The sequence below is a fragment of the Tachypleus tridentatus genome, chromosome 11 (assembly GCF_004210375.1).
Source record: "Tachypleus tridentatus isolate NWPU-2018 chromosome 11, ASM421037v1, whole genome shotgun sequence".
NCBI classification, from domain to species: domain Eukaryota; kingdom Metazoa; phylum Arthropoda; class Merostomata; order Xiphosura; family Limulidae; genus Tachypleus; species Tachypleus tridentatus.
The window spans coordinates 95,584,062-95,872,419 of record NC_134835.1 but is presented as its reverse complement, the minus strand read 5'-3'; the positions used below and the strand labels follow the sequence as shown (position 1 = coordinate 95,872,419).

Below are 288,358 nucleotides of genomic sequence, written 5' to 3'. Positions count from 1 at the left end.
TACAAAACCTTAGACTGAAGCGTAGCATATGTTCCCGACACCAGCAAAAAAGTAACCAACATTTGGAAAAAAAACGTATAATAAAACACAACATTTCAGTGAACACCAAATTTATTCAAAAACCAGGTACAAAATTAAAGTCTGTATTATGTACAAACTACAATGACAAACACAAAACCAACATAATTTATAAAATACAATGCAACAACTGCCATGACTTCTATACTGGAGAAACAAGCAAAAAAAAATAAGAAACTAGATTCAAAGAACGCAGGAAAATACCTTCACATGTTTTTGAACAATGAAAATCAAATAAACACATCATAACCACAGAAAACACCCAGATACTAAGTAAGGAAACAAAAATAAACAAACGCAAAATTAAAGAAGTCCTACTTAAACAGCAACTAAAACCAAAATTAAACTAATATACGGGAACACCTTTATACCTATACTAATTGATAACTTAACATCCAACTGCAACGCCTCCTACAATCCTGTACCCGTTTATACTCTCGTCCCTGAGACTGCGTCCAGCAACAATCAGTTGCTTTGTTAACCTGAAGATGACCTAGGAAGGTCGAAACGTGTTCTCTGCTTATTAAATAGTGTTAATACCTATACCAGCCGTTCTAAGATACAAAGATCAAGTTACAGAAAGTGTATTGAAAATCCATGAAATGAATTGTTGCTTGTCTTTAGTGAAGTAAACTCAACATTTTTAATGTTTTAGCTTATGAAAGGGGTGGTTAAACTGTGTAAAATGCAATAAAATAGTTATGTATATTGTTCAAAGAATATTTGTTTTACGTCATTTAACTAGGGATATTGTGTAGGTTTTGTGTCACAATATATATATATACCTTATTATAGCAAATACATCATGCTATACTTATCATGAGCTAGTTAATAGTATTTTGTATCCACTATTAGGTCTATCATGTATCTCTTTTAAACTATAATAGTTATTCACATACATTCCTTTTGGTTTTCGTCGTTCTTTCATAATATTTATTATGTGTCCATTGTTTTGCCATATATTGCGAGTTATATATTGCTTGTGTTTTAGTTTAGTCTGCAGATTTAGTAAGACAGAAGTTATTTGAAAATATTCATACATAACCGATGCTCTTTCTATGTTCTATTTCTTACAGAGTCCGGATATTTGTATTTTCTTTCCAATGAGCTTTTTTAAATTGATGTTGTTTATATTCTAATGGAGGTTCGTGACCCAATACACACCAGATAGGTAAATGATTACTGTCTAAACCAAAGCCTGCATTAAAATGTAAGTGTTTGCTACCCATCCACAATCCTGTATATTTATAATTGTTCTCTCCCGGCCCAACTCAATCTGTGGTCATTTCGTGGTCCTGGTGTTAATTTGATTTCCTAATTTGTGGTACTATTTTTTCTTATCCTTAGCCAATCTCGTCGATAGATAGGTAGATAAAAACCAGCTAATGGTTATCAAGTAAAGTCTACTTATAACTCATTTAATGGTAAAACTGTTTAAAATCAATTAGCTACTTGGATTTGGGATCTTTAGGATTAAAATCTTAATATCGTATGAGTATGTTATCAAACAAATCAAAGGTGTTTGTTTGTTTGATTTAGAACAAAGACCACATTGGGTCATTTTACCATGTCTAATGTAGCAAAATGAAAGTGAATTTTATATAAACTTGTCGTTGACTCACCAAGGAAGGACTATAAATTCCTCAGAAGGTGAACACAAATTAATAAGTTTTTATTTGTTTGTTTGTTTTGAATTTCGTGCACAACTACACGTGGGTTATCTTTACTAGCCGTCCCTAATTTAGCAGTGGAAGACAGCTTGTCATCACTATACAATGCCAAGTCTTAGGCGACTATTTTACCGACAAATAATTGTGGGAGTGACAGTCGCATTATTATGCTTCCACGGCTGAAAGGGCGAGCATGTTTACGAAGGAGATTCGAACCCGCGATCCTCAAGTTGTGAGTCGAATGTCCTAACCACGTAACCATACTAAGCTAGTTTCAAACAAAGTATCCGCTTTTATAAGTACTACTGTTTTGTAGTAAATATAAAAGAAATCATCAGTCTTGAAAACAAACCTCAGTGAAGTGTCATAAGAAGAAGCAGAAGGTAGAATAATAAGAAATACAAAGTGTTACTACAATATTTACAGACATTCCATAGTTTGTGACTCAGTCGGTACATACATATTGTTATAAAAGGGAACACTAGTATTGAAGACCTGTTAAATAGATATTCAAAACACCATTTATGCAAACAACCCGAGCGATCACTACAAAGGTAATGCTGTCACCCACCCGATGAACCATAAATAATAAAAGTAAAGTACAGAGTAGATACGGGCAAAGAAAACAGAGTTCATCACATTAGCAATTTTGTTAAAAGTCAAGTACAGACAAAAAGCGACACAGAATACGTGCTATTTAATTCGTTACCTGTTGTTTTCCTTGAATATTACGCCAAGTGGCACAGCGGTATGTCTGCGGTCCTATAACACTGGAAACCGAGTTTTCACACCCCTGTTGGGCAGAGCACATATAACTCAAACTCTCTCTATCTTAACCTAAAGATGACCTAGGAAGATTGAAACGTTTTTCTCTCCTTATCAATAAAAGTGTTAATACTCATACTAGCTATTCTGAGATACCATTTTATTTCAAGTTGGTTTCTCGTCATCAAGAGATAGCCCACTGTATAGCATTGTGCTTAACTATAAACAAACAATACTTGAATACTCCACAATATCTCTATTTTACGGTCACTTTCATACAGTAATCGTATTAAAGTGGTCACACCGTTTTATTCATGCTTTTAATTTAGTGAGCTACAGTTTTATAAAATAGGCTATTTATAAAATCATATTCATGTATTATGTTATTGTTCGTCGAATATAGAGACCAACCTACAATCATGTGAAAAAATTAGGACACCCTATGAAAGCCTGTGTATACATGTAACAATTTTGGATAAATGGATATGTAATCTCAACTGTAACAATACTGAGAGATTAAAGTAATATAACTAAACAATTAAAATCTACAGCAAACTTTGGCTACTGTTGATGTGAAAGTGCATGTCTCTACAATCAGAAAGAGACTGCACAAGTTTAACTTGCATGGGAGGTGTGTAAGATGGAAACCTTTGCTCTCTAAGAGAAACATCAAGGCCGGACTGAAGTTTGCTAGATAGAATGTAGACAAAGACCAGGACTTCTGGAATAATGTTCTTTGGACAGATAAGTCCAAAATTGAATTATTTGGACACCAGAACAGAGGACATGTTTGGCGTAAACCAAATACAGCATTCCAGGAAAAGAACCTCATACCAACTGTGAAGCATGGAAATGGAAGTGTTATGGTTTGGGGCTGCTTTGCTGCAGCAGGACCTGGACAGTTCACAGTCATAGAATCCACCATGAATTCTACTGTGTATCAGAGGGTGCTTGAGGATCATGTGAGATCATCTGTACGAAAATTAAAGCTGAAGCGGAACTGGATCCTACAACACAACAATGACCCAAAACATACCAGTAAATCCACCAAAGACTGGCTGAAAACTAAGAAAGGGAGAGTCCTGGAATGGTCGAGTCAAAGCCAAGATCTTAATCCCATTGAGATGCTGTGGTGTGACTTGAAATGGGCTGTACATGCAAAAAAACCCTCAAACATCTCACAGCTGAAAGAATTCTGCATTGAGGAGTGGGGCAAACTTTCTTCAGACCGATGTCAGAGACTGGAAGATGGCTACAAGAAGCGTCTCACTGCAGTTATTTCAGCCAAAGGAGGTAACACTAGCTATTAAGGAGTAGGGTGTCCTAACTTTTTCCTCAGTTCGAATATGCATTTTTGTAGCATGACATTTACAGAAGATCTTGAAAAGTCTTTTCTTCAGTCTTAATTTTTAGTTTTTTGCTATACTCTCTCAGTATTGTTGAAATTGGGATTAAATATCTATATATCCAAAAATGTTACAAAAATACACAGGCTTTCATAGGGTGTCCTAACCTTTTCACATGACTGTATAAGATTTATGCATTTTACCAAGCTCAAGATCTCTATATCAATTTACTCTACTCCTACCTATAATAATTTTAATTTGAAGGTAGACTGGTAGAAATCCTAATAAGTAGTAAAATCGAATCGTGTATACGCGAGTTCCATGCTTAGTATTTCTGACGCATAAAAATGATACATGTAAAAGCCAAGGATCAGATGGTTACGCTTGGTTTCTCTGGCTTTCGTGAGTTACAATTATCTAATTCCTCTTTTAATTGCTTGTTACCATTTTAGTTGTATTTAATTACTAACAGGAACGTAAATATCTCCTACACTTCGGCACTTTTTCTCCTACATAAAAGCCTGTCAAGGAGGGATTTCCCATGGCTAGATCAAATATGACGTTATGTGTGTGACAGCGCAACAGTGTGGCGTGAAGATACTTAAGATCCGAATAGAAAAGCCCAAAATACTCCTATGAAAGAAAGTATTGAACTGCATTTCCACTCTATCGACGCATGTTAAAATAAGTAAGAAATTAAGGCAAATCTGTGTTTGGGAATTATTACCAAAAAGCCTTTATTAGAACAGACTGAAATTATCAATTATCTGTGGGAAAGAGAACGGCTTCTCTTTAGAAGAAAAGGAGATGTGTATATAATCATACGTTCATCGTGTGTTTTAATCCTTTATCCAAAGGCAACAATATATTTTTTGTTTTTTTTTTATTTTGCGCTAAGCTACACGAGAGCCAGCTGCTCTAGCTGTCCCTAATTCAGCAGTGGAATGCAGCTAGTCATCACCGCCCACCGCTATCTCTTGGGCTATTCTTTTACCAACGGAGAATGGGATTGAACGTCACATTATAACGCCAGCACGGCTGAAAGGGCGAGCATGTTTGGTGCGAGTGGGGATGCGAACCCGCTAACCTCAGATTACGAGTCGCAGCCTTAACCCACCTGGCCGCGTCAATATGCATCATATTTGTTCAATTATAAGTAGTACGTTCAAGAACAACATGTAGCATGTTCTTGGGAAAGGTAATTTTATATATTTACTATTCATTTTTTTTTGTGCATCGCTAGTTTGATACAAAATATATTTGGTTTTCAGTGTTTCCTCTCATTTTGAACGGGTTTTTACCCTAGTATAAATCATATAAAAACGAAAAGAAAAAAGGTTCAAAGATAAATCTACTCTACACTTGTCTGAAAGAAGTTAAAGTTTGGCGGTTGTTGAGGATTCCTTCTTGTTTTTGGTATACATCGTTATTTAGTTTTGAAAGAAGTTTTCTAATCTGACCAATGGTTTAATTAAAGAACTAAACTTTAATTGGCCCTTGGTCAAAACTTTAGTCTTCTTATTGGACAGGCCGACATTAAGCCAACCGAAAAGGTTTACTAAGATGTTTTCACACCTAGAGATAAAGAAATTAGAAAGACAAAATAGATGCAACAAGTTCGAGAAAAACTAATTCGTAAGTTGAACTAATATCGACAGACTTAGTGGAAGGAGCAACCAGTCATCAGCGACTGTTAACCAAATTTCATGATAATATATCACTCTTATAACGTACTCGTAGCTAAAGATGCGGCACACCAAAGTCCTTCAGATTATCAGTCCGAAACTCTAATTACTAAAACGTATTTGAAATATTATTCCATAAAAAAGGTTATTTTATGGTAAACATATTCTAGTGATCATAATTTAAAAACTGATCAGTGAGTAGAAAGCTACAATTTGTTTCAATATGAATGATTAAGTTTGTTTGGAATTAAGCACAATGCTACGCAATGGACAATCTAAGCCGTGTCCATCTCAAGTACGGATACTCGGTGTTTTGTATTGTGAGCCTTCAGACGTATTGCTGAACCACCGGGAACCGTATGGATGTCAACATGTATCATGACATAGCATCAGCTAGCATAAAAGGTTAGGATCAGTGGGCATAAATTATACATAGCGTTAGGGTTAACTAATGTAGATGACGCGCTTCATCCATACTGAGGATTTTATAAAAATATAAACCTTAATCAATTGTAGATATAAAAAAGCATGGAAGATATCTTACAGTGTTTGCTCGTACATACTTCATAGAGGGAGAACAAAATAGGACTTTCCTAGGAGATATAACAACGTAGAAGAAGTTGTATTAGTTCTTCAACAGTTGTCCTGTCCGACTCCAAAAGACTTTTGTAAACAGACTTCAATAAGTAACACAAGGAGTGAGATTAACAGTTATGAAATAAAATCATATTCACTGAACTACTATTTAGAAGTTTGTATTTTTGCTCAGATTAATCATTATGCACTGCATGATGAAAGCTAATTCGTTCGTGAAAAAACTAAATTTACAAATTTTTTTTTAATTTCACGCAAAGCTACTTGAGGGCTATCTGCGCTAGCCGTCCCTAATTTAGCAGTGTAAGACTAGAGGAAAGGCAGCTAGTCATCACCACCCACCGCCAACTCTTGGGGCACTCTTTTATCAGCGAATAGTGGAATTGACCGTCAATTATAACGCTCCCACGGCTGAAAGGAAAGGGCGAGCAAAGGGCTATTTGGTGCGACCGGGATTCGAACCCGCGACTTTCGGATTACGCGTCGAACGCCATAACACACTTGGCCATGCCGGGCCAAATTTACAATCAAAATAAATCTCTAGAGTTAGTATTGTGTTCATTATTAACATATAAAAGTGTATGTGACTGATATAAAACGTCAATACAACAGATTAGTTAGTATTGTACTTATTTACACACATAAGTGTATGTTACTGGTGTTAAGTATTGATACAACAGATTAGATTCTTCTGTGTTCATTATCAAAATTTACGAGTGTATTTATTCGGTGTTAAACCTTTGTAAAACAGATGTGCTGATATTGGACTCACTGTTAACATCATTTCTAGGACACCAGTGTACAAGCATTTGTTTTTGCCTCTTGTCAATACAACGTTTCAAGCAATGCCCTCTCCAGGTATCGCTAACCAAACAGTATATTTGCTGATGTTCGGCAAAATTATACTTAAGAGACTCAAGTAGGTTATTAGCAGAAAATCCTAGAGATACAATAAGTTGTAACACACAAAAACCAGTGGCCAGACGCCTCACTTTGCACAACTATAGCCTTGGTCATTTCAATACACTTGTTTTAAAGAAAGCCCATACAAACCAACATAACCGTAAATTACAATAAAACAAAATAAGTTTTTACTTGAAAACTTTTCTCACCAATGAACTTCCAGTTTTAATAATATTTCTCGCTTTAGTTTTACGAAAATTGTTGTTGTTGTTTTGAATTAAGCATAAAGCTGCACAATGGGCTATCTGTGCTCTGCCCACCTCGGATATTGAAACCTGGTTTTTAGAGTTGTAAATCCGCAGACATACCTCTGGGCCACAGAGGGGCGGCTCAAATGGGCTAATTATCCATTGATCAAAAATATTACAAAAAATAATCAAATCCATTGATTAGAATATTGCCATTCGACAGTTGATACCGGAGCTTGTCATAATTTTGAAGTCATATTTGCTTAGAAACATCTTAAAAACAGTTTCATTGGTATGTCAGTAATGGTGATTTTTCTAACTCTATATAAACACTTTCGTCGATTGTTGTTCTTTCGTGCTACTAATTAATGGACTGAATTTATAATGTTCTCCGAATGAGCAAGTTTTAACTGTTTCTTCTAGATCCCATTGGGCCCGACATGGCCAAGTGTGTTAAGGCGTTCGACTCGTAATCCGAGCGTCGCGGGTTCGAATCCCGGTCGCACCAAACATACTCGCCCTTTCAGCTGTGGGGGCGTTATAATGTGACGGTCAATCGCACTATTCGTTGGTAAAAGAGTAGCCCAAGAGTTGGCGGTGGGTGGTGATAACTAGCTGCCTTTCTTCTAGTCTTATACTGCTAAATTAGGGACGGCTAGCGCAGATAGCCCTCGAGTAGCTTTGCGCGAAATTTAAAATAACTAAAAAAAAATAACAACTAGATCCCATTGTTTAAGTTTCAATACTCTTACCAAACAATTGTACAGTTTTTGTTTATTAAACACTCGAAACATTTTAGATTTCTTTGTTCTATATTTAATGTTTTACCAACAAACAACCATCAAACAACCATCGTATATTTTAACCAGCCCTCCTCTTCTCATCTCCAAAATGAACCGACACCCGGTCGCACAAACATGCTCGTCCTTTCAGCCATGGGGGCGTTATATGTAACGGTCAATCTTACTGTTCGGCGATGCGTGGTGATGACTAGTTGTTTTCTCTGTTGTCTTACGCTGCAAATTTAGGAACGAATAGCGCAGATAGCCTTCGGGTAGTTGTGCGCGAAATTCAAAGCAAACAAATATTTTATATTGTAGTCAATCATGAATAAACGCAATGATTTACCACCATTATTTTTGGTTCGATAAAATGATTTTTTTTAATTAAAAAACACTTTCGCAAACTCTATGAACGCCATTACACAGGAAATCTAAAACTAATTATCGTTTAAGATTGATTTAATGAAAACAGATTAGTAAAGGTACCTGTATGAAAGTTATCATTAGCTATGTCTGTTCTTAATCGATTTATGGTACCTCTCTACGGATATTAAATTTGAATTAAAAGAAACATTGATCGAAGGGTTCGTTCGATAATTTCAGAAAAAGACAAGGGTAAACTGTATCATCTCACTTCGTTTCTCCTATTGGATAGCAAACCTGGAGCTCTGCAGGTCGAGATTCGTCATCAAGAACCATCAAACTTCTGAGAGGAATACCTGAAAACAAAGACGTAATTTTTAAGTCAGTTATGAGAAATACATATATAGGTCTAGTAATAGTTCTAAGAGACTGAAGTAGATGTTGCCTTGACAACACTAGTACTCGGTTGATTCTAGCCCAAGTGGACCAGCCGATTAACCCTGGTCGCCGCCCCTGGGTCACCAATCTACAGGAATTCAATGTCAAAGTGGTGTGTTAGGGTCAGTTGTCATCGACCATGGCCAGCCTCCCTCCCCTTGATGAATCTCACAAACGACAAACAGTTGAGTGGATATTCAGATCCCGGAAGGGGTAAACTGAAAATACAGAACGTTTTCTGGAAGGTCCCCTCATCATGTACAGGAATCCATCTTTAGAGTTTTATCATTACAGGGTGCCACATCTGTCCGTCATCATCGTAGATGACGAGGCAATAGTACCAAGTTTAGCACAAGGAGCATGTTGTTAGAGGTGAGTTGCTATGCCGCCATGTCAGGTGACCATGTTGTCATAGTATCGAATTTTGTCACCACAGTGTGCTTTGCTAAGTTGCCAAGACAGGCTGCCATAATAAAGGTTACATAATGATACCACAAAGAAACAAATGTGTCTCTAGAAAGCCAAGCATCATACAATACATGTATCATCATGTCTATTATTAAGCACTAATAATTAAATACATTGTTCTATACAAGATGCTTAGTTCTAATTAATTAAACAACTTATGATTAATTCTTTGAATTAATGATTGTTAAATCCTCATAAAAGGATGCTTATCATTAAATTAATTACATTTCCTTACCATATAAATTGACCTGAAAGGATAATATATTAGTTTAAATTTACTCATTCGAGCTGTTAAAATATTCAATACTAAATTATAGCATTTCCATTCCTAAGAGGATTTAATCTTACTTAGTGCGATGTGTACAATAAATAACATATATTCAATTACTATTATTTTAACGACTGACTATAGTATCGTACACAAGTCATCAACATCTATATTTCTATATTAACATACATTACTTTCCCCTTCAACTCAATGTTCTAAACTTCTGAATTAAACTATTTTGCTGTTATATCATCGAAGCTGTCAAAAAAATAAGCCTTTCTAATAAATCAACATAAATATTAAGCATTAAACATAAGCACCATAGTTGACCCAAGAATCAGGTGATACTTTTGTTGTTCAGGAACGATACATATTCAAGTCCCCAACGGCCTAAAGGTAAGTTTTAAAAACTATAACGATAAATATCGGGATTCAATACTATAATTAGTAGAGCACAGAAGACAAAGTAACAAATTGTTTTATGCCTTATATTTCTTTTCTTTGTTTTCTGTAAAATGTGTTTTTCTCATAAACTTTAATTAAATAAAAAAACAATGACGGACGCGTCTGTTATCTAGTCAAACCTCCTTTCCCGAATGAGTCAATTCATTTGACGAATCATTTCCGGGCAAAGACGACGTTCGCTTACGTTAGCGCTATCACTTCCCGCACACAGAAAACCAGAAACACGGGTCAGTAATATTCCATATGTCGTTCATCCACGAACTATTTACAGACGCTCTTCTCTAGCGACGAAGTTAAAAGACAGATATAATCATTTTTGAAGGGTAATAATTGTCATTATAATTATTAATTTTTTACAAACATGGAATATATTGCACTTTTTGAAACTGCGATTGTGAACATTATATGAATATATAAGGTGACAAATAACACTATGGAAATTTTTTATATTTTTTCTTGTTTCTGGGCAGAAAGCTCTATTTCCCAATTACTTATGCCTAAATTAAATGGAAAAGACCTATTTTTCTCTTCAAACTTTGTTTTTGTGACCTGAGTAATGAAATTTTCAAATTTACCCATTTTCGACAACATTCCAGGTAGATTCAGTACTGAGTAGCTGATAGATAATTTTCTCGAACTTACAAGAAGTTTCAAGAACTTTCTAGAATGTTGTAGAATCTACAAGGATTTTCAAGAATGAAAGTGTGCAAGTCACAAATCAAAGGAAGCTTCTTCACTCGTCAAGATGGGTTCTGCTTCTGCCCCAATGTACCCGGTCTGTGCGAGACAATTGGAATTGCCTGTAATCCGAACTAGTGGTGCCCCTTTGTTGATAGCTCATCCAGAAGCCTCAAAGCTGTGCTGCTCCATAACGGAAATAAGTTTCCGTTTTTCCCGTGGCTCATTCGGTGCATCTCAATAGCGTCAAGACATTGCTAGAAGCCTTAAAGTATGATGAATATGGCTGGGAGGCAATCGGAGACTTCAAAATGGTGACATTCCTAATGGGTCTCCAAGGACGCTTTACCCAGTTTTTCTGTTATCTTTGCGTTTGGAACAGCAGAGACACCGCAGCGCACTAAAACAGGAAGCACTGGTCCCAATGGATCGAGTTCACTGTGGGGAGGCGCAATGTCAAGTGTGAGCCACTAGTGGACCTTCAGAAGGTATTGTTCCCACCATTGCACATAAAATTGGGTCTAATGAGACAATTTGTCACAGCTCTTGATAGGGAGTTTTCAGCCTTCATGTACCTTCGAGACTTCTTCCCTAAGCTGACTGACGCAAAGGTCAAATCTGGTTCCCTCGTTGGACCACAAATAAAAAAAGACCATGGAGTGCACAGAATTCCCCAAGAAGCTCAGTTGGAGGGGAAAACAAGCTTAAAGGAGCTTTTTCGCAGTGGTTCGGGGCTTCTTGGGCAATTACAAGGCCGAAAATTATGTGGAATTCGTTAAGGCTGTGGTGAAGAACTATAGCAAAATTGGCTCAGGACGTCCTTAAAAGACCATATTCTTGACGCTCATCTTGATAAATTCAAGGAGAACATGGGAGCACACTCAGAGGAGCAAGGCGAACGCTTCCATCAAAACATACGAAGCTTTGATGGCAGCTACCAAGGAGCGTACAACAATAACATGACAGTAGACTATATTTGGGTCTGACACGTGAAAGTGATTAACATTACACTCGGATATATGGAAAAACTACTCACTTCTAAACAATTTTGCATAACTTCAGTATAAATACATGTAAGTATTGATTTATATGTTGTTTTATTCAGACCTAATTTAATTAAAATGTGCAAATTTGCCCGTTTTTACATAGAAAATAGGTTAATTTCTAAATTTCACTATCCAGGTCACAAAAGCAAAGTATGAAGGGAATAATGGCCATTTTCTGTACTTTTACAACATAAGCAATTAAGAAATAACAGATACTATCCAGGAACAAAAGTTGTGTTACATGGTGTAATTCAATATACATATCTTAAAGTGAAATATTTCTCATTTCTAAAAAAATGCAGTTGAATTATATATATATATATGTGTGTGATAGACGTCACGGTATTTTGATGCATCGTTTTAACAGTTTCTGGAGTCTGTCAGTCACTGTTAGCGCGCTTTTTGTTCTTCAATAATGAATATTCGACCTCAAGATAGTGATTGACATGAGTTTAAGATTTATTTCAGTTTTATTATTTTTTTATAAAGTTTCAAACATACAAAAGAACTCTAGACTTAACTAAATAAATCTCTCTACTCCTTCAACATATTTTCCCATTAAGTTCATTTTATCTCACACAGAAACTTTTATTTTCTGATTGTACTAATCAGCGGTTGGTTTATCAGTAAGTGGTTTACAGTACATTTAAACACGTCATTTGTTCGCCAATGAACAGTGCATAAAAATACATGAACTGTTGATACGATATTCCTTTTATCACTATCCGTCGTGTGTCTGTGATTTAGGCTTGGTTTTCTTTTCTCATTAAAACTATAGTTACGTAGATATGTAAAACAGTGCACAGGTCATGAATGAGAGCGACATGTCTTTGTTGTCACTTTTTAGGTATTTAAGGTAACTACTCCCGTATGAAAATTCTATGTACATACATTAAAATACATTATTTCTCACTTATGAAAAATGTAGTTATATTATATATATATGTGTGTGTAATTAAGGCTTAGTTTATTATAAAATATATAATATCTGTAATCTGCTAGTTTGTGGTGATAAACATTCTGTGTGAAGACATGAATATCAAAGTATAGAAAATAAACTTTACCAAAAGAACCAAGAATCTTATAAATGTGACGGTGAGGTAATTTTTGTATTTGTGTTTTGACTCTTCATAGTAACATGTATTAGAACTATGATTGTCAGCTATGTAACTGTACTATTCAGATCACTGGAAAACCACGACAAAATAAACTAAAAACACAGAGTTTCAATGTTATAGAAACGTGGCAACAATACATAGTGTTTGGTTTTCTTAAAAGGCCTAAATCATATTTAACAAAATTATTTCTTTTACTTTTTTTTTTTTTTTTTGGGGGGGGGTTATAGATAATCACGATCAGTTCTAAAGATGAATTTTAAATATCACCAGTTGGTTATAGTATATCCGAAAGATATAATTCAGTGCCTTAACAACAGGTTATTATTATTATTAAATACATGGAAAATAAGGAATTTCTGGAACAACTTTTTCATTCACTCTCTTCCACATTTAATAAATAACCCAGTAACATTGAACTGTATATATTTTTGGTCTGAAAGAAGAAAGTGTTGGTAGAGATTGATTGGTGACTATGACGCGCACAACTGACCACAAACATGTATTCAGTTTCAATCTGAGGTGATTATGAACGAGATCTCGAAGGAGTTTCACCACTTAAACACACCAGGTAGTTCAACTAACACGCTGACTTCTCCCTGTCACTTTTGTTTTAGATAAAATTTTCAGATCTAGATAAAGTCAATGAGTGCACCCTATTAATAAATACAAATAACTAATTGACTAAAAACATTGTTGTCAAATATCTCACTATCAATAGAAGCCGAAACCAATCAACAGTAATTGTAAAAAAGCAAAAGTTATTTGTAGATGAAAAGACGTAAAGATTAACTGTAGGGGTGTAAAAGCTAGATGTAGCTTTAAAGACGCAAGATTTAGTTGCAGTTAAGGAGAAATGAAAGCTAGTTCCAGATTTAAGGACGTAAGGTTGAGTTGGAGCTGGAGCAGAAGGGTAAGTTGCAGATGTAAACATGTATGGTCTAGTTGTGGTTGTAAGGACGTGAGGTTGAGTTGGAGCTGGAGCAGAAGGGCTAGTTGCAGATGTAAACATGTATGGTCTAGTTGTGGTTGTAAGGACGTGAGGTTGAGTTGGAGCTGGAGCAGAAGGGCAAGTTGCAGATGTAAACATGTATGGTCTAGTTGTAATTGTAAGGACGTGAGGTTGAGTTGGAGCTGGAGCAGAAGGGCTAGTTGCAGATGTAAACATGTATGGTATAGTTGTGGTTGTAAGGACGTAAGGTTGAGTTGGAGCTGGAGCAGAAGGGCTAGTTGCAGATGTAAACATGTATGGTCTAGTTGTGGTTGTAAGGACGTAAGATGTAGCTATAATTGTAACGATGTAAGGTTTATTTCTAGCTCTAAAGAGATAAAAGCTAGTTGTAGTTGTAAGAAGATGAAAGCTATAGCTGTAGTCGTAAGAATGTATGGACTAGTTTTACTTGTAAGGCGATAAAAGCTATAATTGTAGTGTGAGACCATACGGACTAGTTCTACTTTTAAGTACTTAAAAATTGTTTGTTATTGTAAGGAATAATGAACTAAAACTGTAGGTGTGATTACTGTTCAATATGTTGGAATGTAAAAGTTCATCGTGGTTATACAGAAAAAAAGAGCACCTTATAGTTGTAAGTAATGTTCAACTTCTAAGGACGTAAAAGACAAAGATGTAACATTGGTTCAGGTTGTAAAGACATAGAGCTAGTTGTAGTTGTAATAACGTGAGATATTACATAATGAATAGCACCTAGTTCTTGAATAACGAAGTTGTTATAAGATGAAAACATATTTTAACATTTCCACTGAACCCGGATTGTATATTATATCGATGTAGTACTACACAGTACTATACACACGTGTTACGCCACTGAGACGACAAAAGAGAAAAATATTACACATTTCAAAGTGACGTCTCCTGGTACTTTTCCGTCAACCAACAAATTCACTCGAAACGCCATACACTCCTTCAAGTCGATGGTAAAGCAAATTAAAACCAATAAGACATTCGCAAAAATATAAAATCCAATGTAACAGTGTTTGAGAACAAGTGAGCGTAATCATATAAACGTTGAATTTTTCAACGATGCAAATAAGTTCATATTTCATTAATTTTTTGTAGGTTAACATAACTTCTGAACAAGAAAACTTCAGAGAACTATTAAAAAAATAATATTTCTTTATGATTCAGTTACTACAAACCACCTGTTCACTATATACCTAAAATGTTATAATTTGCTGAAACTATTAAAACCTGCTTAGAAGTAATTTCGAATTCAACGACACAACTACATAAAAAAAATCGATACAATAAAAGTTCTCTTGCAATATTAAGAGAATATTGAGCCTTTTTATTGGGTTGGCGTTGGACAAAAATTTGTCTATCACTGTACAATTTTTAAGAAAATTTGCATATGTTACATAAGAGAATAAATGACATATTTTTGCTAACATCCGACACTTTGCGTGCTACAGCGTGAGTTTTGGGACCTCTTTCAATCGTTGGGGCACCTTAGAAACCAATGTACCATCGGTGATTCTTGGGCGCCCATCTCCTCTCCAGGTAGCCGTCCCTACTTTACTAGAGAAAGTTTAGATGAAAGGCAGCTTGTCAGTGTTACTCACCGTCAACTCTTGGGCTACTTTTTTATCACCGAATAATAAGATGTACCGTAACGTTAGAATGCTTTCACGCTGACAGGACGAACATGTTCAGTGACGAGTAGTGCAACCCACATATCTCGAATTGAGCGCCCTAATTACCAGACCATGTCAGGCCAACATCCTACTTATGAACATAAAATAAAAATAATTAAACTTGGTTACAGTAAACCAGTTTCATTTTATTGTATATAATTGCGCAAAGTATTGTGAAAAAAAAAATTGCTTTTGCGTACCAAAAAGCGTTGTGGATAGTTTAGAGTCTAGTTACCCATTAATTGAGACTTGGTGTAACCTAGTGTCAGTATGTACCTTGGGACTAGGATGGCTGTAATATGCTACTGAACAATTTAATCTGTATTATAAATATATATACTTTTTGCGACGTGGAATTCAATACCTGATGTTAACCAAAAGTTACTTATAACAACGTGTTAAGAAAAAAAGTATCCAGTGAACCAACAGCAAGTTTACGCCGTTACAACACTTAAATGCGAGGTTCGGTTTCCCACAGTGAAGAGAATGCAGATAAAACAATTTGTAGCTTAGCGCTGTGAAAGAAAATGAAAAAAAAACACTAAAAATACTGACGTCTCCATCACGGAAAAGTGATGATAAATGAACATAAAACCCTGTTCTTAGTGTGAATCTGGTGTACTCATTCTGTAATACTGAACAAGATTACCTATTTTATTTGTTACAATTTTTTCTCATAATGCACGACTATGTGTATAGAAGCTAAGAGTTTAAGATTGATAACTGGAAGGTCAATGTTGAATCGTAATATGTTGCTAAACACGATCCGTAGTTTCCTCTGTTATATATTTTTTCCCGCTATAGTACAGCCGTATACAAGTGAGTTGTTTTCATATATGTAGGCTGAGATACCTAGAATGGGCATAGATATAGAGAAATAGTGCTAACATTTGATAGTAATATCCAAATATCTATACTAATAGATATTATAACACTATCGTATAAGACACAAGCATGGTTTTCATACTTTTCATTGTGTATAAGTAAATATGTATTGAATTGATAAATTTGTTGGTAAATTAAAATCTCGGTAAGTTAACCAAAGCAACGATTGGTAACCTAATCAAGCAAATTTAAAATGATGGAGTGAGGAACAAAATTTTGTGCCTCAATAATGTGCTTGTGTGCCGTCATCCTTCTGTTGAGTAACAGTAGCAATGTCCTGTTCGGGTGTGACAACGTGATCATTGTTTCTGAATTTTACGTTCTTTGATAACGTTCCTGTTTTTATTTGTAACACCATTCTTTATATAATTTTGTAACAGTGCTTTCTTCATGTGCCACTACGAGATCAATGTTTTGAAGGTTCATAACTCATCAATAACTTTCCTGCTTTTTGACTTATCAAATTCAATTGATAAAAAATTATATTTGAGGGGAAAAACTCGACGTCGGCCAGGCACGGCCAAGTGGTTATGGCAGTCGATACATAATCTGAAGGTCGCGGGTTCTAATCCCCATCACACCAAAATTGTTCACCTTTGGCTCGGCATGGCCTAGCGCGTTAAGGCGTGCGCTTCGTAATCTGAGGGTCGCGGGTTCGCGCCCGAGTCGCGCCAAACATGCTCGCTCTCCCAGCCGTGGGGGCGTTATAATGTGACCGTCAATCCCACTTTTCGTTGGTAAAAGAGTAGCCCAAGAGTTGGCGGTGGGTGGTAATGACTAGCTGCCTTCCCTCTAGTCCTACACTGCTAAATTAGGAACGGCTAGCACAGACAGCCCTCGAGTAGCTTTATGCGAAATTCAAAAAACAAACAAACAAACTTTATAAATTTTTTTTTTTTTTATAAAGCGTTTATTTTTTTACTATTTTGGACCAAGTTCAAATTTTGTCATGTTCTTGCGAGGGCATCTAGTAGTGAATATTTTACCTACTGAACTACGTGTCGTGAAATAAAGTATAATTTTCCTGGTTGTAACTATATTTTCATAACTTATAACTTTCATAAATAATAACGAACAGTGAGGTTGTTTTTCATTTAAGAACGAAAATAAAATCCCACAAGATATTTCGCCAATTAGTAAGAAACCGGATATAAAAGGTCTTTTTCCTTTTACAGAAGAAACATTTGTGAAACCAGCCATTCCTATTGACAACGAGTTTGAAAATGAACCCATTATTATGGACCTAAACGAAGATGAATGTTCAATTCCGATAGTCTGCCAAGGTGAAACACTTTTTGTTCTGGTTGCTAAACGAATAATTGGATTCTTGTAGGGACATGCATTGCTTACTGCATGACGAAAGAGGGTGAAGGAAGTTATCTGATAGAAGAACCTAAGAACATTCAACTGGGCAATCTTTGTACCCCAAGTAAAAGTAAGGAGATCTACATTTAACATATAATCTCCAATAATCATACCATGTCTGTTTGTTTTTGTGTCAACATTTTTATTTACATTCATTATTATACTTTCCAAATTTTGTTAAGTGTTCAATAGATTACTTCCTCTTGTATTTAGACCACAAATTAAGTAACTGAAACAAGTAAACACTTAAATAATATGGGAATTGACGATGTATAATTAAATCAAATAAAGAATTTGAATGTTGAGCTATTGTCACAAAACCTCTGTTTTCTTTTAACCTTTAAATGGTGGCCATCATCAATTGATGCTGCTACATTCCTGCTGTTTAATGGATAATTAGTCACTTTTTATAGTAAATAATTATTTTTCACTACTGCCAAAGTCGTGCTTTTTTCAAAACAGGATTAACTGAACTTAACCTCGAAATAAAACATGAAGTTAAAATTATTGTTGGCATCAAGCATTTGATAATACTGCGACAAATTACATAATGTTTTGTTTTCAAAGTGTGCTGGAAAAAGTAAAACGGTGTCTGTGAAATCAAGCTGGTGTCATAAATAGGTCATGTAGAAAACATATAAACTGTCGACCGATATATTCAGTATTACTTTTTATATAAACATTTACAGTTTTCATGTTGCTATACCTTTTAGTTCTTTTCTTGTCACACCGAACATCTCGCCCTTTCGACCGTGGGGGCGTTATAAGGTTACGGTCATTCGCACTATTCGTTGATAAAAGAGTAGCCCAAGAGTTCGCGGTGGGTGGTGATGACTAGCTACCCTCATCTAGTCTTACACTGCTAAATTAGGGATGGCTAGCGAAGATAGTTCTCGTGTAGTTTTGCGCGAAATTCAAAAACCAAAGAACAACAAATAAACTTTTTCTTTTAAAATGGTTAAGCTATTTTCTTGGAGTAGTATAAATGGTTGGTCAAGTGAACTTAGATAAAATCTGCTACAACTATTGAAGAACAATTGGTGAATCAGATATTCTGGTTACAAAACACAAGTAGAGGATTGGAGAAGGTTTAATATTTATTCCATGTGTTAATATTCACGTATTTCTAAACTTTATTTCGGAAATTTCTGGTGATATTTCAGTAAGATGAATATCAATATTTGTGAATACATTTGTCTACCTGTGTTGATTATTCTTTATTCGTTGTCACTTGTTTTGAACAATTATTGTCTATAATTATGTAAATTATTCCCATTAGAAGAATTAAATGTGCACAAATTACAAATGCTACAATGTTATACAACTTTGAACTCAAATTTGAGACCTGCGGTTATTTTAACAAAAAAGTAGTAGTTAAAAAAACATTCACACACTCCACTTCTTCTTTCACTAAAATGAACGAGTTTTAAGTTATAAAGAAGAGAAAAATACAAGATGAAATACACATGCCACTTGTCTGGATTTTACGATTTCTTAGCACCAACTGAACACGAGTTTTATGCCTAAAAAGTATATGTACATACAAATAACACAGTGATGAATCAAGACCGTGTGTGTATTCGTGATTAGTGTTATAAGCTGTGGTTCTGAAGTTCAAATTTCATGTAGAAATAGGCTGCAAGACACTTTTCGCGCTTTCAACTGTGGCGAAGTTACAACCGATACAAGCAATCCTGTAATTCGATTAAAGGTAACTAGTGGTTTGAAATTAGGGATAATTATGCCAGAGCCTTGTCATTTTCTACCTGATTTTTTAAACCCACATATGACACAAGATAGTTCAGCAGTTGGAGATTAAGGATGGTTATACTTGAACTGTGGGATCTCTGACATGAGTTTTTAAATCCATGTTTCACATAAATTACTGCTCAGGTTGAAAATACGAAATAAAGTTTCTGAACTGCACATTTTGATCAACTTTATTAAAATCATTTCACCCAGAATTAGGTTTGCGGTTTTATATCAACATCAGTTTATTTATTTAATTACTGAGCTGTTTATCATCAACCTTGTGCAATAAGTGAGCGAGGTGGACAATGATGTCATGTCACATTGTTTTGTTACACTGACACTCAATTGCTAAGTCTACAGGAAGAACATCTTGTAGTTTTAACATTTGAAAAGTTTTATTTATGACTTTTGGTATTGTGTATCAGACATTTAGATTTTTACGATCCCACAGACCGACAGACTTGCCACATTTTCTAAATGTACTACTTAGAAATAAGAAAATAAGACATTTTACGATATTTAAATGAAGAAAATGCTTACTCAAATCAATCGCATGGTAAAATATTATTATAATATTTTCTATATGGTTTCGACAAATACTGAGACGTTTGTTTGCAAGCTGAGCTACATGCTAATTGCATTGTTTCCGATGGTAGATTGCAGCCAAATTATTTATATATGTGAGTACAGACGAATCAGTTTGAACTCAAACGTCTCAGTATTTGTTGAAACCATATGGAAAATATCATAATCATATTTTACCATACGATTGATTTGAGTAAGCATTTTCTTCACTTCACTGTTCAATAACACTGAATTCCATTAGTTGACGCCCCCCAATGGCTCAGCGGTATGTCTGCGGACTTACAACGCTAAAAACCGGGTTTCGATACCCGTGGTGGGCAGAGCACAGATAACTCATTGTGTAGCTTTGTGCTTAATTCAAAAAACAAATAACAACAAACAACCATCAGTTGATTATTGTTTTTTATGAATGAAATACAACATTGTATGTAACAATGAAATTGTTGGTAGTGTTCATGTTTCGCTAAACCATATACCTAAATTGAATATCTCGCGGTAACCTAACAGCGTTATTTGAAAACACTGCAAAAAGATAAAACCCAAGTTAAAATTTCCAAGGTTACCTAGGAGAAGTGGTGTCATGGAAATATTTCTAATTGTTGAAACTTTATACACTTGTTAAGGAAATTATTGTATGTTGATTTTGATACGTCAGTAAACCACCACTCATGCTTTAGATCTGTTCTCCGGAGTTTGAAAAAATTGATAGTAGTGACCTATTTATACTGCAAATGAAAAAAGGTAATTGCTACACTAGCTGAAAATGAACATACATAGTTACCCCACACCGAGGCAGTTCTATTTTACTATATATTTGAAGTATTAATATTTCTATAAGGATAATAAGAATATATATATATACCTAATCATACACATGAAACCACGTCAGTAAATGATAAAAGTGCGATTAAAAATATACTTAAACTATTAGTAAGTATGAAAAATTTTAATATTTAAGTGTGATAACGCATTTTTTAGCTTTATGAGCTAATCCTATTACAATATCTTTGTTTTAGGCTCAAAGTTTTACAGTGGGTTTTCTGTACTTTATTAGACCGTAAGAATCCAACACTGTACTTTATTAGACCGTAAGAATCCAACACTGTACTTTATTAGACCGTAAGAATCCAACACTGTACTTTATTAGACCGTAAGAATCTAACACTGTACTTTATTAGACCGTAAGAATCCAACACTGTACTTTATTAGACCGTAAGAATCCAACACTGTACTTTATTAGACCGTAAGAATCCAACACTGTACTTTATTAGACCTCAAGCTTATCACTACACACCGTATGGTTGAAAATTACTAAAAAATATCAATACCGACATTGAAAACTATATGAAAAGAAAATTGAACAGTACGTAATAAATACATAGATATATGTGTAACTAAATACTTTTAGCCTTTGAGCTCACCGAGGGTAATCGTACCGCTTATTTTAGCGTTGTAAATCCATAGACATATCACCGTACTAGAAGCGAACATATACTTTTCTTTGATTGTGTGTTATAAAGACAGAGATACACAACGGTCTGTCCCTGCTCTACGAACTGTAGGTATGGAATTCCGATTGCAATAAAATATTAATTTTGGTTATTATATAACATTGTTACCTGCTGTCGGCAGTAGTAGTGTTTCTATTAATGTTTGTGTTTTGTTTCTATCTGTTATTTCTGCTGTTGTTTTGGTAATGTTGTGATGTATGTTGTATATTGTGGTTTTAAGTTCCTTATATTTACCGCATCCTTTTTAGTTTACCGGGTGTATTTACTTCAAATTACAACAATACAAATCTTCATGTTTCCTTAGATAGTATGTATTATGATGGTTTTTACCACAATCCTCGCACAATGTGCGAGAGATTTACAGGCTGCGGTGATGTATCTGTAGTGCTGTTAATTAAGTTACAATCTGGAAGGGTCAAGTGCGATTTGGACCTCTTCCTTCTTCCTATACTGTATTTTAAACTGAAAAACGCTAGAGAAAAATTCACATAAACATGACTAGCAATGAAAGATTTTAAATTTGTTTCTATTTCCATTATCAGGACCATGGTTATGAATGTAATACATTTAGTGTTTCATTACCGCTTTGCTTTATTTAATCGTGCATATCACTTCAAATAGACCACTGGTAAATTATCACTTATCACAATATCATGAGCGGAAAATAAAATTACGCATTTCATATTGAATGTGTAAATATTTATAGTATATTTAATGCTAGTAAAGTAGGCTCTGGTAAGGGGTAATTATTTGGTTTTGAACAAACAAAAAATCATAATTGTTCCAATTAAATATAGGATTATCAGTATCAAATGTTTCTTTGCTATTTCTAAAAGTAAAGTGATGTTATCTGTATTTGCGAATTCTGATGTTTGTGGGTGAACTCTATGAAGATGTTTTTGGCTGCTTCTAAGGTATAGATAATCAAAGAGGCCGACTGTTGTTTATTTGCTAGATTAATGTTTTTATTTGGGTGTTTTTATGTCGTTGTTTTCTTATTTATCCCTGCTTGCTTGCTCTCTTTTATTTGTTTTTTGTTTGATGAGTGCGCAGCTTTTAAATAGGTATATGTTTGTGTTCTACACCCTTGTGCAAATTAATTGAAACAAATGGTCATTTTACAATATTTTTAGCATGGTGGCCGGTATTGGCTCGCTGGATCCGCTGATTTCCTTTATCAGTCATTTTTACACACAGACGGCATTATTAGCTGTGTTTTGCGATACGGTCGATCTATTTTTGGAACATATGACGAAATTTTGAGGAATATTACGTCATTCGAAATTGCGTTAGAAGGGAAAGGAGACCAATCAAAAAACAACTTCTTATCAACTCAATGAAGAAAAAACGGTATCAATGGAGTCTGAAATACAAGAACTAGACGCAAGAACAATGGAAGAAGGTGGTATTCAGTGACGAGACTCATTTCTTCGTACAGGATCAAAGAAGTCTGCATGTTCGCAGATTTCCAGGTGAGAAACTTCGAGAATCTCACATCAATCAATTCGTAAAACATCCCTTAAAGAAGATGTTTTGGGGCGTTTTCAGCTACTATGGCGTCGGAGGCTTACATATCGTGAAATTAATATTTAATCAAATATAAAACTTATTAGAAATAACCACTTTATAATGAAGCATCTGACTTTCTGAATCTATCCTCTTCTGTTTAATATCACGATGGCAATCGGTGGTAGTTTAAATGTTAGAATTATTCTGTAACTATGCATCAATACTGTTATTGGTTGAAAATTGTTAAGATAAGGTCTCCACAATGTCACAAATAAGCTATATGAGAGTGTGAACTTTTCTTTAGGCTTAACAGTAATTTTGAGGGCTATTACCTCTTGATATATTCGTTAGGCATTGAACACATAGCCCATTGCTCAAGTTGTATTTAAGAAAACACAGACACAGTAGAGTATCACTTCTTTTCTTGGAAGTAACTTATTTCCTTTTATCAGAATTACCTTATTTTACGAAGGTGTGAATATCAACTCCTTTTAGTGGATGTAAACTATTTTAAACTATGGATACTAGAGGTAAATATGTGGACTAGTTAGAAGTTGAGGGAATAGAAGCTTTACTGAACCTAAATGCTGTTTCTGTCTAAAATGTAAAGAAAAATTGAGTCTTATAAATGCAAGGTAGACAGTGTCGTGTATTTTAACTAAGTAAGTGTTAAAAAGGAGGAATCTTTAACATCCGCGGTACTTGAAATTATTTTAGGCAGGATTAAAGTACACTAATGTATGATATCTCCCCCTTCTTTATTACTGTATTTTTGTGCTCCAGCAATACCAAGTGTGGGGTGTGCGTATAACCGTTTCAGTTTCATTACTTATCAGAACCTCTACGAGCTTACCGTCAAATACAAATTATTGTATGCAGGGTTAGAGTAAATTAATCAATTAGAATTTGCACGTAGTCAAATAAATCAAGCGAAAAGGTTTGTTTTATTGAGTCGAAACCTGTAATTATATCTCAAATCGATCACAACAAGACGGAGATATGAGCTCAAAATTTGTAGTTGAATAAAAAATAAAGGAAAACTCAGACCTTTATATGAGCTGTTATACGACGGCTACAAAACACTTTTGAAATAAAATATTACAACAAAGACTTGAAAAATAGTTTCTGCATGTTCACGTATCATCTTAAATCTTACGCAGTTTTCCTAGTTTTCATTATTAATGAGAAAGGTTTTGATTCTATCATCTAAGGAAAATATGAATAATAAATTAAGAGTTATGAATCAAAATAGAAACCAAATGTAAAAGAAATTGAAATTTTTGTTTTCAAATATTATTTTTGCCTTTTCTATGAACAAGTAATGATATTAAAATAAAACAGCTGATCACTTACGTTAATGTGTATTGAACTTACGTTTCTGATGATATTCATGTAGAAACACATTTTACATATATTAAAAAAAATTCACGTGATAAAGTGACCACAATGTACATTAAATCAACAAAACACATGTTATAAAAATAAATTAAATATAATTTAATAGGATAAACAGAGTTTTAGTTTACTTTTAGCACAGCCATATTAGTTTCCTTTTTCTATAAATAGATTTATACCTTGTATATAAACCTTTGGGCAAGTAAACATAAAACAACCTAAACTCAGATGTCAAACAAGTTAACAAGGTAAACTCATTCATGTACACAGTAAAACATCACTGTATTTTAGCACCTGTTGAACTTTGTCCAGTACAGGGCACGGCAAGTTCAATTAAGTATTGGTAATCATGACTGTTCTTTAACAAGAATTCAACCATGACCTTGGTCGTGTACATTATCTATCAGTTCTAACAGGTGTGCGAACACCCGGAGCGTTATACTTGCCTGTCAATTTTATGACAGTTCGTAGCAATGTATAGGGTTATTTAAATCCAGATTAATTATTAAATTTATTTAAAACTTTGTTAGTTCAACATTCCTTTCCATATCATCAAACTATAAAACTATCACACAAATGAGAAATAAACAAATCAGAACACAGAACCTCCCGCAACCAATCTATATGATTTGAAGCTTGTTAATTTAGAATTTGGGGTTCGAGTACTTCGGCGGATACAACTCCTGATAGACCATTCTGCAGCTTTTCACTAAACAAACAAAAACTGAAGCGAAATAACACATTACAAAATAAATTTACATAGAGGGACTATCTAGCTACGTTTACCATACATTTAATAATATAAAAGGCAATTTTTTCTTTACAAAAGCGCATTTTAAACACTGGCAGATATCGAACACAACCGACATTACTAAACTTTGTATTCATACCGACTTACATCATCTTACGTTGTTTTAGCATTAATAATTACTTGGAAAACTTTATTTTGCAGAGGATTTAACCAATGTCTTCCTATCTTACCAATGGTACGAAATACGTAACTTTTAATAACCTTCTACAATATTGTCAAAATTATCAAATTTCGCACAGAGTAGCAGGGAGAAATAACTATGTAAAATATGAATAATTACCTCAATAATATTTCAAACTGTAAATTACATTTTTGAAGCTGAAATTTTCTTTTTTGACCCATTATGTTATTTCATAGTAATACACTAACAATATAGTTAATAATAGTATTAAATATTAGTTCCTTTAATTTGTAATTATGAAATGTATTATTAGTTTATTACGAAGTACAGTGTACCTTGATGTTGTATACAAATAAATAAGACACCACAGAGACTAGGTAATTCTTACGGAACCTTAAATACGTGGTAAAAGCTTTAAACACAATTAAGTGTTGTTCACAATAGGAGTATTTGCTAGTTTGTCAGATTATGTTTATATACCTTTTATATTTACTAAGAAATGTTGTTGTAAAAGTATGGTCTCAAAGACAAAGATGCCTCTCACTTGTTCAATGGAAGGTTTTTTTGGAATTATAAACCTAAAAACTGTCTTTTGATACCTGTGGTGGGCACAACACAAATAGCCCATTGCGTAGCTTTATGTTTAACAACAATAACAAAAAAGACAAAGATTGAATGAGTTAAATTTTATTTTGTTTCTAAAATAATGTTAAATGTTGGTGAAGTTTTCAGACATCCATTTATTTCTTCATAAATTTAATAATCAGTTGATACTAGTGGTTCTATTTTGTTCTTTTATAGTAAATACACGCACGTCGCTGTACCTTCAGTAATCTTTGTCAATAGTAGCAAGCATTACAGTCTTCCTGAAACATTCAACAGACAACTTCCTGATACAATACTGGAGATAGAGAACCAAGAAAAGTAAGTGAACTTCTAATCTAGACTTGTAAGTAAACCATAACAGTGACAGTGATGGTAAATTAAAAAATTATTATTATTTTTTAACTTTTTGAATTAAAAAAATTATTGTCAATATTACTTTTTACTTCCGATATTCAGTTCTAGAACATTCGTGATAAATTTATTCTGCCTGATTGTTCAGCGGTAACTTTGAAAGCTCGTAACCCCAAACTAAAAGATTTGACCGCTGTGATGAACACAACTCATATGGTCATTTGTGCAGCTTTGCTCTGAGAAAACCAAAACCAAAACAAATATATATAAGTTAATTATGTAGATTACAATAACAACACCCTTTACAATAGAAAAGATCTGATTTTGATAATTACATCGTTTCGGCTAATACCATCGATACTGTGGGTCGAAACGTTGTAATTATTAAATTAAGAACTTACCCATTAAAGAATTGTTTGTTGTGGTATTTGTTAATCAATTACTAAGTTCAGTAGGTTTAACTTTAAACATAGTTATAAAGTTTATCTTTTAATTTATATACTTTAACAAATAATGTTTAACTGTTTGTTAAGATTGTTTCATTATTAAGACACAGTTTTTGACGTTTTTTGTTTAACAAATCTTCCATCGTACTAACACAAAATGTTTACAGAAAATGTTTTGCTACTTCTATCAGCCATACTGAAAGAAGGAGAATGTTTTTGTTACGTGATTTGACTTTTGTTCTTGATTGGTTGAAGATAAAAACTCAAAAATCTGTTACCAGTTGTCAGAAACAAGAAACTTTATAACAAACGTTGGGAAAATATTTTACCAGGAAAAAAGAAAATAGTTTCCAACATTTTAACTTCTGCAAAATGCCCAGTGTATTCTGTGTTAAAACCACAACTAATATGTTTTATGCTCTTCTAGTGGATCAGCTGTAAATCTGAAAGCTTATAAAGCCCAAAATCTGATTTTCGATACATATGGTGGACAAAGCATAGATAACAATTGAGTTGTTTTGTGGTTATTACAAACAAAGCAAAAAAACAGACAATATATTTAATGTCGAATTTCATGTTTTCTCAGCTTAATTACAAACTGAAGACTGTTTCTAGCGGTAACATGTTTTATTTGGTATAATATGAATTTTTCTTGGCAAACTTATTGTGAAATAGTTCGTTATTATTAGTCGTTTACTCTCTGAGATCCAATGGGAAGGGAGGCCCGGCATGGCCAAGCGTGTTAACGCGTACGACTCGTAATCTGAGGGTCGCGGATTCGCATCCCCGTCGCGCCAAACATGCTCGCCCTTTCAGCCGTGGGGACGTTATAATGTTACGGCCATCCCACTATTCGTTGGTAAACGAGCAGCCCAAGAGTTGGCGGTGGGTGGTGATGACTAGCTGCCTTCCCTCTAGTCTTACACTGCTAAATTAGGGACGACTAGCACAGATAGCCCTCGAGTAGCTTTGTGCGAAATTAAAAAAACAAAACAATGGGAGGGGTTACAAAGTGCCATGAAGATTACCCAAACACGATGGATAGAGTTTTGAGGAACGCACTAACCAGAATCTAGTATCATTTTCTTCTCTTCCTCCCTCTTCCCCAAGATCTTGTGTTCATGAAGTTTCAAACTGTGTTTATATTCTCACTCAGAAGCTATTGAAACTAAACATACCTTACGTACACAGATACCAATGCCACGGTTTGATATCAAAAGGGTTTAGTGTTTTTGTATACAAACCCTACTTATGGTTAAATATAAAATAATTAGATATCATAGGGAAGCTTAATTGACACATCGGGGTATCTGTGAATCATGAAGGGTCCTAAACTCCACAGATATTTTGTGCTAGTTATATCTAACATAGGTGTGAGTTTACCTTAAAAATGAATAATAAATCTATTATGTTTTGAAGAAGGTTTTTAATTATTGTACAATTATATGGAAATGCAAAGTATTTAAAACAATTTGTGACTGTATTATTCAGTCGCAGAAAGATGCTAGTTATTTCAAAGAAGTCTTGGCTTATTATTATTCAAGTAAAGACAGATTCAAACTGTTTTAAAAATATGGGACTTTTTACTTATAGAAATATTCAGAATGCTGTAGGATATTTAAGAGCAAATCTAACACGCACGTTAACTTTCGAACTTTCCATTTAAGTGTTAAAGCGCCATCTATCCTGTGTTTGAATTATAACCAGGGAATATGCTTGAAAATGTGCTTAAACGTTATTATAGAATCTTGCCATTTCTGTTTCTTTTTTAATAAATGTCAATTTTGTATCCAAACCTTTTCTTACAGATTGGTCAAATATCAGACAGAAGGTCCAGTTGAAGAGACTGAGCTTCAACAAACGCTAACAGCATGAAAATAGAGGAATAAAACCTATATTAACTTGTGTTTAATAATATACTAAAACTGCTTTATTGACTTATATTTTAATAAAAATAGTCTATTGTGACGTTTAAAATATTTATTTAGCAGGTACTCAGAGGTAAAAGGAATCATGTTAATAAGTTGAAAAATATATATTGTATACCGGACCATAGATCCGAGGTCCCATGGTTAGAGACAGACTGTGCACACTTCTATTTTACTTACAGCGAATTTAATGTGAAAAATTGTACCACGTATTTATGCAGAGGTAGGTGCGTTATAAAAGTGACTGTCAAATAACATCATTAAGTTAGAGTATCCCATAGAGTGGTGTTGACTAGCTTTTATTCCCCCTTCATTCTATCATTTCGAAATTAGGAACGGCAAGAAAACAAAGCCCCTGAGCAGTTTTAGGGGAAATTCAATAAGTAAAGAACGGAGAAAAAAAAATCATTGTAAATTATATGAATAGTAAACGATTGTTCCTACATACAAATAAAAACTGAAAACAGAAATATCGTCGTTTAGAGAAAACGAAATCTTAATGTATTGATAAACAGCTTTTTTTTTGTTCTGAATAACGTCATTCCTTTCTCTCTCTCTCTATCCTTTAACAGAACGCTACACAATCAGCTATCTTCACTCCGCTCACTTCTTGAAACGAATTCCGGGATCAGCACTACAATTTTGTTATACTGACACTATCTATTGACATTTCTCTTTTTGTTACAGTGATTTTAATTTTGTTTTGTTTCTTGATAGTTTGTTTGCTAAGTTTTAACAAAGTTATAGTAGAGGAAACGAATTTCTTTATACATCAGGTTTGTTTGTTTTAAATTAATCAAAACATGAAATAAAATAACAGCAGCAATGATAAAGTATAAATTTATAAACTACTATGTTATCAAATAGTTTATGTAACGATATAGATGTAACTACTTATCAAATAGTTTATGTAATGATGTAGATGAAACTCGATAAACACTCGTTTTGTACAAAACACCAGACACACTAACATATAGCTGATTGAGACAAAAGGTGATGTCGTTCAAATATTTCATCCGAAATTCAACCCATGTTATAAACATGACTGTAAACTCGCTTATCCATTGACAAAGTACAACGTTTTTAAACTTGGAAATAATTTTTTTGGGGGAAGATTGGAGGTTTTTTATACTTCTATACGTTTATATGTACATTTCTGTTTACATATACAAAATACTCGACTTTCATCTTTTCTGTTTCGTACCATTTTCCAAAGAGGTTTCAATGTTTCAAACTAAAATTCCACAGTATCGTACGATGCTAAGTATTTCCTTTAATATTCAAGTGAATTCCTGACACTAGATATTTATCATTCAGTGAAGTTAGTGTAAACAACAGACGAAACAAGATATTACAACTGAACTTTCTAGTTGATATCGTTAGTATAAATACTGCATCAGCAAGTTTTTTGTTGCTAGGACCTTTGACCATGAAATTACTGACTTGTTTGCGTACCGTTAACTACTACGACTCTTGATGGTCTTTAGTGTGATGTTTAAGTTTTTCTGAAATCTATATAATCTGAGATAACTATCTATATCACATTATCTTTATAAACGTTTCGTCCTGAGTCTAAGTTTAATTTATCTGCCAGAAAATAAAATGTTATGTAAGTATATGTGTAATTAATTTTTCCAAAAGGGAACTGAAGGCTGCCAGAGGGGTAATCCTTTTAGCCTCTCCCACCACAATGCAGCATTGTGTCGTCTGTCAATAGATCTAAAATGACATCATTTAAGAGACGCTTAACTTCAGCAAAACGTGCGCATGCCATGAATAACAAGAAAAATTATACACTTGAGGCTTGAGGCTTGAACACAACATGATATTCGAGCTTCAAATTTAAGGAATAAAAATATTTGTTATTCTTAATTTTCGAGGACCCTGCATACACACACTCACAAGTGTTTTAACAATTTTGAAATTGAATCATAAGAGAACAAGATATGTAATCTGAGAGATGATGTATGCAATAACACTGACATTATAGCACAATGAAACTAAAATTACTAAGGATAATAGTTTCTTAATCAGAGCCCCACTAAATAATGACATTATTTGAGAAATAGATCTGTCGATATTAGGTTCACTGTTTTGAGGTATTACTGAATAATGTAAAATCTTGCCGAACAAAACACATAGTAACATCCTGACCCTTAAGAACAGTAACCGCAAATAACAGGAGGAACATCTGTCTTTGACTGAGTTGCACAAAGAGATTAAACACAGTTGGCGAGTACAGAAAACATAAGCTAGGACTACTTTTTGATATCCGTATAGAGTTTCTTTATCTCGAAGATCTGGCCATTAAACACCTGGCAGGCAAAAGTGCGTTTTGGCCCGGCATGGCCAGGTGGGTTAAGGCGTTCGACTCGTAATCTGAGGATCTTGGGTTCGATACCCCGTCGCACCAAACATGCTCGCCCTTTCAGCTGTGGGGACGTTATAATGTTATGGTCAAGAAGAGTAGTCCAAAACCAAGAGTTGGCGGTGGGTGGTGATGACTAACTGCCTTTCCTATAGTCTTACACTGCTAAATTAGCGACGACTAGCACAGATAACCCTCATGTAGCTTTGCGTAAAATTCAAAACAATCAAACAAACAATTGACCATTAAAGTATAGATTGTATATCGAAAACACGAGTGCTATCTATCGCAAAACGAATGCACTAGTCATTTCTTTTGTAAATATAAGGATATTATATTCTCCAGATATAATTACTACACAGATGCCATTGCTACAGAGACTAAAAGTGCACTAAACTAGATACTTCTACAGTGACATTTTGTTTGAAAAAGTTAGACGCAACAAAGATAAATGATCCAAGGCAATGAATCATTAAACCAATAGAATTTTAGCTATATTCCATCATCAATTTCCCTATACCTGTAAAAATTTGAAAACATTTAAGTGAATAGTTGTACCCATGTTCATCTGGCGTGCTTCACGTAGCACACACTCACAGATGCAGGTGTACTATTGACTGTTTCGCATTTATTACATTCCTTTTTTTAAAATTATAAAAAAGAAAAAGAAAGGCAATAGCCATTTCTACTTATTTTCAGTTTACTAATCACAACTATTTTCACATTAAACGTACCATTTGTGTGAATAATTCAGTTCTCGTAAAAAAATATATATATATGTGTGTGTGTGTGTGTGTGTGTTTGCTTTTGTAGTACCAGAAGTGTTTTCAGTTTTGGTTTTATGATCTGATTTCACTAGTTTTCGTGTCTTTGAATACATAAAAGAGTTTTTGTCAAGTACAGATATCCATTTTTGTTCAAAACGTTAATAAATTATTTGAAATAAAATTATTAACCACAGAAATTTCATTTCGCAAATGTATAGTGTTTATTTTTGTTACTATAGCCGTAACTATACCTATGTTGGCAAGTCTTCTTTCTTAAGCCTAACAACGTGGTGAAACTGTATAATTACCATATTGGGACTCTTTATATGTTTTTATACAACATATTAACTTTATTGCCGACTCTGTGTTTTATCCGATTCTCATTTTAGCTTTAACGGTATTTAAACTAAATGTAATATGTGAATAAAATTATTTAGTAACTCATATTTTACACAGTTTCTCAAATACTGAAATATTCATTGTATGTAAAGTAAAAAGTTATTATGTGATGACTAACATCCAACACATTTTTAGAAGAAAATAAACACAATCGCTGATTGCATCAATAGAGTCTCTCATTTTTCAAATGAACTGGCACATTTTCAAACATGATTATTAAATGAGAAACAAACACAGTCTATTTGCAAGTACTCTTATCTGTAAAGCGATTTTTAACATATATAGAAAGGACGTTGCTCAGGCAACTTACATCTATTAGCTGGCCCTATCATCTATTTTATTAAAAGCACACTAAAAAGAGATTCGTAATTTTAGTTATGGAAAACTCGAATATGAGCAAGAATATGTGAGAATGTTTTATATAAAAGACATGGGCCCGACATGACCAGGTGGTTAAGGTGAAGTATGAAGAAAGAACATTCTTCGTCTAACAAACAGACAACGACAAGAAGAAGAAGAAAAGTAAAAATCAAAAGTTGTAGTAATGTTACACGTTTTATCTTTTGTTACGTTTCAGTCTTCATAGAGTAGTAATTTCTGTTAAACTCTATCGATGTTTTACGTGCCGGGAAAGAATAAATAAATGTTTGTATTGTTTATTTGTAAAGTACTCCTTCCATAATTTTTCGTATGTTCATCTCATGTTCCTTAATATTTTTACTGGTTGTTCTTACAATTCTTTTCTCTCAGAAGGTGAAACATTCAGTTTTTCACACAAACTAGCTGTATTTTGATGGTGTGAGTCTTGTTTCACAGATTTTGCAACATATAACCCATTGTATACCCATAGCCTACCTTTGGGTTATACACTTATCTTTCTTTCACATGTTTCGAATCTTACATTCATGAAGCAACAGTTCCTTTCCACGTGATTTTATCCCTCGCTGCATTGTATTTTTTTTTTAAATTTACTTCCACAGATGTTTATCTATTGCACTTCTCAGCTCTGTTATTCAATAATGTCAACCTATCAAGGTTGAAAGGACAAGTTGTCATCTTTACAATCATCACTACACACTTTGTATTGTTTATTTCTTTTAGATAAAAATCTCATCTACAAGTTTTTAGGCTTTTGAACAATGTGTTTTAAATGCCTGTTTTGTAATACACATTAATGGTTTTATAATGAAACAGCCCGTTTTTTGTCCTTGTAGCTCCTTATCTGTTTCGGTTGCAAGGCAACTTCTTTATGTTGTGCCCGCAAATTTTTAAATCCTTCTGTAAAGCTTTAGAAAGCAGTCAATGGTATGGCTTGCATACACACAAGCACATTGGTGTCTCCAAAGTTATCCCATAATGATACTTCTCAGTGGTGTTCTTAAGAGTATTAAAGTTTTCGTCAGCAATTACGTGGATTTGCATCATTCCATACATTAATTATATTTGTCAGAAATTCTTGGACGCTCGACTTGTAATCTGAGGGTCACGGGTTCGAATTTCTATCACACCAAACATGCTCGCTCTTTAAGGCGTGGGGGCGTTATAATGTGTGGTCAATCCCGCTATTCGTTGGTAAAGGAGTAGCCAAAGAGTTGGCGGTGAGTGGTGATTATTATCTGCCTTCCCTCTAATTTTACACTGCTAAATTAGTTACGGCGAACTCTGCACGAACTTCAAAACAAAGAAACAACTTTACTGTTTTACCAAGTCAGGTAAGGCCCAATGCTGTTTTTCTTAAGTTTCCATTACCAACGCATGCGCATTTCTTCCAAGAAAACTTGATTCCATAATTTATTTATTTATAAACATTTATTTACTTAAACATTATGAAGGTACAACGATTGGTTTGACTTACTGCAGTATAACTAATCTAGACTTATCTCACGAATATGAAACTATTATGTGAGATAATATCTTCATCTGAAGACTGTAACTGAATATTTATGAATAATTTAAATAACATAAAAGAGTAGGATAAAAGAAAAAAAATATGTGTGGAGATAAGTAAAACCTACTTTCAGTCTTTCTGAAATAATTGTAAATACAAGACTATTGGTTAACATCTTCTATAATCGACCTAATTGTTCTGGTCAAATCCCTTAACAATCCCTCTGTTAAGTAAACGTTCAAGACTATTGTCAACAGCTTGATGTTGAGAACAAATACGTCACAAGGGTAATACACTGCAGATTTCTGCGCGTCATATTTATTTTCTTATATAAGGTGTGATATTTACATAACTTATGTTGGAGACAAGTTATGTTTTACACCTTAGATCGTTTATATGAATCTGCGTAACCTTTCAACAAGAAAATGAATCATGAAACGAAAAACAGAATTTCACTTACATAGCCCAATAGTTGGTGGTTGGGTGGTCATGACTAGCTGTTTTCCTTCTAGTCTTACACTACTAAATTAGAGACGGCTAGCGCATATAGCTCTCATGTGGCTTTGCGCGAAATTCAGAACTAACCAAACCACTAACGTAGTTTTTTAATAACCACCTACGTCACTAATTTACTTTGTATTACCTGTTAACAACTTGTCTAACATTTGTTGTGAAAAGAAATGTTGTCAAAACATTTAGATGGATGTTAATACCAGAACATTTAAGCGTAATCATTCCGTTATTTTCACTCGACCAATCATAAGTATTGTTCGTGTCTTCTGTAAATAGGCCTCTGATGGCTTAGGGATAAGCCTAATGGTTTCAAACTTTAATCTCGGGCTTCAATCGCTGTGATTAGTACTGCGAAGAGAGTCCATTGTCTAGCTTTATACGTAACAAGAAATAAACAAATAGTGACTTCTGTAACTCTAATAAGAAGTTCTAATCATACAAGAAAGATAAAAATTATATATAATTATACAGGCAGTTATGCTTTATTAAGTGTATAACTGAAACAATAGCATGTGTGGAACCAGAGTTTATCTACACTACGCGATTTCCTTTTCGTTTGCGGCCCGGCATGGCCAAGCGCGTTAAGTCGTGCGACTCGTAATCTTAGGTCGCGGGTTCGCATCCCTATCGCGCCGTCCCTAATTTAGCAGTGTAAGACTAGAGGGAAGGCAGCTAGTAATCACCACCACCGCCAACCTTTGGGCTACTCTTTTACCAACGAATAGTGGTATTGACCGTAACATTATAACGCCCCCACGGCTGAAAGGGCGAGCATGTTTGGCGGGACGGGGATGCGAACCCGCAACCCTCAGATTACGAGTCGCGCGCCTTAACATGCTAGGCCATGCCGGGCCAGTCGCACAAAGCTACACGAGGGCTATCTGAGAGAGCTATTCCTAATTTAGTAGTGTAAAACTAGAGGAAAGACAGCTAGTCATCATCACCCACTGCCAACTCTTGGGCTACTCTTTTATCAACAAATAGTCGAATTCACCGTCTCATTATAACGCCCTCACGGCTGAAAGTGTGAGCATGTTTGGTGTGGCTGGGATTTTAACCCGCGGCTCTCGGATTACGTATCGAGTGCCTTAACCACCTGGCCACGCTGGGCCGAGATAAGATAGCTGTTCATATCTCCAAAGCGACAGCAGTAACAACAGTAATCCATGATCACAAAGAAAACATAAACAATTAAACTTCTGTTCATCTTCTTGCAGTTGTACGTTCCTGTTTAATACCAAACTTAAAAGCACAAAATTATTCATTGGATGTTTTTTATTATTTATTTTTAACAAACCTGTGTACATATACGTATATCTGTTTCATTGCATTTGCACGTGTAATTTAAGAGAGTGAAAGACGTGTAAAATGTTTCAATAATAATTAGGATATAAAATTTTTTTTTAATTCCCGCAAAGGACAGATCACATCTAGTACGACAAATAAAATGATGTCATTTTCACCATAATAGTATCAAGTGACATTTAGTCGCTAGAATTCATTCACAATGATAAACTTCATAAAAGCAGCATAATTAGATAATATATATTTGTGTACAAATAACATAACTTATTTTGAAAAGTATTTTTGCAGAGTTCTTTCTACATATATGATATCTCAGTTTGGTCTCTTTCGAATTTCAAGCAAAGCTGATCGAGGGTTATCTGGGCTAGCCGTTGTTAATTTAACAATGTTTCTATTACATATTTATACATACACACACAAAAATATATACATATGTTTATTAATTTGGACAACATTAATAGTATTCAGAAGGTTAAATTCATAAATATGTTTCTTTTGATAAATCAAAAGTATCCTGAAAGCTCAATCTTCAGTTATAATGCACCCCCAACCCCTCCCTAAAGTTGGATGTGAATCCACAATTGCCACATACTCATCTTTAAGTAATGCTTAACGAGGAAAGGATTTTATGGATTTTTAAATGTATGTTGTTTTGAATACAACCTTAACAATCTAGTATATCCAAAACAATAAAGGTCTCACACTCCTAATCAAATCCATGTAGTCAACACAACGAAAACCACGAACATATAGTCAAATCCACTGTGGTAAAAACAGTGAAGGCCACAAACGCATATTCAACTTCACTATTGTCTACAAACTAAAGACCACAAGCACACAGTCAAATCTACTTTAATAAAAACAAAGAAGACCACGTACTCATAGCCAATTCCACTGTAGTCAACACAATAGAAATCACAAACACATAATGAAATCCATTTTAATAAAAACAGTGAAAAACTACAGACTCATAGTCAACTTCATTGTAATCAACGCAGTGAAGACCACAAACCCACAGTCGTATCCGTTGTGCTAGAAATAATAAAGGTCACATACTCACAGTGAAGGCCACAGATTCATAGTCAGTTCCACTGTGACAAAAACAATCAAGGCAATAAAATTATTGTCAAAACCATTGTGTAAGACCGTACTAATTCATTATGGTGCTCTGTGTGATATATATACATTTTGTGTTCCTCCTCAAAAAAATATAACGTATTCTTAAATTCAAAGATACACACTCGTGCGCCCTGTCGGTTTGCGCTTCGTGCGAGCACACTTCTCGCCACACCCATGGTGCGGCCCTGCCACACCCATGGTACGGCCCTGTCGGTTGGCGGTTCGTGCGAGCACACTTCTCGCCACACCCATGGTGCGGCCCTGCCACACCCATGGTACGGCCCTGCCACTGTGGTGAAAATAATGAAAGTTACATACTTATCGTCAACTCAACTGTGGTTACGACCCAACATGACCACGTGGTTAGGGTGCTAGACTCGTAATTTGAGGTTTGGGGATTTGAATTTTCATCACATCAATCATTCTCGCCCTTTCAGCCATGGAGACGTTGTAATGTTTCAGTCAACCCCACTATTCGTTAGTAAAAGAGTAGCCCAAGAGTTGGCGGTGAGTGGTGATGACTAGTTGCCTTTCCTTTAGTCTTACACTGCAAAACTAGGGACGGCTAGCGCAGATAGCCCTCGTGTAGCACTATGTTTAATTTCAAACAAAACATTACATTTTACTTAGTTCTTAAAATAAATATATTTCAATTTCAATAACATAGAAATACAATAATTATATGTACAATATTTAAATACATAGTGTTTTCAAGCACAGTTATATAACTGTAAGTAAGCAACACTATGAATAATTTAACTATTTCTACTCACTTTTTAAACGGTTTTCAATAACATCAAGTAAATATTAAAATCATATTTTACAGTACTTTCTAAAACCAACGTATTTTTAAAGACTGAAGCTTTAGAAATTTGCACACTATTACAATATGAGACTATTGTTTAGAAAAATTTATTTATCTGCGTTTTTGTTCCTAAATTTATATTTTTGATTAATTTACACCGGCAACTAATATATGCATGTATTGCTGAGATGAAAGCTTTTTGAAGATTTTTACTCACAATTCACTGGTAAACATAATTTCTTGCTTGTTTTTATATTGATTATTTAAATATATATAGGTTTTAACATTTTTAATTTATTTGATAAACAGCAAGAGAGTGAGATCAGAATATATTATTTGGAAGTCTTAATAACTTTAAACACCGTATCGAAATCTGTTCTTTTGGGCCCTCTACAGTTTTGACAAGTGAAAAAAGTACATACACGTTTTTTTGTTTTGTACACACTTATCTTTACACAAAATAAGAGTAGTGAGTACCCGTTCATCTGTAAATTTTATAGCCGTAAATGTTACTTTAAAATATATGTTTGAAAAATAATATATAATTAACAAAAATGTTTATTGTTGTCATGTTCAATGTCGCGCAAATCTACTCGCGGGCTACTTGCGCTAGTCGTCCCTTATTCAGAAGTGATAGACTAGAAAAAAAAATTAGCTAGTCAGCACCATCAATTGTCAACTTTTGGGTAACTAAATAGTGGAATTGATCGTTTCATTATAACGTGAAGGGGCAATCATGTATGGTGATAGGGCTCATGCCCCCCAGTGGCTCAGCGGTATGTCTGCGAACTTATAAATCGGGTTTCGATACCCGTGGTGGGCAGAACAAAGATAGCCCATTATGTAGCTTTGTGCTTAATTCAAAACAACAACAGCAATAGGACTCACGCCACTTAGATTGCTAGTCACACATCCTTATCATCAGACTAAGGCAGGCCTAATAAAAAGTAATACTTAATCACTTTAATCCTAAGATTAATATATATAATCTTTCAGAACACTAAATATTGTATCTATATCTAGGAAATCTAAGTTTAGTAAAATATGTATTCGCATTTCAAAATAATTTTTTCTAAGACTAAGTCAAAGTATTCATGTGCATTTGGCGTAAAATATCCATGAGTATATATTATGAAACGATAATAGTCACAATTACACGATTAGCGAAAAGAAAACAAACAAACATTGTTATTGTTTTTGTAACATACTTGAAATATAACTATTTAACTTAGTACATATACTACCAATAGCACAATGGTATTTCTCCTGATTTACAATGCTAGAAACCGGGTTTCGATAGACATTAAGCCTGTCATGGCTAAATGGTTAAGGCGCTCGGCTTATAATCTGAGGGTCGCAGGTTCGAAACCCAGTCACACCAAACATGCTTGTCCTTTCAGCCGTGAGTACGTTATAATGTTACGGTCAATCTCATTATTCGTTGATGAAAGTAAAGCTCAAGAGTTGGCGGTGATGACTAACTGCTAAATTATGGGACGGCTAGCGCAGATAACCGTCGTGTAGCTTTGCGCGAAATTCAAAGCAAACCAAACGATACCCGTGAGCAAAACACATATAACTGTATAGTTTTGTGCTTAATTACAAAAATAAACAAAAAAAAGGTCGTATGCATAATTCACAAAAACCACATTGCCTAAGCTTCCCTCCTGTATGTTTTACAATTGTTCAATGTTTTTCAACTACTTTATATCGTGTTTGCTTTTGTTTTTCGGATTTCGCGCAAAGCTACACCTTGGTTATTTGTGCTAACAGTCCTCTAATTTAGCAATGTAAGACTAGACAGAAGGCAGCTTGTCTTCACCATTCACCTGTCTCTTGGGCTACTTTTTTTGTGATGGGGATTCGAACCCATGACCCTCAGATTTCGAGTCTGCTTCCACTGCTAATAGCAAATGATATATTAATAATTAATATATATTAATTAATTTCTTTGATTTTTACCACTATTTCATTAGATTATGTATATTTATATTTTATTCATTTTAGAGATATAACACATTTCTTCTAGTATTTTTAATTTTTGTGGTTATAAAAGATTCGTCTTCTGTAGACATATCTTAACTAAATTTGGTATGGAGTTTCATGTTAATTGGGTTCATGTAGAGATGCTTACAAATTTTCAGTTTTGCGTGTTGCAGTCTTTATGAGCATTTTGGCAATTTTTCACACTACTTCGCCCCGTTTTCATGAATCTTCACCAAATCTGGCATGAAGGTTTTTTTGAGTCCATGATGAAATACATGGAAACTTGGGTTTCGTGTTTTATAATTTATTACGGGCATTTTGCGTTTTTCACAATTATATATATAAGAGCGACAACTTTTTATGTCCTAAAATAACCTTTTTTTAATCATGAATTTACATAGTTTCTGTCCAGGAAACAGGTACTCCAGCCACTTGGTATTTTTCTTTCAATTGTTTATTGGTTTCTTTCACAAACTTGTGCATTATTAAAGTATTTGTTATTTGTAAATCCGTGTGTTAGTTTTTAAATAAGAAATAATAAAGCTACATTTCTTTCTTCAAAATTTTGTTTCCTAGTGGCAACCCTTTATCTAAATACTGTCGTTACTTTACTGTAGCAGAACAAGTTGTTCTAAAAGAACTATAACGTCCTCCTTTTAAACTAAACTTAACTAAAGTGGAGCTAAGAGCTTATACTAAGTATGACATAAAAACGGCACATAAAACAATATAACCTCCAGTGATTATATTTCGTTTTACATATACAAAGTATATACAGTTTTATAAAGTAATATATGATGTTTGTATTCTATGACCTTTCAGGCTCCAAAACCTTTTATGCCTGATGAACTCTTGGCTACGTGTGTAATCATACTTTATGGTCATATAAAGTACTTTATTGTATCTTCGGTAAAGTTCTAACTGGCATCATTATGTTCTATTGGAGAGCAGAGCATTTAGGACTCTGTCTACAATTCTCGAACTTGGTGCAAAGCTAATCCCAGACTGCTACTGACGAGAAACCCACTTGAAATAAAAATGTATCTCTAGGAAGGTCGAAACGTTGTTCTCTGCTTATCAATAAAAGTGTTAATACTCATCACAGTCTGCTGCTGACGCATGCGTAAAATGTTGTAACATAAGAGAGACTTACTCGGATATCCTGTTTCCCGTATAAGATTAGAATGTAAAACATTTGAGATCGGACTTAACGCTTATGGCAAAAGAGAACATTGTTAAATGCACACAGTTCTCTATTCTAACATGAAGAATATGTTTCAACTGTTGAGTTTTTTATGTGTTTCTTTGTTGGTTGCGGGAGATGTCCATCATCACGCTGCCTGTAGTACTGTTTGTTCACTGAAGGGAATTCTAGATTCTGTGTCAGACCTAACAGACTTGGCTAAGGAGAGACTTGCTACCTTGCAAAGTAAGACATTGCAGTGCAAGCAATACTGTGAAATTATCACAGTTATAATGGTGGAGTTTTCACATAAAAATAATGGAATATGTTTTAATACGTCTTTTCCTTTTCTATTTAACTTACACTTGAATTACTGTTGTCTATTTTGTTTCACCAATTTTCTACTTTTTTATTTTTTGTTTATTCCAGATCCTATATGTTCCAAAGACAAAGCATTTTACATGGAAACGTACACCAATGTGACACAAAACAAGGCAGAGAAAAACGGTCTTCCGATAAACTGTGCTACTGTTTATCAACAAGGAAACAGAACCAGTGGTATCTATATGATATGGCCGTTGTTTCTGAACCACCCAATCTCGGTTTTTTGTGACATGGAAACTGCTGGCGGAGGATGGACTGTAAGTGTAATAGCACCTACTGTATTCGTAACAAACATCGCCACATTTTTCAGTCAACATAAAATTAAAACAAATATCTAATTCTCTGAAGAAATATAATCTATAGATTCAGGTGCGGTAAGGTGCTTACTATTAAACCCTGTCCCCCGGTGGCACAGCGGTACTCCGGCGTACTTACACCGCTAAAAACTGGGTTTCGATACCCGTGGTTGGCAGGGCACAGATAGCCTATTGTGTAGCTTTGTGCCTAAACAAACAAACTATTAAATATATTTAATTACGTTTAAGTATGTACATTATTATTCAGTAAGTAACCGATCAAATATCAAATGCTCATCTTAAAACATTCAGGTCCGGCGTAGCCAGGTGGTTAAGGCGCTCGACTCGTAATCCGAAGGTGGCGGGTTTGAATCCCCGTCACATCACACATGCTCGCCATTTCAGCCGTGGTGGCGTTATAATGTTACGGTCAATCCCGCTATTCGTTGGTAAAAGAGTAGCCCAAGAGTTGGCGGTGGGTGGTGGTGATTAGCTGCCTTCCCTCTTATTTTACACTGCTAATTTAGGGACGGCTAGCGCAGATAGCCCTCAATTAGCTTGGCGCGAAATTCAAACAAACTTAAAACATTTATGAAATAAGCAACTTTATTTTGAAAAGTTTAATCATGTTTTAACAACTATAATGCATATATATATACACTATTTATTGAATATATGCTATTTCTATTTATTTGATTATTAAAATTACTTTAGGCTCCTTCAAACTCACTACTAATATTAAACCCTTTAACAGCCTTTTATAAACAACGTATACTCAACTATAAAATGTGTTTATAATGCCTCAATAGGTTCAGTGTAAAGTCATATTAATGAAAGGTATGATAATTATGCATGTAACAGGGTATCAGTCATTTTATTTATACGAACTATCTTTTAGTAATTAATAATATATTATTGTTGTTGATGATGTTTTCTTAAGAAATCAAGATGTGTATGCATTAAAATTACATAAATATAACCCTTCTTTTAAACCCTGTTATTTTTTCTCTCTTTTTAGGTAATTCAAAGAAGAGGAGACTTTGGTCAACCTATACAGAATTTTTATCAAACTTGGGAGAGTTATAAAAATGGCTTTGGGAATTTAACCAAAGAATTTTGGTTGGGTAAATAATTGTTTAATTTATAGTTTTAAAATTTATTTTCATTCTCTATGTGCCATAGGTTATTTTCACACATATCACCGATGCTCTAAGACGAAATCTGTCAGAAAATAAAAATAATATTAATATATATTTCCCAATCCATAGGAAATGACATCATATTCGTCTTAACCAATCAAGACAGCGTGGTACTCCGAGTGGATTTGGAAGATTTTGAAGGTGGTCGAAGATATGCAGAAGCTGTTGAATTTTTGGTCAGAAGTGAAATAGAACTCTACAAAATGTCTTTTAAAACGTATAAAGGGGATGCAGGTAAAAGTGTTAACTTTATTTTGCTAATGTAAACTCAACTATAAAATATGTTTATAATGCCTCAATAGGTTCAGTGAATTCGTGTGTTATTATACAGTACATTTCTTTCAAGATTTATTATTTTATTTTAAGCAAAACACGGATATAGATTACTAAGTCTATAAGCTACTGCATTTCATGCAAAAAATATCACTGTCTTTATTGCTTTATTGGGTATTTAAGAAAAACGCTTTCATAAAAATGGATCAAATACAAAACTGTGCAAAAGTGTAAGAACAAAGTAAAAAATTAGAGTTCAGGCTACTTTCAAAGAACAGTGGAAGATAAATCACAGGTGAAACATCAGATGAATATTAATCTTCATATTTAGTACAACAGAAACTCAATGGAAGTGTTTGAATTCAGACAACAGTTTGTATTTTGTATATCTTTCTTTTGCCTTAATAACTGCAGAAAGTCATTCAGGTATTATTGCAACATATTTAATCAAAGTAACATTTGAGATTTTACAACAAATGTCTCTAATACAGTCTAATAAGTTTTCTTTGGAGGTAACTTATGGTTTTTAAAGTTTTTAATATATCAAATCCCAGATCTGCTCAATTGGATTGAGATCGGGGCTCTGCGAGGGCCACTACATCATTTGAATAATTTGAGCAGATTCTTCCTTAGCTAAGTAATTTCTATATATGGTATAAAAGTATTTGGGGTCATTGTTTTCTTGGTAATAGAGTCCTTTACCAATAATATGTAAACCTCTGGGTATACCATGACAGATTAGTATGTGATGATACTTGCGCTACTTGATACTATTTTACAAATATCTTCTGTCGCCTCAACAGAAAAACAGCCCCAAACCATCACACTGCCTCTCCCATGCTTCATGATAGGTGCTATGCATTGCAGTAAGTATTTTGCACCTTTCTTCCGCCAGACATACAACCTACACTTTGCATCAACTATCTCAAACTTGTACTCATCCGACTATAACACCTTTTTCTAATCATTAACAGCCAGGTTTTGTACTTTTTAGCAAATTTCAGTCTCATAATAATATTGTTATATCAAAGGTTTTTAAACTGCTACACGACCAAATATTCTATCATTGTTGAATCTTGATAGTGTATATCTGGGGACTTTTCTGTCATTTGTTACATAGTCGTTTATCTCCTGCTTGATGAGATCAGTGGCAGTCCCGAAGGCTACTTACTCGAAAATACTTAACATGAGTATCATTAGGTTTAGGTGTTCTGCCTCTTTGTTTCCTACATTCAAGTTTATCTGTCTCTGTTTCAGGATCTAGGGTGTATTTGAAGATGTGTCTGGGGAGTGTTATAAGTCTACAGTAATTTGTCGGAGAGTCCAACCAGCATCACGTAAAGCTTTTATGCGTTAGACGACAACAAAACTTAATATATAATGTTAAACACTGTTTCACCAAAGTTTAATTATGGGTTGCTATTAAATACTTTCTTCTAGTATATACCTGTACCATATGCTCGCTTTTTTCGGGCCTGGCATGGCCTAGCGCGTTAAGGCGTGCGCTTCGTAATCTGAGGGTCGCGGGTTCGCGCCAAACATGCTCGCCCTCCCAGACGTGGGAGTGTTATAATGTGCGGTCAATCCCACTATTCGTTGGTAAAAGAGTAGCTTAAGAGTTGGCGGTGGGTGGTGATGACTAGCTGCCTTCCCTCTAGTCTTACACTGCTAAATTAGGGACGGCTAGCACAGATAGCCCTTGAGTAGCTTTGTGCAAAATTCCAAAACAAACAAACAAAACAATCGCTTCTTTCTATATAGTTAAGACACTGCATAGGGTACCATGACAGTTATTTGAGACCCTAAATTTGATGAGCATACTCATTGAAGCTGAACCTTATGACGTGTCCTTGGTGCAAGCATATGGGAATTTTAAAGACTTACAAGTACTCTCACCCTAACACATCCAGTTGGCAACAGGAATCAGTGAAATATTATCATACTGTTGAAATGTACATTCTGTAATGGCATGGAAGAATTAGCGCAATAAAATGGAAAAACGACAATATATTCTTTTGTCATAACACTTTTTCACAATAATATGTCAGAAAGTTTTAGACTTATTCAAAATCTTTTCAATGTATGTGAAATAAAAAGTTACAAAACTAATCTTTAGCCCCCAAAATTTAAAAAAAAATTCGGATGCAATTTACATGGCCTTAATTCTAAAAGTCGTGCGTTCTAACGTTTGTTTTCTGTATATGGTTCTTCTGAACTAATGAATCTTCTGTTTTATTTTGTTTTAGGAGATTCACTTTCTCAACACAACAATATGCCATTCACCACCAAAGATAGAGATAACGACAAATGGGAGAAGAACTGTGCGGAGGCGTACAAAGGTGGATGGTGGTATAACGCATGTCATCACTCTAATTTAAATGGTATGTATCTGAGAGGACCACATGAAGAAAGTGCTGTTGGAGTTAACTGGTATCAATGGAGAGGGCATAACTACTCTTTGAAAGTAAGTGAGATGAAAATACGTCCTATTATTTTCGTTCCTGGAGAAGGTCTACCAAAATAAGGCTTCTTAATGTGACAGTAGATCTGAGTATAAATTTATACCTTAAAGAACGTTTACATATTCACACAACAGGTAAAAGCTTTTGAGAAATATATTTAAATTTATACTTTCTTCAGACACGTATGTAAAGTGTATTTGAAATAAAAAATATTGTTATTCAACAGTAAATATTTTTTCCTTCTTTGAAAAAATTAATAAAGACAATTAATATTCATTTCTGAAGATTTTGTTGGCTTCTTTTTGAATTTCGTGCAAAACTACTAGCCGTTCCTAATTTAACAGTGTAAGACGAGAGGGTTTGTTTGTTTGTTTGTTTTCGGAATTTCGCACAAAGCTACTCGAGGGCTATCTGTGCTAGCCGTCCCTAATTTAGCAGTGTAAGACTAGAGGGAAGGCAGCTAGTCATCATCACCCACCGCCAACTCTTGGGCTACTCTTTTACCAACAGATAGTGGGATTGACCGTAACATTATAACGCCCCCACGGCTGGGAGGGCGAACATGTTTGGCGCGACGCGGGCACGAACCCGCGACCCTCGGATTACGAGTCGCATGCCTTACGCGCTTGGCCATGCCAGGCCAAGACTAGAGGGAAGACAACTAGTAATCACCACCAACCACCAGATCTTGGGTTTCACCTTACCAACAAATAACAGAATTAACCGTAACATTATAACGCCCCAAGGCTGAAAGAGCGAGCATGTTTGGTGTGATGGGGATGCGAACCCGCGACCCTCAGATTGAGAGTCAAACGCCCTAACCACCTGGCTATGTATGACTGTTTACAAGAATTTTGTGCAAAAAAAAAGTGTGTGACTATCCACAAGCTTGACGTGACTATCAATAAGTTTTTCTGTTTAGGAGAAGACGCGCAACTCTTCATAAGACTGGTGTGGAAGAAAAGTTATGTGACTGTCCCCAGGGTTTGTGTGGAAGAAGCGTGTTATTGTCTATAATTTTGGTATGTGGAAAAATATTTATGACTACACATATTAAAGAGAGTACAGCATCAAAGCCATTGCACAATAAATAATTTATTATAAACTGGGGACAGCCATAAAGACCCCACATGTTTCGGTGTTCTTATGCCATCATCTTAGTGGTAAAAGTTAAAGGTTAGCAAATACTTTTTTATAAAAACGACACAATTATTTGCATTCCTTTGGCGCCATGTAGACTTTAAACACCCAGCGTTTATAAAACATATTTTCAGTACTTCATTTCTTTCAAACCTGGACCAACCTTTTAGTTCAGTCAATATCTTTGTTGCTGTTATTGTTATTTTTTCAGCTTCTATTGTTTTTCTGAAATTTATTTCAACTTTGAACTGTACCTGATTTATCAATTAAACGTTATTCCAATTTATAACATGATACGTCTCTGCCACGTGTTCTGCTAAGGTAAACTCATTTACTTTATATTTTTTACTGCATTTGTATATTCAGCAGTGAATGTGCAAAGTTTCACACATGTCATACAGAACTACCCGGAATAAACTTGTTAACAAGTTGTCTCATATTTTGCCTTTTGCGTTTCCTTTTTTAAAGAGTATATTAATGAAATATTATAAAGCAATATATACAGTTAGGATAAAAAGTGTTCGTACCCAATTGCTCATAACTTAAAAAGTATCATGATCAGGCTAATAGACATATGGTATATTATAAATATTATACTAGCACACATCTACATAAATTTCTATGTAAATTAAACAAATAAACTATTTATAAACAAATAACAAAAAATAGGAGGAGCAGAAAGTGTTCATACATTTCAAAATGTGTGAAAAACTAATATTTCCATAAAAATTTTGTTTAGTTTGGCGAATAAACTACGTTATACCATTCCAGAACTAGACATTGAGTTCATAATTATTAGAATTTAATCAGCAAAACATTTACGCCGTTTCCGTCATTATCTGCTTGGTCATCATGGCGAACAGGAAACAACTGTCCAGTGATTTAAAAAATCGAATTATTGTCAAATACAAATCTTGTGTGTCTATTTCTGATATTGCTACACAACTTAATGTGCCGAAATCTACTGTTCAAAGCATAATTGCAAAATTTAAGCTTACAGGATCAACTGCTAACCTCCCTCGTCTCCCGGACGCCCCCCATAATTTCAGAGAGAACCAAAAGGAAGGTTCTCAGAGAAGTTAGTAGGAACCCTCATTTAACACGTAATGACATACAGAAACTGGTAAGGGAAACTGGGGTTGAAGTAAGCACCTCTACAGTTACGAACATGTTTGTTTGTTTGTTTTTGAATTTCGCACAAAGCTAGCCGTCCCTAATTTAGCAGTGTAAAACTAGAAGGAAGGCAGCTAGTCATCACCACTCACCGCCAAGTCTTGGGCTACTATTTTACCAACGAATAGTTGGATTGACCGTCATATTATAACGCCCCCACGGCTTTAAGGACGAGCATGTTTGGCGCGATGGAGATGCAAACCCGCGACCCTCATATTACAAGTCGCACGCCTTAACACGCTTGGCCATGCCGGGCCTTACGAACATGTTATGCTCCTCTGGGTTCAAAGCATGCCGTCCTCGTAGAACTCCATATTTAAAGCCTGTTCATTTAGAAGCACGATTGAGGTATGCAAGAAAGCATGTAGATAAACCCTCTACCTATTGGAAGAGTATTCTTTGATCAGACGAAATTAAAATCGAGCTTTCCGGCCACAATGATGTTCGCTATATTTTCCGTAAGAAGGGGGAACGAAATCTTCCAAAGAACACCGTCCCTACAGTTAAACACAGAGGTGGCTCGATCATGCTATGGGGTTCCTTTAGCTCTTCTGGTGTAGGCAGCCTTCACGCGTCAATGGAATCATGAAAAAGAAGAGTACGTTGATATATTAGGCACTTATATCAAGAATGATGCTCGGAACTTGCGGCTTAAGCGTCGTTGGATCTTCCAGCACGACAACGACCCTAAGCACACATCGAAATAAATGCAATCCTGGTTGCAGAGGAACCATATAAGCGTTCTGGTATGGCCATCGCAGACACCCGATCTCAACCCAACTGAAAACGTTTGGCATGGGTTGAAGACCAGAGTTCATCAGCGTCATCCGAAAAACTTGCAAGAGTTGGAGGCCTTCTGTAAAGAAGAATGGAATAAAATACCAGTCGAGTACTTTCAAACGATCATGAAGGGCTATGAGAAGAGATTGCGGCAAGTAATTCACCTGAAAGGCTACACAAGTGACCATTAAAGTAGACGCAAGAACACTTTCTGGCCTTCCTATGTTTGGTTATTTGTTTATAAACAGTTTATTTGTCGTTCAATTTATATAAGAATTTAAGTAGATGTGTGTTGGAATAATATTTATAATATATTTTACTATAATTATTCTAATCGTGATAATTTTTAAGTTATGAGGAAAACTACTCACGACGCAATGGTACGAACACTTTCTGTCGTAACTGTATATAGTTGCCGCAAGCCTGAGAACTTTGATTCGGACTGTCTTTTGTCTAGGCCCAAATATTGCTGGTATCATTGTTATAATTACTACGTTACGTATTATAATTTATTTCGGACCATTCTTCTTTATTATGTTGCATACGTTACATATTACCATTTCAAATAACCAAACATTTTAATTTAAAAGTTAATTAAACGTTAATATATTAAAGTTATGATATTTGCCAACAAGAATGGTAGACAATTTTCTTTCTTAATACAAATATTTTACTATATAAACAAGAATACAATTTATAAGAACGGTTATTAAAAATAGTTATTAGATTCATAATGTTAGAAAAACGCGTAAGTTTAAAAGGTATTAAGAGAAATGAATAAAACCCTATTAGTTATTACAAATAATGATTTGTATACAAGTTTCACACACTTGCACACAATACCAAGTCTTATATCCAGTCTAGAATTGAATATTTGATCGACATTAACGAAGAGCAAATTAATTCTTTGTTGATACACCTGTGTATTTTGACAACTAGCTAGCTTAAAACACCCGTAAGTTTCCTCGACGATAATATTTAATGTCATCGTAGAAATACTACCGTCCGAAGTTAATTCACTGGAGTTAAACAGTTTGTAATGTTCGAAATCTGTAAACGTTCCTGGTCAAATTCTCTAGTTTTCCGATTAATAGGCGCAAATCCCAATTATAGCTTTAGAAACATATAGCACACTGACTGTAGGTTGACTAACAATAATAATAATACTGCCTCTTGGGGCGTTGGTCTATATAGTTAAAGGCGAGTTTCTAGAACGTTTAACGATGTTGTGTGTGTGTGTTATAGCAAAGCCATATCGGGCTATCTGCTGAGTCCACCGAGAGGATTCGAACTCCTGATTTTAGCGGTGGACCGTTTAACAATTATAGTTTGCGTAAAACAAATATTGTTAATTCTTACTCTCAAGAATCTTCCACAAATTTAGAGAAAAGGCAGGACTTGTGCACAACACAAACAATATGTCACATGCATCAAACTGAAACAAATGTATATTAAAATAAACGTATAACGGTAAATCCGTTACAACTAATATACAGTTAACAAATAATTTAAACATTGTACATAAAATCACAATTGTAGAATACTGAGCATTTTGCTTGCTTAATAATTTTATCCATGCGCTACTTGATCTTGATAATATAGTCAGCAGTACAGGATCTGTAAAATAAAATTACTTGTCTTTAAATATCTTTTCACTCTAAAAATCAGATAAATAATGCGATTCATTCCTTAAAGTTAAATAATCATCCGTAAAACAGTGATTTGTACCAAGTTCGAATGTATACGAAAGGTTGTGAAGTAAACCAAAATTATATCGGGGACAAAACATTAGGCATTAAAGCAGTGCAAAAAATTTATGAATCTAAATGTGTGCAAAATAGTCAGCGATGGTATGTAATTACACCTGGTCTTTATACCTACATCTATGTAGATCGCTGTATTTTGTTGCCAATCTGAATGCTGAATATACTCGTGACCCAAAAAAATCGCCATATTGATTCAATTCACCCTTAACTCATTTGGTATATCCCAATAAGTTATAACCTTAATTTAATAATGGACTTGTCCTAATTGAGATATCTTTATTCAACGTCTAAAATCTGTAAAAAGTCATGTCAAACGATTCATTTTAACTGTACTTGTTTAAAAAATTCTTATAGTTGGCTATTTTTATTAACTTCACACTGGACAGCCACTTGGTTAGTGTTGGTGTCGTTTCTTTATCCCAGTGCTATGAACTCTCTGTAATCTCTCCTCTGCAAGAAATCGAACCCCAAACTTTAGCATTATAAGCGTGGAAACTTACCACTGACCCACTGGAGGATGATGGCTTGCATTATAGGGTGATCTTAAGCAGTAGTGGTCATTAAATTCTAAGCATTGCATGATATATAATTCAATTATTAATAAGTAAAAGGTCTCAATGGTTATTCGAGATTTAAAATAAAATCTAGATACACACTAAAAATTACATAAACAAAGTGTAAAAACGAAATAAGAAAAGGATCCTGAAAATTACAGTAAAAGAACGGATTACATATATTAAAAGTAGTATGCATGAGGATGCAAACAAAGCACTCCAAGATATACGAAATTTGAACAGATATGAAACAATACAGAAAATACTTCAACTCAAGATGTTGAAACTGAAAGCACTAGCAAATTTATTTAGGGCTGGATCCTGTGTATCAGATGAAAGTAATGCCCTTACCTGCTCTTGTAGTATGTTTCTTTGAAATTAAGCAGAATGCTACCTAATGGGCTGTATGTGTTCTACCCAGCAAGGGTATCAAAACCCAGTTTCTAGCAGTGAAAGTCCACAGAAATACCAGTGTCACTGCAGACACTTTTGTAGTTCTAGCAACAGTAGAAACTTCCATAAAGTTTTCATCCTTAATTACCCACTGAATATTCATGTAGTTCTAAAGCTGATAAAACCTTTACTAGCAAAACCATGGCTGTTAATAAATAGCTTTAGGTACAAATTATTTTAAAATATTTCATGTAAATCACACAAAGTATGTTCTCAGGATGACAAACAAAACCATAACATTTTCTACAATATGAAGAAAAATACAATTTTAGTGGTAAAAAAATTATATAAAGAAAATAATCTGTAAAATATTAAGTTATTATTATTTAATGAGTCACGTTTCAATCTAAACAAAAGGTATTCTGAGAAATATTATTACACCTGCTTCATAAAACTGCAAACTTTATTATATTTTGAAAATAAACACTCAATTTCTGATAGCAGACAAACAAGGAACTTCAATGACAGTGATAAGTGTCATTTGCCCATACATTTATAAAAAGTTATATTAGAATACAAAATTAAAAAGCTATGCTCAACAATGACAGTTGAAAAAACCAATATATGTTACTAAAAACAAAAAAGCATTTGATTTATTTAAAAAACAAGGAAAAACTGCTTTAAGATCAAAATTACCTGCATAAGTACACATATAATAAAAGAAGAATAGAAAAAACTAATACCATGTGATGAATTTGTAAACAGAAAAGTTTTGCTACCAAAACTGTTTTTACGTAGTGATAAAACACTGGTTAGCTGAAGAGGAACAACAGGCATTCTGGAATAGTGATTAAAAAGATTTAAAACACATGAAGACACAGATGAAGATATTGGTTCTTTATATTTACAGATAATTTTAGCAAAATGGCAGCCAATTTATCATGTTTTTGTATGCATACCAGAAATATCCTGATAAATTCTAAAGTTTTCCATTCTGTAATTATTTGCAATAAATGCATGTCCTATAGGCATTGAAAGCAGCAGTAGTTGCTATAATTTTTACTAAGTTTCTATTTAAAAAAAAAAAGCAACAAATAATAATTCAAAAGAATATTATGTAAAAAATCTAATAATACTTAAAAGTATCCAAAAAGGGTTCTAGTTTTTTATTTCCCAGAAATAAAATTATTAAACTTATTCACAAACAAGCTAGAGCAGTTTATATTAAAATTTCATGTTATCTTCAAATAAACTAAAAATAACTAGCTGAGTATATTAAACAACCAGTACTTAAATAATACTCTTGCACATTTCTTTATATCCCACAAGGTTGAAAAATATGAATCTATACAAATGAAATTTAAGAGAAAAATCACATTATAATGGTTTACAAGACATCATTGTTCAAATCTACCTAAATAACAGTTGTGAAAGAATTAATGATTTTGCTTCTCTCTTAAAAAGAGACAACTGAAATACTTAAAAATTACTTGTACGTCAAAAGCAGTGGAACAAACATACATTTGTTCACTTAGATCGTTAGTCCTCCAACTGGTCTAGGAATTCAAAATTAAGAACGACTAAGTCTATACCCTGGATATTGTGATTGAGTTGTTCAGTTTAGTCCACATATCTCGTAAGGTATCGATGACGCTGATAACATTAAATATTGTATTAATAAATTCATATTTTCTGTGTATACGTGAAAAAATAAGAAAAATGTCATTTTGAATTTTCCTAATCTTTTTGTGTTTGAAAGTAAAAAATTAGTAAAAGTTCCATAGTGTCGTTCTGGTACTGTTTTTACACTTTGAATCAATACCTATACACACACTACATATTATTATTTACATACACTTTACACATTATATATATATTAAATTAATACCTACAGACATATTAAATCAATAACTGCAAACACATTATACATTAAATTAATACCTACAGACAAATTATATATTAACTGAATATCTACAGACATATTACACACGAAATTAATACATGTAGATAGATTACACATTAGATTAATACCTGCAGATACATTACACATTAAAATAATACCTACAAGCACATTACACACTAAGTTAATAACTGTAGATACGTTAAACATCAATTTAATACTTGTAGATAGATTACACATGAAATTAATACCTAAAGACTCATTACAAATTAAATTAATGCCTGCAGACACATTACACTTTAGATTAATACTTGCACATAAATAATATTTCCCTAAAGAACATGTTGTTTCATATATTCCTATTTATTAATATTTAGTTTCATGTATGTAAATATAACTTCCACAGTGATAAGTTTCTTCATTTACTAATAACAAAATCAAGAAGAAACATTTTTTTTTTTTTCAATCTGAAGTCAAACAACAAAACTCGAACTATAAATAAGAAGTAAATAAGGGGGTTAAAGTTATCACTTTACATAAATACTATGATACGTAATTAATATTTGTTCGATATCACTGGAGGAGAGTTGAGGGATCTTTTTAAATTATTTTAATTTTTCTATCATCAAGAACTTTACTTCTTTAGAAAGAAAAATACTTTTAGAAATATTTCATGTTAATAACTTACGACTTTAACAAACAAAAATGGCTGACGAGCAATTGTTAATATGAATTTTTCTTTTTTTCTGCGCACATTATACAGGCAGAAAACCTGAAAGCTTAGTGACGGCACTATATATGTGTGTGTGTGTGTGTGTGTGTACGTATGTGCACTTTAAATGTGAATTAAAGAGGTCAATAGAGTTATGCCATTTGCAACTATCAGTGATGACGAGAAAACCCACTTGTAGAGAAAAATATATATGTAAAAACGGCTGGTTTGGGTTGAGAAAATTTTTTTTATGTAGAGAAGCGAACATGGTTTCGACCTTCTTCCGTCATCGTCAGGTTCACAAAGTAAGAAAGAGGTAATTGACCGATAGCTGACCACATATTTGAAGGGAATTGTGTAACTGAGTGTAGGAATGAAGAAGATTTGCTTAGATGTTTGATTATATTTATTAATATAAGTATAAAGGTGTTCCTTTGTATTTGTTTATTTTGAGCTTGAATTGTTGTATAAGTAAGGCTTCTTTAATTTTGCGTTTGTTTATGTTTGTTTCTTTATTTAGTATTTGGGTGTTTTTTTATGGCTGTATGTGTTTATTTGATTTGCAGTGTTCGAAAACGTGTGAAGGTCACTATTTGTGTTCTTTGAATCTGGTTTCCGTTTTTCTACTTGTTTCTCCAATATAGAAGTCGTGGCAGTTATCACATTGTATTTTATAAATAATGTTGGTGCGGTGTTTGTCAGTTTAGTTTATACGTAATATAGACCGTAGTTTTGTGACTGGTTTTTGAATAACTTACCATCATTTATCAATACACATCTATGAAAACATGAAAGTTTCTAACAGAACTATAGCTAATATTCAAACTCCACCTAACTTTCCTATATATTTTCACAATGAAATGCCATCGTCAACACTCATTTCCTTGAAAGGTTTTTAATTATGGATGTAATGATAAGAAACTATTGGTGAAAGAAAGTTTGCATGTTATGAATGAAAGTTCAACTCTCAATAGAAATTCAAACTCATTCCCCTTGCATTTCTTTCTTTCTTTATTGAAAGTTTTATAACTTCCTAAACATTGTTTATTGTATGATTATATTAATGTTTATACTAAACACTGTTTGTTGTATGTTTATATTAATGTTTATACTAAACACTGTTTGTTGTATGTTTATATTAATGTTTATACGAAACACTGTTTGTTGTATGTTTATATTAATGTTTGTACTAAACACTGTTGTATGTTTATATTAATGTTTATACTAAACACTGTTTGTTGTATGTTTATATTAATATTTATACTAAACACTGTTTATTGTATGTTTATATTAATATTTATACTAAACACTATTTATTGTATGTTTATATTAATATTTATACTAAACATTGTTTAATTCATTCATTTTATTAATTTTTGTTGAAGATGAAACGTGTAATTCAAAAACATTCATTACAGATGTTTACAACTGTTATCATGTCTCTACTATTATCAGTTTTGTTTCTGTGTTTAAAAAAATATAAAGTTCTAATTACTGGAGAAAGTATTATTACACAAGTTGAAAATGAACAAAAATACAGCACACATCACAGTGTTAAGTCACAATGAAAGTTTCCTAATTACTTAAACCACCAAGTTCCACTGTACATACTAAACACAAATTATCAGCTCATACTAACCCCTCAACTTGAGTATGTCTTGTACTACAGGTATTGATGACACAAACAGTCAAACAAGTTTTAATATAATATGGTGTAGTAGATAAACTTGTCTAATTTAGTCTTAATTGCTGAGTCACAGAAACTGAAATGAGCATCATGATACCCTGTTCAGTGAGTAGATATGTGGTATCTAAAGATGTAATTTCAACACTTTAGTGTTTTAAATTTACTTTTTTAACTACTGTTTTTACTACAATATTTAAATCAACATAAGTCATAAAAGTTTATACAAAAAGTGATAAGTCAATGTGACAAACCTCATAATGTAGTTTAACTTATCATAATTGTAAGTTTACAACTAAGTTAAACATCCAAAGTATAATAACACAGTGTTGAGTAATTTTACATTACAACAATATTAATACACAAATCAGTGAGTCACATGTAACCACAACTGATATCAAATAGTATAAACCAGCCTTTAATAAGTATCACTATCTTTCTCTATTTTAGAAAACCAGTATTTTGTATAATATAATCACATTTCAGTTGTAATACATCACACATGCATATATATTAATATTATTATTTACAAATAAATCTTAAAATTTCAGTCACTTTCACTACAAAACTTTTGTACTTACTTGCCAAAAATGTAAAAAGAATTTCATTACAGGAAAATAGTCTTTCTTCACCCTACATAACTAAATCACTTGTTATTGTCTTTTTTTTTAGCTTGTAAGTTTCCTTATATGTTAGTTGCCAAGGGTGAAAATAGTGAAATCTGAACTGTAAATAAGTCTGTCTCTGGCTCCTCCATTTCACTAGAACCAGTGGATAATAAGTTCAACTTCTACACAAAAATAACAAATATTCATATACATTAATTCAAGCTTCATAAAACATAAAAATATTAATAAAGGATAAATATACTTACAAAGTCAAAATCATTTTTGTGTCCTATTACAGAAGTAAATAATGTTTGTCACATAATATTTCTAAACGTTGCAAATTAACGAATACGTGTAATGTTGTTTGTTGTTTTTGGAATTTCGCACAAAGCTACTCGAGGGCTATCTGTGCTAGCCGTCCCTAATTTAGCAGTGTAAGACTAGAGGGAAGGCAGCTAGTCATTACCACCCACCGCCAACTCTGGGATTGACCGCACATTATAACACCCCCACGTCTGGGAGGGCGAGCATGTTTGGCGCGACGGGGATGCGAACCCGCGACCCTCAGATTAAGAGTCGCACGCCGTAACACGCTATAACACCTGTCTAAGGTGGAATCGCACGGGACCGAGTAAAATTTCTGGCTATAGCAGGTTTACCATCTTAGACATAGTGAACATGTATTTCCTTAATTATACAGGGTGGCCCGTAATTCCCTACCCATCCATATGTTATTATGTTATATTCAATTACGTATGTATTATAATTTTTTTTGTTCAGAGAAATATGGTCGATGTAAGCCCATTTACACTTGAACAGCATATTGTGACAAGTACGTGGGTACATGAACGCAGCGAGAATGAGGGACAGCACACAGATACACTGGATACATAAGATATACGGCCACCCTGTATATAATTTTTGAGCTGAACGTTATACTTCCTTGACTCAAGGGAAGTAAGACGTTTGTCAATAAAGTTATTATACTGTTTATGCTATATTTATTAGAATAAAAACCAAAATTATCATTTAAAATATACATAAGTGCAAAAAATCTTAATCAAATTTATTTGAAGAAAATGTCCAATTTCAACTGTTTCGTCTTTTTGATGGTCTTTCTGATGCGGGTAAAAGAGAACGTCAATTCTACGGACTTTTCATGAATTTCATTTTCCCCTTTTCATTTTTTCATACAATTTTATAGCGTTAACATGACACTTGCGATGAAGCAGGAATCTCTATTTCCTCACTACCTTTTCAATTTTTTCACCTTCTGAGTCTCTCACTTTGTTTCCATCTTGAGATTCTATAATAGATTTTAAATCAGTTTCCGTTAAAACATTCTTGTCAACGTTCGCAAAACTTTCCGCGTTCACAGAATCATCTGCATCAATCATCTCAATCAGAATTTGGATTTCACTAGAATTATCATAATAAACAACTTCTTCAAAATCTCTGCCATTATCAAGAATAAATCCACAGTTTCTAAAGCACTTTATTACGCATTCATCTTTTACGCATTTAATTGAATGACTTAAAAAAGTAATTGTATCTAACACGTCAATTTTCATGGTCATTTCAGACTCCCTCTTACAGTAGTCCATGTTTGCAATAATATACTGAAGCATCAATTTTCTGTATTTCAATTTTATACAATGTATAATTCCACTATCTAGTGGCTGTAGAACTGATGTTGTACAAGGAGGTAGAAAGACTAAACAAACATTTGAAAGTTGAACTTTTGGGTGACAAGTTGCATTATCTAGGCAAAGTAGAATATTCCTATTTTCTTGTTTAATTCTTTTGTTTAATTTGTTCAAACATTTCTTGAATATAGCACTTGTCATCCATGCTTTATTATTCGCTTTTCAATACACAGAAAGTTCATACTTTCTTGAATTTTTGAAACAATGTGGATTTTCACTATTACCTATTACCCATGTTCTCTCTAAATTTGGCCCGGCATACCCAAGTGGGTTAAGGTGTGCGACTCGTAATCTGAGAGATACGGGTTCGAATCCCCATCGCACCTAACATGTTCGCCCTTTCGGAGGTGGGGGTGTTATAATATGATGGTCAATCCCACTATTTGTTGATAAAAGAGTAGCCCAAGAGTTGGCGGTGGGTGGTAATGAATAGGTGCCTTCCCTCTAGTCTTACACTGCTAAACTATGGACGGCTAGTGCAGGATAGCCTTTGTGTAGCTTTGCGCGAAATTCAATAACAAACAAAAAAAAAGGAATTCTCTAATTTTCCATCAGCAAATGCAACCAAAAGTACAGTCAATCGTTCTTTCGAATAGCGAACTCCGGAATACTTTTCTCCTTTAATCTGCAACGTTTTATTGGGAAGAGCTCTGAAAAACAAGGCTGTTTCGTCTGCATTTATAATATCCTTTGGGTTGTAATGACGAATAATTTGGCCCTAATCCTAATCCTAAATTCATTAAAAGATCACATGCATATTTAATAGCGTTTTTTTTTTTTTTAAATGAGGGTATTTAGTAGTTTTTTTTAAATGAGGGTATTAGGTAAATTTTAAAATTAGGTAAGATAGGAATTTATTTTTTCGGGAAAATTACTTAAAAAGTATAATTTTGCACTTAAAAGACAAATATATTTCTACAAATCATGAATCTAATTTAACTGCAAAAATAATGACGGCAGAAAAAATAACAGAATATATTTAGCCAGTACTTGCTGTAACAAAATGTCCGATAATTTATTAATATTTAAACAAATTATTAATTAAATAACAGATTAATATTTAATCAAAAACATTTTTTTCGGCTTACTCAAGTTCTAATCCTACTTGTTGATAATGAGATAGTGAAAGATAGTTTTCCGTCCGCGTTACGCAGGTTCCGCCATATAGAGGGCCTTTTATAAGATAAATTTTAAGATAATGCTGCAAAATTTCGATATTTCCGGATTGTACAGGTTTTCGCCCTATACAGTTTCCAGCTAGACAGGTTTTACAGTGTATATATATTAATGTTCTACATACATTTTAGTGCATATGCTTGTTTCTGTATAGTTTTCTGTTTTGCATGTGACGTTTATTGTTAACACTGTATTGCGCAAGTCCCACCTTTTCTTCACACTTGCAGTGAATACATGAAAGTCAAAAGAAACAATATTTGTATAGAGGCAGCGGCGAGAACAGTGACAAAATTTCTAGAAACTCGCGTGATTCTCATAAAAAGCCGAGAAACGAAAAACAGAATAATGTTGGTGAGCGTTTTACCAGTCTAGGAAGCTATAATAGTAATAACCTCTATGCAACAATATATACTTAAAAATTAATTTGTTCGGGCTGGACTTGGATCGTTAATAAAATATTAAGTTCTAAACCGGATGTACGACTCAGTATTACCTGTAAGTTTGTAAAACTGTTGTATATAAGCCATCATTTGTGATAACTATTAGTGTATTTGTGCTAAAAAAAAAAAAGGAAATCGTATATCAGTGTTGTTAGCAAATAAAAAAATTAATACATTTTAACATTTAATTAACTACTAAGTTCAAATTCGAACTTCCAGTTATTCAAGATAGTTATGCAAAACTTACATACAATAATAAATCGGAGTTGCGTCCAAAATAAAATTATATACGTAGTAATGCAAAATATAACATTGTTTAATTCTCGTTACTCTATCTACGTTACATTCTGTTTTCATATATTGTTTCAAAACGTTTCCTTCGGTTTGTCATTAACTAATAGGCTTGTTGCGGTCTTCAAAAAGAATGGTTACTTAAAGCGTTGCCAAGTGACTAAAAAAAGTAATACACAATTTTAATTGTATATATAAAAAGATTTACATGTCAATGAAAGAAATAATAACAAAATATTAAGGTAATTAATTAAGGTTATTTTAAAATCTTACAAAAACAACCATTGGTTAATAAATATATCTAATTCAACAATTACCGCACGTGCAACGTGCACTGATAGTCCAAGAACTAATGTTAAGTGTCACTGTATCATAGCAACTTAACAGTAATTCTAAAAGAACACAATTTGAATCGTGAGTAGTTTAAAATACAACTTGAAAAGTGTTAGTTAAAGATAATATCGATATTAAATTTAGTAGAAGTAAACACAAAACAAATCTGATCCAGAATTATCTGTACAAACAAACAAAATAAAGCAACTTGATTTATATTTTACAAAATTCTCAAGAAGGAATTAGTTGGTAAAAATATGTATTAGATTTTGTAAGTGGTTGTTCACTTAGGTTGAAGCCAAAAGGCTTAAAACAACTAAGTTAATAAATTGATGTAATATAATCTTCTCCTCGTAATATTCGCATAATCTCGACAAACGTTTCAAGTTTATCAATTAAATATAAAATGGTTGTTATTTAAAGAATAAATAATTAAAGATTAAATTATTATTTAGTTAAGCCATGAACAAGAGACTCCTCTTGAAAGACCTTTTCCAAACAAATATCAATGGCCTAATCCAGGAGTCTCCAAACCTTTTGGACGAGAATTGGGAGATAAATCTTTTTCATTTCCACAGGCCGGAGGGGCCGTGGTAAAATTAAGTAGGGATGCGTACATGATCAGAATTCAACATCAGTAACTTATTTCTCATAAAAGCATATATTGAAAATATTTAAAATGCACAATAATCTTTTTTATCATTAGTTAGAAGCATGACACTGGTGTTTTACTGACAAAATTACACTTAATTGAGGTTCAAAGTTAGTGTTCCCTATCATCAAAAGTGACTACAACTGCTCATCAGATAAGGTTGATCCGTAACTAGATTTCACGTGTTTCATCTTTGAAAATGTTTTCACAAAAATAGATAATGCGAAAAATTGAAATAAATCCACGAGTAGAGTTTTTTAAATGAACATATTGATCACTTGGAAGGCATTTATAGAACTCTATCAGTTTCCTTTCTGTGTATTTGTCCTTGAACGTGTCGTTAGATTGCAAATCAGTCACTTACATTTCAATTTTAGGTGGAAGTTCATCAATAACACAATCAAATATGTTTTTAAAGATCCTTATTTCTATTGTACACGCATCAAGATCACAAAAACGCTCCTTGAACCGTAGTTTCAGGTCAGAAAGGGATATCCACTGTAAATAAAGCTGAAATCTCCTACCGTCCTTGCGCAACGTGCCTTATACGATACACAAGAGAGCAAAAACTAAACGGCTTATATTTCCGACAACACTTACAAAATAAATTCCCAAGGGTAATAAAATTGTAATTAAAATGTGTAAAAATATTTATTATATGGTTCAAAGTTGCGTTGGTTCAATAAACTTTAGGTTCTTACATCGCAGGTGTTTCAGTGCTACCACTCGTCCATTTAATGTCTGTCGAATTTCTCAGCATATGAAGGTGTTATTTGGGCACTTACTTTTAAAATTTACTACACTCTTGTTTCAAACTTGTCAAGTTTTGAATGTGGTGTTAAATTTACCTTGGTTTAGACAATAATATAAATGCAGTAGGCCTAATTGTGTATTAGCCTACAAAAGTTTACTATTTCGGCTACCGTACGTCACTGTATAATATACATATGTATATTACTATTTATTCATTAATGTTTACATTTTAGTTATATTTCTTAAAACGTAGAAAGTAAATGAGAAATACATTGATTTCAAGTGCGTGTCCGTGTTTGGAAATTCTACACTCGTACATAACGTGCAATACTAAACCTTGTACTCAGCAGATAGCCTGATGTGGCTTTGCAATAAGAAAAACATACACACTAAGCCTTGTCTAGATTTGCAGGTGGAGCGTGTAAAGATAATTTTTGTAGGATTCACACATTAACTTTTGAATAATAAAAAACATCAACTTATAGTATTAGAATATTCTAAAGTCTAGAGTATCCCAAAATCTTACAATTTGTTTTATCAATGTTAGTAAACTGTGTATAATTTTAACTTTAAATGTTTGTTTCTTAGTAACATCTATTTGTGTACGTTAATCCAATTATAAAACATTTGTGGTTCTCTCTGTTTTTATATTTCATATAATACATACATATAATATGTATACAAAAGGTAAAGGTAAAATATATACAAAATAAATCTACGGACGACAAATAAAACATGTCACATCTTAAACGTTGCGCTGGGATTTACACTAACAAACCGTCATACACTTGATAGCGAGAAACTACCTTTTATTTATATTGTTGGTACAATTTGTTAACTAGATTTAAAGGATAAATTTTCTTACTTATAACTCAACTTTAAATATCTTCTGACTTTTCCCACTGTTAACCCTCACTTATCACTTTTATTTTTCTGTCATTTTTTTTCTCTTTCGCTTACGTCATTTCATTGCAACAATTGATTTAAGAGTATTTTTACATTCCAACCAATACAAACTGTGAAGAAAGACAACAATAAAATGGAACCACAATATTACTGAATATTTGTATGTTGCAACTATGGAGACAAGACATTAAAATAAAAGCCGAACTTTGAGAAGAAAGAACACTTTTTGCCCCTCCTATGTTTGGTTATTTGTTTATAAACAGTTTATTTGTGATTCAATTTACATAAAAATTTATGTAGATGTGTGTTAGTGTAAAATTTATAATATAAGTTACTTTCATTAACCTAATCATGATACTTTTTAAGTTACGAGGAAAAAACTACTCACGACGCAGGGGTACGAACACTTTCTGTCGTAAACTGTATATCTCTTGTTCTTCTTAAATTCTACATAATCCACACTCCCAGCATTTCTAGTAACTACTAACAGATGGCGAGCTGTGCACAAAAGGAGTGTGGACTTGGAGTTGTATTTACGTGATGCAAATCCATTGTCATTGTGTCAGATATTTGCATCTCGATGGTTTAAAGATAAATTTGAGGACTTATAACACTAAAATTCAGGGTTCGACACTTACATCTAGTACAAGGCAGATGGTGTATTATATGTCTATGTACTTAAGACAAACATAGTTTATGTTCCAACAGTTCACTGATCGCTCACTCAGAGATACATAACATCTGAATGAAAAAGGCTTACATCAAATATTATACATGATTTATTGATTGGTATTGATCGATGCTACTGTACTTTCTCCCACACACAGTAAATTGAAGGGCACACCCATAATCCTGGACGGATTACCCCCAGTCTTCTTGCAGCGTGAGGTCATAGATTTCATTGGCCAATACGACCCGAGCAGAACCAGGATGCTAAGACGAGACGGTATTTTCCTACAGCCTACATCCAAATCTGCCTTAACGTGGGTCACGACTATCTCAAGAAAACAACAGAACACTCTATACAACCAAACTCCACACAACCCAGTGCATGAGCACAGAAATTCAGTAAAACCACCCCATTTTATCAAGACAGTTACAATATCCCAAACAACATCCTTAACCACGACATCTGCATCATTTCAGATAAACCATTTCCTTACTTACAACATTTCCCAGATAAACCATATCTTTACTCACGACATCTCCATAATCTACACTGTAAACCCTTCCGTCTCCCAGCTCAATCAGTCACGTTTCTAATCATCCAACAGCCACCTCCCGAAAACTTGGGCCAGCACGCGTTACCTTTTCACTCCTTGAACAATCAACTCAAACTTGAAGAGTAGCTCCAACCAACATCTAGTCTTCTCAACCATTCCTGAGTATCATACGACGCGCCTCCACCATGACCAACGGCATTATCAGAACCTTCCAGTATGTCCAAACGAAATCCTAGAAAAGGAGGAAAGCCACATAGACCCTTCCACCTACCGAATCTTCTAAACGGAGTTGCCAGCCCCACCGGCTAACGTTACCGCCCTTCTCTGCGTCCCGAGACTTACTGTCCGTAATCCAGTTCGTCCACTGTTCTCTTCGTAAATACATCACCTGAATCTCAATCATTGCCCACAGACGAATCCAGCTGCACTCAGTTCTCTTTCTTCCATCGCCCTTCGACCAGTGACGAAGACGATTCGCCTGATGATAGACCTCCTTTAAAACAACCTGTCGATTTAACTCTTTGTTTACACAAACTATCTTCCTCCCACGATAGTTTCACATCATGCAGTCCTCTGCCTTCTTCATTACTAGCTAACGAATCGTCAGTTAAACCTAACAGGATATTGGCTTGCAGTTATTTGATGCTAGCTAGTGAATGTGGGTTTTCTCTGGGAAGGCCACATTTTCACCCACAACTAACTCTATGCATCGGATCTATAGATCCTCCGCCGCCCTGAAGGACCGTGAGTTTTGTGTTCACTGTTCCTGGTCTCCTTTCTGCTTGTTATCTATCCATCAACCATTGTGTGATACTCAAAACTATCAGATCATGTCTCTTTGTTTTGTCTTTATCACATTGCCATTCCAAAATATTTATACCATGAATAGAGGTGAAGAGAAACTTTTTTCTGAACACTCCTTGTGGTGTTTAACCGTAACCTTTCAGTTAAGGATTAAACATTTTAAACCAAATGTATTATAATTGGCTTTCAGGCCTAGTTCAATGATTTTTTTGATGCACTTCTTCAGCAGGTAGTTTATATTTTACTGCCCGATTTAATGTTTTTGACAAACTTGTAAATTTTGTATTTGTTTGAACTTAAGCACAAAGCTACACAAACGGTTAGCTATAATTTGCCCACCGGGGGTATCGAAACCCGGTTTCTAACACTGTTAGTCCGCAGACATACCATTGTGGCACCAGGGATCTTGTAGGTTAAGTTGACAGATCATTGTCCTGTTTTATGTACTGTTTATAATAGATCCTACATGAGGAGTTCGATTTTACTCAGTGAACAAGGCACACACAGCCCATTGTACTAAAAAATACCACCACTTAATCTGTCTAATACAAAACAACTCTAAAAACACAAAACCATTAGTTCCTAACTATATGGTAATAGAATTTTTAGATTAATAAAATAACAGAAGAAATAGGTTTCGTTTTGTTCCACCGTTACTGTATCGTTTTCAATATAAGGAAGACCCTTACTGTATCCACACAAATGCAATTCCCGTGTTAAAACAGAATTCATCACTTTCTAGCATAATTACTTTGTTTACTAACTTTTCATATGGTGGCGCCACTCAATGGATCAGCGTTAATTCTGAATACTCATAATGCTAGAAATCGCTTTTTGATAAGTGTGGTGAGCAAAATACAAGATATTATTTTGTGTAGCTTTGCGCTAAGCAAAAACAAGTCGTAATACGGGGCTTAGAATGCGTTATTACATGTAGCGATATCCATCGCATTTTGTAAGGCCCGGCATGGCCAAGTGTGTTAAGGCGTTCGACTCGTATTCCGAGGGTCGCGGGTCCGAATCCCGTTCGCACCAAGCATGCTCGCCCTTTCAGCCGTGGGGAGCGTTATAATGTTACGGTCAATCCCACTATTCGTTGTTAAAAGAGCAGCCCAAGAGTTGGTGGTGGGTGGTGATGACTAGCTACCTTCCCTCTAGTCTTACACTGCTAAATTAGGGAGGGCTAGCACAGATAGCCCTCGAGTAGCTTTGTGCGAAATTCAAAACAAACAAACGTATTTTGTATTCTCAAGACGGTTGGTATGGGTATCGGTATTAGGTTGTCCAGAAGTAAATGTTGGAATTCTCACGATGACATTTAGAAGCTGAATAATGAGTAAGTTATCGTTGGTTGGTTGGTTTAATCAAACGTTTGTCGCTTACAAGGTGTTTTAATTGTCTACTGTTTCAACTCTACTTAGAGTAAGTTTCGCAACCTCCAAGGCAACATGGACAAGAAAGACTTTCGTCTGATTTTCCTCTACGACTTCAAATTTGGACAAAAAGCTACCAAAACTACACAAAACATCAATCGGGCATTCGGCCATAGATCTGTTACTGTTGTTTCCAAAGGTTTCGATATGAAGATGAAAGTTTTGAAGACCACGAAAGTCACGAAAGAGAAGCAGGTGAGATAGACCCTTGCATAACAGTACATGAGCTTGCAGAAAAGCTAGACACAAACAAATCGAGTATCATTGTAAAGACGAAAAAGTTGAATAAGTGGGTTCCGCATGAGCTGACTGAAAATCAACAAAATCGGCGTTATGAGACCTGTCAAGGATGACACTTCAAAAAATTGAACGAATTGGGATTCGAGGTTCTGCCACATTCACCTTATTCCCCAGACCTTTCCCCTACAGATTTTTTTTTTCAATTACTTTGAGAACTGTTTAAACAATAAACTCTTCCAAAACCGGGCTGCTGCAGAAGAAGCTTTCAGGAAGCTCATTGACCACAGAAACTCTAATTTCTACAACAGTGGCATAACCAGCATCATTACATGTTGGAAAATTATGTTGAAACAAAGGGTGCTTACTTTGGTTAACACATGTTTCACAACACTGGTTTATACTTTTACAAACTCCGCAGTTCAAAAACGACTTTTATTTCTGGACAACCTAATACTTTAAAGTATAGAACAACGTTTCGATCTCTTTAGATCATCTTCAGGTTAACCTGAAGATGAATTAAGAAGGTTAAAACGTTGTTCTGTACTTAATTTTAATAAAAGTGTTAATACCCATACCAACCATCTTGAGATACATTTTTACTTCAAATGGGTTTCTCATCACGAATCTATCGGATATTATCCAAGACCGACACTTTACGACTGCTGTTACAATAACATCACACTTGATAATTAAACTTCGATAGATTTATTATTTTTTCATTCATAAGAAGATCTTGAAACAAAATTGTAGATAATTATATTATAATTTTATCTTTAGGCTGAGAATGGAATAAAAACTGTGTACAATAACTATTTCTAGCCGCACTAGAAGTGTTTCGTAGGGAATCGTTAAACTCCAACCTGCATATGTAAGAAGCAAGTCAATGATTTATAGGTCATGATAGACGATAAGGCAACAGGCAGAACCTTCTTCTACTCACCAATATAAAAAAAGGACATTTTTAATGCTCCCTCTAATGGTTAATTTCCTTATTGTAGTATCATAGGTTTACAGAAGTTTAGTAAACAAAATGTTAAATTTTGTTTTCTAAACCCTATTTTTTGATTAACACAATCGAAAAACGCCTTTGAAGTTTAAAATAATGTCGTAATTTGTACCTACGCCTTTTGCGACCCCTTTTGTTCAACTTTTTATTGCTCTGTAACTATGCCTGTTGCCTGCAGTGTAGGTGTGTTACAATTATGTTGTATAAGTCATAGAATGATTATTGAGGATTTATAATTTACTGTTTGTCGCTCTAGGATCTATATTATTAGGACTGGGATCAGACACTGGATTTTTATTCTTGACTGTTCATAAACAAATACCATCTCGCGTAAACTTGCGTGTCTTTCGTTTTTATTCAATTTCCGAAGTCGATATTGTCAGGGTTCTCTTTTTGTTTTAAGTTCCTTGGACTCGGAATCTCTAAAGAGTGTGGAACCGAAAATGTATATTATCCAGCCTACTTCAAGACTACATACATGCGTATTACTAATTAAGTTATTCTGCAGTTTCCGTGTAGTAATTTTTTAATCTGTGTTCCTGACATCCTTTCACTGATTTTGTGAAACATCGAACTAATTGTCACAACTACGTTCTTTTTGCCTTCCGTTACCCACAAAAACTCGTCCTACACTTTGAGACCCAAGATGCGTTATAAGAGTAACGTCCAAACCCCACTATTCGATTAGAGTAGACCAAGAGTTGGCGATAAGTACTGTTCACTAGCTGCCCTTCCTGTAGTTTATGGGTTCCATATTAGCGTAACTAGTTCTTATGTGGATTCGAGCGAGCTTTCTAAACTAACAAACAAATTTAGAAAAAAAAATGTGTACTTTCTATAGCAAAGCTGCTGCAACCTTGTGGCTTATTTGTAAGTCTGAGGGCTTATAATGCTAAACAACAAACAGAAACACTGTATCAGTACTCTCCCGTTTGCAAGAGGCTGAAACAACCTGGTGACTAAGGCACTTGACTCGCAACCTGAGAGCCCAACATGGCTAAATGGTTAAGGCGCTCTTATAGTCAGTAGTTTTATTATAATCTGAGGGTCGCGGGTTCGAATCCCTGTCGCACCAAACATGCCTACCCTTTCAGCTGTGGGGGCGTTATAATGTGACGGTCAATTCCACTATTCGTTGGCAAAAGAGTAGCTCAATAGTTGGTGGTGATAATAAGCTGCTTTTCCTCTAGTCTTACACTGCTAAATTAGGGACGGTTAGCGCAGGTAGCTCTCGTGTAGCTTTGCGCGAAATTCAGAAACAAACAAACACCTATGTTCAGTCGTGTGTATGTATATATATAAACCTATATTAACAAAGACATCTATACACAATTTATACTTGCGCTAGCCGCTTTTTATTTTGAATAACAAGGACCGCAGCTAGTCAACAACACCCACTGCCAACTCTTGGGCTACTCGTAACTGAAACATGAGAGGAAATTGACTGTTACTCTCACATTTCCAAAATCCAGAGTGCGCTTTAGCAGTAACGGGAGTTTTTTTTTTACAAGTTTACATAACTTCCTACCTGTAATAAAATGAGCCGAACAAAGCCGCAAGGTGTCTCTAATTTCAATATAAAGGACAATAAAAAGAGATCAGACTACTTGCATTCAAAAACACTAGATTTATCCATTATTGACACATGTTATCACTAGTACACGTAACAGTTAAATCAGTCAATCCAACAAGGCATGTCGAAGCCATAGATAAACAACCCACAAAACATGTCCATGATATAAGCAAACAGTCGCCGAAAAATAATTACATTTTGTTTCTCATATGTTGGAAAATTGTCCTCGTTGCCATAGAGACAGATAGCAAATTGAATGGATATATATTTATACATATTTCCTTCCTTTGCTGTTCGGTTAGCAACACTGACCTCTAGATAGGTGTAAATTGGTATTTTAAATTTGTTGCAATTTGTAGTTTTTTTGGTTTTTTTTCTAATTAAACACAAAGTTACACAAAGAGCTATCTGTACGCTGCCCACCATCGGTATCGAAACTCGGTATAAGTCCGTGGACATGTCGTTGTATAACTTGGTTCATTCATAGTAGCTGTTTTACAATTGCAACTAGTGAAATCATTACGAAAACAACTGAAAACAATTTGATTGTTGTTTATTTTAGAGCAAGACGTTGGAAGTTAAACTATTTTCTAAATGAAACTATTGTAGCAGTTTTAATCTAACTGGTCCAACTCAAATCATGAAAGTGGTACATTGATATTTTTTGTGCCCAGAAGGTCTCCTTGTGATACTTATTACCAACTTGTATATGTTCGTTAGAGAAATACACAAAAGTAACACTTTTAGGAATCTGAAACCTACATGAAAATTCCACATGTGTACATGGGTAGCGCTAGGCTTTCATATTCAAAACAGTGCAGTCGTGGGTGTCTGTATATCAGGATATTAAGACTGGACAACTAAACAAAAAAAAGTTATTCAAAGTTATAGACCTTTTATCGGTCGGAGATTTGTATATATACTTTCGAAATTATAATAACAATTGTTTTAGTAGTAAGTCCGAAACAGAGATTGATCACAGAATAAAACACTAGAGGGACACTCAATAAAGCGTATATCCCCACCACACAATAGAAAGTATACCTCCACCACTTAGTAGTGATCATACTCGGTCCGCAAAATATGCAAAAATGTATCGTTATCAAAGAATACGAATCATTTTAAGCAGAACAACAGTGAATACTGTTCTACATATGTCCACCAAGTTTAATCAAAAACCGATTATTTTTCCTGACGTATAGAATAAAAATGATGTGGAAATTGTTAACATATAGGATTTTTTTCATGACCTTTCAAAATTAATCACTTGTAAATTGGATCATAGTCCAAATGTCTACCAACTTTCGTCCAAGTCCATTCCGTTGGTTTCAAGAATTATTGCTGACAAACACATGCACACAGGAGGTAATAAGGTCGGAAGTACAAAAAAAAAGTAGTTGTTGTTGTTTTGAATTAAGCCCAAAGCTATACAATGGGCTATGTGTGCAATGCTCACCAGGGGTATCGAAACATGGTTTTTAGCGTTGTAAGTCCGCAGACATACCACTGAGCCACTAGGGGACTCACAAGTGAAGTAAAACCGATTAGAATAATAAGGGATGAAATATAGTCCATGTAACCTGTCTTAGCAATATGTATATGTTAATATATATACATATATACATATATATACACGTGATTGGATGGTATAGGTTTTAATTCATTCATTCAAAATTTAAATAAACATTTCCTAAGAGCAGCGCATTGTGATATCTTTATAAACTATATTTACAGTTTCTGTATTGTATAATGATCAGAGAAAGTTTATAAACGTTCCCGGGGTCAAGTTATTGATATAGTTGTTTATTTGTTGACAAACACAAAGCTGCACAATGAGCCATATGTACTCTGCCCATTACATTAATAGCTCTCACACTTTTCTCTGGTCCAGCAGGTGACAGTAGCGTTGCAGAAGTAATTATACGATGTTGTTGTTGTCTTGAAGTAAGCACAAAGCTACTTAATGGGCCATATATGCTCTGCACACCACGAGTATCGAAACCCGGTTTTAGCGTTGTAATTTCCGCAGACATATCGCTGAGCCACTGAGGGGCATAATTATACGAATTGTGATACTTTTATATAATTTGTTTCCTCACGCAAAGTGTAAACCATCTTTGATCTGTAACTACAGGAAAGGCAGTTATTTAACAGTACTCACCGCCAACTCTTGAGCTACTCTAATCGAATAGGAATATTTGGTAACTTTTATAACACATACAGGACGCGGTTTTTGTGATAAATGAGAGTTAACATTAAACAATGTGGTTTGTGTAATTAGTTCGATGTTTCTCTAGATTTCAGAGCTAGCGGGCTTATTTCGAATTCATGTGATACAATAAAGTATTTCCTTCTTCCCAATTTAATTTGTAGGTACGTTAAAAAAGTGACAGTCAATCCCCTATCGTGGACGGAAATTTTGACTAACCGCTTTCCTCTTGTAGTCAGTAGTTCTATTATAATCCGAGGGTCGCAGGTTCGAATCCTCGTCACACCAAGCAGGTTTGCCCTTTCAGCCGTGGGGGCGTTATAATGTGACAGTCAATCCCACTATTCGTTGGTAAAAGAGTTGGCGGTGAGTGGTGATGACTAGGTGCCTTCCCTCTAGTCATACACTGATAAATTAGGGACGGCTAGCGCAGATAGCCCTCGAGTAGCTTTGTGCGAAATTCAAAACAAACATCCGAATATTATTGTTTCAGTCTGTTGGTAATACATAATTACATTAATTTGAAAGGTTTTGGGGCGATTTTTCTAATTTGAAATTTAGAGGAAAAAAATCAGTGGTTATTTCCTAATGTTCAAACATGGCATTTGTTGGAACATTAATGTTAGCTCTTCGTTTCTTAAATGACGAAATAATATATTTCTGTGAGACGTTTTTAGGTTTTACTGTGTAACTTCTAGTTCACAATTTAGTTTCCACATATTTTATTCTTCGTATGCAGTTTTCTGTAATTTAATGTATTCACAATTGCTACGTAATTTTTGGTCAATTTCAGTATTCGTAGGTTGTTTTTTTTTCATGATTAACTGGAGTGTTACTGTATTAGTTAACTGGACTAGTTTCTGTCTATGGCATTTTGGTAAAGCAACTGTTATTTTTTTTATAAACAAAAAAATAACAAAGCTCCTAACAATTTGATAACTGGGAGGTTTTTGAATTTATGGTTATGTGCTCTCTTGGATAACGATTTTGCGATGTAAAACGGTGTTTTGTACATCGCTGGAGGAGTTTCGACGAGAAGTAGAAATAAAACACTTCTTTTAAATGCGCCCCCGATGGCTCAGCGGCATGTCTGCAGACTTACAACGCTAAAACCCGGGTTTAGATACCCGTGGTGGGCAGAGCACAGATATCCTATTCTGTAGCTTTGTGCTTAATTCAAAACAACAACATCTTTTAAATGCGCCCCCGATGGCTCAGCGGCATGTCTGCAGACTTACAACGCTAAAACCCGGGTTTAGATACCCGTGGTGGGCAGAGCACAGATATCCTATTCTGTAGCTTTGTGCTTAATTCAAAACAACAACATCTTTTAAATGCGACTGATACTGAGGAAAGTGGTAGATGCTCTACGAGCGATAGAAAACTTTAAGTATTCTGGAATATTGTCAAATTCAAGATGTAACAAAGTCCTAAACTGTCTGTTCAAAAATAACTAAAAAGACGCCTAATCTCCAGTACATGACGATAGAGTCTAAAGAAAATATACTTTGCTGTAGCTTCGTGCTGAGTTTTGTGATACAAAGCGCGATATGATGACATTCAAAGGATATCAAGGAGAAGAACAACTCAAAAGCAACTCCTGGTGAAGGGTGTGGAAGGTGAAAGCTGTCTCTCACTCAAATGGTTTAATGACTTTTTTGTCACTGTTTTATACGTACTGGACGTAGTAAAAGTGAATCCAGGATAAGTTCAACTTTTCTAGGTGGTGTCCTTGAAATTATCGCACTTCTTTCACGGACGTGATCCTCTCGATGTATGAAGAACTCTGGGTTTCAGGATATTTTGACATCTTTTCAACATTCGTCGGCGATTAAAAAACATTGTGTAGCGGTTTCCTCAGTGTTCTTAACTCGTGTGAATAAACTGAAATTACTTACTAAAATTATTTAAACGATTTGTTTGAAATAAGAGTCGGATTTAAAAGTAAAACAAAATCTTAACACTCCGTTATATAAAACGTCAAACTGACATAATATCATGTACTAATGTTTCACCAGTTAACGAATAAAGATGTTGTGACAATAATTATACTCAGCGTATCCGATAATAAGAAATTTAAAAAAAACAACCCTTATGTTGCACAAATTATTTGTAATTATGCCAAACAAAATCAAATTATATAAAAATTAATAATATTTCATAAATAGTGGGAAATAAGAAACAAGATATTTATTAATAAGAAAATATTTAATTTCTCGCAAAACTTACTCGCTTCGCTTCTTCTTTGTAGGTATGTTTAATTTTTGAATACCCAGGAGGGTTAGGTGCACAAGACCTCTTCCTCCATCCCCAGTTTTCATGTCGGCTACTAGTAAAAATTTGTTGTTGTTGTAGATTTTGGGCCAGAGTATCCCACAGTATTCCGACCCTTTTCAGGGCGATGTCCATGTCTTGTCTTGATTTGCCCTTTTTTTCTTCCTTTATCCATTTTTATTTATATTTCTATTCGTTTTTTTTTCACTTATATATATATATTTTCCCTTTTTTCATATATATTTATAGGAAAAATTAAAATAATCATAATAATAAATTAAAGAAAAAAGAAAGGAATGAAGAGAAAAAATAATAAATAAAAAGCATAAAAAATAAAACAACACTAGTTTTAAGCGTCTAATGCATGGTGGCCAGCTTGATTTATATTTCTTAAATATATATTTATAGGAGAGAGGTACTTAGGACTATGTTCATCATGTACGTAGTGTCTGTCGAGATCATACATTACAACATTTTTATGCCAATTTTTATTAAAATAGTTTAGTGCATGATGCAAGAGTCTTTCAGATATTGGTTCTACGTTTCCATACTTATGCATAAAGTACTACGTGGTATTTTATAGGCTGAACTTAAGGTACACTAGACCTCTTCCTCTTTCCATAACTTTGTTGGAGTGGCCTGATTAATATATTACGAGTAAATACTGAATGGCTGGAATAATATAACTTTAGTCTGGTCCTTTTCAGGGCAATGTCCATTTATATTGTTCTTTCATTTTATTATTATTATTATTTTTAATAAGTCTAGAACGTAGGTGGCTTGTTTTATTTTAGTTCTATTTAATTATTACTATTAATTTAAATAATTTTACCTTAATGATCTGATGTACAAATTTAACGGGGAGAAGTGTTTAGGTCTCTTTTCATCATATATGCAATATCTGGCTAGTTCGCATAACAACACATTTTTTCGCCAATTTTATCAAAATATTTTATTGTACTATGTAGAAGTCTATCTGGTATTGTTTGTGTATTTGAGTAATTGTGCATGAACTCTGAGGAAGTGGTTTTAGGTACTCTGTATGCTGATGTAATTAGTGTATTCTGTAATGTTTGGAGTTTGGATTGTATTTGTTTTTCACTTACATTGATCCATGCAGGAGCTGCGTAGTCTATTACAGGTCTAATATATGTCTTGTATATTTTAATGATGTTTTCTGGTGTTGTTCCGTAGTTTTTACCAGTTAGACTCCTAGCATAGTTTATTCTTCGCCAAATTTTTTTTTATGTTATTTACATGTTTTATCCATGCAAGTTTAGAATCATATGTTAACCCTAAAAATTTTGCACATGTAGCAGTTTGGAGAAGCTTTCCGTTCATGTAGATCTGAGGTTGAACTTTTTGATGTTTCGTTGAATTTGAAAATATTACTAATTGTGTCTTCGCTGTATTTATTTTAATTTATATTTTTCACAATATTCACATAAGCTATTTGGTTGTGGTTGTAAGTTAGTGGCTGCTATTTCTGGTGTAGGAGCATTTTTCCAAATTGCTACACCATCAGCGAACTGCGACGCGTATCCATGGTTTGGGTCTTTGAGTGGCATATTATTTACATACATGATGAAGAGAATAGAACTTACCACCTCTCCTTGAGGGACGCCAGCTTCTGGAGTGAAGAACTCCGAGCAAGTTCCCTCTACGTTTATTCTACATTTTCTATTTTCCAAAAAGTTTGACAACAACGAATAATTTCTCGCGGTAGTCGCATTTCATACATACGGAACCAAAGACCATTGTGCCATATAGTGTCGAATGCTTTCTCGATATCGAGGAAGCAGGCGACAGTACATTCTTCTTTATTAAAGCTGTTTATTATAGTTTCAGTTAATCTAATTAAGTGATCTGTTGTTTGTCTATATTTTCTAAATCCGTTTTGCTCGTCTGGTAATTTTAAATTATTCTCCAAAAATGTGGAGAGTCTGTTGCTTAATATTCGTTCAAGAATTTTGCCTACACAGCTGGTCAGGCTGATCGGTCGATAACGTTTTGGTTTATTGGCTGATTTTCCGTCTTTGTGGAACATTAAAATATTAGCTTGCTTTCAAGAAACTTGGATGTATCCAGAGTATAGAGAAAGTTAAATATGGCTAATAGGTGGTCAAATAATTTTGGGGTGCCTTTTTTGAGAAGTATTGTTTGTATTCCATCATTTCCCGGCGCTTTGTTTTTTGATTTCATTAAGTTTGATTTTTCTGGTGAGTAGTTGTGTATTGTAGTCATTTGTAATATTAGTGTTGCTGTTAATAATGTTGACTGGAAAGCGTGGTTTGTATAAATGTTATTTGTTACGTGGTTGTTTATTTTATTGTGGTAATAGTTGTTTATGTCCGTGTCATTATGTGTTTTGTAATTGATGCTTGAAGGCTTCTGCTTTTTCTTTGTTGGTTTGTGCTAAGGCGTTGTTATATTCCATTGTTGGGTATTTTCTTGTCGTGGGTTCATTTGTGAATCTTTTAAGTGTAGCCAGAACTTTCTAGGGTCGGTTTGTTCGTTTAGTTGGGAGCAGAAGTTGTCCCATTTTTCTTGTTTTAGTTGTTTAATTTCTGCTCTAATTTTATTTCTAATGTTGTTAATTTGTGTTTTTATTTCTTGTTCTCTTGTTGCCATGAATAGTCTTCTTAACTGTCTTCGTTGTTTTATCATTGTTAATAGCTGTTTGGTTGGTTTCCATGCATTGTTTGTGATTATACATTGTTGTTTTGGTACCGTGTCTGTAGCTGCTTTTAGAAGGCATTCCATGATTATTTGACTGTATGAATCAATATCTGATTCGTTGTTCGCTGTATGTTTAATTTTGTCTGGTAGTATGTTGTCTAATACTTTTTGAAATTATTGCCAATTTGTTTTTTTTGTAATCAAATTTGTCTTGCCTACTGATTTTATCGAAGACACACCATATTGGGAGATGGGCGCTGTCAACATCTTTTTCCACATTAAAATTTATTAGCTTTTGCCTAATATTAAAAGAGGTGATACAGATGTCTAGGATATCATATGAATTTGTTGCACAGGTAGTATGGGTAGATGTATTATCATTAATAAGGGATATGCTATTATTATCTATGAATTGTAATAGGTGTCTGTCATTAGAATTTGTAGAATTACATCCAAAGTTCTTATGTTTGTAATTCAGATCACCTATTACTATTGTATTTTGGTTGTGGGAAAATATATTGTATATTAGATTTATGTCTATACACTTAGTTGGAGAACAGTATAAACCTGCTATTGTTATTTTCGAGTGGTTTTCTAAGAGAATATCAACCACTATATTTTCATTGTTGCTGTTCATTTGGATTTCAGTAACAGAAAGGTGGTTTTTATATAGTAACATAATTCCTCTTTTGATGTCTTGATTATTTCTTCTATCTCTTCTTATTGATGCGTAGTAACATATTTTGAATCTATTCTTAGGATAAATTAGTGTTTTACTTATAATAAGAATATCAGGGTTAATATCTGTTATTACGTCTTCGATCTCGTGTTTCTTGGAAGCAAGTGCACCTTGGATATTGATACTTAGAACTGTGAATTTTAAGATTTTAAACTTACTCCATAGACCAGAGGGTTTGTTTCTGAATTTCACGCAAAGCTACACAAGGGCTATTTGCGCTAACCGTGTAAGACTAGAGAGAAGACAGCTAGTCATCACCACCCACCGTCAACTCTTGAGCTACTCTTTTACCAACGAATAATGGGATTGACCGTCACATTATAACGCCACTATGGCTGAAAGGGCGAGCATGTTTGATGTGACAGGGATTTGAACCTGCGACCCTCAGTTTATGAGTCGAGAGCCTTAACCACCTGGCCATGCCATGCCAGACCAGAGGGAGGGTGGCTTAACAACATCACTCACCCTCAACTCTGGAAATATTCTTTCATCAATGAACATTGATCGAATATAAACTAAGAGTTAACATGAGTCTATGATGACAATCCAACAAGTAAGGTTTATATATACGAGGTCTGTTCAAAAAATACGCGGACTGTTTGAATTGCGCGGCTCCAGTTGGTTTCAGGGGAATCCGTTTGGTGTCGCTAGGTTCGCACAGATCAGCTGATTACGACGCCATTTCCCGATTGCAGATATCTTCATTTATGTATTAGCTACGCGGTTTTAAGTGAAGTGCGATTTTTTTCGTTTGGCGGATTTCAGAAGGAATGACCTGAAGAAGCAACGACTTGCTGTGAAATTTTGTGTTAAACTTGGAAAATCTGCGACTAAAACTTTTGCTATGTTTAACACGGCTTACGGTGATGTTGCTATAAAGCGTACGGCATGTTTCAAGTGGCATGAACGTTTTAAGGATGGTCGACAGTCCATTGAAGATGATGAGCATCCTGGACGTCCTTCCACGTCAACTGACGACCCACACGTCGACAAAATCAACACCCTGGTGCGGGCAAATCGACGTCTGACTGTCAGGAAGCTTGCTGAAGAGTTTGGGATATCAGTTGGATCTTGCTACGAGATTTTGACCGAAAAATTGAAGATGCACCGCGTTGCTGCGAAATGTGTGCCTCAGAACTCGCGAGTTTTTGGCCAAACACTCGATCACTGTTCTTCCCCACCCCCCCTACTCACCTGACCTTGCTCCTTGCGATTTTTTCTTGTTCCCCAAACTCAAAAGACCCTTGAAAGGAAGAAGATTTGAGACAATTCCCGAGATTAAGGCAAATGCGATGAAGGAGCTGGAGGACATTACAAAAGAAGCGTACCAGGACTGTTTCAACAAGTGGAAACACCGTTGGGATAAGTGTGTGTGTTGGGGAGGAGAGTACTTTGAAGGGGTCCCAGACTTTAACTTCTAAATAAAGTACATTTTGTTTTATGACGTCAGTCCGCGTATTTTTTGAACAGACCTCGTATGTGTGATGTCAGTGTGCAACACAAAAAATGTGTTATTTGAGCCAGTGTACATGAAATTAGGCCTAAAATTAAATGTAGCCTGTAACAACAGTTATCATTCGATATCATTCCATCGCTATGACAAAGTTTGGACATTTAAAGAAACATAACAGATGAAATAGTTCTGAAGATTAAAGCATGAATTTAAAAAAAGGCACGAGTCTTTAATAATAATATATTCAGAATTTTGTTTTTATCTTTGTTACACGAAGTGGGAACTTTTCTTATATGCAAAAACGGCTCGTTTGGGTTGAGAAAATATTTTACATAGAAGAGCGAACAACGTTTCGACCTTCTTCGGTCATCGTCAGGTTCACAAAGAAAGAGATAATTGACCGGAAGCTGACCACATGTTTGAAAGGGGTTGTGTAACTGAGTGTCGGAATGTAGAGGGCGGTATTAGATGTTTGAATATATAATTTTATTTATTTTATTATATTAATATAGGTATAGGAAACTTTTTATTTAAACTAAAAAAATATGTTTAAATGCGAGATGTTAGTAGGTAATTTTGTAAATGAAATATATGAAACAAAGCTATGACATTTACAAGTTCTGCTCTAGAACATGTTAAATCAGGTAATAATACTAAATACTTTGGTAAATAAGGTTTAATTTATTACAAATGAAAAAATACTTCATAATTACGCACACGTCAACAAATATTTGTTCAGAAATGCTCATAAATTTTGAACAATAAAATATATACATTTTAAAATCTCAAACAAATCATGCTGAACAAAAAATATTTATACAGAAATACTCAAATTTTGAACAAGAAAATACGTCAAAAATATTTCTTTAGAAATGCTCGTAAATTTTGAACAATAAAATATATACATTTTAAAATCTCAAACAAATCATGCTGAACAAAAAAAATATTTATTCAGAAATGCTCATAAATTTTGAACAATATAAATGTACAGAAGTAAAAGTTGTAATAATCAAAATAACTGGTTTAAAATTCACATAAATATTTTTTATAATAATTACAACTGGCATAATAGAAATATGTTTTAATTTTATATGACAAGAGACAATGTGTGTAAACGTTTATATAATCTAAAAATTACTAATGGTTGAAATAAGCACGGAATTTTTTACATGAAATGTATGTTTAAAGAAACATTTATGTCAAAAATGCTTTTGAAAAAAATCAACCCACCTTAAAGAAGGAAGTAACAAAATTAAAGATCCATTACTTTAAAAAATGAGTTTTGTACTTTATAATTTTCATTCACCCTAATGAGTGATTCAAATTATTAAAGGATTATAACAAGTACATAATTTAACACAAATGTGTTTATAGAATGAAGTTGTATCCAATACATCTAGATAAATATTCAATATTTTTTAATAATGCACACATTTATAATAGTAAATGCCAATTCATAAACTGAAGTTTTTCTAAGTTCAAAGAATTTTCCTCTAAGTAAATATTAATGCTTGGAGTTAATCAAATAACTTTATTTTACTCTTCATTACAATCATATAAAAAAAAATTTTCCTGTTGATAATCTGACAGCATAATTAAAAAAACAACTGACAACCAATGTATACTGACACTGATAAAAACAATATAGATGATAAATTTTAAACTAAAGAAAAGAGGGTCAACATAAATTTTGTCTAAACAAAACTTAATTGAAGATCTTTTTTAAAAATATAGCTTTTTTAAAACCTACTTCACAATGATTTTAAAAAAGTGATGACCAGTGTAAAAATTCAAAACTTTAATTCCTGGTTTATCATTATTTTAAAATACTGGAAATTAATATTGTGGAGACACTAATAAACATTGTTATCTTTTTAATGGTGTTTCTGAAACACAAACCATAAATCTTATTTGTGTATTTAAGGGAACCTTAAAAATACAGATAATGTTTTCAACACAAAGTCACATTAAAAATAAGGGTAAGCAGCCTAAGGTTCATCAGTCAGGTCTGGCTCCTTGAATTATCTATTATGGTTCTTCAATCTCTTACTTATTCACACACAAATCAAAAAAAGAAAAATACACACTAAGTAATAAACAGCATATTCACAAACTTACCACTGGTATACTTGTAACTTCCTACCTGGCTATTTTTTTTATAGAATGACCCACCGACCTTATTGCCTTACTGAAGTTTAGAATCTTGTTTTACCAAGTTTTGATTAGTTGAAGAACCTGCTAACATGCAGTATGCACACTTACACAAGCCATAACCTCTAACCATACTCTCTTACATATTCACACACACATAAAAAAAATAAAAATATATACTAAGTAACAAACAGAATACTCACAAACTTACCTTTGGTCTACTTACGTGTACATTCCTACCTTGCTCCTCTTTTTTGTTTTTAAATTCATTAGAATGACCCACTTACCTGGGTGTTTGGATGTAGCACTATGTATGGTTTGTTGCCTGCTTACAAGAATTACAAACATTCCTAGAGATAAAAGGTGATAACCCAAAATTTCATGGTGTAACCACTTTCTCAGGTTTTATCATGTCACAGACATTGATTGTTTACTTAATTCAACTTGATCTTTAAGTGTTTCTCTACAACAAACAGTTTTTTGCAAATGAATGCAATCTGAATCTATTCTTCAAATACCAAGACTGGCAGATTGACTCATTCTCTGACATTATGAACGCAAGTTTGAGATTAATACACAAAAGTCAAAGTTGATAACAAGTTGGAACTGTGACAGATTGTAGCATTTGTTTCTGATCTACTAACATTGTTCAAGTCTTGTTCTTTAGACTTCTGCTGACACATCATCTTGTTCAAGTTTGTATCTGCTAACATGAATCTTGTGTGGAACAATTGGACCTGATGAATATTTCCAACATTACAATTGGAGATTTAAAACTGGAAGTTGGTGACTTTAAGGAGCAAGGCATCTAGATTGCAAAGTTTGACATGCTAAGCACTAATCTAGAAACTTTCCCAAAACTATATAATTGGATTGATTTGAAGAAACTGGAGCACAAATATTACTTCATTCTACAACTCTAGAATGATCTTCTACTTCCACAGTATCATCTTCACAATGCTTGGTTCAACCTGTGTATTCAGACATTCTCTTACATCAGAAAATAAACCTGTGCTCAGTACTAATAGTAGAAAACTGAACATGAAATTACATTTGACCAGCTGCGAAACAAACTTCAGAGAAAGGAACAAAACTATGTAAAAGCACCAATTTCATTAAATATAATAATACACTGTAAATATAATAATCAATTTACATTTTCTTTAGTTTTACTTACACAGTATTTCATTAAGTGTGTGTGTGTGTAACATAAGTGTTTATTTTGATTTCCTGCAATATTCTTGTTTGTTTATGTTTGTTTCTTTATTTAGTATTTGAGTGTTTTCTATGGTTATGTTGTGTTTATTTGACTTGCACTGTTCGAAAACGTGTGAAGGTGACTTTTTATGTTCTTTGAATCTGGTTTCCATTTTTCTACTTGTTTCTCCAATATTGAAGTCGTGGCAGTTATCACACTGTATTTTATAAATATATAAACACAAAATTAAAGAAGCCTTACTTATACAACAACTTAAACCCAAAATAAACCAATATAAAGGAATGCCTTTATACCTATATTAATATAATAAAATTATATATTCAAACATCTAACACCGCCCTCTACATTCCGACACTCAGTTACACAACTCCTTCCAAACATGTGGTCAGCTTCCCGTCAGTTACCTCTTTCTTTCTTTGTGAACCTGATGATGACCGAAAAAGGTCGAATCATTGTTTGCTCTTCTATGTAAAATATTTTCTCAACCCAAACGAGCCGTTTTTACATATATATTTCTCTACAAGTGGGTTTTCTCGAAATCACTGATGTCTTCATCCATCTATCAACACATGCTAGATATCATCTACAGCATTATATTTGCACATGCCAAACATCATTTCCACCCACATGTCTATGCATACGAGACATAATCTTCATCGAAATATCTGTGCATTCTAGATATCATCTTTACAAATACATTTGACCATGCAAGACATCATCTGTACCCATCTATCTATGAATGCTAGTTATCATTTCCACCCACTTCTACATGCCAAATGTATCATGTTGCATTCAATTGCCTTGCATCTGGTTCATTGTGGTCAAAATGTTGTTGCAGTGATGGAAAATACTTTCATGATTGATAACTTTGAAACTAACTCAATAAAATGGTTGTACCTTGCACAATTTGATATCCCATGAGAATAGGGTTAAAATTTGAATCTATGTAAAATGATTGTAACTTGTGCACTTTGATATCCCATATTGGTAGGATTAATGTTTGAATCTATGTAAAATGGTTGTGATTTGTGCACTTTGATATCCCATGTCAGTAGGGTTAAAGAGACACCACACTGGTATCCCATGCCAGTTGGGTTAAAGAGATACCACATTGGTTCTTAATCGCACATACATTGTTTTTTATGCTCTGTTACTTTGAAACAATAAAGCAAAAATCAACACTTACTTGCAGTATTCCATACTTGTGTCAGTTTCAGAAAGGATATTCATATCAACAGAAAAGCCACTGATATTGAAATCTGACAGAGTAAAGTTCAGAAATCCATTCAGTGACCCATCTGGTGAAACGAAAAATGTATAGAATATTTCATCAATAAAACTTGAAGTAAAGGTGATGATCAATGCCTGAAAAGTAAGAATATAAAATTGACAGTTCAGAAAATAACATACTTTCACCTTATATAATATACTGTAACATTATCTAGTTTGATAGTGTAGGAGCAAACTTTATTAAGTGTTTCACACCATTAAGTAGATTTGACAATGTAGAAAAAATATTCACATATGTAAACGTCATAGTACACAGTTAACTAGGTTTGATATTGTGGAGTATAATAAAATTCACTGTGTTAAATGTCTATTGCATCACTAACTATGCCTGATAGAACAGAAAATAATAGCATTTTCATCTTAAATTTCTTATTACATCATTAATTTTTGAATTACATGAACATCAATTTACTACATAGAATTATTATACTATATAATTTCAAAATGGAGTAATAATATGATGGCACTGTACTTCAAGTGATCAGAAAGGTTAAAAACGATTTATTGTTTCTATTGACATTAATATGTAATACATTATAAACTGCTGTCTCTTCATGATAGTAACAATTAAGTCTTTATATTACATCAAAATTGTGATGGATAAACATTTCCATGTTTAGATTAAAAATACTTTTCTTAGTTTCAAAAATTTCAAACTTTTTTTGTGTAATATCTAAACCTAAAGCCTAGTCACTGGTGTAACCCCTGAAGCAGTAAAGAATGACTTCAAATTGTGATATCAAACTACTTATGTTTATACAAAATAGTTTTATGCTCATAATAGTGTGTGTATGTATATACATTGTTAAATTTTATTGTTTTATTGTCATTATAACCCCTGACTAATTACTATTCATGCCTTAATAAGTGGTAAATCATGTGACAAATATGCAGCTCATGTTATGCTTTTGAATTCCATTATGCACAAGCTACTCAAGAACATTTTTTAAAATATTATTATTATTAGTTTTTTTGTTTGTTTGTGTTTTTTTTTTAATTTTGCACAAAGCTACACAAGGGCTATCTGCACTAGTCTTCCCTAATTTAGCAGTGCAAGACTAGAGGGAAGTCAGCTAGTCATCATCATCCACTGCCAACTCTTGGGCTACTCTTTTACCAATGATTAGTGAGATTGACCATCACATTATAATGTCCCAACAGCTGAAAGAGCGAGCATGTTTGGTGTGACAGGGATTCAAATATGCAACCCTCATATTATGAGTCAAATGCCTTAACCCACCTGACCATGCCAGGCCTATTATTAGTAGTAGTAACAGTAGTACTTATTTTACTTAATCTAACCTAACTGATCTAAAGAGATTCCTATTTTTACACAATGCATTTCCTGTGGTAATCAAGGTTGAACTGAAAGCAAAATATGGAATTATATTTGCAGGAAACATTGCAATATGATAAATCACTTGACAGATGAAAACCATGGCTTTCTATTGGTTTTTAAGTAACAAAGTATTGAGTAGCTCAAACACTTATTGGTAATTTCTAATAAAAAGGACGTTACAGGTGGGTGTGGCAAGATGGATTTGATTTTGTGTCTCTGGGACCAAGTAGTATCAAAGGCTATGAAAATTATAGTATACCTAAGCGAAATTATATCATAATAAGTGATTTACATTAAATTTAATTTTCTACTTCTTGGAGGGGGTGGTAAATAAATTAAAGAAGAAATGGCCTAAAGAGCAAATGTTACAATTCTTACACTAGAAAATTTTAGTTTTTCTATTTTAAATATTGCTTTCTGAAAGTAAAACCTTTAAACTTGTATACTATTAAAATATGGATTATGAGCTATGTCTTCAGGGTTTATTTATTAGTATTTCATAAAAAGAAAATAGTTTAATCAACTTTTGAATGTAACTCACTAAAACCTTGAGACATGCACAGAAAAAGATGTCCACAGAGAAAGGGTTAATAATGCTATTTTTTCCCAGCCAAGATGAAGTGTACTTTGAATAAAAATAAAGATTTCATGTTTTTCTACCATAAATTTATGACTTCAGGTCCCAAATACCAGTGCAAATGCAGGGCTTCTTATAGTTATTTAGTTGATTCCTATTATGTTATTGAGCAAAACATTGTCTAACCAGGTTTCAGAATGATAAAGTAGGTCATAGATCAGTGTTGTCTGTGTTAAGTAGATCACCTCAAACAGTGCTGGTTAGTAAGGTCATGTGGGAGCTTATGTACATATATTAAAATGTCATTCAAATGTAGCTTATTAGAACAAGTAAGAAGTAATTTAGGTATGTTACTTTCTGATCTAATCTACATTTGTGTGTGTATAAATAAATAATCATTACTGACCTTGGATCTTATCTAAGCCTAAATCTCTACTACTGTTAGTAGCAATAAAACTATGCAGGTGTCCTAATGATACTCATGCCTAAACACAGGTCTTAGCAACACTGAATGAGATGTGCAAATTGGAGATAATTTTACAATGCTTTATGTTTAGTGTTATTTCTACAACATAGTGACAATGTTGGATACTTATAATTTCCTGGGAGAAAATATCAAAAACCAAAAATTCTTATGAATATGTCTGAGAGACAACTTAAAAAAAAATCACTAAAGTCCTTAATTATAGAACATATTTAGTTTTATAGATATAGTATAAAATCAAATCCTATTTGCAAATTTCAATTTAAACTAAGAACAAACAACACAATTATTAGTAAAATATTCCCTTCAATGTTTCACTTACTTTTTAACTTATTATTTAAATTCTTAAATCACAATATCCTTACATATTTAGAAGTTAATAAGTTAATGGCCATTTTGGCCAACTGACCACCATTTTTGCATACAATCTTCACATGACTATATCAACTTTAAAGACACTTTACAACATTCATCTTTCGATATTACCAGGAGATATAAATGAAAGTCTGAAAATGACAAGTTGTCTTAATTATTTTGGTAGTGCAAAAGTAAATAAAAATGTTGGATTTTATAAAGAATAAACTGCAAACAAAGAAAACAGCAATATGTTATTTATTATGACTTAAAGAACAGAAAAGTGGCAATTACATTCCAGATTTAGTTTCTTAAAAATTACAAGATTACTGGGAAATTAAAAGCCTCTAAAAGGCTTATTTTCTAAAGTTATCTAAAAATAAAAGTTGACATTTTTCTTAAACTGAAAACGGTTTCCAATAATACTTACCATCCACCAACACTCTAGCTAGAATCTCACATTGACAAAAGTGTAGGGGGTAGTGCATGCATGATCCACACACAAAGCATTTGTATAGAACAGGAATGTACCAAGAGAAAATATGGTACAAGAGTGTGGAAATTACACCCTACCTCCAGAACAGATATGCTCTTCATGTGGAACTTAGTTCCTATATCAGAGGCAGAACAGAATATGAGTAATCATTAGGTAGGCCACCCCTGACTAGACAGCCAAGATTCTATGACTCAGGGTTGGAATTAAGGGGTTGTAGTACCTATATCCCATGTTGTTGGCTATGGCTATTAGACCACAATATTATTATATGGGTATATAATATATATACTGCAACCACAAAATGTTGCATTTGGCACCATCAGAATAACGACAAGAAAGTAAGCAACACTTTAGTGGACAGATTCTCTTCTCCACCTGAACGAGTCCAAAAGGTAACACCTGAGGCTCGGAATGATGGGATCCTGTATGCCACACTCAACAAAGGAACAGAACTCATCTGGTTTGGAATTATGAACATTCATTCTCAGTCCCAAACCAAGTGGGTAAGGTGTATTATACTTAACCCTGAAATTATGTGGAACCTGCACTCAACTTAGGACTTAGGATGGAATTGCTTTGGTTTCAGAATTACGATATAGTGAACCAACTTCCATGAATGATAACTGAAACTGGCACTGATCAAAGAGAAGGGTTTTGCACTCCTCAGCTAGATAACTGTATGCAAAATATGAACCAAAATTATGAGTAGGTTCCCAGGAAGGCTGGAGCCACTCCACTGAAATCTGAAAAAAAACATTCAAGAACCCTAGAAATAGAACCCCTGACTTTGCCCTCTTCTCCAAGAGTGGTTGAACACACTCAAATACTTTGGTGGAAAAGCCTCTTGTCTGTGACAGATTCTCAAGCTCCACTAATACAGCCTGGGGTGCTAAAATGCACTGGGGAGTCCTGAAAAACAGAACTCTGGAAACTGTGCAATAGGTGAATCAAGTTCCCTACATTTTTTTTTCAAAGCAAAGCGATCATAATTTATTCAGCATGAAGATTAGCAAGATCCTTTTTAGCTGTATTCATGAATGTCCATGAGTGGTAATCCATAATAAGATAATATCATCTGGTAGGTGCCTAAATGATCTTACAGGGCACCTCATTTTGACAGAACCAGTTGCTTACTGATGGTAGTAATTATAGTAAAAGTAGTTGCTAGTATGAAGTTGAAAAGAGAAAGCATACCTACCTGCCTTAAAAGCACTCACCCCAGAATGGGATACCATGAAAAATAAAAGGACCCCGGAAATAAATACCTATCATATAATGTCAAATCTCCCTCTGAACAAATAACAATACAAACGCTAAGGTTTAAATGTCGAAAGTTGGCGAAACATTACCAAACAGACCAAAAAATAACGCAAACTACGCGTTTTTTCTCCACGGGATAAAAGTCAAAAGGGTATAAAAAATAACATTTTGAGTCTTTCTTTTCCCTTGTTCGAAATGGTTGGTTGGTTTGATGTTTTATGGCACAAAGAAGCTAGGTTATCTGCGCCAAACATCCAATAAAAAGTTAAAATTAAAATATATTTAGTAAAATACACTAAAGAAAATTAAAGTAAAACAAAACAAAGTTTTACAAAAACATAAATAGGATTAAAACCAATGTTTACATCTTGTCTACAGCGTTAAGAGAAATACTACAGTAATACAAGTTGTAAAGGACTTTCTGTAGCATAATTGTAATTATCATAACTTGTCAGGAAGACTAATAGGTAAGTTGAGAAACCACCATCAGTCACCTGAAGTTGGCCTTTCCTGTCCTGGTTCCGAGTTAATTGACGTTACGGCCATTTTCTAATTTAAATTGAACCAGATGGACTTTGATTATCAAAAGGAGATCACAATAAAAAAGGTCTAATGTATAAACTTAAAATCTTAAACAGCATTAAAAAGATTAATGGCTTTTAAAATACGAAAAACATTTCTAAGGTCGACAGTATCACCATCATCAATAACAGTTTAACGTTAAAGATCTGCCTTGGAACAGAACATGCTTAAAATAGTGCCGTCGTTGAGAGGTATAACGGCGGCAAGACAGTAAAATTTGGCTTACTGTGACCTGAGTGTTACATAGACAACACATTTATGTATCAGTCCCAGATAAAAGAAAACGAAGAGTTAAAAAACTGTGACCAATGCGTAGCCCAGTTAGAACAACTTCCTCTTTCCGATCCTTACGGAAGCAAGACGAGTTTTATACCGAAATCATTGTTTTCACGTTGTTGGCACGAAGACAAGCTTTTAATACAGGACTATAATCCATGTATGGTATAGATACAGCAATGATAGTGCCAGAGTAGATAGATTTAGATGTGGTGTCAGAGAGCTCGTTCCAGCGAATAACAACGTGGCTCGGTATCCAAAAATACTGGATAGAAGTAGATGTTAAAGAGAAATGGGCTAGTCGGTTGTGAATATCGGTGAGAACAGGGTGTGAAACAACGTGAAGTGATTCCAGGGCCAGAAAAGAAGTAAGCGAGTCAGTATAAATAGTGCAGTTTGAGTACTGCTTAGCTTCTATGTGATGCAGAATTAGAGAAATGGCGTACAGTTCAGCAGTGAACACAGAAGCTGTAGAAGGGATTGTGTGCGCAACCACCGAACAACAACAAACCATGGCAGAGCCCACACAGTCACTTGATTTCGAACCATCTGTGTCAATAGGAATGGAATAATGGTTTGAAACATGTTCAGCAAACAACGGACAGTATTTCCAATCAGGAGTGTCATCTCTTCTGAGATGACTTAAAGATAGGTCACTGTTGGCGACTGTGAGAAGCCATGTAGGGATGGGTTGACCAGTGGATACAGCAATGTTATCCAAGGACAGACCCAATTCATCCAACTGCACCTGGATATGAAAGCCAAAAAGAGCAATGGCAGATCATCTGTTTTGAAAAAGTATAGCCCATCGAGGAAGGAAAACACAACTCCAGGTGGGAAGCTTTGGTAAGGAACAAAGTTTTGAAACATATAGTGAAGACAATTGCAAACGGAAGAGGTGTGAAGAAGGTCCATGAGACTTTATGTATAAGCTCTGAACTGAGGAAGTGTAGAAAGTCCCAATGCAAAGGCGAAGTCCTTGATGATGAATGGGGTCCAGCATCTTTAAGGCCGAGGTCCTGGCAAAGCTATAGACCAGTGATCCATAGTCGAGTTTCGATCGAATAAGAGCACGATATATCTTTACCATAGAATATGAACCCACTCCCCAAGTAATGGACGAGAGGATATGGAGAATGTTCAGTGCTCTTGTGTATTTTACCCATAGCTGCTTGATGTATGATATAAAGGCCAGCTTATGGTCAAAGATAAGCCCCAAGAACTTCGTCTCAGGGACCACAGGTAGCACATATTCACTGATATGAGTTCAGGATCAGGGTGAATACCTCTTTGGCTGCAAAAGTGCACTCAAACGGTTAAAGAGAGAGAGAAGTTAAAACTGTTTGCTGTAGTCCACTGATATACAAGATTGACTGCAGTCTGCAGCTGCCACCCAATATACCTCATGTTCGACGACTGACACGAGATGTGAAAGTTGTCAACTGAGAGCCTGTTTGCAAAAGTAAGAGGGAGTTATTCAATGATGGTATTAATCTTTGTACCGAAAAGTGTGACACTCAAAACACAGCCCTGAGGAACTCCAAGTTCTTGTAGAAATGAAAGGGAAAGTGTCGAACACACACAAACTTGGAATCTCCTGTCCATTAAAATTTTTTAAAATAAAAATAGGCAAATAGCTACGTTACCCATACATATGGAGCTCTAGCAAAATACCCTACCTCCATGTTGAATGATAAGCTTTCTCAATATCAAAGAATATTGAGAAAAGCTTCTCTGATTGAAGTTTGAAGTTGAATCAGGTGATCATCCACAGTGCAGTACTGTCGTCAGAACCCACACTGGGTGAGCGAGAGGAGGTTGTTTGATTCGAGAAACCAAACAAGACGAGCAAGAACCATTCTCTATAAGGTCTTACTGATATAACTTGTCAAAGCAATTGGACGGTAGTTTGAAGGAATCATGGGATCATTCACAGGCTTAGTGAAAGGTGGGACAATAGCCTGGTGCCAGGCATCAGAAAAGACATTCTCCTGCCAGATCCAGTTAAAAACAAGCAGAAGAACAGCAAGAGAAGCAGGAGATAGATGGCACAGAATTTCATAGTGTACATTATCAGGTCCAACAAATGTACTGCTAGACTGATGAAGAGCCAGATTGAGTTCCACCAGTGTAAATGGACAATTACAGTCATAGACACAATCGGCTCGAAAGGAAAGAGATGATTGCACTTACCGAGTCTTGATAGCTAAGAAGGTGAAGAAAGAAGCAGAAGTGCTAGATACCTGGCGAAAGCATTCCCCTAGAGTATGAACGATGCACTGGGTATCAGCTACTTCCTGACCATCAGAGAGCAAGATAAAGAGGGGGACAGAATTATATTGCCCACTGATCTTAAGAATCTTGACCCACGTGGCTTTGGAACTGGTGGTGGAAGATATGCTGGTTGTAAACTTAAAGGTTCCTTCTGGATTTGACATCTTACCCATCGAACATGTGCACGTGTTCACTGAAAAGTAATGCAGTGCGAAAGTGTGGGATACCTACGAAAAGTATCCCAGGCCCATTTTGGAGCATTTCATGTTATGTGGCCAGTAGGATTCATCTACGGATGCGGATATCGTGGAAAATGTGTAGAGGGTTTAGAAATACATTGAGGAGCTGCTTGTATAATACAGTCAGTCTGTTCATGGTTTACAGACGATGGCAGGATCAAGTTCTGCAAGAGCAGTGAAAGAGGGCCAGTTTGCTTAATTCAGCTTCCACCAGAGCATGTGGATCGAGTGGCACCAATCACGGCCAGTCTCTCTCAAAGTTATAGGAAAATGATCACTGCCTTGTGAATTACTGTCAACCTTCAATGAAAACTGGGAGAGAGTAAAGGTGAGCAAAGTGAGAAATCAGTAGCAGTAAAGGACTGACTTGGTGCATGAAAATAAGTAGAAGAACTAGTACTGAAAAAAGAGAGGATGTAATTAGAGAGCATACGTTCTACGGAGGGATCCCTCCTATCAATATCAACACTTTCCCAGAGGAGATGATGCCGTCCTCCAGGATTGAAATGCGAGACAGCAACTGTTCAATGAGAGCATCAAGGTCTGATTGAGCATAGGTCTTACCAGGTGACAGGTAGAAAGAACAAACAGTGATGGTACGACCAAAGGAAACACAGATGACTACGGCCTCTAAGGGTGTGTCGAATAACAAAGACAGGGTGGGCACATGCTGATCAAATAACAGTGCCATCCCACCATACACTCGTCCATCACACAACCTGTCATTTCTGTACAAACAAAACTACCAAAAGGTGACTGTATTAGCAGGTTTTAAAAATGTTTCCTGTAAGGAAAGACATACAGGATGATAGGAAGCAATCAGTGTATTGTTGTCAATGCAAACCCTAACAGTTCCAATGTATCAAGGTGGCCATCTTTATCCATGTGTAGGCGAATTTGGTAGAGAACCCTTCTGTTTACGAGCACGTCTTTTTTCCTTACTGTCTTTATTCGAGGGAGGTATATCAACCTCCATGGATCCTGCCCTGGGTCGATTGAGCAGATCTTTGCTATTGGAAAAGGATTCCAGTAACTGAGAACATAAACGAATCATCGTTTTGAACATTTGGGTGGGAGAAGATGTACCCAAGGAAATGCCTGTACCTGGAAGTGAGTCTTGGGATTTGCTGGAATGTGTGTTAGGGACAGAGATGGGTGTTGAAGTTGATTCATCAACTTTTTTATCTGTGGAGGACAAAAAACTTTTCATTTGGTTTGACAATGATTCTTTTGGAGGCACAGAGAGATTGGTCTGCATTCGCATTGCAGTAGTGGAATGAAGTGCAGCAGTACATGTTCAAGATGAAGTGGTGGACAGCAACTTTTGCACCTCAGGGTAAGTAATGTTATGAATTGTTTTCAAAAGGTTCACTTCTCTTTCTTCCAACCATATAGGGTAAGAACGAAAGCAGAACAGGTAAAAGCCATTGCAACTGACGCAATGATGGTCTGTTTCACACTCATAGGTATCATGGTTCTTGCCACCACAAAGAGCACAGGTCAAGGAACAAAGACATGACGTCTTCGAGTGACAGAACTGCTGACACTGGAAATATCTAAGTAAAAGTAGTTTGGAAAGTATGGCCGTACCCTGCAATTATGATAACCTGCCTTGTTGGTGACAGGTGGACGTGGTGATATAATTGTCAGAATGAGGACATTGGTCGACATAGTAATTCCATCTTTGCAAGTGGAGAAACACCTTACTGCAGAAACTCTTTGGGTGGAAAAACCAGCAAGAATCTCTGACTCTGTGATGTTCTTCAAATCCTTCTCAACAATAACTCCTCATGATGAATTCAAAGTAACATGAGGTGTAACCTCAATAAGTATATACCCAATTGCTTTTAAATGCAAGAAGAGTTCACTGTGTTGAGATGTGAATGTTTCCACCAATATTCCAACAGATTGAAGCTTCTTTACTGACTTTGGAGAGCCAGCAAGTCCCTTTAGTCCCTTCTGAATGAAAAGGGAGACATTTGCCCTAAAGATTTGTCTGAGAGAGAATGTAGTATAAGAAAATGTGGCACAACAGGTGCTACAGATGTTGAAGTTTGCTGCTCAGAATCTTCAAGACGTGGTCATTTTCCAATGGATTGTTGTTCCACTATTGTATTTAAGTTTTTACTTGGAAGATCCATAATAAAAAAGGAATATTTCGGTGCCCACTGACCCCACTCACCATGGAGTCCCACGAGAAGACGCACTATGATGTCAAACAAGGACACTGCAGCAACACCAGGATTTCATGAGCATTATACCCAAACATCAGTGTCAGATACAATGTCCACAATACCTGTTGAGAACATCCAACACTGGTACTTGGTTGACCCTGACCAAAGTGGGCCAGCCGAATGATCCAAGGTTGCCCGTCTACAGGAACTTAAGGCCAAAGTAGTGTGTCAGGGTTGGACCCCTCAACCACCAGCATCCTCAACTCCCCTTCATTGGTCACCAGGCACAGCAAACACGTGGATTTGAGTTTTAGATCCCAGCAGATATAAAATGAAAGAACAGAACCATCCCTGGGAGGTCCCCTCATCACCTACAGGAATCCACACTGAAGGGTGTTCCAGATAGACAAAGTAAGAGAAAATGGAGAGAAAACATCTGCAGTGCACATGATTTTTATTGGTTGGTTATGTAAATGTCTACATTTTAGAAAATGATTGAGGACAATATTGTATTTTAAATTTATAATGTATAACTTTCTGTGACCGTATTATGTGGTTATACTGCACTTAATATAATCAGACTGATAAAATTTATTTTAAGTCACAACATGCACCACCATATCTGCCTGCAGGCTAATAGGGAAACCACTATCCTTATCGCGCCCATTTATATTACCACTACCATTATAACACTACTACTATCACCACCATTATAATGTTACTACCACTACCACCATAACCATTATAATAATACCACTATTACTATTAATCTTAACTGAACTGTCTGAAACATTTATTGAATTATAAAAGTGCAAAAAAAGTCATGAGAAATTTGTTCAAGTTTATTTTAACTTATTTTGTACAAAGAAAACTCAATACACTAATACACATTAAAACATGAAATTTATTTCTCAAACACTTTTAACTTCAAGGCACTTTTACTACGAAACTCAGAACAGTTTGATAAAAGTAACAACTATTCAGTTATACCATATTCCTTCAAAAGTTTAGTTCTTGGGTCAGCTTCTGGCCATTGAAATACAACCAGTAGGTCTTCTAAACATATCTCCAACTGAGAATTTGATTCATGCTCTCTTTCCTGAAAAAAACAAAACAAAAGTTAAACACACAAAGAGAAATTAGATTCACTTCACATGTATATTTGCATATTAAAGCGCTCAACTTGTTTCACTCATTACAACAGATTAACCTTTTAAATATATAGCATTTAAAAATAGTTCCAAGGTGAAACAAAATATCATATTTACCTAAGATATACCTTCTAATGAGATGGTGCAGTAGTCACCCAAAATTAAGCTGTCTGTCATTCTTACAATACTTCAGTTGTCTACAAATGATACAAACAATGGTTTCCATCGAATTAGTAGAAAAGTTCATTTAAAGTCAAAAATTAAGTCACAATTAAGGAATTACTTTCAACATTAATAAAATACATTAAATAACTTTCTGGTTCTTTTTGCTTTTTTAATATCAATAGTTATTTTGGTTAAGTTATTAATGAGTTTGACAAATAAAATTAAAATAACACATGAGATTCACGATTTTTAAACAATTATACTTTGAAACCAAATACAAATTATTTTCACTGTGAACTTCTTTAATTGTGATTTATTATGTAGATTGCTTTGATTGGGGATTAACAATAATAGCGACTGAGTAACTGAAAGACTGCATCAACAATGAAACAAACTAGACAAAACTATAATCAAATGCAGGATAATTCCACAGTAGACTTACAGGTTCATAACATGAAAGGGATTCATAGGATGAAAAGAGAAATGTTTATTTCAATTCTGCTGTATCATAAAAAAAAAACAAAAAAACATTACAAACATTTTACTACAAATAATTACTTAGGCCTACCTCAATAGAGCTTTCTCCCTTATATATGATAGTGTTCCATCTTACCATCTTATTAAACCTTGTGAAAGCTCTCTCATATCAGTTTAACTTAACTCATAAAAGAGAAGAAGCAATCAAGCTTTAAGGAGAACTGCTGTTTGCCCTTTTCTGTTTTATGGATGTTAACCCTATTATATAGGAATAACTAAGGAATATTAACCCTATTATATAGGAATAACTAAGGAATATTAACCCTATTATATAGGAATAAGTGGGGAATGTTAACCCTAGTATGTAGGTACAATTAATGAATGTCAAACCTAATGGGCCTGGCATGGCCAAGCGCGTAAGGCGTGCGACTCGTAATCTGAGGGTCACGGGTTCGCGCCCGCGTCGCGCTAAACATGCTCGCCCTCCCAGCCGTGGGGATGTATAATGTGACGGTCAATCCCACTATTCGTTGGTAAAAGAGTAGCCCAAGAGTTGGCGGTGGGTGGTGATGACTAGCTGCCTTCCCTCTAGTCTTACACTGCTAAATTAGGGACGGTTAGCACAGATAGCCCTCGAGTAGCTTTGTGCGAAATTCCAAAACAAACAAACAAAAGTCAAACCTAATATGCAGGTATAATTAATCCAGAAACTATATTTTAAATAAATCCTTTCTGAACAGCAAATGCATTTAGGTACAGTTTCATTTCCACAAATACACAGAGTAGCCAAATATCATTTTCCATTTCAAAATTTAATAATTCAATAACTAAGGAAATATAACCATACAGTTTTGAACATATTATAGCTACATTCGTATAGTTCTGACTGCCCCTTGTTTTTTTACTCTAGTGTGTTGTGTTACGCTATAAAATGGCAACTGTGCGTGAAGAGGTTCAATGTATCGTTTGGGTTGTAGATACCAAGTCAATGACTGTAATGCAGCAAAATTACATATGGAAGTACAGAATAGAATTATGGGGGTTATGTTAGGGATATCATGTATAGTAATTATGACAAACATCACAGAGCAAGATAACGGATACCATGTTGTAGCAAATGTCGACTGATATTGAATATCAGTTTTATGTGCCAAGAACTAATAACGGTGTAAACACAGAAGTCTACTGAGATACCAATAAAAACTGTTTAAATTGGCTGGTAGACAAATGATAAAAACAGCATGGTTGTATTTATTTAACTAGTTATTTTTTTTTTTATTTTACAATAGGAATCATAAATATGAATCACCCTGTATTTTTATTATCTCTACCCATTAACAAATGTTTTTTTTTCGTAGATGCACAGCCAGTGCCTAATACTGTATGATAAAAACAATGATTTAACTTGTACCATACGATCTCTATTATTCTATAATTTGTCATATTACTCATTTCGGCAGAACCTTAGTCTATATTCACGTTGTACAATTAAAATCCAGGCTTGCAAGACGAAACAAGGTTATATTAACACGTGCTTGTGGTAAACAAGAAAACATCTACAATGAAAAGTTTAATTGTTTAATAATGTATGATTGATTATTGTTTGTTTAATTTAAAGCATCAAGTAAACAAGGCACTTTTCTACACAGAAGTCTGGTATTGTTAACAGCTTAAGATTCTTATGTCCACTATTAAAACAACGTAAAGTATGAAACCAAATATTAATTACTATTTGTTAATGTTACTCAAACCATGTTTAGTCAACAAAATGTTTGATTAAAGGTAAAAAAAAAAAATTATTTTTAAATTGCATGGTGACAATCAGAAATATTTCCTACACCTGTGAGATTGTAAATTTACTTTGTTCACTCCTCATTTATTATTTACTCTATCCCTTAGTTTAGCTTTGAAATTGTAGTTGAACTAAAGAATTAATTCACCTTCCAACTTACCACGTTGATATATATATTTGGAGAAACACAATATAAACAAGAGATGGAATAAGGGAATGTTAATGCTTGTTTATATTCATAAATAGCAGAAATAACCAGTTTTGATCTCAGTATTGGTTGATATGTCAGTTGTTTTAATATCTGCTGGAGCACCTACCATAAATCTGGCCATGAGAAAAGCATGGGCTTTGCAGGCCAAGACCAACAACTTTGATTGACTGCTCCTGTGGAACACTAAACTTAAATTGTTTCAGTATTTTCTGTTATATCACCAACAAATCAACAAATGGTTTCAAGTTTCGTTATTTATGTTTCATTTTATATTTTTAGTACATAGGTAAAGAGCAATATCAAATTATACTTCTATAGCTAATCAACATGACATACAGTCACGATAGAAAGTGTTCGTATCCCCTTCGTCCCGAGTAGTTTTTGCTCATAACTTAAAAAGTATCACGATTAGTTAATAGACGTAAACTATATTATAAATATTATACTAACACACATCTAAATAAATTTTTATGTAAATTAAACGACAAATAAACTGTTTATAAACATATAACCAAAAATAGGAGCAGAAAGTGTTCATACATTTTAGAATGTGTGAAAAACTAATATTTCCATAAAAATTTTGTTTAGTTTGGCGAATAAACTACGTTATACCATTCCAGAACTAGACATTGAGTTCATAATTATTAGAATTTAACCAGCAAAACATTTACGCCGTTTCCGTCATTATCTGCTTGGTCATCATGGCGAACAGGAAACAACTGTCCAGTGATTTAAAAAATCGAATTATTGTAAAATACAAGTCTTGTGTGTCTATTTCTGATATTGCTTCACAACTTAATGTGCCGAAATCTACTGTTCAAAGCACAATTGCCAAGTTTAAGCTTTCAGGATCAACTGCTAACCTCCCTCGTTCCAGATGTCAAACCAAAATTCCAGAGAGAACCAAGAGGAAGGTTCTCAAAGAATTTAGTTGGAACCCTCCTTTAACACGTAATGACATACAGAAACTAGTAAGGAAAACTGGGGTTGAAGTACAGTTGAAGTAAAGTATGCCGTCCTCGTAGAACTCCATATTTAAAACTTTTTCATTTAGAAGCACGAATGAGGTATGCCGAAAGCATGTAGATAAACCCTCTACCTATTGGAAGAGTATTCTTTGGTCAGACGAGACTAACATCGAGCTTTTCGGCCACAATGATGTTCGCAATATTTTCCGTAAGAAGAGGAAACGAAATCTTCTAAAGAACACCGTCCCTACAGTTAAACACGGAGGTGGCTCGATCATGCTATGGGGTTCCTTCAGCTCGTCTGGTGTAGGCAGCCTTCACCGTGTTAACGGAATCATGAAAAAAAAAATAGTACGTTGATACATTAGGCACTTATATCAAGAACGATGCTCGGAACTTGCGGCTTGGGCGTCGTTGGATCCTCCAGCACGACAAATGACCCAAAGCACACATCGAAATATGTGCAATCCTGGTTGCAGAGGAACCATATAAGCATTCTGGAGTGAACATTGCAGTCACCCGATCTCAACCCAATCGAAAATGTTTGACATGAGTTGAAAACAGGGTACATCAGTGTCATCCGAAAATCTTGCAAGAGTTGGAGGCCTTCTGTAGAGAAGAATGGAATAAAATACTAGTCGAGTACTGTAAAACAATCATGGAGGGCTATGAGGAGTGATTGCGCCAAGTAATTCACCTAAAAGGCTGCACAGCTGACCATTAAAGTAGACGCACGAACACTTTCTGCCCCTCCTGTGTTTGGTTATTTGTTTATAAACAGTTTATTTGTCGTTCAATTTACATAAAATTTTATGTAGATGTGTATTGACATAATATTTATAATATACTACACTTTTATTATCCTAATCGTGATACTTTTAAAGTTATGAGAAAACGCTACTCACGACGCTGGGGTACGAACACTTTCTGTCGTAACTGTAAAAACCATTGCTGGAAAGGATTGTTGGCAAATCATTCTGGCTTTCATATATATTAGATGTTGTTACATAAATGAAACTTCTAGTGATGCTCAGATTATAAGGTTGACATACTCAACTCAGGTAGACTTCTCATGCGTCATGGCAGGGGCCCCCTAAAAAAGAATGAATGGGTAATACATGACTGTCAATGCTGGTGGGATGGTATGGTCCCTAACTCATAATAAGATGATATAGTCCCCGAAAAGGGTTTGTTTTTTTAATTTTATGCAAAACTACAGAAAGGCTATCTGCATTAGCCACCCATAATTTAACAGTGTGAGACTAGAGGGAAGGTAGCTAGTCATCACTACCCACCACCACCTCTTGGGTTACTCTTTGATCAATGAATAGTGGGATTGACAGTCACACGGAAATGCTCCACAGCTGAAAGAACGAGCATATTTGATGTAACAGGGATTCGAACCTACAACCTTAAAATTACAAATTGATCACCCTAACCATCTGGACATGCCAGGCTCCCCAAAACAGACCATTCCACCTTTACTGAACAACTATGTTATTGTGTGTACCTTGAACCCATTTTATCACAAAAGTAATACCTATGAACATTTCCACTGAAGCAATATGACATAAAAGCTTTTGTTGGAACATGCCATTAACAAATTGCATGGACTATTCTATATATTAAAAATTGTTAAATAGGGAAAAATCTCTTTTCTATGTTGTTTCTTTTACTACTTTGCCTCCTTAAAAAGATGTACATGTACATATGCACACACATCCACATCTGTTGGTGATTTCTATTTTTAATACAAGGAACCACTTCTTTTCTCTGTTGTTTTCTGCTACTTTGCCACCTTGGACAGATGCATATGCACATGGATAAATAGTACTTAGGTGCACACCTTCAGAGGTCTCTTGGTATGGGTGCAAAATTCTAGGTTTCTGAAATCTGAAGATATGGCTGTCATATATTCTCTCCTGTATGTTTTTCCCCAGCTTATTTTCTAAAAAGATGCACATACATGTGAATCAGTAATAAAACTGAAATGCACAACCTGAGAGTCCAATCACTATTAGTGCAAATTTTCAGGTTTCTTGGCTCTATCCTTTGAAGATATGATGGTCATACACATGCAGAGGCAAACTCTTCTATAATTATAGGTAAACAATATTATTACCATCATACTGCTCATATAACATACACAGTAGATTTTTATGGTTTATCCAGAAAGACCAGGCTACCATCTGCAATAGTTTTTAAATATGTATTTTTTATAACTTGAACAAGTTTTGTCATTTAGAGTATTATAAATTCTAAGGCTAAAGTTTTAGTCTATTTTAAGACTGAACAATTTTTTAAGGTTTTATTTTATTTGAACTATCAGTTCTTTCTTACTCTTTTTCAAATTAATAACTTCTATTACAGAAGATTAAAAATACGCTGTACAATTAAACATCAAAAGCATACGATTTTACTGGTATTTAGTACAGTTAAATTTTGCCAATAGTAAATTAACAAGAATATTTGTAAATATATTGAAGATGTGCCTTCCTTTAATGCACTGGAAGTGAAGAAAGAGCCACACACTTTACACTACGATAAACACATCAATTTTACATGGAAATCACGATTACTGGCTGAAATGTTATTTGAAATATTTTTATCACTCAATATATTAAAGTTTCAGAAGTGTTCAATTTTGTTACCAAGTTTAGAGAGTTTTAAAAAGGAACTGTAATAGTTATTGAACAGACTTTGAAAAATTACTGAAATCAGACATCTTCTGCAAAAAAATCAAAGCCCTCTTTATTAAAAACAATCAATATAACATGCTTCTTTACCAACTGCTGATATTTTATTTTCAGACAGACAGGTTTAGGTGAGAACATTATTCAAAGAGCCAAGTACCAAATAACATTCCATTATCACCTAGACAAACAAAGTTTAAAATTTCACTTGTATGTTATTCTTTAATAAAGTCATATATAAATAATAAGACAGAATATTTTTTCCTCACTTAAGATTCTGCCAGTAATCATATATCTAATACAAATACCCACACCAACATAAGTATTTTTCCAAATGTGATGATAGCTGTGAGTGGACAAGGATTGGTTGGTTAGTTGACTCAATGTTTTATGGCACAGAGCAGTTAAGTTACCTGCACCAAACATCTGGTAAAAAGTAAATGTAGTAAAATTCATAAAAGGAAATTAAGGTGAAACAAAACAAAGTTAAAAAAACTTAAATAGCATAAAACCAATGTTTACATCTAGTCTACAGCGTTAAGAGAAGAACTACAGCAATTCAAGTTCTGAAAGACTTTCTGTAGCATAACTGTAATAATCATAACTCGCCAGTAAGACTAATAGGTAAGTACAAAAACCACCGTCAGTCTCCTGAAGTTGGCCTTTCCTTTCCTGGTTCCGAGTTATTTGACGTTATGGCTACTTTCAAGAAGGAAAGTAATAAAAAGGTTTTAAAAGACGTAAAGATCAATTATAATAATAACTCGCTAGGAAAACTAACGGTAGTTCAAACGGATAGTTTAAACAGTAGCGTTAGTCACCTGAAGTTGGCCTTCCAGTCCTGGTTTCGAGTTATTTAATGTTACAACCAGGTTCCTAATTTCAAATCGAACTAGATGAACTGTGGTTTTTAAAAGGTAGCCACATGAAAAAGGTGTTATATATAAATTCAAAAACTTAAATGGCATTAAAAAGATTAATGGCCTTTAAAAAACTAACAACATTACCAAGGTAGACAGTCTTACCATCACCAATATCACTGTCTAACATTATGGATAAACCTTGGGATAGAACATGCTTAAAATGGTGCCGTCATTGAGAGTCGTAACAATGGCAAGAGTGTAAAATGTGGCTTATTGTGATCTGAGTGTTACACAAACTACACACTGCTTCATCAGTTCCAGATAAAAGAAAACGATGAGTTAAAAAACTGTGACCAATGTGTTATCTAGTTAGAACAACTTACTCTTTCCGATCCTTATGGAAGCAAGACGACCAAAGTCTAATATAGGGTTTTATTTGGAAAAGCATGTTTTTGCATTGCTCACTCCGAGTTCACTGCCAGCTGGCACGGAGCCAAGCTTTGAATACAGGACCATAGTCCATGTATAGTGGTAATAGTGCCAGAGCAAATAGAATCAGCTGCCATGTCTGCAAGCTCGTTCCAGTGAATAGCAATGTGGCCTGGTATCCAGGAAAACTGGATAGAAGTAGATGTTAAAGAGAAATGAGCCAGTCGGTTTTGAATATCGGCAAGAACAGGGTGTGAACCAACATGAAGCGATTCCAGGGCGAGTAGAGAACTAAGCCAGTCAGTATAAATTGTGGAGTTTGAGTACTGCTTAGCTTCTATGTGATCCAGGGCAAGAGAAATGGCATACAGTTCAGCAATGAACACAGAAGCTGTAGAGAGGATTTTGCACACTACCACCAGACCACAACAAACCTATAAATATGAATGGAAGGATGTTTTGAAAGATGTTCAGCAAATAATAGATAGCATTTTCAATCAGGAGGGTCTGCTTTTCTCAGATGACTTAAAGATAGGTCACAATTGGGGACTGTTATCCAAGGAGAGACTAAATTCATCTAACTGTGCCTGGATACCAAGGCCAAAAGGAGTAATGGCAGACTATCTGGTTTGAAAATGCATGGCCCATCGAGGAAGGAAAACACAATCCCAGGCGAGATGCTTTGGTAAGGAATGAAGTTTTGAAGCATATAGTAAAAACAGTTGCAAACGGCACAGATGTAAAGAAAGTTCATGAGCTCCTATGTATAAACTCTGCACTGAGGTTTTCCACACTTCCCCATCATCTTTAAGGTTGATAGTGTGGCAGAGCTATAGATCAGTGATCCATAGTCGAGTTTCGATCGAATAAGAGCACGATATATCTTTAACAAAGAACGTCGAACCACTCCCCAAGTGGTGGAAGAGAGGACACAGAGGATGTTCAGTGCTCTGCAAATTTGACCCTAAGCTGCTTGATGTGTGGTATAAAGGTCAGCTTATAGTCAAAGAGAAACCCCAAAAACTTTATCTTAGGGACCACAGGCAGCACAACTTGACCAACATGGAGTTCAAGATCAGGGTGAATATCCATTTGGTGGCAAAAGTGCATGCAAATAGTTTCAGAGAGAGAGAAGTCAAAGCCATTTGCTGTGGTTCACTTGAGTAAACAATTGAGGGCAGTCTGTAGCTGCCGCACAATATATCTCATGTTAGATGACTTACAAGAGATGTGGAAGTTGTCAACACAGAACCCATTTGCAACAGTGAGAGGAAGTTACTCAGTGATGGCATTAATTTTTATACTGAAAAGTGTGACACTCAGAACACAGCCCTGAGGGACTCCAAGTTCCTGTAGAAAAGAACGGGAAAGTGTAGAACCCATATGAACTCAGAATCTCCTGTCCATCAAAAAATTTTAATAAAAATGGGCAAATTATCACATAACCCATATATATGGAAGTCTTGCAAAATTCCATACCTCCATATTGTATCATGAGTCTTCTCAATGTCAAACAATATTGATACAAGATGTTGTCGTTTGAAAAAGGCTTCTCTGATTCACGTTTCAAGTCGAATTAGGTGGTCCATGGTGGAGCACTGGCATCGAAACCCACACTGGGTGGGGAAGAGGAGGTTGTTTTATTCAAGGAACCAAACAAAATGTGCATTAACCATCCTCTCTAAGGTCTTACAGAGACAGCTCGACAAAGAAATTGAATGGTAGTTTGAAAGAATCTTGGGATCCTTCCCAGGCTTGGAGAAAGGTAGGACAATAATCTGGCCTCATGCATCAGGAGAAACATTCTCTTGCCAGATCCAGTTAAGTACAACCAGAAGAATAGCAACAGAAGCAGGAGTTAGATGGCACAGCATCTTGCAATGTATATCATCAGGTCTAACTGATGCACTGCCAGAATGATGAAGGGAAAATTTGGGTTCCTCCAGTGTAAAGGGGCAATTATAGTCACAGAGATGATCAGCCTGAAAGGAAAGAGGTAATCACTCTGTCTGAGTCTTGATGCACAAGAAGATGGAAGATCAAACAGAAGTACTGGATTCCCAGCATTTAGCTTTCTGGCCATTAGAGACCAAGATCAAAAGGGGGACAGAGTTATAATGCACATTGACCTTTAAATTTTTGTACCACATGACTTTGGAACTGGTGGTAGAAGAGATGCTGGTTGTGAATTTAATAAAGATTCCTTTTAGCTTTGATGTTTTACCTGCCAAGCATGTGCATGGGCCTGCTGGAAAGTGATGTGGTTTGAGAGTGTGAGATACCAACAAAAGGTATCCCAGGCAGTTTTTGAGCCTTCCATGCCATACGGCAGGTAGGATTCCACCACAGATGAGGATATCATGGAAAACGTGTCGAGGACTTAGGAATGCATTGAGAAGCTGCCTGTATAATACAGTCAGTTGATGAGAACAGTGAAAGAGAGCCAGTGGGGTTAATCCAGCTTCCACCAGGTGTGATGATCGGGTGGCGGTATGGACAACAGCCAGTCTCTCTCAAAATGATAATAAAATTATCACTGTTTCGTAGGTTACTGTCAACCCTCCATCAAAAGTAGGAAAACAGTGAAGGGGAGCAGACTGAAAGAGCAATAGCAGTAAAAGACTGACTAGGTGCATGAAAATAAGTATAATAACCAGTATTGAAGAAAGAAAGGTTGTGATCTGAGGGCATACATTCTACAGAACTACTACTCCCATCAATATCAGTACCTCCCCAGAGTGGATTACGTCCATTAAAGTTCCCCAGGATTAAAAAGGGAGACAGCAACTGTTCAATGAGAGCATCAAGGTCTAACTGATCATGGGTCTCTTCAGCATAACCCTACACAGAATGTCATACTTCTGGTTGCCATTTCCATCCTTAACTGTAAACAGTTGAACCCAAAACTTGTCAACATTCAACTGAAGGACAGTTTCTGAGAAAGTATCAATTTGATAGTTCAAATATTGCCCTTCCAACTTGTCAATAGTGTCGTGCTAATGTGTATTGACAAGGACAGGATACCTGTCTGTGAAGAAGCGTAGAGAAGAGAAATCTTTGCTGACTTTCACTTTTTGATCAGCAACCTCTGTGTGAATCAGAAGTTCATCATTTAGAGAGAAATGTTTCATCATGTAACTTGTAGCTGCAATATAGTATTTCTTGACATTGGTGTAGAAGCTGATCAGGTCCAGGTTCTTTTCATATTTAACAATGTATTCATTGGCAACATTTCCAATAGAAACTGCTTCATCAGATTTGTGTAAGGATTCATTGTTATAGTCAAATTCAGTGATGTTGCCTTCAAGATATTCTGGCTTGATGTGTCTGACAAGTATATTTTTAATGTATAATGTGTATGCAAGGTACTCCTCTTTGCAATATCAAATTGGCTTGCTCAAATAGAGGAATTGCAAATTGAAGAAACAGACAAAATAACAAGTTCATTTTGTTGTACAAGAAAACTGTTCACTTATCTAAATTGCTCTGCACATAACTTTTCTTGGTTACTTCCCTGCTAGCTTACATTTTCTTCTCTTTTTTCATTAATTGTCTCTTCTTTAGTTCAAGGTCAGTCTGCCTAAACGTATATTGAGTTATATCAAATGTTTCTTTGTCTGCTTTTGGAGACTGTTGTCTCGTGTCCCTGTGTGGCTGAGAGGATGTCTGACTGTTAAAGTCTTGCTGCCTGACTGAGCTGCACGTTTAGATCTTTTTGAATCTAGTTTTTCTTTTCACAGTGAAAATACTTCTTCAATCGCTTCCACATGTCCAATATTCTGTTGAGGCACACCCCAAGTGATAGTCATCTTGTGTTAACAAGTTGTAGAATTTTTCTTGTTTCTTTGTCATACAATACTTGAAACTCTTTGAAATGTTGTTTTCTACTAGCACTGTTGTCCAGAAAATAGTAGATATCTATCAATATATCAGAAACTGGGCAGGGCAGTTCTCTGGAAGCTTTCTGGGCAGCAATATTCATGAGGTGACATATAACTTATATGTTAATAACAGTGTATCAGGATCAGAAATCTCCAACTGTCATTGACAATTGGTGTAATGATTGGTGGATCATGTTAAACCCAATGAAAATCCAGGGAATAATATTCCAAAGAAGACTAAATAAACATTTTAAAGATTGTAAAAGAAGTAAAATTAAGATTAATGTAGAAATAAAACTAGGCTCTAAAGCTAAATTTTTCAATCTCACATTTAATAAAAGACTTACATGGGCACAGTACATGAAGAAAATACACCATTAGTAAAAAAAATTAACCACCTCAGACTAATAGCAGATAAAAATAAAGGATGCAAAACCAGCAACATAATTAAAACCTATAAAGATTAGATGTGCCCAATTATCAAATACAACTGCTAGGTCACAATAAGCATGTCAGAAAGAATACTCAAATTACTACAATAACATTACTACACAACCTGTGTGAGAAAATTAGTCACTAACACAAACAGCAGAACTTCACAAGTACCATGGAAATTTCTAAGGCAGACATAGAGAAGACAGCTTTCCATGCAAGATGTGAACTGCCTCTAAAAATATTAATTTATAATTGCTACATATTTGAAGATAGTAATAATTGGACACACAAGTTAATTATTTTCATAAAATTAATTGATTACTTTGCATAAAACAATTGTATTTCATTCTGATTAAGAAATTTTGAAATGTAACCATGAATCTTGCAATAAGTTATTTTTTGGTCTGGCCTAAAGCTAAGCAATATAAATCTAATTCAGACAGCCAAAGTGAGAGAAAAATAATGCTGCCATCAATACAGATACCCATTTATTTTAGTTTCTGGTCAAAGACATTAAAATTAGAATTGGTTGGCATAAACAAATCAATACTTTTCTTAGACTCTTTGCAAATCTCTAACATTGATTCCACAAGCCAGACACCCAGGATTTGTGTTGTATGGAAACATTTACTAAATAACATCATTCTATAATAAGTTAAAACTCACTTTTAGTTTTCAGGTTGAACAAAATCCCCTACAAAGTTTTATGAAAAAATTTGCAGATTTAGTAATGCTATTGCAAGTTTTTCACTTCCACAGTACACAGTAGTAAACTTGGAAGATGTACATGTTGTGTTGTGTTATTGACTCTTTGTTCTCATTCTTGCTTTTTGTTTTCAGAGTAGATACAAAGGCCTTGACTTTTGCATCAGTGGGATAATTCTCATCTAGCTATTTCAAAAGTTTGCTCTTCAGTCTATCTTTCATTTCTTTAAACATTACCAACTAATATATCAGTGCAAGTATAACTTTCTCTGGCAAAACTTGTTGCATATTGTTGGCATGCGAGAATAATTTTGTATAATCAGATTTCTACAAATGCCATTTCCAGTTATGTTCATAAGATCATCTGGATCTCCTGGGAGTAATATAGTGCATAGAATCTTTAATCCTGCCATGCAGAATGCAAGCAATCAACTGCTCTTTTTAAGAGCATTGAAACTTGATGTTTTTTATTGATCTTCTTGATTTGGAAAGTTTAATGCTGTTGTAGATTCAATGCCAAATTGAATAAATATTGGTCCTGTACCATGTTAAAGTACCACAACAATGCCTTGCTTTTACACTTTAGTTCTTGGATTATCTGCATCATTCATTCAGTGTCACAAACTCCAAAGGATCCTCAGAAGTACTACTAGGCATTTGATCTTCATCACTCTCCAGTTTTTCACATCTGCTTTTTGTGCCATTTTGACCTTCGAATCTAAACCGTTGCATCTACACTGACAATGAAAGCATTTCTAACAAGTATCTCAGCATACACACTTTGAAATTACAAGCCATTTTCTTCTTTTCCTGTATTAATGTCACTTTATCAATAGAAGATCAGTACACTTAATCACTGAATGTTGTAGTATGTTGATATCTGTTTTGTGGCCAGCTGTAGATCTAGTTTTCACAAAGGGTGCAGCTGTTGCCTGTATTTTGGCCAATCAGGTTTTGGTAAAGGCATCAGCCAATAAACAAAAGATCCAAAGTGACTGCAAAGTGCACTTGTCAAAGTGCAGTTTATAAAATGATTTTAAAAATATTTTTAGCATAATGCTTTTATCATTCGAGTTATCTGTAATTATACAAAATAACGTGTACACTCTTGCATAATTTTAAAAGGTAATTTTTTTAAAACAATTAATTATTTTCCTAGTGTAAATTGTTGTTTTGTTTTTGAATTTCGCGCAAATCTACACGAGGGCTATTTGTGCTAGCCGTCCCTATATTGCCGCGTCATTAATCATACCAGTAATTCTGATTTTTAGATGATTTACATAAAATTGATAATAACTACATTTTTTAATAACGTCTAATCAGTGCACAGACAGCTTTACTACTTTTTATGTTTTGAAATGATAACAAATTGCATAATTAAGACTACTAATCGGATTTCAAAGGGTATTAGATATATTTTTCTCAAAGAAAGAAAGGAAGGAACATTTCTTTGGTGAAATAAGTTACTTTTTGTTGTTTTTTATCTCAAACAAAGATTTACTGTTTATAATTAGATTGATAAACGCATTCGCGAAATAATTTTAAATATTACTTGTATTTGTTTTATTTATTTTACTGTTTTATAGAGCGATAACTTGCAACAAATGTTTATTTATCTTTTACTTTATTTTTGTATATATCTCATTTCTTTGGTTTTTGGAGCTATTATACTTACACGTTAGTGGGTTAGTGCGTTCATTTTAATACTGGGCAACTACTTTCCCTTAATTGAATATCTAGTTAGGCCCAAGACATTATGGGTTAAAGAATCTGAACGTAGTAGCCCTCCAATAAGTTCAGGATTGTTGATTTGTTGTTGTACAACAGATTCTAACCCTGGATTTTTTTACGTTGAATTTTTTATTTCTATGTATTTTGTCTTTGCGCGTGTGTGGGTGATATTTTCACTTCATTTTGTGGCTGCTGACAACTATCGTTCTCTTACATGTGATAATGGTGTTGTGTTCTTATTTTGTATGTTTGTTACTATCATGTATAAACGGACATACACACACGTACATAAACATATCTCTATCTGAGAGGTCAGTGAAAAATGCGGATGGAAACCACAGAACTCTATAACTGCGTATACAAGTTGTGAAAAAGTCCCGTGACATAAACAGGATCGCGGCAGGACAGCCATCTGTTACGAAATGAAAATACGTTTGAAAGTTTGAGTTGGGCTTTTAACCTTAAAATGGGAATTTAAAATTTTGTCATATGATTGATACTAAAATATTACGCTTGTATATAGGGGAGTATCGAGAAATATTTAACATCTCGTAAGAAAAAAAATATATAATTTAATAATGTAATAAAAAAGATGCTAAAGGGAATGAAGAAAAATACCACAATCACACTCCTTGACAACAGATATTCAAAACAGCTGATAAATAATATAAGCACTAAATGTGATCAGGTGAAAATGACATATGCATAACTATATTCTTTTACATGAAAGGTTTCTTGTGTGGTGAAAACACTCAAAAGATGTGTAAATAAGATAAAGTCAGAAACCACAACACAATATAATAATAGTTAATATTCACCAAATCAAATCAAGCCTCAATGGATGCAATAAAACCACAACATTTTTTATGTGAATGTAGACACCAATTCATTGGAGAAACAATTAATTTGAGAGTGTAAAACCAAAATATTGTAATGTCAACGAAATATAACATAAAATGGAATAACTCTGAAATTATGGGATATGAGCAACAAAAGAGAGAGAAAAAGTAAAAAAGCCTTCTACATTATACACTCATCCAGTCTGGCAGATAATTTGGCAAAACCTAGGCAACTTTTTTCAAAACGTCCACATAATCTGTCAGTTCAATTATGTTCAGCCCTCCAGTAGAATAACGGAATTCCTTCGCTAGAAACCGAGTTTCGATACTCGTGAAGGGCAGCACAGACAGCCCATTGTGTAGCTTTGTGCTTAAACACAAATGACAATTATGTTCCAAAGTAGTGAGAGTTTGAACAAATGGGTAGCACATCTGGATCTAACAAAACAAACAAAATTGAATTTGACTCCTGCTACCACACTTTAGGATTCATCTCTAGACGGCCCTGCACGGGTTGGAGGTAGGCGATAATGATTAGCTTTCTTTAATCTAACACTACTAAATTAGGGACAGCAAGTACAGATAGTCTGTAGCTTTGCGTGCAATTTGAAAACAAACAAACAATTCACTAGACATTAGTTAATCAGAAACCAAGGAGTAAGATATTATTAGATAGTCATAGAAAGTAACCAGGGTAACAAAATAACGTTGAACTAGTTATCAGATCTTGCAATCTGAAAGTTCGTTCAAAATTGTTTTCTGCTCATTTAATGTAACCAATTAAAAAACAAAACCCGGGAAAAATTTTTGACATGTACGTTAAATATTGAATAAAGTTTTTCATTGTCAAATATTTATTTTAGATATTTAAGTTCATTGTACTGAGCTCAAATTGTGTAAAAATCTAGGCACTTAAATTTTCAACACGTTTTGAAATGCAAATGTGTATAAAAATCATGAACTTGTTTTCATTAAATATCATTTTCCAGCACAGATATGAAAACATTCTGTTAATTTTTTATGAGAAGGTCAAATGACGGAATAGCGATCATATAAGTTTGTGACGCCTTTTGTTTTATTCATTTATTAGTGTAACGTTAATAACAAAAATTTTTTCTTGGTTTTAATGAACACAGAAGAAGCCAGTATGCTAATTAAATTATATGATGTCGAATATTAGGATTACTAGAATGTCGAAAAAGTGAATTATTTGAAGTACGTGTGTGTGAGTAGAATAAGAGCTGCATCAAAATCTGTTCTTAGTATTCATTTATTAAAGTGACCCAGTTTTCTATACATAACTGCAATTATATGACATAGAGTGATGGTTGGCATTTCTTTTAGTTACATGTATAGATGCACAAACGTATAAGTTTCAATTAGTGATATATATTTGTATTTGTGTGTATGTATTTGTATATGTATATGTATTCTTTGCATTACCGTTCGCTTCAAGTTTATTTGAACATTTAAAACAGGAATGATTACTATATAGAACTTTGAAATAAAACGTGTTTCTACAACGCTGTATTGAATTGATATCTTAAGTTAAAAACAAATTGTTCCTAGTGGTCACACTTGTCAGTCTGAAACACGTGCATCGATTGTTATTAGATATGTTTTTAGGTTCAAAGTACTAATTTAACAAGACTGTCAACTTGTAGGTAACAACAAATGTGTATAGACTATACTGAAACTAACCCGTCAAATTTTGAAGCTAAAAATAAAGTTCCCACCTTTTAAACCGAAGAACACTGAAACTCAATTCTTTATTTACTGTCAATATCCCATCACGTTTTATAGATATGTTTTTGGACTTTGATTTATTGTTGTTGTTAAGGCACTGCTTCATTCTCGAAGTTCTGCTGCTACAAAAAACTGGGGTTTTACGACTTGCGATCTGTATGTTGCGGGTTTGTATCCTCGCCACCGATCATGCTTGTCCTTTCATCTGTTACTGCGTTATAATATGATAATCAATCCCACTATTCACTGGTAAAATAATTGGCAGTGGGCGGTGTTCACTAGCTACTTTCCGTCTATCCTATTAAAGCTAAATTATGGATAGCCCTCGAGTAGCTTTGCGCAAAATTCAGAACAAACCACTAGACACTGAATGTTTTATTTTTGACATTATAAGATTTTCTTATGTTTTGGTAAAAGAGTGCAAAGGCGTTTCTTGTCGAAATTTAATGGGCAGTTGATCATCAAAAAATGAACACATCTATTGTTATTTACATTTTTTATTTTAAAAATTTGTTTTTCTCCCTTTTAAGAAAATATAGGATCTAGTGTTATCTACTAGTTAATATGCCGACTGTGAATCTATTTGTTCATGGTTCGCGTTTCTTTGTAATAACTTCATTACTTTATATAATGGGACCACGGCTGAGTTAAATCCCACCAATCGCTTAGAATAGCGAAAGAGTTGGGGCTAGATGCAGATAATTAAATGTCTATCCCAAATTACATTGAGTTAAAATTATATTAACTATTGTTCAAGAAGTTTATCAATTGATCTCATAAAAAATCTTTTATGCGACAATTCTGAGATTTTGAGAAATAATAAATAAATAACGTTTATGAGACATTAGATTTATCGAAGATTGATTGTTAGTTTTGAACTACCGTCTGGGAGCAGTGTTTCGTCAGTTAAATTAATTTGAAGACATGCTGTGATTTTGCAAACTTTATTGAAATTATGAATTCTACACTGTCTTCATCATTAACCACAAAAATGTGTTCATAACAGGGATCGCAAGGAAATGATCTAAACGCTAATAGAACGTTCGAGCAAAAAAATCACCTTAAACAGTAAAGATTCAGTTCAAACAACACTTTAAAAACTTTAATATTGACCACTACGGCTGTACACATACAATCATGCACAAAAAATCACGCACGTCATACTTATAAGAAAAATAAAATTCACTCAAAACAATCCATTTGTAGTTATTATGATTATACTAAGTATATACTGCAAAGGTCATAAGGGCATTGAAAAGTCGATTTGTTTCTTCTATATTATGCAGAAGCTAAAAAACCATCGTAATTCTAGTTTAAGCGATGTTGTACTTACCCCTTGAAGTTCACTTTATTACAAATATCTGCTGTACCGTTCTAAACCTCAAGTACAGAGTGGAACAAAATTTACCAGCCAACCCCTATGCTCTATATGAAATAAAGGAGTAAAAAAATCAGTGCCATGATTACTTTAAAAGACACGAAAGTTTATTTGAAGCGATGTTTTTGACAGATATGTTTTATTTGAAAAGGCTGCTCTACTACCGGCAATATTTTATACACACTTACTGGGGATTGTGTTTTAGTCTATTCAGTATACCCATTGGTTGTTGGTGACGAATTGGGATATTGAATAAAATGAATTGTGAAACGTATACAAAATATAATGTAACTTCTAATTTTACACAGTAATTATTTTATTAACAAGAAAATAATAATAACAAAACGTAGTATTTATTTACAACAGCTTGAGCGTTTTGCACCTTGCTATGAATTTATATATATCAGGTCATACCATAAGTAATGTCCGACAATTTAATACAGAAAGTGCATCATCATTTCTGTCTTTGTAGAACGCTTTAATGACTAAAATATGAAGTAGAATGTGTATAAAAATGTTCAGACAAATAAAATAAACTAATTCAACTCCACTTTTTTAGACCTTTATTCAAATAAATCCTTATAAAGATGAATGTGTCTGAGGAGCACATTAGGCATATAATGCTTTATAAATTTAAAAGAGTAATAGTGCTGAAGAAACTACACGAAATATTCAAGATGCCTAGGTGCAGAGTTTCTCAATGAAAGTAAATGTCGAAGGTGGTTTCAGAAGTTCAGATCAAGTGACTACAGGTTAAGTGATGCGCCACATTCATGCCGTCCTGTTGAGTTTATTGGTGACTTGCTGCTGGCTGCACTTGATAAATATTGTACTGTAACAGTTGAAGAACTAGCATAGAAGCTTAATTCAATCCATTCAACACGTCATTTGCAACAGCTTAGAAAGGTGTCAAAACTAGGATTTGACAGAAGCCAACCATAAAGCAAGAGTAGACATTTGCACTTATTTGCACTCTCGTGAACGTAACTCACCTTTTTTGGATAGGTTAATGATTGGAGATGAAAAATGGATATTTCATAAAAATGTTAAGCGCCGCAGACAATGGCTCAGTACAGTTAAACTGGTTAAAGCACAGCCCAAAATGGACCTCCACCTTAGGGAAGTCTTGTTAAACGTTTGGTGGGATATTGTTGTATGCTTCACTTTGAGTTGCTGCCGCTCAATGTAACAATTACATCAGACTTCTATTGTCAAGAGTCAGAGCACTTGAATGTTGCGCTGAAAGAAAAGAGGCCTGCTTTGATTAGCTATAATTTAGCGCCAATAATACCAAGCATGGAATGCACGTACACCCAATCCGATTTTATTACTCATAAGGATTTCTATCAGCCTACCATCAAATTAAAATTGTTTAAGACAGGATTAGAAGCCTTGAACGTCATTAAATACATGAGTCGAAAGAGTTTAACGTTTTTAGTCAAACACCGTAATTAGATATAAAATTGATCAAAAGAAAATGGAGCTATGAGGTAAAAATTTGTACTTGAAAAAATACACCAATAAAACTGATCAGTTTTATGAGCGACTATGCTGCGGTTAAAAATTCAAGGCTTTTTCTTATGTGGATAAGTCTGTGTTCCCAAATGCATTTAAAAACATTACAAGGAAAGTAAATGTCCTGAATAAAAACAAATGTACTTTCTGCTATAAGATTACACACATAGATGCTGACTTTCACACACATGCAGTGTGAAATATTATATCTAATATTTTATTGTTTACTCACAAAATTAGGTTTATGATAAAGTTTATTCAGAATTTGTGGAAGCAATTGGTGTATCATAATAGTTTATAAAAACATCAGTATACTTTGCTAAAACGTTTTCCAATTTAAATCTTATAAATTGGGTGGACTTTGCAAGTTAATCCACTGGGATCATATAAATTATTTTTATAAATGTGACTCGACTACTAAATTTCACATAAACATATATGAATAAATAAGTTGCAAACTGCATTATATCACAATAGCAATGAATTAATTAGTGGTGAATACGTTATTTTAAATTACATTATCCTCTATATATTTTCCTTGTTGCATCAGCGCACATATTACTAAAATTTCGGAATTTCTTAATAAACCACATACATACACAAACAGAAGTTATATAAAAAGAAACAAATCCAATATGTAAGCGGTGCATATATACTGTACTATGAATAGCACTATATAGCAGAAATAAATGAATAAGGGGACTTTTCAATTTCGTATTATTTATTAGTGGAGACATTATTACACCCAGGGTAACTGCACTATAAGAAGTAAAACCTAACACTGATAATTGTTCATTCTGTTTAACTACACTGGATACACTATTCCTCAGTCATCGTAACCTGTCACTAATTTATATAAGCTTATCCATAAATTATTTCAAAAAAATCTCAGAACAAACACTTTTTGTACTTTTAATTCATGTGCAAGAGCTGTTATTTTTCTTTGTCCGTTTGTATAAAGAAAATAAAAACTTTTATATATGTCCTTGACAGTTTATTACTAGTTTCATTTATAACATACAAAACGAAAAAAATATTATTTATGATTAAAAAACACTTGATAGCAGTTTAAATGAATTGCATTTCATATTTTTTCTGAAGATTGAAGACAAAAAATATTCGTGCTCATTCTGCTAGAGATGCACAGAACCAGAACAGTTAATTAGTTGCAGCTTTGAAAGAACAACATAATCGTCAAATTGAAGGTAACCTTTGTTGATATTTCAAACATAAAAACTTATGTGCAATTAAACTCATAAAGCATTGTTATTGTGAATTAAAGGATCAAATACTACAGAGCTACCTCTCATAATGTTGTTTTTCCTTTGAAATTCTACTCTCCTTATAAATAGAAAAGAAAGAATGTATTAGGTTAACATATCTAAAGCATCGTTTTAAAAATAGAAATATCAGTATAGGTAGGAAGATTTAATGCGTCATTGTGTTAATTTATTGGTACATATGTTCTTGATGGAGATCTTTCAGATCAAAAGTTAAAAGACATAAAGAATATTTCGTGTATCCAAATATCGAAACACATTTCAGATTTTTAACAGTAGTTGGAAACAAAACATTAAATAGTTAGTTCGGCAGTATAACACAGAGTAATAAGTTCACAGAACATCACCAAGTGGTTATTAAATGAACCAAAATGGTTTTCTTTTGGCAGATTTAATTTCTTGTCTAATAACGCATTATTGTTGTTTGTTGATTGTTATTTTTATTTTAAGATTATTTCACAAGAATAGTAAATTTTACTTAATGTCTGTGATAAAAAAACTACTTATTATTATTCATGGGCTCCTATTATTTCATTTTTATTTTCGTCTTCATTTAGGGGTTTCTTTTATTCATCTGTTGTTGACATTCAAAGGTTCCTGATGTGTTTATGTTGACTTTATTTTCATTCATTGGTTTTTGATGTTTATATGTGGAATCTTTATTCATTCATTGGTTTCCAATGTTTCTCATATTTTGTTTCATGAATTACTAGGCCTGACATGGCCAAGCGGTTAAAGCACTCAACTCGTAATCAGAGAATCATGGTTTCAAATTCTCCTCACACCAAACATGCTTGCCCTTCAGCCTTGGGAACATTATAACATCACAGTCATTTCCACTTCTCGTTGATAAAAAGAGTTGCCCAAGAGTTGGCAGTGGGTGGTGATGACTAGCTGCCTTCTCTCTACACTGCTACATTAGGGATGACTAGCACAGAGCGCCCTCATGTATCTTTGCACAAATTTTTAAACAAATCAATTATTGTATTCTGATATTACTCCAGTTTTAGTTTTTATTTCTTGTTTTTTTGGTTAATTTTCATGGTGTGTGGAAATTTTTCTAATAGTTTTTCATAGGATCATTATTTACGTTATTTATCATTATTTGCCATTATTTATTATTATTTATATTATTTACATAACTTATCATTATTTACTTTAGCATCTGTTTAAAAGTTTTGTATTTTTTGTCTTTATTTGTACATTAATTGTACCTCATTAACACTTGTAGATATAATTACAAGTTTTTCTCAGTGGACTTCTAAGAGTTTTTATTTTCTACTTGCTTTCTCTTCCTAATCTTTCAGTCGCAATTCACAGAAATTTTTATTTATGACTCATAATGGCAAGTTGGATATAAGGATTCGTTATTTGTATCGTTAATGACACTTTTGACTGTTGGTAAAAATGTTGATAGTCTATTCTTAAATTTCAAAATTATAAGGAGTATTTTAAAAGGGTGAGCTACCAGTTGTTATTAACTATTCCTTCAGCTGATATCAATCATATTTGTTGTCAGTAACTATACCTTTAGTTAACATCAGTCATATGTGCTGTCAGTAGCCATTCTTTCAGTTGAAATCAGTCATAGTTGATATCAGTAACCATTCCTTCAATTGAAATCATACATATTTGTTGTCAGTAACCATTCTTTCAGTTAACATCAGTCATACTTGTTGTCAGTAACCATTCCTTCAGTTAACGTTAGTCATATTTATTGTCAGTAACTGTTCGTTAATTTAGCACCAGTCACATCGTAACTCATTCTTTCCAGATCCACAGAATACCTGAAGTTAGGCCTGAATAATGATTAATTTCTGTTAGGTGTGTCAGCTGAAATACATACTTTTGTATGAAAGTCTTAGTAGCACTGAGTTTTACATTTGTATGGCATAGACTCCTTATTATATCATTGGAGAGGAAAAGGTTTTGTTTGTCTGTTACAGCTTGGTTAGATTTATGAAACATCCATTAAACATTAGCTGTCATCAAATAATGTTAATGCTTAGGTACGAGGTTTAAATGCAAATGTAAAAAGACAAAAATTGATATCGAGATGGCTTTTGTCATGGCTGTGTTTGTTGAGTGGTTGTGCAATATCTTTGTTTTTCTTTTTAACAGAATTAGATAAAGGCTTTGCAAAGCAGATGCAACAGGCTTTAGAAGGCCATGAGAAAGCTCTAGAGTCTAGACATCTTAAAGCAGCAGCTACAAGACCTACAGAAGCAGATGGAGAGCAGTCTGCAGGGAGGCACCGACACCAAACTACAGGTATGATTTCTTACTGATATCTGACTACTAGAATAGGGCCCTCAGTGGTTCAGTGATAATTTTGCAGGCTTATAACACTAAAAACTGGGTTTCATCACCTGTGGTGGGCAGATCGCAACTAGCTCATTGTGTAGAATAGCAAATATAGATTGAGAAATGAGATAGGCACTTAGAAGAACATCTTCAAACAACTAGAGTTTTAAACCAATAATAACATACAACTTCATTTCATAAAATTAGAAAATTCATTTACAACACTTTGTCTGAATGTTTTTTTTTTTTAACTGATTACGAATTTTGTGGAAACAATACTAAAATTATTTCAACTTTCCTACTTTCAAGTAAGTATGTCAAAAAATATTTCTATGGCTTAATTTTCTGTTTTCATGAAATAAAAGATATTCCATATTATTATCTTTTCTATTTTAAACTTGTTTTCTTAAGAAAGTCTTATAAGCAACATGGCATAAATAAAATATATAATATTCGAAAATCAACTTGTATATTACTGGTAAGTGTTTTTTTTTGTTTTGTTTTTAAGAATGACTTTCATTTCATTCTCCAGTATGTTGTATTTGTCTTTATAAACTAAAATTGTTTATAACCAAAACCAGGACTTTAGAAAGAGGTAAACTTCATTGCTATTGAGTCTTAACAAAAAAGCCTGATAGAAGAGACTCATTAGTGAGTTTTATTGTGTTTTAAACAAAAAATTAAAACACACTAATATGAAGGGTAACATACTAAATCATGGATGATTATATTATTACTCACATATAGAGGTATGAGAGAAGAGGCTTAATGTTTGTTTGTTTGTCTGCTTTTTTATGAATATTTGCGCTAAGCTACATAAAGGCTAATTGCTCTCGTGGTCCCTAACTTTGAACTGATAAACTAAAAGTATAGAAGACAGTTAACAACAATGTACAGTCAACTACTAGGCTACTCTAATATAATATAAGCATATAATTATTAAACTTATAATGCACCAATGGCACAAAAAACGGGACCTTGCAGCAACTGGCTGCAAACTATAGACTTTTGGATTCACAATAATGAATCATTTAGCCACTCACTACTAACTCGTCCAAAATAAAAACACACCTGTGAGAGTAAAACTACATCATCAAATATACTATTTGTTATACGTGTTGAAATAAAAGGAATACATTTTCTTTGCAGAAGGTTCTTGATCAGAAATGTTATCTTCAGAAAGAAGTCGAAAGCCTCAAAACTGTACTCGAGTTCAAGGTTGCAGACATACATCGCCTTCGTAAAGAAAACCTGGAAATGCAAAAAGAGGTTATTTTTACTTTTTTTTATTGTATCCGGTGTATGAAGACGTAGCAGTTCAAATAATGTTGAACAATCTAGCAGTAAAGGTAATAAAGATTGTAAGTTTTCTATAAATTGCATATTCGAATATATGCTACTTTCTTATTTTTAATCTTTTTATACCTAGTAATTAAGCTTCTTTTGTTTTTATACTTTCAGCTTGGCTTGTTTTTCCGTTTAGGTTTAGTATTTTTGTAATTTAGGCTCAGTTTAATTTTGAAATTCTTTTTCTGAAACAGCTAGAGAAATATTCTATTGCCAGGTAGTTACGACTACTGCGTGTTATTTAGTGTGCACTAAAATATTTAATTCACAGCGATCTTTAAAAATCGTATTTGTGCATTTTTTTCACATTCCTTCATATCAGAACTTTAATAAGATTAAAATAAGAGTGAAAATTACATTTAAAATCAGTTTTTGTTGTTCAGATCTTCTGTGATAAATTCCAAAATAAATCAATTATGAGGTATATGATTAAAACATTGCACTTAAACAGAACTTTCGTCACCTTTCATAGACTTAAGAAGCCTCAAAGCTTTGACACTAGTAGACAAAGTTATTGTATTTGCTCAAATAATACAACTACATCTCAGAAAAAAAAAAATACAGTTTTAGCCATGAGACATGAAAATAACTTGAGGAATATAATTTTACTATAAGATTCTTGCCGTGACCATATTACTTTTGGTCGAGAGAACATGTTAGTGTCTTCGGTTACAAATGTGTAATGTGACTACAGTATGGAGACGGTCAGAACTTGCCATTGGATGCATATTAATGTTACCAAGTAATACTTAGAACATGCCACTGGATGTTTGTCTTGATGCCATAAGGAAGAGGTTCAAATGTTTTAGAATATTTTGTCGTCATTATGTACATTTAGAATTGAAACATAAAGTAAGCTGACGTGGTATACATCTATGACTGAAACATAAAGTAAGCTGACGTGGTAGACAACTATGATTGAAACATAGAGTAAGTTGACGTGGTAGACAGCTTTGACTGAAACAGCTATAACTGAAACGTAGAGTAAGTTGACGTAAGAAACAGCTATAATTGAAATATAGAGTAAGTTAACGTGAGAAACAGCTATAACTGACACATAGAGTAAGCTGACGAGGTAAACAGCTATTACTGAAACGTTGAGAAAACTCATATAGTAAACAGGTATGACTTAAATACAGAATTAGGTGACGTTTTAAACAGCTATAACTGAAACATAGAATAAATTGATGTGGTGGAGAGCTATGACTGAAACATAGAGTAAGCTGATGTGGTGAACAGCTATAACTGAAACACAAAGTAAGGTGACGTAATAAATAGCTGTAACTGAAACATAGAATAAGTTGATGTTGTAAACAACTGTAACTGTAACAGAGAATATGTTGACGTGGTATACAGCTATGACTAAGATATAGAGTAAGCTGACGTAGTAAACAGCTATAACTGAAACACAGAGCAAGCTGACCTTTAAAACTGCTGTACCTGAAACAGAGAATAAGTTGACGTGGTAGACAGCTATGACTGAGACATAGAATAAGTAGATGTGGTAGACTGCTATGCCTGAAACACAGAGTAAGCTGGCGTATTGTTACTTCACATCTGGTCTGATGTTCTTAGTGTATTAACTACTAAACACTGATATTCCTCTGCATCATGTTTGATACTTGACCAAATATATTGAAACGATCAACGTTACATGAGTGAAGACAGTCACGGTTTATAGCTTTGTGGATATATATATTTGTAAAGAGGTGTATTGATTGATCCAAATACCATTTGTCAAGCATGACTAGTTCCAGTGGTATGATGATTACGTTTAAAATTGTGTTTATAAATATTTGTAATGGGTTGAATCTTTCAAAACCCGTATTCACAGACAAAATATATGTGGGTGGAATTAATCAGTTGGCATATATGGTCAATTAATCAGTTGACATAATAGTTGAAATAACTATTACTTGGGAAACAAGTTTTTAACATTGTAATAAAGTTTTAAAAATATATATTTGGGTTCTTTCGAGCCAAGCGAGTGTCTCACCAACTGAGTTAAGTGCTTAAATCTTTTGCGGGGGAGATTTAAAGATCACTGAGGGATGCATCCTATATTTCAAAATGTTTCTGGATATCGATTGTTTCTGTGTTACGAAACAGTAAAATGTTTGCATTTTTCAATCACTTTCACTGATCTTGAACTTAGGGATGAGAAACGATAATTCTATGTTAAAGAAGTTGTAGTCTGATGAGACAGATGTCCAAGATCCGAACTGTCGAAACGTGATGCTGATTTTGAAATAGTATCTGTAATGATGGAACATCACATTATTAAACTGGTCCAGAGGAGAAAGCTGTTTCAGGCTATTTAAAATATAAATATTTCCAACATTACCGCAAAACATGAAGTAACCAATTAAAAACATGATTTGAAATTGAAGCCCAATTAACCACACGTAGCTTTAATGGACTCGTTAACCTCAAGACGATGTTACTGTTACTATCCAACCCCTCCCCACACGAAGAGACTTTGACATAGATAATGTAGATTCTTCAACATATGAGAAGTTGAGAAGAAAAGGTAAGCCACTGTTACATGTAATTCCAAAACAGTTATCACATCTATAATGTGTGTTTATACGATAATATGAAAATACAATGTGTAACGAATAGCCACCATGGCAACGCCTATTACACATATCAATTCTATTGCTTCAAAGCCCCTGTTCATACTTACAAAGAAAAGCCTAGTTTTCTTACAGGTTACACGTATCAAATTTGGTCACATTAAGGCGAAGAATGCCGTTTGTTTCGTTATTTATTAGCCTACTTCTTCTAGCATAACAATAACCCATTAGACTCTGTAAGTGTGGTAACAGACTGAACTCAGGCTACTCCTGTCTAGTGTCTGTTCAGTCTGAAACAATAAAAACCGCCTATTACATCAGCATCAGGTATATAAGAAGTAGTCGTGTACCGTGTGTGTTTGAATCCCCTGAGGTAGTATGTTCAGTTCACAAGTTCATCTAAATTGTTTGTCCTTCGCGCGTTTCGAAAGACGGATAATTGCGTGAAAAAACAGACACACCCAGCTAAACCCCTAGTGATATCCTCACTTAACTAATTATCAGTGTTCATCTTTGTGATCAAGTAGGCAAACCAAACAGAGGCGAAGTTTTGAATAATATAATTACTAAAATTTTTTATCAAATACTTTTTTTTCTTAAATTATAAACAAAACTACACCTGAGATACCTGCGTTAGTTGTCCCTAATTATAAATGATAGCCTACGGCAGAAAAGGAGAGCATTTTCTGTGATGGAATTCCGACCTGCGACCCCTCCCCCAGATTGCGAGAGGAGCATCCTAACCACAAGAACATGTTAAGCCCTTGAAATAGATGAAACTCTTGAAAGCTTGACAGTGACAAAATATATATACACACACATACACAAATTAGAACCAAAACCTTAAAAACCAAACTTTAAAAAAACTAAAAATTTTACTCATTACCAGATTTTGCATTACCATCAAGTTGTAACAGCTCCCAAAAAACATTGAGGATATTCTATCTATCAGACATGATCCAAACGCAGATATCAAACCAGTCAGCAACTATGGAGAATCAGCTAAGGGGCAGGAGTTGAGTGCTTGAACACACAGTATCTCAGTTTCTAATGCCTTTTACTCTCTTCAGCTACTTGTGGGAAAATAGTCACCCCAAGTTTTTCGACATAAGAAAACTTATAAACAAACCACCCTATATTTCTATAATATAAAACCCACCAGCTTCACCATTTTCAATAAATACAAACTGATGTCCAATTTATCAATTATCCCAATAAAAAATAATCGATCCGGTAAAAACCTTAGTAAATGCAACCCTACTTGTATTTAAGACTCTACACACTGTTGTTACAAACTTCGCTATACATTTTATGCTATAGTTTTTGCTTTTGGAAAAGAAAACTTTACTACTTTGGAAAGAAAAGAGGGGCACGTGTCCCCTCCGGATCCGCCATCCATGGATAAATCTATTATTGTGCTTCGGTACTGAAAGAGAATGTTTGTTGTTTTTTAACACACGTGGAGCTTTGGTTTCGAGGGTGGATGAAAAACGTCTGAGAAAATTCCCCGGAAGCAAACGTTTCAGCAGTGACTCGAAACTTGAGCAGTTAGTGTTTTTTTTTTTAAATGCAACGAAATTATGCATAACGAGAAATATTTGGGCGTCGACTGTACACTTCACGTTAAAGGAAGGTTCAGTTAAAGGTGTAATTTACAATGCCTTTTCTGTTTGTTTTCACGTATTGCACATAGTTGTATAGAGAGTTATCGAAACGCAGCCGTCTTTAACTTTGAATTGATACATATGTTGTTAACTTTCACTCGAGGACTATCTGCGATACCATCTCCTGATTTATAATCGATAGAATAAAGGGTAGGCAACTCTAAGGGCTACGCTTTACCAATGAAAAGTGGAATTGTTTGTTTTGTATTTCGCTCGAAGCAGCATGAGGGCTATCTGTGCTAGTCGCCCCTAATTTAGCAGTTTAAGACAAGGTGGAAGGCAACTAGTCATCACTATCCAATTTCAACTCTTGGGCTACTCTTTTACCAACGAACAGTGGGATTGACCGTCACTTATAACACCCTCACGGCTGAGAGGGCAAGTAGATTCAACGACGGAGATTCAAACTCGTGACTCTCAGGTTGCGAGTAGAGCGCTCTAACCACCTGGCCAAGACCGGCCCAAAAACTGGAACTGACCTTCATGATATAACGCTCCTATAGCTCAAATAGCGAACATGTTTGGTGACAGGATTCGAAACCACTAGCCGAAGATTGCAATTCAAGTACCATAGCCATAAGGCTATGCCGGCTCTAGCTGATAGAATAGAAAAAAAGCAACCAGTCAATTGTAACCACCGCCAAGTTCTTGGGCTACCAGCATGACACAAGTTAATATTCTTGTTCTTCTCAATATAAAATAAATATCAGTTTTTAAAGGAACCGACTTTGTTATTTTCAACACAAAATAAATCGTAATTGTTTAATCAAGCTGGCATTGTTATTTTCAGTATGACATTAGCCAAAGTTGTTTTACCTTCTCAGCATGACCTAAGGAGATGCTTTTCTTTTCAGCACAACAAGTAGTTACTGCATAAGAAACATTTTAAAACACGAATGGGGATATTTCCAGATTCGATTGTGTTCTCGAATTTAGGTTTACGATGCCATAATTCAAAAGATTGTGAAATTAAATTTCTAAACCTCTGATCTGACATAGCTAAATAACCACTGTACATTAATAAATAAGAGTGTTAGAAGGTCCTTGGTTTGTATTTATCATTCGTTTAAATTAACCATTGTTCTAGCTGGATAACAAACCAGTACGAGTCATTCTTGGTCAACAATATGTCCCCCGCTAGTACAGAATTACGTCTACAGATTTACATCGCTAAGATCAGGGGTTCGATTCTCCTAGGTCGACTCATATCCCGATGTGGCTTTGCTATAAGAAAACACACAAACACACCCACCCACACTCAACAATAATGCCTCTGTTTACAGTTCTATTATTGTTGTTGTACGCTACGTTTCCTATACGAGTACGATAGATAAATCTGTTGTGATAATCCTTACCATAAACCGGAATTTACTGTTTGTTACTCAAACATTTCAGTTTGAATTTTATTCACAAAAACAGTCACTTTAAGTAGATTTAAGTTTCTGCTCAGAACATCTAAACTACAGATCAATCTGGACTTAAGTTACTCTGAGTCCTTGTCTTTAGTACAAATGTGGTTCGTTTTTGTGGCTTTATTTTGTAACATATACAGTTTATACTTGTAATGTACTTTGAGATTAGAACTTAAGAACCACATCTTCAAAAACGTTTATCACGAACTTTGACATTAGATCTTAAGACTCGTGTATTAAAAATAGCGTATCACAAACTTTGAGGTTAAAACTTAAGACCCATATATTAAAAGTAGCGTATTACAAACTTTGACATCAGAACCTAAGACCCGTGTATTAAAAGTAGCGTATATTACGAACACTTTGATATTGGAACTTAAGGCCTGTGTATTAAAAGTAGCGTATCACGATTTTGAGATTAAAACTTAAAACTCATATGTTATGAGGTAGAGTATTGCAAATATTAACATTAGGACTTTAGACCCGTGCATTAAAAGTAACGCATTAGTATTTGTCTAGATAGATAAACATTCTACAGCGAAGTTTGGATAATTATTTGTTTGTAGTTAAGTTTAAACCTACACATAGAGCTATCTGTGCTTTGCCCACCACGGGAATTGAAATCCGGTTTGTAACTGTGTAGTTTGCAGACATGCACTTTGTGACATTAAGGGACATTTCAGAGATATAAAGAGTCTTAAAAGATAAGATAAACTTCCTTTTATTTACGTTGATATAGGTGTAAAGTTGTTTTTTTTTCATATTTTGACTCGTATTACTTCCAAATGGTCCCAAGTTGTTAATTTTACTTACTGTCACCATTTTGCGGCAAACCATGTCTCTGAATATCCCCATATGACGACTAATAAGGAGAGCAAGATCACATGTTTCATTCTCCATGGTTCATTTATTTGTTTATTAATTTAATTTCCTACAAGCTTTAGTTTGTTTTGAATTTCGTGCAAAGCTACACGAGGGTTATCTGCACTAGTTGCCCTTAATTTAGCAGAGTAAGACTACAAGAAAGAAAGCTAGCATCACTACTCATCGTCAACTTTTGGGCTTCTATTTTACCACCGAATGGTGGGATTAAGCGTCACATTATAACGCTGTAATGGCTGAAAGTGCGAACATGTTTGGTGTGACGGGAGTTCAAATCTGGGGCCCTCAGATTACGAGTCGAGCGCCCCTAACCATCTGACCATGCCAGGCCAATAAACGAAAGAAAGGTTGAAACAAATCTTCAGAAGACAAAAGTTAAAACCTCCTGTGTCCATAAGGAGTTATAAACCCTCACGTCAAAATGTGGAGGAGAGATCAGAGATACGATGGCCATATTGCTGTTACATTGACATTTGTTTTATTGTTAGGGTTAATCATACTGCTGTTACATTGACATTTGTTTTGTTATTAGTGTTGATCACGCTACTGTTACATTTATATTTGTTTTATTGTTAAGGTTAATCACACTACTTTTACATTGACATTTGTTTTGTTGTTAGGGTTAATCACACTGCTGTAACATTGACATTTGTTTTGTTATTAGGGTTGATCACGCTACTGTTACATTTATATTTGTTTTGTTATTAGGGTTAATCACGCAACTGTTACATTGACATTTGTTATGAGTTAGAATTGGTTACATTACTGTACACTTATATTTATTTTGTTACTAGTAGGACGCAGTTTGTTACAATATTGCTTGTTTAGTTGTTAAGTGTAAATTTGCATGGATCAAACGAAATACTATCTCTTTTCATTACGGGATAAAAGAATAATACGTAAAAATATTAATCCGATATTAAAGATTCAACTAATACGAGAAATAGACAAAATTGACAACTTTTTTAGCTTTATAAATTTTCGCATGAAAGAAAAAATGAATTTTGAAAGTTCGATGACTGAATTTATTTGTTTGTGATGTGCATAACTTATTACTTTAAAGTCCAATACTGACGCTATTTACAGGTCTTTTTTAGCTTTACAGTATCGTATGTGTAGCTTTTAATATTATTTTAAAATCGTGCACATTCACATATTTTATAGTTCTGTATGTACAGTTTCTATTGTTTTATAGTACGATCAGCTTGTTAAATTATTTTACATTTCTAGGTACGCACGTACAACCCCCGCTAGTACAGAGGTATGTCTACCCATTTACAACGTTAAAATCAGGGGGTTCGATTCTCTGTGGTGGGCTCGCCAGATGTGGCCTTGCTATAAGAAAACACAGACATATATACACGTTTTTTAACTGTTTTTGCCGCAGTAAGTTTTTAAAATTATATTCTCTACTGAATCATGTACTTTTAATGTAATATTTGAAATGTACAACTTTAGTAATGATATTAAAACTAGGCCTTAATGTTTTCACTCTCTATATCTCATCTGGGCCTTTTGATTCTTTGAGGATCTTTGATACAGTATATATATAATAACATAATGTTCAGTATTTGGGGAGGCCCAGCATGGCCACGCGTGCGATTCGTAATCCGAGGGTCGCGGGTTCGCATCCCCGTCGCGCTAAACATGCTCGTCCTTTCAGCCGTGGGGGCGTTATAATGTGACGGTCAATCCCACTATTCGTTGGTAAAAAAGTAGCCCAAGAGTTGGGGGTGGGTGGTGATGACTAGCTGCCTTCCATCTAGTCTTACACTGCTAAATTAGGGATGGCTAGCACAGATAGCCCTCGAGTAGCTTTGTGTGAAATTCAAAAAACAAAACAAACAAACAATATTTGGGGGTTGTCTATCTCAGCTACGTTAGAATTTGTCCCTCAAGTGGGATGGCGGTAAGTTTATGGACTTTCAACGCTAAAATCCGGGGTTTGATACTCAGTGGTGGACACATTAAATAATAGCCCAATGTGGTGTAAAACAAACAAATAAACATCGGAATTCAGTTTTTTATAAACTGGATTTAATAATGTCCCCACATATGAATAAAAAAATTGAAATATTTACAGATAGTGGTGAATCTGTCTCTACTATATCAAATGTACCGACATAGCCAGTGTTACCTTTTACATTGGAGTTACGCAAGATTTAATAATGTCTCCACATATAAATAGAAAGAATTAAAATATCCATTATTATGTTTAACATGGTGTTTGTCACAGTATGGTAAGTGTTTGCGTACCACTTACGTATTGGTTTTCTTTGTTTTTGTATAACTTCTATTTGCATATGTATGTGCTTTACTACATAATTTCGGTTAATTCCCAAATTTCTTTATATATATCAATATCACATCGATTTTATTGGTCCATGTTACCAACTTATTGTCATAATGGATAATGCCTATGGGATATCCCAACTATCAGTCAAAATCCAAACAGTGATGTTAATCCAGTCAGCTGTCATGGATAATGATAAAATAAAAATCACACACACATATTATGGTAGGGTATACATTTTTATATCTGTTTTGTTTTGGAACGGTGGAGGTTGGGAGTGCAATTAGTCGAAATATTAGAGGCCGGCTTCTATCCATTTGCTTTCTTTTATAAAGTATTTAATGGTAACTGTGTTTCCAAAACGAGGTTTAGACAGTGAAAGACAGTAGAAGTTGAATCGTTGTTGGTGTGAACACTCAGCTTTGTACCATTACTGAATTTAATTTCTCTTTTACGATTTTCCATGATGTTCGACTAGACTGACATTGGTTTTTGGATTATTTCTGAATGATGGGATATACCCAGTGCATTCGGGTGGTATTATCAATTATGACAATAATTTGAAAACTTGGACAAATAATCGTAATGAATTATTTAATTCATTATTCTTTTATATTGCTCATTTAATCGCCTATTAACAATAAATGTAATCTACAGTATGTAAGCTATTTATACACACATATATACTTGAAGTGAAACAATGCCAAAAGTCAATTTTCTAATCTGAGGCCAAACAAAATTCTTTCTTTAAGTGTAGCACCTGAAAAAGTTGGAAATTGCCCATACAGAGACTTGAAAGAGTTAACATCTTTGTCTGAGGTCTTCACAAACTGATTCATCAAGCCCACTTTAATTTGAAGTGGAGCTAATAGGACTTTCTTTGTGTCAACCAAACATTTACGTTCAATGTTTTCTATCCTGCTATCAGGCTGACTCCGGGTGGCCATTACTTCTTTATCTGGTGCTGATTTAGTACTTTGCTTGTCCCATTTCACACACACACACACAAACGCAGAAACTTTGTATAACAGTACTGTTAATCCAACAACATTCAACAGACTTTTAGGTCTCCACAAAGTAGCTAAACACATTCTTTATATTTGACTTTATCAATAAGAAGTTTAAGATTTTCGTATGTTTCCTTCAAGTGAACCAAATGAGTAATAGTAACAAATACATATATCTTACCATTAAGAAGGAGAACACATTTAAGACTACTGTTGGAGGAATCAATAAACAATTGTCATTCACTTCGCTCTGGTGACGTATTGGTGGAAACATCCATATCTTAACACAGTGAGCTCCTCGCATTCAAATGTGATTGGGGATATACCTATTGAGGTTACGCCTCATCCTACTTTGAATTCATCATGAGGAGTTATTGTTGAGAGGGATTTGAAGAGCATCCCCAGGTCATAGATCCTCGCTGGTTTCTCCACCCAAGGAGTTTCTGCAGTGAGGCGTATCTCCACTTGCAGAGGTGGAATTATGATGCTGATTAATGTCCTCACTTTAACATTTACATCATTATTTGCACCTGCCACCATCAAGGCAGGTTATCTTAATTGCAAGGCACGACAATACATTCCAAAACCTCTCAAATGTTTTCAGTGTCAGCGGTTTGGTCACTCGAAGACATCATGTTGTGGTTCCTTGATATGTGCTCATTGTGGTGGCAAGGACCACGATGCCTATGAGCGTGAAACGGATCCTCATTGCGTCAGTTGCAATGGCTCTCATCCATTCTACTTCTATTCTTACCCTAAATTGTTGGGAGAAAAAGTGGTGCAGCGTTTACAGACAATTCAATACATTAATTAGCTTGAGGCTCAAAAGTTGCTGTCCGCCACTTCATCTTGAACGTATGCTGCTGCACTTTGTTCTACTACTACAGTGGGAGTGCAGACAGATCTCTCTGTGCCTCCAAAAGAATCGTTCTCAAACCAAATTAAAAGTCTTTTGACCTCAGCCCTGGATTAACCATTAAGCAAAATAAGCACATGCTTAGCGCACCAAGGGAAGAGGACACCACAAAGTTTTCCCCCTAGCTATCATGCCCTTAACTCTTTCACTACCATACTCAACTTTAGTATATTGTTTTGTGACTGTCCTTACCTGCCGTGTTCGACTTTACTCTGCATTGTTAAGAAAACGTTTTCTTTCACTCGGTGAGTAATTAAAGTTTCGAGAAACTTCTAATCTGTGTAATTGAAGCAAGTAGTCATTGGATTACTGTTAAGAGTGAAACAGAAAGTTGATAAAACTTCAAGTACAAGATGATCGTATGTTATGATGTCTGACATTTCTTCTGCTGTGGCTATTTTTAAGAATTTATAGGCAGTTGAACTGTTTTGTTTTATCTTCCACTGTTTTATTCAGTCACATCTATAGAAAAATAAGAGTATAATACCACAGAAACATAAGTCAAACGAAATGGTGATAAATGTGTACAGAGACGTGGCTAGTTTTATGTTTTTTCGGCTTCTGTTTTCCTACGTTATATTTGGGTTATTGTCTCGTTTGTTTTAGTTCTATTTACGTTAGCACTGCATTATTCATGTGTGTTTTGTAATATTTTTTGTGTTTCTCACTGAAACGTTTCTGAACCGTAATTTTTTGGCTTTAAATAAATTCCTGTAAAAAAACAACCTCATTTGTCTTTGTGTGTGAGTACATGTTTGGAAATTTATCCTACCATCGGACTTGTTGGGCTAGGTAAATTATATGGAGACAACCAGATATTGGAGGGAGGGTATCTGTTCACAAAAATCGTGGCTCTGAAACCCTGTCGCCCAAAGGTGATGCCATCGACACACAGAAACTACCGAACAAGGCTGTTCAATATAGTTTTCACATGTATCTTTTAATCTATATGCTACAATATGTATTGCCGGTGCGGCAGGAGGAATATGTCTAATGAAAGAAATCGCGGCTTGTTTGCCTGGCTTCCAGTTTTATTACAGGCTGTTATTGCCCATTATCGGCAAAAATCCGTTAAGGATGACCAATAAGACAATTATTTATACGTAAAATATCACTTATCCGCTCGAGAAATAGACGTAGCAAGAACTGTTGCCCTCAGGTAATATTTATATACCCCGGGACGTTGGGCAGTTCTTAATTTTGAGCTATGGACTGTAGTAGCCTATATACAGTGATAGTTCTATACTGGTACACGTACATAACATATAATGAATTGTAAACTGCATAGCATGTTGAACTACTAAATAATGAGTTAGGCCTAGGTTATAGTATCTTAATCCAACTGAAATATCTGAAGAATGAGTTGTAACCTCGACTTTGAGCTCAGTTTTGACCTGGGGACTTGAATTGAACCAACAAACCATACATCAATAAAATAGGCATATTTCTGAAACTTTATCTGCATGCATGGATGCGAAAGTAAATTCAAAACAACGGCCTTAAGTTGGGAATAGTCCGCTTCATTATTCCAGGCTACAACAGCGTTTCCAGTCTACTTACACTAAACTAGTTACAGTATTTAGGCCTAACGTTATTGTCACTCGGTTCTCATATTACAACTCTAACGTTAGGCCCAATACAAATACATTGCAACTGAGGCCACGAACGTTAAGCCTAGTACTCAGTACTAACCTTGCTCACTTGAACTTGTTCAACTCGTGTACTTTCCCAGACAGTCCTAAATTGATTTTGTTGATTTGTCGGTTCTTTACACTAACTTTATATGAAGACGGTGCCACAGTACTGTACTACTACAAGTAGTATAGTGTATACATAACAAAGTTAAGAATCATGTTGTCATACATGTTGAAGTCTTACGCAATTTAACCTAAAAGGTCGAATTCTCATCTTTAGACTGCTCCGATCAGGCAGTTGTTTTCCCAGCTTTTCAGAAATGAAATAGAACACATACTGATCTGAATTTACAGTCGCAAAATAGTTGAATTACACCTAAAAGCTTGTCGTCATTGTCTCCGTGCTTCTGTCTCGAACTGTTCGTTCGTCTCATAAAAATATCACCAGAGGGATGGGTGGGTGAATTATGACTTCAGGATAGGATCAAAGAAGAATATAATTGTGATCTCCATTTTTGGGTTCCAAAATGGCATATTTGACTAAATTTTGTTGGCTATTTATAAATTGGGATAAAAACCGGGCTCTCTTGTATTTATCCCCTTAGTAAATCTCAGCTTCAGATCTGTTTATGTTATTACACAATCACAAAAGAATACTCGTACAGGTTACATGTAATCTATGAACGGTGGCATTGAGACACAACAAACCATGGCAGAGCCCACAGAGTCACCTGATTTCAAACCATCAATATAAATAGGAATAAAAAGATGGTTCCAAATCAGGTGACTGTATGGGCACTGCCATGATTTGTTGTGGTTCGATGGTTGCACACAGAATCCCCTCAACATTTCTGTGTTCACTGCTGAACTGTACGCCATTACTCTTGCCCTGGATCACATAGAAGCAAAGCAGGACTCAAATTGCACTATTTCTACTGACTCGCTTAGTTCTCTACTGGCCCTGGAATTGCTTCACATCAGTTCTCACCAATATTCAAAAGCGACTGGCCCATTTCTCTTTTAATATCTACTTCTATCCAGTTTTTCTAGATACCAGGCCATGTTGGTATTCACAGAAATGGGCTTGCTGATACTGCAGCTAAATCTGTCTGCTCTGGCACCATCACTGCTGTGTCTGTTCCATACATGGACTATGGACCTGTATTCAAGACTCGGCTCTGTGCCAGTTGGCTTGGAGTGAGCAATGTGAAAACAAGCTTTTCCAAATTAAATCCTCTATTCAACTTTGGCCATCTTGCTTCCATAAGGATCAGAAAGAGGAAGTTTTCTTAACTAGAATATGCATTGGTCACAGTTTTTTAACTCATTGTTTTCTTTTATCTGGTACTGATGCACCACTGTGTTGTCTCTGTAACACTCAGGTCACAACAAGCCACATTTTACTGTCTTGCTGTCGTTTACAGCTCTCAACGACAGCACCAATTTAAACATGTTTTGTCCCATGGTTTATCAGTAACATTACAAATATTTTTAGTTTTTTAAAGGCCATTAATCTTTTTAATGCCATTTAAGTTTTTAATTTATACATTACATGTTTTTTAATGTAATTCTCTTTTAAGAATCAAAGTCCATGTAGTTGGATTTGAAATTAAAAAACGGCCATGACATCAAATCGCTCGAAACCAGAACTGGAAAGGCCAACTTCAGGTGTCTAATGCTGTGCTGTTTGAACTACTCATTATTCATCCTGGTGAGTTATAATTATTAAAATTTTGCTACAAGTCTTTTAAAACTTGTCTTATTTTACTTTCTGAAAATAGTCATAATGCCAAATAACTCTAAACTAAAGCTTCTAGAAATCAAGAGAAAGAATTTATTCTATACATTTAGCAAGAATGTTCACTGCTTTATTGAAACAATATTGATGAATTGATACCAATACTACAAGTTGCAGCCTGTGAATGAAGAGTGAATATTGTTCACTGATACCTTCAATACAGGTCCAAAATGTGCTGTCCTTCAAAACAGTAACATATATGTATCTGTTCCTATTAGTCAATTGATTCACTTGAAGGAAACATACAAAACTATCAAAATTCTTGTTTATAAGGTCTAATACAAAGAACATGGCTGGCTATTTTGTGGAAACTTGAAAGTCCTTTGAATGTTGTTGTATTAAACACCCAGTCAGACAAAGTTTTCACATTTTGTTTGTGAAATGGGATAAATGACACAAAATCAATGCTGGATAAGAAGTAATGGCCACACAAAGTAAGCCAGATACCAGAATTAAAAACATTGAATGTGAAAGTTTGGTTGACACAAAGGTATCACCTTCATTTCATATAAAACTGGGCTTGATAGATCAGTTTGTAATGATCTTAAACAAAGATGGTGACTGTTTCAAGTATCTGTTTGAGGAATTCCCCAGCAATTTCAGAAGCAACACTTAAAAGGATTTTGTTTAGCCTCAGATTAGAAAACTGACTTAAAATGAACATATCTAAGTCTGTTTGTTTGTTTGAAATTTTTCATTTAGCCACACAAAAGCTATGCCAAAATTAGCTATGAAAGATTAAAGAAAATGCAGCTAGTCATCAGTACCCACTTTCAACTTTTGGTTTACTTTTTATTGAAGAAAAGTAGGGTTGATTATAATATTATAATGACCATTTGGCTGAAAAAAACAAGCATGTTTGTTTGGACAAGGATTCAACCCACAACTCACAGACTGCGAGTTGAAATTGCAATATGTAAGATCATAACACATAGTTTTGACACTAAATGATGTAAATTTCACAAAAATATCAGGATGAATCTGAATGTATATCTGTTTGACATCAACTTTCCTCTCATTTATTCATTTTTTTATTTTTATCAAAACACATAATAAAAAAATGTTCATTGTGGCAAATAAAATAATAATTTGATCTAAGCAAGAGTTTTATGTATTCCTAATTCTTACATGGAGGAGAAATGGATATTATTTTCAAAATCTAAGAAGCTGAATAATAGGAAGTCGTGGCACCCTATATACTACTGCTGTTGGAGAAATCTAAGAAATACAATCTGTTAATTTTCTTGTCCTAAAATGATGCCAGTCTTCATGGCCAATATATTTCAACATGTATATTGGGATATTGGTTTTTTGAGCTATTAATGTGTATCTAGTTATCACTGTAGTGGGCTGTATTGTTTTCACCGGTCAGTTACTTCAATGAACGGATGCTGTGTTAAATAATAATAAAACATTTGTTTAACAAAAGTGCTTATTATACATGGTGTTCGGAAAGTCACTGTGAACTTATACATTTATTAACAGACATGTTTTAATATAGAATGCAGGAGGTAAATATGAATGACAATTATAAACAATGTTGAAAGTGACCCCTGTTGGCATCAATACAGGCTAAGATCCTTCTTATTTTGTTTCTAAACACCGCTATCAGTTGCTGACTTGAAATAGACTGAATAGACATGTGATTACAAAACTGCACAGTGACTTTCCGAACATCCTGTACATCACATACAGTTTGTTTAATTAGTCTCTCTATACAGTACTGTGTGAAAGTGTAAAGAAAAAAGAATATTTTGTCATTCTTTCCATTTTATGGGCTAATTCTTCCATGTTATTACTGATTGTAAATTTCAACACCATGGTAGTGATTCACTGATCACTTTTTAACAATTAAACGAGCTGGGGTGAGAACACTCAGTTTTTAGAATTCCCTACACTTGTACCTTGGACATGTCATAATGGTTCTGTTTGAATGAATATAGTGATAAAATTTAGGGCCTGAAATAAATGTCATGGTACTGCACGTAATGTTTTAACTATGTAGAAAGAAGCTAGCATATTGAACAAGTATATGCTAGAAGGAATAAATTTAATAGCAATCCACAAATAAATCTTGATAAAAATAGTAATAACACACATGACGTTATCATTCCACAGCCCAAAAAGAGGAGAGAATTGTCAGTATATCAGAGACTTTGCTTAAAAGCTTTATGTGATGCTTGTTGGACTCTTCATCTAATTGCTGTAGACTTGAACCACAGAGAGTTTACAATATGATAACCTCACCAATTTTGTATGTAAATTCATTATTACTATCTCTAATGTTATTTAAAATTTTTGTCATCACTAGAGAAATAAAAGTTTATGGAAGTATTCAGAGGTTTGGTAAGAAGATCTCTTCTGTAAAAAAAAAACCTCTTAATAGTTACTAATAACAATCAATATAACATACTTCTTTACAAACTGCTGCTATTTCATTTTCATAAACACAGGTTTGGGCAAGAACATCAGTCATATAACCAACTGTTAAATATTCCATTATTACCTAAACAAACAAAGTTTAAAATTTCACTTACATTTTATTATTTAATAAAATTATACATAATAATGAGAATAGTTGTTATTCTATTTTCCAGGTGGGTGTCAATAGTACTTCAAGTCCACTGCCATGTTTGTTGATTTATGAAAAAAAAAGTAAAATTAACTATAATACAGCTTTATTATTGTCTGGTTACTCTGGTTGTTATCATCTATAATTTGATTAAACAAACTTTAATTACTTTTCATGGAGATAGCCAAAACAGCATGTATGCTAAAATACGTAAACAAAACTTTCCCAACAAGAGGCTCCTGAGTAAATGAAGTTTCACTTTACTGAATCAGGAAAATAAATTTTAAAAAATTCTTACAAGCTTTTTAACAGTTGACTAGAAATATCTACTTATCAAAACTTGTGTTTCCAGTTCAGCATATGAATTCTTTGCTTGTGCATCAAATATGTTTGCCTTTAAAAGTATTAAAGCTTATAAAGCAGTTAAATATTTCTATTTGCAATAAATGCATTTTAAAACATTTTATCAATCAGATTTTTTTTTTGAAATAATAAACATAAACACCACTTTCTTCTATTCAAACAGAATAAGAACATGTAATTATTAGATTCATTATGTTTGACAATGAAACACATTCATCACTACCAAACATGTGAAGAGAGAAAAGAATAATGTTTTTCACCTGCTCTGGATCCCTCAGACCCATGGGGTCCAACATGGTCAACACTTTCCCACATGCCAAGACAGCTATTGACCTGTGGTGAACTGGTGCTTTACTTCTACTACCTATTTTTTAGTATAATTAATTCTATTAATAAATAATTGAAAACATTACTATGTATTTTTTACCCATCTGTAAAAACACAGTTAATTTTTTTGCCACATAGCAAAAATTTTAACACATTTTAAACAGTTTTGGTGACTATGAAAATGCAGTTTTGCCACATGGTGAAAATGTAAACACATTTTAAACAGTTTTGGTGACTATGAAATACAATTGGACACTGGTGTATTAGACCTAAAAGCACACCCACCCCTACAGCTTTTTAAAGAACCACAATTATTCCAATGTTCTGATTTCATTCCAGTTGGAAACTTACTTTTAAATAGTGTATATAATAATTTAAATTGGTGTGTTGGACTAAGGATTCTTTTACATTGGGTGTTTGCCACTTTTTGGAGATAAATTCAAAAATAAATTAACAGCATGCATTCCACTTATTTTAAAATATGTTCAAAACAAGTGAAACATATGGCAAATTCTTCACACTACATGTATCACAACTGGATCTAAATACTGTATGGTTCTCTTGACAAAAATCCATTTTGGCCAAATTCAATTGGTTTAAAATGCAGTTGACAAGCCAAACTATTTTTCTCTATTTTAAATGATTAACTTCTCTCTGACTAAAACTCTCTTTTCCTTGGCTTTACTTTTGGCACACTTCCTAATCTGTGGTCTGTTTTATGGTTGTTGACACTTTTTATATCTTGCATTGAGACATTCTAGAAATTTCTGTAGCCTTGATATCAATTACACAACTTCCAATAACCATCTGCTTTCAACTCTCTTATTGTGAAACAAAACAGTCATGAAATATTAACTCACAAAATAAATTAACACTACCTATATTAAACAGTGTTTTTATCTTGTAACCTTGAACTTATATTTTTAGTCACTACACTACTTGCCATTGATTGAAAACACTTAAATAAAGTTTGTTGTAATGCAGTTTTTGAAGAGGAGGAAAAGAGAAAGTGGACTAGTTTGAACAATTCTTGAATTTCAAAAGATAATTTTAGTGAAAATACTTGATCAAAAACTTTGAATGTTTTTGTATGCAAAAAACTTGTAATATTTACAGAAAGCTAGCAAGATTTTGTGAAGATACATATACCATTTTAAAAGTTATAGTGTAGAAACTGATGGTTATGAACAAAGTCACACAGAATGAGTCTGTAATGAAAGGGTTCATTTGTTTTGTTCCTATCCCCCTCTTACATGACATTTTAAGAAGAGAAATGTAGTTCCTCTATCCAGTAAGTATTTATTGCACTGGCTATTGAACCTTACCCTTCCGAGAAGCCTAGAGTTGTGAACTACTATTCACAGCAGTGGATATACTAATTAGGCTCCTTATTGAAAACCTGAATACATCTGTTCGATGCACTTTGTTTCACTGTTACTTTGTGTTGTATCTTACCACATGTACTTGAATGAAAGGGAAAAGAAAGAGAGTAAGATATTTGATATAGACCCCAAGACAGTTTAGAGACAGCAGAGTTGTTTTATAGCACCTAAAAGAAAACAAGATAACATCCCATACCACTTTAAGCTTTGATGTTATGCTTATAATGCCAACAAACATCTCACCAGGATCCTAGCAACATAAGAACTGGTAACTCCAATTTTCTCTCCACATGCAAAATCTAGGTGATTTTCACCCAATCATCTAAATCATTTTGAACTGTATGTAATTATCATAACACAATAACACTTTTAAACAAATGTGTTCTTTCATTTTATACTTAAAATAATTACTAAAAATACTCTAGTTCTTATCTCACAATAAGGCACAAAGCCTTCTAGAATGAAATTTCAGTCATCACAAGACATTTGATAGTTTGGTTTTTAATAGGAGCTCAATAACACGAACAATGGGGGTGGATGGGTGAACTAAAGTACCTCCTTTCTCCTCTTATGCTCCAAAAGTACTCTTTTTTTCTTAGTGATAAAACATTGTCCAGAATTAGACCTTGCCTGCTGTGAGCTTGGAAATACAAATGTCAGCTTTAAAAATAATTGACACATATACACATATTAAATGTTGATATGCAAGAAATTGCTGTTCAATTTTACATTTTAAAAGGGTTTGTAAGACTGACTGAAAAGAATGAGAGATCTACATCGATCAACCCGTATGTAGTAGAGGAAATCTACAGCCTTCTGTAACCACTCCCTCATAAAAGGTTTTGCATCAGATTGCTTAAAAACTAAGCCCCCATTTTGTTTATCCCCTGCCTTTATAATAACCTCTAGATGTTACTGTAAGAGCTACACTATGTATGTTTAGCTCACTTCAAGAAATTTAATGTTTAATAAAATGTTTTTAAAACTCAACAAAACTAAAATTATCATAGCAACATGCATAAACAAAAAAAAGGAAATGAACAAATGTGTTCGTGCTGTGGAGTGACTGACACCTCTACCCACATAGTTTCACTTCCACTGTTTATTGGTACCTTTCCTTCTGATGGACAGATTCTTCATTCACAGGTTTCTTCAGATTAATCTTGTTCAGCAACACTGACGTGACTACTAGGAGCTGGAAAATTGAACTTTAAGGCCATTCACACGGTGAAAAAGGCTTAAAATCTTATAGTTCTGTAAAGAAGAAAAACACACTTTTGTTCACACCAAATCTTGTTCTGAACACAAAATCTCAATTTAGTTCCAATTTATTTTTAACATTTTACTAATTCCTGGACAATTAAGATTCAAGTCACCTGAAATTTGCATAGCTTTTCTTTTCTAGTTAAATATAGAATTATAAGAAAGTTAACTGTTTAACAAGTTTTACTGCTATTCATTTAATGTTCCTATAAAAAAATTACCTTTGAGAAAAAACAGAATAGTATTCAGTAAAAATCTTTACAAAGTTCTTAAATGGAAAAACTTGAAGTAGGCACTTCTTCATGTGCAGCAAGCAATAAGTAGACTAAATTACAAACTACAATACCCATACAGTAAGACAGTACAAACAATTCATAAGATAAAAAAAAACAGCAGAAAGCAATATACAAAATTATTAAAACAATATAAAAGTAATATAAAGAATGGCAAACAAAAACTTAATCACAACCAACATTTAAAGAAAATATTAAGAAAGTGAGAGATACCAGTACAGTATTATAAGCAAAAGACCCTGGAAACATTTCAAACAAAAATATAGTAACATTTTTACTGTTTTGTAAGAAAATATTAAAACTCCCACAATCATAGTAAACAGTATGATTTTGTAAAGTTCCTTATAACACACTATTTCTTACATCTAGAATATTGTAATAACCTGTTTTGTTTATGGTACTCAAGTTCAAATTCACTCCTCCACAATAACCAACAGTTAAACACACACACAAGAAACAACAGAGTTCTAAACATTAATATGGATAATACCCCTTATCATTTTAAACAAATGACTTGAAGGTCACCACTTATCAAGCCTGCTCCTTCTGCATAAAAATATATGGCAAACCTATTTAGTAGAAATATACAATTCTGGTCGAAACAATGCTAAACAGAAGTAAAACTAACTTAAACCTAATGTTAAGAGCTTATGTATGTGCCAAAATTTTGATGTTCATTATACCTTAAATAACATGATTTGTTTAGGTCACTTCAAGTTTAAAATATGCCATGTAAGACAATATTACTATAACTGTACATTTATGTGTCAAGTTATTGTTATAACATTGTTGTAAATATCTGCTGAGGTTTTACACACAATTTGTTTGTGCAGAGGTAAATGAAAATAAATAGATAACCATAATACAGTTGATTTTACACTTTAACTACATACATGTCTGTCTTGGAATTTTATTTTTAAAGTTATATAGTCTGGACTATGTAATCACGTGCAAAATACTGTTTACAGTAGTGTACATAGCCATTACAAGTTAGGAAAAGGTATATACATGGTTGTCATGCATACAGTAAATTTTGAATAACTACACATTGTGTATACAGTCAAATTAAAACAATTCACTTTGCACTCATCCATATATATTTTAAAACTGTGGAATATTACATACTGTTGGCTGCAACTAGGTAAGCTACATACTAATCAAATTTAACTGAATGTACACTATAAATTATGCATACCATAAAAATGATAACATCTAAGCTAATGCACTGTTATCAAATTTAATTTTTTACATGACAAAGAAAATGGATAGAAAATATAGTACAACTATCTTGCTGTTCCTGATTCAAATTTAGAAAAAGGTAAATAACTAATATACAACTCTTAATATTAGTATTACATTACTTAAGACAGATGTGCTAGTACAAATTTATAATGATTCTTGGATGTTTTCCATTGTTCTAAAAATCTGAGATTATTTCTCTTAGACACAAATTAAAGTGGGCAATATAGCTTACCTTTCATCACACTTTAATTTAAAAAAATACAACTAAACCATGCTCCAAGCATGTACAAGTTCCACATGCATTGCTGCTAGCAATCATATAAATCTGACCATATCCATTCCTTCTCTTTAGTTGATCACTCACCAAATCAGATTACAAGTATTCAGAGAAGTAGCTTCTACATCTTACAACAATAAAGTTTCACATACACAAGGAAGTATAAAGTACAATACAACTATTTCATGAAACTATGGATATGACTCTTTGAATGTTACCCCATTCTTAGATATTCCTCTTTGTGTAACACTGAAGGGAGAGTCTGCATGATATATTTCAACTAACGATATGCTATGACCAGTCAGTAACATCTTAGTGATTAGCTTTCATTATGCTCTAAATGCCACATGTAATGTGTAGAAATTCACACACCTATATGTGATGAATTAATACAATAGTATTATGATGTTGAACAACCAAGTTACTGCTACAATGAAATTGTGTACCCTTCTTTATTGTTGACATGATTTTGCTGGTATTTACCAAAATCAAGTTTTGTGTGTCTGCAGCATTGTTGCCCTTGCAAAAGATGCTATTAGAAAGCTTTCATGTCCAAAGCACACCACTCTTTCATGCATGTTTTCCATAAACCATACAGTATATGAAAACAGTGCTTTCACAATGCATGTTACAACAGTGTAATAGCATATATAATCTTTAAGTATTGCTTCTGATGGCTTGAATGTTATTTATTATTTTATACTAGTAATTGTATTTGTTTCATTCTACACCTTCTTAACCCTATTACTATGTGTAGGGGTCAGAGGGTGTTATCACATTTGTAGATTTACATTCAAAATTTTATTGAACCATTATTTTATGAATATATGTGAATACATGTGGTAGCATGTAATTCAAATGTAATAGTACACAATAATTAATTAATTTAAAAATAAATATTAAAACAAATTCCTAAATATCAATTTTTGTTTGTCATGTACTATACTAAATGCTTCTTTATTTAAATTATATTTCTGATGTCCAAAGGCAAAGTTTATACTTTTTAACAAATAGAAATTTAAATTAACAAATTTTGACAAGCTAGAATATAAAATAAAAAACCTCCTTTCTTATCTATTTTCTGAAATATTACTATATTTAGAAAATCAAAAAAGTTAATTCTGTCTATTTCTTTGATTTTTGGAAATGATTGTTTACACATTCTTACTTTGTTCTATGAAATGTTTATAACCAACTGAAAGCTCAGAATTTTTCCTACATGGTATTTTAGGTTTTGAAAAGTGTCTTCATGAGTAGATCCTTTTTTTTTTTGTAGACTCACAAGGAAAGGTAAGATGAATGATGTTTGAAAAAATATTTTTAGACATAAATACACTTTAATTAATAAGAATTATTAATTACACTAGAAATCTGTGGTACTTAAATATAACCTATGATGTTCTTTATATCAATATGTGTATATAAAACAAGAAAAATATTTTACATACTCCAGTTGTAAAATGTGACAAGGCTTAGCAAACTGTAGAAAGTGAGTACACATTCATTGAGAAGGAAACATCATTGTTTTTCTGTATTTCTTTACTTAATGTTCTGTGCTCTATGATAAGTAATTGATATTTCAAGATTTATTTGTAGACAGTAATAATAATAAAATGTATATATATAAATATACATAAAGTGTACTGTATTACAACTGAAATGTGATTGTATTCTACAAAATACTGGTCCTCAACAAAGTTATGTCATCAATATCATATATATCATTCTCAGCAGTTTTCAGTTCATTTCTCTGTGTTTCTGCATCATGATGATTCAAAGATTTATAAAAAGAATCCAGTTCATGATGAACATTGTAATTGTGTCTGTTGAGGTTCACACAAATAGTGGTTTTTACTGTTTTAGTTACTGATGAAGTCATGATCAGAAAATTACTTTTGGGAGCAGTTTGGTCGTACATAAGTAGTTTAATATTTCACTGCATGTAGTAGGTATGCAGCAGCCATTCCAGATGTATGATAAATGTTTTAGTGTTTTTCATAAACTGGTTTTGATTCATAGTTTTAACACTTCACATTTTTTAATCTTTTTGCTTATTTTATTCAGTATGTTACATTTTCTGTTGTTACATACTTTTTAAATGCAGTTAAAGTATCTATGTAAATCAGATGCAAGTCATATGAATACTGATCTTTTATTTCAGGCAAATGTTATATGCTGCATCTATTGTGCTGTAACACTTGTAGTTGTGTTTTTATTGTCATGTCATCCTGAAGTGAGGCTATTTTAAATCATTACAATAATTAGTACTTCCTTACTATGAAATGGACTGTAGTACAGTGCACTAGGTTCAGAGTTAGAATTAACAGTGTGGAATATGTACTAAACTTATTGATTTCATCTCTATCTACACATCTTCTTGTTCAATTCTTCATGAGGCTGTTGTAGTCCTAAGAAACCTATAAGACAGTAGTTCAATGGAGACTTGGTTTTAATGTTTGAGTAATGATTACGTTGGTGATTGCACAATGATATTAGCTTGGATTTCTTATTGTTCATGTTTGAAACAATTCTGTGCAAAACATTTATGAATTTGTATTTTGCAGCTACTTATAAATGTGTGATAGGCATTACTGTACTTGAACACCACACATTAAGGTCAATCTGAGGCTTAGTTTAATAAACTGAGTACTAGCTCAGCTAGTGTGCTTTCTAAAGAGAATAAACCATGGTTACATGAAAATTTAATTTCAATGATTAGCCAAATGTCTCATCATCTGATTAGTGATGTGCATGAATGGTTTAAGGAGATTCCCACTATCCCTATCTACTATCTAGCAAAACCACAGCCAAGGGAATTGGCTTGGAGAAATCAGGATAACCAGTCAAAAGTTCACAGTTCCTCCTGCACAATTAAGCTTGTCTTTTTGTTGTTGTTGTTGTACTCGTAGTCTCATGAAGAAAGGGTGATGTTTAAAACTTTTTTTTTACACCAGATACAGTTTACTTAATAAAAATGATTAATTACAATGGAATTTTGTAGTACAGATAAAATAACTTATGATTTTGTATTATTTCAAAATGGTTACATAAATAAACATAATTTTTTACATACTCCTTTTGGAAGTTTGAAACTAAGGTGGTGAAAATACATATTCAGATAACACATGTCTACTGAATGGCTTAATATCATAACATTCATTTCAATTTCTATGACTCAATGATGTAAGCTGGATAAGAAAAATTTACTTACCACAAACTTTTTCATTAAACGTTTTCTTCAAAACACTAATTTCAAATCAGGTGGTTAAGGCACTCAATTCATAACCCGTGGGTTGCGGGTTTGAATCCTCGTCACAACATGTTGGCCCTTTCAACAGTGGGGGTGTTAAATGTGGTGGTCAATCCCACCATTCACTGATAAAAGAGAAGAAGCCCAAGAGTTGGTGGTGGGTGGTGATGACTAATTGCCTTCCTTCTAGTCTTACATTGCTAAATTAGGGAAGTCTAGCACAGACAGCCCTCGTAAAGGTTTGCTCGAAATTAAAAACAAATGAGTTTGGTTTCAAATTGTAAATTATAATTCAAATTTTAGTATTATACATTAGTTAAATAAGTGAGGTGTCTGGCCACTGGTTTTTGTGTATTACAACTTATTGTACCTCTAGGATTTCCTGCTAATAACCTACTTGAGTCTCTAAGTATAATTTTGCCGAACATCAGCAAATATACTGTTTGATTAGCGATACCTCTAGAGGGCATTGCTCGAAACGTTGTATAGACAAGAGTATATGTTAATATACATATATATATCTGTAGTTAATTTATTAACGGTTTTACCTTCGACATTTTTCTTTTATGTCTTTCAACAACCACTACGCGTAATTTTCTACACAGTTTTATGAAACCTAATTTAGACTTAACATTCTTTAATCTAAGAATACTCTTAATCTGTTAGTCACCACCACCAAATTGTCTATATCTTTTGATGCACAAGCATACGTATGGAGATATAAGAAAATTGTCAAAACTCAATCACTGTGTCCATAAAGTTTCAAGATGTTGAACGATGCTGTAGAATTGAACATCGCACAGCACATTAATTATAAAGAACAAGCTTACGATACTTTGCCAGCTTTCAGTTGTAACCTGTAACATTTAAAGTATTATGCGACACATATAAATTGAGTTTCAGAACACACTTATTTTTCATCGTACCGCCCTAATAACGAATTCTGGTATTGAATAAAAGGACTCTGGGGTTATAGACTTGTCGGTGTGTTTTTTCTTATAGCAAAGCCACATTGGGCTATCTGCTGAGCCCACCGAAGGAAATCGAACCCCTGATTTTAGCGATATAAATCCGTAGACTTACCGCTGTACTAGGGGGAGGCAGAGTTGGGGGAGTTAAATGGCATTTTTACGCATTCGTAGTTTACGTGATATTTATATTTACCACAACACTTTATTGAAGACATAAACCGGATTTATTGTTCTCTGTTATACAATCTAACCATGGGACTATGACTACTTATAAACCAACAGACTGTTCCGACTTTAACTAATAGAATGCTGAGGCGTGAAATGTACATAGAAAGACTTTAAGTGGAATAAAAGTCTTTTTCTCCTTCTTTTCTGGATAAAAAAAACTTGTTTGCAGCTCAAAGGAGTGTAATTACAGAAATAAATATACAGGTCATGGGTCCTATTTATCAAGTGACTTGAAATTAATCTTAAATCCCATCTATCATTCTGTTAAAACATGAAAATGAAACATAAATTAGTATATACCATTTCATTTAGCTCCACCAAGTTTTCTCTGTAAGCTTCACATAATTCTTCATACTGTTGTTTCTGCAAAGTTAACCTGATAATTAGAGCAAAGTTGGCTCGTAAATTGCGGAATCAAAGGCGTTGCCAAACGTACTCGTTACCCTTGGTAGTGAGGCGTTATAAATCGACAGTCAGTATCACTATTTGTTCGTAAGTCAGAGTGTCAGTAATTGTGTTGTCTTCCGTGTCAAATACTTTGGCTCAAAATTCAACAACCAATCTACCAAAACCATAAATGTGTTATTCATTACAAAGTAAAACTTGTTTCTGTCAGTTGGAATTCATTAATATATCCTATACTCTATCATCTTAAAATAATTTCACAATCAACTTCTCGAATTAATTAGCAAATATTTGCCTTTGACATTATGGCATATTTTACTATAGAACCATAACCACACTTAAATTTGTGTTTCAGAAAGACGTTAGGAAACCATTTTTACCATTCTTCGCACTGTTGAGGTTTGTTGTGTTTTAAAGGTGAGACACAAAACCACATTTGTTATATTAATTAAATTTATTTTTAATTCATGTTAGTAATCTTAATGTATTGAAATTGCTTAAAATGGTATCCTTAGTTTATGTTTTCGTTAAGTTTTCTAATATCGCCTTGACACTGACATACGAGAGTTATATGACAAGGTAGGAATTATTTATGTTCACGGCATCTGGTGTTAATATTTGTAAACACGGAATGAGAATCGTGTTATTCAGTCTTTTTTTTTTTTTTAGTTTCACAAAAAATGAATTAAATACTAGATATATATAATTGTTTTGATTTAAGGTGATGCTTAAAATTTTCTCTCATGTTGTATGTGCCGATATAGAATACAAAACCCTGTGTATCACCCGTGACCATACGAGCAAAGAAGTAGTGGGAGTGTTACTAAACAAATTTATTGTATCTAACGATGGAAGTTTGAATAAGTAAAACAAGTAAGAAGTGCTTTCTGTCTTTCTAAGTAACTTTAAATAATCGAAATAAAATACAGTATCTTTGAAAGTCAAAAAGGGTTTGTTTGTTTGTTTCTATATTTTGCACCTAGCTACACTAGATAATTAGTCATTATCACTTACAGCCAACTCTTGGGCTACTTTTTACCAACGAAAGGTTAAATTGAATGTAACATGACGTCTTCATGGGTGAAAGGGTGAACAAGTTTGGTGTGATGGGGATTAGAACCCGCGACCCTCAGATTATGTATCGACTGCCCTTACCATTTGGCCGTCCCTGGCCGACAACAAGTTTTCCCCCTTAAATATAATTTTTTATCAATTGAATTTGATAAGTCAAAAAAACAGGAAAGTTATTGATGAGTTATAAACCTTAAAAACTTTGATCTCCTAGTGGCACGTGAACAAAGCACTGTTACAAAATTATATAAAGAATGGTGTTACAAATAAGAACAGGAAAGTTATCAAAGAACGTAAAATTCAGAAACAATGATCACGTTGTGACACCCGAACAGGACATTGTTACTGTTACTCAACAGAAGGATGACGGCACACAAGCACATTATTGAGGCACAAAATTCTGTTCCTCACTCCATCATTTTAAATTTGCTTGATTAGGTTACCAATCGTTGCTTTGGTATACTTACCGAGATTTTAATTTACCAACAAATTTATCAATTCAATACATATTTACTTATACACAATGAAAAGTATGAAAACCATGCTTGTGTCTTATACGATAGTGTTATAATATCTATTAGTATAGATATTTGGATATTACTATCAAATGTTAGCACTATTTCTCTATATCTATGCCCATTCTAGGTATCTCAGCCTACATATATGAAAACAACTCACTTCTATACGGCTGCGTGTGTTTGTGTTTTTCGTATAGCAAAGCCACAAAGGGCTATCTGCTCAGCCCACCGAGGGGAATCGAACCCCTGATTTTAGCGTTGTAAATCCGGAGACATACCACTGTACAAGCGGGGGGCTGTATACGATTGCACTATAGCGGGAAAAAATATATAACAGAGGAAACTACGGATCGTGTTTAGCAACATATTACGATTCAACATTGACCTTCCAGTTATCAATCTTAAACTCTTAGCTTCTATACACATAGTCGTGCATTATGAGAAAAAAATGTACCAAATAAAATAGGTAAACTTGTTCAGTATTATAGAATGAGTACACCAGGTTCACACTAAGAACAGGGTTTTATGTTCATTTATCATCACTTTTCCGTGATGGAGACGTCGGTATTTTTAGGTTGTTTTTTTTTTTTCATTTTCTTTCACAGCGCTAAGCTATAAATTGTTTTATCTGCATTCTGTCCACGGTGGGAAACCGAACCTCGCATTTAAGTGTTGTAAGGGCGTAAACTTGCTGTTGATTCACTGGAGACTTTTTTTCTTAACACGTTGTTATAAGTAACTTTTGGTTAACATCAGGTATTGAATTCCACGTCGCAAAAAGTATATATATTTATAATACAGATTAAATTGTTCAGTAGCATATTACAGCCATCCTAGTCCTAAGGTACATACTGACACTAGGTTACACCAAGTCTCAATTAATGGGTAACTAGACTCTAAACTATCCACAACGCTTTTTGGTACGCAAAAGCAAATTTTTTCACAATACTTTGCGCAATTATGTACAATAAAATGAAACTGGTTTACTGTAACCAAGTTTAATTATTTTTATTTTATGTTCATAAGTAGGATGTTGGCCTGACATGGTCTGGTAATTAGGGCGCTCAATTCGAGATATGTGGGTTGGACTACTCGTCACTGAACATGTTCGTCCTGTCAGCGTGGAAGCATTCTAACGTTACGGTACATCTTATTATTCGGTGATAAAAAAGTAGCCCAAGAGTTGACGCTAACAACCTGCCTTCCATTTAAACTTTCTCTAGTAAAGCATAGACGGCTACCTGGAGAGGAGACGGGCGCCCAAGAATCACCGATGGTACATTGGCTTTTAAGTGCCCCAACGATTGTAAGAAGTCCCGAAACTCACGCTGTAGCACGCAAAGTGTCAGATGTTAGCAAAAATATGTCATTTATTCTCTTATGTTCCCCTCGATGGGCTGAGCAGATAGCCCGATGTGGCTTTGCTATAAGAAAAACACACACACAATTCTCTTATGTAAGATATGCAAATTTTCTTGAAAATTGTACAGTGATAGACAAATTTTTTTCCAACGCCAACCCAATAAAAAGGCTCAATCTTTACTACTTAATACTGCAAGGGAACTTTTATTGTTGAGATTTTTTATGTAGTTGTGCCGTTGAATTCGAAATTACTTCTAAGCAGGTTTTAGCAGTTTCAGCAAACTATAACTTTTTAGGTATGTAGTGAACAGGTGGTTTGTAGTAACTGAATCATAAAGAAATATTATTTTTTTAATAGTTCTCTGAAGTTTTCTTGTTCAGAAGTTATGTTAACCTACAAAAATTAAATGAAATATGAACTTATTTGCATCGTTGAAAAATTCAACGTTTATATGATTACGCTCACTTGTTCTCAAACACTGTTACATTGGATTTTATATTTTTGCGAATGTCTTATTGGTTTTAATTTGCTTTACCATCGACTTGAAGGAGTGTATGGCGTTTCGAATGAATTTGTTGGTTAACGGAAAAGTACCAGGAGACGTCACTTTGAAATGTGTAATATTTTTCTCTTTTGTCGTCTCAGTGGCGTAACAGGTGTGTATAGTACTGTGTAGTACTACATCGATATAATATACAATCCGGGTTCAGTGGAAATGTTAAAATATGTTTTCATCTTGTAACAACTTCGTTATTCAAGAACTAGGTGCTATTCATTATGTAATATCTCACGTTATTACAACTACAACTAGCTCTGTCTTCACAACCTGAACCAATGTTACATCTTTGGCTCTTACGTCCTTAGAAGTTGAACATTACTTACAACTATAAGGTGCTCTTTTTTTTCTGTATAACCACGATGAACTTTAACATTCCAACATATTGAACAGTAATCACACCTACAGTTTTAGTTCATTAGTCCTTACAATAACAAACAATTTTTAAATACTTAAAAATAGAACTAGTCCGTATGGTCTCACACTACAATTATAGCTTTTATCGCCTTACAAGTAAAACTAGTCCATACATTCTTACGACTACAGCTACAACTAGCTTTTGTCTCTTTAGAGCTAGAAATAAACCTTCATCGTTACAATTATAGCTACATCTTACGTCCTTACAACCACAACTAGACCATACATGTTTACATCTGCAACTTGCCCTTCTGCTCCAGCTCCAACTCAACCTCACGTCCTTACAATTACAACTAGACCATACATGTTTACATCTGCAACTAGCCCTTCTGCTCCAGCTCCAACTCAACCTTAAGTCCTTACAAGTACAACTAGACCATACATGTTTACATCTGCAACTTGCCCTTCTGCTCCAGCTCCAACTCAACCTTACGTCCTTAAATCTGGAACTAGCTTTCATCTCTCCTTAACTGCAACTAAACCTTGCGTCTTTAAAGCTACATCTAGCTTTTACACCCCTACAGTTAATCTTTACGTCTTTTCATCTACAAATAACTTTTGCATTTTTACAATTACTGTTGATTGGTTTCGGCTTCTATTGATAGTGAGATATTTGACAACAATGTTTTTAGTCAATTAGTTATTTGTATTTATTAACAGGGTGCACTCATTGACTTTATCTAGATCTGAAACTTTTATGTAAAAAAAAGTGACAGAGAGAAGTCAGCGTGTTAGTTGAACTACCTGGTGTGTTTAAATGGTGAAGCTCCTTCGAGATCTCGTTCATAATCACCTCAGATTGAAACTGAATACATGTTTGTGATCAGCCGCGCGCGTGATAGTCACCAATCAATCTCAACCAACACTTACTTCTTTCAGACCATAAATATATACAGTTCAATGTTACTGGGTTATTTATTAAATGTGGAAGAGAGGAGTGAAAGAAAAAATTATTCCAGAAATTCCTTATTTTCCATGTATTTAATAATAATAAAAACCTATTGTTAAGGCACTGAATTATATCTTTCGGATATACTATAACCAACTGGTGATATTTAAAATTCATCTTTAGAACTGATCGTGATTATCTATAACCCCCAAAAAAAAAAAAAAAAAAAAAAAAGAAATAATTTTGTTAAATATGATTTAGGCCTTTTAAGAAAACCAAACACTATGTATTGTTGCCACGTTTCTATAACATTGAAACTCTGTGTTTTTAGTTTATTTTGTCGTGGTTTTCCAGTGATCTGAATAGTGCAGTTACATAGCTGACAATCATGGTTCTAATATATGTTACTATAAAGAGTCAAAACACAAATACAAAAATTACCTCACCGTCAAATTTATAAGATCCTTGGTTATTTTGGTAAAGTTTATTTTGTACACTTTGATATTCATGTTTTCACACAGAATGTTTACCACCCAAACTAGCAGATTATACATATTATATATTTTATAATAAACTAAGCCTTAATTACACACACACATATATATAATATAACTACATTTTTCATAAGTGAGAAATAATGCATTTTAATGTATGTACATTGAATTATCATACGGGAGTAGTTACCTTAAATACCTAAAAAGTGACAACAAAGACATGTCGCTCTCATTCATGACCTGTGCACTGTTTTACATATCTACGTAACTATAGTTTTAATGAGAAAAGAAAACCAAGCCTAAATCACAGACACACGACGGATAGTGATAAAAGGAATATCGTATCAACAGTTCATGTATTTTTATGCACTGTTTATTGGCGAACAAATGACGTGTTTGAATGTACTGTAAACCACTTACTTATAAACCAACCGCTGATTAGTACAATCAGAAAATAAAAGTTCCTGTGTGAGATAAAATGAACTTAACGGGAAAATATGTTGAAGGAGTTGAGAATTATTTTGTTAAGTCTAGAGTTCTTTTCGTATGTTTAAAACTTTATAAAAAAATCATAAAACTGAAATAAATCTTAAACTCATGTCAATCACTATCTTTAGGTCGAATATTCATTATTGAAGAACAAAAAACGCGCTAACAGTGACTGACAGACTCCAGAAACTGTTAAAACGATGCATCAAAATCCCGTGACGTCTATCACACACATATATAATTTAACTGCATTTTTTTTAGAAATGAGAAATATTTCACTTTAAGATATGTATATTGAATTACACCATGTAACACAACTTTTGTTCCTGGATAGTATCTGTTATTTCTTAATCGCTTATGTTGTAAAAGTACAGAAAATGGCCATTATGCCCTCCATACTTTGCTTTTGTGACCTGGATAGTGAAATTTAGAAATTAACCTATTTTCTATGTAAAAACGGGCAAATTTGCACATTTTAATTAAATAAGGTCTGAATAAAACAACATACAAATCAATACTTACATGTATTTATACTGAAGTTATGCAAAATTGTTTAGAAGTGAGTAGTTTTTCCATATATCCGAGTGTAATGTTAATCACTTTCACGTGTCAGACCCAAATATAGTCTACTGTCATGTTATTGTTGTACGCTCCTTGACAGCTGGGTTCAAAGTCCCGTATGTCTTGATGGAAGCGGTCGCCTTGCTCCTCTGAGTGTACTCCCTTGTTCTTCTTGAATTTATCAAGATGATCGTCAAGGATATGGTCTTTTAAGAACGTCCTGCAGCCAGTTTTGCTGTAGTTCTTCACCACAGCTTTAACGAATTCCACATAATTTTCGGCCCCCGAACCACTGCGACAAAGCTCCTTTAAGCTTTTTTTTTCCTTCCAACTGAGCTTCTTGGGAAATTCTGTGCACTCCATGGTCTTTTTTATTTGTGGTCCAACGAGGACACCAGATTTGACCTTTGCCTCAGTCAGCTTAGGGAAGAAATCTCGAAGGTACTTGTAGGCTGAAGACTCCTTATCAAGAGCTGTGACAAATTGTTTCATTAGACCCAATTTTATATGCAGTGGTGGGTGTAACACCTTCTGGAGGTCCACTAGTGGCTCACACTTGACATTGTGTCTCCCCACAGTGAACTCGATCCATTGGGACCAGTGCTTCCTGTTGTTGTGCGCTGCGCTGTCCCTGCTGTTCCAAACGCAAAGTAACAGAAAAACTGGGTAAAGCGTCCTTGGAGACACATTAGGAATGCCACCATTTTGAAGTCTCCGATTGCCTCCCAGCCATATTCATCATACTTTAAGGCTTCTAGCAATGTCTTGACGCTATTGAGATGCACCGAATGAGCCACGGGAAAAGACGGAAACTTATTTCCGTTATGGAGCAGCACAGCTTTGAGGCTTCTGGATGAGCTATCAACAAAGGGGCACCACTAGTTCGGATTACAGGCAATTCCAATTGTCTCGCACAGACCGGGTACATTGGGGCAGAAGCAGAACCCATCTTGACGAGTGAAGAAGCTTCCTTTGATTTGTGACTTGCACACTTTCATTCTTGAAAATCCTTGTAGGTCTTACAACATTCTAGAAAGTTCTTGAAACTTCTTGTAAGTTCGAGAAAATTCTCTATCAGCTACTCAGTACTGAATCTACCTGGAATGTTGTCGAAAATGGGCAAATTTGAAAATTTCATTATCCAGGACACAAAAAGCAAAGTTTTTAGAGAAAAATAGGTCTTTTTCATTATATGAATATATAAGGTGATAAATAACACTATGGAATTTTTTTTTACTTTTTTCTTGTTTCTTGGCAGAAAGTGCTATTTCCCACCTTATATATTCATATAATGTTCACAATCGGAGTTTCAAAAAGTGCAATATATTCCACGTTTGTAAAAAATTAATAATTATAGTGACAATTATTACCCTTTATTCAAAAATGATTATATCTGTCTTATAACTTCGTCGCTAGAGAAGAGCGTCTGTAAATAGTTCGTGGGGCCTGGCATGGCCAAGCGCGTAAGGCGTGCGACTCGTAATCCGAGGGTCGCGAGTTCGCGCCCGCGTCGCGCTAAACATGCTCGCCCTCCCAGCCGTGGGGGCGTATAATGTGACGGTCAATCCCACTATTCGTTGGTAAAAAAGTAGCCCAAGAGTTGGCGGTGGGTGGTGATGACTAGCTGCCTTCCCTCTAGTCTTACACTGCTAAATTAGGGACGGCTAGCACAGATAGCCCTCGAGTAGCTTTGTGCGAAATTCCAAAACAAAACAAAATAGTTCGTGGATGTATGACAAATGGAATATTACTGACCCGTGTTTCTGGTTTTCTGTGTGCGGTAAGTGATAGCGCTAACGTAAGCAAACGTCGTTTTGTCCGGAAATGATTCGTCAAATGAATTGACTTCTTCAGGAAAGGAGGTTTGACTAGATTACAGACGCGTCCCTCATTACTTTTTATTTAATTAAAGTTTATGAGAAAAACACATTTTACAGAAAACAAAGAAAAGAAATATAAGGCATAAAACAATTTGTTTCGTTGTCTTTTGTGCTCTACTAATTATAGTATTGAATCCCGATATTTATCGTTATAGTTTTTTAAAACTTACCTTTTAGCCGTTGGGGATTTGAATATGTAACGCTCCTGGACAACAAAAGTATCATCTGATTCTCAGGTTAACTGTGGTGATTATGTTGAATGCTTAATATGTTGATTTATTAGAGAGGCTTATTTTTTTTGACAGCTTCGATGATATAACAGCAAAATAGTTTATTTCAGAAGTTTAGAACATTGAGTTGAAGGGGAAAGTATTAGCTTGAAAACTAGTTTCCAACAAAGCCTTACGTTATGTTTTTATACTAAATTAGACTCTATCCGTTGAGACAGTGGTAAGTCTTCATATTTCCAATCCTAAAATCAGGCGTTCGATTCCCCTCGGTGACCTCAGCAGATAGCCCAATGTGGCTTCGCTATAAAAAAAAACTCATGTTAAATTAGACTCGAAATCGGTCTAATATTACTTGCGTTATAGAATTACTTTTTCTACTTCCTGACCTACAATACGACAAAAAGGCTTAAGAGTGCTATTTAAGTCTCTTTCAGAATGCTTGTTTGTTTTGTTTGTTTGTTTTTTTGGTATTTCGCACAAAGCAACTCGAGGGCTATCTCTGCTAGCCATCCCTAATTTTGCAGTGTAAGACTAGAGGGAAGGCAGCTAGTCATCACCACCCACCGCCAACTCTTGGGCTACTCTTTTACCAACGAATAGTGGGATTGACCGTCACATTATAACGCCCCCACGGCTGAAAGGGCGAGCATGTTTGGCGCATCGGGGATGCGAACCCGCGACCCTCAGATTACGAATCGCACGCCTTAACACGCTTGGCCATGCCGGGCCATTTTTAGAATGCACACGTACTTTTGTTCACGATAACATTTTATTTTTCTGTGTAGTTTTTACTAAAACTGTAATGATTGAAAAATAACTTCGATATGGATGAGCAGGGTGAAGAGTAAGCATATTTTAGATTTACAGAAAATTTCGTTTTAATTAAATTTTATAACTTTCATTAATCATAATTGAACAATGTTTTCCCATCATTTTTGACTGGGTTCTGTACAAGTGTAATATGTGATATTTAATATGCAACACAGCTTATCAATTGAAAAGGCTGAAAAGTTCGCTTAGTATATTTCCTTTAAATCAAATTGAACTAGGTTTCAGAACTAGAACTGTGTTAAGTAGTAAGGGCTCCACTTCAGCAACAAAAGGATGCTGCTGCAGTGATGGGAGGGAAAAATAGTAATATCAATAAAAATGATGCAGTCATAGTTCCATGTTTACTACCAGAGGGAGCAGCGTGCACATATATGTCGTCTTTGAAGATGAGAAGGTCATAGTTCCAATTTGTACTACCAAAGGGCACTTTTCTGGACCGCCATGATAGGCTGCTATAATGAATGAATACATAATACAGTGGAGCGCCGTTAAGCCGCGGTATTTGGGGGGTCAACCTGCTTAACCGCGGCTTAAGTGGTCCGCGGCTTAAACCTTTGTAACTGAAAAGCCGAAGTCACCAACAGCTCCGCCGAGGAGCCTCATCCGGGCCATTGCGTGGTCATTATATCGGATTATCGAATTAAAAATAATACTTTAATTATTGATCACTTTTTCACGGATTTACCGCGGATTAACTTTAATGTATGGAGAGGTGTGATTCGATAACAATGGCGGCCTCCATAAAGCTGACATAGAGATCGGATAAATGCAGATTAACGGTCGATTTCTATTGTAATATATTTTATTTATTTCCCAAATTAAAGCAAATCCTTTTTAAATATCCCCTTGAAGTTATAAAGCCAGGATTATATTCGTAAGCCGCGCTTTTACACGTTCTTAAATTAGCGGTGAGCCGTGATAATCCTCGCTCACAAGACTTCCTACAGCGGCTTAAGCGATTTCGCGGTTTACTGGTCCGCGGCTTAATGGCGCTCCACTGTAGTATCATAAAGTAGTGAACATGGTTAAAGCCAGCTATGACTCATACAATGCATGTATTATCATGTTTATAATTAATTACTAATTAATTAATAAACTCCTCCTAAAAGGATGTTTAACACTAATTAATTAAATAATTTATAATGAATTATTAAATTAATTGTACTTAAATTCTATAATTAATTTGTCATAAAAGGATGCTTATCATTAAATTTATAATATTTGTTACTGTATAAATAGTCCTAAAAAGACAATATATTAATTAAAACTTACTTTGTCAGGTGATTAAAATTTTTGAATACTAAATTATTACATCTCCTGCTCTGAAAGGCCTATTTCATACTTAATCTGATACATACAATACATAACCATACATTTAAATTGCTCTAGAAAGAGGGATATAAGGAATTAACAAAAACTTTTACTTTTACTAATTTAACTTTGTACGAGAATTTACATCGTCAATAAAACATTATCATGCAATAACTTTTACTAATTTGACTTTATTTAGTAAAATAAGTTACACATATTATTCTCTTTTATGTTCTACAAAAGTGGACTCTCACATATCTACATATTCAGTTACTATTATTTTAACCACTGTGTTTGGGATTACACAAGCCTCTAATGTCTGGATTGAATTTTTCTGGAAGCCATTATTTGTAATAAAAGTAACAGGTGAGTGACTTACTACTTATTCTTCCATTTTCTATATAACCAATGACACCTCTAAACCCACAAAAATCTTTTGAAAGTATGGAATGCATTTATAACCTACTCATAACTTCTTTTAGACAATATTCTGTAAGATACTTGATGTTTCACAAATCACACATATCCAATTATCGCCCAACAGCTAAATATAATAAATGAATGACTTACTGACTACTATTATCTTATACACCAAAACTTTGAGACTGTCTAATGCTGAGGCAGTAATGGGATATTGCATGCATGCAATCTGGTCACGGACTTTTAAGAATTACAAAGGTCAGACACAAGGCTAACAAAATAATGTCAGTTTAAAATTACTTCACACGTTAGAAAAAATGGATTGTGACAGTACTTTGGAATAACAATATCACCAGCCCATAAAAACCAAATTACTAAGCACGACTCTTTCAAGGTGATAGGGCAGTTTTGACTTAACCATGTAATTTGTGCTCATTACAATGTACTGTAAAATAAAACATTAGATATGAGGTCAGTAATACACTTGAAGGGAAAACCATATGGCTATTATGGAGCTGGATGTTTTAGAAGAATCCTCAATTTTAGTGGAATAGACTGATACTGGTTTTTGCTAGAATGATAAGAATTTATTTTTATGAAAAGTGGTTTTATATGCTAAAGTGTAATTATGAGCTTTTCACTATGCTGTAGTATTTCAACTTTATTTTCACCCAAATAAATTATGAGGTTATCACTCGTACAGCGTTTGAATTCCACATTTAGATATAATTGTTTTAATTTGTTGAAGTTGTTGCCAATGTGCATAGAAATACACCATAACTCGAAACAAACCTCTTTTCCGTGGGTGAATTACATACTTTTTCAATCTCGATTTTTTAAAAAATTTAACTGCATTTGTAACTTGTCTTTATCACTCAACTCTGCTTAGCTAGTGGAAACACTTGAATATACTTCTAATGCTTCCTCAGGAAAAAAATCATCATCGAATAGCACCTTAACAATACACTTTTTTAGTTCATTTTTCTCATTGATTTTTTTAGCCTCTTATTCTAAAATTTTGATAATTTCAAGATGTTCAATTTTATTATATTTTTTCAAGTTGTTTGAAGGAGGGTGATTCAAAAAGCTTTGGTAAGCAGCCATGATCAAACCTTGTTGGCACTGATAAATATAAATTGAATTAAAATTTGAATTTAAACAAATTTTGTCTCAGATTCAGATCCTGCTGAGTTCCCAAATGTTACTTATGAGGTCTGTTCAAAAAATACGCGGACTGTTTGAATTGCGCGGCTCCAGTTGGTTCCAGGGAATCCGCTTGATGTCGCTAGGTTCGCACAGATCAGCTGATTACGACGCCATTTCCCGATTGCAGATATCTTCATTTATGTATTAGCTACGCGGTTTTAAGTGAAGTGCGATTTTTTCGTTTGGCGGATTTCAGAAGGAATGACCTGAAGGAGCAACGACTTGCTGTGAAATTTTGTGTTAAACTTGGAAAATCTGCGACTAAAACTTTTGCTATGTTTAACACGGCTTACGGTGATGTTGCTATAAAGCGTACGGCATGTTTCAAGTGGCATGAACGTTTTAAGGATGGTCGACAGTCCATTGAAGATGATGAGCATCCTGGACGTCCTTCCACGTCAACTGACGACCCACATGTCGACAAAATCAACACCCTGGTGCAAGCAAATCGACGTCTGACTGTCAGGGAGCTTGTTGAAGAGTGTGGGATATCAGTTGGATCTTGTTACGAGATTTTGACCAAGAAATTGAAGATGCACCGCGTTGCTGCGAAATTTGTGCCTCAGAACTCGTGAGTTTTTTGGCCAAACACTCGATCACTGTTCTTCCCCACCCCCCACCCCCCTACTCACCTGACCTTGCTCCTTGCGATTTTTTCTTGTTCCCCAAACTCAAAAGACCCTTGAAAGGAAGAAGATTTGAGACGATTCCCGAGATTAAGGCAAATGCGACGAAGGAGCTGGAGGACATTACAAAAAGAAGCGTACCAGGACTGTTTCAACAAGTGGAAACACCGTTGGGATAAGTGTGTGCGTTGGGGAGGAGAGTACTTAGTAGGGGTCCCAGACCTGTAACTTCTAAATAAAGTATATTTTGTTTTATGACGTCAGTCCGCGTATTTTTTGAACAGCCCTCGTATTATTATTTATTTCGGGTGAGTTTCTAAGCTATTATATTACACACGTTACGTACCACTATTTCAAATAACTGGAATTTTAACTTAAGTTTGATAGTTAATTATATGTTAATATTCAGTGATGTCGAGAAACCAACTTGTTGAGAAATTTATATGCAAACGGCTCTTCTATGTAAAATATTTTCTCAACCCAAACGAGCCGTTTGCATATAAACATATATGTTAATATGTATGAAATTTATGTTGCTAACTAGACTGATATGTACAATTTCCTTTTTTTAACACAAATATATTTTAATTGTTTGTTTGTTTTTGAATTTCGCACAAAGCTACTCGAGGGCTATCTGTGCTAGCTGTCCCTAATTTAGCAATGTAAGACTAGAGGGAAGGCAGCTAGTCATCACCACCCACCGCCAACTCTTGGGCTACTCTTTTACCAACGAATAGTGGGATTGACCGTAACATTATAACGCCCCCACGGCTGGGAGGGCGAGCATGTTTAGCGCGACGCGGGCTCAAACCCGCGACCCTCGGATTACGAGTCGCACGCCTTACGCGCTTGGCCATGCCGGGCCATATATTTTAATATACAAACATAAAACAATACAGTATATAATAACGGTTATTGCTAATAGAATATACATCATATGCAAAAAAGGAAACGTATACAGAAACAAGCATTGGTACAAAACTAAACGTATAACGGCAAATCCATTACACATAACATCCATTTTGACTGGTATAAATGGGAAAACCATTCCTGTCAACTTTCTGAGGTTTGAAATTAATATGTGAAAAGCATTTCTCATAAATCTGAATGTTCTACTGCATTGATTTAGATAACTTTCTATTTGTTTGTAATTAAGTACAGAGCAATATAGTAGACTATCCGTTCTCTGACTCTCACGAATACTGAAACCCTGTTTCTGGTGCTGTAAGTCTGCACGCATACCGCTATCCCACTGGAGCGCATTTGTTATTGTCATCATGGTATTATTACTCCATTAAATAAATATGTAGTATCATGTTTCTGCCACTAGGGCTTCTGCTCTAGTTTCTGTGTGTTCAAGAATTATGAAATTGAATAAAGCACATAAATAGAGTAGTATTTCTTATTCAATTTTAATAATAACCCTTTTTTTTCATCAGGATAGAGGGCAAAAAAGTTCAGTTCTCGAAATTGAGTTATACAGGAAAATCTCAGAAACATAAGTTTAAAATGGCCGCACTAACTCAGAGGTTGAAAGAACTTGATGATATAGAAAGAGATATAACAACAGCGATGCAGAGTGCAGGTAAACGTTACAATGTATAATTGTTAATTAATTTTAACTTGGATGTTGGAGATCTGAGAGAAAGGAAGGTCAAGTTTGACTGTGCTTTTCATGGTATTTTATTATGTGAGCTTACGTAGGTAAAATATTTGTTAATGGTAATTAAGCATAATAAAATGTTAAATCTAGTACTGTCAGTAACATTGTCACAGTAATGAACTTAGTATCAATGTTATAACAGCAGCAGTATTAGTGTTAGTAACAGGTAGATCATGTCATGAGTTTTTGGTGCCCTACACGATCCCACAGTAATATAACACGTGGAAGTTGAAGTAATGTATTTGTAATTATAGAAATTTGTGTGCCACAGAAACTTCCTGAATATATTTAAAAACGTGTATTTCTTGCTTATTTAACTGAATGACATTTTTGTATGAATTGGGTAGCTCTCAAAATGAGGTTGTCCTGAATTATATATTGGTCAAGCTTTATGTTTTTTCATGTGCACTATAATTAAATATGGTTAATGAACAATCAATTAACAAATTCCAGTAACTCCCCAATTCTAATTATGACCAGTCTTAGCACATTTCTGTTATTCAAGCACATCATCCAAAGAACAAAATATATCTTATAGACAAAATATGTCTTGAATGGGTCTTCTAGATCTAGGAATGATATTTTTCTGTCAGTTTTCTGTTGCCAATGGTTCATGAGAATAACAGTACTCCTGGGTGAATGTTTGTGAGAAAATTTGTTTTACCGTGCCAATAACATACTCAAAACTCAAATGCTCGAAGCTGAGTTTTGCAAATAAATACTGCAGTATTTCAGGCTTTTACATTAAAGATATCTTACATATTATAATTTCTGACCAATATGGATCTAGTTAATAAATTTTTCAATCTTGCAAAATAATGTTTACATTATTAATTTTTCAAGCAAAAAAACTCATTTAAAATGTTCACATTAATTTAAAGATGGATTTAATTTGAAAAATGGAAAAAGGTTATTAAGTGGCATGATGAAATAAGGGGTAGAGAAGTTGATAGGTGAATGCAAACACATACAAGTAGAATTGGTTGGAGAAAGAGCTAAAAATTAAATTTGCTGTTTCGAGTAAACCAGAAGTGATAATTCAGTTCTAGAAGAATTTATAAAGTTTTCTGAATAATATATGATAAATAATTATGACATAGAAGTATGAAATAACTAATCCAATATTGGTAATTTATTGCAATATTTAACAGCATCTAGCATCCTTTTGGTAAAATGTAAAACAAGACATTAGAATGCAAGAGAGCAAAGATTTTCTGGTGAAACATGTTTCCAGATTTCCTTTTCCTATATTGGACTCAAAACATTTTATACATTTCTTTTCTATGTGTATTCTTATCTCTGTATGTTAGATTGTGAAAATATTTTCTGATTGATCATTCTTGAAAGTTAAATTTTGCTCCATAACAAGCACTAAAATTTGTAGGTTTCTTTCATCTTATGTAAAAATAATGTTTCTGGAAAATAAAAAATGAAATACATTAAAAATAAAATATTATTATTTTAAATTTTGATGTGGATGTATTATAATCCCTGAATGAAATTTTTCTTTCCTTCTCCAAATTATGAACAAGAGTAGAAGAGAAACATTATTTTGGACTAAGTTGCTTATATACAGAGCACCTCATTCTAATTGTGATAACTGAAAGCTTCCCTGGATCACAGTATTTACGTGGACTGATTATCTATACTTGTTGATCCTTAGCTTTCATAGAGGCTATAATGGTATTTAAAAATACATTTTAATCAGTTTTTTTATTATTTTACTTACAGTGAATCATATTTACAAATAACTGCACATAATGTGCAGTTAAATGTCCATTAGGCTTGTCTAGATACTGAAAGCACTAGGGCCTTAGAACATGTTTAGAAATGTATTTTTTGACATTTTATATCTGGATAATGCACTGTAAGCACAAACATAGATGTTAATGGAGTTGGTCATTTTATAGTGGTCTATTTCATTGATAATTGCTGCTGCTATTGTTTTTGTAATTATTTGAAGAAAAAAAAATCAAAAGTTCTGTTATTTTTAGGGTACCTGTGTTCCTCTTGAAATGATATACAATGCAGCTATAATTTCACTGTGACATTTTATTTATATGGATGACAACTTTGTCATGTTTTTATACTTTTGATCTTTTTGGCTCTTATGTTATTATTAATTTTGTTTTTATGAGGATTGTTTGGCATTGTTAAAATAATATATGGAAGTAGGATTAATCTAAATCTCCCAAGCTGGCCAAACTCTCGAAATATTGTTAAGCTTGTGAAAAGAAATATTATGGATACAAAAAATAAATAAATAAAAAAATCAGCTAATGATTCAGTACATTACTTGTAAAATATCAATCAATGTCGCCAATACCTCCTGTTTATCATAATGATAATCAGTTTGTAAAGATAATTACTATACTTTGTATATTAAATGAGTACCATAAAATATTCTAAATATACAAGAGAAAGGATTTGCCTTCTTACAGTGATATTTCACTATTATTTGTTTAGGCCAAGCAATTTTGGAACTAAGTAAAGACAAGCCAAGCCTGAAGCAAGTGGAGTCTCAGACATCAAATTTCATAAAAACATTAGAAAATGTGGAAAGTGGTTTAATGAAGCATATTACTTATTTAACTCAAGTATCAACAGGTAACTAACTGATCCTGACCATGTATATTTACAACATTTGTAGTTTAATATGAAAACAGTTGAAAGATTTTGTTAGAAACTTGCTGAAATATTAGGAATAAATGACAGTAAGATATTTGAGTGGCTAACTCTATTATATATGCCTTAATAAATAAGTATATTAAATCACATTAGTTTGTGGAAGGAAAAGTGTTGGATGAAATTTGGATGACTGTAAGATATATTTCTTTACCAGTAGATTATATAGTAATCTTTAATAACATTAAATGTTTAGGACAAACATCTTAATTTAAATTATTGGTACAATCTATGGAGGTGGGTGACCCTAACAGTACATCTAAGCATGGAGAAATATAATAATAGGTTGCATTGAAGTTATTTTATTATTGAACATCATATGTATATGGTCTTCATGTTAGTATTGAACTGTAACATGCAAATATCATTAAATAGTTTTTTGTTTTTAAAGTACAGTTAGTGTGTTAATCATTGTTAATTGCATGCAGTGGAGGTAGAGTTTGGCTAATTGAAAAGAAATTGCTGAAAAGAAGTTATCAGAGTTAGAGAAACCTTTGAGGTCTTGAGAGAGATGCATTGAAAATTAGTAATGTATATTGTTTTTCTTATACACTTTTTTGGTCTAAGTTTTAACATTTTTTCCACATGTTGCATATTATTTTAATACAAATAAAATCAAAGATAAAATAGAAGTTTCTGTAATTTCTTTGAATTTGTTTTTTTGTTATATACAGTGTTGCACCTAGAATCTAAATGTAAAGGACACGTATACATTTCAGATTTAAGGGGACACTGAAAATTTGTAGTGACATCTTTGAGACATAGTAACACTTATCATTACAATAATGAAAAACAAAGGATGAAAAGTTATTAACTAATGAATATCATTACAGTTCTACAATATCTTTTAAGTTTTTTTTTTAAGTGAAGTCTTGAGTGATCTGTGTGGATGTAGTACATCAGACACATGTAAATGAACAGTAACTGAGTGCATCACAGTTGAAATGATATTAATATTGTAAGATGTAGTCTGGAGTTCCTTTTGATGTGTGTTACTTTATTACAATAATTGTGTGGATTTTGTTTCTCATCAGTGATGTAAATTACACTAAAAATTATCTGGTCCTTTATCTACTTTTGTTTTATTCATAGAGTTACAATAATGAGCCATAAGCAATTCAAAGTAGTGGCTGGCATCTCACTTGCTCAACATGGAGGCAAGATATATTGATGCAAGAGACAAAATTTTAGCCTTGTTTTGGATTTAGAAAAATTCCATGCTAGTAGTCTTCTGATTGATCAAAATCAAAATGAATGTAGCAAATTAGGAACTTGCTGTTTCAAAAATTCCATGCTAGTGGTCTTCTGATTGATCAAAATCAAAATGAATGTAGCAAATTAGGAACTTGCTGTTTCATTTTTACTAGAAGTCTATAAAAAGTAATTGTATCATAGTAATTAAAAACTTCTTACTGTTAAGTCGAAATACACCTGTGATATATGTATTTTAGTCATTTACACTGAATGACTGAGTACAAAAAGCTACCATAATTGTGATTAACAAGATTTTTTCACTTAGTTGTGTCAAGGTGGTGTTGCAATGCCCACTTGAGCTCCATATGGTATTCAGGATAAGTATTAGGAAATAAGAGTGTCATTTCAACTCATTGACTTGGTTTTCATGGCAGTTAGCACCAACTAGACTCCCATCATCTGACCTCTGCAGTGCAGAATTGCTACTAGCATGATTAGTAGTTGAGACAGCATGTTTGCTCATTTTACATAAAACAGAAATAGCTTTAACAATATTTTTACACTTTCCTCTGAATTTATCTCCACTAAACTCAAATATTAGGCCTATTGAATTCTCATTGTTTGCCAGTTTTCAACAATTAAATTGTGTGTAACTTTTAACAATAAAACACTTTTTTAGTATAGGGAAACTTAATGTCAATCCAGAGAGTGAAGGATACACACCTGAACCATCTTTTGACTTTGTGAAATAGCTCTGTGTAATTAGAATGAGTTTTGATATTTGAAAAGAAGATACAAGAGATTTATACATTTAAATAGGATACATATGTTAGTAGGTTTATTAACATTTGATTCATAACACAATTACAGCCAATTTTGTAGAATAATAATGTTGCTGGTATCTGTCCCTAATATGCTGGTGGGAAAAAAAATAACTAGCAAACTAGTGTACAGGTAATTTGTTAGTTGCTTCAAAAGTTGAAGTAAAGGTCTGTCTGTAAGTGAACATCATTCATGTAACTGTTGTATTTACCTCTGACGAGTTTTAAAAATTAAAACACTAAAGTACAAGATATAGATTTAGGAAATTTTACAACTGAACATAGGTGCATGTTTTTAACAAATATCTCCCTCGCTATATATTCTTAAAGTTTGTTTAAACCATGCAAGTACCAGTTAAGTTAGTATTAATAAATTAGTAGGTAAAGATATTTATGATAAGTGTGCCTGCTATAACTGTTTTAAAATATGTGCTATAATCTTACACTTTACAACAAGCTTTGCTTACATGATTAACTGCCCTGCAAATATGATTGAAAAAAGAGAAGTTAGAAAGTCAATGTTTGTTTTTCAGGACAAGCACATGAAGGCTCTAGTTATGCTAGCCAGAAAGACCTCAGCATGGCTTGGCACAGAATTCATCATGCTCGTGCTCGATTAATGGAACTGGAGAGGTTAAAAAACAAACATATACAGTAGCAGATAAAATAGATGGTCTATGTGTACTGATGGAGTATGTACGATCTGAGAAGGTTTTTCACTACGAATTCAAGTATGATGTACAGCATTTTTTTGATAAACACGTGTAAAAACTTCTAATTTGGCTAAGTAAGTTTTTCTTTGTAAATACTTAACTTCCATTTATAAAAAAAATAATTATAATTATTGTATTTTTATTTCTGTAATTACTCTGTGCATTGTAAGTAAAATGGATTGTTCAGTCATTACAGAGTTTATCTTTCAAAAGCAACAATGTTATAAGATCTGAGTTTTTCAGCTAACTTATGTTGATGTATTATTTGTATAAAAAGCAACTACAGTACATCTGATCACTATCTAATTACAAAGATTTCTTTCCTCAATGAATTTTATTTATGGATACACAGACTGCCATTCTTTTTTTAGTACTTGCTAGAAGAAAGCTTACAACTTATTACTGTTGCAGGTTGTTATATGTACATTAACATAAATCTTACAGAATTATTTGTTCTTAATAACATTACTAGTTTACAAGTGAAAGAAACCTGTAAATAGAAATTGAGAACAAAAACTTTAATTATGACATTTAATGTGTGCAACTATCTTAATACTAGTGTTATCAAAAGTGCACTGTTCATAAATAGTTTTATGTAATTTCTTTATATATAAAATTTCAATTTCAAAAATAACTATTTATTACTGTTAACATTTCCTGTTAATGTTAATTATATACCATTAGTGAATTTTTTGCTTTATCTCAGAAGAGAAAAACTCAAACTAGTAAACATGTTAAAGGTTTTCTGTCTCTGCAAAGGGTAAAAACTACTCATACTGCCTACATTATTTACCAAATTTCTAAACACAGGGATCACAATTTTTGTTCAAATATCATCTGCACTTCAAGCACACAAGTAAACATGATGATCCTCTTATGAACACAGGAACACCTGCAAAATTTTAGTTAACATTATACGTATACTCTGGTATTTGTTTCAGCATTTGTAGCAGAAGGTTGCTTCAGATACGTTTATTATAGAATTTTAAAGTTAAGTGACAATGTTACAGAAGGAGAGTTTCACATTGCTACTGATATGAACATTTTCAACTTTTTATGATGGCCAGTTTCAGCTATGTGTTAATCAAAATATGTAGCCATATAACTCATATAATTGAAGTTGCAATAAGAAGGAAAAGTATGATAAAAGTTGCTCTAAAAATGTGTTACAAGTCACCTTCATAAAGATTTATAATTAAATCTCATACACCACATTATTAGCATAGTGGTCTAATGTATGTATAAATAAATAAATATATACACACACACACACACACACACACACACACACACACACACACACATAATGACAAAAACTATTGAAAGGATAATCTTGTATTTTGAATATGCTGTGAAGGAAGTCCCATCCCCATTCATTTTTTCTTTATCATATTCAAAACATTTTGAAAAGTATTTTCAGAAATGTCCAAGTTAAACATTAAACTTGATATAAAAACAAAAGTTAAGATTGGTTATTGGAAATTAGCAAATTTTCAGTGATTTGATTCATGATGTTAGGAATACACTCGGGTTAAAAAATAGACAAAAATATGAAACCCTATAACCAGAGTGCTTTTAAAAGATGGTCTACCTTTCAAAAAATGTGTAGGTTAGAGATTATATATTTGTGCTAATAATTTTTAAAGCCATAAATAGTCTAATTTCTAAAAGCTACTCTCTATTTGTTTCAATGTAGCATTGGACTACTAGACAAATTAATTTTTATTTAAATCTAAAGCCAGCAATTCCAACTTAATTGATGAATATACAATTTCAGGAAGAAAATTATCATAAGATTTGTCCAATTTAAATGTAACATTATTACAAAATGTTTCACTGATATGCAAAAATTCCATGTGAACGTTTTTCTTTTGTACACAGTACAAAATAACATTAGAGTATCTTAAGAATAGATATTTGTCCTTGAACTTGAGTATAGAAAAGACCTCTGGTTCAACATGACTTGCTTATTTTCATTTGCTTTCAAACATCGTAGTAATTTATCATGATCTTTCAGAAGATACACTTGTTTATAACAAAATCTTTCTTGTGAAGAGTCCTTTCAGTTCTGCAACACAATCAGTTGCAATGTCCTCCTATTGTAATCCAGTCAGATTAAGCTGAACAACTTTGAATTAATCAACAATAACAAAAAGTCATAATGGTAACATTTCAATTACTTGTATAATCAAAATAATCAAAAACCAAAATAACTGAGAACACTAATTTTTATCACATCAATCAAATCAATTTTATTGTAATTTTGAGTCTGATTATTTCATGTGATATAAATCAATGCTTATAGGTAATTGAGGCAGTTACACTAAAAATTTTATATGGTTGTATAATAACCAAATTTCCTCAGTAAAAAGTTACTATGAGATATACAAATATTTCTTTTTCTTGCTGTTAATTGTATATTAGGTAAACATTTATGAATTTCAATCTCTTATCCTTATCATATTATACAAACTTTCCTTTGTCACATACTAGCTTAAACCCAAGGTTTTAAAATTTTCAGAAATACTTGCTAAATATAGTCCCTATTTTCAAAATAGCTGTTCTCATCCATTTTCTGAAGCCTTATACAATTCCACTATCATCTTAAACATACCTTCACGTATATCTTTGTTTTCAGCAATAACACTAGCCATGCCAGTTTATTGTACTTATTTGAAAATCAGAGGAATATCTGCTGACATCTTCGGCAAAAAATCTTAGAGGCAGATATTTTGAAAATTTTTGTATCACTGTTTAGTGTACTTTAATGAGATTACAGTTTAATGCTTGAATATGTTTTAAACAGGTAGCATAAACAATTATTTTTGGTTTTTTAGCATAAAACTTGCTACTTCTCTGTAAATGTTCTGTTTCAATTTGTCAAAACTGTTCTAGAATAATTTTAAATCAAATGTTATAATTCATATTTTTATGCACTCAAACACATTAGAAATTTCTTTAAATTTTGAAGTAATTACATTAGAAAATATTTCAAATTGTAACATGAAGAGCTGTGAGTAAAGATTGTTATATTATGATACATTGACTTATCCTAAGCACAAGTTCAAGGTTTTCTATACTCTTCAGCATTCTTGAAGTTTCAACCACTTATGTTTAACCCAAATATTAGGCCTATTGACTTCTCATTATTTGCCAGTTTTCAACATTTAAATTGTGTGTAACTTTTACTAATAAAACACTATTTTTAGTAATAGTATAGTGAGAAAGTTATATTAAAACAATTTTGAATATATACAGTTACGACAGAAAGTGTTCATACCCATGTCCCAAGTGGTTTTTTGCTCATAACTTAAAAAGTATCATGAGTAGGCTAATAGAAGTATGATATATTATAAACATTATAATAATACACATCTACATAAATTTTTATGTAAATTAAATGATCAATAAACTGTTTATAAACAAATAACCAAAAATAGGAGGAGCAGAAAGTGTTTGTACGGTTCAGAATGTGTGAAAAAACAGATATTCCCGTAAAAATTTTGTTTAGTTTGGCAAATAAACTACATTATACCATTCCAGAACTAAAAACTGGGTTCATAATTATTGGAATTTAGCCAGCAAAAAATGTACTTCCAGCAATTTAGCGCTGTCTCTGTCATTATCTGCTTGGTTATCATGGCAAACAGGAAACAACTGTCCAGTGATTTAAAAAACCGAATTATTGTAAAATACAAGTTTTGTGTGTCTCTTTCTGGTATTGTTACACAACTTAATGTGCCGAAATCTACTGTTTAAAGCATAATTCCCAAGTTTAAGCTTACAGGATCAACTGCTAACCTCCCTCGTTCCGGACGCCCCACCAAAATTCCAGAGAGAACCAAGAGGAAGGTTCTCAGAGATGTTAGTAGGAACCCTCGTTTAACACGCAATGACATACAGAAACTGGTAAGGGAAACTGGGACTAAAGTAAGCACCTCTGTAGTTACGAACATGTTACGCTCTTCTGGGTTCAAAGCATGCCGTCCTCGTAGAACTCCATATTTAAAGCCTGTTCATTTAGAAGCACGATTGAAGTATGCAAGAAAGCATGTAGATAAACCCTTTACCTATTGAAAGAGTATTCTTTGGTTAGACGAGACTAAAATCGGGCACAATGATGTTCGCTGTATTTTCTGTAAGAAGGGGGAATGAAATCTTCCAAAGAACACTGTCCCTACAGTTAACCATGGAGGTGGCTCGATCATGCTATGGGGTTTCTTCAGCTCTTCTGGTGTAGACAGCCTTCACTGCATCAATGGAATCATGAAAAGAAGAAGAGTACATTGATATATTAGACACTTATGTCGAGAATGATGCTCGGAACTTGCAGCTTGGGTGTTGTTGGATCTTCCAGCACGACAATGACCCTAAGCACACATCAAAAAATGTGCAATCCTGGTTGCAGAGCAACTATATAAGTGTTCTGGAGTGGCCATCGTAGTCACCCAATCTTAAACCCAATTGAAAACGTTTGGCATGAGTTGAAGACCAGGGTTCATCAGCGTCATCCGAAAAACTTGCAAGAGTTGGAGGCCTTCTGTAAAGAAGAATGGAAGAAAATACCAGTCAAGTACTGTCAAAGGATCATAAAGACATTGGTTGAGTCACCAGATGACATTGTGCATGTGAATTTCTGTGCAATCAGGCTGTTGAAATGGGTGCTGAGAAATTATTGAAATGCATCACTGTATGATTAAGTATGACAGAACAAAAATTGTAAGAACATGTTCGGGCTCCAAAATTGTTTAATGTAATGTACTCAGTCTATGCATAGTTTCATAAATCAACTAAAATTCAAACCTTACCTCAATATAAGAACTCTTATTCTGTGTATTATACATGACATAGGAATAGATTATTTCAAACTAAGTAAACGTGCAAAACAGACGATTATTGGAAAACAAAAATGTGAAAGTAATTCATGATGATGAGAAACCCATTTGAAGTAAAAATGTATCTCAAGACAGCTGGTATGGATATTAAAATTTTTAGTAAAATCAAGTAGAGAACAACATTTCGACCTTCTTAGGCCATCTTCAGGTTAACAAAGAGAGAGTTTGCAAATAACCGGACTGTAGGTGGCATTGCAGATAATGTTGGGTTATTAATTAATATAGGTGTAAACAAGTTCCTTTATATTGCTTTAATTTTGGTTTTAGTTCTTGTACAAGTAAAGTTTCTTTGATTTTGCATTTGTTTATATTTGTTTCCCTACTTAGTATCTGGGTGTTTTCTGTGGTTGTGTTCAAAAATGTGTGAAGGTTTTTTTTTGTTTTTTTTTTTGCTTGTTTCTCCAATATAGAAGTCATGGAAGTTGTTGCATTGTTGGTGTTGTGTTTGTCAATGTAGTTTTGTTCCTGGTTGTTGAATAAATTTGGTGTTTACTGGAATGTTGTATTTTGTTACAAGTTTTTTCCAAACATTGGTTTATTTTTTGGTGATTTAAGAAATGTAAGGTTAAGGTTTTGTAGTTTGTTGTATCCTGGGATTTATTATTGTTTGTTTGTTGTTTATTGTATTGTTGATCTAGATGTTTGCATATAATTTTTTCAATGGTTTTTGGAGGAAATTTGTTGATGTTGATGAAGTGTTTTATTTATTTTAATTTCATCATTAATTGTTATCAGATGAGCATAATTTTATGGCTGTATTTATTTGGTTTCTTAATATGTTGAGTTTTTGTTTTGTTTCATGTGCCAAGTTCCAGGAATATATAAGGGTTAATAATTTGCTGCTGGGGGTGTGTTTCAATGGGTTGGGGTCTTGAATATAAAGTTCTGAAGCTATCTTGCAGGTGTCAGTGGTTGGGACTTTGGGAAAGAGGGAAATTATATCAAAACTGGCCATTAAGGGTTTATGATTTGGTTTATTAAGAATAGATTTGAAGTTAAAAGAGTCTTTGAAAAAAGACAAACCAAATTATCCACTTTAACCCATAATGTTGACCTACGAACCATTTAACTACAATCTTGGTAAATACATAGCATGGGCATTTTCTAAATAAATAAATAAATATGTTCCATGATTACAGTAAGAAGAATGTATACTTATCTCCAATCCACAATTTCAGTTTCAAGATTTCATCAAAGAATCTGAAAATCATGCAATTATGCAATCCTAAAGATAAGTAAGGCTTTTGGAAAGATAGATTCAAAAACAAATCATTGTTTCTTTGTAATGCAGGCCTGAATGATCCCATGAGCAAAAATTAACATAATTTTAATAATTATTAATTGAAGGTAGTAAATATTTTTCAAAGCATAAAAGAACCAACTTATGTAATTTCTTAGGATCAAATAGTCAATAAGTGTGGTCAGCTAATTAAATAAATTAAAAAAATGAAAGGTTCTGTTTTAGACTTATGCCTAAATGTTTACTGAGAAAAATAAAATTACATTGTACCCTTGCAATAAACCTGGTAGCCTGCAGAAATAATTTGACATAAAAGGTATCTAACCACAATCGGAAGTGTTTACAAGAAGCCATTTTTTCCCCTTCAAATCACGTTCTTAGTACTTACAAGCAAAAGCACTTGTCCCCAATGATGGGAAAAGTTTAAGTAAAACATTAATTTAAATTATTTTGTGGACATAATTAAAAAGGTTAATTGTGTTGCACTCTTGGTTTCATTAAAGAGCCAAAAAATAATTGTCAAGCATTTCAGTCAAGAGCTGCTCAATGATAATATACTGTAAATCTACATTTCTATTCTTTAAGTTACATTACATTTTTAAATGTTAATGATAGTGTGATTAATTCTTAACACTTTAGTGTAGAATATTCTACTTAGAAAATAAAATTCAGCATCAACATTATTCATGCATTTTCTCCCATTTCAAAAGTGCATGCTCAGCTTTTCAACTCAGGAGACAGATGAACACTTGCACAGACACCACTGTTTGTAATATATAAATGACACAAATTTTCAATGTGTCATAATTGTGAATATTTTATACATATGAACTGAAACTATTGGGTAATACTATTGTAATAACATATTATAATAGTAACTAATTAGAATTCAGATTACAGCTACAAGTTACATTATCTGTTGGTACAGCTCAGTCTGAGATCTTATAATGCTAAAATCTAGGTTTCAAAGCCCATGACAACTGTAGCACATTTTGTAGCTTTGTTCTTAACTACAATTTTTACAGACAGTTGGTACTTTAATAAGATTAATAGTGGAACAAATTAGTACCATAAGGAATTATAAGGATATATTTACTTTACTAGTTATGAGAAATTGACAGTAGAAGTTTTATAATGTACAATTTTAATTTATTTCATATATAAATTGTATTTATTATACTGTTAACATATGAAATCTATTATGCCTTTTTACCTAAATCAGCACCTACACATAACTTTGTGTAATTAATGTTTCTTGTTGTTAGGAACAAAGTTGCACTGTGCTGTGCTCACTGCATAAATTTGATTAAATATCCTATTAACTGAAACTCTATCTTTGAACCTAAGTATAAGACGATGGGTAATATCAGGCATTGTTTTGAGAGTAAAAAGTATTGTCTTATACTCTTGCACTATAAACTCCCAATGGGTCAAAATGTAGATAACAGCACAAGCAGCTATTCTGAACTAAAGCTGCCCAAGTAACATTTTTTGTTGCTTCTCTGTAAAAGTTCAGAATAGCTTTTATATTTTTCTTATTTTATTAACTTGAGGCTTAATATTAACCCTGTTATAGCTGAATTCAATAAAATACACCTGATATACCAATATATTTTAACTATCTTATAATTTTTTTTTTTTTAATTTCAAGCACATTTTAATACTGTACTACATTTTGTAAATGATTTGATTTCTCAAACAAAATTGAGGTTAATCACATTTTATCAAAACAATGTTCCAAAACATGTACAACCTGTAAAATTATTTTTTATCACCATCAGTTGTGCCATAACAAGAAACTGTTGCTTGATACTGCAATTTTTGTTGTAACAAGCTTCTCCTAAAGATAGTGAGATTAACCACACATCTTGACAAGGTTTCCACAGATCTAACACTGTACACAGACATCAGCTACCAAAAACACATTTAAGTAAATCAAGGCCCAAAAGACCACTAGAACTCCATCGTTGGACTTGAAAGGTGCATGTCAAAATCGAAATGCTGGAGATTCTCGTTTATTTATCCATTTTCCTATAGTGATTTTGAAATATAGCTGAAAGCTTATAAAAATTGTCCTAGGACCATTTAACTTAGAAAAAATATTTTATCTTTTTAACAATTCCAAGAGGTAAGACCAATTTCATCACAGTAGGTTTTTGTTCCAAGAATTTGTATTACATAACTATAACCTTTTATGTAGGGGCATTAATTTGAAAGTGTGACTTTAGTATTTGTATTTTATTTTGCACAAAGCTAAGATGTGCTTCTATAATAAAAGTACTGATGGTTCCTTTCTTTGAAGTTTTATACCTTGTGATTCTACATCATTAAAGAAACTTTATGTATGGAGGTTTCATATATATATACGCATGCACATCCAGTGTACTTTTATGCCAACATTGCACTGTTGATTAATTGAAAATTTGCTTGGAGCCATGGAACCAAATATGCAGCTGTGCACATCTGTTGCCATATGCTCCTGTACTAGCATATGCACATCATCTGAATAAAATGCAATTAATCATCTGTTCATATTGACCTTGAATTTACTGTGTATCTTCTAAATGTTTTTGTACACAAAACACAAATTATTTTAATTAAGTATTTTACTTAAAGATTTGTTTGCAAATCTCCAAAGTTATCACTGGGTCAGTTTGAGTGAAAGGTAATTTTCGTGCCATGAATAAAAATACATATTTTCAACTTTATCAAAATTATCACACTTCCTTTGCACAACCGATAGAACCATCCAAGTGAATACCAAGTTTTGTTTTTTTTGGTAGATCTTTATTTTATATATCTTATTTTCTCAACACCAAATGTAGTGAAAACTTGAGAACTATGAAAAAAATTATTTTTTATCTGCACTGACTGCAATATTGGTCAGAAAGCTCAAATTATAAAAGTTAACAGTTTCAAGTTATGACCTTTTCACTTCTGCTTCCTTTAATTTCATGGCTTTATTGCTTTATTTTGTACATAATGAAGCAGTAATCATGGCATCAAAAAAAATAAATCACAGCCAGAACTTGTCTACTGTTTTCTGAAGAAATAATCAGCAAGTGGTTGTGAGGTATTGTGTTATACACACTCAAGCTCCTGAAATTTTAGATGTTTTATTTCACTGAAATTTTGTTAGGCATTACTTAAAAGTTTACATTTTCACATGTAGTTACTTTTGTTAAAAATATATAAAACTAAATAAAATATATATAAAGCAAGGGTTTGTAGTACTTACTGCATGTTAGAGCCACTTCACATGAGAGCAAAAATTGACGATGTTCTTTCATTAACTTTAAGTCATGCAAATTTGGGTTTTTGAAAACAATTCATATAGCATTCAAATATACATATTAGAACACAAAAACATGTATCAGTCAATAGAATATTCCTAAACTACAATAATTTATTTACTTTTGAATAAGTTTTAAGTAGATTAAAATGTTTATTTGTTATTCAGAACAGTTAAATATGATCACCACATAAAGCAATTTTGTTGATTAATGTTTGTAACAAATAACTATTTGTTAGATTTATGTGAAAAACAATCTGCTCTTTATCATAAAGAACAGTAGTGGTTCATAACAGGAATCAGTCTGTCTGTTCTTTATTGTTACTTAATATTGTTCTACCAGTCTATAGCAAAAATTGCTATTATAATAAAACTTTGACAATATTACTAAATGCATCATTGAGCATTGTATAGGTTAGATTTTAAGTTTGATTACCTAGCAACTAACAATGGCTACATAACCAATGACACCAATCATTTCAATGTAGTTTGCAGTTTATATTGAGTTTCAAAATTTACTACATGCATACTGATATAATTGCATGTAAGCAGTGGATGTGGATCATTATTTTATATCACTTATTTTCTGGCGATTATTAACTTATTGTTGCAACTGTACTGATATTGTATATCACTTGTTTTTGTATTGGTTTCCTACCCTTTGAATTGCAAAGCTTTTGACAGGATCACATCACAGGTTTTTTTGTATTATTACATGATCAATTTGAGCCATGTCGTGCAAGCTTATAAAACATTAAACAAACATCTTAGCTGGCTCCCACAATGTAAATATTTGAGCTGGGGTTCAAAAGATAGCACCAAGCTCATTTTTTAGCTTCAACTCAGCAGTAACAGTGATGAGTGATGGTAAATATTAAATTATAGCCAACTATGCATGAATATGAATTTTTAAGATACTGCAGATCAAATAGCCATTCTTGAAACTGACTATAAAGAATGGCAGGCAGATGGTGATTCCAAACAAAAGTGAGTATGTTATATTAAAACAATTTTGAATATGCAAATAAGCAAGTCATGTGATAACTAAAAATGATAAAGTCATTTTGGAACTGCATTTTGTAAGAATCTAGCAAAGGATAGTATCACCTATATATTACAGTAAATGTTTCCTACCAATCAACATACTGAAATCAGTGTGGTGGGCAGAACACAGATAGCCCATTATGTAGCCTTGTGCTTAATTCTAAATAATCAATCCATCAATGCCCACAATTTATTTCCCACTTATCTTAACTACTTCCTTTCCATGTGCCCTCTCTTATAATGAACTTCTGGTCTTTCCATGGTAAGAACACAGAGAAAAACCTTTCTCCAGTCTTTCTCTATACCAATTTTCTGAAACAGCAATAACAACAAAATAATAATAAACCAGCAGAGACATAAAAAAAACAAAAAAAAACACCTTCATATGGTCAACCATCACAGCAGAAAATACAAGATAATTCACAAATTTAATTAATAATGTATGAATGTAAATTTTAGGTGATTCAATGCTTAAGTACCTGCACAAACACTTCACTTTTATTAACAGCATGTAATTTCTCATAGCAAAGCCACACCGGACTATCTGCTGAGTCCACTGAGGGGAATATAACCCTTGATTTTATTATTGTAAATCCATACGCTTACCACTGTACTAGTGGAAGCTTTATTAACAGATACTCAATCCTATCATAATCCATCACTGGAGTTACAATAAACAATCCCATAGCTATGACCAGTTCTCTTACTGAATCTGTTTGATTTCTTATAATTCACTTTGATACTAATGACCAGAAACAATCGGATAAGACTGATAGACTATTTCTTTTGAAAAAACAATAGCACATATATCTTCAGCTTCAGACAACACATTAAACTGGCTGTCTCTAGTGTAATGTATGGATATGTAAACAGACACTTTCACTGATTACAAAACACAAAACAGTACAATAATTAAACAACTCAACAAGAAAATTAAAATTTTAATTAATTAACCAAACACTTATGCAGACTTAACTCCCAACTCATCTTCATTAACTGCACAAACTTAATACCATTTACTAATTTTATTGCACGAGATGGACTTCACCTCAACTTTTCTGGTATTTTTACCTGGCTTAAAATTTCAAGTACTTTATTTACCAAAACATTTGTTCTTCTTATACTTCTATTGTTCATTCATGTTTACTCACAAACCCTTCCACTCCCTTATCTCCAAAACCATACCAAATTACTATTAATGTAAATGCCACATGTTCCACACATTTCAATTTAATTCATGAAAATATATACTGTTAAATGTGTATTGCAAAAGTTCCATCTATTCTCTCAATGTGTAGAAGATTCTCAAGAGTCAGAATCAACAATATAAGTTTTACAAAAGCACTAGCGTATCTTCAAATATTATTGGGCCAAGTGAACTTTCAAGAATTTCACCTGAAGATTAAAAATTGATGCACCAAGAGACAGTTTTAGAATATTGATTAACAGCAACAGTGAGTATACTAATAAGCTCGCAAACTAAAATTGTGAGAAATACTTATTAATCAAAAAACTACAGATATTTGACCAAAAACGTTTATATAAATTTCAAACATTACAAATTCAGTAAATTAACTTTGGATGTAAGTATTTCTTTGATGACATTAAATATATTCATTACTAAGAATCAACTTGTAAGCAGTGTCAGGCCAGCCACGAATAAAGAGCTAGCTAGCTTAAGCAAGGTGTAACAATATCAACTGAAAATTAATTTGTTCGTCATGGACCTACACCACCAATAAAATATTCAGTTCTAGACCAGATAAAATACTCAATATTCTTTGTAAAACTCTTGATTATAAAACATGTTCACCAGGTATATGTTCGAGAGAAAGGAATGACTTGCCTGGTAGGTTTGTTTGAAATTAAGCACAAAGCTACACAATTGGCTTATCTCTGCTCTTCCCACTATGGGTATTGAAACCCTGGTTTGTAACATTTTATGTTCACGAACATACACTAACAAAATTTATAAGCAAATGAAATTTACATCACTTTCTATAAATGTTTAAAAATAATGTTAATATTGTGATTTATCTATCTTACAAATTAATGTGATCCATACTAAGTACCAATAATAAATAAAATGGTCACAGCAAAAATAATATTCATAAAACATCTGGTGTTTATCACACAGAAAACTTGTATTATGGAGCTGTATGGAAATATTATTGTTTGTGTGTATAACTCAAAATATCTTGGTTTTGCATAGAGACCCATTAAAATGTGCTGAACTTTGTATTTATTAACAAAAAAAATTGTAACAAAGTTCATAATTACAGCAATTCTTTGAAATAACCATAATGTAGTTGGAAAAGTAAGCTAAAATATTAATTTTTACAAATAAGTGACTGGCAGTATACAATCTGCTTATGATTAGAATCCTGTTGCTTTAAACTGCTGTAATTAGTAATGAGTTAAATTTCCATGGTAAACAACAATGCTACTTGGAGTCAGTTGTTAGTTTGAGGACTTAAATCTTCAAAATTAAAGGCTGGATTCTCGTGGTGTAAAGAGTGCAGATAGCTCACGATGTAACATAGCACTAAAAGACAAACCAAGAATGCTGGTGTGAAAAAGAAATTAAGGAAACATCATGTGTGCATTAGGACAGATAATATTCCAATGAGAAATGAATAAAATACATAGAATTTGGGATTGCCTGGGTATCTTAAATGATCTATTAAATTTGGTTTATTTTACTGGCTATAAATTAAACCAACATGATGTATCCTTTAAATGTATTATGTCAGTATGTAGTTCTTCAATAATATATCTACCTGTCTAGCTTGGTTCAAAATAATAATCCTATTATGTGAATGCAAAAAATTATCCAAGGTAGCTAACTGTACCACAAGAACAACCTGATCTATTTTATGTTTGATGTACATACATACATACTCCTTTATATGGCATAGCCCTTACCTCTCCAATACATATTCACAACCCACAAACTCAATTCGTACTCAATGTTAATTTCTTTTAAAATGACAAACTAGTTGTAAAACTAACAACTATGTTTGGTAATATACAGCAAATTAAAAATGTAATAATAATTAATAAAAGTAAAAATTAAACTTTTGCATACAAAATATTTGATTTGCCACTGTCAACCACAAATGTTTCACTAGTAACACCCACAATATAAATTCAAGTTTCTTACTTCACATTCTTCATTCAAATCAAGCATGTTCATAAATATTTAATATTTGTCAACATACAACTACTTCATTAAATGTCTTTTCCTTCACAATACACTTTATGTACATAATAATAATATCTAACTTAAAATTGAAGTTATATACTTAGAATGGAATGAAAAAGTAACCTCGCCAGTATAGCTAACATACAAACACACAACCAATGAATTAAAGAACACATTAAACTAATGTCTCACCTCTAATTTACTTATTGACTGACTGAAGATCACAAGAAATTTGACAAAAGTCCCCCGCTGGAACAGCAATAAGTCTATGGATTTAGAATGTTAAAATCAGGGGTTTGATTCTCCTCGGTGGACACGGCAGATAGCTAGATGTGGCTTTGCTATAAAAAAAACAACACAAACACATTACTTGTTCAACTCCCTAGGAATACCCTTGTTACATTTCAAAAATCCACACTTCAATATCACTCTTTTCTTTAATTCATTCATTGTTTAGAAGAACTAGCAACAGAATGAAAGGAATAGCATTATATGCTAAGATCAGGCCAAGGTAAGATCATAAAATTACTTACTTGACCAGTAAACTTTAGCTAAGATCAAAGAAGCTTTAATGTTCCTCAGTTACCTTCATTGGGAAAAAATGATATCATAAAGTCTTGCTATCACCTGCTAATAAAATGAAACAATGTATGCCTTCATTCATATAAGTACATCAAGATAACTTGGTTGATTCCAGTATTATCAACACAGAAATAATCAGATTCCCACCCAATGACAAAAAATATTGAAATTAAGGATATTTAAAGTGGTAGAGAATTTTAGGGATTTTTCAGCTCAGCCATGTGGAGTATTGGGAATTCCATATGAATAATGATAATGAAATATAAACAGGTATATAATTCTTAAGATAACATGGATGAAAAAGTTACACCTACTTGTACAATATGTGTTTTAACGTTTCTTATGTACACATCTGAAAATTGTTTGTCCAATACTAAAATTAATTTTGCTGAACAAAATATAAATTTTCGTATTTAAAATGCTGAAATATGATTACAGTTAAAATCCAAACCATGTGGACTGAAAGCAAGCTTGAAAACTTTTAGGCAAGAGACAATATCCATACAACACAGTTTTCTTAGTGAAAAATTAGTAACAAATGATTTACCTTAAATAATACTTTATAAAAATGGAAATAACTTAAAAGTACAATTAATAAGAGCACAGTTTTTATTTATATACACACATTTATTTTCTTTCACACTGAAAGGATGCCTTGGCTCTCCATGAGGATTTGGAAAGATTCGCACTAAAACATATCAAGATGTACTGGATGGAAGAATCTTTCCTTAAACTACATGGAATCATACAATCTAATACCACATGAACTGCAATCCATTTGATAGTACTTTTAAGTAGCAAAACCTTTAAAAATGTATGCCAAAAGTAGTGAAACTATTTGGAAATAAATGTATTAAATTATTACATATACATTTTAACTTGTAATAAAAAAATTAATATGTATTGTGGCATAATCCATGTTTGTTTCACAAGGCCTTGGTATTAAATTTTGTTCATCAGAAAAACTCTAAAATGACAAAATAGTAAGATCATCAGTAAAATATTACTGATGTGAGAACTTTAAAGCAGGTGAACAATAAAACATTGATCAAAGTCAAATATTCTTTCATTTAATTTTTTTTATAACAAACATACACAATAACAACAATTCACACTGCCTAAAAACATGGAAATGTACGGTATACTATGTCCAATTCAGGAACTTTAGCCAATACAGTCTTTACAAGTTTAGCTAAGACTTTAAAATCAAAGTCACTCAATACAGCTTTAAGTATCTTCAGTGAAGAATGTCATATTGGTGTAGATTTTGTTGATTTACTCCCTTGTACACTATTTCATTGTGAATGTATTTGATAATCATAGTTTTTCCAGCACAGGATTTCCAAACAACTTTACAATGGCAAGAGCATAACAAATTCTCAAGATCTGCTGTAAAGTTGGACATTTCTCAACAACCAAAAAAGTTGACAAAAATGGACATATAAACAAAAACAATACACAAAGTTAATACTTCCAGAAACATACAATAAAGTGGTAATTACATATCATTATATTTCAAAAATAACACGTTTTCCAGTTTACACTAAAAATGTGTAACAGTTCTTTAACAGACGTGCTCTAGAAACAAACCCAAAAGCTATTGTACATAATTCCTTGTTCTTATTGAGACAGTTCTGTAAGATTAAGAAAAACAAAAACAAATTTGCAGCTATGTGATGAACACATACTCACTAAGGAGGAAATCCACCAGGGATTTGTAAACTAGATGCTACTATTTATGATATTTTCCTGTTGCAAGGCTATTGTAAAATGGAAACTGATATAATTGAGTATACAAACTCACTGGCTTCAGATATCTACACAAAGCTACTTAATGGCTACCTATGCTAACCATCTCTAACTTGATATAGACAGACTATATGGAAGGCAGCTAGCCAACACCACCCTTCAACACTTGTCTAAATAGTGGGATTTGACCATCATACTTGTAACACAGGCCAAAAGTGTGGAGCATGACTTTTATTTTTCTTGCTATAATGAGATACAAATGATGGACCTGCAGATTCATTATCTAAGAATTATATTGAAAAGTCGAGTCTCAAAAAAACACCACCATGCAAACACTCACCAGTCACTAAATTATAACCAGACCACTACTTCCTGTATTGTTTTGTTACCAACACCATCTGATACTCCTATGCTAAGTCAACAGAGTTATATATTATTAAAAACTGATTTGGTTTTAAGAAGCTTTCTCTATCAACTATCAAATTGAGACACTTTTGAAAGATGCAATGTTTCTTGACATGTTAAAAGGTTTTAACACTTCTGTTTCTGCAAGTGATGGCAAAAGCTAATCCATCACAGAGAATATATTAAATATCTTTTTCTGTTTATTATTATCTTCAGGGACAAATACATAAGATATTCCATAAACACTATTATTAAAATAATATACTACATTTTCATCAACTGATTATTTTGCATCTTAATATATTTTAGTCATTACTGATGTCAAAGCTACTAAATCTGGTATAAAATATGAAACTATACAATTTCTCTGTCTACTGGAAGACAATTTACATATCTCATTCATCTAATTTTAAGTATTGTTTTAAATGAAATATGTATGTACTAATGATAAAAAATAACTGACAATCTAAGAATGTTCTCTCATTTACTGAACTTTTAATTTATCATTCTTTGATAAAAGCATCAGTTATACTCTACCAAACATTTACACATTTTAATCTTTACAATATTCTATTAGAAATGACCTTAGAGGTATGTTAGGTTCCAATGAGTTTCCAGAATAAAGAATTAATAAGTAAATTAAAATATAAAAAAAATATTTTGGTTAACTGATAGACTGATTTTTTTCTACAACTTTCTGCACCACTTCTGAAACTGCAATTCATAACAGTTATGAGAACAAACAATATGAAATGATCACAATGAAATAGTTACAACACATTAATTAGAAGCACTTCCTCAACATATACCAATGCCAGGTTAATCAAGTTTAACTTAGACCTAATGAGATCTTTTTCAGTACTGTTATTTCCCAAATCTGATGTAGTGTTTTTAGTTGTTTCAAAATGCAACACATCTTATGATTTTTTGTACCATTTGATTTTTGGTTTTTGTGGAGCACCTACACATTCAATAGCAGGCTGGTTTGATTCTATTGCTGTTTCTTGTTGTTTTGTGTTTGAATTACTTTGAGGCAGTGCCTCAGTTAAAAAGTTCATGGTATTTTCCAAATTTTTTTCTCCAATGTTGCATGTACTTTCTTGGTATTTAGCCAGTGATATGCTTGTGATGTATTTGCTACCAAGTTGAGTTTCAGGTGTCATGGCCAGCATTTTCTCATCTTCAGCTGATTTAAAGACTTGGCTTGATTTTTTCTCCCCATCATTACTATCTTCATCATCATTACTGTCCTGATCATATTCACATTGTTTTTGAACAGGTGACAGCTTCACAAAATTTTTCTCTTTTCTGAATAAATTATCAAAAATAAAATAAAAAGTAAAATAATGCTTAACATGATTTTTCTTTATAATCACATTCAAAAACAATATGAAGAATTAACTCATCCTCTATTCTTGTCAGAATAATACTAAAATAGTTTTTAAAAACTTTATTCTTCATCAATGAATAAAAATTTAACAGAATTTATAAAGGTATTTTCCTTTTATTAAAAATTTTAAAATAAGAAGCTATGAACCAATATACAAATTTCCTATGCACAAAATTATAATAAGGATATAATCTAAGTACCATAATCATCCAATATTAACTCCAGTTTCATAACAAGAACTCTTACTAATTCTTTCAAAATAAAAATCTAGGTTTTTGGTAAAATTTCAGTAATGCTAAAAAAAACATTAAAATAATTTTGTCAGCTGACAAATTTAATTACTTAATTTATTCCAATATAAATTAGAAAGCACTCCTGGTTATTAAATATAGCACAGTACAGACACTTAAGCAACATTCTGAAGTATTAATAAATGCTAACTTTAAGATTTCTGTAGTTTTATATCAAAATTACAAATATCTAAAGAGTTAGTCTGAACGTAACTCTAAAACTTGAAACTATACATACATACTAAAATATTTGTATCTTACTTCTGTATACGAACAATATTTTCATAGTTATATCCATGACTAGTTCAAAGTAAATACTAAAAACAATTATAGAAGAATTTAGCTAACTGAATAGCTATATTATACTGTAGGTCTATAGCCTCTAAAAACATTTCGTTTCAACCTTACCTTTCTCACAAAATGTTAAAGTTGGATTTATTTTTATATGAAAAAAATATCTCCACCAGTTTTATTACTACATATTACACTGTATGTAAAAAAGAAAAACGTCCAAAGAGAAGACATTTTTGTTTGCAAAAAATAAGTGACTGCATTTCAATATAACTGGAAAAGTTACATATGCCTGTCTTTCAAGAAGTCATTTTGTGACCAGCAACAATCAGTGAGAAGTTCATAGATTTAGCCTCATTTTTTGTTTCTGTAGAGCACTTGAGACTGATTTTATGACTCAGTTTAAATTACTGATTGATTTCAATTTGTCATAAATACCTTCTACATTTTTAATATTTCAATGTCTATAACCAATTGAGTGAAATCATTGCACTGGTGGAAAATACAGATACAAGCAGTCAAAATTACCCATTTGGAAAAAAAACCCAGTAATATAACCAATGCTACAGTTTTGTAAAGAATATATTTTCTTTTTAAAGAAAAAAATCACATGAACAAAATGCAGTACATGAAACTATTGGAAAGAATGACTTATTATTAATGAGTTTTTTTAATAATTTTTTGATCCTGTCTTACTGAAAATCTATTATGGCCAAGTTCAAACAAAAGTGTTTAGAAATACCAGTTTTGTAATGTGTTCCTTGCATTTGTTAATCTGAAGAAGACTTTTCTTTGTTAAGAGTGACATAATACATGCACATAAAACAACTGCAAGTTTATTAAATTATGTTTAATAGAGTTATAATATTGTGCAATTTGTTTAAAAGTAAATGAAATAGTATTTACAGTAACATGTAGTTCTTTTCTGAAGTTATCAATTGCTTATAACTTTCTTGCTTACCTTCTATATTTGTTACGTGGAATTATACATGCTATTGCAACTTTTTACCTCTTATGTTTAGTTTATTACTGCTGAGATTAAATTAAGTTTGTGTGTGTGTGTGTTTTCTTACAACTGAGCCACATCAAGCTATGTGTTGTGTACACTGAGGGGAATTGAGCTCCTGATTTTAGCATTGTAAATCTGAAGACCAACTGCTGTCCCACTAGAGGACTTAAAGTTATAAAAAAAGTAAGTTCTGCAGTATTGTAGTAATATGTCTTAAAAGAGAAATTTAGCTGCTGTTAAAATGTTTTTTATTACATTTGTTTTAACCATTTCAACAGAACTTTTACTTTCTCAGTAACATTACAGACTACCGAGATATTTTCTTAGTTGACAAATAAATTTTTATTAGTAATGGCAATATTTTGTTTCTGATTTTATGTCTCACAAAATGTTATTCTAAATAAAACTACAAAATGAGATTCAGAATTTCATCCATTAGATCATTTCATATATAATGGCCAACTTTTGCTTATTGAAGATTAAGATAAATTGGATACAGTAATTTGACTGTATGTTATCCAGTATTAGTGCAAGTGCTGTACTTTTAATTGCCTATCATGTCAAGCTTTTTTATAATTGTTTTTGTGTTTCTTTAGAACCCTATGCAAGATAATGTCTTCAAAATAATTGAGACTACTTTTTTGTATGAGTTCAAATTGAGAAAAAAATCTATCTAAGGCTGCTTAAAATATCAGTTTGGTGTTTGGACAAGGGACCACTTCTCAACAAAATATTTGGTGTTAAGTCCAGAAATTTCGTTCTGATAATATGAACCTTGATAATGAACTCAAAGGAAGGCTTCAATCTGTTGTGAATGAAGAAAGATTAAGAGTTATTGTGGAATCTAACCCACAAACGACAGTTTGGGCACTTGCAGCAGACTCGGACATTTCCACTGCAACTGTTTTTTGTCACCTTGCTGTAACTGGAAAGGTTAAAAAATTGAGCAAATGAGTACCACACAAATTGACAGAAGAGAAGAAACAGGTTAGGAACAAGAGGCAGTCATTCTTAAAGTGAACTGTTTGTTACCTGCGATGAGAAGTGGATCTTATACAACAACCAGAAGAAATCAGGACAATGATTAGATGGGGGTGAATCTCCAAGATGTGCCAAAACTACCTTTCTGCAACCAGGTGAAACAATTACAGCATATCTTGTGGCCACCAATTTGAAAAAATGCATCAAAAATTAAACTCCAATTATCACTGGTGAACAGACATGAATCGATTTTGTTGTAAAGTAATGCTAGGCCCCATACCTCACAAGTCACCATTTCAAAATTGAGAGAACTGAAATATGAAATTTTGGGGCATCTATCACATTTAACTGACCTATTTAGGACTAATTATTACTTTTTTCAGTACTTGGAGCTGTTTTTCCAGAACAAAACATTATAGAATCAGGAGATTATTGTAAAAGCCTTTGAAGAATTTATTGTCTCCAAAATAATGGAGGTTTATAGAGACAGGATATTTTCATTAGTATCCTGTTGGAAGAAAACCATTGCAGCAAATGGAGCATATTTCGATTAATAAAACTTGTGTTTGTTAAAAATATGGCATTTTAATTTTTTACCTATATGATCAGCCATTTCACATTAAACATACTAATATAAATAGAAATAATTAATAAATAAAAAATTTTAAAATATTTTATGTCATCTTAATATCTTCCAATTTAAGTTGTTTCATTGAACTTTCATGATGCAGAGCTCGTATTTACATATAACATTGTTATTTTTCTACATTCATTAACACAATAGTTATCCAAATTACTGAAGGAAAAATCTAAATTTTGAAAAGTGGAAAGTTAATGTTTTCTTTACTTGAAAATGTTATTTCCTATAGATACTCATGAAGAATTATCTTCATCTCTTGTGAACCTGCCTATGAAATTTGTATGACACCAGCCTTGAGCTAACTCCCACCTAAAAAACATGTATTTAATATGACCTGTGTTGGTGCATGTTGATGTCATCATGCAACTGTAATCCTCCACCACCAAAAGAACAACACAACCTCTTTGCACAGTAGCTTCCCCTAAGCACTTGTGCTTGAAATAACTTTATTCTTAGATAGATCTAGAAGAAAGTGCACTGGAGGTGGTGAGGATGAGTGGGAAGAAGTGTCAGGGAATGTAATAGAAATACATTTTCAGGTAAAATTTTCAAGACAATACCTCACCTCTAAACACAAAGTAGCTAGAATCCAACACAGAAATAATGGAAGGGCTGGTGTAAACATTAAACCTAGATGAGCTCTCTTCAAAAGGTTCCCAAGAGGAAACCTCATGGAGTGTGACACCTAATAACATGGACTCCATAGGGCCACAACCATGGGAGACAAGATTTCATCTATACCAGGGTATCCCATTCATTTGGAAGAAAAGAAAGGGAAGGCAAAGAAGTAACAAAAGTTGAAAAGATGGTCAGAATTTTTGTATGATCAACAAAGCACCTACACACAAGGCAAGGCAAAACACGTAATGTGGTTTGGACATGATTAGGCTGAACAGTGTGCATCTGTTCTTGATTCAACTGGTAAGAAGAAAGAGGGGTGACAAACCCATCCTGTTGCAAAACGAGGTTACACTAACTGTATGAATGGTGAATACAAAGACAGTACCACCATTGTCCTACTTTCCATCATATTGTGCTTACAAAATAAGTGATAAACTCTACAAAGGGGTAAAAAAAGAATGGAACCTACTTGCAAAATATGTCAAGGAAGAAAACAGAACGGTGAGGATTGTCATCTATGGATGGGAGGAGGAGGCCCAGTGTGCAAGAAGGAACCCACAGTGCAATACACAATGGCTGTCACATCCTCCATGGACCATAATCCCCCAGTAGCTACAATAAATGCAGATTATGTGTAAAGAATATCTTCACTATTATGGGATGAGGGAGAAGTTACTGTTACTCGAGAATTCATAATTGCATAAATACCATAACAAATCTTTTTTTTTGTAATTAAAAAAAAGGTGTTGGTTTTCTGAATCACGACCATTGTATTAAGAAAACTGAAATGAAATTTAAATCAGTAGAAAACTGTTGCCAACCTTGCAATTGATTAACAATTTTAAAACAGGTCCATTCTAGATAATGCCAAGAAAAGAATGAAGTTATTTTTTGAACACAAGTGCTTGGGAGGAGCTACTGTTAAAGGAGATTATTGTATTGGTCTTCTGTTGATGGAGGGTTATTGTCAGATGATGATATCATCATACACTTTTACATTTCATATAAAGTATGAGCTCTTCAGTTTTAGGTGTGAGTTAGCTAGAGACTAGTGACATGTAAGTCTCATAGGCAGATACACAAGGGATCAAGTTATTCTGTCTGAGAAGGAGAGGTATTGTTTTGGAAATTGTATCTCAAAATGGTTGTTATGTGTATTAACACTTTTATTGATAAGCAGGGAACGTTTCAACCTTGTTCTGTGCTTATCAATAAAAGTGTTAATACACATACCAGCTATTCTGAGATACATTTTATTTCAAGTGGGTTTCTCATCATTAAGTTTTGGAAATTGTATAGATCTTAATAGATATCCTTTTTTAAACAGGAAACTATATTTAACCTTTCACTATTATAAAGTATTAAGTTTCACTTCTGCACTTCTGTGAGCTAATTTGGTTTACACACATTAATTAAATTGGATTTATTACATCATATCTCTTTAAAACATATCTGTACACATTTTATAGGATAATTTCACATTCTCACAGTACTAGAAGCACATTTTGAATGAACTCAATTCTAAAAATATGTAATTCTAACATCATATTTCACCTTTATATCTACAGAGATCAAGGATATACATTTTCAACTGAAGGTCTCAGTCTAAACAAGAAATAGCATCTCAAACATAGAAAAGAAGATCAACAAAAGGGCAAGTGTGAGTGGAATAATATATAAGTTATGATGTAAACCTGAAAAGTATTACAATGTTAAAAGTACACAATAACTTACTGGAAATGACATGAGGCTTATCAGATAACTATATACTTTTGGTAGTTTGAGTTTACAGTGAGACAGAAGTTTATGTACTTCCACACGTGTACACATATCAATACAACTAAGTAAATTATCATACAAAACTTTGATCCATATCAAACTTATCAGTTTATTGATTGGGAAAATGATAAACTTGATATCACAGAATTATTAGGAATTGTAGAAATAAAAATATTATTTTGAACAAGGATTCTATTTCAACTATTATAGAAACTACTTTTTATATATCAATTCTGTGGTATTGGTGGTACCACAGGTGAAGGCTTTGTTGAATTGATCCTATATATGTACATCTGTGTAGAAGAGTATACAAGTCTCTCTCTCCTCTTCTCATTGTTAAATTCCAATTTCTCCTGATATTGGTGGGATAAGATTGATCACTGAAACGAATGACTATGGAATAATTTTTAACAAGTAAAAGTTAACTTTCGATGTTGTGATGTTTTATTTTATTCAAATAATCTTTCCCGCAGGGGATCTTATAAAACTAATTGACATAAAGAGGAAAATATAATGTGTTGAATATGGAAAGAGAAAGAGACTAGGTACTGTACAAAAAAAGTTTATTCATTTGTTTGTTTGTTGAATAATTTTGTGAAAAGCTATATAAATAGTTATCCTGATTTTGAACTGACTATTTGCTCTAACCCTACACCTTTATAATTACTATACATCTCGTGTACACAAGACAGTCAACAAAACCACAGAATATACCAGCAACTATGTGGCAACTTTGTAATTTTTCTCCATATTGTAACAGACAATGATCTAAAGTGTGTATTTCCAATAGGACTTACCTTCCTCACAAAAATAGCTATTCTTGTTCAGTGCTGCTCTCTATATGAAAAAAAAAACAACATTTTCTATGCATGCCATGAGCCTTGAAACTTCCATGACTTGGAATTTATTAATTACAGTTCATGTGACTCCCTCTACTCAATTCTATTGAATTGTCACTTCAGGTGTTGGCAGAAAATGAAGGCACTGGTTTTAAGTAGGGAGAATGGATGGGAAGTGTGAGAGAAAATAAGTACCTGATAGGAAAGAAGCTCATATTGTCTTCACCTCTAGTTCATGAGACTGAAGGGAATCTCGTGCCCTTCCGACCAATGAACTGACACACGATAACAGTCTAAGAAACAAAATGATGAATTTCAAAACTTGACATTTGGCATCAAAAAGATGTCTGTGTAATATAAACCATTTCATTCAAACATATAATGGCCAGAACCACTTCATGTGCAATCACACCCTTAGAAATAATAAGCATAAGTATAACATGAGGGGAAAAACTGTAGTAATCTGCAAGTATCTTCACTGAAACCCCTAACACGGATGGAGTAAAAACAATATAAATGAGTGAGTGAATAGAGATATTTGTGATACATGTGTGAGGACTTATATTCAACTCTATACACAAAACCTAGCCATTTAGAACAGACATCCAAGTGGGGGGTAGATTGAGGGATCCCAGTCAAAGGGGTAAACTGCAATTTTGACTGCTCACTGCAATGTTGCAAAGTGGAGAATATCTTATCATCTACAACAGCAGAACATCTCCATCTAACTGTCAACTGAATGGTTTAATAATTGTGTATATATACATAATTTGTATTCCATTAACACTTTCAATATCATACTATTCAATACTACATGACTGACCACATGACCTCTTTGCACTCATTTAAAGTCTTTGTATATTTAATACTACTAATTTTCAATATAGTGCATATATCTTCACAAAATTTGGCAGTATTTCACTTAATATTACAAGCCTTTAACATTCAAAAAATCATATTTTTTGGGGAAGTATTTTTAATAAAGTAAAATAATGATTTCTCCATAAATATACTGAGGGTTTGTTTTGAACAGTCTGTGTGCAAGGTAATTTTCATGTTGAAATTAAAAATACTTTTCCCTATCTAAAACCATCAAAAATAAAAGTGTGAACTAATGCATCTTGACTGTCAGAAGTGCCAGGATGTGAAGGGGATAAGACCAAAGAGGTGATAGAGGTAGGACTGATAAATCTGGAACCCCAATCAGCAAGAAGCGAACAAGATGAATGAAGACAGGTAAAGGAAAGGCAAGCATCAAACATTTAATATGAATAAATATGATATTATTTCAGTGTGAAAAAAGAGAGCAACTAAAAAGAAATTGAATATCACATCACAGATACCTAAGTAGCCCACAAAAAATGGACCTATGAAAAAAGTGAAATTATCACAAGACCATATTAGTAGTGGATGGTAAACAAACAACAGTGTCCCACCCTAGAAGATCTTCAATCAAAGAAACCAGATGTGGAAGGAACAAACTGAAGATAACAAACACCTCACTAGTAAGATAAGGAAGAGGTATCCCATGAAAATCCCTAAATATAAGTGGAACATGGTATAAAGGAGGTAATGAACAGAGAAAAATGAAGCTAAGAAAACTATGGAAGGGATAAGATGGATAGGATAAACAGAAATGCAAATGATATAAAATCAGAGAGAAAATCTGCTTGATGATGAGCACATAAAAGGAAGTAAAGCCTGTATAGGCTGAACTTTGCAAGCACCCACTCTAAAAAGACATTAAAAGACCATAAAAATTTTGTAGTGAATAAACGTATGTATGTGATGTTCTGTGTTGAAAAAAAGATATTTAACCTAATTATCAACTCACCTGTAAATAGAACCATACATAAACCAAAAATAACACTTATTGTGCCTGATCAATCATGATATTTAACCTAATTATTCATTAACCCGGAAGTGTAATTACAGGTAAACCAAAAATAGCAAATATTTGTGAAGCCTAATCAAACTGTACAGAACAAAGTATATTACTAAGCACTAAAATAAAAACTTAACTGAACAACAAGCCTGAATCGGAGCCTACACAAACCAACTGAATTGGAAGAAGGATAAAAAATAAATAATAATGCAAATGAAATAGACTGTATAGAATTATGGAAGTGTGCAGAGCTAATAACATATGTATAAGATGTGATGTATGGAAGAGAAGCAGTAAGACAAATTATAGATAATCCTAAAATAACAAAGACCATGCGAAGCCTAAACAAATGGTATAGGAGAAAAGATACAATTAAGACTAATTGATAACCTAAACTGGACTATTTAACAAAATGTTTGTTATGGAACCCAAATAACTATAGATAATAATATGAACAATAAAATTAATCAAAAACTATAACAACGTAACATCTCATCTGTCCAAAGTTAGTGGACTGTATTTCAAACATGTGGGCTTCCAAATTTGAGGTGAAGTTCAACAAAAGTCAGTTCACTGGACAATCAATCTCCCAATAAAGTAAAACTGAAAATCTTCCAGAGATCCATAACCTGAAGCTTGTGTAAATGTGCTAACAGAGTATATAAATGATGCAAAAGAATAACCAAACACAAATATGTTGGCAATAACAAATAAAGGTTTTTGTGATGAAGTAATAAGTTCTATAAAATAATTCCACTACAAAATAATTTAAGTTACAAAATATCACAAAAAGAACCCAAGACTGAACTTGTTGTTCCATAACTTAAAACAAAGATATGGAAAAAAAAATTAAAACAAAACACTTAAAGATAGTACAAACTAAATGTTGTAACACAAGTACTGGCAAATGAGAAGTACAGCAGAATTGAATACAGGGACATCAAGAGTGTGTGTCACACTCTCATTGGTTTGTTGTATATGTGTGTGTCACACTCTCATTGGTTTGTTGTATATGTGTGTGTCACACTCTCATTGGTTTGTTGTATGATATGTGTGTGTCACACTCATTGGTTTGTTGTATGATATGTGTGTGTCACACTCTCATTGGTTTGTTGTATGATAATTTGCAGGTGACACATATTGGAATTAGTCAATTCCAGATGGGTGGATATTTCAAGGCTTGTGGCATGGTCAAAAAATTCTGCAAATAGAGAGCAATACTAAACAAGACTAGCTACTTATGTGAAAAGTGGCAGTGCCCCATATGAGAATTACTGACTTTCCTAGCCACTAATTTTGAAGAAAAATAAGCCCTTGATGCTCTCAAGATATTTTATAAATCTACATTTCACCCAATTTACATAACAAATATTTTTGGTCTTGCACAGATGAAAAATTTCTTTCTTTCTTCTGTTGACAGCAGTGAGAGATATCTATCAAATTTAACTGGCATAAAAGCAAGGAAAATGAGTGTGAGCAAAACCATTAGTGTGGAAGAACTAATTACTTTAAGTCAAAAGCAGAAAGGTATTTATGGATTACCTTCATGAAGTATTATAGCTTTTCTCATCCTCAGCCTATGTTCACCTCAAAGAGACTTTAGCATGCACAAATGTATGTACTTTAGAAGTTGCAAAAAACTTATTTCTGAGCAGAGCAGGCATGCTGTTAAACACAGCACAGAATTTAAAGATTTTGGTCAGAATATTTCAAATATTACCCACTTTAAACATTTGACTTTAAAGTTGGAAAGTGAGCCTGAAACTTCTCTTGAAAGAAGAGAAACTTGTTTTTTGTTTAAAGGCACATATCAAATGTTATTACGATCAATTATAACTTGATGGAGAATATTCAATTAATAATTAATCAGCTGAAGTGTAGTATCAACACAAAATCACAACTACCATGTATTATTAATAACTGATGTTAATAATGGAAGAATAGGTGAAAAGTGTTATTTTACAAAATTATAACACAATTACTAATTTATTCAATTGAGTAATGTAAATGTTTCATTACTTTTATAATGTATGAAGTTCTCTTATCATTATTAATAAGGTTATTATCCAACTTTACACAATGAAGTTGTAATGATATTGAACTACTAGTTAATTATTGTTAATTACTTTATTTTGAAACAGGATTTAAAGTACTTAAAAATAATAAAATTTCTACAGTCATTCTACAGTCAAATTTTAGAAAGTCATTACTGCTACAGGTAGTACTAGTTGTAATATTTTCAACACGTTACCTTATTTTTAAATTAATGGAAGATGAAGCACTATGTAACATCAGCAACTTACCAAGAAAATTACATTAGTAGATAATATTGTTTTCTTAAATGCTTAGAAAAAGCAGCAAATACCAGTAAATTGTACATTAAATTTCTTTTGTAAATTTTTAGTAAACAGACAAAAAGTCAAAAACTGCACTATAATATCACTTCAGTGTCAGATAAAAGTAAACATTTATACTTGCAACTCAGTCTGAATAAAGATCTGTGTTGTTAATAATAACTGGATGATGTTCTGTAAACACATGCATTCAGAATGGAAATTACAAAGGCATTTTAAGCTGCATCAGTTTTGCTACAAATACTCTGAAAATTACTTCACCTACATAATTTAAATCAAACCTGCTAAGACAAATAAATATTTATCTTTCTGAAATGAAAAAAAATCCCAAAGCAATTTTAATATCTGCATAAAATTCAACAAATGAAAAAAAAATATCTAGCTTACTCACCTCTTAGCTCTCCTCTTCATTGCCAAGTTCAGTTTATTTCCCTATTTTAAGAAAAAACTCAAATTTTTACTTAAGTTGGAAACAAATACCTAATTAATGGAACTGTGCATCACTTTTCTTAAATCAATTTAATATCGATTAATATCAACTTATAATCACAATAGATTATCTACCTACATAGATAGAAAATAAAATGAGCCCAATAGGTCAAAACATTGTTCTCTCCTTATCAATAAAAGTGTTAATACCCATACCAGCCGTTCTGAGATGCATTTTTATTTCAAGTGAGTTTCTCATCATCGAGAATGATCACAATTCATTAAATATACTGTTCTTAGTTATAAAATTGCAATAGATTGTTTATTTCTTTGGTACTCTTGTTGTTAACAATATGCTTGGTTGTATATTCATGGGGTTTTGTATTTTTCATTAAACTAAAAAAGAACTAAAGAACTAGTTTCAAGAACTAAAAAGTGATACAGACTATTGTATGATAATAGACCTGTATTAATAAAAAGCAAAACAAATTACCACCACCAAACTCATAATTTTGATAAAGTAACACAATTATAACTGTCAGGTTATTACCAAAATAAGGGGGGAAGAACTATATACAAACTTCACGATTATGTTATGATACTGGTTGACTGATCTCAAACAAACTTGACATGCACTCTAAGTTAAAAGTTAAGGCCTCAGGGTGCCACATAGGGATAAGTGTTCGAAGCTAGTCCCCTATGCCACTCCGAACCCTTAGAGTGGCATAGAGGCACCCTCACTGACATCCAGTGTGGGGTGTGTCACTTAACCAATCTTATAACTATTATAAAAAATTAGGAAATAAATATAAATTATGTTTTTTCATGCTAGAATGACTACATATTATAACACAAAAACAAATGTTTAGTCTAAGCAGCTTAAGTCTCTTAACGCTATACATTTATATATATATATTTTTTTTATACTGATCTTCCAGTCATGCCTAGCTAACATTACATAACCTGCACTGACATAGTGCTCATGCACTCATGTCACATATCCAATAATACAAAACTGACCTTTAGTCTTTTGTGTCTTGGTTGTGTTGTAGTGGACTAGTATTTTGTAATATACAGTCACATTTCAATTATTATACATTACATATATGCATATAGATTATTTCTATTCAGAAGTAAATTACTAAACTTATTTTTCTTAAAATACATAACAATAAATCAAAAATTAAGCAAACAATTATGTCTTCTTGTTATGGCCTTTGACTTAGTTGTTGATGGATGTTTTAAAATTTTGTCCATGGTGGATGTGAAACAAATTTTTGTGTAAGTTTTATATACACACACACACACACACACACACATATATTTGAAGAACAAAATCATAAATAACTATACTGACACTACAGAATTCCAATATAATTTGTTAAACTTAGTAACTAAGCTATATTTAGGTCTATAAAAAGTATGAAACTTTGAGCAAGCTGAAGACACAACTTACCTCATGGAAATCTTAGATTGAAAGAATGTGGTAGCCTTTTCACAGATTAAAATGGCTGAGAAAACCACTAGGGGGACATTCTGAGCTGTTAATTAGTTATTAATGTTATATATTGTAGTAAGAGTATATAAGAGTCCATTTCTAAAAATAGAAAGTGTTGAACAGGTCCACTTTGTTTGTTTCAATACATAAGGCATATTCTAACAAAATAAAAAGATACAAGGTTCTTATTTTGTATTCTAGGTTGTCAATATTGGTAATTTGAGTTCCTAATTTGTGCGAAACTATACATTTAGTATTTTGATTTCACAAACATCTAATTTTAGCCCTTAAACAGCAGGAATGTTGTAGGTAGCAGCATCAGTTGATGATGGCTGCCATTTAAGGGTTAAACAGTGCTGCATTCAACACACCATGTGACTCACTAATATCTCCAACAAAGATAATTGCTTGCTTTACTGCTCTATATTTTAAGAAAAATAAGTTTAATAATTTATTTTTAAATAGTAATAATTCATATACATATATGTATAATGATTGAAATGTGACTGTATGTTACAAAACTAGTCCACTAAAACACAGCCAAGACAGAGAAGATTGAAGATCAGTTTTGTATTACTGGATACATGATATGAGTGCACTAGCACTGTGTCAATGTAAGTTATGTAATGTAGCTAGGTGTAACTGGAAAGTTAATATAAAAAAACCAGTAAATACACTTATAAATATATAATGATATGAGACTTAAGCTACTTAGACTAAACATTTGTATTTTTGTTATAATATGTAGTCATTCTAATATGAAAACAGCATAATTTATACTTATTTTATAATTTTCTTATGATAGTTATGAGATTAAGTGACAACCCCCATATGGTTAGAATATAGAAAACAACAAAAGATAGTCTTACTGAAAACAAACGTTTGAAATGTAATTAAGAGGTTTTAGAGATTATGATATTTCTAGGAAGAAGAATAGTGTTTTAAGTCATAACATAAAACAACTTTATACTCACTCTAGCAATGAAACAAACAATATTTTTTACAAAAACATTTCATTAAAAATCTATTGTTTTTGTACAAAATACCTGTAACCTGTTATAATATGTAGTCATTCTAATATGAAAACAGCATAATTTATACTTATTTTATAATTTTCTTATGATAGTTATGAGATTAAGTGACAACCCCCATATGGTTAGAATATAGAAAACAACAAAAGATAGTCTTACTGAAAACAAACGTTTGAAATGTAATTAAGAGGTTTTAGAGATTATGATATTTCTAGGAAGAAGAATAGTGTTTTAAGTCATAACATAAAACAACTTTATACTCACTCTAGCAATGAAACAAACAATATTTTTTACAAAAACATTTCATTAAAAATCTATTGTTTTTGTACAAAATACCTGTAATCTTTACTAAAAGTCTACTTAGTGCAAGTTATAGTGCAAGTACTTAAAGTAAGTAAGTAAGTAAGTAAGCTCAAAGGAAAAGGATTAAACTGTAGAACCTAGAAATAACACTATGAAACTATAATCCAGAATTTTCAGTTCAACTTGAGTTTTCATCAACCAAAATCAATCTAGAAAAACATATTTATTGCAACTGGAAATGTAAAACATCTGGAACCACTAATAATACCCTAAAAATAAATCCTACTCACTGGAAAATTTCATTACTGGTAAAAAGGATATTGTACTAACTTTTCTTTATTTTGGACATTTGATACTTTTTGTTTTTATCAATGTTTTTAATGCAAATTTTTATGAATTCAAATAATAAAAATATTTACATACTTTTGAACCACCTCGGGGAAAACCAAGTCGAACTTTTGAATCCCTCAACAGACTAGCTACACGATTTCTTTGAATCTTGAATATTCTCCAAGCCTGTGCTGTACCGCTTTCTTTTGCTACTTTTTGAAGTTCATATTTCTTTCGAATTTCTTTCCAGATTTCTGGTGTAATCCATGGCTGAAAGATTAAGAAACACAAAGTTCATTTCTTATACACTCTTAATGTATGTACATAATTCATGCCAAATTTTGTAAACATACAATTATATTGATTAAATGTTAAATTCATGCTCTACTAAGAAACCAATCATTCTAAAAGTCTATAAAAATTCTTACACAATGTTAAACTGGGTAAGTTAAATTAACTGATATACATGATTACACATAAGCAATGACTATATCAATTAATGAAAATTACAATTACTTCCATAGGTCCTATTTTAGTCAGAAAGGTATTTTACTGACTTGTAATCAGGTTACCTTGTAATCCTATTTTGAAAAGTGGGCATGGGTAAGAGCATGTAGTGCAACACTAAAGTGCCAGCCAGGCATGGAAATGGAGTGAGCATGACTATGGATGAGGAAGAACTGGAATAAGGTGGAGAGAAGTGGGGGAGACATCCTGTTGTATTGAGAAAGGTGAGATGTTAAAGACAAGGTCACTCAATAACCAGCAATGGTGGAAACAACTGATTCCTGCCGAACAACGAAGTAAAAGGAATGGAGATGTCCAATGGTAGGAGGATCAGGATGTAGGTGGAAACAAATGGACTGATGTGAAAAGCCACACCCATTAGCAAAATAATGTAAAATGGAGATGAAAAGATTACCAAATTGGAAAGTCTGGTTCAAAGGGCAATGAACTGAACAAATCCAAATGAGAAAGTTGAAGGACAAAATCCCTTGACAGAAAGCAGACAAAAGATGTTGAAGCAAATGAATGTGTGATTGGTATAGTGGCATAGAAACCAACCAAGTTTATGCCAAACAAAGGGGAGTACCACTAAAAGGACATCATAATGAGTGTCTTTAATCAAGGCCACAACCCAAGATAAAAGATGGAAAGGTTGGGCGAGTACAAGACCAGACTTGGGCAGAAAGCAGCAAAAGTCAGAACCAAAGAATGAAAAACAGATTATCAGAAGAGATTCAGCATAAAATGGAGATGGTTGGCAAGGTAATAATGAGGGGAGTGCTCTAGAGCATCCCCCGTGGAATGGGTGGAAAAGAGACAATTCTGTAGGCAGATCATAGTCCAGCCAAGATATGCAGTCCACAATCCATTAAGAATTAGCCCAGGGTTTGAAATAAAGGGATTCTGGGTTGGAATACCCCCTTGACAGTTAATATAGAGAAAGCTGAGAAGTTGTTGAGATAGAACATAATGAAATAATCCAATAGGTGTGGTCAAAAGAGTATCATATCCATGTAGTTTGAGAACATGGATATGGAAATAAAAATCATCTTTAGCCTATGTGCCAAATATAAAGCTGTCATTCAGAAATCTCCCCAAAAAGTTATTAGTCACTGACAAAGAAGTGTAGATTTGGGTTGGGTGGAGGTAATGGAACACTGATGGTGATACTGGATTTGTCCAACTGACCATAGGAATACCAAAGTAGAGAAAAAGACAGGAGAATCACTGAGGTCAAAATGTACAGGGACCAACTTATGACATAGATCTGTGCATGACTCAAAGAGATAAGTAGTTCCTATGAAGCCATGATATACAAATATGAAATATCTCAATTAGAATGAGTAGAATAAGTACAAATCCTGATGACTATAAGTTCCATATCTCACAGGCAGATGGGAGAAAGGCAGATCCTAGATAAGAACAAGTTGAAAAACATTCCCTCATTTAATACGGTACTAAGGAAATGGTGGAAACAAGATGAAGTCTGAAAGCAAAAGGGTAAGGAAATTGGAGAGAAAGTCTGGAAAAGAGCTCATAGAAGGGAAGAAAAAAGTCCAACTCAGGGTGGAAAAGTATCCCCAGTCAACAATCCAGTAACAAACAGGCAAGTGAGCAAGAAATGGTTGAAGAGGAACAAGCACAGTGGAGAAGTAAATGGAACTACAAACACCTGTAAAATTCTTATGGACATGGTGTAGTGGTTCACACTTGAGTGCTGAGAGGAGAGGAAAAGATGCATTGTAAAAAATCAAGCAAAGGATGAAACTGACACCAAATACTTCTCACTCCCTTTCCCCACAGGCAAGAGCAGTTCCATTGTGTGAATCACAAGAGAGGGCACAGAACAATTAAAATTGAGGAAATAAGGATAAGATAGACAGGGAGGGCAAGGATTGTGGTTGTGAAAATGTAAATGCTCCAGGAATGGTAAAAAGAGATAAGTTGGGGTTATGGTTTATAAGTGAAAAACAAGAAGATATTATGACACAGAAGAAAAAAAGAATGGTGCATACATGAGAAATAAAGTCCTGAAAATGGGAGAAAGTTTAAGGTTTTTTTTCAATACAGACAGAAGTTTCTGAAATATAATCAGATGAAAAAAAAATATATTTTTCCTATCCATTATCCTCACAAAATGAGAGGAAGGAACATCTAAAAAAGTGACTGGAGCTTAAGGTCCTGACTGCATAAGAGATGCCACTACCCTATTCACAATGGCCACCACATCATCTCCAGGGAACATGCCTCTATATTTAATAATTGTTACATAACCTGTGTTTGGAAATTTGTCACTGATACAAATAGAAGATGATGTTACATGAAATAGTGTGTTCATAGTTTGAAGAAAGCAAGAAATTAAGTTCTCTGAACATTGCAAATCTTAAGTTGAGAAAGAAAAAAACATGTCTGATATGTTCAGGGCTCAGCAAAAGAATGAAAATTAACGAGTGATTAAACCATATAATGAGTTACTGCACAGGAAGGCTGTGTCACCATCCTACTGGTAGAAGGCTTTTGCTGCATAAGAACATTATTATGCAGTAGTTCAATTCTGGAGAAAACTTGTAAGAATAGGTTGGAGTTGCCCAAAGGCTAGTAGCATGCAAATCTCTATATACATTTGGACGATAGCTTACTGTGAGAGGTATGTATTATCTTGAAACTGCTGACTAGTTATCTTTTTTCTAAGTACATACTATGCTTTGAGGAGCACTATACTAATTGATTAATTAAATGTAATCAATTAATGGAGCCACCAATCAATAGGTTGGTAAATCCTACTATTGCACAGCTCTATAAAATACTCAAAAATACATTAATATAAATATAGTTTTTTACAAATAATGTATGCATTTTTATAGTTTAAATACAAAGCATATACAAAACAAAAAAATAATTACAATTTTGGGACACAAGGTAAAGCATGCTACTCCAAATTAACGTTAGCTTCATAACAGCATTAAAAACTTTGTTCAATTATTTTCTGCAAATTTATTCTCAGCTTTCTTAACAATGTTAAAAATTATGAAATTCTATCACAATAGTAAATTCAGATTTTGGTTAGTATGGCTAGATATTTCTCCAAGATTTGAAAATGCACTATTTCATCCTAAAGAAAAGACAGCTAAATGTATAGTTCAGTATATCCCATGGTGCACTGAGAAGAATAAAGTTGATAAAAGACATGTTTTTAAGTGGACAGGACTTAATTCTAATAGCTGATTTTCAATCATATGCAGGTATTTATCTTGTTTGTTTTTGAATTTTGCGCAAAGCTAATCGAGGGCTATCTATGCTAGCCGTCCCTAATTTTGTAGTTTAAGACTAGAGGGATGGCAACTAGTCATCACCACCCACTGCCAACTCTTGGTCTACTCTTTTACCAATGAATAGTGGGATAGACCATAACATTATAATGCCCCTGAAAGGGCAAGCATGTTTGGTGCGATGGGGATCCAAACCCGCAACCCTTAGATTACGAGTTGAACTCCTTAACCCACCTGGCCATACCGGGCTAAGGTATTTATGTAAGTTGTACTTGTGATTATGAACTCAAAATTTGTTAACTTTTTACTAATTAAAAAAAATATCTCTATATACAGACAGTTTCAATAATCTTTTTAGGAACAGTGAAACTGACTAATTTAGTGAAAATGAAATAGGTTTACTTATTATTCAGTATTATAGATTAAAGTATTGAAGAAATGAGCACAAAATTTCCAATACATCGTCAATCTTGTTTCTTCATACTAAGTAAAATTACAACAATGATCAAATTTACATCTAATATTTTAGTGCTTATTATGAACTAAGATGTGCAAAAAATATAACTATTCTGATTTAAGTTCACACATAATTGAGAGTTTAACGTTTAAAAGTTTTCTATCTTGATTCATGTCACTGAAATACATAATATAATGAACTACACTTTTCACAGCAAGAAATAAATAACTCTTTTCACAACATACAGTAATAAAAATGAAAATTTTCAATAACAGATGGAAATTAGTTACATCTTACATACTGACTATTTATTTGGTAGTTACTGCATCTTCATTAAGGCCAATTAATGCTCTTACTTGATAAATGACAATAAAAAGTTTACAATAATTCAAGGAAACATTTGGAAATTGATTACTGGTATTGTGTAATTAACATTAAAAGTGACTATAAATGTATATATTGTACCTCTGTTTCAAGTTTAAATTTTAAATTATTCAAAAAAGATAATGTAGGAGTATACATCTTCATTTAATATCATGAATGTATGATGTATTAAGAACTTGCTTGGAAGATTTATATCTCACTTATAATAAAATAGGCAAAATAAGTTAGATATAACCAAAGAAAACATCTATGTCACAAGTACACCTTTATGACTTTTTTAAAACATATTAATCGGTACAACTGATGCACATGATTTTACATGTACATTCATACTTTAATCAAGAAAAATTAATAATTATTCATATATATCCTGTTGTTTATTTTTTATCTTTACTTCAATTTTGTAATTAATATAGTGTACATACAAGTTAGATGTACTAAAAAATTAAAGGGATAACATTTTACAATAAAATTGTCCTTAAGCCAAACAAACATTAGAACTGAAATAAAAGTTTACTTCAGATTCAGTTTATTTACTGAAAAGGATCCAATGCATATATCAGTTTACTATATATAGTCAAAACCATAAGAACTTAAAAAGGCTCAAATCTGAAGTATACAGAGTTAGGATCTAACTGAATTAACTTGTCAAATTTGGCAAAAAATGTTGTTACATATTGGACAAGAGAATATCCATGTCTGACAAAATTATCTGAAGTATGTTTCAATAAATGTATAAACTTTCTTTCATATTTTATATCAGTATGTCATAGCATTTGTTTGTCTAAGTGCTCTTTCTGTAGGACTTTATAATTCTTACTGCGCTCATATTATGTCAATATTTTGTTAAACTACCACTCACAAGGTACAAGCCACTGTACATGGGAGGTTGATTTTTTGTAAACTTGGTATTAGGAGTCTCACCACACACATTAATAAGTTTTTTAGTGCAGTTAAATCTAATATCAGGTGAATGATGATAGTTTGATTAAACAAAACACTATATAAAATTCTAGCTTCACAATTAATGTTTTAATTTCAACAACAACAAAAAATCACCACAAATGTAGAATAACTACACCAAAAAGGCAAAAGAAAAAATACATATTCACAAATAGTTCAGTTTTTAAGGTGATAAACCTTTTTCTAAAGGTTAATTTTTACATGTGACATGTATTTCATGAGAAAATGTTTTTACAGCTCATTGTAATAAGTCAAGGTAAGGACTAAATATATTTGTTCAATTAAATCTACATTTGAAGTCCATGAAATTAATTTCACAATCCATGTCTTCTCTCTTGAAAGTGTGTTATCAGTCTCTTTGTACTTGCATTAATTGTTCTTTAAACTATACATAATCACAGAAAAAACAAATCAATACAATTCAATCTAGCTAATTATTTTTACAATTTTTATTTTACCTGCAGTGTTTGTATTTGTTTAATGTATTCATTTTAAGCACATTAATTTTCTATGAAAACATATTTACCTGCACTGTTATTCCTAACTTTGCATATTTTTTTTGGAATTATTTAAAGACCATTAATACAGTTGTAAGGTACCCAAATAAAGTTTATACATGTACCAATATATTTCATAATAAACTAATTTTAAGATGTGTGTCAAAGGAGATTCTTTTAATTAGAAGTTTTGAATGTGACAAAAAAATTTCATAATAGCATATGTATATAAATTATAATCCATGTAGGCTAACACAGTCGTTACAAGAATTTAATACAATATAACAGCAATCTATATGCATTGGTAACTAAGGGTGGGTAAACACAACAGAAAATACAAGAATTACAAGCTTTATTTATCTCAGAAAGGCTGGTATGGGTATTAACACTTTTACTGACAATGAGAAATAATGTTTTGACCTTCCTAGGTCATCATCAGGTCATCCTCTTTCTTAACACTTTATCAATAAAATTGTTAATACTCATAACAGCCATTCCAAGATACATTTTCATTTCAATGGGTTTCTCATCATCGAGGGTTACTAGCTTTATGATTAACATTTTCAAACTGTTTTTGCACACACAGGCTTAAAAGGGTTTTGAAGTCTTAAAATTAAGTAGAAAACTGATTACTTTGAGAATTTTTTTAGAAAAGAAATAAATCCTTATTTTGCAACTACTTGTAATTTTTTTTAAAAAATTGATAATAGAACTTAGCTGTAACAAGTTCACTTACTGTGGTTTCAATTAGAAAATATTTGTTACCCAAAGGTAAAATCAAATGAGCAATGAAAAGTCCTACACTTTTACATACTGTAGTTAATATACAGGGTGGCCCATAAGTCCCTACCCATCCATATATTTTATGTATCCAGTGTATCTGTATGCTGTCCCTCATTCTCGCTGCATAATATTATGTGACACCATGTTTTGTGAGACATTTACCTCAACATAGCAGGAGTTATTGTTCCAAATGCCATGGTAACAGCTGCCTTCAACCCATCATTAGTATTACTGAATATAAATAATAGCATATGGATGGGTAGGGACTTACAGGCCACCCTGTACATTTGATGTAAAGCAGCACAAGCTACAGATTTTAATCATGTCATGATAACACTAGGTTGGATATCTGTGATCTTTTCAACTTCTATATAACAACACGTGTGTGTGTGTGTGTGTCTATGCTATATATATTTCAGCATATAATTTTACATTTTTTGTATATTTCCTTCCAGGCTATACTTACACAAAGCATATTATTAAACTCTAGCTTTTCACACAAAAAGCCATCAATATTTGGCAAGGATATAAATCCTAGCTTCAACGTGAATATCATAACACTTGCAAATATTTCTGGCAATTTTTATTTTCTCTACAAAAATCCAATCATGGAGTTGTAAGTGTAACAGTCCCAACTATCCACAGTGGAAAATAGGATACCTAACATGTCATAATAATCACATCAGGGCAATAATCTTGGTGATTTTTTATTATATGTAATGATACTAACATTCTATTTACCATTAACATACTTAAGAAAAATAGTTGCTGTTCAGTATTATGAGCCAGCTGCTTTACAAGCAATTTTTGTTCCAAATTTCTTTTTGAACTCATGGTATTTATCCCTGATTTTCTCCTTTCTATTCTAAGTAATGTTTTGTTTTCCTTTCTAGTCCCCCCCCCTTTTTTTTTAAAGAAACATACCTATTTTGAATTAACAGAAGTGAAAAAAAAAAGTTTTAGGCATATTGGTTTCTAATATTTCACTACATTTTGGCATATAAACTGTGATACTCATTATTATGTATTCACTCCAAAAACATGTTGTCTACTAAACTTGCTTATTTAACAGCACATCAGAAATTATTAGATATGAAATATATATTATTAATATATATTAATAATTTTCTACATCAAAAGTGTATTTCCAATAATATTTATGTCCTCTTACACTATAGCTTTATTTTAATGAAAGTTTCTCTTTGCACCTAAACATTGGTATTAAGCTTACTCCACTTGCTCCAGCTTTTATACCCAATTATATTGCCCAAAGCAAGTTAAGTCTTGTGATTTTCTCAAACTGCATCAATGCAGCCCTTATCCCAGATCAATGTACAAGCTCCCTATTACTACTTCCTATTTCCATTGAGATGGTCCAAACTAGCAGACCTGAAACCAGCTATTTTGTGAGGAGGAAAGGTGAGATAGGGTGAAAGGAGGTAATAAAAATGTATGGGAAAATGTTAACTTCCTAAGCCTACTTACTTCCACAAGATTCACACAGAAAGAACATGCATGTGAAAATGAAATACAGTAATAGCATACTAGTGAGATCTACACTATTTATGGTGCAGGTATGCTCTTTAGCCTAACAACATCTAATCTAATTCCGAGGCAACCACAGAGGCAAAACCTCAACACTGTTAAAAGAATATAGTTTCATCCAGGATCCAACCAATCAGACAAGGTCCAATATCTTGTCACTGGAACCATATGGCTCTGGACCCAAATCAATATTAAAGGACTTATTTAGTAGCATTGAATAATTGGAACCCAATCAGAAAGTTACAGAATGTTGCCACATCGAGCCGTTGGAATTACAAAGATAAAGCAGGCAACACAAAAGTAAATAAACTCTCTCTTCAACCTGAAGAAGTGCAAAATGTAAGAAACTGAACTCAGAATTTAGGCTATGGCAAACCTCATTTAACCTGAAGAAAGAGAATTACCCAGCCTATTATTATAAACCAAAACCCTAACTCCACAACTTGAAAGGCAAGGCAATATCTCCTGCCTCTGGAATTATGAGGAAGGTGTTAAACAAACTAAGTCCAACCAATGGAACAGAAATTGATGCCCTGCTTGTGGAATTACTAAAAGTCAAAGATTCTCTTCCACAATAATCAAAATGAAAGAATAACCAAAAAGAAGGGCCATACTCAACTCAACCAGATAGCAAATATTTATTGCTGAGCTAGATATATGAGAATCTCCTGTGTAGGCGATCATGCTCCTACCATACATTTGGCAAAACCAACCAAGGTTAATGGTAGAAGAGTGCCCAACATTTCACTTTTCTCCTTAAGTTGAGTGACAAGTTCAAGCATCAATCAGGAGGAATATGCCTCTGCCCACAAATCCAGTGACTGAAAACTTGGAGTGGAAAGAACTTTCACACATCTACTAAGATATATGGGATGTTCACATAGGAGAGTCCTGAAAAACAATGTTCTGCAGACAGTGCAATAGGTGAATTATGTTTCCATTTTGAAAAGCTAACTGATCCTGATTTATTCAATCAAGGTTTCAGCAGGGATGGGCAAAATACCTTTATACTTTCCTGATGATAATCCATGAGTGATAGTCTAGTAATGTGTATAACTGTGTAGTACCCATAAAGTGCACAAGGTGGTTTTATAGAACCTCTCATCTCCACAGAGTTTGTTGCTACAAGGAACATTTATTTTGGTCAGCTAGTGCAAATTGGTCAAAAAGCATACATGAAAAGGCAATACCCACCACTGAGAGGGATCCAAATTAAAATGATGAAAGAATACCTGCATGAGAATAGAAATGAACACAAAAGAAATGAAGTCATTCATCTCTTGACAAACTAGCCAGGACGTGAAGGTAGTAACAAACATTCTAATGAGCAACCACCAAATCTATATAATAATATACTTGAATGTCTGTTGCAAAAGTGAAATGTGTGCACATGCATAATTAGACAGTAAGGTGCACAGGGTAATGCAAAGACAACAAAAGCATTTGCACTCAGACTAAAGTCATCTTCAGTACATCTTTAAATACAGGATTTATAGAATAACAGAAGAAAATTATAATTTCAGACACCAAAATGCTATCATACTATAATTTTGCTGTCAATACCCTTTATAAGTATGTGCAGTAAGAATGTAACCCAGAAAAACAGTGCAAACACCTACCTGCATCAGAGAGCTGGAAAGTTCAACAATCAAGTCACTACAACTGCTTTATGAATAAACAGAAAAAGATAAATATAACTATTCTTTATTAACCATTTAGCACAATAACATTAAAAGCTTGAAGTTTTCAGAAAAGTCTGATATTAGGTCATAAAATAACAATTTAAGTTTACTTATAGATAGAATTAAATACAGCACAGTTTAGTCCTAAGCTAATGTAAAACACATACATGGTACACTGTTAATTTATCTCTTTATCAAAGGTAGGTCTAACATTAGTTAAAGTTTTATAAAGTAAAAACCTAAATGTAAATGGACTTATAAATATCACTGCCTATGATTACATTTTGCTTGTATTAGTGTATAAATTTTGTATTTAAAAAAATATTATTGGAATGAAGATACTAATTTGACAGCAAATATTTTGCAGGTCATTATTTGTCATGTAAGTAATGAAACTTATATGAAATGTGATCCATACAATCTCCTTCAATGGGTGATGCAACAAAGCCACCAGATATAAACATATATTGATTTTGAGGAGATAAAAATCAAAGAAGTCTTCACCCTTTCAACAAAACAGTTGGTAAGCAATACAAACCAATCAATGAACCCAACCTGTTAAACAAATAAGTCATGGGACATCTTAGGATCCCAGTGCACAGGCTTCCTAGATCAAAGCAATAGCCCAATAGTTAGCAATGGATGTTGTTACTCAGTTGCCTTCCTTCTAGTGATAGTGGCAAATAGTTTACCAAACAAACATGAGGTAAGTTTGGTGGCAATTAGACTCAAACCTTAAAATCATGACATATCCCCTGAATCAACAGGCCATGCTGATCTCAAGCTGAGCAAAGCTGAAAAAACAACAACAAACAAACTTATAACATTAAAACTGGGTTTCAATTCTACATGTAAAAATGACTGGTTTGGGTTGAGAAAATTTTTATGTAGAGGAGTGAACAATGTTTTGACCTTCTTTGGTCATCATCAGGTTCACAAAGAAAGAAAGAGGTAACTGACCGATAGCTGACCACATGTTTGAAGGGGGTTGTGTAACTGAATGTAGGAATGTAAAAGGCATGCTTAGATGTTTGATTATATTTATTAATATAGGTATAAAGGTGTTCCTTTGTTTTGGTTTATTTTGGGATTGAGATGTTGTATAAGCAAGGATTCTTTAATTTTGCATTTGTTTATGTTTGTTTATTTAGTACTTGGGTGTTTTCTTTGGTTGTGTTGTGTTTATTTGATTTGTAGTGTTCAAATCTCCCACACTAGGTAGGTGGAGGGGCTGGTGCAGACATGATTCATATAGATACTGTCTGCATAGAATAGGTGTCTACCAAGAGAAAAGTGGTACAAAATGGGGGAAACAGCACTACATCCAGAACAGGTGTACTCTTCACCTGAAACTCAGTTTCTATATCAAAAATGGAATAGAATATGAGTATTTGTCAGTATATGTCATCTCCAACCAAACAGCTGAGGTTACACAACTCAGGGTTGGAAGTAAGGAATCATGGTATCTATATCAAAGTGTGATGTGTTTTGAACCATCTAAAATCATGACTAGAAAGAAAGCAATACAGTAGTAAACAAACTTCCCCTCCACATAGAAATTCAACAGCCAACATCTTAAACTCAGAATGTTGGGATTGTATATGCCAATGCCATACTCAACCAATGAAACAGAACCCATCCAGTCTGGAATTATGAGCATTCATTCTCACACCTCAGCCAAGCTGGCAAGGAGTATTTCTCGGATGGAATCACTTCCAATTCAAAATTAGGAGTAGATAGTGAACCACCTTCCATGAACAATATACTAAACTGACTAAAGGTAAGGGCCATGCACACCCAACTAGATAGTTTTGTGTCAAATCTGAAATGAAATTATGAGTAAGTTCCCACTGAAGCTAGTGCTACTCATACTGACACCTGGAAAAACACTGAAACACTCTGGAGGAAAAGCCTCTGTCTGCCACCCCAGCAATTGGAAACCAGGAGTGGTAAGGACTCGTGAGATCCACCAGTCAAGTTTTGGGGGATGCACTAGGAAGTCCTGAGGGGAATACTCTAGAAATTGTGCAATAGATGAACCAAGATTGAAAGAGATGGGCAGAATTTCCTTTAACCTTTTGTTCACAATGAGTAACGCCACCCAGTAGGCACCAACATGATTTTATGGAACACCCCATAATACAACTTGTATTAATTATAATGCAAGTGGTTGCTACTGCAGGATTGAGAACAGAAAGCATACTTGTCTGGACAACACTTGCCAGAGTGGGATACAGTGATAAATAAAGGGACCCTGGAAATAAAAGTGTATGATTGAGGAAAATACCACTGATTAAAGTCTAACAGATGTGGTCAAAATAGCTACAGGAGTTGGTCAAATGGTCAAAAACCCTCAAAAGTGGACACTATCATATCCTGCAAAAAATGAGATGGGAAAGTATTAGTAATAGTTTACATATCAGCCTGTGGAATGTCCTCCACAGAGCAATTCAACTGGATGGCCAATGACATAGAGATATGATGAATCTGGTGAGATTTGGCATGCAAAATATTTTTCTCCTGTAACAGTAATCCAGTACAACCCATATAAATCAATTAATGAAGCCACCTTGTGAGGGTAATCAGAGACAAATCACAGGAAACAGACATATCTTAATGAATGAACAACTGGTTCCTAGTACATCAAAATAAGTTAGTATGAGTCATATAATACTTGAGAGCCATGACAGGATATAACAAATAGTTGGGATTGGAGCAGTCATAAAATTAGGAAATGGCTGGCAAATGGACTAGTGAGAAGGATCTTTCTCCTTTCCTGGCTGCCACAGTCTTGATGAAAAGATATAACAGGACAAATGTGGAATAATAAAGAGACCTATGCACATGGATTGCAAACAGCTCCAACTAATGACATCCACAAGCCAAAAAAAAACAAAAAAAACAGTTTAAAAGAAATGTGAAACAAAGAATACAAAGCTAAGAGCTCAAGTGGAGGATGAGCCAATGCGTGTAAAACAACTGTAAAATCCCAATTTAATAACTGAAAAGGTTGTTTGGGTTGAAAAATACAAAAGGGTTTTAGTAGACCTGATGAACCTTCCAATATTTAGAAAATTAAGAATGATAAATAATGATGCCTTATATAAAAGCCACTGTAGACAAAGCAAATCCCTTCTCAAATACCCAAGTCAGAAAATGAGTTATGATAAATACTTATGGATGAAAAGGGTTTAACTTCCTTTGATTATACCACTGATTATAAATATTCCATTTCCATTGTTAAACAATCATGGTTGGCCTACAAAGAGATTTAGTTAAACACAGAAAAACTTTAGAAGTTAAACCCTTATGTTGGACAAAGAACCACATAACTTCTTCCAAGCATGAAGACTGAGTTTCCAAATATCTGGGTCTGATCAAGGTTGTCTCAAAAGAGACTTCCAATGTGGAAGGGAGAGAGGTGGACCTTCCTGTTGACAGTGAAGATGCAGGAACCACTCCTGAGCTGGCCAATAAAATACAACAAAGAGAACTCAACATGGAATAGAATAAACTACAGTCAGAATCTGAGACAATTGGGGGAAAAGCACACAGATGTAAACCTGTCCAATCCAATGTTCAAGGATGAGAAATCTGAGACTAAAATAACAGCATCGAGAATTCCAATGAGTTGCAAAGGCATCAGTTGTTGTAGACTAGAAATGAGAGCAAATCCATTGAAAAACCTCACGATGTTGTATCCATTCTGTCAGAAGAATCCAACTGAATTGAGAAAAGTGACCTGCAATTATATTTAACCCTCTTGGAATGATGGAAGTAAGCTCAATAGAGAAGATCTAAGGAATGAAAGTAAGGGATTTGAGAATGTATGCCTCTGTGATGAGAAACCTGAGATACAACTGTTGAATTGTTGGAATGTATCATGATAATTTTTCCCTGCAAAAGAGACAAACCTTGAAATGTACTATGAGAAGTCTGGTAACATTAATAAGAAGGGTAGACTTTTCTTCTGTCCAAGTGCTTGGGAACTCATGACCAAGAAGATAAGACCCTGGATCTTAGGATGTGGTAGTGGAATTGGTACCTCAATATTAGTGTTGCTTTGATCAAACCTCCATTTTCAATCAATGATGTTTATCCTGAGTAATAAGACATGATGATCCAAACAATTGGGATATACTATCCATTGGTAGTGTAGTAACCACTAAAGATACCTTATTTGTGCTCATCTCATAGGAATAAAAAACTTGAGAGATGCCCATATCCCTAAAAGAGAGAAAACCATCTGTGCACTAGGAGAAGAAGACCTAAGTAAGTCTGGTGGCTTTTTCCAAAGCTTGAAGCCTAGTAGAGGTTGGTTGAGTGCAACTTAAGTGAGTATTGAAAAACATATCCAAATGGATGGGGATATTGCATCAGTAACAAAACAGACTTAATAAATGTGATATGGATGTCCACTTTTGTGGCTTCTGAAAGGAGAATCTGAAAGTGTTGTTCTGCTAATTGATAGGATGGAGTCAGAAGAAGCCAGTCCTCCACATAATGATGTGTGCACAGGCTCAAGGAATGCAGCTGATGAGCAAAAGCTCAAACAACTATAGAGAATACATAAGATGCTTATGCAAGACTAAAAGGAAGAGCTCTGAACTGTAGCACCTAACTAAATAAACTTGAGAAATATTTAGGAAGATTCTATTATGGGAATATGGAAATAAGTATTGGTGACATCAAACTTAGTCATTCAAAGCCCTGGTTCAAAGTGCCATCACAGAGTGAGAAAAGATTCTATTGTAAAGCAAGAGGATCTAAAAATTGGTTGAGTTGAAACTGATCAATGACTGAATACCAATATCCTGTCTTTTTAGGTCCCACAAATAAATGGGGATAAAATCCTGGAAGAATGGGATTGACCATCTCAACTGCCTTTTTGACTAACAACTCTCTTATGGCTTAGGAACATAACTCCACTTACCATGGATCTGTTGAAGATTAAGGGTAACAGGTTAAGTAGACAAAGGTGGAGGTGATGTAAACTGAAAGACCAACCCTGAAGCCACAACATGGAGTGCCCATGGATCTGTGGTGAAAGAACACAAAATGTTCAGGAAGTGATGTAATTGAGCTCCAACAGTCCCCCTGAACAGGACTGTCACAGATGCCATTGTCATTAATCAGTACGAGCCAAAGATCCTTGATAACATGGATGGACTCCATTACATGAACCAATAGACCTGGGAATCAAAGGATGGGATCTAGAAATGCTATGGGCCAGTACTCCCAAATCAGAGCCAGAGAGACAAGAGTCCAATGATGATAAAGAAGAATGCAAACAGATTGTATCAAATCAGGAACATAATGTCTCTGAAACTCCAGTAAATAACATGGAATGTAAAAAGGAGCTTCCTACAACAGGCAGAAAACAGTAAATGAACCCTTTCTAACAAATCATCTCTACACAGTAAATTCCAACAATGAACCAGTAGAAAAATCAAAGGAAAAAGGCAATCTAACTGAAGGTGCTGTTAGAAGTCAGCAAAATCCCCAACTTATTCTCAAGCTGTTGATAAGCTAGAGACAAAAGTTTGCTTGAAGTACAGTTGTAAGAGTAGGATGAATCCAAGAAAAATGTGATCTGTTTAAAGAGATCACAAGTTTCAATCTAGACCCCCAGGGGTCCATAAGGGGATCCACCTGTTGAGATTCTAAACAGGCATCCTCCTGGCAGTGATAAGCCAAAGTCTGCTGATCCAGTAGACATAGAAGACAAGACATAGCTATCTCATCACATAACTGAAAAGAAAATCTCCCAGCATGAATAGCAACACCAGAAGAAGTAGGAAAAATCAAGTAGTCACTTGCTGTCTTCTCTGCTAAGAAAGGAGTATAGTCAAATGCAAAAGAAGAGACCCTCAAAACCTCAAAAACCTGAGTAACCAAATGATAAAAAAGGGCTGGAGGTGGCTGCTCAAAATGATCCTTTATAGAGGCTGGCCTAGTAATGCTCAAAATGATCCTTTACAGAGGCTGGCCTAGTAAAAGAGAGAGATAGAAAAATCAAGTCTAAATTCTCACCAGTTTTCCCATGTCATTGGCAAAACTTGTCTCGGAACACCCTGGAGAGACACCATCAATCTATACATGTCTATGTATATAGAATTATTTTGTTGTTGTTGTTAAATAATGTATAAGTGCAAAATTTCTGTAGAAATACTGTGTTCAAATTCACAATATAAACAGTAAAGAATCACACCATTCTTGTTGATAGAAACCCATGCTAAATGCTTTGTCATGAAAAAGTGATTACATTATCAGGGTAAAATGCTTATATACAGTACCTAGATAGGGGGTTCATTAAAGCTGGTGGAGAAATTTGCAGATTAGAATTTGCCAAAGGCACTTAAGTGGGATATAAAAGAGTGGAGCAAGTATTCTCAATGTTTAGATGAACAAAAATATTGGAAATCAAGAAATAGCTATAGTAGATGGTATGTTTTAGAAATACAGATTAATAAAATTATATAATTATCCCACCCCACCAGAAAGGACTTACAAAATAGTGTTAGGAAAGCATGTAAGTTCAAGAAGTCTTGAAAGAAATTTTAAAAACTCTACAACTCAAGTGCTTTTGAAAGGTGGACCTTTCTTCTTTAGTTTACCCTTCTGAAAACACTCAGGTTATAGGATTTTTTTTTTCCTATCTACAAAATAGTAACAGTTGCCCAGTCTTTTAATACATGAATTGGGAAGATCAGGTTAAAAGAACACAAAAAAACCCTTCCCAAGTTTATGAGCATATGAATAAAAAAAAATTTTCTCAACAAAATGCCACAGTACTAAACCATGAACACGAGAATTAAGAAGCTCTAATAATATAATCAAACAACCTCACAAATATTATGCAAATATTTCACATAATACATTCCCTATTTTTTTACATTTATTCATTTTTCTTTTTTCTGTTCAATCAAAAATTAATACCTGTTAATACATGTGGTTTGATATGCACATGCATAAGTAACAACTATTAATTTTAAACTTTAAATGCACTATTAGACTGTTCAATATTAACTTAAATATCCAAACCTTATTACCATTAAAATCTGTGTACCTGAGAATTATCACACCAGTAATCAAAGCATTATAACTGTTCTAAAAACAAATCTTCTTTACTTTAAAGCTGTTCACTTGTTATAAAACAAAACAAAACAAAAAATGGCAATATTTCAATTACTGCATTGTTTTCATTATAATCAATTTAATTATAATTTAAACAATTAACTGATCAGTTTACATAACATCAATTAAAGTTGTCTTTCAAAATTTGTAGAGCATACTGGAGAGATTTACAAAAATGACTTTTACACTCCAGATAAATATAAAATATATTTTTTATTTACATCAAAGTTTTGCTTTTGCAACTTCTTCAGGGTTAACATACATAACTGTTTGAAAACTGTTTATCAAACAGTTATGTATGTTAACCCTGAAGAACCCACAAAGGTAAAATGTTGGTTAAAATAAAAATTATTTTATATTTATCTGGAGAGTAAGAGCCATTTTTCTTAACTTTCATCAATTGATGTATTGCTATTCAAATGTAATTGATTATACTAATTAACAGATTAAAACAACCACCTCCACAAGCAATAGTATTAATAATCATATTTACAGAATGTTACAGGTTTCATACTATTTAAATACATAATACATTTTTCATGTATAATACTGTCAGATTAAAACTGTCTTTAAAAAATAAAAATAAGAATATCAGTCTGATTTGAGAATAACTAATTAGTTAGATGTACCTCATCAATGAGGTCAACAATTAATTGATTAGCAACTTCAAGTAATTACCAGTTCTACCCTTGATGATCTTTCATTTAAGCCTTGGATCATGCAACGTAGTTCACTTTTGCATTTTTTACAAAAGAACATTCCTGAATGGGTCAGATATCTATATCTATCATTATAAGTTTGATGCAGCTCATTAGATTTACACTTACTTACATTATTCTCTCAAACATACATGAGAAAAAAAGAATGCTATTTACAACCACCATCAACACACTATATTAGTTCTGTATTTTAAATCCTTGCAAACAAATGTTAGTTTAAGAGGCTTACTACACTCTTCACTACAAAAAAATGACTTGGTTACCGAAACTTACAACAGTTCCCTGTTGTGTAAATATATTGATCACTTTCTTCATCCTTTTGTGTAAGCAACCAAAAGTTCAAATATATTGGACTGGTACCTGAATGCTAACTAAACCTACTATAGCTTTTTTTTTTCACTACTTTCATTTTTATGCTATCTAAAGCAATCTTTACCCTAACTTTTATCCACTCCCTGTTGAACTTCCTTGATTATTATTTCTAATTTTGTATTTTTCTCTTCTAATATTATATTACACAAGTATCAGAAATGCTTATGTAACAAACAGAAGGCAACAGTAATTCAAGCACCAGGTTTTTGTCAAAGGTGATTTGACTAAGTTAAAAGAAGATTGTGCAACATGAACAAGGCCCATTCCCTTGGATGTGGTTTTGCTAGATAGTAGATACAGACAGTGGGAGTCTTGTTAATCCTTTCATTGCAAGTCACTTATCAGATGACAAGGCATTTGGCTACCTGAAGAGGTAGGTTACAGATAAAACAGTGAAAGTTTATTAATCTTCATATTTAGTGCAACAGAAACTCAGTGGAAGTGCTTGAGTTCAGCAAATAGTCAATATTTTGTGTCCCACTTTTGCTTTTATAACTGCAGTCAGTCTTGTTAGCATTGTTATTACATGTTTAATCAATGTCCTTTGGAATTTTAGACCAAATGTCTTTAATACACTTTTATAGTTTCTTTAGAAATAACTTTTGATTTGTCCAGTTTTTGATTATTCAAAATCTCAGATCTGCACAATTAGGTTGAGATTGGGGCTAATTAATTTCTACATAGGTTGGATGAGCGTTTGAGGTTATTACCTCCCTGGTAGTAGAATCCTTTACCAGTAATATGTAAACCACATATTCAGTAAAATGCAGAAAATGTGCGTGTCAAATCTGTAACTGAACTTGCCAGATGGTGTGGAGTGGTTACAGCATTTCAGACCATACGAGATCTGTTCAAAAAATACGCGGACTGACGTCATAAAACAAAATGTACTTTGTTTAGAAGTTACAGGTCTGGGACCCCTTCAAAGTACTCTCCTCCCCAATGCACACACTTATCCCAACGGTGTTTCTACTTGTTGAAACAGTCCTGGTACGCTTCTTTTGTAATGTCCTTCAGCTCCTTCGTCGCATTTGCCTTAATCTCGGGAATCATCTCAAATCTTCTTCCTTTCAAGGGTCTTTTGAGTTTGGGGAGTTCTGAGGGCTGAATTTCGCAGCAACGCGGTGCATCTTCAATTTTTCGGTCAAAATCTCGTAACAAGATCCAACTGATATCCCACACTCTTCAGCAAGCTCCCTGACAGCCAGACGTCGATTTGTCCGCAGCAGGATGTTGATTTTGTCGACGTGTGGGTCGTCAGTTGACGTGGAAGGACGTCCAGGATACTCATCATCTTCAATGAACTGTCGACCGTCCTTAAAACATTCATGCCACTTGAAACATGATGTACGCTTCATAGCAACATCACCGTAAGCCGTGTTAAGCATAGCAAAAGTTTCAGTCGCAGATTTTCCAAGTTTAACACAAAATTTCACAGCAAGTCGTTGCTCCTTCAGGTCATTCATTCTGAAATCCGCCAAACGAAAAAATCGCACTTCACTTAAAACCGCGTAGCTAATACACAAATGAAGATATCTGCAATCAGGAAATGGCATCATAATCAGCTGATCTGTGCGAACCTAGCCACACCAAGCGGATTCCCCTGGAACCAACTGGAGCCGCACAATTCAAACAGTCCGCGTATTTATACTGATGGATTAGTAGTTGCTGGTATTTGCACTGGTCCGCTATTCCATCTATTTTGAAAATATCTCATGCTGCCTCAGCAGAGAAACAACCCCAACCCATCACAATGCCAACCCCTTGCTTCACAGTAGATACGTTTCATTCATCTTTCTTCTGCTAGACGTACAACCTATGCTTTGAAGCATAGACTTATCTGATTTTATCCGAGATGGAATCAAGAAGCTGCAAACATTCTCAAAATGCACTCTGCTATGTATGTGGCCAATTTATCAAGATAAGAGCAAAAAAAAGTACTCTGTGGCAGCATCTGCTAAAACATGTGAAGCCTACAAGACATATTTCGGGATGCTTGTCGGGGATCAAGACAAACTCTTGCACCTCATTTTACATGTGAAGGTAAGACGGACAATATTTGCTTGCTTGAATAATAAGATTTTATATTATACAAATTTTAAACCTTTTAAAATTTAAATACCTTTTCTTTAATTTTCAATAGTATAGAAAAATATCACATACAAAATATCTTGCATGAACTTCTTACACATTAGTTGTGGATGAAAGAAATTTATTCTTCATAATAACAATTTTAATTTGCAGAGGGGAAAAGAGAGCCATGAAGTTTGCTATTCCACAAATTTGGAATGAACCCACTGACCACTCAAGCAATTGCTACTTCTGTATAGTAGACCCTTCCAAATGTTGGGTTGGCAAGAATGCATTTATCATCTATCCTGACCTTCCATCATCCATCGCCCCAGTGCCACACTGCCCTGAGATTCCTCTACCCACTCCACCAGAGAGAAAGCAGCCATCCTCAAAAGAGAGTAGCAAATCAGAAGAGGAGGTAGACGTTGAAGATTCAGATTACAATTTCAGAGGTGCAGCTGGTAAGAGAAATTCAAACTACCCCAACCAAAGAGACCTCAATGACTTGATCAGAGATCTTGGTCTAACAAAATCAAATGCTGAGCTTTTGACATCTAGGCTCAAGGAGTGGGATTTGTTAGATGAAAGCGTGCAATTCACAAGTCAAAGGAAGCATCACCAACATTTTTTCAAGCTTCTTCACTAATCAAGAAAGGCTCTGCTTCTGCCACAATGTATCTGGTCTGTGCAAGGCAATTGGAATTGCGTGTAACTCAAACAAGTGGTGCCTTTTCATTGACAGCTCATGCAGATGCCTCAAAGCTGTGCTGCTCCATAACAGGAATAAGTATCCATCTCTTCCCCTGGCTCATTCGGTGCACCTCAAAGAGCAAGGCAAGCACTTACACCAAGATATACTGGACTTTAAATGCTGATACCAAGGAGTGTATAACAAAAACACATTTGGAGACCATATTTGGGGGCTGATACATGAAAGTGATTTATATTACAGTTGCAAAGAAAACTGTTAACTTATCTAACTTGCTCTGCACATAACTTTTCTTGGTTACTTCCTTGCTAGCTTTTGTTTTCTTCTCTTTTTTCATAGATTGTCTCTTCTTTAGTTCAAGGTCAGACTGCCTAAACATATATTGAGTTATGTCAAATGTTTCTTTGTCTGCTTTTGAAGACTGTTGCCTTGTGTCCTTGTGTGGCTGAGAGGATGTCTTGAGTGTGTACCTGTGTGGCTGGGTGTCTTGACTGTGTCCCTGTGTGGCTGAGAGGGTGGCTTGATTGTTAAAGTCTTGCTGCCTGACTGAGCTGCATGTTTAGATCCTTTTGAATCTAGTTTTTCCTTTTCACAGTGAAAATACTTCTTCAATCACTTCCACATGTCCAATATTCTGTTGAGGCACACCTCAAGTGATAACCATCTTGTGTTAACAAGTTGTATAATTTTTCTTGTTTCTTTGTCATACAATCCTTGAAACTCTTTGAAATGTTGTTTTCTGCTAGCACTTTTGTCAAGAAAATAGTAGATATCTATCAATATATCAAAAACTGGGCAGGGCAGTTCTCTGGAAGCTTTCTGGTCAGCAATATTCATGAGGTGACAGGCACAGTCCATGAAGTTAATGCTAGGCTGTTGTCTTGAGATGTGTCCCATCACACCTTTACCTATACCAGACATAACTGAGGCATTGTCTGAAGAAAAACTAAGACAGTTTTCCCATGGAATTTTCCTCTTTGTCAGTCCGTGGTCCAAAAGCTTGAAAATATTCTCTCCTGTTGAAGCTTTCCATTCCACCATTGTCAAAAGAGAACAAAATTTTTCCAAGCAAAGGTCAAGATATTGTACAACAATTGGATACAGTTTTGAGTCATCCATGTATGTGGATCCATCTGTGGCTAAACTGTAAACACTGTTAGTAAGAAACTGTAAACACTGTTAGTAAGTATGCTTGAAATCATTTTGTCATTTTTCACAACCCAACATTTGTACAATGGCTGTAGTTTTGGTTCTAGTACAGCCATATTTTTTTGCTGTATCAAAGTCTGGGAACATTTTTCTGAATAGATGTCCTGCATGATTGACTACAGCTAGGGGTAAATTATGAGCAATGACGAATTGCATGAACATCACTTCTGCATTTATGGTTTCATATTCTGAATTCTTACTCATAAATGTCATTATCTGTATGGTTTTTGTCTTCACCTCAGCCTTTTGTTGGTGAGATGCCAATTTTGTATGTCTGGAACAATCGCTTATCTCGCCATGCACCACAAAAAAATTGATGTGACAAACTGTACAAAACACATGACTGTCACTGACTTTTGATGCAATGACTGAATATTTTGCACTATACTCTTTCCTAAATTTTTAGCTCACAGTTTTAATCCTTTTAGATTTGCCAGAAGCATGACAATCTGGTGAACGAGGCCTCTTTTTTATCCATCTTGTGAATGATTGCATTGGTGTTTCTATGCTGCTGAGAAAATAAGAAATACTCATCTACGCAAGCACTGATTGGCTGACAAGCATTGATGACTGAACTATGGATTCCCCCATGTACCCAGTATGGAGAAGCACCATATTCAATCTATTGGTAGATGTCAGAGATACAAATATTTTTTATTATTTCAAGCACAAACATGATTATCTCGAGTAGCCATTTGGACTATATCTTTTATTTATTATAAAATTTATTTATATCTCACTAGAAATTTTCTTTTCACCCCTTTCAAGCCCTGGGGGAACAATTTATCACTCTATTGTATAGACCTATATAATAATGTGGGAGTTGCAACAAATCGTAATATTTGTCTGTATGAGCGTATAGTCGTAATGTATACACCACAATCGTAATGATTACGCTCAAATCGTAATGGTTGACATCTCTGGTACTACTAAGAACAACATTTGTGTTACACAGTGTTACCAACTGGGCTATAAAAGATACAGTTGAAATGGAGAGTATGGGTAGGAAGAATGAGAACAATATCTATCAAAAATACCTTTTCAGTGCAACAAAATGCTAGCATCTGATATACTTAAGCTAATCTCACAAAACAGCTAGAGTCCCAAATTGAAATAGTGTAAAAGTTACCAAGATGAGCATCCAAAGGGTCAATGCAATGGGTCCCAAAAGTGTTATGTTCAAGTCACACCAAGAAAATAATGTTAACTTTCTGGAATGCTCATCTGACCATGCATCGAAAAAGAGGACAATTTTTCTGATTAAAGACATGAAATACACTAATTTAGGACCATTCTGAATAAATAAAAATACTCTCAATTCAATAATAATACCACGTTGACCTAAATAAACTTGATTATTTTACATGGTCATAAAAATGCATACCTGATGCCATACATTTAGAAAATTTTGCAGCACACCATTTGGGAACTACTGCTCTAATGTATAAGGTCATATTCATGAAAGACTATGCCTCATCTGTACCTGGCATACTTTTCCCATGTTGTTAAGATAAACGTTACTTAAATGGGCAAAAACATTGCATTTCAAATCTGTAACTGAACTTGCCAGACCATATTTGGTACATCAACTCCAGTCCAAAATCAGGCACCATCAGGCACTTGTCTTTTGGTTCACAGTAGAAGGAGAAGGGCCACAATGATCATCACCTCAATACAAGGAAGTGAAAAGAAAAATCAAATTCCATTCCAACAATCCAGACAGAGTATATCTCATACACAACCAACACCAGCACTCCTAGAAACCAAACAATTTCAGTAGAAATGAGGCATGCAAACATGGTGATAGGAATTTGTTGTCATGTACACAGTAGAAGAAGTATCACTATCAACCATATATGTGAGAATTTATGTTGGCTGGTCCTGTTGATACAACTCAAACCACCCAGAGGATAGGAAGAAACCAAGCTGGAGGAGTGAATTTGTATGTGGTGAATTCGTTTAGTCCAAAACAAGGAAGTATAACAATTTTTTTTTTATTTTTCTGATCCACAGTAGAAGAGTAAGCACTCAGCATCTATATAATCACATATCACACCCAACCTACTCTCAATTGAATGGAACTTGTCACACTCAGGAGAAAGTTTTCACAGTTCACTACTCCACTGGTTAGGAATTGATCAGGAGGACTCCCACACTGTAAGATAGTGCAATGGGTGGCTACAAAATTCTATTTTGAAAAGCAGGTAGGTCCCAGTTTATTCAAACAGAATCAGAGGGATGGACAGTGATCCCAACACTTCTTTACTCATGATAGTCCATGAGTTGGAACAGTTTGGTGTGGACCTTATTTATGAAATAACACACTGTGAGGCAACTTCCAGTGATCTTGTGGAACACTTCATCTCTTCAGTGAGCATTATAAACATGTACAGCCATATGATGCAGATTTAGATTTAAGTATACCTGGAGAGGCACCACTTGACATAAAGCGTGATCCAGAATAAGAAAAAGGGTCACTGAAAATGGAAGAAATAAAAGGAGGACCTTACCCTTTCATAGAAGATATTATGTATGATGCCAATTGGCAACTAATAGTCAGATGATGATGGCATTGGGCTATAAAATTATGAGGCATGGTTTACATGCTAGTCTGCACAATCTCTTCTTAAGGATGACTGAATTGAGCAGCCAGAGAGATGATGTCTTTTGTGGAAGGAATCTTGGAAACTGTTATGAGAATCCTTAGATAATGAAGCATAAGCAATATGAAAGCTGGAGAATACATTTGGTAAGGATGATAGGAGAAAGATAATGAGTAGAGAAACTATTTCATGGTATAAAAAGATAGGAACAGGATCCATGGAAGGAACCAGTGTGGGTGATATAACAAAGCAGAGCATGTACTAGACAAATGAGATGATTAGGATAGGGAACAGGAATAGAAATAAGAGATGGAGAGATGGAAACAGAAGTGAAGATAATGTCTCTTTTATGTGCTATTGATGTCTTAGGGAAGAAGCTACAATCTGGATGAAAGAGAACATAAGTATGGTGATAGAAGACATGAGAGACATTGACAGAGAAGATACCTGACTTATGACAACCAAGTGTAAATAAAGAGAAGAAAATACATCTTGAGGAAGATGAGGTATAATAAACAAGTGACCAAAAGTTCAAAGGGAAAAAGAGTAAGGACATGTAGGATCACACTGAGATTCCAATCAGGTAAAGGAATTGGACAAGGCAGACAAATCAGGTGAAAAGAGCAAAGCAGGAGAGAAAGGATGAATGATGAAAATATGTAACAGAATCTGGAAAAAACTGAAAGTTATAGCACATAACTGAAACACTCAACTCCTGTGAACAAACAGAAGGAAATATCTGGATGCAGTCAAGAATGTGATATGAAGGTAGGTATCCAAGAAATTGACTTTGGTCTAACAAAAACTTGGAGTGAATAACCAATGAAGGGTGAGGGAAACTCAATTTGGTGACTTACTGCAGAAATTGAGGAGAATCGCACTGGTAGTAAGAAGATGCAAAGAGGCAAGACACAGGAACAGGTAGACGAGATTTGAGAAAGATGATGAAAAGTGAGGAAAGGGTGGAATGTTTGCATGCAGCTTTCACCTAAGACTCCAGTATATCAGAATGATCCCCAAAAATAGGAAGGCATAAGAAAGAGGTCAAATAGAGATCTTGCAAATAGAAAGCAGGTGGATGCATGTGAGACAAGAGAGCATCTCTGTCAAGGGGATCTCAACAACAAAGGAGCTGTATAACAAGGAATAAGGCTGAGAAAATAAACACACCAGCATGGAAAATAGATGGGTATGTGTATCCACCAAAAAGAGAAATAACAGGTAAAACACTTGGGAAATCACATTAAAAAAAAAACCCAAAGAGAATGAGAGGATTCTGGAAGGGTAGCATAAGATGGTGCAGCACAAGCTGGAGGTGAGAAATGTCTGTCCAGATCCTCTTCACTATCAGCACCATATTCCCATAAAAACAGAAGATATGGCTAAGGTTCAAGAGATATTGCAGGCTGCAAATTCCAAATGCATCATGGCTGAAACGTCTGCAAAACATGTGGAGTCACAGAAGTAGTAAGGAGTGGTAGATCAGTAGTCAAATCCATAACAGAATACACTATAGTAATACTATGTGGAAATGAAAAGAGAAAAGTATTCTAGAAATACTAAGTAAGCAACAAATAAATGACAACAAACTAGAATGGTATGTCAAACTCTTGTTGGTATAGAGTTGTCATATGCTCAGTTGCACGCTATAGTAGGGCTATTCTATGAGAAATCACGAGGATAGGTGAGTAAATTTACATTTTTGTTCATGGAGGATAGCACAAGTAAAAAAAAAACTGTTATGTGATAACAAGTAAAATATTATACTAGAACTTTCACTTTTCTGGCTTTAACCAAGATGAAATCAAAAACTGCTTGATTTTTTTTTGTGAAAGTTCCTGCTTGATCAAAATTGTTGCCAAACCAATCAGTCTTAATTGTGCTGTGGTTGATTTACAGTGTATAAATAATTGTTTGCACTCTCACAAAATGTTTTGAATCCATTTTCTGCTAACTTGCATTATGTGCAATATTTTTTGCAAGTGCAACTACAATTTTTGATTTTAATTTGAAATACAGATGAACAAAAAGATACTGGTAATTTAGGAAGCAGAATATAAAAAAATGATACCCATGTAATCCTATATCTAATGAATTTTGGCTGAAATTAAGATTGAAAATAATTTGTTAAAATGTCAGTCATGTTGAGTGTTCTATTAATCTGTTCAGTGCCGTAGACGAGATAACTCGTCCAAGCTGATCGGTAACACAGTGCCACAGATGAGTTACTTCGTTTTCAATAATACCCAACTTCAACGCTTGATGTCAGCACCATACATACATTTGACCTACTTACAAATTGTTTCACTTTCGATCCAAAATGGCATCACGAAAAAAGTTACAAAATGAAGAAGCATTAGAATTGTATTGTAGCAGCTGAAATACTTAGCAGTCAACAGGTTAAAGGGCTTAACTTATGAAACATATTATAACACATTTGGATAATAAAACTGTATTTTAAGAGTTAATTAGCTTTTTTTTTTCAACTGTGAGATGAAGAGTAGAGGTTTCACATGCAGTAAGCATGTGTTTTCTTACAGCAGTCACACTGGGTTATCTACTGAGTCCACTGAAAGAATAAAGAGGGATATGTATATGTGCAATCCCAAAAGTTTATAAGGAAAAGTATGTGAAATCTTCCCCCAAAAAACTTTTCCTGCCTTGTTGATTTCATAAAAGTTTTTAAACAGTTTGAGTTCAGAAAATTTTATTTTTGCACTTACAGTGTTGATGAAAATTAAATTCTTATTGCTTGTCTATTCTTGCACAAGTATTTCCATATGCTTTCTCAATTCAATTTAGTTATTCTTCATGAAAGGGATTGATATTCATTACACATTTCTACTGTGTTTCAAACAGAAGGATGGTTTGAAATATGTTTGGCAAACAGAAGACAGTTCTTCCAATTGGCAGTATCCACCTTCTTCAGATGACTCAAAGAAAGGCCACACTTAGGGATGGTAATAGGCCATGGTTGGATGGGCTGACCTGTGGAGACTGAAACATCATCCAAGGACAGACCTAATTCAGCTGTGCCTGGATATGAAGGCCAAAAGGAACAATGTCAGACCATCTATTCTGAAAAGGCATGGCCCATTTATGAAGGTAAACACAATCCCAGGTGGGATGCTGTGGTAAGGATCAAAATTTTGAAGCATACAACCAGTGGAGGTATAGAGGAGGTACACAAGACTCAGTGTACAAACTCTGGACTAGTGAAGTGCAGAAAGCCCCCATACAGAGTTGAAGACCCAGGTGGTGAACAAGAATCCAAATCTTCAAGGACAACCTTCTGGCAGAGCCATTAGACCAGAGACCCGTAGTCAAGTTTCAATCAAATGAGGGTAAGAAAGATCTTGAGCATAGAACATTAATATGCTCCCTTAAAGGTGGAAAATTTTCAATGCCCTTGTACATTTGATGTGTAGTTGCTTGACGTATGGAATGAAAGTCAGCTTACGGTCAACTAAAAGCCTTTGTCTTGGGGATCACACGAAGCACAACTTCAAGAAGAAGGAGCTTGGGATCAGGGTGAACATCCCATTGGTGGAAAAAGTGCATGAAGACAATTTTAGAGAGAGAAAAGGTAAAACTTTTCGCTGTGGTCCACTTCTGTAAATGACTGAGGGCAGTCTGTAGCTGCCTTTTAAAAAACCTCATACTCAACTACCGATGTGAGATGTGTAAATTGTTGAAATAGAATCTGTCTGCAACTGGGGGAAGTTGTCCTGTAATGGGATTAATCTTTTTTATGAAAGTGTGACACTCAAGACACAGTCCTGAGGGATTCAAAGTTCCTGTGGGAAAGAATGGAAAGTATGAACTTAGAATCATCAGTCCATTAAAAACGTTTTGATAAAAATGATCAAATGACCAAGCAACACAAAATGCCATACCTCCACACAGTATCATAAGCTTTCTCAAAGTGCAAAAAACTAGAAATAAAATGCTGTCACTTGAGTGTCAAGTCAAAATCAAGTGGTCCACAGTGCAGTGTTTTCATCAAAACCCACACTAGGTTGCCCACCCAGGAGATTGTTTAATTCAAGGAACCAAACAAGAAGAGCATTAACCATCCTCTCTAAGATCTTATAGAGACAGCTTGTCAAAGCAGTTGGACTGTAGTCTGAAGGAATTAGGAAAAGCATTCTCCTGCCACATCCAGTCAGAAACAATCAGAAGAATAATAAGAGTGGCAGGAGAGAGATGATGCATAATCTTGTAGTGAATAATATCAGATCCATGAAGAGCAAGCTTGAGTGCCACCAGCATCAAGGGGCGATTATAATCATAGAGATGATTAGTCTGAAAGAAAAAAGGTGATTATTCTGTCTGAGTCTTGATGACTAGAAGTTGGGGGGATGAAGCAGAAATGCTTGATGCACAAGAAAAGTTTTTGCTAAGAGTACTGGCAATGCTCTAGGTATTAGCAACTTCCTAGCCATCAGAGAGCAAGATCAAAAGAGGGGGTGGAAGATACTACCCACTGATCTTCCAAATCTTGTCCCACATAACTTTGGAACTGGTGGCAGAAGAGACACTAGTTGTGTATTTAATTCAAGATTTCTTCTGGCTTTGATGTCCAACCTGCCAAACATGTGCATAGGCTCACTGAAAAGCAATGTAGTTAAAAGTGTGGAATACTTATGAAAGGTATTCCAGCCCAGTTTTCAGCTTTCTGTGCCATGTAGCATGCAGGATTCCACCATGGATGAGGGTACCATGAAAAATGCGTTTAGGGTTTAGGAATACATTGAGCAGTTACCTGAACAATACAGTCACTCACTGAGAAGCCTACTAATGGCTCACAGACGACAGCAGGATCAAGTTACAAGAGAGCAGTAAAAGAGGGCCAGTTGACCTAGTCCATCTTGCATCAAAACATGTGGGTTGGGTGGCATCAGCCATGGCAAGTCTATCTCAAAATAATAGGAAAATGATCACTGCCCCATGGGTTACTATCAACCCTCCAACAAAAGTAAGAAAAAGTGCAGGGGAGCAAGCTGAGAGACCAATAGCAGTAAAGAAAAACTAAGTGCATGAAAATAAGTATAAGAACCACTATTGAAAAGAAAAAGGTTGTGGTCTAAGAGCATACACTTTATGGAACTATCCTTTCATTAACATCAGCACCAACCCAGAGGGGATTATGTCCATTAAAATCCCTCAGGATTAAAATGGTAGATGGTAAATGTTGAATGAGGGTATCAAGGTCTGACTAATTATAGGTCTCTTCAGGAGACAGATAGAGAGAACAAATAGAGATGGTATGGCCCAAGGAACATGGATGGCTACAGCCTCCAAGGGTGCATCGAGTGGCAAAGACAGAGTGGGCACATACTGATCATCCAGGAGTGTCACCCCTCCATACATTCATCCCTCATGCAACCTGTGATTTCTGTACAAAGAAAATTGCCAAAAAATGTGACTGCATTGGTAGGTTTTAGAAACATTTCCTGTAGGGAGAGAAACAAATGATGATAAGAATCAATCAAATCCTTAATGTCATCTATATTCGAACAAAAACCCTGACAGTTCCACTCTATCAATGTGGCCATTTCTACTTATCTGGAGGAGAATGGGGTGGGGAGTCCTTCTGTTTTTGATCATGTTTTTCTTTTAGCAGATAGAGGTCAATAGACCTCCACAAATCTTGCCCTAGGTCAAGTAGACAGGTCTCCACCTGTGGACAAAGATTCCAGTAACTGAGGGCATGAATGAACAAAAGTTTTGCATTGCAGAGCTGGAGAAGAGGATGGACATGAGGAAATACCCAAACCTAAAGCCAAAGGATGTGAACCAGAAAGAATGGCAGAGACAGAGATGGGAGTAGATGTAGACTTGTCAACTCCTTTAACAATGAAGGGCAAAAGATTCTAAGACTTCAAATGTTTTGTAAATGATTCTGCTGGAAGAATTGAGAAATCTGTCTGCACTGCTACTGTGGCAGTGGAATGTAGTACATCAGCATATGTCCAAGGTGGAGTGGGAGACAGTATCTTCCGAGTCTCTGGTGTTAGTTAGATATTGTTCATAGTCTTCAAGTGTTGCACCTCTTTCTCCTTCACCCACTTAGAGCAAGAATTAAAGTAAGAGGAGTGTGAACCACTACAGTTATCATAGTGTGGCTCCAGTTTGCACTTGTAGCTGACTGGCCCTGAGGGAGGGCCATCCCAAGGCTGCCCATCTACAGGAATTCAAAGCCAAAGTGGTGTGTTAGGGTTGGACCCCTTAGCCACCAGGATTCTCTCCTCCCCTTCATGGGTCACCATGCACAGCAAACACATGGGTAGATGTTTAGATCCCAGAAGAGGTAATCTGATATTACAGAACATTCTCTGGGAGGTCTCCTCACTAGGTACAGGAATCCACCTCAAAGGTTCCTGTCTGATAACTATGCATGATTTAGTAAATTCAAGAAGTAGAACCACACCTTATCTTTATTTCTCTGTCCATAAACAACTAACTGGATTAATGAGTAAGAATGTGAAATGCATCCATTCAGCAGACTAAGGATGTCCAATATTTTTCTGTTAACGTTGACAAAATCTTTACAACACCTCAGACAACTCAGATACACAATCATTATGTATTACATAAATGTGACATGGTCACCTGTGGAAGAATTCCATGTTTTCATTCCTGTAACCAAAATTCAGAATATAGAAAAAATTATGTTAAACTACTGTCAACAAAATTAAATTGACATTTCAAAGTGTTGAGGACAATCATGTGATTCTTCAGCAAACACGTCTGATAAATACAAAATCATACAGGCCCATGAAATAAATACCACAGCAATTTATATTCTTTGCACTGGACATTCATTAAACTTCATAGAAAACAAGGTGTTGAAATTTGCAGAGATACCTTTCTCTTGAATTCTGCAAATAATTTGCAATTTGTTTTCTATTTCTTCACAGAAATCTGGGTAAAGATAACACTGTTAATAATCAGTTGTCAAATACGTTAACAGCAATGGTGTTTAAGAATAGGTATGCACATACAGAGAAGGCTCTTGATACAACTGCAGAAAACAGAGATCTTTAACCACTAGAAATCAGACATGGTGAAAAACATCAATAGTCAAACAGATCATGTAGAAACTAGAGATCAAACAAAACTAATAAATCCATCCAAACACAAACTATTAAGCTGTCAGTGATAGCTGAATTAATAAAATCTCTAAAAACATTTGTGAAAACTGTGCAATAAAACCTTCAGTGCTGAAGAAATGTTGTGATGCTATGTGACAGCAAAGACAACCACCCAATACCTTGCAAGATCAAAATTGCCAGTATTACATTGAAGTTTTTCTAAAGAAATGAGGCAGATCTCCTGACCAGAATTTTCTAGCAATTTTGGATATTTTTAAAACTGTATATACTTTACCTGATTTCCTTATACGCTTTCAGAACATGATTTCCACATTTCTGAACTTGCTACTAACTGAATGTGCACTAACTGTTATGCAAAAATGATCATTCTTGTGTACAGAACTTATTAAAAATTAATTCAGAGCCATCATGAACTAGAATCACCTACCCAGATTTTCCATCACATTCAAGAACTGGCATACTCAGGATTTGCGTTTTCAAATATTATTAGACACTTCAAACAAGTTAACTTGAAAAAAATAAAATGTAGTTTCACTGATTACTCTGTAATATCAGGTTTTACTTAGTAGAACAGAAGTTTAGAAAATAAAAATATGATATTTAGCTTCAAGATAGATTGAAGTATTATGCTCTTCATAATAGCACCTACAGGTTCTTTCTACAGTTATCTAGTTATTAAAAGTTGTGCATTTAATTCATCAAATGTTTTGGTAAAATACTTTTACAGTTAATTATTTCATGACTGTATTGTGTATTGGTTTTTAAGTTAAACAAAGAAAAGGTTATTGGAATTAGGTGTTAAAATAATTTTTTGATTAACATTGTATTTTACATTGATATAAAAGAAACAAATAAGTATACATGTATTGGTTTAGTATCGTATGCTTTTGATACACCAAATGTCTTCTGTGCAGTAAAAGCATTTAAAATGAACCATAACTATGTGCTTTAAAAAGTGGTAATATTACACATAATTTATCCTTACTACATTGCCATAATTAGGTAAAATGACACAGAAGTCACATCCTTGGTTGTTTCTTTGGCTTCCTTCTTGCACACACACATATGATCACAGTAGAATACAGTGCTTCTTCAGTGGGGCATTATTACCAATTTATGTCATTGTGAGATTGATATTTCATATAATAGCTAAATGTGAATCCTAACTACTGCATATAGGGCCAACATTTTAACACTAGAAACTAAGAATTATTTGAAGAATTTCTGGTGGCTTATTATTGTAAGCCTCAACAATTGTAGGCATCATTCACAATCTAATAAAATAATTGAAATGTACTGTTCTATAATTTTGCTAAGTACACAAAAATGTAGATCCTACACGATATTAGATATTTTAATATTTATTACACTTTTATACATAGAATGTTTCTTTCACCATTTCTTATTATACTGACTTAACATTATGGTGAGCTATGAATTGTGTCCTCAAGATGTCTGGAATGGGTATTAAAACTTGCTTGTTCTGTACTTTTATTTTAATTAAAGTTTTAATACTCAGACCAGCTATCTTCAAAATACATTTTTACTTTAGATGAGTTTCTTGTCATCATGAGCTACAAATTATTTATTTAGCTACATTTATACAAGTTTTATTCAAGTATTTAACAGATAACAATTTTAATATTACTAATATTATCAAATGTACACGTTATAGAGAGTATGAGATGTTCAAGACTCAAACCAGGTCAAAAAAACTGACAAATTCCAAATATCTTGCAATTAACTGAATATCACAGCCTAAATCTTAGATAAGTTGGTTGTAAATATTGTTAGTACTTGGATAACCTTATAAGTGGTTGATCCGTTTAAGTTGGTACATGAAGAAAAATAAATGTTGATTTTAAAGTTTCAGAATACTAGTTCTTTGATTAAAATATTTTTAAGTTTAGAGTCTTAAGTTTGTGAAGTTATGGTGTGTTAGTTTTAATTACTTGAACTATTTCTAGATAAATTAATGACATGAAATACTATATTTCATTAAGGTTGAATGTTATGGCTCTTGATCTGCTGGATCAGGGTTGGCATCAATGAGATAGAGAGACATCTCTAATCTTGCACTTTTTTAATATTCACTACTATTATATTTGAAAAACAAAAACACACACAAAAGGACACTCGTGATTATATTACTAATTAGGATAACTGTAAGGAAATACCTTCTTAGGATCATGTGGAGGCTCATCATTGTTTGCTTGTTGTGATGACATTTTTCTTGAAACCAGTTTTGTATTCCTTTTTTTGTTTGGTTTTTCGAGTTCTTTCGCTACACATTCATAATCAACAAGGCCATCTGGATGATTAAGAACAAATGGCACTGGCCCATTTATCACACCCATATCATTCCCATCAGTTTTTGGACCTATAAATCTTCCTGTTACATCTGGAGTTTTCCTAGGATATCTGAATTGCATCATATCAGGACCATGTATAGTTCTTGGTCCTTGACACATACCTATAAAATTTTCAGGCCTTGGTGGTTGAAGACCTTCAAATTGTTGCATATTACTAATTTTGGGTCCATAGCTTCTTGATGGTCCCATTGATCTTACTTCACAATTAAACTGAGAAGGTGAAAAGCCAGGTCCTCTCATATTTTGCATACCTGCTAAAGTGCCACATGATGAATCATTCATTATCATATTTTGCACTCCACCTGTATGTCCTGGACCTAAAAACATTCCCATTGGACCAGGGCCATTAAACATTCCCAGCTCATACATATGTTTTGGAATGTTAAATATTGCCAATTCTGATATCTGACTTGGCCCACTAAACACTGGTGCTTCATGCATGGGATAAGGACCACTCTGCATTAACATTCCAGACATAGGGCCATACATATCTACATCTGCTTTTATAAAGCCTGGTAATTTCATGTCAAAGTTATTTTCAAATGGAATTTTATTTGAAGTCACAATGTTAGATTTTAATTGAAGTTTACTTGTTTCTTCTTTTCTCTTCAGTTCAAAACTTTTAGCTTTTAGATCATTGCATATTTTTTCATCATCTTCACCACGCAGTAGAGGCTCAGACGAAGTTTTATTAGGTAACTTTAAACATACTTTATCAGAACTAATTTTAAAAGTTTTACTAATTTTATATTCTTTAGTTTGCATCTGTCTTTCAAGAATTGATTTACCAATACGTGCCAATAATGCTGATGGTGTTGGTGGTGGAGGAAGAGGTTCTACTACTGAAGTATTTTTCTCTTGTGTATTATTAAAAGTGGCACTATCATTTTCAGAATTCTTTTTAATGTTTACAGCCTTAGTTACACCACTGGTACTGCCAAGTCCATCACTTACTAAGGGTTGTTTTTGTAACGGCTGATTTGAACCAAATCCTTCATTATTTACGGATATATACTGCCCAGACCCATGATTCATCCATGCATTATTGTAACCAAAGCCTGTACCTGAATACCTACCAGGCATAACTGGCCTAACATTTGTCAGTGACATACCCATAGGTGCACTTGGTATACAAGATGCACTCATATTCATTGAAACACTCATATTCATAGATATACAAGAATTCGTATTACCATTAGGGCCTTGCATTCTAGAACTAGGAGGAAAAAGCATTTGAGGATTAAACTCTCTTTTAATTCATATATATATATATAGCTCAATTTTTCGTGTTAATACTACAAATACATCAAATGGATTCTTGCACCAAATTTTCAACAAGATTGTACAGTCTACAGAACAAATTTCTAATGACTAAACCTACCAACTCATATTAATCGGTCGAAGTACAATACGAAATACAAATGAGAACAACTAGCGCCACTGCTGAATATAATTTTTGTGTATAACTTCAAATATAACGTGAAGTATAAAATTTTGTCTCGTGTGTAATTTACAAGCAGTTTACAAAAAAATTGACATTTCAGTAATTAGATGTTAAATTGTCTGTTCAAAACGCAAGAGATAATAAAGAAGATACTGTCAGTTGGAATTAACTATATATACCTATGTGTTAAATTTATCATGTACAGTTTACATTATAATTTAACTTAGATGTGTTAAAATAAGACTCGTAACTTAGTAAAGAGTTTATTATTGTTGCTTTAAGGAATTAGATTTCCTAAACGTTTTCAGTTAATCCTAAAGTGATGTTCATCCTAAATTCGGTGTTATGTTGATGTCAAATGTATATTTATCTTGATATTTTTTATTAAACATAAGCACTTAGGCGATTTTTAGCTGCCCTTCTGGGATAAAGATTGAAGTCGAGAACAAAATCAGACTCGTCAGTTATTGAGTTAATAATTCTCTAACACACAATCTTCTAACTATATGATTTTGTATTGTTTGTTTGTTTTTTGAATTTGCACAAAGCTTTCTTTTGGGGGGAAGTCAGGTTATCTTTGGACCTGTTTTTAACTCCATGATAACATTATTTCTTACTGGTATTGCGTTTCGATACATTAGCGGTTCATGTATGTATTCGACGAAGGTTATTAGCATTTTCTTTACACACGCTAACACCCTTCCGCGTAATTCTCAGCATTTTCTTCGGTGTGAGTTCTCCTAATATGATTGTGTACACTGCCTTACACTCAGAAGCAGTACCTCAAACACATACATTTAAATAAATATTCTTCTAGTAATGTACCTAAGTAAAAATACTTTCTTTTAAATATATAATTAGATAAAGATCTACAGTAGAATGTTGTCTATCAGTACGTGGTCTGGTATTAATTATCTTATTGATATTTATTGGAGAGAGATAATTAGGATTATCATCATATATGATATATCTATCAATCGAGGTTAGCAACTTGTTTTTGTACATGCTTTTTGCAAAATATTTTGTCTGATAAAGTTGGTATGTTTGATTAGTGAGTAGAAAATTGTAAGTTGGTAGTTTAAATACACGAAAAACTTCTGTCAAAAATCAGTTTTAAATGGTTTTTAGGTGCCTTTTGATATGCAATATTGGACAGGAATATTATATGACAGGTCGTATGTAGGTTTTATATATTTTGAGTATACTTGTATGCATGTATCTCGACTTTTGTCAGCCAGACTAATATAGTTAGAGTATATATATTTTAGACATGTAAATTTCGAATCTTATGTAATACTTAAAATCTAATTTGATTTCACTTGGTTTTATAGATTTCGTGAAAAGACTACTTTTGTTTTAAGGATATGGAATCTGATATACCAATTAATGCATTATTCAGTTGCTACATTAAATACTGATTGTAGTTTAGCTACAGCTAAGAAGGTGGGAGGGAAACTCTTTCGAACACTCACACCATCAACAAACTGCGAAGTGGAAGAGAAACTTGCATCTATGGACAACTTATTACTAACATACGTCTTGAAAAAGAGAAGGTTAATTACTCATCTCCGAGAGACATTTTCCTCTATAGTAAGATGTTTCTCAATATTAACTTTTACTTCTATGTTCTTTGTTTGATAACTATGAATTAATTCTTGCGCTAGCTATCCCTAACAGGTCCACACTTGATTTACTATGGTGTTGGAGTATGAAGAGTATTTCAATTCATCCACTGTACTATCACGAATTTCGTTGACATCTTGAGATGTAATGACAAGAAAAGGCAAAAATAATTTACCCATTGTTTGGTAACTGATAGGCAACTACTTAATAACATCTACCGTTAATCCTTGAACTACTCTAATTTCGGACTGGAGTTTCACCGCCACTTTTATAATGTATCCACAACCATGGGTCCTCAAATTCATAGTCTAGCAGAAGACAAGGAACCAAGCACTGCTTCTTCTCCTGACAAGCAGAAAAAAAACTGCAACATATAAAGTTAAAATTCATCCTTCACCATTTCTTATTTTTGGATAGAATCTGAAAGACACTATAATTTTAACCTCTATGATGATTATGTTCACAAGCTTGAGCAAAACAGACAATTTGATTTCAGTGTTTACAGAAGCAGTCATTAGTAAACAACTGGATGATCCTTAACGGAAGACATTCAAAACTTATTGGGTTATTAGCAGATGTAATCAGAAGAGTGAGAATTTCTCCAAGCTAGAGTCAAATTTTAAATTATATCAAAATTTATTTCGTGTTTGTAAAGATACTTTTAACGATTATGCAAAATAAAAATAAGTGATAGATGTAAACGTTAAAAACAAATAAAGTATAGCAATTATAAAAAAAATTGAAAGAAGAAAATAAATAATGCAAAACAACAGTAATGGGTTGCCTGTACTCTGTTGGAAAAAACAAAATTTTAATGTTATAAGCCCCATAGATTTACTCTTCAGCTATCGTAGGGTGAGCAACTGAAAGAGAAAAGCAAAATATAAAAGTGTGAATATACATAACAAAATTTACAATAGGTCTTATAAAGAACAATAACATTACGTACTAGAAAATGTTGGCAAGTTTATACACTTACAAAAGCAAAACAAAACAACAACAACAACAAAGAAACTTGTACAAAATTTAAGTTATATATGTAATCATTGCACAAAAGAAAAATGAATTTCAAAAGTATAACAACAATTTGATTAAGAAACGAATATATTTTGTTACTTATGCTTTTCATTAGAAATTTGAGACAAAACTGATTGCACTAATGCAGGCTCAAAAAATTATATCGTTATACTAAGAATGTTGGTACACGTTATAGAAATTAGTTTGAAGTAAATATATTGATAAAAATTGAAACGCTATGATTGGTAAAAGCCAAAAAGCTATGATTATCATGAGTATTCTAAAAGTATTAAAGATTTGTTGTTGTTTTCTTTAATTTCGCACAAAGCTACACAAGGGCTATCTGTGCTAGTTGTCCCTAATTTAGCAGCGTAAGACTAGAAGGAAAGCAGATAGTCATCACCACCCACCGCCAACTCTTGGGCTACTCTTTTACCAGTGAATAGTAGGATTGACCATCACATTATAACGTACCCACGGCTGAAAGGGCTAGCATGTTTGGTGTGATTGGGATTCGAACCCCTGACCCTCAGATTATGAGTCGAGCGCCTTAACCACCTGGCCTAATATTAAGAAGAACACTGCTTGTAGATAACATACTGAAAATATTGGGGTTATTAGAGAAAGGAAAAAAATATAAAAATTGAAAGAATTATCACAACGAGAAACACGTAACTTCATTTAATATTTTCCGTCTTACATTAGAAAGTAATTAATTATTAATATTGTAGTGATATCCCATCTCTTGTACCGATTGGACTTCGACACTTTGTGCCAACAAATGACACGGGCATTGTTTCCACAGTATCAATCACAAGATAAGGTTGTAAATTATATCTTATTTTAGATATTGATAACAGATGAATTATAATAAATATATATGATGTAAAAGTTTTGTGACAAAATTGAATAATAAAAGTTAACACATTAATATATACATTTAGTACATTTATCTGTGCAAGATGTAAGAGGAGCAACTGTAACTGGTGCTATAAATATAGGAATGTGTGAGGACCACACTTGTTAAAAAATTATTGTAGTACAGTACTCTGATATTTGAGTCTTCGGAATCAGTCAGAAAAAAAAAATATACATACAGTTCAGTCTAAATTCAGTACTTTAAAACAACTGAACTAGTATAAAATACTTTCTATTTTCTATTGTAAAATAAACAGTTTACAGTATTTGTTTTACTCAAATACTTAGAAAAGCATAAGCGAACTTATGAAAATCACTTAATTTTCGTTATCAATAGCTGTAGTGATCATTATACCACTCATTCAAGTATCTGACATTATGAAGATATTTGAAAAAATCGGTGTTAACACTAGTGCTATATTTATTAGTTGACATTTAGTGATTACTCTGACATCATACCATAATGCAGGAAGGTTATAAAATGTTATAATGAATGCATATCAAAAAGTTTCATGAATCATTTTAGAAATTAAAATGTTCATTTTCATTAAATCTTGAAATAAAGTCTAGTCGTGTGATATTTTCCATCAAGTGCAGTCCAGTCTATTGCAGTATTATTCACTAGAAATTTTATCTTAGGCATTGAGGTAACTGTTCACATTCTTTAGTCATTCTGTGTTGCAGGTGTAGTCACAGGTGTTAGCTAGGGGAGTACAAATCAAATGGTAAAACTCTTACAAAATTCGAAGTTACACAGTAATTTTCATGTTAGCAAACTCGGGTGTCGATCCTAGTTAGAAACAGGGAAACAAGAAGTTGAATAATCAGACCACGAAAGTCTAATTAGAAATTGCACCTTAGGTAATTTGGGGTACTTCCCCTTTATATATATTTAAGTAAAAATCAAATTTAAGACGTTATACATTGCATAGTTCGTTGCACTTTTCCGAGAGATAAAAATAAAGACAACATTTTAATTTTAAATATCATAAAAAAAAGAACTCTAAATAGTCGCCCACTTGATTACTCTTCAAGCTGCCACTGATAGAATTAAGTTGTAGATAATGCTACATAATTTTGTCATGATTAAAGTAGTGTAATTAAATATTCAATTTTGTAATAATCAAAAATATTATTAACTGTTTTCACAATTTTTATTCTGTATGTTAAACGTTTTACAATTATGAGTAAATAGTGAAAATGACACATTTATATGTACATCTAAAATGTTTGATTTTTATTGAAAGATGAAATGTGTCTTATTGACAAACCAAGGTTTGTCATTTATTTTAAAACTTTGTTTATTCGGTGGTTGACATAAGCGATTAAAAATTAATAAAAATAATTTATGATATATTCGAGTCCATGTGATCGAGCGGTTAGCGTGTCGGGATGTGAATCTAGATGGTTATGGCTGGCGTCCTTTTTCCACAAAATTACACTCCGTATTTTGATCCGTGGGTGCATTACAAAAGTGATATTTAAATCCCACTATTTTACATTTCTCATATTCTAACGCCATTAGTGGCACAGTGATATGTCTGAGGACTTACAACGCTAGAATTCAGCTTTCAATAATCGTGGTGAGCAGGGCACAGATAGCAAGCCCACTGTGTAGCTTTGTGCTTAGTTTCAAACAAATCAAACAAACATCATAATCTAACATATCAAAATTTGGGCCAATTATTGTCTGTTGTTCTGCGCAGATAAACAAATAAACACAACATAAGGCTCCTTAAAGTTTCAGAAATGTACGTACCATTATACCAAATCTGTTGTGGTTTATGACTGGCTCGGAAAATGATCTTAAAAGCGAATACAATGAACTTAATGTTTGCTTTTAAAATTATTTTATAATTAACCACAGTTTTAATGTTTTCACTTATTATAAATTAATAAGTTAATCACAACGGAATAATTCATCACTCCCATACTCAGTGTTTTATTTTCCATTTGCTTCTTCAATTAAACTTCAACACGACGTTATATCTCTTTCATGGTACCTATAACAAACCACTACATCTGTTTTTCCTTGTACTGTGCTCTCGCATCTCTATTGTTGCGTCTATCAATTAACTGTAAGCTAGGTTTATTGTTCAATCCACCACAGTGCTATCACAGTTTATAAGGCTGCAAATAACGAAAGAAAACATGAACTATCACTCAGACACAGAAAAGTGGCTTTCTAGAAATATTTTACAAACCTAATTAATTATGAGCAAAAAGAATCACAGTATTTCTTATGGTTAAAGAAAATTATGGGTTTGTTTATTGAATTTCGCCCAAGGCTACAATAGAGATATTTGATCTAGCTCGGTCTAATTTAGAAATGAAAGTTTAGAGGAAAGGTTTTGTTTGTTTGTTTGTTTGTTTTGAATTTCGCGCAAAGCTACTCGAGGGCTAACTGCGCTAGCCGTCCCTAATTTAGCAGTGTAAGACTAGAGGGAAGGCAGCTAGTCATCACCACCCACCGCCAACTCTTGAGCTACTCTTTTACCAACGAATAGTGGGATTGACCGGCATATTACAACCCCCCCCCCCAGAGCTGAAAGGGCGAGCATGTTTGGTGTGACGGGTATTCAAACTCGCGACCCTCGGATTACGAGTAGAGTGCCTTAACCACTTGACCATGCCGGACCTTAGAGGAAAAGTAACTGGATGACAGCGCCCATCGTTAACTTTTTAATTACGGCTGAAAGGGCGAGCATGCTTGATGACAAGGTCCTAGTCCGCGAACTAGTTGGTTGCTTTAATGACCAGGTCGGGCTAGGCATGGGAATTCTGAAACGTATATACGTGTCTAGGTGAAAAACATATTTGGTCAGTCGTTTTATAAATCGAAAGTATAAACATTATATCCAATAAATTCCGAAATATGAATTCTTTAATATGTAAAGTTGATTATGTATGTACACTTGACAAACACACACACACACGCACGCACACATAATGATGATCATATGTTACTAGAATGAATTTACAATACAAATTAATTTTATCACAAAAATGTAATTGTGGAAATGCTTTGAATATTCACAAAGAACATTTTTGACTATTGTTACTCTCTTGTAATGTATATTTCTGAAAATAATAATTTTAAATTAATTCAGTTCCCAGAAATAAGCTTAAAAACTAGAAACTTTAAAATTATTGTAAATAATTTTTTTCTGAAATATTGCTCATCTGATTGTTAACCAAACTATTTTTATTTACATCCTGTTACATGACATCCAGAGAAATTTACTAAATAATAATTACCTTCATCTTAAACTGCCACATGCTTTTTATCTTCCAATAAAGCTGAAAACATTGATAAAGGAAGTGTTTTTTGTTTCTTATTTGTGCTTTAAATAAAAAATCATTCATTTAGTCATATTAAGAAAAATGTCACTGGGAAGGTTTGTCACTTCGTTGTTTCTGACAAAAAATAGGGAGGTATATATAACGTTTAGATATCTATACACGAATTAACCAGAAGACGTATGATCAAATACAGTTTTTCACAGAAATAAAATTATATTTAACAAATTTAAATTACCAAAATGAGGTTTCAGTAAAGGTGCATATTTATATATTACAATTACTTCACAACATTATACACGTACAAACCATCCTTCCTGTCCTTTATATTTTTCATTATTAGTGAACGTGTATGGTATCGTTGCAGTTGCTATTGGCTCAAATGAGACGTATTTTTGAACTTTTATTTGTGTGTCTCTCGATTTAAGTTCTTAACTTGGTATGCATTCAATAATCAAGTGAATGTATATTGTATCACCATTTGTTCTGCCTTTTTGTGTTCACTGAATGATAAGAACATTTCCGTGAAAAAGAAATACTATATTTTTTACTATTTTCCGGCCTGAGAAAGTTTACGCTATTATTATTGACTGTACTTTTAATACGAAATATAGACTTATGTTTTAATATTTGTAAGGTGTAACTGATTTCTTATTACATATATATTAAAAATATATATGTTTGTTTTAGTTTAATATATTTTAAGAGGTATATGTAACTTATATTATTAAATGCGTGCTGTGAAGTTCTCGCCTATTCACTAAATATGTAGAAGATTCTCAAGCGTAAAAATGAACAATGTATACTAGTGATTGCCAGTATTGTTGCCAACTAAACTTTCGAGAACCTCGCCTAAAGTTTATAAATTTATGCGCCAAGAGGCAGTTTTAATATTGTTAGTTGCTAAAATTAGTATACTATAACCCTTGGAAGCTATAAATGCTTCTCAATCAGGAAATTACATACATTTAACGAGGAACGTTTATAAATTTCGGATGTTATAAACAATTTAACTTCAGGGAACAAACTTTGGACGTTGGTATTTCTACGATGGCTTGGCTTACATATTTTCAACGGTGAAAAACTCATATGTGTTTAGTGAAGTGCCCAGTTAGTTGACAAATGAGCGAACTGGACCGATATCACCTGAAATTCATTAGTTCATCATGAACAATCGATAAAATATCCCGATAGAAGACTTAATATTATTTGTAAGTTTGTATTTGTTTGTTTTTGAATTTCTCGCAAAGCTAAACGAAGGCTATCAGCGCTAGCTGCCCCTAATTTAGCAGTGTAAGGGAAGGCAGATAGTCTTCACCACCCAGCGTCAACTCTTGGGCTACTCTTTTACCAACAAATAATTTTATTGACCAGACTTTATAATACCTCCACGGCTGAAAGGGCGAGCATGCTTGGTGTGACAGGGATTTGAACTTTTGACCTTCATATTACGAGTCGAGCACTCTAACTACTTTGCCAATGCCTGGCTGTTGTAAGTTTGTAAAACTTTTGTATGTGAATTATTATTTTTAATAACCGCTTTATAAATTGTATTGAAATATATATGCAAAAACGGCTCGTTTGGGTTGAGAAAATATTTTACGTAGAAGAGCGAACGATAACCGAAGAAGGTCGAAACGTTGTTCGCTCTTCTACGTAAAATATTTTCTCAACCCAAACGAGCCGTTTGTGCATATATATTTCTCTACAAGTGGGTTTTCTCGACATTACTGATTATAAGTTGTATTGTTGTTTGTGTATTAAAATATATCTGTGTTAAAAAAGAAAACTGGGCGTATAAATTATGTTGGCAAATATCATAAATTTGAAATTAACATTAAAATTTAAATGCATATGTACTTAATATTTGCATATGAAACTTTTCACATGAAGTCAAATTAACCATCTATATTTCAAGTTATACGTGAGATTAGTTATTTTTTGAAGGCAAAAAATGTCGATATATTACAAGAAAGCTGGACTGCAGCATCATAGTTCATGCAGGTTAAATAACATGTGAATACATCTTGGTTATTTAACAGTGACGTTATGACTGATATTTAATTAATTTTGCTCATAAGCGATGGTAATATAATTGTGGACAGTGTATGTTTTTTCTTATAGCAAAGCTACATCGGGCTATCTGCTGAGTCCACCGAGGGGAATCGAACCACTGATTTTAGTGTTGTATATCTGGGGACTTACCGCTGTACAAGCGATTGTAGACACATTAGACTAGCTTGTCAAAAACGGATATCATAACTGTACCATGACTGTGTATTGTTTAATCTTATTTGTATCTTGATTGTGGATTGATTAATCTGTCTGCATCATGGTTGCATATTGTTCAATCTTGTCTGTATCATGACTGTGGGTTGATTTATCTTGTCTGTGTCATGAATGTAGTTCTGTCCTCTAATAGCTTGCGCATTTTGATACAGGGTTTCGATGAAACGGCTAAATTAATCTTTCTTACGTAATGACAACATTCAGTTTTCACATTAATTACTAGCGAACAGCCTAATATTTAATTGGTTGATAACAAATACAGTTATCCTTCTTTAACTAAATAAGCATGTTATGTTTATAAATTGATTGGTTAAGATACAGGCTATTTTCTAAATTAAACACTCAAAATAAGAAATAGTCAAGGCGACGACTTTTTAATAGTAAATCAGGTAGTCAAGCGGTGCCAAAAAAAGACTCTCCAAGTAGTTGCTAAAATCGATGACTACCTAATATGACCATTAAATATGAGTCATTTTTTACTATTGTGTAGTCCGAAAATATTCAGGTGATGGTGGCAGGGATACCTGGCAGGTATTAAATTTGACTGTTCTAAGATAGTCGTTATGACTTTCGTTAGGTAGTCATTCTGACCAATGCTGACTACCTGACGATAGTCTCATTGCCTACCTGCAAACCACTACAGAGTAGTCATGACATAGTCAGTGTGACCCTATTCGTCCAAGGAGCGGTTTTCATTATGACCATCCATTAACAATGGACTGTTGTCATTATGACTATCCAACGACCATGGAAGATAAGTCATGTTGACCTGGTCAGGACCACCTCTGCAAGTAACTGTTAGGCAAAGAGACCATCGTCAGTCAGTTGTGGTCAGCAGAACCATCACTGAGCAGTCAACCCCGCTGCCATCTGATGATTCAACCTAAGTCCCAGTAACCTGCCACCATCCTGAAAAATATAAAATGCATTTTAGCAGCACCATTTTTATTCCAAACTGAACACAAGTGTACATCAATATACATGTACCAAAATAAAATTCAAAATGCAGCAACAATTTGAAAATAAACAACTGAACTTTACATTTGGTTTTTGCAAATTCACCCTGGATCAAATACACATGGCAAGTTACTATTACATAATCTAATATAACCTTATGGCTTTGAACACTTTCCTCTTCCTTTACCTTTGGACGTTTTGACAGATTTCCCGCTGCTATGTTTTTGACATTCAAGAGATGAAGCAACTGAAGAACACATCTGTCTGTATCTTTTTCAGATTTGGTAATTTTCCTGGACTCATCATAGAGCTTCAAAACAACTCTTTCAACAAAGTTAAAAAGTTTTCTTGAGTTTTGTTGAAAATGCAAAGTTGAAGATATAGAAACTCCCTTCATACATAGTGAATACTTCTACAAAATCTTCAGTGGCACAAACATCAACGCCATCAACATATAGGTTGAATTCCTGATCACAAAACTGAGAAATTGAACCACATTGAATGTATGTATATACACTCTCAGCAGGTTCCCTAACTTCAGTACCCACCATGATACTTTCACTTTCTTTTAGAAAAAAAAGGGATACCAATAATGGCAATACTAGATATAACATCAGGCATGTATGAGGACTGTTTCATAAGAAATGCTAGCAATGGATTATTTTCTGGTGATATGTTTCTGTCCTGCAGGTGAGAATTTACTGAGTCCTTATATTGAGAGAGAAAGTTGGACACTCCTTTTTCTGCATCATTTCCTAGCCACTTAAATTCATTCAATAGCTGTGCTGGTGATGCCACAAGGAAAGAATAATGCTCTATGAGTTCATTGACAGGAGTGTTGTCAATGACCAGTTTCCAACAATTATGCAGAGTTTTGTCCATAACCAAGTCCACTTTACAAAGATCACCCTTTTTTCTGCAATGCAGACGAGTTTCCATCCATTCCTTGTGTTTTTCGGTCGAAGTTTCATCCTTCCCAACTGGCTTTTCACACAAGTACTGCTTTAATCTATATAGCCTCTGTTCTGAGACGTGGTTTCATCTGTTGCAGTTTTCGTCGTTTTCTTTCTTTCTTGGACTATAGGCAATGATGAATCCTTCTGCTTTCTATTATTCTGGAATTTCTGACGAAGCCTCATCCTTCACAGCTCCTGCAATTAGAATTGACAGAATTAGTTCTGTTGAGAATGAATAACAAAACTGCCCTGGTATAACTATAATTATTTTAAACAGTATTCCTTTTTAACCACCTTTGGCATTTTACAGGTTTAATCTGAGAAACTGAAAGTCATACACATACTGATTAATAAATCAGTTGTATGAGTTCATCTTGACAATGTATTATCTTTAGCGTCAAATTAGTTGAGTTTCATTAGTTGAGTTATGTTACATCGTATACAAACAAACCAAATATTTCAAAGTATCAAAATAGTATTTTCCACAGCCCCTCCTTGGTAGATATATGTACTTGTGTGTATTCTAAAAAATATAACTTCCCACAAAATTTTCATTTCTTTCTTCACTAATATTATGCAACACAAAAAATGCCATTTAAGTTATTTTGTAACTAATGAACATATTTCTTGCAGAATACATTTGCACCCTTACAAGTGGTGATATGGTCATTCCTCTTATGCACTTTAGGACGAATTTTATTGGGCTCATAAAATCAAACGTATGAATAAAAGAATATATTTGTGATGAAAATATATTTCACAATAAACATAACATAATGCACATGTGGATAGTACTTACACGAACACCTTGGGGTGTTAGATTTGGGGCATCTGACAGCTAAGGATAGTGCTTAAAGATTTCATCCACTACTTGGTCATACTGCCTTGACGTGGGATATCTGGAAAACAGAGGTTGGGCAGGCTATCAAGTACAGATGAAGACATCTGAAGAGATATAATTACACGCTTGTAATCAGAAATGGTACACATGGTATTCACTGCACAGCACTTACAAGGTATAGTTGGAAACCTCAGTGTAGACTGCATCTAGTAAATGGAAGCGACCTTCTTTCTCAACAGGCTTTCCAGCAAAGCAGTAGATCTAGGCAGACTTGACAAATTTTCCAGCTTAAAGGGTACTGGCCAAGGCTTGAATGTTAAGATGCTGACCAAAGAAAATATGAAATAGTTCAAAACACTTACAAATTGGGGTTGACTGATTGCAATGAAATACTAACTGAGGCCTAATTGTCTCAAGTGAAAGATGAAACTATTTCTCGAACAAATTGAAAGATCTGTTTGACATTCATTAGGACATATCCTACCATGATGATATGGACTGAATTTGTTCAGTATTGGGACCGGGTGAAGATGCACTCTGCTAGCTTGAAGGCACTTCAGGGTTCGGTGGATTCTGGTCAAAAATAAAGTTTTAACGGTCTAAGTTTGTAATAAAAAATTAACAACAGTAATTGTGCTATGTTGAATAATGTATTATAATTGAATAATGTTTTCTTTGGAATAAAGTTTTCGCAGAGTGATTTCCAATGACTACATAAATGATTATAATCACTCAAATTTAAATGGGTTGCGCATTCTTACAAACGACTTACCACAACAGCTATCTCAACGTCAGAGGCTCTAGCATTACAAACCAGAGAAACGCGCAACTTTGCTCGTGGTTTTGGAATGTCAGACGATTGAACATCCACCTAGTTCTGCCAGTCTTCCATGTACATTTGAGCTAACAAGTTGGTAGCATCTACATCCAGATGTAGGTTGTCAGAAATCTTACTGGGCAACAATCCCAGATCATCCACAGACACCACAATTTCTTTTTTCATTATAGGTAATGTGGTAGGATAAAGCCATCTCTCTGGAATCTAAAAGTATGGTACTGATCAAAAATGATTTATATGTATACACATGCAGAAAAGTTTTCATTGAAGAACAACTACAAAACGCCAAAAAGATATATTAAATTTCCATAAATTTAACACCAGCAGGACTGGAATAAATCAGTTAAATAAGTAATTTGGTTTATCCATATCAAATAGTAGCCTTTCAAAGGTGAAAGCAAATATAAGTAGTCTGACCTCAATAGATGATGATGATAGTGGTGATGTTGGTGCAAATGTGCATCATACATATTAATATGACACAAGTTCTTTCTGTTTGAAAATTTTGATGAAATTTGTCACAAAAAGGCAGAAACAAATTTACATAAAATATGTCAAATCTTGTGATGAAATTTGTCACTGGAAGGTACACACCAAGTTGCATAAAATAGGTTAAAATTTACCACTGATTACCGAGTTCTGTTTAAAATTTATCATCATTCAGTCACCACGAATGTAGTGATGTAGGATGATCATATTTTCATCTTTGTTCACATAACAAGGCAATGGGTAATGATCATAAATATCTGGAATGCTCAGGAGCTCATAGCTTCTCATTGGCTCTACAATGTAAGCATGAAGATGCCTATGATAATCAACAGTTTTGTATCTTTGACAATACAAAAAAGGTTTCCCCAAAGAACAAAGCAACAGATCACTGAAGAAAATTGAAGACTCTCGAATTCATAGCTACTGACAACCATTGTCCCTGTGTTATATATGAGGCAGTTGACTGTACAACCTGATGCTTTAGTGACAAAATTGCCTTCCCCAAGGTTTCGCTCAGAGTGAATTCGCAGGCAATCTGACAGGATTAGTCAGGTCAAAGGCATCTATTCCAAGAAATCCACTGCTTTCTAAGTGTGAACAGAGTTTATTCTGGTGTCTCATTGCCATTGTTTTGGCTAGATTCCTCCTGTTTTTCGTACGTCTTGCAACATCAACAAAAAAAACCTATGTTTGGCCTCAAATCTCATGGTCCACACATTCCTCAGTGGACCAAATCTGAGGGTCATCTCTGGGTAATGCAAAGTAAAATGTCCCTTTGGCTTGAGAGTTCTATTTAGAAATTCCTTTTCGTAAAGAGAATGGAACTGTTGTATTACATCATTTAAGAATTCAATGCTTGCATATGACATTGATGGACACTATCAATTCTACTATATCCAGCAGAGCCAACAGAACTTCCCATTTGTTGTTGCCTTCTGGCACTGCATCACCCACCAGTAATGGAAATAACCTTAAGAGACACCAAACTTGTACAGCTCTTTACTTAATGTGTACAGACCCTCTCAAAATAACAGGCTCAGGCCTATTGCTTTTATCAGTTCCTTTGTAGTGCCTGCAAGGTACTGAAGGCTGAAGTATCCAGACAAGACATACTGATCTATGAGTAAAACTAAAATTTCTGATACCAAGCCAGATTCAAAAAGGTCATGTAATATATCAGGTGGTGGAGCATTTGCCACATAAAATTGCTGCAGAACGTTCAGGAGCGATCTTTTTTAACCCCATATGTACTTGACAAAGTCGGTTCAGTTTCGACCATTGCAACTTGGTAATTATAGGATGCAATAGGTCTCTCTGGACATTTTTAAATATCAGATAACTTCCTTAAATCATCCCGAGTTACCATGCAGAATCTACATGAGAGCAGAAAATGATTCAAGAAACCCTCCAATAGCATGGCTTTTCAAATTATCTGCAACAACAACAAGAGGTGCACCTCTGAATTTGAATGTTCACTCTGGTTTGACAATGTCAATACCAATGTTTTCAAGAACAAATAATTCTTCAATCAAAGGTCTCATCGCTGTATTTAGCCCATGTTTTCTTTACATTTTGGCTCTTCACCAAGATTGATAAGAATATACAATGAAGCTGAGATCTCAAAGCAGGTTCAATATTGCCTAACTGATAGTAGAAAGCAGCATATTTGTAAGCAGGAGCTCGTATTCCAGCCTGGTTCACAGCTGTAAACTCATCAAAGTAGAAAATGATTTGAAGGGCAAGGGGAGTTTCTTGCCAGAATGGATGGTTTTTGAAATGTTCACCATCAACGACATCTCTAAGACAATCATCAGCTGACTGGCGAGGATAAACAACCTGGCTAAAAATATCATCATGTTTAAGCAAACACTTCAGAGTATCAAATAAAGAAACATACTGCATTGCGTCATATTTCCCATCACCAGCAATTCCCAGGTCATACTCAACAGGTTTTACAAATGCCAAATTATCTTCAATGTAAGACTGTCTGTGGTCAGTGAAATTTTCAATCATGGAATGAAAGTCAAGACTTCTTTCTCGCATGTTTCGATTAGTGCAACTATACTATTTCTAGGAACCCCCTCACTGATCAATGTTCCTTTTATGGTTTGGAATAAATGTTCATCTTTGGTAGCCATAATAAAACAGGACAAATTTTAAAAAAATACTTGTAGTTTTGTAAGTAATTTTTTTATTTTCACGCAGCTGCATAATTGTTTTAGCTAGGGTTCTTCGCTTGTCTGTGACAACCATCTCCTTATTACCGTCAACTGCCTCATCACTGTCAGAGTTTTTATACCTCTGTTCCATAAAGTACTCGGCACATTCACCACCAGCTTCATTATCATGCATACTCTTAGTAACAAACCATCCATGATTTTCATTTATATGTCTTTTCAAATATCTGATGCTTTTGAATGGTCTTTCATATCCATTAACCCCACATGGGACAACAAATCCAGGCTCATGCTCATGAACCAAAGAAAAATGTGAAAGAAGCTTGCTAAAATGCCTATCTTTATAATTACATTTAATGCAAGGGAAAATATTGAAAACTTCTGACTGTTCTGCCATGTTTAACTCCAAAGTTTACTAAACTTCACAGTGTCTATTAATAAATATCATGTAAGACATACATTTAAATGTCACGGGTTTTCATTCTGGAACGTAAAATGTATCATTTATTTAACTACATTTAATGATAAATTTCAACAATAACAACTAGCAAATGTCGGTCGCTTGCGAACCGACGGTGTATCATCGGATTTACCCTCAATCTAGCAAATGAAAACGAACTTCAAAATGCAAATTCTTGCCACAACCCTCCCGCAGGTGGCCAAAAACATTCATTGGCCAGACCTCAACCTAACTAATATATTCACCAAATTGGACCGAAATCCGAAAGGAATTGTGGACTGTAGAGTGAACACAAGGAAATCTCTGCAGACGCATACGCATGCATAGTATCCCCCGATTTTCGTAAGGGTATACAAGTTTTATTATTTTAACTACACAACTCGGTTGCTCATGACTCGATGCAATATCCCCCGGATCCTACATTTTTCTCACCGATATGGATGTAGTATGCATTATGGGAGGGCCCCAAAGTCTGAGAAAGTTCCCTGGGAGCAAAGAAGGGAGAGGGGTTGGGGAATATTTTGCAGGATCACAGGCCTTCTATTCATAGTGTATGGCCTGGCACTGGCTCCTATCTCGCATCATTCGATTTCAAAGTATAGAGTTTTAAAAATTTAAATACATTTTGTACCAAAAGAAATTTTTAGATAGTGTGTAATATTATATTAAAGATACACACATTAAACACAACATATGTTTCACTTTTTCCCTGTTTTCAAATGATTTGTCTTGCCGCCCCCATTTGTAACTCCATTGGCCAAAATACATACGTCGCATAAAGTGTGTACGTTTTAGCATTTGTAGCTCTTGCTGATTTATTGAAAATAAGGATTTATTATTTACGTATTATCGTATGTCATCTTTCATTATCAAAGGTCTATAAAATAATAACAGACAAGGTCCCTTTTAATGAGTATACAACTTTCATTTATGTAGCGGTGGTCGTAACAAATCTTTTTTGCAGCGGTGTAGTTGGCGCTAAATTTAACAGAGCAGCAACATGGATCATTGCGGGCTTTTGATACTACCACAGGATATGCATTCAAGATACCAAATATGTGTATTTGTGATGTCAGGACGGGGGAATGTTTCCGATTTCATACTTGCTTCAAAGCATTACCTAAATATAAATATTCTTACTCTACTACTACTAGACTACAGTAGTACAGACCTACACAATGTAATGGGCAACCATCCTTGTTTACACATAATGAGTTGTACAAAAAAATACGGATGGATTCACTTCAGCTAATCTAGAAAGTTAAACATTCGTATTCTTATATTGTTTTATTGAAAAATAGTATAGGAAAATAAGACATAAACGATTAATATTTACCTGGATTTCTTCTTTCCGTCATCTGCGCGGTTGTATGGCAATTGTGCAATGTCAGTACAAGTTTCGGTCATTATAAATTCTATAAACGTCATATGTAATTCTCCAATGTGCGACAAAATATTGCTGTGTGTGATTTCTACCCCCCGCCCCCTTTGGGTTTATAGTGTCATCCCTACCTTCGGCTGCCGCTAAGGAGTGGACTGTGCCGTCTTCACTCCTCCCCTGTGTATGTATCGTTCTATGTGAGCCCCTAAATCCCCCCTCGACCACCTTGAGGAATGATCAACCGCTCTCCACAAATAACACCTACACAAGGAACTCCCACCCCCAGATAACTCGACCTGGTACACTCCTATGGAAAAGAGAATCTCGCTCGCGCCCAATGCATCGGCTTTCCATTTGTACTCGATTTGCGCTGCGGACCACTAGACAAATCGGATGCATTTCCCGGACGTGTAGTGTCAGCGCGTGTGTTAACCATGTGGGGAAAGCTTATTTCAGTCATAACTTAGATCGTTATGGATTGTAATAATAAATGTATTGATTATTGGATTTCATATTCGAATATTCCAACACACGCACACAACAATATAAAAACACAATTGTCAAATAAAACAGTGAAGAAACAGTAGTGGTCGATATATAATATTTATTTAGGTAGGATTTATTTTGTGTGAAAGAAATTTATTCCCAAAAAAAAGTAAATAAATAAATAAATACATTCTTGCAAAATTCAGCACTACTCACGTTTTAATTGTTGCATTTATGGAACAAAATGTATATATACAGTCATTTGCTTGAACTGCACCTTAATGCTATAAGAAACATCAAGATTGTCAATTCATGAGTTAATGCTGCCTATGGTGTTGGTCTTCCTGACCACAAAGTAGTCCTTAAGACTAGCGTAGCAGTGTTGCTATGAAGTAGTCAAGGTGACTGGGAAATGGTCAAACAGACTGGGGCATGGTCATTCTGACTGGAAAGTAGTCAAACTGACTAACTGCTTAAATTGACTAAGTGTCAGTCAAACTAACTAGTAATAGATCATCGTTACTACTTAATAGTCAATTTCATATCCACAGCTATAAAATGATAGTCATCTAGCTTATTGATACATTTTAGAAAATCCATTTGATAGCGACCACGATATCGCTAAAGCAGAAAATAGACGTGACTATGCCCTGGTAGTCGAAATGAACAACTTTTATTTAGAGTGAAATAAGCTACGTCATGTTTATACATTAATTAAGTTGCATGGATTGTTAAACGTTTTGGTTACATCGCGCAAAGTAAGTACTGTAAAGGCCATTTCGTATGTTTTCTTATTACAAAACCACATAGGGCTGTCTGCTCAGCCCACCGAGGAAAATCGAACCCCTTATTTTAGCATTGTAAATCCGTAGACTTACTGCAGTACTAACGGGGACATAAAGGCTACTTAACTGGGTAAAATAAATGGAGAATAATCCTCTCTGTTTTTTTAAAGTGACGAATTCATGTTTGGTGAGCTATAAGCTAATGGGCAAACATAATGCTACTTGTTGAAACGAAACTATGATTAAATTGTTTTTATAATATTTAAACTAACCCTTGAAAATGATGGCGCAGATAAAAACTACGTTGATGTTTATAATATCATTAATTTTTCTAATATTTCAGCAAAAATTAATAAATTATTATGTATTATAGTGTGCCTCTAAACTCTTTTGTATATATTTATTACTTGTACGTCTAGATTTAAACTGTTAAATATATAAGTATATAATAAAATTTTTGTTGTTATTAAAGACAAAGCTATATAATAGGCTATTTGTACTGTCCCGCCACAAGTACTGATACCTAGTTTTTACCTGTACAATTCTTCTAACTTTTCCGCTGAAATTTTTGTATGAATTCCATTGTTGTTCAAAGGACTTTAGAAACATACTCACAAAATTATTTTCGTACACAATCATTAAACTTTGCGCTTGCTGTTCCTAACTAATAGTAGTGTAAGACGAGAAGGAGGACAGTGATCAACACCAGCTACTCTTTTATTAACGAATAGTGAAACTGACCGTAATATTATAACGTCCCCATGAATGAAAGTGCGAGCAGATTTGGTGTGACGGAAATTCGAGCCCTTGCCTTTTAGATTACGAGTCGAACATCTCTTACTATCTGGCCACCGGGCCGTAAAAATTCAGGAAAATCCCTGTCGTTTGTTGATCGATTTCATTTTCATTAACTTTCTTAAACCTGAAAAAATTGAAGAGTGTGCTTTAGGTTCTTCTATTTACGTGTTTTTTTTGCATATGAAAATTAACTCTTATGTATTAATAACACGTTAGCAATTGTTTGTTTCAAATCTACGATGTTCACCAAAATACCTAGAAACAGGTTAATAAACTCTTATTGTTAATTATCTTTAATACGTCAAAATAGAAGTTGATCATGTGAAATGTTTTTTTTTTTTACTTTGTGCCTGTATAAATTGTTGTCTGTGGTAATTAATTGCCCACTAATAATGTTGACCATAACTGTGACTTTTATCAGTGTTGATGGTTCAAAAATAGTTTTATTATAAGTATCACTCACTAACAGTTGTTTTAAACCTTATCACACTATAAAATAAAGGGGTAAGGTTTGTTTGGAATTATTTTGTATAAAGGCAGAAAAAACAAATAAGTAGAAACAAATACCATTTGTTTAATCTACACAAATGTTTACAGCGAATATTGCATTGCTGTGAAAATATTTAATTTTTTGGTAGAAAAAATTACACTAGATTTTTTATAAATAGTAGCTACTTTAAATTATACAGTTTTAAAAACCTATCTTCTACATGCAAAATTACAATGAACTTTGTCAAAACATTTGACAAAGGTGTATGTATATGTATTTTACTTGTAATAAGGCCATTTCAAGCTATCTGCTGTGTCTACCGAGGGGAATCGAACCGCTGTAAGTTGACTAAGGATGTGAAACAACTTTGCACATGAAAAAAAGTTACTGGACTTGTAACAAAATCAGTTCTTTTGTACTAGAAGGAAGCGTACTCAGCAACAATGTCTTAATCTTAATTTTGGAAAACTCAAGTAGAGAGAGATGATGAAGAAAAAGCAGAACTTCCTAACCAACGCACCTCAGAATCTTGAATAGTCAGTCCTAGTAGACTAGTCGTATTTATCCTACCTCAGTTGTTGGGGATAAAAGTAAAAGAACAGTCACTAATTATGCCTGTTCGCAGGGTTTCAGGTGAGAAAACAGAACCCAGTCCCATTCGTTGAGCGAGTAAATTTCTCGTAATTTCAATTGTGTAACACTTCTCTCCAAACACTGGTGATGTCAAAAAAGAGAGATTTGCCTTTTCCACTACGTTGTACATCCACTGAATATACCAGAAAGACAGAGTAGGAATTACGCAATTATCGAGATTTTTTTCCAGCTGAAATTTTGAGACTCCCTGTAAAGCATTGTTAAGACCCTGAAGAAAGCTAATGTTGTCAATGTTGTGACACATCATAATCAGTTCTGAGCACTTACGTGGGGAAATGCTCCTGCTACTCAGACATGTTTCAGCAACTAATGGTGAGAAAAAAAAAATACCACTAAATTTCGTGAAGACAGTTGTTTTGCAGAATTAAACTATATTTTTTTTTTGTGTTAAGTTCTCTTCACAGATTATTACGATTGAAATAAGCCGTACACTTAAGTTTTTATATCCTGGCTGTCTGCAACATCTTTCACATAAACAAACGAAACATCTTAACTACTCCTATTAATTTGTTTGCTTTGTTAAGATATATACTTGTATTTATTTGTATGAATCTATATTAGTCACATCAAATTACAATGCTATATTCGCAAAGAACTTGTTTTCGTACTGAATAACCAATCACAATGAAAAATAAAAAAAGTCATTAAATGTCATAAAACTGTAAAATAGTAAGTAAAATCTGGTTTGCTTGGTAACGGTAAGTATATAAGTTTCCTACGACTTAGCTTTTATTGTATTATGCTTAATTTGATTACATGCCAAGTTCTTTCTGTAATTTCGTGTTATGATCATGTATCAGGTAAGATAAAAAAGAAGTAAAATTATCAACTGATTAAAGATTTTTGATTTTACGATTAACACATTCATAAGTGTAGAAACTTATTAATTATCAATGAAACAAAAGTAACTCTACAAAGGTTGAATGTGTTGTATTAAATCGATTGTGGAGCTTTATTACGTTGTTGTTATACATGTCGCTATGTCCGGTTGTACTACTGTGCCTCTTGCCAATAAGCTTGCAGTGTGATTTTTATGGCAGAAGACTCCGTCGTTAAAGTTGTTATATTGAAAGTGTACACCTTCCCATTCGGGTTTTCTACGAAGATAAATTCTCAGTCAAACGGTTCAGTGACACAGGAATATACAAGGACTGCATCTGGTGACTCAATCAATATGGGTTTAAGGGGAATAGCATGAATAGATGTTTCATTACTATCTGCTTAATGCATGCAATGACTAAATGTATATATCGTAAAAGAAATTTGTGTACACGTGACTTGTGTCACTTTTTCCAGACGTAGATCCTTATGTTTTGCAGTATTGTCTCGTGCACATGGATGACTTTTGCCACTGGTATTTATGTTGTATAGATACTCACACGTAAAAAGACGTTATGTGTGACCAGAGATGGGGTATCAATTATTGCATACCTTTTCTGGATGGTCCTGGTGCTCCACGTTGTTCCATGTTCCTTTTTTTACCAATGTCTTTAAGTAATAGACACATCCTAAATCCGAAAATTATAATTCCCCAGTACGAACACATCTTTATGATCTGAGTGTGTGAATATTTTGTTTTGGAAACCGCTGTTACCTAAACTTCCCAAAAATGATTAATATTCGATGGTATCACACTACCCACAAACGACAAGCAACAAGCAGTTTCTATACTTCTGATATATGCTGTTCCATTGCGACTTTATTTTAGCTATAAATGTCACATATTCATTTTATTTTTAATATAGCACAGATAGCTCTCGTGTAGCTTTGCACAAAATTTAAAAAAAAAAACCTTTTTAAATAACGTATCAAATCCTCTTTATTCCAATACTTTGCACTTTATAAATAAATATGGTGAAAAACATCAATTCTACTGCTAAAATGTTTTGATGAAAACGTTTACAATTTTTAATTTTCTAAAAAAAAATGATAAAAAATAATCCCACCTCCTTCGTATGTGTTTTCTTATAGCAAAGTCACATCGGGCTATCTGCTGTGTCTACCGAGGGTAATCGAAATCCTGGTTTTAGCGTTGTGAATACGAAGACTTACTACTGTCCCAGCGAGGGGACCACCTTCTTCGTATACTATCTTTTATGAAAATTAGTGAAATTTATTCTTGGACAAAATTTTCTAATAAAAAAATCTACATATTTGTTAAGTCGCGGGTTACAATCCCCGTCGCACCAAACGTGTTCGCCCTTTCAACCGTGGAGGCGTTAAAATGTGACGGTCAATCCTACTATTCGTTGGTAAAAGAGTAGCCCAAGAGTTGGCGGTGGGTGGTGATGACTAGCTGCCTTACACTGCTAAATTAGGGACGGCTAGCGCAGATAGCCCTTGAGTAGCTTTGCGCGAAGTTCAAACAAACAGACAAATTGATTTATAACGTCAATGGTGTCTATTAATTATTACGATGAATAATAATAAGAACTTCCTAAGAAAGTATACCTACTGCAACCAGCACCGCATCCCAGTGGCACAGCAGTATGTCTGCGGAATCACACCGCTAAAAACCGCGTTTCTATACTCGTGATGGGCAGAGCACAGACAGTCCATTGTGTAGCTTTGTGCTTGATTCTAAACAAACAAACGAAGCAAACAGTACCGATGAGGTCTTTCGGCCCAAACTAGGACCATCCAAATAGGATAAGATATAATACGTTTCGTCGTAATGAAGCGTTTAATTAACTGAATGATGAAAACTTATTACTACAAAAACTTACAGATAATTACTACAAAATAAGTAAAGAAAATCTACTTGGGTGCACTCAACGACAGTAAGTAATGAGATATTTTAAAGAAAGTAACTTCTCTTAGTTTATATAGAGTGGTGTAAAGATTTGATAAATGTGAATATAGCTGTTTATACATAGACGATGTTACTTGCAAAAATAAAATAGCTTTACTATGTAAGTTGCAAATTATATAACAAACTTGTTTTAATATTATTTAAGATTTCTCGAAATATTCGTTATTAATATTCCTTATGTTTTAATTACAAAATTTTATGAATACGTGGCTCATAGTATCATACTGCATAGTTCTATATTGGTGTTGTACTTTTAATATAATAGTTATTTAGGGTTATATTTTCAAAACAAGTACTTTAAGTGTAAACTTTTAATTTGACCACTCTTAACGATTGTGCCTATAATATGCCAAAGTTTTAGTTTTACATATTTAATAAAACCGGTCTTTATGATTATACTTTTCATACAGTGATACAAAAGAAGATTGTATTTGTGTTTGTTTGCCGTGTGTTTGGAGTTTACATTTAGACTTATCAAATCAAAGTTGCTAGGAATGATTCGGAATGTATCAAAATAATTTTAAAGGTGAATTTTCAACAAATTTAATAATTGCCTTAGAAACTGTACTTTGGTTAGGTATAATTCCTGTGTGGTTGCCATATTTTTAAACACTTTAGTTTTTGAGTAAAAAATGAAACAAAATATGCGGGTCCTCGAACTCAAGTTCTTCTCGGTCGTTCGGTTGTTTCCGTTACGTTTTACAACTATGACGTAATAGTTGGCAAACACACTTCGTTGCGCGCCAACCAAGTTGTTCCTTTCAGTGCTGGTGTTTTATGTGCTTTTTTCGGATTACATACTTTGTGAGACTATTTTTTTGTCTTGATATTGCTACTTTATGTTTGTTTTATGATAACATGGTTTACTGCGTTGCTTATGGTTGTGAAAACGATTCACCATCGGACAAAAGCTTTTTTTCGTTTCCGTACAAGGAGAAGGAACCGGCAAGGTGGCGACAGTGAGTGCGGATGGTCAATAGGAAGAACTGGACACCTTCACACCATGCAAAGCTTTGTCAAGATCGCTTTGAACGTTCATGTTTTGTATCGGATCCCACTGTTTTGGATTCCGTGGGTTTCAAACCAGGCAGGTTGAGACTGAAAAAAACATCGGCAGTAGACAGGATCGTCCTCATTGTCTTTCCTCGTGTAGAGCTGAGGACTGATCTCAGCCTCCAGCGTACAGGTTCCACCGCTCTGAAGCCATCCCTTGCCATCACGAAAAGAACAAACTTAAAGGTATGTGTGCAGCATAAAACGATAAACAATAACTAGTATAATATAATAATTTAAAAAGTACAAGTTTTTGAAGAATGTAACTAGACATACATATTTCATGAGCGTATTTTGCATTTGTGGCACCTGAAAGTCAGTGAAACCTTGATTTCCTAGTCTAGACAGTGGACAAATCTATCCCAAATAGAGAATATTCCAAGTTTAAAAGCTGGTAGATCATTCTGTAGATACTTTTTGTATCATTTTTAACTAGGAAAAGTTTGAAGAATTCCATTTTTCAAATTTAACATTTCTAGATAAATTGAAATAAGACTATGTCTTGAATATGTTGAAGTAATCAAGTACATGTTATGTATTTAAAAAATGTAGACTTGTAGAATATCAAATATATAAACTCCATGACATATTTTCATAACTCATCATAATAAAATTAATATTAACACAGTACTTTGACATTGTAATATTAAATGTAAATATCATAAATCTCATAAAGCATGTTGTTTTAATATATAATCTCAGAGGAAAACTTTTAGAGGAAAGTGCTGCTGATGACACAGTGCCTACTATAGAGGAAGTTGTGATTCAGCCCACTCCTAATGGTGACTGTCAAGGCTCTAGAGCTGACTCACTTCAGAGAGTGTCTGTTCAGACTCTTGTAAGTAGATCATGATTGTTAGATTAAACATTCATAAGTTGCAATAATTGATGTATAATTCTATTTACATTAATTTGAATCTAACCATGAAAGAATGTTATTATTTTAATACCTAAATAAAAAAACCTATTGTTTTAGCCTATCCCAAATATTCCAAGAGGGACACAGACTGGCTGCTATTCTGTTTCCAGTGGTGTACAGGTATTCCCATCTGGCTTGAAGACTGTAGCTACCCAGACAGAAAATCTTCCAACAATATATTTTGCTTGTGGTACTGGTAAGTTAGTTTGAACATGAATGTGAAATTTTCATTCGTAATTTAACAATATTCAATAGTCAGATTAGTCTTGTCAATATTATTTTGATTATTTATTATAAACTATTGCTGGTAAACAGTACATTATTCATATACATGTAATTCTTTCACTGATTTTTGCAGAATCGTTACCTGCTGCTAAGAAGTTCTCTGTATCAGAAGTGACAGATGCTGATGATACTGATGATGTTCATATGAGTGATGATGAAGGTGCCGATCCTGACTAGATCTTGTCAGATCTGTGTCAAAAGTAACTGTTCTAGGTTCGTTCAGAGTAGGTTCGAATTGATATGGCGCTACTCAACACTGTTCAGAACACAAAGTCAAAACAGACTCCGCCTCTGTGTCTCCGTATGCACTGGCCATGTTTATTTACATTCAACGCGCTGACGTTGGCGGTTTGTTTGGCAACTATTACGTCACAGTACTTTTCCTAGCAGCAAACGTGAATACTAAAACGTTCGGATTGCCGCTCGGAAAGGGCTCTTTCTGCACCAAGTTCTATGTTTCATTTATTAGCACATATTTTTTATAAAAAAAATGTGAATCTGCAAAATTAATCAGTATGAGTAGTTCTTTTGACTGCAAAGTTTTCTTTTTCCTGTAAAATTCAACTTTAATGCTTAGATTTCATAGTTTCATTGAAGTCTAAGTATTGATTAGTCAGTATAGTTAGTTACTATGGGTACTGGTGGGATTTTTCAGTTTCCTCTATTTCTGTATGGAGTAAATATATAACCTCTGCACATTCAGTTATTATTGACATATTTAGGACAAAACAGAAACACTATTTGCATTCTTAATTGATAAAACATTAACCTTACAATTACACTTTATTTTCGAGTCCAATCAATCATTTGAGGAATTTATTTTTCACCTGTTGTTTATTCATGCTTTCAAGATAGACACACTTATATTAAGCGAAATGTTATTAATTTACACGTTACCTATTGGTTTTCGATAAGTAAAACTAAAATAGAAATAAAATATTATTTAAATAATTAAGCTTAGTGAACATAAATAATTCTATTCTCATTTAATCTTTATATAGTCATTGATATGTTCTGGAAAAAAACATATTTTTATATTCAGAATTGTTAAAAACTCCGTTTTTTTGTCATTTGAGGGATTTAATGTCCCCCGCTAGTACAGCTGTAAGTCTACGGATTAACAATCAGGGGTTCGATTCCCCTCAGGGGAGCACCAGATAGCCCAATTGGGCTTTGATATAAGAAAATACACAAACACCTAATAAAAATACCTATAAAATTTGTGATTAAATATAATACATCTAAATATACACATTATTTCCTTTATCTGTATTTTACAACTCAATCAGGATGTGATCACGCCAAACAAAGTACGCATGAGAAGGTTATCAAGAACAAAAAAGGATAAAAGAAAGATAAAATATGGTAAATGCATACAAAACCACAAACTTCAGTAAATATTCAGCCATACATAAAACGAAACAATGACCTTTCCCTTTCAAATGAGTAATAAATAAATTATCTGTTAACATTCATAAATCTCTCATCGTGCATTGCACGGTTCATCTCTTAGTATTTCAAGTACAAGTGGATTGAATGCGATCTAGATTTAACATGCTTGAACAGCGAACCCAAGAGTTCGCAGATTGTTGCCAGAAAATCATGTTTTGCTTTTTGAAGCCGTGGATGAACGCTGCGAATGGCGGTCTAATCCTGTTATTCGAACAAATCATAGTAAGAGGTGAGTGCTGTTGGCTAGTTGCTTTCCCTCTGGTCTATAATTTAAAAAAATGAGACAGCTATGTGCAGACAGCCTTCGATGTAGCTTTGCACGAATTATCTGAAACAAACAATTAATGCATCTATTCATTAGGATTGTGCCTTCAGTATAAATTCTGTGTAGTGAGTTTCATCTCTATCCATATTTAATATTCATAACTTTCTAAAAAATCAGCCTGAAGTATGATTTAAGGATTTTCTCCTCACTGTATCTTGAGGAACAGAAGTCCTAGTATTCTTAGAAATACGTTTAACAAATCTTTTAAGGACTAGAAAACAAAATCTCATTAAATAACAAATAAAATCCCAAGTCTTTACCCCTAAAGAAGACCGGTCTACACCTGTCGAAAACGCGGGGGTTTTATTGTCGAATGTGATTTACTGAGCTTAATGATTTTATGTGTTCCTTATGGTTTTCATATAGTTGAATTTGTTTGTTTTTCTGGTGGGAACATAACATGGCTGATGGTTAAGAAGCTCCTGCCATTTTTCTTTTAGCCGTTGAGATAATAACGTCACGACAATCTCACTATTCATTGGTAAAAAGAGTAGCTCAAGAGTTGGTGCTGATGGAGGAAGTTATTTTCCCTCCAGTTCATCTCTTTAAAAATTAAGGACGACTATAACAGCTAACCCTCGAGTAGGTTTGAGTGAAATTAAACAAACACATTATTTTCATTGAAAGATATTAGTAACGTCCTCTTGTTTTCTTAATATTGATGCTCAAGTAATAGCTTAAGAATAATATCAAGAAACCTCACAGCTGACAGAATTCTGCATTGAGGAATGGGGCAAACTTTCTTCAGACCGATGTCAGAGACTGGTAGATGACTACAAGAAGCGTCTCACTGCAGTTATTTCAGCCAAAGGGAGTAACACTAGCTATTAGAGGGTAGGGTGTCCTAACTTTTTCCTCAGTTAGAATATGCATTTTTGTAGAATTACATTTACTGAAGATCTTGAAAAGTCTTTTCTTCAGTTTTAATTGTTTAGTTATATTCCTATAATCTCTCATTATTGTTGAAATTGATATTAAATATCTGTATATCCAAAAATGTTACAAAAATACACAGGCTTTCATAGGGTGTCTTAACCTTTTCACATGATTGTATTTATGATATATGAACAAATCACGAATGTTGATATTTGCATAGGTATACATAAAGTCACATCAAATAACACATTTTGGTTCAGCTCTCTTCCATTAAGTTGACTGTAACTGTAATAAGGAGAACAAATTGAATAAGGATTTTGGAAATAGTGCATTGCTTGTAAATCACACGGTGTAAGAAACAAAAAAGAAATTTAAATAACACTATTTTAGCCCTTTTAATTTATCATTACATGTCCTTGCACGTGATTTCTTTTTATTTCGTAAGTAAAAACAAATAAAAAATTAATATAAGATATGTAAACAGTATAAAAAATAGGCTTTTCACGTGTGTGGACACTACAGTAGTACGTCTGTCAAGCACTTGTGAAAACTTGGATAACAAGTCTTTCAAGTGTATGTGAACGCTAACAAAACAAGTTTGTAAAGCGAGTGTGAACCATACGAAATCAAGCTTCTCGTGTTCCTGAACGTTATACGGTAGCATATCTGTCAAGTGTGTGTGAACACTATGAAAACAAACGTCTTATGTGTGTGTGAGCACTATAAAATTAAACTTGTAATGTGTGTGAACAATACGAAGTTTGTTAGTGTGTGAACATTATACAAACAAGCTTATCAAGTGTGAGATCACTGTGCTTTTGACTGAAAAGTATTGACTTTAATATTAAGCATAACTGACAAAACTATTTGTACTTTACTTGTTACATAGAAAGTGTAAATAAAACATGAAAGATTTTGCATGATCTTTTAAAATAACAATTTAAAAACCTTTTCTTTGCCGGAGCTAGCAGCTGATGTTTTTTGTTGTTTTATTTATTTTATAGTCAAATATTTTACCTTGAGACCCGAAGAAACAGCTTTAGGAACTTAGATACTAAGAACAGCTTTTAGTTTTAAGAGTATCATTATGTCTTATGTTTGTGATTCTTGCTTAGCTTTAGATCTATGAAGTAGACTATTAAAATTAATGTACCAGAAAAGTCGAATAAACTGTACTGACAATATTTAATTTCATTAAACTTGTGGCACGTACTTATTTAAAGAGTTTGCTATTCATAAGAGGTAATTTCATATATAATTAGGGAGTTTAGTGCTCTGTCCAGAAAAGTTCCGCTAAACCATGCAAAACGAAAGAGCAAAACATTAGTCCTTAGAACCTTACAATGTTTCACTGATATGAGGAACATACATGTCAGAATCTCACAATGTTTCACTGATATGAGGAACATACATGTCAGAATCTCACAATGTTTCACTGATATGAGGAACATCCATGTCAGAATCTCGCAATGTTTTACTGATATGAGAAATATGCATGTCAGAATCAACACTACAATATAGATGAGTTTTCATATCCTGATACAAGGGAAATAGAAAAAACGAAAATTACATTAAAATTGATGCTATGTTTTGTACCACTTTTTCATTTGGGGAGTTGAACTTTTTTTAAAACTCAGAATAGGCTCCTCTCCTTCCATCCAGATAATATAATCAGATCGTGAGAAGAACGGGTTACTGAACCTGACACATAAAATCAATGTGCTTTTAAATATTAGTTTAAAAAGAAATCCATATTTCTTTAATTTTACAATATAATCTAAATTCTTTAAATGTTCTTTTTCTCTCTCTGAAGTATTAATCCGCTACAATTCAAAATTTTCATTTTTGGTTGTTGACGAAACATTAGATAGGAAATAGGATTACTGAAAACTGGTGCACGATAAATGAGGCAGATTAGATTCAAGACCAAGCAGTTATCCTTAACAAAGGATTGGGTTCTTTTCTTTTACTTGAAGGCTTGAGATTTTTGTCCAGTTGTCTTAATTTTGTGACGTAGTTGGGATGTATGTCAACACTAGGCCATTTTTCACATATACATTTATATGCATAATCCTAGCTCATGTCATGAAATTTCATTAAAAACTGAATGATCATCGTAGGTCCACGCGAGCGCCCTCTGAAACAGTAAACAAGTACTTTTCGGTCGTCTTCTTGCACCTTCGATAAACTTATTGACATCATCGAAAAAGGCAGAGATATTGTCTTTTTCTTCTTGAGACAAACCTATGCATAGTCTAGTGCGTATATTTTGTGTTTCCGAAGAAGAAATAGTTTTTCTTAAGCTTGAGACATAAGTAAAGTCCACATTGCTTACATCTACAACAGATCTGACTTTAAGTTTATTGAGTAAGGACTCATTATAAGCTGCTTCGATGCTACCAATGAAGAGGAAATCGAAAATCTTCCAATGTATGGTTTTTACATATCGATTATCGTATCCGATGTAATATTCGCATATTTGTTTCCGTAATTCGTATGTCCAACTGGAACTGTAGGTTTGTTGTCTGATATTATATCTTTCAATTGAGGATTTTCTGATTTGCACACTGTTGACAAAAGTTGTTGATGAGATTTTCCCTCCAAATATGTCATGCTTTCGAAATCGAGAACATTTTCACTATCAAGCCCAAGGTAAGGAAATTCATTTGGAAGTGACAAGGATTTCTTACCAGAGGTTTTAGCAGAAGTTAGAAAACGAAGTTGTCGTTTTACCATTTTTTCCACTGGTGAAATTTTCAGGTCTTCAAATCGAAGGGAATCTTTATTAGAAAATGAAATCATTGAAACAGTAGACGTGGAGGTGGACGTCATGCGTGTTACGAAGGAGAACTTTGAAATACTGTCAAAATTAAATGGTGAAATAGTGATGGTGGGGGAGTCTACGGAGCCACCAACTTTTCGTTGAATCTTGCCTTCTAAATTCAAGCTTTCTTGGGTTAGTGTGTTTAATGGAAAATAAAAACAAAAAGACGCTATTGAGTGACCTACATTTCATATTTCTTATAGGATATGTGTATTCTATGCCACTTATTTGGTTAACATCAGGACATGAAGTCCCTGAAGAAGATCTTTGAGTCCATGGTGGGGTTAAACTGTCACTTTTATTATTCTGGTTGTGGCTGACATGCTGAGTGTCCCACCTGACACCGCACTGAATTGCCATATAAAACGTAGAAATATAAAATAACACGTTAGCATACAAAAATCTGTTTATACCAAGTAATAGTAAGTGTATAAACAAAACAAAAAATGCATCGAAAATATAAAATGATTAAGAATAAAATAACAAGAAAGTAAAAAGTAAGTACGTAAATCAAGAATCGTTATTTTGACTTTATGTCACTACGGTCTCCAATGAACAATAGTTAAAAAGAACAAATCAAAAGATGTCATTTAAATAGCTTACTACTAAGAAATTCGATACCCCAATATTGGTTAACATAAAAATGACCATTTCACTCACAAAAAGATCTTGAGAAGTAGCCTTATAATTCCGAGGTACATTGTTGGTAACTTACAATACTACCATCCATCCCGTGAATGGATAACAATGCAGTTCCAATCGTGTCGAAAAACAATAATTTTTACAAGGATCGAGTAGCCAAAACTAACCGAACGAGCTCTTTGTGTTGAGAAGATAAGTGTGAAGAATAACCAACATCAAACGGATGCTAATGTTCTAGAAAAATTAGAAATGTGACACAATATCATTAGAAGTTAACTTCATAACATTGGCTATAGTGGTAGAGTAGCTAGATAGATATCATATCTTATTCCAAGAAAGATTATATTCTGTACCTCGACAGCAGAGGGTATTACAGACGCTATCATATTCTTCCCGCTTTTTGGAACACTGTATTATAGTCCATCATTCATATTCGCTGTGAAAGCATTTGAATCAAATAGTTTCAAGGAATCATAGAATCTCACAATGTTTCAAAGATATGAAAAAGTACATGTCAGAATGTCATAACGAAGGGTGAGACGTATGAATAAAAATAATGAATATATGCGAAGGAGCTTCAAGGAACCCCACTGACTTCATCCAAGTTTTTGCCAGGAATGGAGTGTAATTTCACTTACCAGATTTTATATCTTGTGAATAGGACGTGAAAATATATTTTTGCCTTAAACGTTACAAAGGATGTAGCCACTAACTAAAATTGCATTCTTCATTCCTATTAGAGTGGGTTTCTATTTGATTATTCTGTGTACTCATGACCAGATTATAAAATTTACTGCACTGAATATATATATATATATGCATATATTAACTGTGAAATGTTTGGAATAGGAAAAGACAGAACCTAATTTGCTTCTGCAGTAGCCTGGTGTAAAGTAAGAAATTTTACCATTCGAAAAACTTTCAACTATTAGGCTCTGTTTGATATACATTTGTGGGTCTCATGTTGTATCATAAACTATTCTTTTATATTTTTACACCTAACCAGAAAACAGAAGATTATTTGTATGACTCTTTTTTTATAACAATCTATAAATGATACACGTTGAACTGCCAAAAATATTTGGACATTCCTTGAACATATGATATCGCTTATTCAGCGTTGTCGGAAAGAATTTTAAACTGTTATAAATACAGAAACACCGGGCAAACACTGAAGTAATACTAGCTACTACTGGGCTGGCCGTCTGAGATGGATATATGGAAAAGGAAGACAAATAATATCTGGGATAGTCGTGAGATGCTCGTATATCGATAAGTCTAAAGTACTTGAAATCACAGATTTAGGACTGTTAAGAGAACAGATGAATAAATTGAACATAAATAGTAAAAGAAAAACAAATGCATGCAAGTAGACAAACAGAATAATGTCTTTGTTTGCAACAAAGTTCGTCATGAAAATGACTGGCTTTTCAATTTTCGTTGTGTCTTTAACTGAATCTTGGGATGAAGTGTTCTTGCAAGGCAAAATAGACCAAATACAAATACAAATACAAAAATTAAACATTTCTACCAACAGCTAATGAGTTTGGAAGAAAACGACATCACACTGATAATCGTACTGTAGTCAAAGTAACAATAAGAATTTCCTGTCAGCAACCAAATGAATCTTGAAAAGTTTTTTTTCCTTTTATATTTCTTTCATAATTGTTTTGATAGGCTTGTACTTGCATATTTTTGTTATTTTTTTCTTACTACTTAAAAATACCTTCTAATATTTGTTTGAAAGAGCTCTCGGCGTTGAAGGAGCATTCTTCTGTATAGACTGAGTAATTTTTAGCAACAAAAGTCTATTTTGTTTATTTATATTTGCATTTGTTTCTAGCTGTTACTCAGGATATTGCTTGAGCTCATCTGATATATCCAGTAATTAGATCCCAAGATAAATTCACCGTTTTAATAGTATATATTTCCTTATCTGTAACTGAGTTGGTTCTACTGCTCCTTTTCGCTGTTTCAAGAAAGCGGAGTGTCGTTCAAAAAACGGAATCTTTCGGTCTGGTAATACTAGAACACTTTCACGAAGTGTTGAATCCATGATGTTTAACATTAACAATGTGACAAATCCTTATGTGCTCTTTTTACCCGTTTTACTTTTAACTGTTAAAAGTTGTCTTTTGAAAAGCACAAACAACTGTAGGGAGTCCAAGCTGTCTTTTCTGTTATCTACGTAGAAGGAGTGCAAAGATTATGGTGAAAAATTATAGTTAACTAGCACAATATGACTCGATCCATTAGAAATATCTACAAGTAATTAGTATGCACTCTCTAACTTACTTTTATTTAGATACAATTTCATTTAATAACTCGTGGAACATCTATAGAAAACAACAGGTTATACTTTTATATATTTCCTACAGGGGGCATTTTCGTCACTAGATGATATAAGAAGAGCTCCTGCCTTTCAAGAAGCACGCATACACCGTTACTTGTTTATCAGCATATATAATACATGTACCTGCTATAAATTGCCTTTGATAAGTAAATAAGCAAAATCGTTTTTTATTACGTTTACTTTTTAATGACAAATTACAATATTTTCTAGTGTTTATGAAAGCTCACAAATTTTTGTGAAAGTAAATGATATAAGGTGCAAAAAAGAAAAAAAACAACAACAACAAAACTGCAACCATGACGCATTGTAACCAGTTACATTAAAAGAAGCTCTATATAACACAAATGAAAGTTACGTAGCCTAACATGTTAAATATTCAACACACTGTCCTTCAGGTACAACAGCTACAGAATAAGACCACACGTAGCATTACTGATACTGACTCACGACTCCAATTCACGTAAAAGTAAAGCACATAACTTGTTAGTAATTCAGCTAAAGGCTGGATGTTTCTTTGAAAACGTTTAAAACAAGAATTTATTTTATTTATTAGTTTCTGATAAATCGATTCTGTTCCAAAGGAATGAATAATTATTAACATTTTAAATTACAATTATTAATTTATTTGTGTAGAATGCTAACATTCATTACATGTGCCAACTGAAATTACCAACATTTCATGGAAAAGTTCAAAAAAATCTATTCAGATTGAACAAAGTTTTGCGTAACGGATGAGTTTCTGTTTATTTTGCTTTTGATATAGCCTAGCTGCTTTGTGCCATAAAATACCAAATCAACCAACCTTTCATGTTGCAATAGGAACGGTATCGTAACCACATACTATTATCAGCATTAGCTACAAAAACAGAGGTTTAATTTGTAAACATCCAAGTCCGGCTTTAAGACGTTTCTCTAAAAATAACCAATTTTATGGTTGTGGTATTTGGTGATTTCTTAGTATACTTTCTCACATGTTTTTTATTGCAAAATAAGCAGTAACTAGGAAAAGCACGATTTATCGTATGCGTGTAAATCTCTGTCATCGTGACTTTTGTTTTTTCTTATAGCGTCTATAAGTAGAGTTATCACGATAACTAGTTGTTTTTAAAACGTTATTGAACAAAACGTATGCATGATAAAACTTAATAACGTAAGAATTTATTTCCGTCCAGTATCCATAAACTGTTGATGAGCAATATTTGGATACATTTGTGCTTTGTTTACCTTTTGAGCAATATCACCTGTGATAAAATTCTTAATGTTTTAAACTTTAAAACGTGTGACTATTAATTTTTAAATGGACTTGAAGTATGGTAAGTACACGATTTCGCGTATTAGATCTCATTGAGGACGAACACGATTGAAACGCTCTTCCTCATTTGTGACACGTCACTTAGTAATTCAATTATTAATGTTTTGTTTATTGTTTGTTTCAGAATTTTTGCGCAAGTCTATATAAACAGCTGTATGGACATAATTATTTCTAATTTTCAACTGATACTCTAGAGAGAGGCCTGGCATGGCCTAGCGCGTAAGGTAATCCGAGCGTCGCGGGTTCGCGCCCGCGTCGCGCTAAACATGCTCGCCCTCCCAGCCGTGGGGGCGTTATAATGTGACGGTCAATCCCACAATTCGTTGGTACAAGAGTAGTCCAAGAGTTGGCGGTGGGTGGTGATGACTAGCTGCCTTCTCTCTAGTCTTACACTGCTAAATTAGGGACGGCTAGCAGAGACAGCCCTCGAGTAGCTTTATGCGAAATTCAAAAAACAAACAACAAACAAACAAACTACTCTAGAGAGCAGGCCAAATTCTGACTACGTTTCTCTAACCAAAATTAATACTTTACCTTATCTTTCGTACCAAACCTTCGAAATGCAAAGCAATTGTTTTTCGGAAATTGGACGCAAATCATGTATCTTCGGGTTTAGTTTAGTTTAGTTACGCCAATCACCAAGCCATGCTAGAGCTTAATAAGTTATCAAACTTTGTTATGTTAGCTTGCTGAAATACTATATCCCAGTAATAAGTACAAAATATTCACTGCATCACAAATCGAACACATGATTTTAGAGTTCTAAATCAATAAAATTTCTGCTGTTCCAGCGGGGTACACCGGTCCTGGTAAATCATTATAAGAGAAAACATTAAAAGGAAACCGAAGATTATTTATAAACAAATGTCCATCTGATTAAACATTATAGAGTTAACTCTAGCTGATTGAATATTTTAGAGTTGTGTCTAGCTGATTGAAAATTTTAGAGTTATGTGTGTATGATTGAAAATTATAAAGTTTAGTCTAGTTAATTGAAAATGTTAGAGGTATACCAAGATGACTAAATATTTTAGTATTAACTCTACCTATGTGAAGATTTTATAATTATACTTAGGCGTTACAAGGTTTTAGAGTTATATCTACCTAACTGAAGTGTTCAGTCTAATTGATTAAACATTTTAAAGTTAAATGTAGATGACTGAAGATTTTAGAGTTTTGTCTAGCTGATTCAATATGCTAGAGTTATATCTATTTCATTGCAGATTTCAATGAGTATTTTAGGGTTTTGTTTTACAAATGAACTTTTTAGAGTTATATCTTGCTCAATGTAAATTTTATAGGTATTTTTAAAGTTATTGAATATTCTAGTGCTCTGTCTACTTAATTGAAGATTTTACAATTATGTCTAAGCGATTGAACGTTTTAGAGTCAAGTCCAGTTGATTGAAGATTTTAGTATTAAGTATAGCTGATTGAAGGCTTTAAAGTTATATCCGTCTGATTGAAAATATTAGAATTAAGTGTATATGACTGAAGATTCTAGAGTTATGTCTAGGTAATTGAACATTTTAGTGTTGTATCTAGCTGATTGAAGCTTTTAGAGTAAAATGTAGATTATTTAAGATTTCACATTTAAGTCTAACTGACTGAAGATTTTAAAGTTACGTCTAAATGATTAAAAATTCTAGAGTCATCCTATTCAGATTTTACAGTTATGTATAACTGATTGATGATTTGAATGTTATGTTCGGATGATTGAAAAGCTTAGAGTTAAGTCTAGCTGATTGAATATTTTAATTTTATGTCTAACTGATTGACTATTTTATAATTATATCTCTGGAAATAAATGGTTTTAGTGTTAAGTCTAGTTAAATGAAGTTTTTAGTGTTGAGTCTAGCTGTTTGAAGATTTTAGAGTTATGCCCATTTACAACTGTCTTTAATATATACTTCAAAGTTTCGGTCTTTACAACGGCATCCCACTTGGGATTGTGCTATCCTTCCTCATTGGCGCCATACTTTTTCAGAATAGACGGTCTGCCACTGTTCCATTTGACATTCATATCCATGCACAGTTTGCTGAGTTGGGCGAGTCCTTGGGTGACGTTGCTATGTCCACTGGTCCAAGCCCATCCCACCAAGTGTAACCTTTTTCTGGGTCATCTGAAGAAGGTTGATACTGCCGATTGAAATATCACATTGAAGTTGATTTGAGATGCATGAATAAGCTATGTTGCCATACATAACTAAACTTTTGTGTTTGAATTAGCCAAACATCTTTTGAACCATTCTTCCATTCACATTTATACTGATGGTTTGAAAAGAAATGACTCTGTAAGCTCTGCCACGGTTTGTTGTGTTTTAGTGGTTGAACACAGGGTTCCATCTGCAATTTCTATGTTCACTGCTGAATTGTACGGCATTTCTCTTGTCCTTGTTTACGCAGAAGCTATGCAGTACACGAATTATAGTATTTATAAAAACTCTTAACTCTCTACCGGCTCTGAAATCGCTTCACATTAGTTCCCGTCCGATTCTCGTCGATATTCAAAACCAACTGGCTCATTTCTCTTTATCATCCACTTCTATGCAGTTTTTCTGAATACCAAACCATTTGCAGGAACGAGCTCGCTGCCACTGTATCTAAGTCTGTCCGCTCTGGTGCTATCATTGTCGAGCTTGTTGTGACACACGTGGTTATGTGTCACAGACTACAGCTCTATATTCAAGGCTTGACACCACGCCAGTTGGCAGTCGACTTGGAGTGAACAACTTGACAACTAGCTTTTCTAGATAAAATATTCTATTGGACCGATGCAGCAATGTGTGATCTGCTTTAGACTGAAGTCATAATAACCCACATTTTACTGTCGTGCTGTCGTTACCACAGTGAGCGAAGGCACCATTTTAGATATATTTTTATCATGGTTTTACCCCTTACGTTGGACAGTGTCATTGTCGATAGTGACACTGCTCACCTTATAAATATTAATTTTTAAAAGTCTTTTTAATTCTCTTTAAGTCTTTCTATAACGTTGGACCATTGTATTTGTTTTATCTTAATTTCCTTTTACACTTTATGATAATTTTACTGTTTTTTACCAGTTGTTTATCGCAGATAGCCTAGTTGTTTTGCACTATGAAACGCCAGACAACAATATCTTTACTAAATAAAGTTTTTTTTCCGTTTATTCTTCATCTGGAGTCTTTTCTCTCTCATTTTACTAACGACAAATTGCTACGTCATGATGACAAAGTGATTTTACATCTAGTCCCACAACAGCATCAGGGAAGAGACAACAAGGTAATGTGTTGATTTGAGACGCATGAATAAACTTTGTTGCCCTGCATAACTGAATTTTTGTAAGTGTTTTAATAAGCCCAATGTAAAAAATAATAGGCCTAACATCTAACCACAGTAAGTAGAACCGGATGACAAAAGCAGAACTAAGACTGTTTACAGGATTGAATTGTGTTTGTTTGTATTTGTTTATGTCAATTCTATTAAGGCTATTTGTCTTCATCCCCAATTTGGAACTTGCCAGGAGTACTTCTAACCAACTCTTGGACTACTCTTTACTACCAAATAGTGTTATTGACAACTATATTATAATGCTCCCATGGTTGGAAGAACGAGCATGTACAGCGCCTAAGATTTTGACCCTCTGACCGATTGTAAGTCAAGTGTTTTAACCACCAGGCCATCTCTAGTACTGGAGATGGCTTGAATTTATGTTGGATAATGCCATTTTGCTTGTGTAAAGCACCACTCACTTTTGCAGGAAGATGGATCTTTAACTATAAAGATTACTATTTATAAAATCAAATCAAATACTAGTACCGTTAATGTGGTTAACATTACATTTTATATGAGGCAAGGAATTTGTAGGCTAGAAGAATAAGCATAAGAATATAACATCTTAAAATAATACACAGCTTACTGATGTAAAACCCAAATTATTGAAAGCTAGGAAGCATGACAAATATTAGCCACATTGGAATTTTAAAATGTAATAGCATTACTTCCTTCAGTAGTTAAAATGAACTATCATATATTATTTTATAAATTTTTAAATATCTAGACAAAATGAAATGAGATAATTTACGTTGTACAGGGTGTTCGGAAAGTCACTGTGCAGTTTTGTAATCAGCATTCATTCAGTCTATTTCAAGCCAGCAACTAATAGCGGTGTTTAGAAACAAAATAAGAAGGATCCAGGCCTGTATTGATGCCAACGGAGGAGTCACTTTCAACATTGTTTATAATTGTCATTCATATTTACCTCCTGTATTCTATATCGAAATATGTCTGTTAATAAATATATAAGTGCATAGTGACTTTCCGAACACCCTGTATAATACTAAAAGTTTTATTTTGAACATTTGTTTTCATATACCATGCAGTTTGAGAAACGTGGCTGAGGGCCTTGGCATGCATGGCCAGATGGTTAGGGCGTTCGGCTCCGCATCACACACAAACATGCTCACCCTTTCAACCGTAGGGGCGTTATAATGTGGCGCTCAATCATACCATTAGTTGGTAAAATAATAGCCCAAGAGTTGGCGGTGGGTGATGATGACTAGCTGCCTTCCCTCTATTCTTTCACTGTTAGATTAGGGACGACTAGAGCAAATAGACCTCGTGTAGCTTTGCGCAAAGTTCAAAAACAGGCGTAGAATTTGAAACAAATAATTAGGTGTCTGTATTATTTGTGCTCTTTCTTTCATTATTCATTTAAAATACACATTTCACTCAATAATATTTACAATCAATTAATAGTATCTTACAGAGTACTAGTGACACTTCTATAAGTCTTAGAGAGTGACAGTATATTTAGTGCTACACTATAACAAGTATGACATAAAGTTTGATAACATGTATCAGCGAGATTTTTACTGATACAGAAAGACTGTTTGAATGATAATATAACGTACTGTTATCGTCCCTTAACCTTAGCGCTGAGTGAAAGTAGCTATAGTATTTATGAATTAAAATAAGTAGACGAACAAAATTGTCCTCATGAAAGTAAACGCGCAATACCTTATTTCTATAATAAGAAGAGAAATAGCACTGACATGAAAAAATATATTGTTTAAGACACGAACTTTGTAACTACGTTAACAGTAACAAAACGAGTGGCAAGCACGGTGAGCGTTTGTCAGTTCATATTGGATGAAAGTATTGTTTTGTTTTTTGTTTTTTTTAATTTCATACAATTTTATTGATTTAGAACTCTAAAATCATGTGTTCGATTTGTGATGCAGTGAATATTTTGTACTTATTACTGGGATATAGTATTTCAGCAAGCTAACATAACAAAGTTTGATAACTTATTAAGCTCTAGCATGGCTTGGTGATTAACGTAACTAAACTAAACTAAACCCGAAGATACATGATTTGCGTCCAATTTCCGAAAAACAATTGCTTTGCATTTCGAAGGTTTGGTACGAAAGATAAGGTAAAGTATTAATCTTTGGTTAGAGAAACGTAGTCAGAATTTGGCCTGCTCTCTAGAGTAGTTTGTTTGTTTGTTGTTTGTTTTTTGAATTTCGCATAAAGCTACTCGAGGGCTATCTGCGCTAACCGTCCCTAATTTAGTAGTGTAAGACTAGAGGGAAGGCAGCTAGTAATCACCACCCACCGCCATCTCTTGGGCTACTCTTTTACCAACGAATTGTGGGATTGACCGTAACATTATAACGCCCCCACGGCTGAAAGGGCGAGCATGTTTGGTGCCACGGGGATGCGAACCCGCGACCCTCGGATTACGAGTCGCACGCCTTAAAACGCTTGGCCATGCCTGGATGAAAGTAGCTAAAGTATTTACAAACAAAACTAAATTTCGGTGCTAAGAAAAAATAGCACTAATATTACCTAAAATAGTTCGTACAAAATACATAATATAGAGAAATGAGATTTGACAGACTTTTATCACGCAGGTGTTTAACATCTGCGTATGCGTATACGTAAAATAATATTTGAAAACACATCGCCATGACAGTCGAAAATTTTCTAGACACCACATTGCCAGGGTCATGAAGTTTCGCAACATGGTGTGTATATAATTCGCGAACGAACAACCAGAGAGTGAAAATGTTTTGCCAACATTATAGTAACACAGAGAGTCTTAAAATAATAATGTTCTGCTTACAGTTTCACGATAAAACAACCTGTTTGTTTAACCTTATCAACTTTATAATTTTCACATATATACGTCTTAGAAAGGTGAACAATACTGCTGAGGGTACCATTTATAAAAGCATAAGTGATGAACACATTGTAAAGTCTTTCAGCGTGTGACGTAGATTTATATCAAAGTATATGCAAAACTGTTATTTCTAGTTTGTTGCTTACAAAGGCTGAGAGTGGTATTATTATTGCAAAGTTAGTGTTACATTAGGCAGACAGTGTTTTGTTTTTATAGTTCCGTAGTATTTTAATACACCTGCTACATCCCTCTCACAAGGAAAACCATTATTCTAATGACACAACTATTGTAAAATTATTACATTTGTCACTTTTTATAGCACATAGTAACCATTATTTGAGCGAAGGAAACATTATAGCCAGTCATTATATGGTTTCACAATAATTTTGTTTTAAATAATACTTATTTCTATCTCACGTTTATCTTTACTAACCTAACAATTTTTCTACAACCAAATATAATAAATTAAATTTTTCACGTTTGGCCAATCACTTCACTATTATAGAAAATATTTAGAATAGGAGTATAAACCATTTCTTGAAATACAAAACATACTATACAAATAGAATTCATAAAACTTTGGACTTTCAAAGTACAGCTAATAAACAAACGTTTTTCTGCAATACATGGTGGGTGGTAATTTCCTCTGAGGTCACATATTAACTTATCTGACTGAACCAAAACTACTCGATCTAGATTCAAAATGGAGTTTCTCAAGGTCGGTAGATTTGAAAAGTCTGGAATAACGAGTGTTGTAGCACATACATTTCATACATGCATTTGACGTCTGAGTAGACGTCATAAATATCAAAAGTAGAACTGAATCAGTTATAGTAAAACTAACATTCATTTCAAAAATATTTTCAACTATATTTGTAGAGTGAACCTGTTTGAACTATGGAGCATTTGCTCAATATGTTGAGCACAACTTAATTTTACTGAATTGTCAACGTAAAATGGTTTTGTAAAGTACTATTGTACACTATTGTTTATATAGTAAGTTCATTCATTTTCTGATTATGTAATAAGTTTAATTGTTATAGTATAACTTCTATTTTGTGAACAAATGTATTTATTTAAAAGTATTATGACTTTATTATTAATTTATATCAATAAATTTAATATCGAGAGATGGTTTACGATTCAAATTTTCATGCCATCCATTATATGGATGCTGGTATGGGTAGAGAAAGAAACGTTGTTCGCTCCTCTACTAGTGCTTTCTCCATCCATACCAGCCGTTTTTAAATATATAATTTTCTCTAGAAGTGGGTATTTTCGTCATCACGGATTTATGTTATCCAAGTTTTGATTTCTTAATTTTAAAAAGGAAGTAAATGTTCACTTCTCTGCACTATACGACACTCTATTCATTCAAAGATGACTAAGTTTAGATGACCCCCATTTCAGCTTTTGGTTTTAATCCTTATTATGATTATTTCTGGTGATGGTTTTCATATGTTTAACAATTTTTATCTCTATGATTTAAATGATTCAGTAGTAAAGAAAAAAAACATTTCTAAAAGCCTGCGACATACTTTCATGACGCATGCGACTCCTTTTCACTTATCCTGATCTATCATTTCCCGTTTGGCAGTATTCGAGTTCAGACATTTAGCATTTTTGTGATGTTAATAGTTTAATATCTTAAGTGACATTTCTTCAATATTTTTTTACATTGAAGAAATATTTTATTTTAATTTTCCAGTCTTTATTTTTTTTTCTTTGTCGCACCCTCGTATTTTACATAAAACACTTTTGTTTGATTTACAAATTTCTATAATGAATTCTGAGGTGCATATTCCACAGACTGCAGTCGGGGAAGACCTGGTGTTAGGACGCTGCGAGTTTTGAAGCATTTTAGACAATTCGAAGCCAGACGATTTTAACTAGCTCTTAATTTATACTCAACTATATTAATATTGAGATATAAATTTTGTCAAATGGAAAAAATCTAACTATTTACAAAACTGTTTTATATGTTAAGTATACGTATTCTGAGGTATGACTCTGGAATATCTGCTTCATTATAAATATAAAACTGTAGGAAAATATCCAGTTATACATGTTTGTTCAGTTAAACACAAAGCTACACACTGAACTGCCTGTACTGTACCCAACATAGATATCAAAACCCAAGTTTTAACGTTATAAGTGTTCAGACTTGTCGCTGAATCCTGGAGGCGAGATATACAGTTAAAATACAGCATTCATATACATAGATGAATTATCTGTAAATCTGATATACCAAAGAACCTTTACATTAACTCATTGAAATAAATATCTTAACGTAGTCAAGATAACGTTGTTTTACAGTGTTCTCTATAATTTATATTTCAAACATATACGTGTATATGTTTGCAGACATCATTTGTGTCTCTGAATTAAAACCTCAAGGGATTTAATTTAACTACATACGCGGCAAATTGTTATATTTAAACTATTTTGGAGCCTTATCAGTTTGTTACAATCAATATCACCACATTCAGTTATTCTGTATTTCGTGACTGTATATACTGCCTCTGCATTGTTGTTTCCATTGCAAAAACATCAACTGTAAGGCTGTCATGTTCAAAGTACACCCATCCTACTTAAAGGCTATCCCTCTTACAGCTAGGGTACGAGGACCATGGTTTCCCAGCTTATATTTCAAGCGTATGATCACCCAAAAATTCATAGGAGCTACGAATGGTGATTTGACACATTTGTGATATGAAATAACGTGAATTCTCATTTCATTCTCCAGATGTTTGAGGTATCAAACAGTTGAACAGATACATAGTGAAAGCAATTTGTTTAAGTGTGACGTATGTCGCTTTTCCGGACGTAGATACTTCTTGATATTAAAGAACTAGGTCTTTGTATTATTTGATAGATTGTTTAGGCAGAGTATTCATGATAAAACTTAGTAGAATGAAAGGCAACAGCCTGTTGTGGAGACAAGTGTAGAGGACAACGTTTCGAAAGTATTCCGCTAGAGGGCAATACATGTGTGTCGACCACAGGAAAAGGGAGAAAAGGTAGAGACGATGTCATTAGAGGACATGAAATAAGAGAGGGGTTGTAGTAATGATGTTACCAGAGTCAATAGTACCATAGCTCTATGAAATGTTACCAGAGAGTGCTGGTACTATGCAGTGATATCACCAGAAATTATTACGTCATAGTTACACGAAATGGCATCAGATGGCACTTTTTCAACCATAGTGACATAATATTAGAAATAATGACATTCACGAAGTGGATCAACGTGTCTGAACATATATTCAACAGCTATATTTAATCAAGCTTTCTTTTATTTTAAATGTAAATCACCTATCATCCTGAAAGGGATACTTATTTAATTTTGAAAAGCGTTTGAATAATTTACCTAATTTATGTTCGAGTGATATAGACACTGAGGCTTTTAAAGAATAAGCAGCACATTTTGTTTTTAATTTTGCGAAGTAGAAAATGTTTGTAGCACGAGTATAATTTACTACTGAATGAATTTTATTCGGCATTTCGAGGCCCATTCTGATGGTCTCGAGTTAGAATTCCCGTCGCACTGAAACATGCTCGCTCTTTCAGCCGTGGAGGAATTATAGTGTGACTATTCGTTGGTAAAAGAGTGGCCCAAAAGTTGGCGGCAAGTGCTAATGACTAAGCTACCTTACCTCTAGTCCTAAAATGGTAAATTAGGGATAGCTAGCGCAAATAGACCTCGTGTAGCTTTGCGCAAAATTCAAAAACAAGCAAACAAATCCACATTTCTAAAAGTAAAATCCGCACTGAGACTTTTTCATACTCTTCCTATTAACAGTGCTATAGGTTAAAAGTCACTTTCTGTGTTGAAAACAGTAAAGAATTATTTACGGAATACAATATTTTTTTTGAACATAGAAAACGAAGAATTAGAACATTGGATTAAAATTTAATTATTGATCAATTTGGAGTTACGAAAGTCAGAATAATTTTGATATGCGTAGATATTTATTCTTTATTTGTTTATATTATTATTTTAATACATATGCAATATAAATATATATTATTTACTAATTCACACCATTATTAATTTTCTAAATGATTATATCAAGTTTAATGCTAACGATAGAGACCTAAACTTTAGGTTGGGCCTAGAGCCTCAGTGTATCTGAATACACCATTGAACGAAGCAAGTGTGGTCTCGGAGAAAGATAAGGTTGAGTTGTAACATGCCGATCTGTTATTTTTTCATAACTTATAGAGCTAATATAGTTATATACAGTGTACTCAGGTGAAGTGTTTCCAAGTTTCTGTATAGTAAGTTTACATTTAGTTAGATTCTTTTTTTTATTGTATTTTGTACATAAACAGATATCTAGTGAATATTGGCGAATTCTGAGTGAACGTGTTTAAGGGTACCTTAGATGTTTGTATATGGTCATCACAATATTTTGATATGCTGGTTTATGCAGAAATGAATAAAAAGAGGGGTTACTCTCCCCATTTTAATAATGAGACTACTCCTCTGATGTTTATGTTTGTGCCAAGCCTTCCAGAAATACAGCACAGATATGCCTAGCAAAGCGCTCCAGTGACAAAGGGGTGGGCCCGGCATGGCCAAGCGTGTTAAAGCGTTTGACTCGTAATCCGAGGGTCGCGGGTTCAAATCCCGGTCGCATGCTCGCCCTTTCAGCCGTGGGGCCGTTATAATGTGACAGTCAATCCCACTATTCGTTGGTAAAAGAGTAGCCTAAGAGTTGGCGGCAAGTGCTAATGACTAAGCTACCTTACCTCTAGTTCTAAAATGGTAAATTAAGGATGGCTAGCGCAGATAGCCCTCGAGTAGCTTTGCGCGAAATTCAAAAACAAGACACAGAGGTATGTCTACGAGCAAACAAAGCTAGAAACCATGTTTCGATACCCGTGGTGGGCAGAGCAACAAACATTGTGTAATTTTATGTTAAACTACAAACAACCAAACTTAGGGAAGGTGGAACTCCAATCAGACGAGGTTTAAAATGAAAATACACAAGTCTTGCTAGGTGAAACTGTCAAGTTTCTTGTTGTTTCTCTGGATTACATAGAAACAAGCCACCGTTTAGAAAACCTCTATTCTTGTATTTTGCTTGGTAAATAAATTTTTGTTATATATTATTGTTGTTTGTTCGCTTTTTTATTTTTACTTCTTAGCGAAACTATTATATTAGATTTGTTTCTTTTTTGGTTGAATCTGACTTAGTAAAATTTTGCTTACGTTTTCCTTAAATTTCCATTTTTTAGGTTTTATAGTAATGGATTTATAATAATAGATTTCTTTTGGGTTTATAGTAATTTACCAACTTACCAAGTTAATTACGACTGTCTGTAAGATATGTGAAATAACAAATGTGCTGTTATCCACTGCTTGAATAAGACCACAACTTACAATTTGCTCATAGATTTATGGACTGAACTTTCTTCTACAGTAGGTAGATGTTCAAAAACACTAATACTGTTTATATGTTTAACAGTTGGGAGCACAAGACTACATTTAGCCAACTTAATCTGTTGGTTTAGAACAACTTTTCACGTGTGAAATGTATGAAATTAAATTGTATACTAGCGTGTTAATTAACTTATATATCATGTTTTGAAAATTTTTGTGTTATTATACATTAGAAGAAGGTTTCAAATACTGTATGTTGATATCATTGATAAAGGGACAGTTTCGATTTATTTAGCAGTAGCGATAGGTTTATTGTATGACATCTTAAAATCAAAGATGGTATAAATGTTTTGTTTGCATAAACATTTCCATTAGTGCTCGTTACACTGACAATCAATACCATAACAATTATACACTAAATGTCTAAAGTATATTGGCATCTCCATTTTTCAAAAACAATTTCCCATGTACTTTGTCACAAATTTCACAGCTGCTAAACTAGAAATAAGTAATATACCTAGATTTAATTATATTACAAGTAGAACTATTATTTTAACATTGTCCTTAGGATCTTAACAAATTTGTTGTTTTGCATTCACAAATAAACTAGACAACTATTGTTATTTATCCACACACTTTCTGTTAAAAGTTCACAAAACATTGAAACTTAGTAACTCGTAGACCCATACGATCTCGAACTGTCGTCAAGCTAGATAAACTTTGATGCAAAGAAGATCACGTGGTCAAACCCATTGATTTATGGTATTATCGAAGGATGATGACATCATTGTCTCAACACGTCACCAATGGTCGCAATATTTGTCACTGTCATTGCCACATGTTACTCTTTAACCATTCGCTTTACTAATATAAAAAGTACTTAAAACAGCAAAACGTACCAATGTATATAGATTATTCACTTTAAATCGTACCATACAATTGAAACCATAAAACTTTGCATGACGTTATTAACTCTGAAAGTCACTAAATAAGAACAGAGAGTCCGACATAATTCAAAGTCCTGTTTGATCAGTAACATTTCTGTCACACTCTGACATTGCACTGTTATTAGATGGTTCTCAAACGGTCATTGATGCATAACTGTTGAAGGATAAGTTGAACTAACTTTTTTCTATTACCTATGTTTCATCATGTTATCAGCCACATAGAAAAAACAATTACCACAATACATTGATAACCATAATCGTAAAAGAATATTCAGTAAAGACTTGTAAAAGAAATCGAGAAAAATCAAGTAATGTGATGTTTCTTCCAAAAGATAGACAAACCAGATATTTTGTTACTGTATCTCATAATCATCAACAGTGTCAACAAAGTTAATCTCGCTAAGGGAGATATATAAATCTTAAAAAAATCAGACATCAATTAATGGTGATATTTACTGTAAGTTTAAAAATTGAGAAAGTTATCATCAATAGAGGCGATATATGCAATAATAGCTTTATTTTTCTCACAATGTGATGTTCTTATAAAGGACATTTTAAATTTTCATACATTTAAACAAAACCGTCTTATTCTTCAGAAGAGTAGCCTTCATCCTCATAATCTACTGTCTGAATCCTCATTTCGAATACATTATGCCTATTTTGGATAATACCAATGGCCTAGTGAAATAATAACTAGGGATATTTAAATGTTCAATCATATGACTATGTAAATAAATAAATGAACATTTAGAAAATATTCCCCACAAAGAATACACTCCTAGCCCATGACTCCATCTATTTTGTTTATTATTGGGTTGAGGAATAATTCGTGAGCGTTTTTTCAAGTTAAAAAATATATTCATAAATGAAACGCTTTCGCAAAATATTTCATGTCATTTGGTAGATAAATTTTTGCTCTAATAGATGGGGACCTGGCATGGTCAAGCGCGTAAGGCATGCGACTCGTAATCCGAGGGTCGCGGGTTCGCGTCCGCGTCGCGCTAAATATGCTCGCCCTCTCAGCCGTGGGGATGTATAATGTGACGGTCAATCCCACTATTCGATGGTAAAGAGTAGCCCAAGAGTTGGCGGTAGGTGGTGATGACTAGCTGCCTTCCCTCTAGTCTTACACTGCTAAATGAGGGACGACTAGCACAGATAACCCTCGAGTAGCTTTGTGCAAAATTCCAAAACAAACAAACAAATCCAATAGATGGTGTGTTTGATTTTCATGTTTTTAATTTTTGCTTTCATTTTCAGCTCATTAAATGGAATGTCAAGTGGACAAAATCGAGCATTTTCGACACCATCTACTTTTCGCATTTAATTTCTTGCAATTTCGTTTTAAACAATGCATACTATATACCTAGGTATTACATGAAATAAAGTATCATAATAAATGTTTTGGGTGTAATGTGTTCATGCATTGAAGTATTGTATAGTCTTGCATGTAATGCTTGAATGAAATTACTTAAAAACGCTCACGAATTATTCCTCAACCTAATATTTTACACACACACATATATATATATACATGCAGAACAAAGGAACTTTCTAAGAATATACACCATGAGTTTTTATATCAAATAGAGATTTGTTTGAAACTAATATTCATGGTGTGTTATTTACCATGAAAGGTTAAGCTTAATATATATTTATACATTAAGAAATTTCATAAATAGTATCTCAGTGTATTTTGGAGTTTTGTTGACAAATGTGATATGTGATAAACTGAGTCCAAGTCTTAGATATGCTAGAGATAGTATATTAGTCTATTGTGAGCAGTGAATTTCATATAAGAGAAGCGTAGAGCTCTGATTTATAAAGATGATTTTTATACATTACCTTATCTATTTATAAAGTGTAAATGAAACATAATTCATGTTAAGGTAAAGGTTTGAAAGTTTAAAGAAAGTATAATTTTTGAAATAGTCAAAGAATAATTACTTGATTAACAACTCATGGTTCTCTTACAATTATGAGTGTCAGCTCTAACATATGAACGCGTTTATCAACCATACCTGGAAACAAATAACTCTTACTTGATAAGTGCATAATAGTACATAATCTATAATTAAATCTCATGCATTTTACATGTTTACGTTATCCCCTCTCTGAAGCAGCCAATCGGCACGTGTGTCCAGGGTGCACTAACTACTAATGAGAAACAAATCTGTCCATGTTTTTAAAAAGTTGTTATGGAACTTTCAGTTGGGATGGTTAGTTCAAACTCTCGTTGTTTACAAACTTCGGTAGCATTATTCTGCATAATATAATACACATAAAGTGTCCAAAATTATCCTTGTACGCAATGAATATACCAGATAACACCACGAGTTTGGAGCGCGCATTTCCTAAGAATGCCAATGCCGAGGCCTCTAGTAACAAGTCTATTACGTATTCTAATAAATCTCGGACAAGTCTTCGACTTATTATGTTACTATTTCAAATAACCGGAAATTTGAATTTATAAGTTAATTAAATGTTAATATGTATACAATTCATGATACTGCTAATAAGGTTGATAAGGACAATTTTCTTTCTTAACACAAATATATTTTAATACACAAACAACAATGCAATTTATAATAACGGTTATTACAAATAATGATTTATATACAATAGTTTAACAAACTTGAGGCAATGCTGAGTCTGACACCCGGTCTGTAACTGAATATTTTAACAACGAACCAGGATCACGACGAGCAAATTAATTTTGAGTTGATATTGTCACACCTCGCTTAAGCTAGCTGGTTCGGTTGGCTTACTTCCGCTTGTAGAAGTATTAACGTCAAAAGTTAATTCACTGAAGTTGAACTGTTTGTAATGTTCGAAATCTATAACTTATCTGGTCAAAATCTGTAGGGTGAATTTTCGTGGGTGAATTTCATATAAGTTTGGCTATCTTGCTTGCGGTAACTTAGTAACTTTTTGACGAAGCCTCCGATGTTAACTCGCATGCTTAAACCTTATCATAATTGATGCAATCTTCTAGAGAGTTTGTTTGTTTGTTTTTTGAATTTCACACAAAGCTACTCGAGGGCTATCTGCGCTAGCCATCCCTAATTTAGTAGTGTAAGACTAGAGGGAAGGCAGCTAGTCATCACCACCCACCGTGAACTTTTAGACTACTCTTTTACCAACGAATAGTAGGATTGACCATCAAATTATAATGCCTTCACGGTTGAAAAGGATTCACAAATCTGAAATATGGGTATCGATACGCGTGGTGGACAGAGTACAGAAGGCACTTTTGTCTGTGCTTAATTACAACTCTTATAATTAGAGAGAGAGAGAGCCTCTTACGCTTTACCCAGTGAAAACGCTGTAATTATAATAATCATTTTACGGTGGACCATTTCATGGTTTGAGCAACATTCTCAAAATGTTGGAAATATTTATAAATTTCATTTTCATTAAATGGTGGTACCATAACATATCGACAGAATTTGAAGTTGCCATTTTGCCTTGGTAGATCAGAGTTGAATCTATTTTTCATTTCTTTCAGTCTAATTTCTTTCTCTGATTTGATACGGGCTTGCTCTTTCTGGACTTTATTACAGACTTTTTTCAATTTCGATTTGTTTAAGCTTTAATTGAATTTCTAACTTATCTTTATCACTCAACTCTGCTTGATTAATGGAAATATTTGAGTAAATACTAATGATTCTTCAGACAATAAATAATCATCGACTAATATTTCAACAATATGCTTTTTAAACTCTTTTCTCAGTGATTTTTAACTTCTACTTTATGTTATATTTTTCTCGTTGTTCAAGGGAGAGTGATTAAAGAAAATATAGATAATTAGACATGATCAAATCTTGTTGGCACTGATAAATATAAATTGAATTAAGGTTTGAATTTTAATTTATTTCGAATTTTGGTTTTGATTCCGATCCTGGACTAGCCTCCAATTATTTATGTTAAGTATTATAATTAATTTCAGACGAGTCTCCCATTTATTATGTTAGGTACATTACGTATTGCTATTTCAAAGAACTGGAAATTTGAATTTGAATTTAAAAGTTAATTAAATGTTAATATCTATCAAATTTATGACACAAAATTTTTCTTTCTTAACACGAATATGTTTTAATATAGAAATAACAATACGATTTATAAGAACAGTTATTACAAATAATGATTTATATACAACAATTTTACAAACTTATAGATAATATTGGGCCTTATATCTGGTCTAAAACAAAATATTTTATCGTAAATCCAGGTCCACGAGGAGCAACTTAATTCTGGGTTGATACTGTCATACCTCGCTTAAGGAAGCTAGTTGGATTGGCCTAACATCACTTGTAAGTTGATCTTTACAGAGGAAGATATTTAATGTACTCGTAGAAATGTTAACGTCCTAAGTTAATTCATTGAAGTTGATTGTTTGTAATGTTCAAAATCTACAAATCGGAAACTATAATTGTGATTAACGCTTATTAATTACAATTATAGTTTGTTTTGGGATTTCGCACAAAGCTACTCGAGCGCTATCTGTGCTAGCCGTCCCTAATTTAGCAGTGTAAGACTAGAGGGAAGGCAGCTAGTCATCACCACCCACTGCCAACTCTTGGGTTACTCTTTTACCAACGAATAGTGGGATTGACCGCACATTATAACGCCCCCACGACTGAAAGGGCGAGCATGTTTGGCGCGACGGGGATGCGAACTCGCGATCCTCAGATTACGAGTCGCAAGCCTTAACACGCTTGGCCATGCCAGACCCACAATTACAGGTTCCTTGACTATAACTGACCAAAATTATTTTTCTATTACTGTCTCTCTGCTAGCTGCTTTTATAGAATCATACGAGATTGTAGAATGTTCAACAATGTTCGAACACGCTAACGTTTTTGTAAATCAGAACATATGGGATTTGTACAATACGTATCCAACAATATACGCAACATGCAACAAACTGAAGCACACGTAGGTATTAAAATAAACGTATAACGGTAAATCCGTTGAAAGCCATTTAAAGGAAATTATAATTAAAAATACGATTAAAAATCCATGTTACAATTTTTATTCCAATGCAGTAGGCTAAAAGTGGTAAGACAAAAGACTTCATCTTCTATTAATAGAGGTACCAAATATTCAGGGTAAACTTCATAAATTATAAAGAATATTTATTCTCGGTTTTTATCTCCTTTATTGTTTCTTTATTAATTGTACCAGGTATGTTAAAGGTGAATTTTACAGGAAAAAGAAAACTTTGCAGTCAAAAAAACTACTCATACTGATTAATTTTTGCAGGTTCACATTTTTTATAAAAAATATGTGCTAATAAATGAAACATAGAACTTGGTGCAGAAAGAGCCCTTTCCGAGCGGTAATCTGAACGTTTTAGTATTTACGTTTGCTGCTAGGAAAAGTACTGTGACGTAATAGTTGCCAAACAAACCGCCAACGTCAGTGTGTTGAATGTAAATAAACATGGCCAGTGCATATGGAGAAACAGATGCGGGGTATGTTTTGACTTTGTTTTCTGAACAGTGTTGAGTAGCGCCATATCAATTCGAACCTACTCCGAAGGAACCTAGAACAGTTACTTTTGACACAGATCTGACAAGTTCTAGTGATGAGGACAGTTCCACGAGCGATAGTAGCGGAACTGTGAGTGATACTGAAGAAATAAGACTATATACTAAAACAACATGCTTTATGAGGTTTATGAGATTTGTATTTAATACGACAATGTCAAAGTATTGTGTTAAGATTAATTTTATTATGATGAGTTATGGAAATATGTTATGGAGTTTACATTTGATTGTTTACAAGTCTACAATGTTTTTTTTAAAATACATAACATGTAGTTATTTACTTCAACATGTTCAATACGTAGTCTTATTTCAATTTATCTTGAAATGTTAAGTTTGAAAAATGGTATTCTTCAAACTTTTCCTTGTTAAAAATGATACAAAAACATCTACAGAATGAACTACCAGCTTTTAAACTTGGAATATACTCCATTTGAGATAAATTTGTCCACTGTCTAGACTAGGAAATCAAGGTTTCACTGACTTTCATGTGCCGCAAATGCAAAATACGCTCATGAAATGTGAATGTCTAGTTACATTCTTCAAAAACTTGTACTTTTAAAATTATTATATTATAATAGTTATTGTTTATCCTTTTATGCTGCACACATACCTTTACGTTTGTTATTTTCGTGATGGCAAGGGATGGCTTCAGAGGGGTGGAACCTCTACGCTGCAGGGTGAGATCAGTCCTCAGTTCTACACGAGGAAAGATAGTGAGGACGATCCTGTCTACTGCCGATGGTTTTTCAGTCTCAACCTGCCTGGTTTGAAACCCACGGAATCCTAAACAGTGGGATCCGACACAAAACATGAGCGTTCATAGTGATCTTGACAAAGCTTTGCATGATATGAAGGAGTCCAGTTCTTCCTATTGACGATCTGCACCCACTGTCGCCACCTTGCCGGTTCCTTCTCCTTGCACGGAAACGAAAAGAAACTTTTGCCCGATGCCGAACCGTTATTACATACATAAGCAACGTAGTAAACCATGTTATCATAAAACAAACATAAAGTAGCAATATCAAGACAGAAAACAGTCTCACAAAGTATATAATCCGAAAAAAGCACCGATAGATTTACATAAAAGACCAGCACTGAAAGGAACAAAATGGTTGGCGCGCAACGAACCGTGTTTGGCAACTATTACGTCATAGTTGTAAAACGTCACGGAAACAGCCAAACGACCGAGAGAAACTTGAGTTCGAGGATCCGCATATTTTGTTTCATTTTTTACTCAACAACTAAAGTATTTAAAAATATGGCAACCATATAGTAATTATATCTAACCAAAGTAAAGTTTCTAAGGGAATTATTAAATTTGTTGAAAATTCACCTTTAAGGTGTATTGTGTGTGTATTTTTCTCATAGCAA

General features: G+C 33.7%; 3 protein-coding genes and 1 long non-coding RNA gene across 11 annotated transcripts; 2 read left to right on the top strand and 2 right to left on the bottom strand.

Moving 5' to 3' along the window:
- Positions 1–41,157: 41,157 nt before the first annotated feature.
- LOC143232833 (techylectin-5B) lies at positions 41,158–47,350 on the top strand. 2 transcript variants are annotated; one of them, XM_076468753.1, is made up of 6 exons: positions 41,161–41,408; positions 41,592–41,803; positions 42,861–42,966; positions 43,111–43,275; positions 45,561–45,778; positions 46,699–47,350. In XM_076468753.1, exons 1-6 carry the CDS (start codon positions 41,219–41,221, stop codon positions 46,720–46,722), a joined length of 915 nt encoding a protein of 304 aa, XP_076324868.1. In that variant the 5' UTR covers positions 41,161–41,218; the 3' UTR covers positions 46,723–47,350. The 2 variants fall into 2 exon arrangements, with proteins under 2 accessions (XP_076324867.1, XP_076324868.1); XM_076468752.1 differs by lacking the exon at positions 46,699–47,350 and having other exon boundaries at positions 41,158–41,408; positions 45,561–46,006.
- A 46,610-nt stretch (positions 47,351–93,960) lies between these two features.
- Positions 93,961–107,830, bottom strand: LOC143232831 (uncharacterized). The gene is made up of 3 exons (XR_013017808.1): positions 106,823–107,830; positions 94,360–94,439; positions 93,961–94,190 (listed from the first exon to the last, which is right to left on the bottom strand). It is a non-coding gene; the product is annotated as an uncharacterized LOC143232831 (long non-coding RNA).
- A 10,565-nt stretch (positions 107,831–118,395) lies between these two features.
- Positions 118,396–233,605, bottom strand: LOC143232829 (uncharacterized). Of its 7 annotated transcripts, none has more exons than XR_013017807.1 (5): positions 231,981–233,605; positions 197,870–198,046; positions 194,577–194,617; positions 179,563–179,711; positions 118,396–118,905 (listed from the first exon to the last, which is right to left on the bottom strand). XR_013017807.1 is itself a non-coding variant. In XM_076468750.1 (5 exons), exons 1-4 carry the CDS (start codon positions 233,406–233,408, stop codon positions 179,953–179,955), a joined length of 1,650 nt encoding a protein of 549 aa, XP_076324865.1. In that variant the 5' UTR covers positions 233,409–233,605; the 3' UTR covers positions 179,579–179,711; positions 179,904–179,952. The 7 variants fall into 7 exon arrangements, 4 of the variants coding, with proteins under 4 accessions (XP_076324864.1, XP_076324865.1, XP_076324862.1 ...); XR_013017806.1 differs by lacking the exon at positions 118,396–118,905 and adding an exon at positions 166,450–166,586; XR_013017805.1 differs by lacking the exon at positions 118,396–118,905 and adding an exon at positions 169,127–170,234 and having other exon boundaries at positions 231,981–233,604.
- On the top strand, positions 159,946–168,729 carry MED11 (mediator complex subunit 11). Its single transcript, XM_076468751.1, has 3 exons — positions 159,946–160,203; positions 162,748–162,888; positions 165,515–168,729. Exons 1-3 carry the CDS (start codon positions 160,128–160,130, stop codon positions 165,637–165,639), a joined length of 342 nt encoding a protein of 113 aa, XP_076324866.1. The 5' UTR covers positions 159,946–160,127; the 3' UTR covers positions 165,640–168,729.
- Positions 233,606–288,358: the final 54,753 nt, after the last annotated feature.

Excerpts from the sequence above, each read along its gene's own strand:
- MED11 (XM_076468751.1), top strand. The coding sequence starts at position 160,128 with ATGGCCGCACTAACTCAGAGGTTGAAAGAACTTGATGATATAGAAAGA. Across the intron at positions 160,204-162,747 it reads AACAGCGATGCAGAGTGCAG|GCCAAGCAATTTTGGAACTA; the intron begins GTAAACGTTACA and ends TTATTTGTTTAG. Across the intron at positions 162,889-165,514 it reads TTTAACTCAAGTATCAACAG|GACAAGCACATGAAGGCTCT; the intron begins GTAACTAACTGA and ends TTTGTTTTTCAG.
- LOC143232833 (XM_076468752.1), top strand. The coding sequence starts at position 41,219 with ATGCACACAGTTCTCTATTCTAACATGAAGAATATGTTTCAACTGTTG. Across the intron at positions 41,409-41,591 it reads GAGACTTGCTACCTTGCAAA|ATCCTATATGTTCCAAAGAC; the intron begins GTAAGACATTGC and ends TGTTTATTCCAG. Across the intron at positions 43,276-45,560 it reads AACGTATAAAGGGGATGCAG|GAGATTCACTTTCTCAACAC; the intron begins GTAAAAGTGTTA and ends ATTTTGTTTTAG.
- LOC143232829 (XM_076468747.1), bottom strand. The coding sequence starts at position 233,408 with ATGCTTTTTCCTCCTAGTTCTAGAATGCAAGGCCCTAATGGTAATACG. Across the intron at positions 194,618-197,869 it reads TTCCCCGAGGTGGTTCAAAA|GGAAATAAACTGAACTTGGC; the intron begins GTATGTAAATAT and ends TTCTTAAAATAG. Across the intron at positions 183,415-194,576 it reads ATGAAGAGGAGAGCTAAGAG|AAAAGAGAAAAATTTTGTGA; the intron begins GTGAGTAAGCTA and ends TAATTTATTCAG.